The following is a 288,358-nucleotide window of genomic DNA, read 5'->3' as shown; positions in this document are numbered from 1 at the left end:
TAACCCCAAGAACTTCCCCAGTGGCAGGACCCTCCAATTTAGTGGCAGTGGCCGCTGCTCACAAAGTACCATCTCCCAAAATCAAAGTTCAAGAAAGATAGGGCATGTTACAAAGTTTACTGGATTTGTCCAAGCAAGAACTGGCTTGATTTCGTCCATTACGTACCCCTGCACGACCTGTCATGCCTGTCCTGAAGTTGATACGCCGTAAAGACAACCAGTGGCGACGCGTTCCAGTATAAAAAAGGCCTGTGACTAAGTAGGGGTATCAGTGTTTTTGGTGCTGAAGTCTCAAAGATGTCACCCTCCAGAAAACATCCCTCTTCTAAACAACGCCAAGGAAAGAAAAGGAAAGGACTGCCTCCACGTTTAGTCAAACATGGGGACATGTTATCTGTCCTGTCCAAAGCTTCTCCACCCCTACGAAAAAAACTCATTCAATCAGCCTCCAAAGAGGTCATCGATACCGTGTGCGAATGTTGTTTGAACGTCTTGAAAGGCGCGATCCCTTTGTCCAAACACCAGAAACAATGCTTAGGCAAACATCGTCACGTTCTTCGCCAAATGGTTCAAAAGAAAATCCCCCTTCGTCAAAAGAAAAAGATGTTGGTCCAACGTGGAGGCATTTTACCCCTCTTGTTAGGTCCATTGCTGAAAGGAGTCTTGGGAACCATGTTGGGAGGACTGGTGGGAGCAAGATAAAAAGGCCCTCGGAAGTCCCAAGATCTCAGAATCGACCACTGACAACCCCATGGAATGACGAAAACTAGCTTTAGTGCCTTACAAACGATGGCTAGAATACCATCGTTGGCAAGAACAACGGACCCCGCATTTACCTCCCAATCCCCATTTGAGCGAGATGTCCCAGTTACAACACGAATTGCAGTCCTTGATGGATCGCCAAGATTTGTCTGAAACAGAAAAATCGCAAAAGTACGGTCAACTCTTGCAACGACTGCAACTCTTTCACCAGAAAGCTTTAGACGAAACAGCTTTTCCCACTCTGAAAGATTTTAAGACCTTGATGAAAAGTCCAGCACCATCACCACTACCACCACTACCAGTGACCAAGACATTAAAAGGAGAAGAAGAAGAAGAAGGGTTTCAAACTGCACCAGAAAAAGTACGCAAGTTAACAACACCACCTACCTCCAGAATTGGGTGGATTAAAAAGATGATGACCACCCCTTCTTCATCACAAGAGAAAAAGAAAGTGAAGACACAAGTGAAGACAGAAGTGAAACAAGAACCGATATCCCCTGTTCTGACATCCTCCTCTTCGATACCTATTGCCGGTCGCACACGCAAAGCATTGCAATCCAAGAAAGTACCCCAAGAGAAAAAGAGTAGCATCTTCCAAGAGTGGGTGCCTTATTAACACACAAACACAAAATGGAAAAAGTCTTAGCCAGCATTTACTTCCATCCCTCGCATCCTGCAGGTCACGCAGGAGTTCAAAAATTGTATCGTGCTGCCAAAATGCGACTGAAAAGTCTCCTTTTACCTCAAGTGCAACGATGGTTACAAGAACAAGCTACCTACACTTTACACAAACCCATTCGACGCAAGTTTTCCAGAAGTCGCACCCGAGTGGAAGGCATCGATCATCCATGGCAAGCCGATTTAGCCGATGTCTCTCATTTGGCCAGCTACAATCGCGGCTACAAATATTTGTTTTGTGTCATCGACGTCTTTTCCAAATTTGCCTGGGTCGTACCCTTGACTTCCAAATCGAGCAGCGAGTAAGTACGAGCCCTGCAACGAGTGTTGAAACAAAGCGGTCGTCACTCTCTTCGATGGCAAACTGACAAAGGCACCGAATTTCTGAAACAAGCTTTCCAAAAAGAATTAAAGAAACGTGACATTCATTTTTTTACACCGATAATCCCGAAATAAAAGCCAGCATCGTGGAACGTTTTCACCAAAACCAATTTTACTTAACCTTACCCAATGACAGTTCCATGGAGGTTTTTCCCAAGAACACGCTGTGCTGTTACACGGCCAAATTACCTCAGACCATCCCATTAGATCACGAAGCCCATTGGGAAGTGGCTTTAGTAGAAATCATTCACCCAACCTAAGTCCTCAATGTCCTTCCCAATCAAAATAAATTTGATGTTGAAGTTCATGAAGAACAATTGCAACAGTACTTTGAGACCTATGACAAATATGACAAGAAAACCCCTGGCACAAAAAATCAAAAGTACGCCACCTATCACTTGTTCGTTCCCCCAGGCTATTATTTTAGTGGTCAACATTTGCTGCGCACCATAACCTCCAGCTTTAATGTCGTGTTTCTGAAAGCTTTGGAAAGTGTCAAAAAAGTGTCACCATGGAATACCACAAAGCAGCTCGTCGCTTCTTGATGAAATTTGACGGGAGTAAAATCGTGTCGATTTTATTTTGTCCTGAATTGTTTGACATGTTGGACGGGGACATGGACATGAGAATGGCCATGCTCAAGAAAAACGATTTACCAATCATTTACGACAACGAGTCTTTTAGCAAGTTATTTCGTGCCCCGGTAGAATTGAACCAAGGACTGAATTTGATGTTTGTGTACTCCGATGTGGTGGAGTACAACGTGGGGGGACACACCTCTGTGCCGTTACTGCGTGTCATTCCTTTCAAAGTGGATTCTGCCACGACCGCTGACGAGGCAGGTGGAAACACTTACCACGTCCACCGCGAATTTGTACATCCTCACTATTTGCCTGTCAGTAAGTCTTATTTGGACACGGTCAACATTGCTATAAAAGGAGATCTGGGACAAAATATTCCATTCACCAAAGGAAAAGTCACGGTGAAACTCCATTTTCGAAAACGGTTCTCTCACGACTCGTAAGTCATGTATCCAGTGTACCGAGAGGTTGCTCGACAGCGAGGACACGGTTTAGGAGATATGTTAAAATCGGCCTTTCGTTAGGTGGCCCCGGTGTTGAAACCGATGGTGACACGCGGATTGCACGCCTTGAAAGATGCGGCACTGACACAAGGCAAAGAATTTCTCCAAAATGTCGTCATCGACAAACAAAATCCTAAAGAACCCTTCATGAGGACAGGCAAAAATGTCTTGCTACAAACGGGTAAAGACCTTTTGGGCCGACGAGACACACCTATAAATGCCCTGCACGCTACCGAGTCAGGCATTCAGCAAGGACAAGGCAGAAAGAGACGACGAAGAAAACACCCTTTCACCAGACTTCACACTTCTAAAGCTAGAAAGGCAAAGAAAAGAAGAACCGTTCGAGACTTAGACGTTTTCGATTATTGAAAATCAGAACAAAAATGATGCACCGAGAGTCTTGCGCTTGTTCCAAGTCGGAACTGGATCTGTTTGCCATGCCCCCCACCATGATGACCATGCAAGAATCCCAGTGGGTGGAATTTCATCCCGTCTCCTCTTTGACGGATTCCGCTCCCATCGAGTTTGAAATCAAAGGTCAGCCCGAAGATTACATCGATCTGAATACCAGTTACCTGTACTTGAAAGTGAAAGTGATCAAAACAGACAATACCAATCCAGGAGGCGATGCTAGAGTAGCTCCTGTCAACAATTTCATGCATTCCTTGTTCAGCGAAGTGGACTTGTACTTGAATAACAAACTGGTCAGCAGCAGCATGGATACTTACCCATATCGTGCCTACCTGGAAAATCTCTTGACGTACGGAAAAGAAGCCAAGAATACTCATCTGGATGCTTGCGTGGTATGGAAACCTGACACGGCAGGTGTGGCCACGTTTAGCGACATAGTCCTGACGAAGATGACAATCCTCACAATGTGGGGTTTAACGACCGTCGTAAGAAAATTCTGCAAGGGCGAAGTTTAGAACTGATGGATCGCTTGCATTTGGACATGTGGTTACAAGAAAAGTATTTGCTGAACGGGGTGGATATCCGTCTGAGACTGAATCGTAGCAGTGCCGCTTTCCATTTGATGGCCCATGCCAATGAATACAAAACTATCATTCAAGAAGCCCGACTTTACGTGCGTCGTGTGGAAGTGTTACCTAAAGTAGGAAACGACGTCAGTCAGACGTTGAGCAGAACGACCGCCAAGTATCCGATACGACGCGTAGAAGTGAAAACGTTCACCATTCCCGCTGGACAGCGATCTATGATCGAAGATCATCTGTTCCAAGGACAGCTACCCAAGCGTTTGATTGTTGGTATCATCAGGAATTCAGCCTTCAACGGAACCCACGATCAAAATCCTTTTGAGTTTCAACATTACAATGTGTCCAAGATCTAAGTCAGTCGCGACGGCAAGACCTTGTGTACCCGACCCTTTGAGCCTAACATTGATGTCGCGAAGGATTATTTACTTGTCCCTGTACGAAGCCACGGGACAGTTAGGAACCAACACCAGTCACGGTATTTCGTACGACGATTATGCAGGAGGCTATGCTTTGTGGGGTTTTGATTTCACTCCAGACCAAGGCAGCGACGAGGGACATTTCCACCCTATAAAATCGGGTCAGATTCGTGTGGAACTTCAGTTTGCAAATCCACCTCCAGATCACACAGTGAACGTCCTCCTGTATGCAGAATTTGACAATACCATAGAAATAAACAGTTTGAGAGAAGTCATTCTAGATTATTAGAAGCCATGGAAGACTGTTATCCCTCTTTACCTAGTGGAGAAACTTTGAAGATGGAATGTGAGGAGACCATGGAAGAAGAAGAAGAAGAAGAAGAAGAATCCCAAGACGAAGAAGTTATCATGAAGTCAAGATGGCCAGAACAAGAAGCCCATTTAGTCTCCTGTTTTGCTACAGTCCTGGCAGATATAATGAAAGAATTGATCAAGAAAGAGTGCTATGGATGTCACAACGATCATCCCAGTCAAATTCAACACGACAAATGTCTTATGTTAAGTCAAGAAGAAAAATTAGGACAAATATCTGGACAAAGCTTGGGATCACATCGAGATAGAATTCGTGTTGAACGAGTGGTATAAAGGCTTGGATAAACGATCTTCTCCATTAACGTCTCTGGAGTGCCGTCGCATCGAATCTCTCTTGGACCAGAGTAAGAAGTCGGATCTAAACGCCTTTTACTTGTCAGACATTTTCAAGCAAAAAGTCAGGATCGAATTGATCTTTTATCATTACCTGTGAAGAAGAAAACCACACAAATCAATGGATACCTGGGAACTTTATTACCTTTTGAACCACAGCTCGTACACGGCTTCTTGGAATCCTGTCGTCTGTGCTAAAGATGAACTCCCTCATCGTAAACCTCAAGACCATCTAGCTTATGTGATCAACACGGACGACAGTCATCTCCCAGGAACCCACTGGGTAGCCGTCTACTTTCCTCAAGAAGGATGTGTGGAATATTTCGATTCGTATGGATTGCCTCCTTTGGAAGACGATATCATCGACTTTATGAAAAGAAATGCTCAGACCACCCGATTCAATAATGTGAAATTACAAGGCACAGATTCCTTGGTGTGTGGACAATATTGTGTGTATTTTCTGCATCATCGCAGCCTGGGTTATTCCTTAGAACATTTAGTGACTCATTTTGATCCTCGTTCTTCTTCTAGAAACGATGTGAAAGTAGATCAATGGTTTTGTGACCATTATGCTTATCTTTTGTCTCAAGCTAGGAAACGTAGTGTCCATCAATGGCCTAATGACTTACAGCAGTGGAAATCACAATTTCATTCACAACGTTGCCTTGTCCAAAATAATGTGTAAGTTGGAAAAAATGTTTGTTATTTGAAAAAATGTTTGATGTTATATTGTTAAAAATGTTATAGTTGTTTGTTAGTGTTAAGTGATTTTGAATAAAAAATGTTGTGCTTTGAAGAAAAAATGCCTTTCTGGTTTGTTTGACTATATAAATCTTGATTCATGCACTTTGACTTCTTACTATCCCTCTCATGACACTCATTGAACGTTGCGGCTCGAAAACCGTGGAGGGATGTTTTCCTTCACGTCCGCGCTTTGACTTTAAAGCCGGGGGTAGCCTTCAGTCTAACCATCCATTGTCGACTCATCCTCCTACGAAGATGTGCTCCAGACTAGCTAAGCTAAACGAAGCCTACGTTAATTTGCATAGGGTCAGACACAGTCTGATACAAAAGCCAGAAGAGATAGAGAATGTGAGAATGCTAAAAGTCACTGAAAACCTGATAGAAGAGCTCTTCAGAGAAGAAGTGAACAGGGAGAAAGAAGAATGGACAGAGAAGTACAGACTTCAGAAACAGCAGAGAGAGAGCAGCAACAGCAGCAGCATCAGCAACCTGAACCTGACAGAGGCTTTGTCGATTGTCGTATCGACACCAAAGAGTTCTTCTTCTCTTTCCGAAGAAGCAGACCTATCGTCAGAAAGTCTATCGTCAGAGGACTAAAAGATTGCCATAGCAAACAAAAAACCCCAGCCCTTTTCAGGGCTACCCAATATTCTAGAAAAGAAATAACAATTGATTTGCCAATGTGTGTATGTAGAGTAGTGTGAATATAAATACTGACTCTTTTTTATAGTGTGAGTGTATGTGTATATGATTGTGTGTTTGTAAGTGATCACGTAAGTTTGTGTGGATAGTAGATCATGATCATGGTTTTTTTTTGCTGTTTGACGTGTGGGGAAAGTAGATTTGGGGTTTGATTGCTTTGCGTATGTGGATCGTATATTGAAGTGATCAATGAAAAGCTTTAAATTAGTAATGGGTAGTACAAAAAAGTGAGTGAGTGTTTCTTTTAGGTCGGCGCGTTGTTTGGTCATGATCTAGGTAAGATCAATTTTGTTTTAGGGGATGTTTTCCTTCACGTCCGCGCTTTTAGTATAAAGTGAAAATCGCTGGGCAGTCTAGCTACCCTGTTCATTCGTTAACAAGACAATGAATACCAGAATTGTAAAGCTTCTAGAACTCCAGATGCACCGGGAATATGCCAGGCGCATACTAAATGAACTGGCCGCGGAGGCCATTGTCGAAGAGGGAAGGATGAAAGGGGAGGAGGAAAGAAAAAAAAAGAAGAGGAGGAAAAGGAGAGAGGAAATTTCAGAATCCCAGAGACAGAAGATTGGGATTCTGAAGCCACTTATCCCGCCTCTGCTCTTCCCCAAAAAAGAGTGAAAAGAGACTGGGGAAGAAGATGTGTGTGTGGTGCCAGGCCTGGAAGGTGCCATCATTAACCAGGTGCCATGGAGTTCAAAAACAAACAGCCCTTTTCAGGGCTACCCAAACCTTTAGAAAAGAAATAGTAATCGATTTGCCAATGTGTGTGTATGTAGAGTAGTGTGAATATAAACACTGACTCTTTTTTATTTGTGTGTGTGTGTGTGTGTCTTTTTGTAAGCGATCACGTATGTTTGTGTGGATAGTAGATTATTGGGTTATGTAAGAGCTTAAGTTGGTTTGTGTGATAGTAGATTAGGATTTCATTTTAATGCTTTGCGTGTGTGGATAGTAGATTTGGGGTTAGTTTATTGCTGCTTCACGTATGTGGATAGTAGATAATATGAAATGAGAAAAGTAGGGGATGTTTTCCTAAAAACTAACAGTGTTTGCCATTGGAGCCCATTCCACGGAATAAGCAAACAAGAAGATGCCAGCAGCTTCAGCTTTGTATAACAACCTTGTGGGAAGTTGGTATTGGATGGTGGATGGATTGAATGTAGCAGAAAGGCTTGAACAGGAATGGAGGCATGCACTGACAAAAGACTTCGTCTCAAGACAAGTAACCAGCCTCCACTTAGCCATCGATATTGTGAAAGAAATGATAGAGGATGAGGAGAAGAGAATCAGAGGTTTCATTAACCCACCGTATGTGAAAGTGGGCAAGTTGAAAGAAGCCGTAGTTTATGTGACGAGTGTAAGGTGTTTATTAGAAGACATTGTAGAATGGACAGATTGGTCTTTTGTGAAGTGGGGCTTAGACAAGCTTAAGAAAGCGAAAGAAGTAATGAGGAAAGTGCTGACCGAAGAGGTCAAGAACATCAAAGAAAAGTGGTCTAAGAAGAGAAAAGAAGAAGAAAATAGAAAGAGAACAGAAAACTTAGACAAACTCAACCATAACTGGATACGAATCCAGGAGAAATTCAGAGCGCTAGGCCATCCTGACTGGATGCCAGAGACGAAGGAGAAGAAGAAAGGAATTTTAGGAAAGATAAGGGGATGGTGGAAGAAGTGGAGGAGTTAGAAGAAGAAGAAGAAACCCAAAGGCCCTTTTCAGGGCCACCCACATCTCTCGAAAAGAGATAGACTTTCAATTGCCTACCCCATTTTTTTTTTTAAAAAATTCCCCTGTTCAATTCCCCTTGACGCTAGACAGTCCCACGATTTATTCCCTATGTTCAATTCCACTTGAGGTTCAACAGACCCAAAAAATTTTCCCATGTTAAATTCCCCTTGAGGCTAAAGTGACCCAGGTGTTTTCGTAATGTTAAATTTCCCAATGAGGCTAAAGTGACCCAGGGGTGTTTTTAATGCTAATTCCCATTGAGGCTAAAGTGCCCCACTTCACTACTCTTGTACGTTTCAGATGGTGGTAAACATGCTAGACTTTATACCTTTCAGATGGTGGCAAATATACAAGATCTAGTACCATTCAGATGGTGGTAAATATACTAGACCTTATACCTTTCAGATGGTGGTAAATACCTAAGACCTAGTACATTTCAGATGGTGGTAAATATACTAGATCATATGCCTTTCAGATGGTGGTAAATATACAAGACCTTGTACGTTTCAGATGGTGGTAAACATGCTAGACTTTATACCTTTCAGACGGTGGCAAATACACAAGATCTAGTACCATTCAGATGGTGGTAAATATGCTAGACCTTATACCTTTCAAATGGTGGTAAATACACAAGTACTAGTACCTTTTAGATGATGGTAAATATGCTGGACCTTATACCTTTCAGATGGTGGTAAATACACAAGACCTAGAACCTTTCAGATGATGGTAAATATGCTGGACCTTATACCTTTTAGATGGTGGTAAATACACAAGACCTAGTACCTTTCAGGCTGAGGTAAATATACTAGACGTATAGTACCTTTCAGACTGAGGTAAATATACTAGACGTAGAACTTTTCAATGCTGAAAAATACACGAGACCTTGCATTTTTCAATGAGGCACAAAGATCAGACACCGGCCCTTTCAATGGTTGCACACAGTGGCAAACAATACGAGTTCGCAATTGAAAAAGAGTCATCATAGGAAGAAATATACACTCGAATCTTTTCTTTTTTTAGCTTCAGGAAATATATCCGGGTAAAATATCAATAGATTAACACGTGGAGAGAAACATGCAAACAATAAGGAGGAAATAGGTGCAAAAAAGTTTACCTTGATCTTTGGTTACGATAATATCATGGGTTTTGGTTCAAAAAGATCACAATGCCCCACATACCGCTCGTTTAAATCATAGATGTTAAAAACGTTAAAATTAAAATAAAAAACGTAAAAAAACGCATTTTTTCTCAATAAATAAAAAACTAAAAAAAAACGTTCCAGTAGATTTTAGGCAACGCAAAAATCAATATTTTTACTTATTTACACGCTACATACCAGTTTTAAAGTTTCAGTGATACAAATACGAAAAAATGTCAAAAGTTTTAAACCGTAGTTCAGATAACATTTTAAAAAATTTCACTCAATGTCGTTATCACCATCTGACTGATCTGACCACTCTATGGTTTCCTCCATATAATTTATATTGTCCAGCTTTTCCTTTAGGCGAAGATTTGCATGCACAAACACTACATCTCGCACTCTCTTGCACTGCATACGGTTTCGCTTTTTCGTGCTAATGAAGTCAAATGTTGACCAGTTTCTCTCGCAGGCGGAGGCGGACGTCACCTGTGCTAAGACCCTAACCGCAACTTGTTGCAGCTCCGGAACGTGAGCTCCGAATGACATCCACCACCTGTATGCTGACATTTCTTTAGCAGCTGCAACCGCCATCGGTCGAGCAAATAATCCTTGTCCTGCACGATACACGGCGTGCTGCTGCACGGCTTTCACCTGCGACTGAACGTCGCCACGGTATATTCTTTCTATCATATCGTGAAAGCCTGAGACGACTTCTTCGTTTCGATGTTGCAAAAAATGAGAATACCCAGGATCGAGCACAAAGCCGGCTGCATGTAGATCTGTATGCAACATTTTCCATCTGTCCATAACGAACTGGCGAATTTGTTTTTTTTTCGTGCTGGTGGTAAATCAGCAGCTTCCACAGACTGATCGATTTGGAACATTTTCCAATATACTTTTCCTGTACAAGGTACTTCTCCGTCAGCCAGTCGCAGTAGCTCAACAATCGGCTCACACACTTTAGTTACTGTTTCCACCGAGCTCCAAAATGTTCCATTCAAAATCATGTTTGTGACTGCCTCGCCTTTCTCTTTATAAATTGTATCATTTAGCCATTTTTTGTACTCACGACTTATCAGTTTCCTGCAGAGCATCCTTAACTGTACTCAAGCGTTGGAGCATAATAAAGTGAGTAGCAAATCTCGTTTGGTCGGGCGTTAGAAGCTCTAGATGAGAATGATTGCGAAAACATGCCTGGGAATACTGGTGATTCATGATGAATTTAACGATATCTTTAGAATCAGTAATTACACTATCTATCCATGGCAGCTTCCCTATGTCTTCAAGTAAAATATCCAGACAGTGAGTCGTGCATGGCGAGAAAACTATGTTAGGATATTGCTGCTGTAACATCGTACGAGCTGCAACACAATTTGATGCACTGTCCGTAATAACTTGTACAACACTTTCCATGCCATACGATACAATGCACTTTGATATCTCACCAGCAATAAACGATCGATCTTTGATTTCGCCGGAAGTATTCAAAGCATTGAGAAAAATACAGCCGTCCCCAGTAGCTGCAAGAAAGATAACAATGGGCTTGTTCTGCACATTTGTCCAACCATCAGACATAAGCGTAACTCCGTGCTTGACGGCCTCTTCCTTAAAAGAGGCCATAGATTGTTCCACTTGATGTACTTCCTCAGCTAGTATTTCAGTTGAAATTTTGATTCTGCTTGGTACTTTATAGTGAGGACCACATTTTGCCACGGCAGCTATTGCAGCCTTAAAATAAGTACTGTCGGCAATAGCGAAAGGTATGCCGCTGGTATAAAACAAACGAGCGACAGCTTTGTCTGCATCCTTTTTCGTAGCACTCGCGAACATAGAGGGTAACGACATCTGCGTCTCACTCGCCTCACTACTAGCGGCTTTTGTGGCTTTATCCAGTGCGTCGAGTTTCCGTTTTTTCGCTTCCGCTTCTAGTCTCACTGACTGCTGCTTCTGTAATGCCTGCTGCACTTCACATGGAACTATTGAACATTCCCTGATGCCACACTTTGGATCTCCAAGTAGGTGACCTCTTATACGTACAACACCACAGTGAAATTCTTTATTACAGTAAATGCAACTAACTTTGCTCAAAGTGACGTTATCTTTTTCATCTAGTACTAAAACATGTTTCCATTCTTCACTTTTTTCTTTCGGCTTTTTAACAGCTATACACAAGAGGTATTTATTTTAATTTCGTAATTTACTATCAGACAATCTTAACCGCTACTGGTCCGTTAGTTGTGTATGTAAGGCTTCAGCAAAAGCCAGTATCTTTCTGTAGCCCAGGCAGCTCGGCCTACGCACCGAGCTGTCGCAGTGGGAAAATCGATTTTCCCACGAAACACTACGACTATTATGTGGAATATCGACTGAAAAGTTTCTAAAAGATGTTTTCGTAGTCAACTAGACCTATAAAGTATATGAAAATTGTTTAGGCATAGCTTACAGTCAATTTCAGTCTATAATTGTTATTTTGTGAAAGATATTTATCCTAATCTGATGACTAGAAAATACTCAAAAAACTACAAAAATTGGACTTTATAGCATGCGAAACGTTCCAAAAAAGGGACTGCAAAAGGTTAAACACAGCGTAATCTTCCAATGTATACACGCCTGGCCTACACTACCAGATATCAGCACGATGTTGTAGCATGTTTACGTAAAGTATCGTAGGCTAGCATCATAGATTCATTATTGATCGATATTTGTTATCTAGAGTATGACAGAGGACCGCCTGTATGGCCGATGATAAAAAAAAAGAATGGAAGTACCAAATATAAAAAAGGCAAAAAAATAAAAACCGTTAAAAAAAACGCGTTTTTGGAGGTAAAAGAAAAAAAGAAAAAAGCGTTTTTATCATCTATGGTTTAAATGGTATATTAAACAACAACTATATATATATATATATATATATATATATATATATATATATATATATATATATATATATATATATATATATATATATATATATATATATATATATATATATTCTTTCTATTCATGATATTAAATAGTATACATCAAGATGACAAATGTGACGATGGCAATAATGTTGATGATGACGGCCACGTCGACGATAATGTTGATGACGATCCTACTATGATGATTAGCTTCAAAATACTAGGATTTATTTGCTAAAAAAATAAGGGCTTTTTGTAGTTTAAAGAAGGTAACGCCATCAAACAGATCAGAAGGGAAGTAACCCCATGAAAAGCACAATAGGTTTAAATGTTTAAGGAAGATAACTCCTTTTGATCTCAAAGCAGTAGTAGTTGTCTCTCTTACTACATACATCATAAAAGCATTTTTGCTTACACATGTTAAATTGAAATGTATTTTGTTTAAGTATGGTCTCATTTTACAATGAAACCACATCTTCGTCTTAGATTTATATTGTTCTGAAATTGGGATAAGTCATATTTGCAAGGTTCTAGTGTATCAAAAGTTTTAGATGATTGAATCGAAGTAACCGTAGTACAAAGTAATCGATAAAATGATTGTGCTTTGTCGCGTTTAGCGGGTGATAGATTGTTTTCGAGATGACAGTGTTTGGGAACACCTGGCGACAGTCAGGTCAGAAATTATAAATTATTGAATAGAATGACTAAGTTTGTGCATTTGTTATATCCTTGATGTGTTTTTTATTATTATTTTTTTTATTTTTTTTTAACCGGCGGTGTGTGTGTGTTTATGTGTGAGTGTGTGTGTGTGTGTGATTAGGATTATTAAAGTAGCTTTAAGAATTTTTTAGTCATATCGCTACGATGTCTGCATTGTGACAGTTTATAGTGATGTCTAGCAATGGGGCATCATGCCACAGATACGTAGCATGATGTCCCACCCAGTCACATTATCCTGACACCAGGCCGAACACTAAACTCTTAATGCTGAGGGCCAAGCAAGGTAGCTGTTAGTACCATTTTTGTAAGTCTTTAGTATGACTCGGCCCGAGATCGAACCACCACCTCCTTCCGAGGCAAACCGGCGGTGGGGTACAAGCAAAAGAAAGTGTGTGCAAATCTATAGACAGAACACTTAGCTACGTCATAGATGTGGAACATCGCGAGGCACAATATTTTGTTTGATACGGATTTAATGTAACATAAATATATATTTACCCTCATGTATTTCCTAAACATACATAATTAAGGATGATATCGACGATTGTATCAATGATATTCATCATTATTAGATGAAAACTGTTTTATAAAATAATAAAGGAACTTTTCGCTACTATATTAAAAAAGTAAAAACTCTGGAGTTGATGGTGCGAACGTCGTGCAGTTTTAGGCAAAATGGTAATCTACAGTCTTAATTTCGGCCCAATTTTGTTAATTATTTTGGAATTTAAGCCACTCATTCCCACCTATAATTTATTTAATCCGGTATAACTTTTTAATTTCATGCTCTTTTTTATAGAAAAAAAAAACTGATTTGTTAATTAATTGGATAGCTAATCAAATTAATAACTGATCTCAAAATAGTGTATCCTCGTCATATGTAGAAACTCTTCATAATTCTAAATAGCTAAATAAACTGCTGAATAGCTGACTTTTACAAATTTAAACTGCTGAAATCTGTAAGAATCGCGAGTCTATATTCCATAGGATTCTATATGAGTATGGACGTTTGATATGAGTTGAAATCTCATGAGTAGGTCCAGCTATGGATACTGAGCCTATTTGAGATCACGGGTGATTGAGATAGTCCGTCTTATCCGACGAGCTGGTCCGATCGGTTTGAGCCTCAAGGATCAAGGATAAGGGTTTTAGGTACATAGTGCGACCATGCGAGGAAGATTTGATAGGTAATAGAGAACCTTTGGGTTATTAACGACTGTCGTGCCTTTAGTTTGAGTGATCCCACGTAATGATCACATGCTGAAGTTAGAAGCTTACATAGATTGGCCCAGCCCTTTTAAAAATATCCCAATGAGATCAGAGACAATTAGATGATTCTGTGTGAACAAATAACGGTATTCAATTGACACAAGGTTTTCTAACAAATATTTTGTAAACGCTTCCGTTCAGATAATCTTAGAAAAATGAAAGCAAATACGAAACAGACAATTCATCTCATTTCATATCATTTATTTTCTTTCTTCATCTGTATTACTTCTCTCCTTTTTCTTACCTTACTTTTCCTCTTTTTTTCTTCCTTCCGCTTTAGTCCCATCCCCCTGTTAGTTCTTTCCTCATGTCTTCCTTTCTTTCTTCATTAATTTGTTTAGGCATTCAATCTCTTCGTCTCGTCTTCGGGTTCTTTCTTTTCCTCTTCATAAATTAGCATTTTTGGTAAATATGCATTATCAGTGACATAGTTTAAATATATCTTTTATTGCAAAATAACTGAATTGGCTAGGTAGTTATAACAACTTACTATCGCCTTTCCCATTGAAAAAAATATTTTCTAATGCAAAATATCCAACCATAATTTCATAAATACATATTATAGTGATTTTATTGAAGAAAAAATAAAAGAAATTAAAAAGGAAGATGAAAAGAGAAGAATATATATTCTGTGTCATAGATACAGGGAACAATTCAAGCAATATTGGTATCGGACCGTTTCGATGTTTTAATATATTTTATACTGCAAAACCTATAATTTGATTTTTCTCCTTCATCATAATAAGTGACTTTGATTAAAATACCTGCGACATAAAAATAAATAATGTTCGTTAGTTTACGCGTCTTCTCCACATACTCTTGGACCTACTTTCACGAGATGCTTGGTGGGAAATCGGACTTATTGATCAGTTTTGCGTATATAATCGATAATTTTGTATCAACAGTCTAAAAGTTTCAGAAAGTGGTAGTTGAAAAAGATTATTCCTCAGAAGGACACTGGACGGTAGTCCTATAAATAATTTTCTGTCAGGAGCATACCTGTACGAGACTGAAGCATGGTCGGATCCCTGACGCAATGGATATCGGGTTATCTTTCTCACATAAGGGGAATAAATTCTTGTAAAAATAGTGGCACGTTAGAGTTAATATTGTTCTAGAAAGTCTTAAGCTTTTTACTGGTTCTCCTTTTGCTCAAGGGAATAATACCTGTTTCTAAATACGTGTATAAACATTACTTTCATAACATAATGAACAAGTGAAAATGAGAGCAGCTTCAAGCTGTATTCTTTCTATTTTAATCGAATTCTCCTCATGACATCCGTCCCAGACTATTATTATTCAATAAACTGGGCAATCTCAGACTCGAATGAAGGACTACAACCGCAGTGTGTAAACGTGGCAACTTGCCCAGATCTTGTCCAATAGTGATGTCCGAGACAAATACGTGGTCATAACTTAAAAGAAAACCAGCAAAGCTTTTAGACATTCTCTTTTGCCTGCAATAGCGAGAACATTTAAAAATGTCGAAGACATTTATCTTCATTCTCTTGATTGCCTTACTGGTTATGAGACATGCAACCGCCCGGCAGGGTAAGTATCAACAGGATAAATCACTTCTTTCCAGACTGCAAATCGTCAATTTTGGAGATAATTTTATTTCTAAAACATTAATTTGCTAAAGTATTGGTAGATAGGACTGCAGAAGTCATGCGCATTGCATGTAACTCTAAATTACATTTTAACTATCACTGAACAGAAAAATACCTTCTAAATTAGAGTTGATAAATTTGGACGCTTTATGTAAATTAGAGGACATTTCTTTCCGCAGTAACTTTACAATACATGTTCCTAAACCTAACAGGTAATATTGAAAACTCACGTCTGTCGATACATCGTGAATCACAACCTTTAGTTTCAGCCGATTTTATTTCATTTATTTGTTATAGGAGATTACAAAATGTACAATATAGACCGTAAAGGATTAGAACGAAAGCCAACGGTCTATAAGGTTCTCTCCTTTCACGACACCATAATTGTAAATATATACAAATATGTGGCGGACAATATTAAGTTTTAAAAACGATTAAAATAAAATTTTTGAATTGTCTCTTGTAAAAACATTATTATTTAACCAAGATATATAAATCTCGAGGATAAGCAAAGAGGGCGTAGGAAAAAGACGAGGGCAAAGAAAAGAACGGGAAAATGTCAATTAAATTGTTAAACATTGCATAGAAAGTTGAGAAAATAGAGAGGAATCAAAGCAGAAAAGCAATAAATAAATAAAAACTAAATAAATAAATAAATAAAAATGTTAAAAACGTGAGATCAAAAGTGAACAGCTATTTACGATCGAGTGGTTGCGGAGGCTGTGACGAATTATTTGCAACAACAGGGGAAATTGTTGTTTACAGCTGTTCTTGATTCGTGGAAGCGCATGCGTGTTTGTAATATGTGTGCATAGATAGTTCAAAACAATGCAATGTATCACCATACAAGAATGTACTTAGATTAACATACTGCGTGATGGATTGAAATAATTCGATGTGTTATTCTTGATAATAAACGTGAGAGAAAAATAAGTGTTGTGTACTTATTATCAATCCACGTCTGATACTAAGTGATTCGATTCTTTGTAAGTACATGCTGAGTAAAGTGAACTGCAATTGTTCTAAGTCGAGCATGATGAAATTTTAATTTTCCCTTTTTCCCCAATAAATGTGCATGGAAACATAAGTGTCCCGAGTATTTAATGTGCTTTTAAAGTTGTTAATGTCGTCAATTTTAGGAGTCTCAATATATACTGTATTTCGTTCTCGAATGGTCAAAGGAATGCACGAGTCGTAATAGTTTTGTTCCAGCTTGAAATAATTGGAAATTGTTTACGTTACGTAACTTTCAGAGTAACTTTACTCACAGCTCGTGGAATCAGTGATGTAAAATAGGGAGGATGTGAATCATTCGTCATTTTATCCCAACCATAAAATGAATATTTTATAAAAAAAAATAAATAGATACATAAACGACACAATTGAACATGAAATGCATGATTTTATTTTCGATAAGCATGATTATATTTTGGTGGCAAAGCAATAAATACATGTCCATACTAATACTGGTTCAGTGTCGTACCTTATACGTGCGACACCTGGTGACACAATTAATGGACATAGATTTTCACGAGTTACTACAGCATCTGCAAAAAGCGCCTTATTATCGTAACCATAGGTTGTCGCCATTTGCTCGCGGAGTTCACGGTAGGATGATATCCGCAAAATTTAATAGTTTCGAATTCAAAAATTAAGAAATAAGACAAGTATTGACACGCTCTTGTAATTTAAACGCTGCAAAAAGTTTAACATCTCAAAATAGACAAATTTCCCTTTTGTAATTTTCAATAATATTAGGGTTACAGTTATATTTTCTATAACCTTCGAAGACTTACAATTTGTAAGTGTTCTGAGCCATGTTGGATATCAGTCAGTGATTTCTGAACTGAGTATTCTCCATTAAAATCGACACAGGTTCCAGAAAAAATCTTGCTGTTCCTTTTATTTAAACTGTAAACATCGTTTTTTTCGGTCACTTCTTAATTAAATATGACGGTTCGTCTAGATTAGAACGTGTATCCGTTGTTCTTATTTTGTGCCGGTTTCAAACTATACACGTGCTACTTAAAGCTTGCTTTTGGTATAAAAAAAATTATGAATTTTGTTAAATGCAGTCAAAATTACCTGACAAAATCAACTTTGTGTAGATAAAAGTATTACGAACAATTTCGTGAAATCTGAACGACTCGTACATACACAGTCTTAAACAGAAAACTATTCATATCAATTTTCATGTAGCGATGCTATTTCCGCACAATCCTTGATCTAAACTTCGGATTAATTTGTTACTTCCTATTGTGGCCTTTCAAGATTTCGATGTTTAGTTGTCAAATTATTGTTGTAACCTAATGTATAACAAACAGAATAGGTGCATATGTCCCATGCATTTTTTTATTATTTTTTTTTTTACATAGTAACGGCAAGTTGTAACTGTTCTCTGTGAAAATAAACATGCATGTCATTAACTGTAATTAATATGAAATAATGGTAATTATTTTCATATTTTCGAGTGGTCATGTTAATAACTGTACTTCGTGTGAACTATTGATTATTATTTTCTAGTTGTCATCTCAAATACATGTTGTTAGCTATACTTCCTGGGAACTACTGGTCCTTATTTTCGAGTGGTAATGTCAGATATATGTATTAGTATATTTAAAGTGGTCATATCGTACACAGGTATTAGTATATTAGTAAAGATCGAGTGATGTCAAATATAGCTATTAGTATATTGGTATATTTAAAGTGATCATGTCAAATACAGGTTTTAGTATATTTCGATTGGTCGCGTCATATGCAAGTACTATTATATTTCGAATGGTGATATCATGTACAGGTATTAGTATATTTCGAGTGGTGATATCGTGTACATGTATTAGTATATTTCGAGTGGTGATATCGTGTACATATATTAGTATATTTCGAGTGGTTATGTCATGTACAGGTATTAGTATATTTCGAGTGGCGATTAATGTACAGGTATTAGTATATTTCGAGTGGTGATATCGTGTACAGGTATTAGTATATTTCAAATGGTGATATCATGAACAGGTATTAGTATATTTCGAATGGTGATATCGGGTACATGTATTAGTATATTTCGAATGGTGATATCGGGTACATGTATTAGTATATTTCGAGTGGTGATATCGTGTACAGGTATTAGTATATTTCGAGTGGTGATATCGTGTACAGGTATTAGTATATTTCGAGTAGTGATATCGTGTACAGGTATTAGTATATTTGGAGTGGTGATGTCATGTACAGGTATTAGTATATTTCGAATAGTGATATCGTGTACATGTATTAGTATATTTCGAGTGGTAATGTAATGTACAGGTATTAGTATATTTCTAATGGTGATATACAGGTATTAATAAATATATATTAGTATATTTCGATTGGTGATATCATGTAAATGTATTAATATATTTCGAGTGGTGATGTCATGTACGGGTATTAGTATAATTCGAGTGGCAATGTCATGTACATGTATTAGTATATTTTGAGTGTTGATGTAATGTATAGGAATTAGTACATGTCAAGTGGCGATGTCATGTACAGGTATTAGTATATTTCGGGTGTCAAAGTCATGTACAGGTATTAGTACATTTCGAGGGGCGATGTCAAGTACAGGTATTAATACATTTCGAGGGACGATGTCATGTACAGGTATGAGTATATTTTGAGTGGTGATATCATGTAAATGTATTAGTATATTTCGAGTGGTGATGTCATGTACAGGTATTAGTATATTTCGAGTGGTGATCTCATGTACAGGTATTAGTATATTTCGAGTGGTGATGTTATGTACAGTTATTAGTATATATCGAGTGGTGATGTAATGTACAGGCATTAGTATATTTTGAGTGGTGATGTCATGTACAGATAATAGTATATTTTGAGTGGCAATGTCATGTACTGGTATTAGTATAGTTCGAGAGGTGATGTCATATATAGGTATTAGTATGTTTTGAATGGTAATGTAATGTACAAGTTTCATATACGGGTATTAGTATATTTTGAGTGGTGATTCATATACGGGTATTAGTATATTTCGAGTGGTGATTAATGTACAGGTATTAGTATATTTCGAATGGTGATTCATATACGGGTATTAGTATAGTTAGAGTGGTGATTCGTATACGGGTATTAGTATAGTTAGAGTGGTGATTCATATACGGGTATTAGTATAGTTAGAGTGGTGATTCATATACGGGTATTAGTATAGTTAGAGTGGTGATTCATATACGGGTATTAGTATAGTTAGAGTGGTGATTCATATACGGGTATTAGTATAGTTAGAGTGGTGATTCATATACGGGTATTAGTATAGTTAGAGTGGTGATTCATATACGGGTATTAGTAATTGTTAGAGTGGTGATTCATATACGGGTATTAGTATAGTTAGAATGGTGATTCATATACGGGTATTAGTATAGTTAGAGTGGTGATTCATATACGGGTATTAGTAATTGTTAGAGTGGTGATTCATATACGGGTATTAGTATACTTAGAGTGGTGATTCATATACGGGTATTAGTATAGTTAGAGTGGTGATTCATATACGGGTATTAGTATATATGGAGTGGCAATGTCATGTACAGGTTTTCCATATCTCCAGTGGTGATTTCAAATACAGGTTTATTTGACAATCTTCCAGACTGATGCCAGATAATATTTTCATAGAACTACTCTTTGTTTTTGTCAACATGATCTATATATATATATATATATATATATATATATATATATATATATATATATATATATATATATATATATATGGATTATTATTATTGTGGATCATTCTGTACACTTTCAAGTGTCATAAAAATGTACCTGTATTTTATGGTTAGTGATATATATATATATATATATATATATATATATATATATATATATATATATATATATAACATCTGATGCATCAAAGTGTTGTTCACTTATTGTATAAACATTCTTTTTTTACTTATTATTATTATTATTATTATTATTATTATCTAGAAGACTTTGTCAGATCAGACGAATTTTTGGCGTTCAACGTTTAATTTGCCACTGCCGGAGTAATTTATACATGGGTTATAAAATTAAGCTTATGAAGAGATTCCATTTGTAAGAACTTTAACATTAACGAGTGGGATTTTAAATGAGATTTGAGTTTCAGAGAATCAAAGGCGAACCAGCGACAGTGAAAAAATGATTCATGAAATGTGAGGAATCATCTACCACTAAGCTATAAGTATTTTAAACAACATTTTTCGCCCTTTCTTTTGACCCTATCGTGGCGAGGAAATGGGAGCTGTCCCTTTCTTTTGGCCCTATCGTGGCGAGGAAATGGGAGCTGTCCCTTAATTTTGGCTATATCGTGACGAGGAAATGGGAGCTGTCCCTTTATTTTGGTTATATCGTGACGAGGAAATGGAGGCAAATTACCGATAACACCGAAAGTCAGCTGCACCGGGCTGCTCTAATCGGATACAGAAGAGCGAACTTTGGTTGACGATTTTGACGCTATACCTAAAAATGCTACCTTCGTTCATTCAGCTATTGTTAACAAAATCTTACATATAATCGACCATCAAATCAACACATTTTAACCAATATCTATTTTGTAAAACAATTTCGCCAGACATGTCAAGATTGTCCTAATGATGTTTATCCAATAACACGTTAAAGATAACATTTTATAACACACCTTGCTCGATCGTGTAGATTTCAAAAACTGTCCAAAAAATTGAAAACCCAAACATAAATCTGACTTTAATTCAATAGAAACATCAATTATATCAAGTTCTTTGTGGCTACGGATTGTTTTGCATTATCACACAATATGTGTAGTGTTTACGCGTTGGAAACTATTTGTTCGTAACAAGACAAACGTCACTTCTCATGACATTGACCTCGTTCCAAACTTGTACATGGTTTATACCTCAAAAGGTGTTTATCCCCGCATTCAAGCCGCAGAAATAAGATATATGCCTATCTCCAAAGTAAATAGTTGATCATTTCCTAATTTAACTATCTACATTGGAATTAAAAAATTTAATAGGAGTAATTAATTGTTTGCGAACATGCTAGAATATTAAGAAAGCAAAACTTATGCAGTCAGCGATCTTTGTAAAATTTAATTTAGTATACGGTATTTGGATTTTCGTTACCTCCATGGGTCTAATTGATATTTCCTTAATAAAAATTACTTCAAAAAACTAATTTCTGCTGATTTGAAGTGTTTGTCTTAAATAGAAAAATCAAAATCAAACTTCAAATTTCTTGACCTTTTGATCTGCCTTATTTTTAAAAAAAAGTGATGTCAGAAGAAAAGCCTGTAAATATCGAATTTATAGAAACTTTGAAGCAATATTTCAAACAGATTTGTTTCCTCACAGACAAAACTCTTTTCTATTCCGATGAAAACTTCACCCCTGACAGGACCCAGGTTACTTATTAGAAAAGGTAGTCCCTTTTGAATCTTTCGAGTATGATTTACATGGATTTGGACGCACTGGAAAGTTCAACACTGGGACACACACACACTATATATATATATATATATATATATATATATATATATATATATATATATATATATATATATATATATATATATATATATATATAGAGAGAGAGAGAGAGAGAGAGAGAGAGAGAGAGAGAGAGAGAGAGAGAGAGATTATTCATTCTTACGTCTGACCTCAATTTTAGCCTATTAAACTGATGTACTATAGATTTACGGTTTAAGTCATAACTGAAGCCAGAATTGGGATTTATTAATGTTTTTTATGTGTATCCTTTGCATTGACCAAATCAAACTGACGCCATGAATGGACCCAACTTTATGTGGATGGTATGTTTAGAAAATTTCCTATGAATGAAACAGCAATAATGAACAGATTCTGTGCCTTCTGCTGCCATGTGACCATTGTGTTAAATGCAATTTGTTATTTATAGTCTAACAGGTTTGAGAGTTAGAATTCGTTCCAACCTGAAATTTAGAGTCATATTATAAATGAATGCACATTGCAACAAATTTTCCGTTTGGTCTGGAATGAATCATTTTTATATTTTTGTCGATTCTAATAAATTTCGTGATTATGGACTGGATTTATCTGTGTCAGTTCCACATTAAGTAACATCTGATGTGTGTAGCAAGAGAGCAGTAACTTGGCTCATCTACATGTGTATTTCTGTTTTGTCATTAAATATTAGGAATCGTAATGTGGGAAAAATATGAATTCTTTCAATTGTAAATATCAAAAAGACGCAATGGAATATAATGTTCATTACATTTTGAGTGCAATAAGGAGGATGTTATTGCAATTGGAATGTAGTCGAAATTACAGTACAATATTGAAATGTGTAATCAAGCTTTGGAACCCATGACATGGCTCGTGCAATTCGGATTTGCAGAACTAAGAAAGAATATTTTGATGAAATTTAGGATGTAAAATTGTAAATATTTTTTTTGTTTTGCCATTCTTATTACCAGCTAAAGAAGACTTGCCTTGTCACTTGCATGCTATTTGTGGGTACCCCAGCAATTGTTTAACCTGTCTGGCGTCTATCGCTTGCCTAAATCCAAAACATTGTATCAAAAACATTAACGCGAAATATTACAAAGCAACTGGTATGTTGCAGTCCACAAACATGTGCTTTAGTTCATTCAGGAACAAATTTAATCAACCAAATGTCAAGCGTCTACTATATGAGTGTACATGTTTTGTTTACACTATTGAGCACACGTGTCGTGTAACTGAGTGCAATATATAGGTGTGCAATACTGTGCGTTTCTTTCCAGGATACTGTCCACTGTACTAAGACAAAGATTATCTGTACAGGTCTGTGAAATGCAACACTGTTTTTCTTGCTATCCATTATATGTGATAGAATATTTTTAATGTTGATGATGTTTCGGAATTTATTCAACATTTTCTAGAAAGTCAGATCTTTGTAGCCTTATAGGGAGGTCGAACCATCACCATTTGACGGATTCTTCAACAGCCTGGGATGAGCTTACCATACGAGAGAGAGAGAGAGAGAGAGACAGACAGACAGACAGACAGACAGAGACACAGACAGAGACACAGGCTGAGAGAGAAAGACATAGACAGAACCATCAAATGCCCAGGACAACAAGAATGGTAAATGTCGTTTTTTTTGCCATGAAATTAAAATGTAGCGATTTCCTTTATTATATATGTTCTTTTATGGTTGGTTATCAATGCAGAGAGGATAATCAACAACGGTTTATAACCCGAATCAAGAGAATTTTAGAACGAAATTAATGGATGGAGTATATGCAGATTTGAGCGGAGATATACAATCGAACAACACGAGTCTCCTGTATACAGAATATAACAACTTAATTAGATACAACAAAATAAAATAATACATAACCAATTTCAGGATGCACCGTCAAGAGAATTTTTTTAACTCAAAATTCTAAAATGCATTTAGCAGTCCTTTTTATATTGATACGGCAAATTCATTCACGAAATGAAGTTTTGTTTTCCTTCTAACTTTAATTGTATGTCATGTCTTTCATAACCTGATAACTGTTTGCTGTTCACCCTCCAGAATCAAAATAGCTGGGGTCAGTTGGTGTCGACTTGAACTGGAACACTCTCTGGTTCCCTCTGGCATACATATGGGTCCCATCGCCTTTATTTGCCCCTCTCGGTCATCTAGTCTGTTTTACTGGTAGTTCAATTTTGTATTCTTAGTCGTGGAAGCTATTTTCCTTCTTAGCATTGAGGTTAGCTCGCTTCCTCTTAGGTAGAACCGTTTCCCTAAACCATAGTCACGTGTCTGTCATAGACTCTTAAGTACGCGTCCCATTAACATCCTTTAGGAGGTTCTCACCTCTGAATATTTGCTGGGTAATTTATTTTCAAAACACTACACATCGTTTGGGAAACACACCCAAACCATTAACTACCCAAACTGATCTCAGTTTATCTACCCGCCACTATTACACTCGCCCCTCCAATGTTTGGCAAATTCTACATGTCCTCGCTTCCATTAATATACCGATCTCAGCAAAGTTTCAACTTATGCCACATATTTCAACAAGTACACATGTTGCTTCTGCAAAATTTCAATTGCCATTGCGATCAACGAAACTCATTCTTCATAGTTACCAAACGGAACCCCATTAATAGTCAATCAAGTTCTTACCAGATGCATTTAAGTACAGCATCATTAAACATGCATCGGATTTAATCTGGTGTCAATTCGCATACATCGATTTAAAACTGCAATATGTAACAATGACATCCGCAAATCTCGCTCTGTTAAAATCGGCTTGGCAGAGATGACCAATGCCGCCATACAATGTTGTGTATTTGAGCAAATTACGATTAATGTTGCATACTATACTGACACCTGGTCATCCCATAAAAGTGCAACTTAGTATATCGTTACCTCACTGTCTAGACACATGACACATTTGATTCTATCGGATTAACGGTCACTTTATCTTAGATAAACATACAGTATGGATCATCTGCTGGTCATGGCGTATCCCAAGTTCTAGAAAGTTGGCCGACAATACATCCTCTAAAGATGAATTTGTCGGAATGATTTATGTACTGATCTCATAGCTAAACTTTCCCTCTGAGTACCTACAGCAATGTGTTCGTATGATCTCTTACAATCCATAGTTGAGGTTTTGTCCATTATTAAGTTGACACAATAATCGTAATCTTTTTAAGCTGTTACCATAAGTACTACCAAACCCTAAGGGTAAATCTTGAAATCAGCAAGATTAGTGAATGCTTGTCTTATGTTAACACAAGAAAATATGGTAGCGATTTATTTTATCTTCGCCTTGACACATTTTGTTTAATACCGCTGGGTATTCAATCGTATCTTTTCCATTATATGCTGCTTCGTATTGTTCTCAGTTTCCTACTGACCGTTGTGTACGTACCATATGGTACCATTGCTTACCGTTACCCAGCCTTCACTGCCTAAACTGCAACAAAAGAGTACCATTTTAATTGGTATGTACTTTTTGTTTAGCCTCAATAACTTGTATTGCCGTAGTTTCCATTGTTTTCGTATCATGGCTGACTGCAGTACCATACACTGCGACTTTGGAATTTTTCTTCGTACTGCTTTCCTTTACAAAATGCGTTTTGAAGTAATATATATCATATTCCTTTTATTGAATAACCACCAACGTCAAATAATAATACATGCAGTCCATACATTTCGTGCCGATATTGGTTGCGGGATTTTAGTATCCTTTCTCACACTAGCGTATAAAGTCCTATCCCATACTATCCTTTCACGTCTAATAAAGAATACATAAATATGACGTTCAGGTTCATGTTATATATCGTACATATTTCAAAGCATATATAAGAATTTTCACGTGGTTACATCAAACGGCAAGATTCGTGTTGTGAAAGATTCCAAGAAAAGGAGAAATTATATCAGACACGAATACAAATCAGATCCTTCTTGTTCAAGTACCTGGAACAAACTTTGTTTTCAAAACACAACGGAAGTCTGCTTCAAGGACTATAGTCACTGTAAAGGGTTCTTTAGACCTTTAATAAGGAAGCAGGAAATCACTTCACCGAAGCCAGTTTCAAAGTGATTTTATATGGGTACAGCTTGCTTCCCATTTGTTCTGTACACGAAGTAAGTATGCAACTATTATATATTCACACCAATGTGTGTGTGTGTGTGTGTGTGTGTGAGAGAGATCAGCAATAGTACCAGACATCACTGGGTTTGCATAAGTGTTAAGATGCATTCACAACTTGACAACATTGCTCTCAGTGTTAAGTCAGCGAGGACTTGGAATTACAAGTAGTATAGAACAGGGCTATTTCGCAATAGTTTGTTAAAATACGTCACCAACAGAGAGCAAAATCGTTCAATAAAATGACCTGCAAGTACATCACACCAGACATCGGCAGATATATGCATGCGGCATAACATTGGTAAATTACAAATACCTAAAATGTCGGAAAAGTAGAATAACTGTTCTGCATCGCAAGGAGCATACCGTCAAATTGGAAGAAGTTTATTCGTGCAATTCTCTGTCATATCCAACAATTATGCGGTGTTTTCATCGTTTCAAAGATGGACTTTTTTGAACCGACCTCAAGAGAAAATAATACAGTATGGATCAAATAAAACGAGTAGAGACTGCAGACAGTCAGTACTTGAGGTACTTATTAATTTGCTCCAGCCAACGCATCAGCACATAAACCTGCCGTCGTGACAGACTTCTTCAGGGAACAGAGAACCAAAACAATTTGAAATCCTTCTTATAAGCTGGCCTGTGGTTTTCCAGCCTATGAACAACATACCAAATTATAGCATCAAATGGCATATTATAACTGAACTTAAGGTGGCAGGGTCCAGTTTCGTAAATTGGCCCCTGGCAATTTTCTTAACGTAAGGCTATGGTGTGACTTTTTCAGCTATTATTGTTTACGATTTGAAGATATGGATATATTTGTGAACTGGGTGCTTCGGGCTTGTGTTATTCTTGAAATTGATGTCAGGCATGTACACCTTCCATAGTTACTCTGCAGTATGTTGATAGTGCAATACCACTAGTCGGCTAGGAAGAAGAGCTAGCCTCCCATAGCGCTAAACACATGGGTTTGGGGTAAGTAGAATATCTCAAAAACGGCTTGGATGACAACTATTTTCAGTTGCATCAGCCTGTTTAGTACACACTGTTTTGCAAAACTGTCATCTAGGAAAATGGCTTGTGTTTGCACTGTGAGCATCACATGGTGTCAAAAATGACCTTCGGACATGAAAATTGGAGGTAGAAATTTTGGGTTGGGGTGTATAAACTTCTGCTATGAACTGCCGTTGATTTCTTTGGTCAAGTGGATAATATTCTTATGCTTTCTTTTAATATAGGTATGTATAAAAAATATGGACCTTTTAGACCTCACTTGTGTATTTGGTTTTTTTTTTGTGATTTTTTATACTAGGTCGCTGATTGCGGCATTACATTTGTACATAAAAACTGGCCCTTGCCCCTTTAATTAGAAAGTATGTAGAGGTACATGACGAAAACGTTGAGGGGATGCAATGAGGTGCTGACACCTGATAAAAAAAATGTGTTGTACAGCGCACGAATATTCACAACTTTGTAAATAGTCCTCGTAGGTAATTAGACTAGCATACAGGGCAATTGGAAACTCCCTGGTTAGGCCATCCTATCAGTACATACTCTGCCAGTGTAAACTGACAGTCGTGGAACAGTCATTGGAGCATATTCTTGTGGAACGCATCGGCTTCCACCATTTGAGACAAGTTTTTATTTTTTTAAATGTGAACTCAGGAAACTTTATGATGATGTGCCAATAGAGGAAATAATAATTTGGAACGTACCCCATTATAACCATGTTTAACCATATATATTACGGATTTTATATGTTATTGTATATAACTTGTACAGAGTTCTAACGTCTTTACCTTATATATTTTCTCCTGCTGTATTACATGTATAGATTTATTTTGGGAGGGTTTACCTTAAAGTCTTTGGTTTTATTTGTATATTTTGCAATTATATTATTTGAACTTGTATGGGGCACAATATATTCAGTATAGAGCTTACGTACCATACAAACTATACATACACCAAATATCACCAGGTCCCAGTTGCTCTGGAAATGTGGTTCCTGGTGCACATTAACATAAAGGTGGAGACCGCTCCGGTGGCCTAGTGGTTAGAGGTCGTGGGTTCGATCCCCGGCTTAGTCATACCAAAGACATACAAAAAATGGTACTAACAGCTGTCTCGTTTGGCGCTCGGTATTAAGAAGTTAGTGTAAGGACTGGTCGGCCTGTTGTCAGGATAATGTGACTGGGTGGGACATCATGCTACATGTCTGCGGCATGATGCCCCATTGCTAGACATCACTATAAACTGCCACACTGCAGACATCGTAGCGATATGACTGAAAAGTTGTTAAAGCTACGTTAAAACTCCAAATCACACACACACACACACACACACACACACACACACAGAGAGAGAGAGAGAAAGATGGACGCATTGAACACGCCAGAGAAGCTCATTAATGCTACAGTATATATTTTGTAAACCACACTGCTCATGCATTAACCAATCTGTGGGGGGAAATAGAGGCTAACGATTAAACTTAAACTTGCATAAACATCTGCACAAATAATTGTTGTAAACCTTTTTATAAATTTATCAGCTAGATACACGAAAATAATTTACATTTATATGCTCTCTGGTGATAGAAAAATTCATTGCTGCTAATTTGAATTCAATAATCTATTCACCTATTTGTATACTAATATTGAAAACCAACATAAGAGTTGTTGTTGTTGTAGGGTTTAACGCCATTTTTCAGCACAAGATAGGCTATACATGGCGGCCAGTATAAATGGTGGAGGAAGAACCCTGGAAAACTCAGGGAAGAACCACCGAACATAAGAGTTGTAATAAAAGGCGACTTTTCAGTAACATTATACTTGGCACTATCTTTACTAGAAAATTATCTAACGGTTATGTCGAAACGGAAGAGTAAAAGCTGATTTTCTTAGGCGCATTTAAAAGCAAACATTTAATTTTAGTATAAAATTAGAAAGTATAAAATGTAGTTGCTATGTTTTCTAAATTGGACATTAAAATGATAACAGATAATATATTTGGTGGGGAAGATGAATGGCCTCCTATTCCTGCGTATGTTAATCTCATATGTATTGCAATTTATGTCGGTCACCACCACCACCCCCACTTACAGGATGAACCCGGAGTCGAACCATTTTCCAATTAAATCATTAAATACTGGATAGAAGGGAAAAGATTGTTAGCTTTTATAAGAAAATGTGGTGAGGCAAACCGTGGTAATGTTTTGAAAGAGGTGAGAGTGGGGATGGGGATTGAGGGTTTGGGTCCCCTAGTTACTAAATAAAGTAAAACGTAAGATTGCGTCCAAAGGCATTATGAATACAAAGGGATGGATTGGTGGTGGGGTCGTGGAGGTGCAGATGTCGTGGATCGGGAGGATTGGAAGGAGGCAGAGAGTGTATAAGACATAGAGCACACCTATCGTCCACCAATCCCTCCAGGTATAACCCAAAAGCCATGGGGTTGTGCCAGACAAAGTAGCTGTTACGCCCACCGCCTGTTCTTACCCAACATAAACCTCTACCACACCGATCATGCCTGTCCAGACCTGTCAAACGGGGATTTCCAAATAATCAGGTCACATGTTTCTATATGAACCTGAAACGAATTACGAAAACTTCCGACGAATATTCGGCTCTTTGCGAAAGCTATGAATCTGATTTATTCAATAGTCTTTCGCGTTCATTATCTTGTTTTAGCTAGTCAACTACGTGCTTCAACGACCGATTTGGGTTTAATGATTATAAATAAATTACATCTAAACAGGGCCCACTAATTCAAGTTTAAGTTTAAGCATTCCATTAACAATGACAACCAAATCAAACTGTCGCCTTATAGTACTTTTATGTCATATAGATTACCGAAATAAAATAAGTGTTCTTCTGTCATGTATCTTAATCTCCAAGCTGTCGAGTCCAAAATAGCCGGGTCAGAATGCACCGCCAATAAACCCTACCCCCTACACAAAAACTTTGCAGGCCATACCCGGTAACGCAACCGTAACCCGACCACCCCAAAACCATTTTTGTGTCGATACTCAAGTAAAGAAAATATACGTTATATGACCGTAATTGATATTACACGCTCGAAATTCAAAGACTACTAATTAGCAGCTTAGAAACTAATTCCCAAATAATGTGAATTATCACCATCTTAGAAGAAACTAATAGAAGATATAAAGGTTACAAACATATTGTACTTTTATGGTTGTGCTAGTAGATAAAAATGGTTAAAGCTATACATAGAATTGAAGGCAAGTTCACGTCAAAAGGCTACCAATGACTTTGACAAGGATGCCATTACGTTTGTGAATGATTCTGTGTTCGGTTAGCAAATGAAAAATCTATGAAAAGAACGAATGTCAAAATATGCACAAACAGAACATATTTTAATTATCCAGCGGATGTCATTTGCAAGGAGAACGATCATAAAGATTTTGTATTTTTGAAGAACAAAAAATAAAAATATTAAATCCTATTGACGGTGGCTTTGCAACGTTAGAATTAAATAAGTGTCTGATTTATGGCTTCTACTACAGCAAACTTAAAACCAGTATGATGATAGCGGGATGTGGTTAATGAAATACATGGACTTGTTATGCATTCATGTCGAGATATAACTTTTACAATGGCATTAGACAAAACAAAACTAGTTCTGTGAGACAAATGATTACAAGAAAGATATTATTTAGTATTCCTTCACGAACACAAAGGTACCAGGAATTTTCAAAACATGAATTATGTAGCGTGTCTGTACAAGAATGTTGTGATCCTAAAAGATTACAACGAAAGCTTTTTAACTAAACTGTAAGTTACCAAGAGATGTATTTAATTAGATCTAGTTATCAAGAGTTCTACCAAGAGATGTATTTAATTAGATCTAGATATCAAGAATTATGTAATATTAGGCTGAATAAGGTTGCATAAGTTGTTGTGATGACAAACATTATTAAATGGATAATATAAACATAAACTATATTACTTTGTAATAAAAAACATGAACACGACTCTATATGGTTACTGTACGACTCTATAATTAAATGTATATTCCAACCTCATGAAAAGTTTAATTCCGCTGACTTCTTTACTATCTCTGTTCTCATTAGCACCGGTATCAGCATTATTTTCCAGAAAAAATATTTTCCATAGACTTCTTGTATTTGGAGTATGGCTTGTGTCCTTCATAACAGAATTGCATTTCTGTACAGTCACCCACACTTAATTTATTCTGTAATTTCTACCACTATATGATAACTTATGTTGATTTCCTTCTTATTCTCATCCGCAGAATTTGCACATACGTCTGCCAAAAAGAAATTATTGTTCCCTGTTAAACACTAATGGGTAATTCTAACCATTTATCTTGTTGTTAGAATAGCTCGTGATTGCATCTCTAAAAAAAAACCAAAAACATTTTCTGCAGAAAGCCTTATTGTAATATCATCAGCATGCATTAACAAGAACGGCTTTAATCACAGAAATGTCTAATATACCACAAAATGTAAGTTCCTTTCCTTTTTTACAAACAATGACAATAAGAAAGGTGATAGACACACACCCTGCCTTACTCCAGTGATACATGAAAACTCATTACCAATCGTAACACCTCGCCTGTGATTTAAAAGTATATATAATAATAATAATAATAATGACTCTGTATAGCGCCTAATCATTAGAAGCTCTAAGCGCTTTACAACATTAGACAACACCTATAAGATAAAAAACATATAATGATATGATTACAAAAACAAACACCATGAAATTAGAAAACATTAAAAAAACATGCTGAGAATATTTAAGGTAGGAAACATTATTGGGTCTTTAAGTTTGTTCTTGCAGTCGAAATAATTGAGTTTTGAGAGCTCTCTTGAATGTGATCACTGTGTCTTTGTGTCTAAGTTCAGTGGGCAATTCATTTCACGCTGCTGGGCCCTGGTATGCAAAAGAACGCTGTCCATATGACTTTGTTTTCATAGTGGGAATAATGAGTATACGATTGTCAGAAGAGGAGCGTAAGTATCTTGCTGGTATAAACACATGGGTGAGGTCGAATAGGTATGTTGGACTAGAGTCCGACAGTGAAACGTAGCACAGAGAACAAATTTTGTGTTTGATTCTGGACCGAATGGATAGCCATTGTAGGGTACAGAGCAGCGGGGAGGTGTGCTCTGATCGTGGTACTCTAAGTATGATCCGAACAGCTGTGTTTTGAACTTTTTGAAGTTTCTGGAGTAGATATTGAGATGAACCAGACAGAATTGAGTTACAATAGTCCAGTCTTGAAAGTACTAATGAACACACAAGTGTTTTAGTGGCATCAACTGAAAGATATTTGCGAATTGAGCTGATGCGTCTCAGCTCAAGATATGCAGCCTTGCATATGTTCATGACATGTTGGTGCAATGTGAGAGTACTGTCCAGAGTAACACCTGGGTTTCGTACTGATTGTGTGAATTTAATGTTGGTGTTGCTGATATTTATTGTTTGAGGTAAAGGATGTGAATGAGAAAGTCTTTGTATTGTGGTCAGAATGGCATCAGTTTTATCATCATTCATCTGCAGCTTGTTACATGTCATCCATGATTTCACATCAGAAATGCACCTCTCTAAACCTTGGATGGTAGCATCAACTTCCGTTGGGTGGCTAGATTTGTATATTTGGGTGTCATCAGCGTACAATTGGTGAGACACTGGATGATGATCTATGACACTTGAGAGCGACTGAGTGTACAGAATGAAGAGAACAGGTCCAAGAATAGACCCTGTGGAACACCACAACATAGATCAACTGGGCTGGAGTGTATTCCATTTGCAGATACAATTTGTGTCCTGTTGACCAAGTAGGACTTGAACCACAGTAATACAGAGAATGAATAATATCCAAAGTATTTCCTCTAAGACCCAATTTTATAAGTTTTTGCCAGAAATTATCTCTTATCACCTAATAAAATGCTTAAGTAAAATAGATAAAAGTACAAAACACTGTTTTCATTGATTAATTGTAGGTGAAATAAATCCATGTAAAATAAAATACGTTATTAAACGTATTCATATTTTTGTTCTAAATTCAGTGTGCGCTTAAATAAACATGTGATATTTTTCTGTCCGTTTATTTAACCTGTTATTCAAAGCCTGAGTAAACAATTTACCAGTAAAATTTACATGTATACCTCTATAATTGTTAGCGTCATTCAAGCAACCTTTCTTATGCAGTGGACTCAGAGTCCTTCATGACACTTCTCTAGAATATATACCATTAGAGAGTTTTATTAAACAAGCTAAATAATACTTTCAATGGAACCCGTTACCACGAATTACAAATTCGTCGATAAATAGATTTGAACAGGCAGGTTTTAACTTATGCAACACTTTAAAAAGTTTGGATAATCAAATGTCAATATTTATTGTATGACGACGGCTTTCTCGTCTGTATGAATTATGGTAACCCAACGCTAGGCCGTGGGGTTTCAGTAACAGGTGTTACCATGTGGTATATTGATTAACAACATCAGACGCTATCTCCTGTATAAAGTCGAATAAATCTAGTTTATATCATGACCCTATGGTCTTAAAATAAGTAAAAGAAAAGAGTGAGAAGCAAAAAACACATAATTTATTTCCCTAGAATACAAAGTGAAAATGTAAAAAGAACTTAAAGGTATTGTGAATTAAATCCCAGATAATCATATAACTACTAACATAAGTTCTAATAATGGTGTGAATAAACTTAGTGGTATTCCAAAGAATTGACTAAAGTGGCCCGTACTCTCTAATTCACTAATGTACCAATGACCTCAATTGCAATTATGAGCCAACCGTCTTTAATTGAATCCCAGTAATATAATCTAATGTATTTATTGAATCCCAGTAATATATAATCGAATGATTCCTTGTTTGAATTCACTATAATTCCCAGTTAATATCTCTGTAAACAATATTACTGAGCACTTTGTACATCCAGTGAATAAATAACCGCCATCCCATATCAAATAATGAATAGAAAACAATGATTCTGCTTCAAGATCTTTCATCACGAATGAAACCTTTATAGAAAAACAAGATTGTATTAAAAGAAACAAGACATAAAATAAGAGACTGTAGGACAAACGTTCATTTCAAGAACAATCCAAGCTATAATTAGACTAGGTCTGTTACTAAAATTATAATAATCAACATGGCAAATATAATGTCATTGGCTAAGACCAAGATATTAATCCTAAATATATTTAACCTACTCTCACAGAGAAGTATAAACTATGTATTATTTGTTTACATAATAAAAAAGAATCAATGATTCTGGCCAGGTAGACAATGAACATGATTTTGGACAAAGGCAGCTACAAAATATCGTTTTATATGACCCAAGGCATATAATCAATAACAAAAGCTATCAAACAATGCAAATTAAATATACATAACAATTACAATGAGCGAGAGAGAATTTTCGAAATGAGCAAGTAGAATAACAGGTAGACATCAACAAATGCACCTATTTATCGTGTCATTCCATACATGAACAATGAACGAAAACATTAAATTGAGCAAAAGGGACTGAATGAACATGAGGAAAAATGTAAATTACGCAGAGAGAGAGAGAGAGAGAGAGAGAGAGAGAGAGAGAGAGAGAGAGAAGGAGGTTAGATTTTGAAAGCGGTATAGAGAATAAAATGAAATTACCACCATTAAAAATTGGTTGTATATTTTCGCTATCCTGTGAGGGTACAACGAAAGAAACCATCGAATTGCATAAAGACAAAAAAAATCAACGCGAGAAAGAAAGAAAAACAAGCAACATTCTTAATCACTGTTTCACAAATACAATCCAGAAATACACCACAATATTTTTGTCCATATATTCAATTTGACATATTTATGGCAATATCGTTCAAAAATAAATTCCGCAAAATTTGTTCTTACACAAAAGAAATATGTTCCAGATAAGAAGACAATGTAATATTTCCAGGTATATGTAGCCTGGACTTCTAGAACATATGCACTTTCAACTCAATTTTCCTTACGCAGATAAAATAATGGCAAGTTTTCTTCAGCAGTTATAACCTACCAGGCAGTAGTCGAATATACTTGTCCAACAGTTCTAAAACGGTCCTTCAATACAACATACATTTCTATTAAGAAGAACTTTACTGTATGCATTATCTTAATGTCCAGACCTGCCATCAAAATGGCGTAAAGCATGTAACAAAATAATGCAAAAAAAAGTCGTACAGGAAACGACGCGTAAACTGTAGGAAATCATTAACTACAATTGTCTGGACAGACGACATAACATGTATGGAAAAAATATGGGATGGTAGGAAGGAAGCTCAAAAGAGAAACGTGTACTGGGTGGGAAAAGAAAACAGAACAATGCCGTGATCATGCAATAAATCAGTTTTATGATATTATTTCTTGTGGTACCAGTAATTGGCAATAACGACATACATAATCTCGTCTTTCTCACTTTCCAAGAGTTTACCAACTAGTTTATACATAAAAAGACTAATTGGCAATAACTGGGTGCAGCTTCTAACTGAAATGTTTCTATATTCTGTCCGATTCTTCAATAGAACAATTATTCTAGACTTGAGAAACAGATTCTAAAGTTGGACACATTAATATCATATACAGACTGGCCAAACGATATCCTGCGAAAAGAGTTTTTAGTCGCGTGCAATATAGATATTTACATGCGCTTTGAATAGCCATAGTAATATGATCAGTCCATTCAGCATCAGTATATAATGCTTTTATTGTTCTGTTTTTTTTTATGATAAGACCAATCTTTGTCGCTTAAGAAGATGAGCATCATGTTATTTTCTCCACACACAAAAAAAATATTTTTTAAAAATTTATTTCTGATTTTGTTTGATCGAGTTTCTTCGATTCTTTCTATGAATCATGGAGGCCGGCTTGAGAAGGAAAACAAAACAACTCCCTTGGGAGCTTCGTTCCAATGGACCCTGAGTTATATGCTGTTACATTTCATCCTTCATAAAAATTTGTTAGACAACAGTTTTATTACAGGGTCAATATAAAGCGACAGCCATATCCAACTCTGATTAATTTATCTCGTACATGGATTTCATTTCTTGCTCTAAGTTGTATTTTGTGCCACCATCGACTTCCGTTCAGTTGAGACATGCCTTACTGGAACTACAGCTTTGGCAAATATTAGAACTACTATAATTATGAATAAGTGAAATATACTCAATCCAATCATAACATAAACAAAACTCATTGCAGTATAATGTTCCATTAAATACCCGAGATATATCGGGACAGTGGCCCCACCTGTAGATGACGATAGCAGGAAAAGGGAAGTAATTCTGCCAGACACAGGAGGGACTCGCTCTTCTGTCCAGGCAAACACAGAGGCAAATATAGGGGAGAAAGCGAAACCAACAAATGTGCTGAAAACCAACACTACCGGCTGTATATAAAAGAGACTCCCAAGAAGAAGCCCGATGAAAGATAAAAGGATCATAATGGAAGACGTTACCATTATCGTAGTCGATTGAAAAACGCGCGCTAAGAAAATTCCAAGAAATCTCCCAACACAAAATCCTACCCAGTACATCGAACTAGCTTCGGAGCCTTCCTCTTTGCTCCAATTTAAATGGCGGAGGCAGAATGTCATGAGGTAGTTCGAAAATGAACTCTCCATTCCAACATAACAGTGAAAAATTATATTAATGCATATTAATATGGGTATTTTGAACCTAAGAGGTATATTTTCAGCATCCTCTTTTTTCGTAACTTTATATTCAATTGTTGAACCAGAAAATTTCGCTGTCTGTTTGAAAAAGCTTACTAGCAATGGGATTGAACATAGCACTATTAAGGATGACGTTATGAGGTAACCATATTGAACATACGTTACCTGCCCATCCAAGCTTGAACGAATGCAATCGCTTTTAGTTCCATTACAAGAGCCATTATTACTTAAAGAATTGTTCACTGTTAAATAGCTACTATTGTCACTGTAATTAACATGGGATCGACTAAATTTATCCGTTAAAGTTTCTGAAATTGTGGGTGTCAGGAAAGGCTTAATAATCTGTGGAGAAATAATGCCTCCGAGAGCAAATGCAAAATGGATCGCTTGTATGTAAGGGGCGCCCTCTGTCTTCCACATATCCATAATCAGTGTGCTGCCGGCTGCAACAAAATAAATTTGGATAATATATAATTCATTGGTTAATATTATTCATTCAATGTTAAAAAAGAAAAAAAAGGAAAACGTGATGCTTACATGCGTTCGCAATGTTGCACAACGTCTCTAATGTTAAACATTATAACTTCATTCATCGTACACAAATAAATTATATACTTAAACGTGCATAAAGCATATTGCAACAGTATATGTACAACGATTGGTTGCATACAACAAATGTATGTGTAATCATCCTTACCTATTACTAGTCCGCATGGGAAAAAGCAAGCCAAGGCCCTCATGACGATCATCAGCGGAAAGGCAGAACACCAAGGCACTGCTCCGTTTGTAATGGCCGTGAACATTGTAGCAAAGAACGTAATAAAAAGTCGGTCAAAACGGTCACAGATGACTCCCCATACGAGACTTCCAGCTGCGGCGCCTACAGCACAGGCCGTGTTCAACCATGATATTGTTGCTAGATCCTCATTTACGATCAACTGAAGATCTGGGATGGAGGGGCCAATCTGACCGGCAATTAAGCCCTTTGCAAAGAAAGAAGAAAAATATCAGCAATTAAAGAGTGAAATGAGAGAGAGAGAGAGAGAGAGAGAGAGAGAGAGCGAGCGAGCGAGAGAGAGAGAGAGAGAGAGAGAGAGAGAGAGAGAGAGAGAGAGAGAGAATCAAGGGTTTCTGTTTATTCTATATCCACTTCTTTAACCACTGTTCTTATCGGTATGTTCCATGAAAGAAGTGAATATGTTTCATCGTATGACGAATATAAACATAACGTTCATGCAACAGGCATTAATGAGTATTAGTGAACAGCTTACACAAAGAGTTCATGTTACATGCATCAGTGAGCACTGGAAATGAACCTTGTACAAAGAGTTCACACTGCATACATCAATGAGCACTGTTGAACAACCTTGTACAAAGAGTTAATAATCATGCATCAGTGAGAACTGGTAATGAAACATGCAAAAAGAAAAAAAGAGTTCATGTTACATGAATGAATGAACAATGGTGATCAACTTTTTACCAAGAGTTCATAACATATGCATCAATGAGCACTGATCAGCTTTTTACAAAGAGATTATACTATCTGCATCAGCAAACAATGGTGATTAACCTTGTACAAAGAGTTCATACAACACGCATCAATGGATATTGGTGAACAACGTTGTACAAAGAGCTCATATTACATGCATCATTGAGCACTGGTAATGAACTTTGGACAAAGAGTTCATACTTCGTGCATCAATGAGCACTGGTATCAACCTTGTACAAAGAGTTCATACTTCATGCATCAGTTTGCAATGGCAATGAACCTTGTACAAAGAGTTCATACTTCATGCATCAGTGGGCACTGGGGATTAACCCTGTACAAACAGTTGCTGCTACATACATCAATGAGTACTTGTAATGGACCTTATACAAAGAGTTCATACTGTATGCATTAATGAGCACTGATGAACAACCTTGTACAAAGAGTTTATAATCATGCATCAATGAGCACAAGTTAAGAATCTCGTACAAAAAGTACATATTACATCCATCAATGAGCATTGGTGAACAACCTTGTACAAAGAGTACATAATCATGCATGAATGGGCACTAGTGATGAGCCTTGTGCAAACAGTTCAAATAGCATGCATCAATAAGCAATCACCTGCAAAATCATTCCCTAAATATCAGCCTGCTTTCATTCCTTGTCATTTAATGTACAAATTTAAGCCACGTTAGTTTTACACAAAGAAACGCGTATCCTAGTTCTTTTTGTTATACACAAGATGTTACTCTATACTAATTCAAATTCTAACTTGACCACCCCCATATATGTTATTCGTAATGGCATTATCTCGCGTGGAAATAATATAAAGCGTATGAGCTATCTCGAACTGTCAAATATGGAAACATTAAAAAGCGTTCGTGCTTTCTTAAACCGTTAAATATTGAAACATTAAAAAGCGTTCGTGCTTTCTCGAACTGTCAAATATGGAAACATTAAAAAGCGTTCGTGCTTTCTCTAACTGTCAAAAAGGAGATACTATGAAACTTATGTGCTATCTGTGTTAAAATGATATGGCTGTTGCCTGGATAAATACAGAAATCCAAAGAAAATAACTCGGACTTTAACAGGTAGAATAAATTCTAGTGTACAGAGGGGGGGGGGGGAATGATAATCTGCTTCTTGTGTAGAACACGTCATACAGAACATTTAGGAAAGCGGCAGCGATACTGTTGTAAGAAGGTCGAATCGTGGAGAAATTTGAGAAAAAACTTACATTTCCAAGGAAAGCGAAAGATATGCACACAGTCAGAAGAAACTTCCTTCGGAATGTTCTGTCTGTTTTCAAACGTCGAAGTATAGGGTTCCATTCAGTGCCAGATCGATGTACATTATCGGCTTCAGATCCACTAACCTTTTCTTCTTCTTCTTCTTCTTCTGTTTCAGTCGGCAGATGGTGAATAAATACCTGTATTTCTTCGTTTTTATCGTTTGACAACTCTTCTTTGATTGCCGTCATGCCTGCAGTTACGATGGTATTTTTAACACCAGTCTATCTCACATATATGTATACTTTTTCCAGTGTTCATCTTTCAATTGTCATACGTCTATATGTACTTCTTCCAGTGTTCACCTTTGCAAATTACGAAGGGAAAGAAATGCAATACAGTGAACATAATGGAGCATGAAATATGAATAACAGTTAAGTTTACATTAATAATCAGTTTGTTAAAAGGACTCTCCTGCATACATTTTCAAAAAATTAACTTTGCTTTCATTTTCTCTGTTTGATTCGTAATGTCGAATTTTTTTTAAAAAAAATTAAGCTCATATTTAATCAAATAAGGCTGAAACTCGCATTTAAAGAAGGCCAAGTTTCGACATTCTAAGGGGCTTCCTCGTCTAGAAATAGAAATTGACAACGCTTTTATATAATCACGTGACAAATCAAAACCGTACTCAACGGCGAGAGAGTGGATGTTGATGATTGCACATTAGTTTATATGATAGTAAAAGACTATATTGGTGACGCATAAGGGAAGAAAAGGTTTTAAAACATAGTAGTGGGCTTTGCATTATGGACAGAAGTTTTAATGTAGTTTTAGAGCAATGGATAAAGCAAGTAGTTTGTTGTGCAATAATATCATGGGTGTAATCACTAAGTGATACGGACTGAAAGTGCACATCTCAATTAGTAACGATTGAAAGTGTATGTAGTACCCCCCCCCCTCAACATTCTCTACATAAATAATAAAAGGATGAGCCCTCAATCTCTATATGTATATGGTACAACAACATATTCGTCCCAAAATTCACACACAATGCAAGATTAAGGTTAATATGTAATGTATATGAGTTGTATTATGAATATGTAAGGCAGATGGATTCACATAAATAGACAAACGAAGTAAATGATAATAATAATAATAATAATAATAATAATAATAATGTGGACTTAGTATAGCGCCTAATCTTTAGAAGCTCTGAGCGCATTATAATATCAGATAACACATAAAAAAATACACAACGACAAGATTACAAAAACAAACACCATGATATTACAAAACAAAAACACGCTGACAATAATTAAAATGTAAACATTATTAAGCATTTATGTCTGTTCTTGCAGTCGAATTATGTGAGTTTTAAGAGCACTCTTGAAAGAGATCACAGCGCCCTTGTGTCTAAGATGTATGGCCAATTTGATTTAACAGTATAAGTTTCTTGAATTAAGCAATATTAATGGCAAAAGAAACAGTTTGTGGTTATGTAAGTAGCATACACTGATGTCATGCACTCTATGTCAGAACTGCTGTATGTATGTATGTATGTATGTTGTTGTTGTGGGGTTTAACGCCATTTTTCAGCACACGATAGGCTATACAATTCGGCCAGTATTAATGGTGGTGGAAGAACCCGGGAAAACCCCAGAAAGAACCACCGACCCAAGAGAAGCTACTGATGTATGTATGTATGTATGTATGTATGTATGCATGCATGTATGTATCTATGTATGTATGTGTGTATATGTGTGTGTGTGTGTGAGAGAGAGAGAGAGAGAGAGAGAGAGAGAGAGAGAACTCTTATAGATTAACTCCCTTCAACACGCTTGGTTGAGACCCGGGACCCGAATGTAGTCAGTTTTAATTTGGGCAGCCCATACCACAGGATGATCGTATTTGTGGGCATTAGGTTGGAGGATTTACTCTTAATGTGATCTGGTAAGCATTTTCGGAGAAACAGAAGTTACTACAAAATTAATATTCCCCGTCAAATGCATTACCCGATCACATTAACGTTAGGGAAATAGATAAGAGCAAATGTTTGTCATCTGTTCTATAGGATCGTTATAAGTGCTCTACGACAAGGTGAGAATGCTCCTATTTTAGTATTAATTAGGTTGTGACCCAGCGGGTACCCCATACGTTTAATTATTAATGAACGGTTTTTAGGCGAATCCATATTCATGCCCTATTAGGAAGTTGTGCTTTCGTTGGCGTTACGTGGTGATTGTTGTAGTGGCAATGAGAGGTCCGACTAGGTTCAATTCAGTCCGTTGAGAAACGATGTCACGCAAACAGAAGCTGGAGAAAGTGGACTGGTCATAACGATGTGGTAACAAGGTGAAAAATATCAATTAATGCGCTATAAACTGCAAAAATATAGTATATAATACCTTTAACAATATTTAAACTTAATGTACCACCAACAAACGTATGTGGTTGGGTTCAAAACACAAATTTAATCCAATGGATTCATAGAAGGCCTATTGACAGTACAAGCTTAAGTTAAAACCGACGACATCTAGATAGCAGGATAATAGGTGCTAAGTTGTTTCCCTTTGTCCATATCATAAATATACAAAGGGACGTTTTCAAGTGAACAGGAAGTCTGGATTCCGGAGGTAGCAGAAAGTAATTTCTATCATTAATGTGATCGGATAATGCATTTAACGGATAAATCATTTGCAACGCCGTGGACATGTCGTAGGAAGATGTCGACGTCAAATAGAAACATGAAGGACTAATGAAAAGTTCTTTACGTTATGTGAAAACCAAATATCATATTCTTATTTATTTGACATGAAAGTTATAAAACCCGTTGGCTAATATAAAATGCCTCTTGCTTTGAGCAGCGTTTGACATGTAATATTCCATTCGTACTCTTGGCGTTTAATATTCCATTCGTACTCTTGGCGTGTAATATTCCATTCGTACTCTTGGCGTGTACTATTCCATTCGTATTCTTGGCGTGTACTATTCCATTCGTACTCTTGGCGTGTAATATTCCGTTCGTACTCTTGACATGTAATATTCCATTCGTACTCTTGACATGTAATATTCCATTCGTACTCTTGGCGTGTGCTATTCAATTCGTACTCTTAGCGTGTAATATTCCATTCGTACTCTTGACATGTAATATTTAATTCGTCCTCTTGGCGTGTAATATTCCATTCGTACTCTTGACATGTAATATTCCATTCGTACTCTTGACATGTAATACTCCATTCGTACTCTTGGCGTGTAATATTCCATTCGTACTCTTGACAAGTAATATTCCATTCGTACTCTTGACGTATAATATTCTATTCGTACTCTTGGCGTGTAATATTCCATTCGTACTCTTGACATGTAATATTCCATTAGTACTCTTGGCGTGTACTATTCCATTCGTACTATTGGCGTGTAATATTCCATTCGTACTCTTGACATGTAATATTCCATTTGTACTCTTGACGAATAATATTCCATTCGTACTCTTGGCGTGTAATATTCCATTCGTACTCTTGACATGTAATATTCCATTCGTACTCTTGGCGTGTACTATTCCATTCGTACTCTTGGCGTGTAATATTCCATTCGTACTCTTGACATGTAATATTCCATTCGTACTCTTGGCGTGTACTATTCCATTCGTACTCTTGGCGTGTAATATTCCATTCGTACTCTTGACGTGTAATATTCCATTCGTACTCTTGACATGTAATATTCCATTCGTACTCTTGGCGTGTAATATTCCATTCGTACTCTTGACATATAATATTCCATTCGTACTCTTGACGTGTAATATTCCATTCGTACTCTTGATATGTAATATTCCATTCGTACTCTTGGCGTGTAATATTCCATTCGTACTCTTGACATATAATATTCCATTCGTACTCTTGACGTGTAATATTCCATTCGTACTCTTGACATATAATATTTCATTCGTACTCTTGACATGTAATATTCCATTCGTACTCTTGGCGTGTAATATTCCATTCGTCCTCTTGGCATGTAATATTAGACTCGTTTCATACATTTCCTTCACATAATAATTATTTTACCAATGCAATAAAGACAAGAGCAATAAAAGTCCATATTGCAAAGTTCAGCACATAATGCTGTGTATCTTCATATCTAATGAGGTATTCTTATATGCTGTCTGTATATAGTTTTTCATATTCATTTCACTCTTGTTTCCGAGCCAAGAGGTAGGACTATTTTAGGCAAAGTTTGTATCGTAGCCGGTGGAAATTGTTGTAATTCTTCTTTTCTATAGCATATTTTTCCCTGCAGAAGTGGACAGAAAACACGCTTCATGCAGTGCAACATATCTCAATGGCATCATGTAACAATTAGCATTTAATTGACCTCGATGTCAAGCTATCGGAACCATAGCGATGCAAAGTGTCGCGAAGTTAAGGCTTGCTTATTTGTTTTTAATCAATGATCTCTGTACCATTAAATGACTAGTTACACTGATATGAAGACCCAAGAAAGATAGTAAAACAGTCAGAGCTACAATGCAGTCACCCGTTTTGGAATGGAAGATTCCATATACTAATTAAAATATATATTATGAATCGGCATGTTCTATGTACTTTGCAAAACATGTAGATTGAAAACGCCACAAAAAACCTTAAAAGATAAAATAAAACATCATCCCTCCTATAAAAGAAATCGCAGAGATGAGGTGTACCCATTATACACGACTCATTGCATGCCACCTTACGGTTGAACCTCAACCAGAGTGCATATCCTGCCAGTGTCCACTGACGCCGGAAACTGTCGAGTGTATCGACTTCCACCCTGTGAAACAGAAATTTTTCATGCGTACTGAATTAAATAACATTATGATTCCGTACCTTCAAGAAAATCTTAGGTTCTTTTGACTAAATACGGCTTTTAGAACGATTAATGACCCTGTTGTTTTTGAATGTTTCAAATTTTTTACCTTTATATTTTATTTATTATAAATTGTATAGAATTTTAATATCTTTGCAGTTTATCTTATATTGCATCTAGTTTGCATTTATTTGGAATGGCTTGTCTAACAAACATAATTTCTAATTCAATACTTCTTTATAACATTTTCGGCCTTTCCATTCAAACACATTACTGTGCTGAGGTGCCGTCTAACTCTAATACATACATACTATGACTCGTACTTTAGACTTCCATCTCGACCTCATTAACTACGTTGCAAGGATATCTGTAACGGCGAATGCGTGATCGCCAAAAAACCAGTCACAAACGTTGCATACTCTAGGTAGCGGCGACTAAAGTTTTCAAGGCTCGAATACGCGATCTCTAGACAGTCATTGGAAACTTTGCTTTACTCAGATGTCCTCTCTCTCTCTCTCTCTCTCATACTGTTTAGTTGGTTGGTTTTTTTAATCTCATCCAGATTCCCAGGTAAGAAATAAAACATATCCAACAATGTGTCATGTATACTAGTTTGGGTATTGTAGAAATGCCTGTCTCTACATGTCTTTATTTGTTGCCAGTTTGTGTGTATGTGTGCGGGCGAGAGCGAAATGTACCTAATGTGATAGGGAGTGCATACTTTGTTACGTACGTTTGTAAGGATATCAGTGCAAATGGATGTAAATTATTCGTGATTATTTGATTCAAAAGTTCAAGGAAGATTGCTTTTGCATTGGAATTTTTTCCCGCAAAAATGATTTCTTCCTGTCCTCATCTATTAACACCAATTTTCCGATCTTCTTTCTCCAGATGGAGAGACCGAGCATCGAGATTGCGTATTCATGCCTCGAAAGTAGTTAGACTACGTGTCATTGAAATTTGAAATTCGAATAATGCAGAACTCGATTTCACAATTTACAGAGGTCATGTGATAAAAAAAAAAATGACTTCACGTTGGTTCCCTCGAATTCGCGTTATCGAGGCTCGAGTTATTGAAATTTTCAAGCGGCATTGTACCAATAGCCAGCTGTCGAAGATATCAACAATGTATCTCAGTTACGTTCGCGGGTTAAGCTTTCTCACTGTCAGTATTTGTAGACTATTTAGCAGTAATGTGAGTCAGTCTTTATGTATTATTAAGCACTCCTTGAAAGGACAACACAACATAAAAGCTATCAAATTTTAACCTTTGCTGGGTTGATTTTACAACTGCATCCGTCGTTTGACTCATGGCTTAAAAATGCAAATGAAATATTACTTTCCCTCGCACATTTGCCGCAATTTTCTTTCTCTTCTGGGTTTAGACCACGGTCAATTTTCCTACGTATTAAAAAAAGGCATACTTACAATGTAGGCATAGATGCATGCAAGCATCCACACACTCGCGCACGCACACACACACACACACACACACACACATACAAACATACATTTACTAAGACATCAAAAATCAAGACAGGATTCAAGCGAATGACAGTTCCGTTATCACCCTTTACATACACCAAGAGTTGATACCACGTGCCTGCCATATTTACATCTGATCACCACTTTCTAGGGTCCAGTGTTGCGTTTCTGGATTAATCAAAATGCTGTTTGTGTTCATATCACCCACTGATTATGACTGTGCAACTCCGGTATATTACTTTTACAACGTCAGTTAAACGCATCTCCCAATACAGAATGATTCATATCTATAAAATGGCAAATATCGGTTCATGTCATGAATTTTTCACCATAAAATGCGCAGTCTACCAAAACCTCTACATTTCGATATGAACATGTTAACTTGGTACTGACCCGAAAGTATATAATCCAGGTCTGACCCTTGTCAAAGGCATGGCATACATCAAGTTGCAGAGACGTTAAATCCCTGAAATACATTACCAATGCGAAATAGTAGGGGAAATTTTCAAACTATCTATAAATTATACGGTTACAGTCTAAACTTTCCTCGTACCGAATAACGAAAAGAGACAGTTTCATTGTCGGATACAGACATGAGAGCACAGCATTTCAAACTGAAACCGAAAATAAACCGCTAAAAATTCGAATCCCAAATAAATAAAAAAGGTTATATATTGGATAAAATATGAAATGTGAAACTAAGCATACCTGCCAAATCTATTAACAAAATTAAAAGTGGAAGCAATTTAAACTTTCCATTAAATTTAAATTTAATATCTTTAAGTTAAATTTATACACGGAAATACTTTGAAAATATTATCTGGTAAAAGAGGTCCAAGAACAAACTAATTTACGCCACGTGCAAAACATCAAGATGTAATTGTTTGCATGGTGTGTCCAGTGCGCAATTGTTAAAACTGATATTATCGATATTTTTTATTTCACATGGAAAAACGAAAGTCGTGAAATAATTGGCAGCACAAAAAAAAAAATGTCATAAGGATGCTAAATATTGCCAACTAATTGAGATACATATACATCATGAAGTGGGGCTTGGATTGGCATAATATCATAACAATTGTAAATCGTGGGTTAATTTCAACCAAATAAAGGCTGTGCACAATAGATCACATCCGGAAAACTGGGCTGGAGTGCACCTGCGCTCAGCCTTGGATATCAAGCAGGACGTCAAGAGAAACCAACGGATAATACAACGATCAAACTATTGCTTACTGCCATAGACGTTCTTCCTTCAGTTCGAATTAGCAGTCAAATGACTGCAAAAAAGTGGCAAACGTTAAAATTGAAGTAAATAAGGACTTGTCAGAAAAACCTTAACCGGCGTGTGACGTGACCAAAGAGTGTGGCGCACATCATACCAATCCTATCAATGTTACCTATGATGCGCATTACAATTCAATGTGTACATATAGTGTGGAGGAAGCAGGACAATTATCTTGACAAGCTCTCTGAATCGCTTCTGAAACGACGATTGATCCGATGTGTTGTTGCTGTGTGTGAAAACGAAGTTCTAGTTAATTTTGTAACAACAAACGGTGATGTGAAATAAGCCACTGCATTCCAACCAGCATGCAATACACTCTGTGCCATGAAGCAAGTGGAACGTTTAGCACAAAGGTGGGCAAACTTTCCAGTGCAAGTGCCGCATACACAAATTTACACCTTGTCGCGGGCTGCATAGTTCATTAAGTAAAATAATTAATATTTGAAATAGCAAAAGCAAAAGGTTTTTCTAAATAACATCTAATTAATTTTCAGTTGTTAATATGTTGTTAATATTTGAAAACTTAAACTTAAACTTCAAAAGAAGCACATTTATTTGATAAACAGAGTAACATAAACATAGTCAGTGCGAATGATGACTTGTTCCTAGGCCGCATGAAAACCCTTGGTGGGCTGCATGAAAGCCCTTGGCTGACCGCATGCGGCCCTCGGGCCGTAGTTTGCCCACCCCTGGTTTAGCAGATCTTACTCGCGCGGTGAATTCCCAGTTTAATAAATATAGCTAAGACATATTTAGTGATAACGTATTTTTCTGGTGCTTAAACAAGATACATCAATAAGTAGGCACAACAATGACTCTGTCAAAGCATTAAGTCCTGCTGCAACTAAGAGCTCAACAATAAGAATGGTTGTAAATGGATGCAATTGACAGATAATCACGTTCTCATTACCCTATGTTCTAGATGCAACACTGCACTGCTATGAGGGAGATTGCTCCAGTTGACGGTGATAACCCATGTCTGAGCTGGCCGTCACAGCAATAACTTTTGGCTCTGTCGCATATAATTTTGCACACAACAAGACTTGACAGCAATCGTCCACTATATTAACATTGCACTTTTAATTATATTCCACTATGGTCAACGGTTGCCTTTCCGGATGTATCAAAACATAGCTTGTATCACAAAATGACTTTGCAAATGCACCCCGCGCCCCCATTTTTTTTATAAGCACAGTGAAATCTATCTAAAAACATAGAATTAATTATTTTTCCAATTATTCTATGGTAAACTAATCAGCTCCTTTTTTAATATTTTACAATGAAGGTACGCCAAACAAAAATCTATTAATTTAGAAATGGACCACTTATCTGATTACGTACTTAGAAGGACTTATTCTCGTCTGACCCATTCTGGAACAATTTCAACGAACAATCGTTTGAAAAGCGGTAACTCAGTTTCAGTTTTAACTTTGTTGTTTGTAGGAATTTTTCTTTGCACAAGTAATAACGTTTCAGAAGAACGCGTGGGAACTATACAACTCCTGAGAATGAATTATTTCGAAAAAGGTTTCCTCTGTAAGATATTGTTCACGTGAAAAAGCAAAAAGCGTTTAGCACAACCTATGGCTGAGAATTACGATTTCTTTTCGTCTACATGAAATATGTTGCTAGTTATTATGTTGTTTCTTTTCAGGTTTGTGTTTCCAAAGGAAAATGTTCCTTGCCTTTTTAAACTCTCTAGGCAGAGTTTCTACCACTGAATATTCCGAGAAAAATAGCTGTCAAAAGAGAGACGGTTGTTGTGTGATTTTTTGCTGTTCTCATTCAAAACTAAGAAAGTAAATCAATGTTACAAACTAACTGCATACATTATTACTTTCCGGTGATCAATGTACCAATTTTGAACGTATTTTTAACAATGCAAGTTCTGCGCCATGATTAATTTTAGCTAATACCGTAAGAAGATTACCAACCTTGTTGTGTAAGTAAAGCTGGGCATTCTCAGAGACAATTAAAGCCGATCAAGCAATGCTAGGCCGTCTAAGAGACAATTAAAGCCAGTCAAGCAATACTGGGCCGTCTCCGAGACAATTAAAGCCAATCAAGCAATGCTGGGCCGTCTCAGAGACAATTAAAGCCAATCAAGCAATGCTGGGCCGTATCAGATACAATTAAATCCAATAAAGCAATACTGAGCCGTCTCAGAGGCAATTAAAGCCAATCAAGCAATACTGGGCCGTCTCCGAGACAATTAAAGCCAATCAAGCAATGCTGGGCCGTCTCAGAAACAATTAAAGCCAATCAAGCAATGCTGGGCCGTATCAGATACAATTAAAGCCAATAAAGCAATACTGAGCCGTCTCAGAGGCAATTAAAGCCAATCAAGCAATACTGTACCGTCTCAGAGATAATTAGAGCGAATAAAGCAATGCTGGGCCGTATCAGAGACAATCAAAGCTAGTCAAGCAATGCTGGGCCGTCTCAGAGACAATTAAAGCCAGTCAAGCAACACTGGGCCGTCTCAGTGACAATTAGAGCCAATAAAGCAATGCTGGGCTGTATCAGAGACCATCAAAGCCAGTCAAGCAATGCTGGGCCGTCTCAGAGAAAATTAAGGCCAATCAAGCAATACTGGGCCGTCTCAGAGTCAATTAAAGTCAATCGAGCAAGAATGGGCCGTCTCAGAGACAATCAATGTCAATCAAACAATACTAAGCCGTCTTAGAGACAATTAAGGCCAATCAAGCATTACTAGGCCTTTTTAAAGAAAATTAAAGTCAATCAAGCAATACTGGGCTGTCTCATAGACAATTAAAGCCAATCGAGCAATACTGCACCGTCTTAGAGACAACCAAAGCCCATCATGCAATACTAGCCCATCTTTGATGCAATAAAAGACAGTAGAGCAATAATGTGCCGTCTCAGAGACAATCAAAGCCGATAAAGCAATAGTAGGTCGTCTCAGAGACAACTAAAGCCAATCGAGCAATCGTTCCCATTATCCCAAGCAGCAAAAGCGTCCATTTTCACAAAATATGACTGTATTTCTTTCAATTACAGGCCGCAGGCGGCCTAAGTGGTTAGAGTGTCCGCTTCGAATGCGCAGATGGCGGATTCGAACGAAAGACTTATTTTACCCCCCAAAAATGGTACTAACAGCTGTCTCGCTTGGCGCTCAGCATTAGTGTTAAGACTAGTGCTCCTGGTGTCAGGATAATGTGACTTAATGGGACATGATACTCCAGTGCTAGACAATCACTAATAACTGCCACACAGCAGGTATCGTAGCGATATGACTGAAATATTTTTAAAGCTACTTTAAAAATACAAATCACACACACACACACACACACACACACACACACACACACACACACTACAGTTGCAAACGTGTGTTGGCATTTTTGAATAATTCAAAATTTATAGTCGTAACTCATTCCGGATATTGTATTTGTGGATTATTATTTAATATTTCAAGTTGTGAAAGTAGCTCTATATGCGATATGGTATTGCAGATTGAATCGAATGTCAAAATCAGCCATGTAAGAATAAAATGGATATGTAACCAAATAAAAAACTAAATACGTACATGCGAGTTGGCTTGAATTGGCAGATCACGGTCTAGTCAACACGACTACTCACTGTACGAGGACTATGCGCGCGTCTAGTCACGCGGTGCTCTAGGGGTTACAGTTATATAATCTGTGTATCGTCAGTTTTGCGATTGTTTTGTGTGTTTGTTTAACTGGTTAAATGTGTCAAATAAAGTTGAATCAACTAGGATTCATGCCTATATAAGATCATTGTCCTTGGTAGGCGTGTGGTAACTTCATCATCATGTGTACGATTTTTAAAGCTCACTGACCTTTAATCCAAAGTTTATATGTGCAGTAATGGCCTTAGCAAACGCGGGGCCCGATTTAGGACATTTGGCGACCTCCCCCCCCCCCCGCCCGATTTACGCGCGGGGCCACCTGTGAGCAAGGCATTTGGAAATAAAATTTAAACTAGTTTTAGGTGATATTAAAATTAAAATTTTCTTCCATCGCTTTAAATTACTTTCTCTCTATTGTTATATTTTTAAAATTTACTAACGCGCGGGGCCAGAAAATCGGTCCAAACGGCTTAAGGCTGGCCTTGTTTATGTGACATTACCTGATTGGGCGGGGATAGAATTCGAGTAAACGATTTTGATCGCGTGTTGCACGTGCGATATCAGACCTCCTTTGATGTGGAAGGATGCGTGTTGGAGGTAGTAGTCGTTCACAAGGAAAATGTGCTGTGATTGGCAACTGGCCAACATCTCAAAGGATCTCGTTGAGGTTGCGTAGCGATGCGTGACTAACGTTTGTTTTGAAGGTTTAAGGCTATTTTCAGCACATGATAGGCTATGCATTGCGACCATTACATTGGGGGGGGGGGGGGAGAGAAGCTAGGAAAAGCCCAGAAAGAACCACCGACATACACGAAGTTTCTGGCAAGGTTTCTCGCCTACTCACGTTGGCCGAGCCGAGACTCGAACTCACGCGGACAGAGGTGCGATGTGTCAGTTACCGTAAAGGCTAACGCTTTACACCACCCTTTACGCACGTCTTTATTTCCTACTAAATTAAGACATGTTTGGTATTTTTTAAAAGTTATATTTTTACATACAGCACAACCTTTTAGAAAGATATGTTTAATTTAAGGGCCACGTCCTAGATCTAAGCATGAGCACAAAAAGTTCTATCTTTGAAATATTTTAATCCGCTTTTCTATTGCGACTATCAAATAAGTATCATTTCTACTAATGTACCATTTCTACTATTGTACCATTTCATATTTTTGTACCATTTCTACTATTTAAAGCACGTGCATCATACTCTGTTTAATCCAATCAGATTTGGGATCACTTAAAACTTAAATAATAATAGTTAAAAATTTACTACATTAATAAATGTACAACACTTAGGAATTTAAATTTATAGGGCATTATAAAAATTAGGATTGAATTTTGTCTTTTGAATAAAATGAACTGCCTACTTGTCGTAACTGTCAAATACACGTCAGTTTCTCTTGTATGGATTTCTCCATGTTCCTAAGAACGGCAAGACATATTTCTTGTCATTTAAAAGCTAAATAATTGTTTCTATAGAGAGAATATTTTTTATATACAAATTTCCAACTTTAGGGCAGTATTTAGGGTCAAAACATGATCTGAAATGCTTTTTTTCTAAGTAACCCAAATTTTTGGTGTGTGTGTGCCTCGATTTTATATGAGTTTTTTGTTCACCTATCCATAGGACTGATAGGATCAACTAATTCTGCCTTAATTTCAATGATCCTGCTAACATCAAACAGAAACCAGTTCCGTTTCTAATTCCACATTTATTATTCATTATCAACTCAAAATAATAGCAACCGTATTTCACAAATAATTAATTCACGATGAATATGTTTGACACGATACTCGCGTGTATTAATTTCAACAGCGGATGTAACAGAATTATGCTCACCGAGTTAAAAAAATAAACTAATATAAGGAAATGATATAGTTCTTAACTGAAACTAATCAGAACATGTAACTTAACGAATAATCAAACAAGAATCAAAAGTATGGAGCCTATAAACAAATGTAATTGGTATATAGATCGATTACCAGGGATGATCAAGGTATATAATTTATGAACGTGGTTAACAATGTATGATTATATCACCAAGGGTGATCCGAAAAAGAATTGTAAAAAAAAAATATAAATAATGTATGTTTCACTACCAAGATAGGTCCAAGTAAGGCGTACAAAAATATAATAATTATAGGTTACTGCATTTGTATGGGAAAATATGAACGAGTTTTTGGATGGAATACTGCACGACCTTGGGAGTGCATTATATCCTTCCGACAAAACAAGTTCATATTTTCCCATACAAATGCAGTAAACTTTTTATTATATGTTCATTTTTTTAATTCTACCTAAGGATTCATTATATAAACAAAATACACTACAATAAACAACGTAAATGAATGTATGCCGCATGCCAAACTAAATACACAAGCACATATTCATCATTATACAAATCAACATTATTACTGCGCACATAACTCCGCCCAGATAAATTTTAACTTAGTCGCGCGCTCGACATAACTTTCGAAAGAAAATGGCGTGTCTAGTTAAAATTGAAATTTGGAGTCATATTGTGAATAAATGTGCATTGCAACAACTTTTCCATTTGATCTGGAATGAATAGATTTTGGTATTTGTTTCGAATCTAGGAAATTTCATGATTATGGACTGGATTTGTATGTGACAGTTCCACATGAAATACATCAGATTGAAGAAGCTAGGGAGAAGCGTGTTGACATCTGCAAATGTTTTTCTTTTTCTGTCATTGAATGTTTGAAATCATAATGTGGGAAAAATATGAAGTCTTTCAGTTGCAATTATGAAAAAAGACGCTATGGAATTTAATGCTTATTTCATTTTGAGTGCAGTAAGGAGGATGTAATTGCACTTATCATCGAAATTACAGTACAATTTCGAAATGTGTAATCCACATTGAGAACCTATGACATGGCTCATGTAATTCGGATTTGCAGAATTAAGAAAATATATTTTGGGGAAATTCAGGATGTAAAACTGTAAGTATATTTTATTTTGCCATTCTTATCACCAGCTAAAGAAGAGAGTATATGACTTGTCACTTGTATGTTATTTGTAAGGACCTTATCTTGCGTCTGTTATATACTGTAGCTAGCCTAAATCGGAAACATTCTATCAACGCGGAATGTGCCAAAGCAGCTGGTATGTGGCAGTCCACGAAACATCTGTTTTAGATCATTCAGAAACAAATTTAAACAACCATAACGTAAAGAGCATCTTACGCGAGTGTACATGATTTGTGTACAAATCAAAAGTGCTTGCGTCTGCGTCCATTGTTTGTTTACAATTGAAAGTAGTTCCTTTATGCACGTGAATGCTATATGTGTATTGTCGCGCGGGTTCAATATCGGGTAATACTGTACGATTCTGACAATGTAAAGTAACGGGGGGGAATTGAAGGATGTATGTATTATTAATCTTCATTCGTGTATATATATATATATATATATATATATATATATATATATATATATATATATATATATATATATATATATATATATATATATATATATATATACACACACACATACATACATACACACACACACACACACACACACACACATATATATATATATATATATATATATATATATATATATATATATATATATATATATATATATATATATATATATATATATATATATATATATATAAGTACACAAAAATCTCATGAGCAATCGTATTGTATGTTTGTTAATACACATTGTTCGGCATACTTCTGGATGATTATTCGTTGAACTTTAGAAAGCAGCCTTATCTGATCGGTCAATATTGGCCTGAGAACTTAATACCATTTCTCATCATCATGCTGAGCAATGTGTTTTATCAGATATTCAATGCATTCTGCGACGAAAATCGTAATTATATGTAAATATTTGCAAGGTGTGCAGACGCCGCCAAAACGGCAGAAATTAAACGCTTTCAAAAGAGATCGCATTTATCATGAGTAATGAAATCGGTCGGGTGGTGGGGTAAGATAGTACAACAGGCCGATTCCTCTTGCACAAAGACTGTTTTGACAATAATCCCACAAATGTACGAACTGAGTGGATGAGCGGCTTAAAACCTGTCCCTTTGCGACGCGGGCAATAGCATAATAAATTAACACATCAATAAATCATTAAAGGCAATTTCAGCTCACCATCACTTCTTCAAACTTGTGATATCCGGTGGCCTACGTGGTTAGAGATCCGCATCGGATGCGGGAGGTCGTGGGTTCGAACCCCAGCTAAGTCATATAAAAGACATAAAAATGTTACATGCAGCTGCTTCGCTTGGCGCTCAGCATTAAAAGGATATTGTAAGGACTGGTCGGCTCGATGTCAGGATAATGTGACTGGGTGGGACATAATGCTAGATGTCTGCGGCATGATGCTGCAGTACTAGACAGCACTATAAACTGCTGCACTGCAGATATCCCAACGGAGCAGTGATTGTTGAGTTTTAGTGATCCTTCGGAAGCACCACTATCTGCAAAATATCGATTAGCGTTCTACTTCGAGCCCGTGTGTGTGTGTGTGTGTGTGTGTGTGTGTGTGTGTGTGAAGTGCATGAGAAACCAGCAAGAACTTTTAAAAGAATTTATACGAGCAATAAGATGATAAAATTAATATTTTGCACAACTTTTATCGAAAACAGTAAGAAGGAAAGATAGAATCTCGGCATAAGGAATGACACTGCAAACCGTTTTCTTGATGCAGGCCACGTATGTAACAATAATATTGAGAACAACATAATTATCAAGACATAATTTTTGGTAAAAGTTATAAGATAGAAATTTTCTCTAAATTGTATTAAAAGTAATTTTTCTTTAAATTATATTGAAAGTAATTTTCTATTTAAAAAATATAGAGATTAAATTAATTTATTTCGGTATTACAATTATATACTATTTAATAAAGATTGCGCCCTTATGAGTAAAACGGCAAAACCCTCTTGCACTATACATTTCCCTTGTATCATAAGTCAGCAAAAAACTACACTCGGTAAGTTGTGTAGGTAGCCGAACAAATTCCAAAGATTCCCTCTAAATGGGTAAATGAGCTGACGTGGCAGAATTGTCTGTCTAATGACGTACTTAGACCCAGACGATAGTCTGTATAAAACGATGGAGCCTCACTTTGAGATTCTGGAGAAAAACAAAAACTAGACGTATGACCATATTTGGCTGCCTTCTAAGAAACTGTGTATAAAAAGCGTTGGGATTTGCGGACGAACCAGTCCATTCGTCGGAATCTCAAAGAGGCTTGTGTCGTTACAGGTAAGATTATTGTCTATGTACAATTTTTTTATATAGTATAAGGATTTCTAGTGTTAAGATGTTAATCTAACATCAGTACATTGCAACATTGGATTATTTTAATAGTTCTTTGCTACTCTTTAATACAATGTATTGGAAAGTTTAATCGTTCGAAGAACTTATATTAACTTGCAATTATATTACTGATTGTAGACTGATATTGGAGTGTAATTTTATATTTGTTGAGTATTTCAATAAAATGAGTCCATTCGTCGGAATCTGAAAGAGGCTCTAAAATGAGTCCATTCGTCGGAATGTGAAAGAGGCTCTTCTCGTTACAGATCCCGTACCTTCACTTGCCAAATTCCCCAGATGTAGCCATATCTACACCGTTATGAGTGACACCCTCTCTCTCTCTCTCTTTCTCTCTCACCATGGACAAAGACATTTCTTAACTGAGTAATTCCTACTCAAAGCAGAAATGAGAAGGTTATTAGAAAGAAAAAAATCTTTTTCATAACATAATGTTAAAATGATATCAAATGGGTATAGTTGCGTGCGAATGACATTTCTACAGTATGTGATTAAACTACATAGTTGAAATTCCACGGGACATTTTACCTTTGAAAGTTGGTAGCTGAGTAGATTGTACCAACTGAACCAGACCTCAATGTAACATTTTTAACCATCAAACTCCAAACAATTCATTTTGAGCTGAGACCGCCATAACACAGAAACCATACGCTATGAGTTGCTCTGCATTTTTTTTTTTCTTTCAATTTCTATATTTTTGCAATTAGGTCATGTTTAGCGTCTTTAAAAGCTGAGAAAATATTTTCGATTACAGAATCGTTGTAGAAAACAAATTTAGAATTAAAGGTGAATATCCAGAGTCAAACATAACAATAAAATGCTATTTCGAAGAAAATAAATCGAACTGTATTACCTCCCCTAAGCTCCCAAATAGTTTCCTTCTTCTGACTCGTGCAAATCTTCATCGTTCATACATCGATACCGATTAGGTCTTTTTAAGATCTTAATGAATTTTCTGCAAATTCTTAAAATTTTAAAGAACCTAATTTACCAGTTTGAAACATTATCGAATACACAAAAATTTACACAAAGAAATTTACAATCCCAGTTTTGCTTTTCTTTTGAAGTCACATGCACAGCTTGACTTTTAATTAGTCATTGGCTCAATATATTTAAAAGTAAAGCCTTATTTTACTGTCATATTTTGGTTTAACAACATTTAGCAAACATCAACCACCACCACCAAAAATGGAGCAAAGTAGCATTTTATTTAAACTGATCCTCTCTCTCTCTCTCTCTCTCTCTCTCTCTCTCTCTCTCTCTCTCGGTGTCTCATTCTATATCGCTCTCTTTGATAGCCGTCCGCAGTTTCCCATATTGTCTATTGATACCAAAGTGATCGGCCAATGCGTAAAACAAAGACTGATTTGGGACAAACGTACTGTGTGTGTTAATGCCAGGACAAAGTAACAAATCTAAATGGTCTGAACATTTTACCGCTTGGTAGTTGTGTGAAACCCTTGTTATTTGTTTATACAGTGCACCTTAATTGTCTTAAAGAGTTCATATGTGATAAACTATTAAACTCCATGTTTTCTTTTTTAAATAAGCCGAATGAAAAAGAAAAACTTTAGCGAACTTATCGTAGCAGACAGATGTTTAACATCGCGACTCTATTGCCCCCCCCCCCCCCCCCGCAAGCATAGACATGCACTTACCTGCATATTTTCATTGTCAGTATCCTCATTTTTTTTACATGGCAGCTAGGCACTAAAACAAAAGGAGATTACAAAGTTGCGAATCTATGTGCTAAATATATCTCTAAGACTGCTGTAGCAATTTTAAGTACGCGTGACAGGACAAACTAGCACACCAATCATATAGCTTCCATAACAGATTTACCCAAGATTCGTGTGAAATTTCGTCACACATTTGCCCATTCAAACACTGCGAAACGGGGTCATGTGACCGGTCATTCGGATCCAACCCTTGGTGGCGTGATTACATAGCCTCATGTAGACAGGAGTTATCATTGCTCAGATTTATGAAAATTAATCCCATTTGAGATTCTCCAATGGTTTGATATAAAGATGACTTTTTTATATTTGACAATATAATTAAGGGGACGTCCATTAATTATGTCAACAATTTTTAAGCAATTTTTTTACCCCCTCCACCCCCCCTTGTCAACAACTGTTAAACTTTCAGTGACCCCCATAATAAAATTTCCCCCCCCCCCCAAACTAACAATATTTTATACGGCTGGCTTTTATGCTAAAAATATGCTAAAAATAGAATTATGGAAATTAGAAGGTCTACAAATAAATTTTAATACATTTTTTTACTTGTTTAACAGATTTCAAATTGACTATAACACTTTGAATTCATGAAAAAATCGATAGTTTATATTCTAGCTTTTATCATCTTCCCATAGGGAAGCCAAATGTTCCTCAAATGTTATAATGGGCATAGTGGCTGATTTTTTGTTTTAAAAAAATAACATTGTTGACGTCAATTTATCTTGAACTCCCCCCTCCCCCATGTCAACAATTGTCAAACTTCTTTAAACCCCCTCCCCCCCCTTTTTGTTGACATAATTAATGGACGACCCCTAAAGATATATGAAGAGTGCTAAGTTTTTAAATTATTAAGTTAAATTCATGAATGCCCTCTATAACTGCTATATCTTTTGCCACCAACTGTTGAAGCGCTGTGGCGATGTCTGGGTCAATCCTGAAGCACTAATTCAATAAGCAATACCAACACTGACTAAAAATAAATCGTAACTCGCTATCTTCATTATCAACTAGAGTTCTAGATACCCTTTTAAGCATTCTGTTTGTTTAAAAACCAGATGAAGCCAGATCTGCACATCGCTTGTAGGCCATAATCTTGACAACGCAAACGCGAAAATGCCATTACACCGAGTTCTGCTTTAGAAAATCAATAACACATAGCAACATACTAACAAGGACTTTGCTAAATGCGTACATACATACATGCATACACACAAAGGGTGTCCATTTCATTCGGGTTTATTTAAACGACCCTTAAGGTAATACATGCTGATCACACAGAATTACTACGGAAAGAATTTGCAATTGTATTTGATTTATACCTCTACGTTCTCAACCAGTTGAATTGCCTGGCTGTACGCATGCTATGTTTCTGTCCCAGTCTTACCTAGTTTCTTCGAAACACTATCTGTTTTTATATGTTCCACTTCCATTTGTATATCTTCTGTTCAAAATGTATTTACCTAAATGGGCACGTGGAAACATTTGACCTATGAATGTAAACTGTTGAACTTAGCCAGAGTCATAAAGGTAATTAGTTATAAAATTATTCAGCATGACACATCTTTTCCGAATGAAACACGTACAAATTAAAACCGGAACTCACTGCATAAAAATACCATACAACTTCTATGTTGTGTGCATTATGTATTTATAACCACAACGGCTCATTTCCCCCATGATTTAGGTGTGATACAATCTGTCTGTCCGTAACTTTTGTACATACGGTTATATATGATAATCACCAGCCTCTCCTACTGGTTTCCTGTAGGGGGTCAAGGATAATACATATACACACACATTTGCAGTCCCATTTTGGTATATTCTTAGAGCATATTGAACACAGGCATTCATACCCGGTTTAGTTTGGTTTAGTGTTTTACAGAACATCAAACACAAGTAGGTTATTTAGTGTCAAAGCAGTTGGAGTGAATAGTCTTGCCCACGAACACACCACGGTAGCTGACACAGGTTGATCCACTGTACCATTCAAACCCACGCCCTTTCGGTCTTGAGTCCGGCACGCTAACACTGAGCTAACTCAGCAACCTCAGCTTACCTGGAGGACATAGTATATATCATCGAATTAAGGTTCTGAAGCATGGGTCACGGTCAAGAGGGTGGAGGTTTACCCGAGGAGAGGTTAAGAGGAGTGGTGGTGGCGAGGAGGTAAGAGAAAATTAAGCTGACGCAATGAAACAATCAGTATCCAGCCATGTTTCTTGAACATCCAAAATTTAATCTAAGGAAATTTTTATTCCCAGATTTAGTTCTAATCAGCTCAATTATACTCGGGTAAGCGAATACGTTTGCTTCTTTCTTTGCTTTTGTTTAGGGGAGGGGGTTAACGCCATTTTCAGTGCATGATAAGCCATACGTGGCGACCAGTGCATGTTGGTAAAGGAAGAGAAAAACCCACCAAAACACGGGAAATTACTATCAAGCTTTAGCACTTGCCCATGTTGGTCGAGCTGAGAAATGAGCCGGATAGAAGTGACACCTGAATGATATGTAAAGGCAAGCGCTTCGGACAACTCGGTCACCCTGGACCCTTAGATGAATCGGAGCATAATCAATGAACAATAGTAAATCAAGCCAATTCGCCTTGATATCATATTCTCTGAATCCAGTCTCAATTATTTTTTAAAAATAGAGTGGTACACTATATTGTCATATGCATCAGTACATCATTCATTTCGTATTAGGCGTGGTATCTAACTTCCCGTGTCGCGGAATGCATCCTCGACCGATAAATAAATCATCTCCTCCCCCCCCCAAACCTGTGCTGATACTGACTGACGAGTTTGGGGATAATCTCACCTATTAAAAAATCACATTCCCTACGAAATTATTTCATATATATATATATATATATATATATATATATATATATATATATATATATATATATATATATATATATATATATTCTCTCTTATCGATGTATCTTGTTTTAAATTACAATAAGATAAAAAAAAGTGTCAGAATTTTCAATATACGGCTATAGAATTCATTTCTTCAAGTTTTGGTCAGAAGAACTGTCACGACTGGAAAATATTTAATTAAGTTCTTTACTTTTAAGTTAATTTACTCTTTCGTGTATAACCCTTGAAAAGTGAAAAATGGAAAATGTACATTTCCATTTTCATTATATCCAACTCAAGCCATACCCCCTCCTACAACATTTGATGATACTGATAGACGGTTTTAGACCTGATCTCAACTATTAATTGAGCAATTTGATGCAGACATTCTTGTCCATATCCATTAGTGTAAATTTTAGACACCGTTATTTTCTAACGATTCTTGACTAACTGTCGGTTCAAGCAGGCACGGCCCTAGGATGTGCGGGGCATAAGGCAGCATGCGGGGCCCTAAAGCAGCAAGCGATAAGCGAGGCCCCAAGTAACAACAAAAATGCATTGTGGAGTTGATTTCCTGAAAGCGAGGGGCCCAAGGCGATTGCCTCGTTCGCCTTGCCTTAGGGCCGGACCTGGGTTCAAGGGTCTTTTCGACGATATGTATAGAATATTTCCGGATCAAATACAATGTTTGACAGTTTGTTAATTCACATAGAAAAACATAAACTTGTCCCGTGTTGCCATTTCATAGTTCGTCGCTATGTGAAGCGATAACTTGCAATAAGCCTTTTCTCGAAAAATTGCGTCAACAGCTTGAAATTCCACAATATTACGTTCCTTCTCGAAACATTGCACCGTGAGATTTTTGGTGTTTTCTAAAGTAAAAAATTGATCTGAACGCATCTTTAGAAATTTTCATCGGTGTGCAGGAATTACGTATGCCTCGCACCATGTAGTCTGGTTTCCTGCTTTGTATTCTCCCTGCGTTGCGCTCCGTTATACGAAGTCAGGTGAATGCCATAATGTCATATGAACAAACAAATTTGGCCTCTCATGGAGAAAATTCGGCGAAATTTATTTTTTTAATTTAATATTTATTAGTAACACAGTGCTGATTATACTAATGCGTTCGGTTTGATCTATATCAGTCGTTATTTCGTGTTGCGGTGTAACCAGTAAGTTTGTGATATAATTAAACTCACAAATATTTTCACTAGTCGGCGAAGATGACAGATGGAGTTTTTTAAAAAAAAAATTTTAAACTAAGTATTTCATATTTTCCAGCGTCATCTCAAAAGGTTCTTTTTCAAATGGAATCCTTGACAAAATTTGCGTCGAAATTGGTATACGGTTATGTAGGACAGTCGATTGATTTTTAGCTAAAGAATAAAACCAAAATATCAACCCTCTTCTACGAGTGGTCATGATTAAGGACTGCACATAGTTCCCATTTCAGACTGAGTCATCTTTTAAACTGTTCCACTTAGAATCGATTTATCGATCCATTTTACCTGGATGTTGGTATATCATTGTATAGATCTTGTCAATCATTAGAACCAAACTTCCACTACGAAACGATGAATGTTACGATACTTTGTCAAATATTGTATATTTCCTATTGATTCATTTAAATAATTAAATTTTCAATGGATTCCTTGATAAATTTTAAGTCAAAATTAATATAAGGTGACAGATGACATCCTTAATTTGGCCAAAGATTAAGGCCAAAAATACCAATAAATTAACAGCCATGACTGCTAATTCTTTAGATCTTGTCAGTAGGCTTTTCTCTTTGTTTTTTGGACACATTCCTCGGGATTCTTTATTTGTCCTTTCTACAGGGTGATCTATTAGTGCATCTGATGGTGTGTGAGTATCTTCCTTCTCCCTGGTGGTTAGAAAAAGACCATTGATAGTTTGATGTGTAGTGGGGAAACTATATGAAGCTGACGGCATAATAGGCGCAAGATCTCAAGAACATATTCACTTCTGTTGTTTTGACTCTTAAACATAAACATCAGGTACTTACAACAATCAATTTACCTGCCCCTGCCAGGTCTGTATGTCACATCGAAAAACTCCATGTACAGTAAAGCAACCCGTAACACTGTGTGGCTATATTGTTGCACGTGACATAGTATTCATCTTCTGTATTACCTTCTTCCTTGCTTCAAAACCTTATACAATTTTAACTTCCTCATCGCTAACTTGAACTTGGATGAAGATCAATGACTTCTGGAAAGTTTCTTCCGTAATCCCATATAAATGTTGCGCAATGTCAGGACCTACTCTTCGATAAATGGGTCCATAGTCTGTGGAAGACATATGCCTGTTATGGGGTCTGGGGGTATGTTCTTGGCTGGACTACTGTTAAGATCAGAACAGGCAAAGAATTCAAGCAGTGCCTCAACCGTGCAAAATTTAACAAATTATAAGACGAAATTTGTATCTACATCATAATGATTCTTCACTAGAAGTCAGCTTCATGCCGACCGATACGAATTCTCTCTCCATTCATACGGCCGGTTTTAAAAGCACGGAACTAAAGAGCTTCTGATAAGTCAATGAAAGGAAATTCATAGCTGCTATTGAGTGTTCAAAAGTAGTCCGATACAGATCACTCCACCTTTCTCTGGCACCAGAAGTACCTTGATGTGATCCATTTGCTCTACTTAATCTCTTCCTGGTCAATGCACCACCGCCTGTATGCACTGGAAGATCATCCGTACCTCATTGATCTCACCTGTTATTTCAGTGTATGATTGCATTAACTTACAGACATCACTAAATTGATGTTCATTATAAGGAAGAACGTGTAATACAGCTATGTCTGATTTATTGGCAAGCTCCTCGGGAAATTCGTTGTCAGTTCATTAGGATTGAAATCTTCAAAGATTTTTTTTTAAAATGGAAGATATTCGACAGCTACATTTACAATTGGGCCTGCATAATTGTTGTTTAATCTCCTATGATCTCCCACTGATGAAAATATCTGTTCCATGGCCAGGTCTCAGAATGATTCCTGTGGTTGGACTGGTAGATTGGAAAACTTCATGTGTACACAAAAATAATTGAACGATGGAAACTACTGTTTTATTCTTCCATGATAATTGTTCCTTTCATGCCACACCTCAGTTCTAAAATATGCATTGTCCCCAGATCCTCCTTCCCTGCAACACTTAAAACATGCGTTGCCACAAATATCCATTCCTCTAATGGTTGATTCAAAGCTAATGGATACGCCAAGAACCTGTAGCATATCAAAATCCTGTTGGGAACAAAAAAGCAATCTACTTCTTTTTATACACGCGAACTAGAACAAAGGCCTCCTATGCTGCAACACATCTTGAATAAAACAGATAGTGTCCTTGACTTCTGTAATATAAGCTATCGCATGCAGTGAGAGCTAAATGCTTACAATAGTAACAAATGCAAAATACGAGAGGGACATGTGATTGATTAGCTAGATATAGGAAGATTGCTTGCTACCAGTATTTGAATCTGGGTCATCCAGTTTGCTCAGCCACTGAGTTATGGTATCTTACGATGTTAAACCATCCCTCGATTCTCAACCGTACTTAAAGATATTGGGACAAAACGAGAGTTACATTATTTGAGTGATTCGTATTGAACATTTCACAGTATAGTTTGATTGTATCCTGAAATCTTGTACAATGAATGCCAGTACATCTAAACATAATGTGATTAATTGTATAACATAGTTTTGCAAATTGACGTTCCTTTTAAAGAAAAGAATATGTTGATTTTTGACCCATTAAAGTTTTATTAATAGTTACTGAAACCCAGTTTCCATGGTTACATTGCGGAACATTAAGGACATGCACGTACTATTTAGCTATTCAGTTTTCGCAATTTTTATCATCTCGTACACCTGTTACAATTTGAAGTTTTGGGCTAAAAATTTGTGATTTGTGTGATTTTGGATTTTTTAAAATTTAGTTTTAATAATTTTCCAGTAGTATTGCTCCAATGTCTGTAGTGTGGCAGTTTATAGCGATGACTAGCACTAGGACATCATGTCCCAGACATGTAGCATCATGTCCAATCCATTGACATCCCGACACAAGGTCGACCAGTTCTAACGCTAACCTTTTAATGCTAAGCGCCAAGCGAGGCAGCCGTCAGTACCATTGTTGTAAGTCTTTGGTATGATTCGTCCAGGGTTTGAAACAGCGATCTCCAGCATCCGAGGCAGACGCTCTAACCACTTAGGCCACAGGAGCGGTCAGATGAAAATTTCATTGGTAACTTTTAAAGCAAAGAGGTAAATGTAAAACAAAGTAAGGTATGGCTCATACATTCCACGACAGGACCGGCCTTCGAGCATTGCTACCTTGGGTGCCGTGCCTTCGGGACACCGAAATAAATTGACAGAACAATTAGGCTATCAACAGTGACTCCACCGGCCAGGCCCTTGAACCTCGCAAACTTAATTACACAACATTGTAGAACAAATGTTTATTAAATCTTTTCTTGTTGTGTATGCTTGTAAGAGTACCTGCTTTGGACAAATCGCTAATGGAGGTGGACTCGTCACAGGCCAAATATGTTTAAGGGAAGAATATACAGCTGGCATACTGTGATCAGCGTTAAGCTTATATAAAACAGAAAAACACCCGTTATGTTAAGACTTATCTAAGAAAAAACAGTACCGTAGATGGGATGGTGTTAGTTAATTTAACAATTATGTTTATCTCGTTGGATAGAGTGTTAACTTTTGACAATGAAAAATAAAATGGTTTGTAGATACGTCGTACATATTCAATTTATACATGGTAAGGCTTTTTCTTGGTATGTCGGAGTGACACAGCAAATAGGGGCTATAAACTACTTTCGTGTGATCGTATGGTTTTGACATGATATGTCACAAAGTCCATAAGTATATCAGTGAGCATTATCTATCCCATACCTTCCCTCCTCTGTTAGGTTTGTAATGGGTGATCCCATACCTTCCCTCCTCTGTTAGGTTTGTAATGGGTGATCCCATACCTTCCCTCCTCTGTTAGGTTTGTAATGGGTGATCCCATACCTTCCCTCCTCTGTTAGGTTTGTAATGGGTGATCCCATACCTTCCCTCCTCTGTTAGGTTTGTAATGGGTGAGTATTGGTTATTGAATTCGTGTGTGCATGGTCAGTGATACTCTTCACGACTACACATCCTATTTTAAATCTCCCTCCCCTTACACGTCCATTTTACGTTTTATTGATTGTAGGTGTATGTGTTGATTAGTCATGAAAAGTCTTGGTCAGTCAAGGTAGGTGTTGACTCATGGAATTAGGTCAACATTATTAATTCTTATTCAGTTTTAGAGCTTTTTTTTATCCCCTCGCTCATTTTTGTGGTGATAAAAGAGTTAGATTTAGGCATCATTCTTGGTATTCATTTAAATGTAAATGTCAAGAAATTCACCGTGAGTTCATCTTTAGAGGTAATTTAGATTAACGCATGATTTATTAGGATTTGGATACAGTGGAAAGTAGGTTACTGAGAAACAAAGAGGAGACTATATAAGAAAAATTATTGTGATCCAAACCCTCATGGAGTTCCACGATGCTAAGTCCAAATAAGGTGTATTAAGTCATTTTTTTAAATTTACCTATAGACTTTCTTACATTACGTTTTCTACAGAAAGTATATTGTCATATTTAATGTTAAATTCACGTAGATTCCAATAAGATTATATTTACGGCTAAATATCGATCAATCCTTAATTTTAAATCCCATAGATTCCGAAAGCCTGCGTATATCCCACATCACTCTCCACCCCCATAACTACTTACGTGTTGGTAATATTAATCGAAATGATATGCAAAATGTTCGTTATATTTATTTATTTCATTTTTATTAAATCAAACCATTCATTTCCAGAAACCTTCAGTCGACCGTAACTTAGAACCGCGAGAAATACCGGTTAATTTCTAAAATTTACACTAATATGTGCTGACAATTTTCTATGCACCAAATTGTATGATTTAATGAATAGGTGAGATCAGTCCTAAATAGTGCACATGTTGGGGTGGGGAGAGATCTAGTTTATTTAACGGCCTAAGGTGCATTCCTCGACACGGGTGATTTTATAACATGCCTACAACGGACATGTAGGATGGATATAGCTATTTTGTTGAAAGGAATAATTTTTCTCAGCAGCCATATCTCCTTGTGTACAATAGCACATATCTTGGAACGGGCCCATGTGATTAAATGTATTTTTTTTTCTTCTGAGGTTTACACGGGAATATCAGATAGCGCTGTCGTGCGATCCTTGGAGTACTGACTATAACGTCGATACTCTCTATACACGGATGCATTGGTGAATACCGAACTATAGCTTACCATTCTATTGTAAAACATTAGTTTAAACCGAATTCAAAGAAGTCGATATCATGAGCAATGCTAAAGATGTAATTGTTTATTGGCTATGTTCTGATACAGAGTGGTCTACGGCTCTTAGATTTACATATCACTCACATCCCACCAGGTGGGTTCTAGTTTCAGCTCGACCAACGTGTAATATGTGAGTAAACCTGCCAGTAACTTCCCATCGATCAGTGGTTCGTCCTGGGGTCCTCCTGAGTTCTACCTCCACCAAAAATACTATCCGCCATGTATGGCCTCTCGAGCGCCGAAAATGGAATTAAACTATATTAAAAAACCCAACAACAACAAACAAACTGATTCACGTACCTGAATACCAATGAATTGATCAAGACTTATTCTCCTCATGAACACTTTATGATGTAAAAGAAACATGACGGGACACTGATTATCTCCTCTGGGACACCTCCTTCCTCTCGACAATGACGCATGGGTCGGAACACTAATTCCGTGACCAGTATTATAACCTCCAACTATGACTGCATGTGTTAAATATGCTCCAGGAATATTATATATAAATTATAATTGTATTTTTTTTAAAACTATATATATCTGAACTTTGACTCCTTCTCAGGAACTCGAGGAGAGAAGCTGGTGATTAACATACGGCAACTTATGTACAGATATCATCCGAATTTCTTCCCAGCGTTAAACGAGGAGACATAGTTTCGGACAGACAGAGAGACAGACAGGGTATCACAATATCACACCTAACTCATGAGGACAGAAAAAGACTATGGGGCATTAAATACGTAATGCACACAATTAGAAGCTGTATGTATCTGGCGCAGTGAATACACGTTTTAATTTATTGGTGTTTTATTCGTGATAAACGTGTCATACTGAATAATTCAGTAACTAATTACCTGTAAGAATCTGGCTGATCTGTAACAGTTTCCATCAAGGGTCAAATGTTATTCGATGTTCATTTAGATAAATACATTTTAACCAAGGATAGACAAAAGGGATAGAGTTTCGAATAAACAGTAAGACCGAAACAGAAACCAAGCATGCATGTAGGCAGACAATTCCACTTGCTGACAGACATACAGACAATTCCATTGGTTGACAGACATACAGACAATTCCATTGGTTGACAGACATAGAAACAGACAATTCCACTTGTTGACATACATACAGACAATTCGACTTGTGGACAGACATACAAACAAACAATTACACTTGTTGAGAGATATACAAACAGAAATGTAATATTGATCAAATAGCTGTTACTTTCTCCCTAGTAAGACTGAACAGTATGTGTTTCTGTCAGCTTCGTTCAAATAAATCGTAATGAAATTGACCCCCTAGCCATGTATGTATGTATGTATGTATATTGTTGTTGTAGAATTAACGCCATTTTTCAGCACACGATAGGCTATACATGGCGGCCAGTATTAATGGTGGAGGAAGAACCCGGGGAAACCCCGGAACGAGCAACCGACCCACGAGAAGCTACTGGCAAGCTTTCTCACATAGCCACATTGGCCGAATCCGAGACTCCAACCAACGCAGTAATCCGTAACGGAGAGCGCTTTAGACTACTCGGCCACTCGGGGGCCCCGTAATAAAATGTTTACTATGCATGAATCCTAAACAACTATCTTTGTTTGAAAATACTTTAACGATGTTTTATCGGTTAAATTGCACGATTTCATCTGTTTTCACAAGAAATAACTTCTCCCGTATCATTTCCATATTTTGTTGCAGATTCAACAAGTAGGTCTCCAGTTGTTTTTTGTTTGTTTGTTCTTTTCTGACAGCGGATAACAACGCCATCGGGCCTTATTATACTGACGTTTTACGTTATGTTAACCTCACTGTCATTTCCGACTATCGGACGCTCGCTAGTAATTAATAAATTTATTTCGACTGACCTTGGAATGCGTATGGTTACTAAAACCCCTCTTCTTTTGACCTATGACATTAAATCCTTCAGAACACTCACTTTTTGTATTTTTTTTTAGACTTTGATAACACTTGCCTCTTATTAGCAATTGTATATATCCTTATACATCTATAATCCTTTGGAAGGCAACGCCCAAAGAAGTACATACGGTAAGATCAGTGTTAACTTACGCAGACATTTTTCAGCAAGGTCAACGTAAAGGTGTGATTCATTCCAAAAAACCAGATCGAATGTCTAGTGCAGTGACCTCACTGAACACATCGCTTGTTGAAAAAAAAAATCTTATTACACTGGTAAGTATTTATGACAGACCTGGCGTACTCATTTCTTGACTCGGTTTAGTACCTAGCTAAAATCCCATACAGATGAATAATGTTCCTCTGAAAATGTATTGCTGACATTTATATTGTAGAGTATTCATTAATCCAGACTGAATAGGCTTTGGTTAAACAATTTTAGCATTTACTTTTAGAACAACAATTACTATTTAATTTAAATAAATGCGCTTACATGACCACATTGACAAACACAATAATGGTATCACGGTACCAATTGTTTATTTTTAAATTGGCCTCAGTGCTAATAAGAATTAATACTTAACTTAGTTTAAATAAATGCGTTTGCATGACCACATTGACATGCATAATAATGGTATCACGGTACCAATTATTTTCTCAATTGGCCTTAGTGCTAACGTTTGGTGAAAATATACTTTATATCCGATTCCAGCCGCATTCGGGCATAAGCTGAACAGACTATGGCTTATGGCCTCACAGTCTGAAGGGATCTCTCAAAATTTCATATTTTTTAAAATTTGTTACAGTTTTATTATAATTTATATTTAAGTAATAATTTAACCCGTGAGTTTTTGCATATGTTTGCTATTATTATCTATGCAATATATTTTATATAAAATACATAATTTACATTGTAATAATTAGCATAAAAAATGGCCAAGTTCACTTGTTGCACAGCGTTATTCTCTTTTCACACTTACCAAATAGGGCCTCTACAGCCTCCGATAGCTTAGGGTCTCACCATGTCTAAATCCGGCCCTGCACACAGTTATAGAGGGCAATACTAGATCGCCAAAATGACAAGGACAGAATGCATTTAAGAGAGATAACTTTGCTGGAACTAAACATGGGTATGAGTTATCCAGTCACAACATATTCATTTTTAATGATCTGTGTTACATCTGAATTTTTTTTTTTAAATTAAAAATGATCACAAGACATCATCTAGATATGAATTAACACAATCTCACATGTTTTCAAGCGTCTTAACTTTATTTTAAGCCGGATATAAACCAGCCTGACATTAACATGAACTTTGATAATGCACCAATCACAGCTAGTTGTGTTGTTTATTTCCGGATACAATATCGTGTTACGTAGTGACGCTTTGTGAGAAATTTTCCAACAAATATTGGCTCGGTCTTTCATAGGACTTACACGAGTAGGTATGTTACTTTATTTGTTTGTCTTGTAATGAGTAGATGATAATTGTGACAAGTCTTATGAGACATGTTTAGCTGAGAGATTCACAGCTAGGCCGCACTCTTTGTCAGTGCTGAGCTGTCATTTTGTATTGATACATGCATGTCTACGCTTGAGCGGTTGCAAGTCAATATAAACAGCAAGTAACAAGATACGTTTGCAGCCGTGTGTGAAGTTGTTTCCTTTTCTTTTCCACTCGGCGTATTTGAATAATCATGGAGTGTTATACTTTACCAAATCGATAAAACAACAGTGCTGCATTGTCTAAACAAATAACAAACGATTGGCGTAGTTGTGGCCACAAAGCGGACAGAGACCCAGACCATTCAGACTGATTTTTCAGTCCTTAGATTAAGATATACAACAGAACATGGCTTTGGTATCATTAACACTTTATCACAGCATAACATTTAAAATGAGTTGGATGCCGATGAAGAACGTTCTGAACCGATAACTTGGCTAACTGAGAACAGCCATTGTGGTGCTCGTGGGGGTAATTAAGTGGTCATCTGCTTCAATGTTTGGGTGGTGGTGTGTAGGGTTTACTTAATGCTAGTGTCCAGAAAAAAGACGACAATAATAATAATGTTTTAGCTAAAAGTAATTAGTAATTAAATCTATAGCTAAAACAAAGGAGTCGAGCTGCTTATTTTTAAGTCTAGCTACTGCCCTTTTATTCGAAATTTGTTTTTCTTTTTGCTTTCAAACTGACAGACATTACTTAATTACATAGATGATGGAAACGCATGAAATAGAACTATATATATAGTTCCATTTGTTAAGGGTATCGGTGGGTAATAATCGTTTCCCCGTGATTATTAAACTGGTTGGGCATAAGACAAAGCTAAAGACTGATTGAGATACAGAAGTCGCGCAGTTAAAATCAAATTAATCTGCGCCCATCGGCGTGTAAATAGTGTGTTTCTAGTGAATGAATTATGTGATGACAGATGTCCAATTATTTTATGTTCAGGTGAATACGTTGTATAGATTGATCGTTTGCATTGTTCGTTCAGAACAGTTTTAAAAGTTGTTTGCTGCTTGGAACCAGAGTTTGGTAAATTATATCTATTTGCTTGGTTTGAGCTATGATTGTTATTTTTGTTCTTGTAGGGTTTAACGCCATTTTTCAGCACTAGATAGGCTATACATGGCGGCCAGTATAACTGGTGGAGGAAGAACCCTGGAAAACCCAGAGAAGAACCACCAACCCACGAGAAGCTACTGGCAGGCTTTCCCACGTACCCACGCTAGCCGAGCCTTGGACTCGAACCCACGCAGACAGAGGTGAGATGGCAGTGATCCGGAACGGTGAGCGCTTTAGACCACTCGGCCACTCGGGGCCCCGGTTTGAGCTGTGAGTGAAGCAAACCTAAATTGAGAAGGGAAGCTGATGGTGTTATGTATGATTGTTTGGAGGTTGATGGACTTCTTTGTTGTTGTCCATGCTGAGTTGGTACTTGTGGTGAACCGCTGATCGACGGCAGCGTCAGGTCTAGCGTTGGTCTTTGGATGACAATGTGTATCGCCAGTTGGGCGTTGAGGTCATGGCTGACTTGTTTTTGAGGTTCGGAAGAGACACGTTATTCTCTGAAGAACGCATTCTCTGACCTCGTTGTACACATGAAGGTTTCTGTGTTATATATGTCATTGACCTGCTAGCGACATGCCAGTTGGAAATTGCTTCGTACATTGTATTTTAAAAATTATGCGCTACCATCTTGACAATCGTAATGGTCCGATGTGGTTTCCATCATGCATAGTTTGAATGGTCTGCTTGGATGAAATAGTGTCTATTTGGAAAGTTGTGAAGGACAATTCATAGCACATGTTAATTATTTTGCAGCATGAAGTAATGGTATTGCACACCACAGTATAATTGAATCGTTTATGTGATGGTATTCCAAACGTTTGCTTCTGGGAGTAGGTTCTCTTATGGTTATGTTCGGTCGCTGTGGCAATGGTCCAGAAAAATATGTTGTGCGCTAAGGTCTATAGGGAGACGTGTATCCTGTTTGAAACGCAAACTCCAGACCCGAGTTTTGCGGGTAAAAAGAAATAGTCCTGTGTTACATTTGTTGTCTTGTTGTTAGAGATCTATGTGTAGAGAAGCATTTCCTGTACCTAATTCCGAAGATTGCTTTGAGATAGTTTGAACCTGAATAACTTGTTGGACCATTTTCAGGTTGGATTCAGCTTAGTTAATTTGTTTTTATTGTTGACATTTAGTTTACTTATAAGCAATTAGTGATTCAGAAGAAAGTTTAGTTGCGGATGTTGAGTGACGGGCTAATAGGGACAAGTTCATTGATTCAGTTTTGTCTTAATCATGTTTGGGAATCATTAATCGGGTTGGTGGATGATTTTGGGGAAAGTCTTACATTTTGATTAAACCACAGAAGTGTGACGTCGTTTGTGTCACTCGAGGTCGAGTGGTCTTTTTAAAGGCGGGGGTAATGTAATAAATTTAGAGTATGCGCATTTGGTTAAAGCGACACGTTTAAAGGAATTCTTAAGATTTTTGTGATTACTTGTCTGATTATTGGAATTCGGTGCAACATAAATATTCCTTTGCCCGAAATAATCAGCTAATTACTAGGAGCAAACGTCACGGAGTAAAGTGTTAGTGAGTTTCCATGATGTCATGATTCACTAGTAGTGAATTCAGTTCCAAACCGAGTGAGTGTCGATGGAATAATAGAGTCCCTAATAAAATCTAGTGGTGTACATTGGTAGTGTGATTGCAGTGGCAGTATTTACGGTAGGAAACCGGTAAATCACACCACGGAACCAATAAGAAGGGACTCGGCAGATACCGTTTATGTCGCCATGGTGGCAAAGGTGGTGCAATTGTACTGGCGCAGTGTGCCTGAAAACCATGAATTGACTGGCCTAAGGTGGCGTAGTTAAGACAGTTTCTGGTGTTAAGGGTTGGTTGTATAGTTTCTACGGCGTGAACTGCTGGCGGTACAAAGCGAAACCATGCATATGTGCGGTTGATAGATATTTGGCAGGTTTTGAGATCTGTGGTCTTGCATTGATTAGAGTAAAATTTACTTACAAAACGGACACGTCGGGCTTTCTAATTTACAACTGAAGTTATATGGAAGTCTTTGGAAATTGTGGGTAAACTTATGACTTCTAACGTGAGTAGCGCCAGAGTTTGATATATATATATATATATATATATATATATATATATATATATATATATATATATATATATATATATATATATATAAGTAGTGAATAGGGGCACTTACGTACAATGGGAATTAGCATTACAGACCCCCCCCCCGGGTCAGATTACGTACAATGGAAATTTAACATGGCGAAAAATCGTGGGTCAGATTACGTACAAGTGGAATTAACATGGCGATAAATCGTGGGTCACTTTACGTACAAGGGGAATTGAACATGGGATTTTTTTTTAAAAAAAATTTAAAAAAATGGGTAGGCAATTGAAAAGTCATTCTCTTTTCGAGAAATATGGGTGGCCCTGAAAAGGGCCTTTGGGTTTATGTTAATGTATTAATTAACATAAATGGCACCGCATTGGTCTTCTTCTTGTCCTTAGGCTGCGTTTCACTGTTGGCCCGTAAATCAGCACTCTTTTCAGGCATCTTTGTCTTTCAACGTAGATCCTACGTATCCACAGGCTGGTGTTTGTCCTGTGGACAACGGTCCACTTGGATCGGACATACATGAGCATGTCCGTCCTGAACATCATGGAAGACACAAGGGTGGATGACTCAACTGTGGTCCACGTCTTGAAGCGACGAGAACAGGTGAATCAATGCAGTGAACTGCGCTTATTTATAGGTAGAGGTAGGATTGAAACGGATTGAGTTCATTCACCAATCCGAACACGCGTTACAAAATTCAGTCAGCTCGCATCCAATCCGAAGAGAGCAGTCTGTGACGTCACGTGGTCTATATAGATTCGCTAGCGCTTGTGTGCAGTCAATTTATGCGACAGTGATTCAACATGACGGAAACTCAGAAAACGATCCATTGGGGTGCACCAGCAGGGGAGACTGCCCAAGGGAACCCGGACTTACTTTCAGAAGAGGTGAATTGGGATTTTGTGGATTTTCTTACCTCGCAAGAATTTGTTCCGGAACCTTCGTTACCTTCTTCATTACCGAAAGTGGAGAATTTTAGACAGAGACAGAAAGAAGAATTGGAGAAATTTATACAACGACAAAAGGAAGCGGAACAAGCTTTTCTCCTACAGCAGCAGCAAGAAGAAGAGGTAAGAAAAAAAAACAACAGCAACAACAGCAAGAAGAAGTAGCAGCAAAGAAACAAGAGGGTGAAAATCAAACGGTCACGGTACTGTTGGACATTTTAGCGGGGTTAAGAAGTCTGAAATAAATGTATCAGACTTCTTTATTACGACCGAAGAGAATACGACCTTCCCGAGCTAAACACGTTAACCCTGTGACTAAGCCTACCGTACCACCCTTAGTGATTTCAACCCAATCATCATCATCAACATTACGCAGTCCAGAAGTAGGCCTTGGCCGTGGCAAAGGCTTAAGGCAGTTAAAGTTGATTGCTTGAACTCACCCCTGCACCATAAAGAAAAAGGCCCTTTTCAGGGCCACCCACATTTCTCGAAAAGAGATAGCCTTTCAATTTGCCAATAACTCAAAAAAATAATAATAATAATAAACAGCCCATTTTTACCCCTATAGTACGTGTCTTTGTATGAGTGCGTGAGTGTAGCTTCTTATTTTAAAATCAGAACTCAAAGACACTTACCTTACATCATTAATTTATTCTTTTATCCATTGTTACAATCCAATTCACAATTCACAACAGAACACTTTAATAAAAAGTTTATTGACTTCTTCTTTCTCCTTTTTTAGTCTCTCTGTTTTTTAAATGTCTTCACCGTCACACTCTTTTCCTCTTCTTCCTCCTCACTTTCTTCCCTTCTTCTTTTCTTCTCCTGTTTCTTTTTCTTCACCTGTCTGCTTTCTTCCTCTGAAAAATCCCTCTCTTCTTCCGAAGAATCCCTCTCTTCCTCTGAAGAATTCCTTTTTTCTTCTGACTCCTCTTGTTTCTTTTTTGGGCAATCTGGAGACCAGTGTCCTTTTTCTTTACAATAACAACAGGTATCTTGACTTTTGTCTTTTTTAGCCCCTATTTTTTTTTCTTTTTTGACGGTCTGGACACTCTGAAGACCAATGCCCTTTCTTCTGACAGATATAGCAAGTATCTTGACTTTTATCTCGAAAGGAAGGAGAGTAGTCCGTCGGCTGGTCTGAAGAGAATTTTCTAATGACCCCTCGCAAAGCTTTGACGAAACGTTCGATTTGGCTAGTCTCTTCCATCGTTGTGCTCGGCTTGAGAGTGAAATGAATAGTGAAAGGACAAGACACACACCCTTTTATATACGCTGGTCTGCCATGACTATAAATTAGTCCATGGTGTTTAAACTTGAGTCATTTGACGTTTTGCACTCAAGATGAAACGATCCTATTCATTCGACAAGAAAGAAGAAGAAGAAAGTAAGAGGCAGAAACGTGATCTATCGCCTCGTACCAGAGCTGAAGTCTTGGCACAGATTCATGCCAGTGATTTTGAAGAGGACATGAGTGAACCAGAATCTGAACCCTCTAAACAAAGTTCACCACCCTTAGTCAACCCTGAAAAATACTATTCCATTCGAGAGACGGAAAAGCGCTCCTCTAGAAAATTTAGAACCACGGCTTACAAATACACAGTGAAGTTTAAAGATTTCAAGGCTGAAGTGCCGTTAGAAAAAGCAGAAGTGTTTATCACTGGGGTGTGGGATTCTTTGCTCACTGCACTCAAGCGACAATGTCAACCCAAAGAAGACGATCGCTTGAGACTTTCCATACAACACGACAGTTTGAAATCCCCTGTTTGGATCGAGTTTAGCACCCCTGCAGAATTGACCGCTTCCAAAGTCATGGACAAGATTCAACACGTACAACAATCTAATGATCAGTTTGACATCACCGATGGTAAAGCCACACTGGACATGACCCACGTCTCTCCTCCTCAAGGAACTGGACGCAAAAAGATGTTATTGGTGGACGACCTTCGCAACACCAAAAAGAGTCTCGTCCGAATTAACAACACTCATGACCAGATGTGTTTAGCTCGTGCCATCGTGGTGGGACGAACCTATGCCAACAAGAACGACACGGTAGAATGGAAAAGAACCTGGAACACTATTCAACGTTCCCATCGAGCCAAACAACGAAACGAAGCAGAACTCCTGTTACAACAAGCCGGACTGTCCAAAGACGCACTCTGTGGCATTCCTGAGATGCAAAAATTGCAAGATGTCCTAGCTCCACGCTATACCTTGAAAGTGCACCCTCAAGACATGCGCGGGCCTCTGTTGTTTCGAGGCCAAGATTTTAAGAATGGAAAATACATTCATGTTTATTATCACGATGACCATTTCGATACCATTACCACCATCACCGGATTCCTGGGATATGCTTATTATTGTGAGAAATGTGATTATGGTTATAACAATCGAGAGCAACACAAGCATTGTGGAATGAAATGCCCAGGATGTTTGGCCTCTCCACCCTGTCTGAGCGAAGGACCAGTGCCTTGTTCAACTTGTCTGCGCACGTTTGTCAGCCCTACCTGTTACCAACAACATTTGAAAACACAAGATTCACAGAAGAAATGTGCTTGTCAACTCCTGAAATTGTGCCCTACCTGTGGACAAGGCCTATGTACCAATACTGCCAAGGCACACGTATGTCGAGGAAAGAAAAAAATGTCACATTTGTCACCACATCGTGGACTTGGAACACCAATACTACGTGCAAAAATACCAACCCCCACCAGAGAAAGAGGACGGTCACAAGAAGAAAGGCAGTTTCATCTTTTTCGATTTCGAATGCATGCAAGAGACCGGCATTCACATTCCTAATTTCTGCGTGGCTCATCGAGCGTGCGAGAAGTGCATTCAAGAACCTATCTTCAGTCATTGCCCTCATTGCAGCAAGATTCCTGGAGGGCGTCAAAAAATCTTTCGGGGACCGAACACGTTAGCCCATTTTGCCCAATGGGTTTTAGACCCCATCGACAAGACGTGGAGCCAAGAGGACATCGAACGTTACGGAGATTGTCATCGTCATGCCACGGTGATGGCTCACAATTTCTCCGGATACGATGGACAGTTTCTTCTCAGATACTATACGGAACAAGGTACCGAGCGTCCTAAAGTGACTTTGAACGGAGCCAAAATCATTTTCATGCAAGTGGGACAAGTGCAGTTTAAAGATTCGATGAGTTACTTGGCCATGCCTTTGAGTCGAATGCCTAAAACGTTTGGAATGACAGAAATGGCTAAAGGGTACTTTCCACACTTTTTCAATACGGAAGCCAATCAACACGTCGTTCTACCCCATTTGCCTGAGGCTCACTATTACGACCCCGACAACATGCGTTCCGAACAACGAGAAGCTTTCTACGCTTGGTACCAGGCTCACGCCTCGGACCCTTTCGACTTTCAAGAAGAAATGCTAAAGTATTGTCGTTCCGACGTGGACATTTTACGGCGTTGCTGTGGAAAATTTCGAGAACTGTCCATGGAACACGGAGGGGTCGATCCTTTGAAAGAAGCTTGCACCATTGCCAAAGCGTGTTCCTTAGTGTATCGACAACGATTCATGCCTGAAAACACCCTGGCTGTCATCAGCCCTCAAACGACCAACTTTGTCAAACGTCAATACTCGGTCAAAGCCCTACGTTGGTTACATTACTTGTGCGACAAGGAAGACAAGTGGATTCAGCATGCCCGCAACGGAGGGGGCGAAAAGACCATCGGAACGTATTCGGTCGATGGCCGGGACTTAGAAAACCCCAAGATCGTGTACGAGTTTAACGGTTGCTTATTTCACGGATGTCCCGTCTGTTACCCTGACCGTGGCACTAAAAATCAGTTTTTACAACGAACCATGGAAGACTTGTACCAGGACACTTGTCAGCGACGCCTAAAGTTAGAACAGCAAGGATACCAAGTGGTGGAAATGTGGGAACACGAGTACGATCACCGTATGAAAACCGATCCCGAGTTTAAACGCCTCGTGGAAAGTTACCAGTTCATGGACCCGCTGAACCCGAGGGACAGTTTGTACGGAGGAAGGACCAATGCCACCTGTTTGCTGTACCAAGCCGACGAAGAGAAAGGAGAAGAAATCAAATACTTGGACGTGTGTTCGCTGTATCCCTACGTGTGCAAATATTGTCGCTTTCCTGTAGGGCACCCGCAATTGCTGACGGAACACATCGACCTGAAAAACATTCGACAATATGAAGGCTTGATCAAGTGTAAAGTTTTACCTCCCACGGACTTGTACCATCCCGTCTTACCTCACCATTGTCAAGGCAAACTGATGTTTCCATTGTGCCGTACTTGTGCCGAAACGTGCAACCAAGACCAACCTTGTCAGCACACCCAGGAAGAACGGGCCTTGACGGGAACCTAGGTTAGCGTAGAATTGTTCAAAGCTCTGGACATGGGATACCAACTGTTAGAAGTGTACGAAATTTGCCACTTTCCCAAGACACAACAATACCACAAGGGTGATCCCAGTCAGAAAGGCATTTTCGCCGACTACGTGGATGCCTTTTTGAAACTGAAGCAAGAAGCCAGCGGCTATCCTTCCTGGTGTCACACTCCCGAAGACCAAATACAATTCAAAGAGAAATACTACGAACAAGAAGGCATCTCTTTAGACCACATCGAGAAAAACGAAGGCAGGCGATCGTTTGCCAAAGTGATGTTAAATTGCTTGTGGGGTAAAATGGCACAACGACCGTGGTTACCCAAGACGGAGTATTTGACAGAACCTTCCCGCTACTTCCAAATGATTCACGACAAAACCAAATACATGAAACACGTGGACGTCGTTCGAGAGGATTGGTCTTGATCAATTACGAAGAAGATCTGGACTTTGTACAAGACGACCCTTTTGGAAATGTCATCATTGCGGCTTATGTGACAGCCCATGCTCGCTTAAAATTGTACGAAGCTTTAGAACTGTTAGGGGAACGCGTCCTGTACTTTGACACGGACAGTTGCATTTACATCGATCACCCGAGTCAACAGCACCCTGACATCGAAGGAGACCGTTTAGGAGCCTGGACAGACGAGCATCCCGACGACAAGATTCTAAGTTTCGTCAGTGGCGGTCCCAAAAATTACGGCTACGAATACCGTGACAAACAAGGAGAAGTGCACACGACGTGCAAAGTGAAAGGACTGACTCTGAATTATCGTACCAGTCGAGTGGTCAACTTTGGGGTATTGAAAGAAGCCTTGCAATCGGGAGAGGATGGAAACTTTAAAGTGACCACCTATCAACCGAACAAGATTGTACGTTTACCCACTCACCACATCGTCAGTCGACCCTTGGAAAAAGTCTATCAAATCGTGTACCAGAAGCGAGTGCGACTTCCAAATCATTTCACCTTACCGTATGGACAGGTCGGTATTGGTCTGTATATAAAAAGGAACCCTAGGCAAGATCGATAGTTTATTGTGACTACCAAGACCAAGCGAACAAGATGAATACTTTCAGAGAAACACAGAACAAGTTGTTTAGAAAGGCACAATTCAAGTGTGAGGCTTCGGAAGTGGAATGCGATTGTGAGCCTTGCGATGGGTACGATGCTGTACGTTGTGACCTTAGGGATACCGTAAAGCATCATGGGAACTTAGTGTCACTACCCCTATCATGGAAAGTGATGTTGTGCGTGTCAAACCTGAGGGATGCGAAAGTGATGCCGCTCGTCCTCTTGGACATTTTACTGGGTTTCGTTTTAAAGGGGAATGTTCACCTTCACGTCTACCCCCATACGGATGTCATCGAGCCCTGAGCAAACTCCTGTTCATGTCACCCAACCCTCATCGAAACGAACCTGTGAAAGACGAATATTCGTTTCCTGTGCGTTTGTCGGAATACTGCGACTTTGAAAATCGTCTTCAATCGTTCAAAGGAAAATGGCCTAAGTATCTGGGAGGATCGACCCCCGAAGAATTAGCCAGAGCCGGATTTTTCTACTTGGGCGAAGGAGATAAAGTCAAGTGCTTCAGTTGCGGTGTGTCACTTCACCACTGGGAACCGCAAGATTCGGGCTACGTAGAACATGCTCGATGGTCACCGAATTGTCATTACTTACCCTTAGTGGGACCGAGACATTGAAGTAACTTTATCATAATCTGTTCATGGATACTTTACAAGAGAACATTCGTGCTTTGCCTGTGGAGTTGAGAGAACGCATTTACCGAGAGCTGGTCAAAATACAAGTGAAACGTAAAGAACAGTTGCATCCGTTACGTCACCGGTGTTTGAACCGTTGGTACCTGAATGCTATACAAGGACTGATTGAGTTGAAAGTGTTCCATTGGACAGACATTGATCAACAACCCCCTGGTTTTAAAAAGGAATGGTTCGGTATTGACGATTCTATCTACTACATTGTAAACGTACTGCAACAAATTCCAGAGGAAGAGTTAGCGAATTACCAACATCTTGAACACAATGTCAACTTGGTGAAAGAGGAAACTTCTGAACGAATTGTAACGTGTAAATTAGTAACTAAACGATTTAGATTCGACAATGAATTAAAACCATGTTTGTGCAAACAGTACATGTCTTGTGTCAGACCAAAGAGGATTTAGTATGACCTATTCATGGATACTTTGCTAGAGAACATTCGTGCTTTGCCTGTGGAGTTGAGAGAACGCATTTACCGAGAACTGATCAAAATACAAGTGAAACGCAAACTCAAAGTGATTGAACCGTTTTTAAATTATGCTCTGTTCCAAAGTATAAGAAGTCTGATTATGAGTGGATATTACATCAGGCACAAAGGTAAACGAGGCTATTGGCCACCACCCAAGGATTCTAAAAACAGTGTATATACTTATGGATACTTTACAAGAGAACATTTTGGGCTTGCCTGAGGAGTTGAGAGAAAGGATTTACCGAGAACTGGTGAAAATACAAGTGAAACGTAAAGAACAATTGCATCCGTTACGTCACCAGATCTTTAACCACTGGTACCTGAATGGTATAAGAGGACTGATTCGTCAGAAATTTTTTCAGTGGTCAGACCTTGTTGAACACTTTCAGTTTGTGAATGATGATGAACTAGACGTTCGTAATTTTGGATACTTCGAGATTCACTTACTGCAACGTATTGAGGAAGACGGGTTAAAGGATTACCAACATTTGTTACGTGGAATCTGCTTAGAAAAAGACGAAACATCTAGACAAACTCTGACGTTTCAGTTACAGTATGTAACATTTAAATTCCTTACTGGAGAACGAACATGTTTAGTTAGAAATTACCTTTATTGCTTCCGAAACAAAGACACTATAAAATCAAGTTGCCATGCCACGGATTATGTCACATATTATTGAACAGATTCCGTGGAAGGAACTCAATGACCATATTCAAACCGTGGATCATTACCATCGATTATTACAAGAACTGCATCCATTCAATTTGGGACGACAAGTGGTGTGTGTCTTAGTGACTTGTTTTCTGGGATTTCGTTTACCAGTCGATTCTTTGTGGACTCTTTACGATCAGTACTTACCACCTCCATGGCCTTAAATGGTCACGAAAAACTCCTTTTGCTCAAAGCCTTGCGTTTTCATCTGGATACTTCTCGACCTCAACAGGAAAAAAAGATTCGTCAACTTTTAGCTACCCAAGACGTGTATGACGATGTGTGTGTAGCTTGTGACTTACACCCCCAATGGACAGATGTCCGTGCCTGGAAAGAATGGGGTTTTGAGGCTTGGACCCAAGAAGTGGCCCAGTATGCACGAGAGTTGTTCAAGGAAAAAAGTTACTTTTCAACCCGTGTTAGTGACGGTGCCAGAAGAACCCGTCACCCAGGACAGGACTGTCGTGGACAGGCCTGAAAGACCCTTTCGGGAGGACACTTGTGTGACCTTACCCCCAACTATAGAACTGGTTAGAACATTACCCAAAACATGTTGTTGTACAGACACTTGTGTTTATTCCACGTTAATGGTTATCATGTTCCTTTTATCCTTGTACTTAAGCCTTTGGCTTTTATGTATTTTTGTCTTTCGTATTCATGTTTGAAAAAAAACATTCAATAAACGTGTTCTGAAAAAAGTATATAAACTCTTGTCTTGTTTGTTTTCGTGTCACAAGTGACATTTCTGACACTATGGCTACTTCTGCTGTCTCTGCTCCCGCTTCCTCTACTGTCAAAGTCATCGACGAACACTTAGATCGTGCCAGTTGGGAGGCTTTGTATCTTCGCCATCCTTTTAACATGCTCATTGTTGGACCTAGCGGTTCAGGTAAAACCGAATTCGTCAAACGTTTGATCGAACATAAACATCATTTGATCGATCGGCCCCCTCAGCGGATCGTGTGGTGTTACAAAGAGTGGCAATCGGCGTACAGCCTCTTGCGAGAAAGTCAAGGCGATTCCATCGTGTTTGTGGAAGGCATTCCTAAAGAAGACGACGGCATCGTCTCTGACTCACGTCAAACTCATTTGGTCATTTTCGACGACATGTTAGGAGAAGACGAAGAAGAAATTAAACTGTGGTTCACGCGCAAAGGGCATCACCGTAATGCCAGTGTCGTTTACATCACCCAAAATTTGTTTCAACAAAGTAAAGCCCATCGCACCATCAGTCTCAATGCGCATTACGTGGTCTTGTTTAAAAGCCCTCGAGATAAATCGCAAGTGCAAGTCTTAGCCAAACAGTTAGGAACGCCTTGGCTGACTCAGGCGTACGACGATGCCACTCAAACGGCACACGCCTATTTGCTCGTCGATTTGAAACCTACGACCCCCGAGGATTTCCGATTTCGTACCCACTTGTTTCACCACTGGTGTCAAGACGGAGGGCCTGTCCTGTACACGTCTCCGTCCTCGACTTCATTTCACTCCACATCAAAAAATCTATAAAAACCTCAGACCCTTTTTTCGTCTGTCTCACACAGTGTGAACATGACGTCCCTTCAGTCGCATCTTCCCGTCAAATTGATTCGTGCCTTGTATGGCATCAGTCGAGAAAAAAAATCCACAAATACGAGCTCGTGTCTTAGAAGCTAGTCTCAAAGAAGTCTTACGATGGTTCACGGTGACGGCACGTCAATTACTCCAAGGAATCATTCAGATTCCTCATCAAACCAAACGCTTTTTCGACCGAAACAAAGTCGCTTTGGTTCAACTGGCCGATCTCCGCATCGACACTCAAACCAAAAAACAAATCATTTTGAAACCTGGAGGGAGTGATACTCTAGGAGGGGTCATCATTCGCTCTCTCTTAAGATGGGATCCTAATGCCCCTAAAGTTATACCCAAGAAAAAAGTCCAACGAAGTCCAACGAAACCCCAAGAAGAAAAAGAAAAAGACCAAGTCCCCAAGGAGAACTTCTCCAGTGGCGGGACCCTCCTCTGACCAGACACCACCCCGGAAAAAGAAAAGAAGCCCCCAGAAAAAGAAACAGAGAAAAAGTCCCCAGAAAAAGAAAAGTCCACAGAAGAAAACTAGTCGCAAGAGAGGCACTTCGGCCAGGACGCAACCTTACACTCGCAAACCACGATCTGCCACGGCAGTGACTGCGTCTCCGGCATCCTCACGTTCGTCCACTTCTCCGTTGATGACACCAAGAACTGAAGAGTACTTGGAGACGTTGATCACACCAAGAACTTCTCCGTTGATGACCCCAAAAAGAACTTCCCCAGTGGCAGGACCCTCCAATTTAGTGGCAGTGGCTGCTGCTCACAAAGTACCTTCTCCCAAAATCAAAGTTCAAGAAAGATCGGGCATGTTACAAAGTTTACTGGATTTGTCCAAGCAAGAACTGGCTCGATTTAGTCCGTTGCGTACCCCTGCCCGACGTGTCATGCCTGTCCTCAAATTGATACGACGTAAAGACAATCAGTGGCGACGCGTTCCAGTATAAAAAAGACCTGTGACCAAGTCGTGGGTATCAGTGTTTTTTGGTGCTACTGAAGACTCAAAGATGTCACCCTCCAGAAAACCCCAAGGAAAGAAAAGAAAAGGACTACCACCACGTTTAGTCAAACATGGGGACATGTTATCTGTCCTGTCCAAAGCTTCTCCACCTCTACGAAAACAACTCATTCAATCGGCCTCCAAAGAGGTCATCGATACCGTGTGCGAATGTTGTTTGAACGTCTTGAAAGACACGATCCCTTTGTCCAAACACCAGAAACAATGCTTAAGCAAACATCGTCACGTTCTTCGCCAAATGGTTCAAAAGAAAATTCCCATTCGTCAAAAGAAGAAGATGTTGGTCCAACGTGGAGGCATTTTACCCCTCTTGTTAGGCCCCTTACTGAAAGGAGTCTTGGGAACCATGTTGGGAGGACTGGTGGGAGCAAGATAAAAAGGCCCTCGGAAGTCCCAAGAATCGACCACTGACAACCCATGGAAGGACGAAAACTAGCTTTAGTACCTTACAAACGATGGATGGAATACCATCGTTGGCAAGAACAACGTACCCCGCATTTACCTCCCAATCCCCATTTGAGCGAGATGTCCCAGTTACAACACGAATTGCAGTCCTTAATGGATCGCCAAGATTTGTCCGAAACAGAAAAATCGCAAAAGTACGGTCAACTCTTGCAACGACTGCAACTCTTTCACCAGAAAGCTTTAGACGAAACAGCTCTACCCACTCTGAAAGATTTTAAGACCTTGACGAAAAGTCCAGCACCATCACCAGTACCAGTACCAGGACTAGTACCAGTGACCAAGACAGAAAAAGAAAAAGAAGAAGAAGAAGGGTTTCAAACTCCGCCAGAAAAAGTACGCAAGTTAACAACACCACCTACCTCCAGAATTGGATGGATTAAAAAGATGATGGCCACCCTTTCTTCATCACAAGAGAAAAAGAAAGTGAAGACAGAAGTGAAGACAGAAGTGAAACAAGAACCGATATCCCCCGCTCAGACATCCTCCTCCTCTTCAACACCTATTGCCGGTCGCACACGCAAAGCATTGCAATCCAAGAAAATACCCCAAGAGAAAAAGAGTAGCCTCTTTCAAGAGTGGGTGCCTTATTAACACACCAACCAACCAACACAAAAAATAAAAAATGGAAAAAGTCTTAGCCAGCACACGCAAAGCATTGCAATCCAAGAAAATACCCCAAGAGAAAAAGAGTAGTATCCTCCAAGAGTGGTGTCTTATTAACACACAAACACAAAAAAAAATGGAAAAAGTCTTAGCCATCATTTACTACGATTCCTCCCATCCTGCAGGTTACGCAGGAGTTCATAAATTTTATCGTGCTGCCAAAACTCGACTGAAAAGTCTCCGTTTACCTCAAGTGCAACGATGGTTACAAGAACAAACTACCTACACTTTACACAAACCCATTCGACAAATGTTTGCCAGAAGTCTCATCCGAGTGGAAGGCATCGATCATCAATGGCAAGCCGGTTTAGCCTATGTCTCTCATTTGGCCAGCTACAATCGTGGCTACAAATATTTGTTTTGTGTCATCGACGTCTTTTCCAAATGTGCCTGTGTCGTACCCTTCACTTCCAAATCGAGCAGCGAGTTAGTGCGAGCCCTGCAACGAGTGTTGAAACAAAGCGGTCGTCACCCTCTTCGATGGCAAACGGACAAAGGCACCGAATTTCTGAACCAAGCTTTCCAAAAAGAATTAAAGAAACGTGACATTCATTTTTTTACCATTGAGAATCCCGAAACCAAAGCAGCATCGTGGAACGTTTTCAACGCACTTTGAAAGAACGCATGTGGAAATATTTTACGTATCACCACACTTTGAAGTACATCGACATCTTACCGCACTTGGTGCAAGCGTACAACCAATCTTACCATCGAAGCATCGGACGTGCCCCGCAAGACGTGACTCCCGAGAACGAAGTGTTGGTGTTTGAGCGCCTGTTTGGTACGTCCCCGACGAGGGCTGTCCCCAAGAAAAGTGGAGAGTTGGTCGTAGGAGATTGGGTGCGCATTGGCAAAACCAAACGCACTTTCGACAAAGGTTACTTACCTAACTGGACGACCGAATTGTTTCGTGTCACTGGACGAGTGCATGGCCGTTATCCTACCTTCTATAAATTGGAAGACATGAACGGAGAAGTGCTCAAAGGAACGTTTTATTTGCCCGAGTTACAACGTGTCACCAAAAAAGAAGACGACTTGTACGACATCGAAAGCATTCTCGAACGCAGAACCCGTAAAGTAGGCAAACGACGTGTCAAAGACGTCAAAGTACGTTGGAAAGGATATCCACCCAGTTTTGATTCTTGGATCGACGCTTCGCAAGTCATCGACCATAAAAAGAAGTGACCATCATGCCCTTTCACACAGCAGACGCAGCTACGTCGACCACTCCTTCTTCACCCAGTTCTTCTGTGCAAGATTTACAAAAACAACCCTTGTGGGTGTGGTGTGGAGAACGTGTGCCTAAAACGCAAATCGTCTTTTTCTGCCAAATCTTCGTGGTGTATTGTGTCATCGGGGCAGCCATTGCCAATTTGAGTTTGCAAGAAGGAGACAAACAATTGTGGACCATTTTATTGAGCAGTTGCATCGGTTACCTGCTTCCTAATCCCTCCCTGAAATTCTCCTCGAACGGGAACCTTGTGTCCAGTGCCAGTGCCAGTCACCACTCTAATAACAACAACCACAACCAGAACCCCATTTTGGGCGGAGACACGCCTCTGACGTCCAGTAATAACCCCTCGGACAGCCACAGAACTTTGGAATTATGAGTCACCAAAACCAATTTTACTTAACCTTACCCAGTGACAGTTCCATGGAGGCGTTTCCCCACAACACGTTGTGCTGTTACACGGCCAAATTACCTCAGGCCATCCCCTTAGATCACGAAGCCCATTGGGAAGTGGCTTTAGTAGAAATGATTCACCCTACCCAAGTCCTCAATGTCCTTCCCAATCAAAATTATTTTACGGTGGAAGTTTATGACGAACAATTGCAACAGTGGATGGATACCCATAGCAAATATGAGAAGAAAACCCCTTCCACAAAAACTCAAAAGTACACCACCTATCACTTGTTCGTTCCCCCAGGCTATTATTTTAGTGGTCAACATTTGGTCAGCACCATAGTCACAAGGTTTAATGGCGTGTTTCTGAAAGCTTTGGAGGATACCTAAAAAGGTGTCGTCACCCTGGAGTACCACAAAACAGCTCGTCGTTTCCTGATAAAATTTCCTGAAGGGCGTAAAATCCTGTCTTTCTTATTTTGTCCAGAATTGTTTGACATGTTGGGCGGAGACATGAACATGAGAATGACCATGATGAAGAAAAACGAATTACCCATCGTTTATGACAACGAGTCTTTTACCAAGTTATTTCGTACCCCAGTAGAACTGAACCAAGGGCTGAATTTGATGTTTGTGTACTCCGATGTGGTGGAGTACAACGTGGTGGGACACAACTCCGTGCCGTTACTGCGTGTCATTCCTTTCAAAGTGGATTCTGCCGCGAACGCTGACGAGGAAGGTGGAAACACTTACAACGTTCACCGCGAATTTGTCCATCCTCACTATTTGCCGGTCAGCAAGTCGTATTTGGACACGGTCAACATTACTATAAAAGGAGATTTGGGACAAAATATTCCATTCACCAAAGGAAAAGTCACGGTGAAACTCCATTTTCGAAAACGGTTCTCTCACGACTCGTAAGTAATTCGTGTATCCAGTGTACCGAGGGGTTGCACGACAGCGAGGACACGGTTTAGGAGATATGTTAAAATCGGCCTTTCGTTCGGTGGCCCCGGTGTTGAAACCGATGTTGACACGCGGATTGCACGCCTTGAAAGATGCGGTACTGACGCAAGGCAAAGAATTTCTCCAAAATGCCATCATCGACAAACAAAACCCTAAAGAAGCCTTCATGAGGGCAGGCAAAAATGTCTTGCTGCAAACGGGTAAAGACCTTTTGGGCCGCCGAGACACACCTATAAATGCCCTGCACGCTACCGAGTCAAGCATTCAGCAAGGACAAGGCAGAAAGAGACGACGAAGAAAACACCCTTTCACCAGACTTCAAGCGAGAAAGATCAAGAAAAGAAGAAGAACCGTTCGAGACTTAGACGTTTTCGATTATTGAGAAAGAACAGAACAAAAAATGATGCACCGAGAGTCTTGCGCCTGTTCCAAGAGGGAACTGGATCTGTTTGCCATGCCCCCTACCATGATGACCATGCAAGAATCCCAATGGGTGGAATTTCACCCCGTCTCCTCATTGACAGCCTCAGCTCCCATCGAGTTTGAAATCAAAGAACAGCCCGAAGATTACATCGATCTGAATAGCAGTTACTTGTACCTGAAAGTCAAAGTTGTCGAAGAGGACAATTCGTCCCTAGAAAATACTGATGTAATAGCTCCCGTCAACAATTTCATGCATTCCTTGTTTAGCGGAGTGGACTTGTACTTGAACAACAAACTGGTCAGGAGCAGCATGGATACTTACCCTTATCGAGCGTACCTGGAAAATCTCTTGACGTACAGAATAGACGCCAAGAACACTCGTCTCAATGCCTGTGTGGTATGGGAAGCTGACGATGCAGGCCAGTTTGAAGAATTCTAAATTGATCCAAAGAAAGAACACAATGCGGGATTTGTAGAACGAAGAGACAGAATCATGGGAGACAACAAAAGTTTAGAACTGAGGGATCGTTTGCATTTGGACATGTGGTTGCAAGAGAAGTATTTGCTGAACGGGGTGGATGTCCGCCTGAGACTGAATCGTAGCAGTGCCGCTTTCCATTTGATAGGTAGTGACGTTTGCAAAACTGTCATCGAGGAAGCCAGGCTCTACGTACGACGCGTGGAAGTGTTACCTAAAGTGGGAAACGACATCAGTCAGACGTTGAGCAGAACAACCGCCAAATATCCGATCCGACGCGTAGAAGTGAAAACCTTCACCATTCCTAGGGGACAGCGATCCATGATCGAAGATCATCTGTTCCAAGGACAGCTACCCAAACGTTTAATCCTTGGTATCGTCGAGAATACAGCCTTCAACGGAGACTTTAAAAAAAAATCCTTTCTACTTTCGACACTTTGGCATGTCCAAGATCGAAGTCAGTCGCGATGGCAAAACCTTGTGTACCCGACCTTTCGAACCTGACTTTAGTGTCAAGATGAATTACTTGAGATCGTACTTGTCCCTGTACGAAGCCACGGGCCAGTTAGGAACCAACACCAGTCACGGCATTACGTACGAAGATTACGCAGGAGGCTACGCTTTGTGGGCTTTCGATTTCACTCCAGACCAAGGCAGCGACGAGGGACATTTCCACCCTATAAAATCTGGCCAGATTCGTGTGGAAATTCAGTTTGCAAACCGAGTCCCTGATGAAACGGTGAACGTCATCCTGTATGCCGAATTCGATAATACGATAGAAATCAACAGTTTGAGAGAAGTCATTCTAGATTATTAGAAACCATGGAAGTCTGTTCTCCCTCTTTACCTAGTGGAGAAACTTTAGACATGAAATGTGAGGAGACTGTGGAAGAAGAAGAAGTGATCATGATGAAGTCAAGATGGCCAGAACAAGAAGCCCATTTAGTCTCCTGTTTTGCCAAACACTTGGTGGAAAAAATAACGGAATTGATCAAGAAAAATTGCTATGGATGTCAAAACGATCATCCCAGTCAAATTCAACACGATAAATGCCTGATGCTGAGTCAAGAAGAAAAATTGGACGAATATCTGGACGAAGCTTGGAGTCTCATCTCGGACAAAGACGTGTTACACCAGTGGTATAAAGACTTGCGTGAACATTCTTGTCCACCATTAACCACTCAAGAGATCCATCGTATCGAAGCTCTCCTGAATCAGAGTGAGGAGACGAAACGAAGAAACGGTTATTTGTCAGACATTTTCAAGCAAAAAGTCAGGATCGAATTGACAACGTATTATTACCTGTGAAGAAGAAGAAAAAACACAAAACAATGGATACCTGGGAACTTTATTACCTTTTAAACCACAGTTCGTATACGTCTTCTTGGAATCCTGTCGTCTGTGCTAAAGATGAACTCCCTCATCGCAAACCTAAAGACCATCAAGCTTACGTGATCAACACGGACGACAGTCATCTCCCAGGAACCCACTGGGTAGCCGTCTACTTTCCTCAAGAAGGATGTGTGGAATATTTCGATTCGTACGGATTGCCTCCTTTGGAAGACGATATTATTGACCTTATGAGAAGAAATGCTCAGACCACTCGATTCAATAATGTGAAATTACAAGGCACAGATTCCTTGGTGTGTGGACAGTACTGTGTGTATTTTCTGCATCATCGCAGCCTGGGCTGTTCCTTAGAACATTTAGTGACCCATTTTGATCCTCGTTCTTCTTCTAGAAATGATGTGAAAGTAGATCGATGGTTTTGTGACCATTATGCTTATCTTTTGTCTCAAGCTAGGAAACGTAGTGTCCATCAATGGCCTAATGATTTCCAACAGTGGAAATCACAATTTCATTCACAACGTTGTCAGCCCTGTTTAAAGTAGACTGTATTTGAAGAAAAAATGTTTGATGTTATAATGTTGGATTATTGTTTAAAATATGTTAGAGTTGTTGTTGTTTAGTGTTAAGTGATTATTGAATAAAAAATGTTGTGTTTTGAAAAAAAAATGCCTTTGTGGTTTGTTTAGCTATAAGAATGTTGGATTCATGCTCTTTCATTTCTTACTATCCCTCTCATGACACTCATTGAACGTTGCGACTCGAAAACCGTGTGGGGGATGTTTTCCTTCACGTCCGCGCTTTGACTTTAAGAACCGGGGGTTGTTTCCAGTCTAACCATCCATTGTCGACTCATCCTCCTACGAAGATGTGCTCCAAACTAGCTAAGCTCAACGAAGCCTACGTGAATTTGCATAGGGTCAGACACAGTCTGATACCGAAGCCAGAAGAGATAGAGAATGTGAGAATGCTAAAAGTCACTGAAGACCTGATAGAGGAGCTCTTCAGAGAAGAAGTGAACAGGGAAAAAGAAGAATGGACAGAGAAATACAGACTTCAGAGACAGCAGCAGCAGCAACAGCAGCAACAACAACAACAACAGCAGCAGCAGCAACCTGAACCTGACAGAGGCTTTGTCGATTGTCGTATCGACACCAAAGAGTTATTCTTCTCTTTCCGAAGAAGCAGACCTATCGCCAGAAAGTCTATCCTCAGAGGACATCGCATTCTTAGAAACTAAAAAATGATTGCCATAGCAAACAAAAATACAAAAAAAAACCCAGCCCTTTTCAGGGCTACCCAATACTCTAGAAAAGAAATAACTATCCATTTGCCAATATGTAAGTAGAGTAGTGTGAATATAAACACTAACTCTTTTTAAAAAAATGTGAGGGTATGTGTTGTCTGTTTGTGTGTTTGTGTTTGTAAGTGCTCACGTACGTTGGTGTGGATAGTAGATTAAAATGATGTCTTTTTTGGTGTTTGAGGTGTAGATTTAGGGTTAGATTGGATTGCTTTGCGTATGTGGATAGTCTATTGAAGTGGTTCATGAAAAATATTTTTTAGAATAGTAATGGGTAGCATAAAAAGTGAGTGAGTGTTTCTTTTATGTCCGCGCGTTGTTTTTTGGTCATGATCTAGGTAAGATCAATTTTATGTTTTTAGGGGGATGTTTTCCATCACGTCCACGCTTTCAGTAATAAATTGAAACTCGTTCGGCAGTCCAGCTACCCTTGTTGATTGATCAACACCAAAAATGAACACGAGACTGGCGAAACTGCTGGAACTTCATGTGCATCTGGAATATGCCAGGCGCCTGTTGAATGAACTGGCCGCGGAAGCCATTGTGGAAGACGGAAGGATGAGAGAGGAGGATGAAAGAAGAAACAAAGAAGAGGAGGAGGAGAGAAAAAACAAAGAAGAGGAGGAGGAAAAGGAGAGAAGAAGAAATTTCAGAATCCCAGAGAGCGAAAATTGGGATTCTGAAGCCACATATCCTGCCTCTGCTCTCTCCCCCCAAAAGGTAAAAAGTAACTGGGGGACAAGATGTGTACGTGGCGCCAGGCTTGGAAGGTGCCACCATTAACCAGGTGTCCAGGAAGTTCCAAAAAAAACCCAGCCCTTTTCAGGGCTACCCAATACTCTAGAAAAGAAATAACCATCGATTTGCCAATGTGTGTAGGTAGAGTAGTGTGAATATAAACACTAACTCTTTATTCATAGTGCGAGTGTATGTGTTTGTGTTTGTGTTTGTAACTGCGCAAGTAAGTTTGTGTGAATAGTAGATTATGGGTTTCTTTATTGTTTCTTAGCGTATGTGGAGAGTATAGTTAGGGTTTTATTATATGAAATGAGAAAGTAGGGGGATGTTTTCCTTCACGTCCGCGCGTTGTTAGGTCATGATCTAGGTAAGATCAATTTTATGTTTTTAGGGGGATGTTTTCCATCACGTCCGCGCTTTCACTATAAAAACCCACCACGTCCGTCGTTGGAACCATTCTACGGAAGAACCCAAGAAAATGAGTATTGAACTATTTAATGAGCTAAAGGATAGTTGGTACTGGATGACAGATGCAGCCTATGTGGTGGAAAGGCTAGAGTAGGAGTGGATGCATGAAGTTACTAAGGACTTTGTCAAAAGTCAAGTGACGAGTCTAAAACTTGCCAGGGATCTGATTGGGGACATGATTGAAGAGGAAGTTAAAAAGTTAAGAGGCTTCATAAAACTTGACTATGTGAAAGTAGGTAAACTTGACTATGTGAAAGTAGGTAAACTGAAAGAGGCCCTTGATTATGCTATTGAAGTGAGGTGTTTTTTAAAAGATATTTTGGAGTGGACTGAGTGGTCCTATGTGAAATGGGGTTTAAACCAAATGATGAAAGCAGAGGAGATGATGAGGAAAGTGATGAGAGAACAAGTCAAGATAATAAAAGACATTTGGACTGTAGAAAGAAAAGAAAAAGAAAACAAAAAGAAAAAGGAAGAGTTTGAAAGGCTAAATCAGAATTGGATGAAAGTCCAGGAAAAGTTTAGAGCCTTGGGCCATCCAGACTGGATGCCAGAAAAGGAGAAAAAGAAGACAGGAATAGTGACAAAAGTGAGAAGATGGTTGAAGAAGTGGAAGTGTTAGAAGAAGAAGAAACCCAAAGGCCCTTTTCAGGGCCACCCATATTTCTCGAAAAGAGAATGACTTTTCAATTGCCTACCCCTTTTTTTAATTTTTTTTTAAAAAAAAAATCCCTTGTTCAATTCCCCTTGTACGTAAAGTGACCCACGATTTATCGCCATGTTAATTCCCCTTGTACGTAATCTGACCCACGATTTTTCGCCATGTTAAATTTCCATTGTACGTAATCTGACCCGGGGGGGTCTGTAATGCTAATTCCCATTGTACGTAAAGTGCCCCAATTCACTACTTATATATATATATATATATATATATATATATATATATATATATATATATATATATATATATATATATATATATATATAGAGAGAGAGAGAGAGAGAGAGAGAGAGAGAGAGAGAGAGAGAGAGAGATTAGCAGCTTTGGGTTATTTTAAGATAATATTTTTGATTGTGTTTACACCCTAATTACTACTTTACGTTATAAATTTGTAAAAATAGGTTCAGTCTTACATTATTAACCAATCCTGGTCAGCCAAACCCATATATTCTCTATTTTATGTTCACCCATTTCCAGGTAGGTTCCCATTTTTCCATATCATTAGTACTGTGTGACCTACAATTGGTACCGTTATACCTGATAGATAGTTCCCGAATGATGTCACCAGCAGCCATATTTGTGGCAGATTTACTGTTGAGTTTATATGGTGTCTGGCCCAAACTGAATGCTTGAATTTATAATGTGCCGAAATTGCAGATATCAGAAACAGATACCTTATCTCTGTGATACGCTTTCTTTTATTTGTACTTGTACGTATGCACAATTGAAAAACACAACGCATTTCGACCCCTTCGTCTATTTTATTATTCGGCGGTAACAAATGTCACAATACATTACAATGCTACAGAAATCCCACTATACGATGGTTGTTGTTGCTGTTGCTTTGTTTCCTCAACCAAGTATTACTGTCCGTTTGTTGCATATTAATGAGCCTCGTTATGTTTTGGCACATCTAATTTTCATGTCCTATCGTCACGTTTCCTTGCTTTATCTTATTTTATGTATTGTTGTGTGTATGTATTACTTCAATTACTGTAAATATCCTCCATTTACTTTAGGTTTTATCATTTAATATTAAGTTGCAGCGGGACTTAATGATTTGACTGAGTCCTTGTTGTACCTGCATCGTGCTGTTTCTTGTTAAAGCACCAGAAAATATCGTATCACGGAATATGGCTGAGCTATGTACATTAAACTGGGATTTTGCATTGAATTGGATATGTTAAACGTTCCACTTGAAACATGAGATATGTATGTATGTTTCTTGAACACAAGGGCTGATGTCACATCACCCTCTATAGTTACAAAAACATTACTAGAATTCCTTTGGTTTTTTCATAACTGCAGCTAACACACGTCTGATCAGTCGTTGAGTCGGTAGCGATTCCAACAGTTTGTGAAGATGCTTGTCCAGTTTTCTCCACACTACATGTACAAACTGAATTCTAAAGTACGTCATATGTATCAACGATAGAGAAAAAGTTTGTGATGACGCAGTCTTTGGTGATGTCTCAAACCAGTTTAAGGTTTTCTCTGACATGTTTTTGTTTTCTTTAGTTATCACTTTTGCTACTTTATTTGCAGTCTTTTGTCTGCCGATCAGAGTTGAAGGAGGAACGTCTATTACATGTTGATCACAGCTGCATTAGAGCCCGGTCTCCCGAATGTTGCATTACAACCCGGTCTCCCGAATGTCGCATTACAGCCCGGTTTCGGGGATGTGATCTCATTGAACAGCTTGACTTTAGGTGACATTAAGCCCCAATTTGCACGTTTTAAAATCATCTGCAAGCCCAAGCTTCACGTCTTGATGGATTTGTACCTCCATTCGTGGTCACTCTGTACCTCCCTCATGGTGTAGTGATGTTAATCATTTCCACCACATGTTTGTTGTTCAATAGTCACATTGCCAACGAAATAAGAAATACTATATATAATGTCAGTTTTCAACGTTGTGTACTGGAAGCAGTATACAGACTATTGCATTTTTATATTGTGCATGTCGCTAAATTTAGTCTGATCTTCTACCTCCTTTGCCTGATTACCTTTTCAAAGTATTTCTAAATACAGATTAAATATAATATATTATGGGAAATTTAACGAAAAATACAAATTGCTTCTATTTGCAATGTTGTCAATAGTATTGATACAATGTTGTCAATAGACTCGGTACAATGTTGTCAATAGACTCGGTGCCATGTTGTCAATAGACTCGGCAGCTTATGTTTAGTTTCATAGTTCAGACTGTTTCAGATACATAACTTTTTTTTTGGGGGGGGTGGAATCTTTAAAGGTTTCCTTCTGTTTCAATTTGAAATACTCTGCTTTCATGTCTCCAGTCACTTTTCAACATTGGGTACGAGAAAAGTTTTGCCTGTAACTGTAGAATTTAATGACTGATTTTTAAAATCATGTCCTCTTATCATTTCTCACTGGTAATGCATTTATACGGTATAGTGTCTCTGTAACTTATGCAATGGAGTTTTGAATTGTACGCAATCAAGTATTCCATTAAGTGAATTCGAAAGTTCATAATCTAACTACCTGATAAGCCACGTTTGGCGTTCTTGAATCTCGAATGCGTGCTGTCGAAACTCTGTGCCTATAGATAGTCAATAACATAGGCAGTTAACTAGAAAAAATACTGTGATACATTCGCACAACAGTGACGTCATTCTCATAAAGGCTTGTTTGGAATCTTCTTGCTGAACTGCAGTGATTGGCTGGTAGAGTCACATCCGTGCGATGCATCCTGGGTATAAAAGAAGTAGGGGAAGATAGCAATTTATGGTCTCACGAGAACTGGAAGTGTGACGCAGTTTTCAGCGAAAGTGGTGCATCACGGCAAAACAGTACGGAGATGACGGACAAAAGTTATCCGAGTACTGAAACTAACTCAGGTAGGCAATGTCATTTTAAGCACGATTTTGTTCTTCAACGCGTGTATCAGTAAATCCTGCCCTTGAAGCCTCACTACAAGATCTCCAGTCTTGAATACGCTGTTTCGAGAAAACCATGAAAACATTTGTTTCAATAAAATTGTCTCGTTTATATCGCAAATTTAAATTAACAGCATCGCACATATTAAAAACAAGCAGTTCGCAGTTATTTATTTTATCTTTTTTATTTTTGTATCGCTTCTTCGATAAAAAGAAACAATTGAACATTTTCTATCTGTATTAAAACCAAATAGGCACTCAATTCGATATAGATTGAAATCATCGGATTTAAATAAATGTTACTGTTGCCTTTCTAGAGATTGTGTAATCAAGTCTCAAGAATGCGCATTTCCGTTGTCTCAGGTAGTCGGTTATGTAATTCAAACGACTTCCACGATTGGCTCTCGCAAAATAGTACCTTTATTAGCATAGTTATTACCAGTTAAAGATGACATATTTTTTATGCCCTGTCACTCGATGGGTCTTTATTGGTGGGACACCAGCCACATGGCCTTTAGTATGACTTGTATTATAAATCAAACATTTTCTCAAAAGGGTAAAATCGGGAAATTTGCGAAATATCTAAGATGTGAGAACACATTCCGCAATCCGTAAATAATACTTTTTTGTCATCATTGCTTACTGGCTCTGAGGCTCTTGCTTTTCTACCAACACCCGCATTCTTCAGTTAAATTTTTAGTGAATTTTGTACCGAGACTGACTGGTAAAATGGGCGCTCTCTTGGCCTTAAAGTATGTCATTCTGCTAATTTTTTTTACCTAGAGAGTACGGTTCATGTCTAAACCATTCCAATTGCAATTCGTTCTCGACATTTCTGCTAAATAAGTCTTGAAATGATCCTAATGATGTTCTCAATACTGTTGTATCACGTTAGTTGCCATAACGCCATCGCTGGGCATTGCACATATTACTTTCAGTTGTTTGCTTGATTGAAAGTTTCTTTCACGACTCAATTAACTCATCCATATCATCAACTTTATCATATCTACTTTCAAATGACCCCAACAAATTGTTTAGTTCATACAAAGATAAATCAAATAAATCAAAAGGTACTGCGTCTGCTACATGAGCGGGCACTGTTTGTTTACAATCAAAAGTAGTTCCTAACACACGATACTGTTTTTAGACACACGTGTCGTACAGTATGAAGCAGTGCATTATGGAGAAATAATGCACAGTTCTGGCAGTGCGAAGCTAATGGAGGGAAAAAAAATGAGCATATAAAAATTTGAAGATCTGCCAATAGTATTTAGGTGATATGAAATTTATGAAACGAGTTGAATAATATATCGCGAGCTACTTGCAGAAAGTGACATATTATATTATCCAAAATTATATTATCCAAAGAGGTTAATGAATTCATACATACAAATTTTCGAGTTTTAAATTCCACTGATTACATACCATTAATGACTTGGCATTAATCTTGGTGTTTCTTTTGACTGTGCTGTTTACTCTACAGTCTGGTGAATGAATTTTGTGTTCTGACGCTGCACGTTATTTAAAAGGTGCGTTATGTGATAATAAACTAAAATGGTCATCTCATGGTAAATAAATATGTATTACTTTTTCATTAAATGTGATTGTATGACTCTGTATGCAATGATTGTATGACTAGGTATTCAGTGATTTATGACTCGGTATTCAGTGATTTATGACTCGGTATTCAGTGATCAAACATAATAAATATTGCATAGATTGCTCAGTATATCGCACTGCATTTTGGATATTTCTTCGGTTAATATATATAGTACATATATAACGTGTGTGTGTGTGTGTGTGTGTGTGTGTGTGTGTGTGTGTGTGATTTGGAGTTTTAACGTAGCTTTAACAACTTTTCAGTCATATCGCTACGATGTCTGCAGTGTGGCAGTTTATAGTGATGTCTAGCACTGGGGCATCATGCCGCAGACATGTAGCATGATGTCCCACGCAGTCACATTATCCTGACAACAGGCCGACCAGTCCTAACACTAACCACTTAATGCTGAGCGCCAAGAGAGGCAGCTGTTCGAACCCACGACCTCCCGCATCCGAGGCGGACGCTTTAACCACTAAGCCACCGAAGCGGTCCACAATATATATCAGGAGATTGAATATATATATATATATATATATATATATATATATATATATATATATATATATATATATATATATATATATATATATATATATATATATATATATATATATATATATATATTCAATCTCCTGATGTTCATATTAGATTATCTGTTCTGTTCACTGTGTTCTGTTTCTTTCCCTTAAGGTTGCAAAGATGATCACTTGTGGAAGTACATATAGAAATGAGACAGAGGAAAGATGAACACTGATAGAAGTATATATTTATGTGAGAAAGAGAGGAGTTTAAACATGGTGGAGCTAAATAAAGAGTTGTCGAAAGATAACAACGCAGAGATGAATGTCTTTTTTCACCACCTACAGACTGGAAAAGAAGAAAAAGAAAAGCTTAGCCAATCTGACGTCGATAATGTACCTAGATTTGGCACTGAACGGAAGCCAATACATCTTCGTTTGAAAGCAGAAACAACGTTCCGATGGAAGGTTCTTCTAACTGTGTGGATCTCTCTTGCATTCTTTGGAAATGTAAGTCTTTGCTGTTTTTTTTCTTCTCCCGACTTCTCCGAATGAACCGTCCCGATCCTCATACAAGAATGCAGCTGCCGATTTCCCAATTTTTTCTGCGACATTTTTTACACTAAACTCTAATGATCCGTTTTTATTCTCCCCTCATCTTTGTGTTGTACTAGTTTTTATTCTACCACGTAGCTGTCGACTTGTCATCAAATATTTTCTGGATATTTCTATATTTATCTTGGCAACGACCTTATTTCGACATAGGTAGCACGAATGCTTTTTAATGTTTACATGTTTGACACCTAGAGATAACTCGAATGCGAACTAATGTTATTAAGAACAGTAAAAGGCAGTTGAAGTATCAACAGTTTGGGGAGCTAAATGTGTGTCTTTTGATAGGGTAATATCTTTTGCACGCCCAATAGATGTAAGGTACATGTTTCTTTGTGTTAAACTAAAGGGGCTTATATGTATACATTATATGCAATTAATGATATTATGAGCAAGGATGTTTAGGGAGTGATTTTGCACATACACTACCACCTTACTCCCCTCCCCCAATATATTGACTGCTCATGCATACAATTGGAACTCTGTATAATATGAACTCTGTACAAGGTTGATCACCAATGCTCACTGCACATAAACCTGGACGCCATTGACATTTTGTAAGTTTTGAAGATCAAACATTTTGAAAGTATCGAATAGGTTTCCTCTACTGAAACGTGCGCAATGTTGAATGAAAATGTACACTCATTCTACAATGCAAAATAATCGTCCTGTAATGCAGTTGTCGTCCTCTTAATGCAATATATGCGTCCTATATTGCAATATAGTCGTCCTCCATTGCAAAATAGTCGTCAGACAATAAAATATAATCGTCCTACATTGCAATATAGTCGTCCTACAATAAAATATAATCGTCTTACAATGCGATATATGCGTCCTACCACATAATATGATCGTCCTACAATGCAATATTGGCGTCCTACGATATAATTGTCTTACAATGCAATATAGTCGTCCTTAAATGTAATATATGCGTCCTATAATAAAATATAGTCACCCTACAATGCAATATAGTCGTCCCATAATGCAGGATAGTCGTCTTGCAATATAGTCCTACAATGCAATGTAATCGTCCTACAGTACAATTTAGGAGACCTACAACACAAATAGTCGTCCTACAATGCAACTTATTCATCCTACAATGCAATATAATCGTCCTACAATGCACTATAGTCGCCCTACAGTGCATTATAGTCGTGCTATAATGTGTGTGTGTGTGTGTGTGTGTGATTTTGGATTTTTAATGGAGCTTTAACAATTTTTCAGTCATATCGCTACGATGTCTGCAGTGTGACAGTTTATAGTGATATCTAGCATTGGGGCATCATGCCGCAGACATGTAGCATGATGTCCCACCCAGTCACATTATCCTGACACCAGGCTGACCATTCCTAACACTAATCTCTTAATGCTGAGCGCCAAGCGAGGCAAATGTTAGTACCATTTTTGTTAAGTCTTTGGTATGACTCGTCCGGGGATCGAACACACGACTTCCCGCATTTGAGGCGGACGCTCTAACCACTAGATCAACGGAGCGATCGTGCTACAATGTAATATAGTCTTCCTACAATGTAATATAGTCGTCCTACAATGAAATATAGTCGTCCTACAATGTAATATAGTCTTCCTACAATGTAATATAGTCGTCCTACAATGAAATATAGTCGTCCTACGGTGCAATATAGGCGTCCTATAATGAAGCATGTTCAGTTGGTTCAATTGATTATACTGCGAAAGGCAGTTACTTAAGCAGGAAATGTAAGACAATCAGAAATCTGATTATTTGGGACATAAAATGTAAGATAACCAGAAAGCTGTGATTATTTTGACATAAATACATTTTTTTATGGGGAAAGATATTCATGGTCTGTTAACTCATTGTTTATATTTTTCTTTTTTTTCCATCGCAAAGGGCTTAATATCCGGTCAGATTGGCCCCTCTATCCCAGATCTACAGCTGATCGTGAATGAGCATCTTGCAACGATATCCTGGATAAACACAGCCTGCGCTGTGGGCTTCGCGGCTGGAAGTCTCGTATGGGGAGTCATCTGTGACCGTTTTGATCAAGTTCTTATTACGTTTCTTACCACACTGGTGCAGGCCATTACAAACGGTGTTATGCCTTGGTGTTCAGCCTTTCCACTGATGGTCGTCATGAGGGCTCTGTCTTGTTTTTTCGCTTGTGGACAAGTAATAGGTACGAATCATTATAAACATATGTATCATACGCGATATATCGCATATATATTATAATACACTGTTGCAAAAACGCATATGCACATTCAAGTACATAGTTTAATTGTTGTTGTTGTTATAGCAGAGATCGACCGACACTGTTTATTGCTAAAAAAAAAGCACGCCTATTTATGGCTCGCAGAATGTAGGACAAATAAACCGGCTTTTGTACTACAATATAAATGGCGGAACACACTAAAGAGATTGCATCTATCCTGAAAAGCGAAACAAATCGCGGTGCTTCAAGACATTGTTGCTTTGGACTTTGTAACAGCGATTGTAGATATTCTGATCGTGAACATATGACGTGTGTATTTTGGATTCCACATCCAAAACCGAAACATATCTCGAGAAGTGCGGGCGTTATGTGCGTGCTTGTGGAAGGGAAACTTTTACTAGTGACAAAATCACAAGATGGAAATGTATCAGTAGTAAATATTCGTAGGTGGGAATAGACCGACGACGGATCATCCCGACTCTATCCCAGCAACACTTACACCCAATCAGGTTCGTCATTTACATCTATTTAGAAACTAAGACAAGCTCGATTAACATGGGGGTGGGGGATGTTTTGATCAATAAATTTGCCAATAATGCAAATCCTTTCAGTTCCGTGATACATGGGCGGATCCAGGAATGAAAGAGAGGGGATCTAGATAAATAAACAAATTACAAAAGTACACAATAGCTCAAACTTTATACAATTGCATAGTTTAGAACAGACCAGTATGTGTGTGTGTGTATATATATATATATATATATATATATATATATATATATATATATATATATATATATATATATATGGAGTCCTGCCTCTTCACTCTTTGTAAACTTCCGAATTATATTACAGGCCTGCTCAGTGAAGGGGGGGGGGGGCGTACTTAGGGTCTCGCCATCAAAACTCAGATATCAAAAGAAAAATATGTTAGCAATACATTTTCAAAGGTTATCCATGCAGGTGTCTAAATAATGGTAGATTACTACAGGCTTGATATATAAATCTGTACAAAGATGATTATATACAAAAAATAAACTAGTAGTAGGACCTATGGAGCATAATTTATATATTACCAAAATTTGCAGTTTATATATTACATAGTAAGACAATGTTACTGTTCAAATGGCATCTTATTTAATATGAAGGAACCTTTATTCAGATATTTCTTTTTTAATGTAAAAACAAAAACACGAGTGAACAAACTTATAAATCTGACACATTCAAAATTCAAATGTGATATGTAACATATTTACTTATGTCTTCTGATTCGTTTTGTAGATACCAGAAGAGGCCATTATGTATATAGAAACCCCTGTTTGTGATGCAGGGGACAAACTACCTACCATGGTAGTGATCTGGTTGCCAATAGAAATATAAAGGAAACAATGATTCCAAAACGGCGGAAACTTCCTTAAAAAAAAAAAAAGTTGCATCACCAATAGATATTATTTTGACATTCTATATAAAAGTAAAATGATTCGTGAATATTTCAGGATGGCATGTTATTTACTAAATGATAAACATTTTTACACTGTCATCAGTTTTAAAACTTCTTGTGTGTACAAGTGTATTATCACTAAAAGAAAATACAACTTTATTATTTAAAATGATACATGTAGATTAACTCTTCAAAATGTTTTAAAACATGAATTAAAACTGTCTTCAGTATAGACTAAATCAAAACAGAGAATCATGTCAATTACTTCATTATATTTATATCTTTATTTCTGTCATATATTGTGTGTGTGTATGTCTGTGTGTGTGTGGCTATGTGTACACTGTTGATATAAATTTTCCATTGTAGAAGGCTGTAAGATAAAAGCAGCAATACAAATGCAGTTCCATACCATTGTTTTGTATTTCCTTACACATGCTATATTATCAGCCGCTGTCATTGTTTGTCCTACATTTTCACTTTTGTTTATCACGTGATACGCATAACACGATTACATGACGCGTCTCCGATCTCTGCTATACGGTTTAACGCCATTTTTCAGCACAAGATAGGCTATACATGGTGGCCAGTATTAATGGTGGAGGAAGAACCCAGGAAAACCCCAGAAAGAACCACCGACCGACGAGAAACTGCCGGCAAGCTTTCTCACATATCCACGTTGGCCGAGCCCAAGACTCGAGCCCACGCAGGAAGAGGTGAAATGACAGTGATCCGTGACGGAGAGGGGTTTAGACCACTCGGCCACTCGGGGCCCCCATAGTTTAATTGTATGCGTTGTCTAAAGTTATCATGTTCAGCATTAAAAAACAGTGTGCAATAATGAGAGCACATGTATACTGCAACGCGCGGTCGTAACGGAAAGATCATGTTCTCCACGTTTTCTCTTTAAAAAATGCAGAAAATCTGTTATATATTTATTATGTCCTGTTACTCAAGGAATTATCGATCGATCGATCGATCGATCGATCGATCGAGAGAGAGAGAGATTAATCCAGCTAATTCAGGTTCTATTTTCTTTCAGCCGGCAGTACACTGATTATGACCATGTGGAAGAAAGAGTGCGCCCCTTACATTCAAGCGATCCATTTTGCATTTGCTCTCGGTGGTATTATTTCTCCACAGATTATTGAGCCTTTCCTGGCAGCGCCAACTTTAGAAGATTTAACAGAAAGATTCAATCAATTCAATGTTAATCATACTGATAATATTAGCTATTTAGCACTGAACAATTCGTTAGGTAATATTGACTGTTATAATGGAACTAAAAGCGATTGCATTAAATCAAACTTGGATAGGCAAGTAACGTACGTTCAACATGGCTACCTCATAACGTCATCCCTAGTAGTGCTATGTTCTATCCCATTGTTAGTAAGCTTTTTTAAACATAAAAAGAAATCTTCTGGTTCAACAAATGAAGATAAATTTACGAAAAATGAGGATGCCGAAAATATACCTCTTAGATTCAAAATACCCGTTCTAATATTCATTTGTATAATTTTTCACTGCTATATTGGAATCGAGAGCTCATATGTGAATTACCTCATGACGTTCTGCCTCCACCATTTAAAATGGAGCAAAGCGGATGGCTCATTGGCGAGTTCATTATACTGGTTAGGATTTTGTGTTGGCAGATTTCTTGGAATTTTCATAACGCGCTTGTTTCAATCTACTACGCTTATGTTAACGTTTTCAATTATGATAAGTTTATCTTTCATCGGCCTTCTTCTTGGAAGTCTGTACCATCTACGGCCAGTAGTGTTAATTTTCGTCATTAGTGTTGGCTTCGCGTTCTCCCCTATATTTGCTTCTGTTTTTTCCTGGACAGAAGAGCGACTTCTTCCTGTGTCTGGTAGAATTACTTCCCTTTTCCTGCTATCGTCGTCCACGGGTATGGCTACAGTCCCCATATATCTTGGTTATTTAATGGAACATTATACTGCAATGAGTTTTGTTTATGTTATGATCGGACTGAGTACATTTTACTTGTTCGTAATTATAGTAGCTCTAATATTTGCCAGAGCTCTTGTTCCAATTAGGCACATTTCAAATGAGTCAAACGGCGATGATGACACAATGTACAACGCAGCTCGAGAAATGGAATCCCTGTACAAGATAAATGAATCCAGAATTAAATGAGGACGTCTCTATACATAGAGTTACATGGAGAAGTATTGTCTCTGTAATCAAATTAATGTCTCAAAGATATGAAGGATTAAAGATTACACAGGGTACATTGGAACGAACTACCCTGTGTAGGTTCTTTTTTCTATTATTTTCATGTTGACCTCCATTATTCCTTGAAAAAATCGAGGAACTTAGATTCGAGACGAAACAAAAAGTCAACAACATCCGCAACAAAAAATGTTCTATTCATTGAATCTCAATCTTTATTCATGCCCTTGCATCCGTGCAGTGATGCAGAAGGATCGAGCTTTGTAAAAGGGTGGTATATGTTTCAATATAGGGTTTAAATATGTTTCTCATATGTTGTTAGAAAATATACTGTATTTATGTATAGCATTTAAACATATACATTAATCGGTTTATGTGTTGGATTCCGTTGCATGCAGGAGACCGAGTTCTGCAGTTTATCAAGGAATTTGTATACTTAATGTTTATTCATTATATCTGAACTTAAATGTGCTCGGATTTCATTTCAGTATTCAGGGTTACCCGATAGTAATTTTTTTTTTTTACCCCTAAGTTATTTCTGAAGATTTAGTTCAGTTCACCCAATGCTACACGCACGAGCAATGTGCTTGCAGTGAGAAAACCGATTACCGTAAGATCCCTGGCCGTGGATTGCACTATAACCAGGGTACTTCAGGCTGTATTATCACAACACAAAAAGATTTGTCAGGAGGCTGTCCATATGTTTGGAGCAATCTTCAGCTGTAGAGGCAGGTGAAACATAAGAATGCATTCCTTATTCGCTATCCGTATTGTGTGATAGCCTTGTTTGATTTACTTGATGTTCCAATATTTATTCCAAAATTTACATAGTCAGAACCACGTTACATAACATCATGCTGTTAGAAAGCCTAATGTTTATTTTAATGTTAGCCATTTTGTAACTGACAGACGAATTTAACTCATTTATAAGTTGCATGTGTTAAGGATGAGAAAATATTATTCTTCTTCTTATAATTCTGTGAAATTATCCTGGTCGGATATAGATTAATTTCAAATCTAGTTATTATAGTAATAATATGTTATATTAATGAAATGATTTAATATGTAACAAGTACCTTCAAGTGCGCGTATGTGTAACGTATAAATCTGCATTTGTACTTGACTACACACCTCTAATAATATTTTAAGCTGATATTTTGGATGGGGAGTCGTAGGACTCGGTGGGGTTTTGTATAACCTGTGAGCTGCTGTTGGTGATGACGTTGTCTCAGAGGAGGATGGTGGTTTTCTGGCGGCGAGGGACCAAAGCTTCGAGACCAGCAGGTCTGCAGCGAATAAGGGGGTCTTTCAAGGATCTTTCGGCAGACAGGGAGGGGCGAACCATGTGTGGTGGTTCCTTAGCCAACTGAAGAAAGCGGTTGAACCAAAAATACTTCGTGATCGTCAACTAGATGCCAAGAGTTACATTCCGTTGAAGAATAATTATTTAGTATCATCACTCTGAGTGACAATGAAATCAATATATCCAGTAGAACTATATGATTGAAAATCGAATATATATCTACATAAATATATTCTACCTGTGGATGAAACATTATTCGTATTTTTGTACAAATTCCATACTTTGATCACCCTTATTTATAGAATCATACATTGAATTTAGTTGTGTCGTTCCTAGACTTTGATGCTCTTCGTGGTAGATCAGTATCCATTTTTGTTTAAACTCGGAACATTGTTCGACCTCCGACAGAGTCATACCAAAGACTTATAAGAATGATATTAACAGCTGCATCGTTTGGCGTTCAGCATTAAGAGGTTAGTGTTAGGACTAATCTGCCTGGTATCTTATTAATGTGAATGGATATTACGTGATGCTACATGTCTCTGGCATTAAGGTCCAGTGCTATATATCGCTGCCACAAAGCAGCCATAGTAGCGATATAACTGAAACATTGTTAAAGCTACTAATATGAAAATAATCTTCAGGGGCCACCGAACAATTTTCTTTCTTATTTGATCTTGACTCTCGGTTTTGAGGGGTATGCATATGGTGTTGGATAAATCGTGTGCTCTTCAAAGTCGCTAGGTTCAACTGCCAGCACTTGCAGAAAGTTGGGTGACACAGAATTTCGTTGTCACATGGCTTCTGCTTTTCCGTTAGAAATCTTTCCTGACGGTGAATGATTTAACTTTGATTTGACTAGAGTACACTCTCTCCGTATAAATAGAGCACGCTACTACGTGAACGAATGCCACTCATTCAGGTTTAATACTGAAGATGGAAGAGCCTTATGAGATAACATTTCTAGTCAGAGATTTACAGTCGTTTAAAAATGTACATTCAACAAGTCTTCTGACCACTCTAGAGACAAAGTAAAGACGCCTGTTGTGTCTGTCATGAGAAAGGAAATTGGGCTAGAAAACGGCCAAAAAGTAAAATGAAAGGAATCTCCAAGACAAAAGAAAGCAATGCCATAAAGATACATGTTATTAAGAAAAGTGATATACGTATTTAGAGTATCCCAAAAAAGAGACAAAAGACGAACTTTCAGAAGCAAACTAAACTGTAGAAGAACCCACTCCTGTGAAGAAAGTCAAAAAGGGACGACACGAAGACGAACATGAAGAAGAGAAACTTATTCCAGCAAAGAATTCTGAAAAAAAACAACAACAAAAAAAAAATAACAGTACAAATGAAAAAAATAGGCGTTTGTGTTGTTTTCACGTTTCATCTTGATTCTAATTCAAGAAATTATAAAAAATAAAAAACAACGCATATGTATCTATGTCTGAATTTGTTTTAAGTATTGATAAGAACATACAAACTTTATAATAGAGGGACTTTGTCCTTATTTAATTTGGCAATGATTTAAGTGGTTTTTCTTTCCTATGAGATATCAGTGCCCCTGGAAAGGGTCGTCGGGTTTGAGACAAGACAAAAGTGTGGACTTGACAACACCAGTTATAACTGTATTTAACTGTTTCCACATCCAAGTCCAACTGCTGCTGCTACTACTGGTAATAGCGTAATGGTAGTAGTGACTGCTGCTGCTGTTGCTGGCGTCTCAGTGGTAATTATCTATGTAGGATGGAAGCTTTAAATCCTTGGATTATGGAGGTCCCTTTCTGTTAGGTTTCGCGAAAGAAGTTTGAGACTTTTCTCTCAGACGTTTAAACTTGTTCAAATTGTTCTGTAACACCCTGACATTTTTTCTCGCCCCCTTTCTTATTCTAGCTGTTTAAATTTTTATTTATTCTTGTCGCTTTCTCTTTTCCTTTTCTTGCTTTTGAACAAATATTTGTTCTTCTTCCTTCTAGCGTTGTAAAAAATCTCGATCACATCTGTTTCTTTTTTAAAATCATCTAAAGCTGGCAATGACGGAGAAGGAGGAGAGGGTCATACCGGAAAAGAGAAGAAGATAAGAATCGTAAAAGAAAGGCCACTTGCAAATTTAAGCCAGTCTCCTCTGGAAAAATACTTGCTGCAGCAGCAGTAATAGCGCTATCACACCAGGTATAAGAAGTATCCACTGAAGATGTACCCCAACACAGCGTCTTTATTCCTGCAATGTAGTACTGTAGTCACACCATACTGTACTACTGCATTGGTAAATCGTAGGAACGCTCATGGGTGTGAGAATATATATATATATATATATATATATATATATATATATATATATATATATATATATATATATATATATATATATATATATATATGACTGAACTATCTTACGTAAGCTGAACATATATTTCCGTCTAAAGTATCTCATATCATAGCAAAATTTGAAGGGTACATAATTCTGAACTGATCATATGCTGTTCTTTACTTCATTTTTGATTTTCACTTTTTTCTCTCAATATAGGAAATACCAGAAAAATTGGACGGTTTTGATAACCCTATTATCTATGACAGAGAAAGATGCAATAATCCTTCAAAATATATGACAAAACGCAGAAGTCAACTGTAATTTTGGCAAAAAGGACGCACAGACAAAATGCACAACCCTGAAATAAGCTTTTCTGAGATAGCATAAGTACGTGGACAAACCGCCGTTTTCAGATATGCAACAAAACATCAAATAGTATACAACGCATTAATAGCCTCCAGAATGTTTTAAACGCTAGCACCACTAACCACTATGGTCTCAGGACGTGTACATGTACTCTCATCTACGTTTAAATGGGTTGTTTCAAAATGGATTTCATATGTTAATGATTTAACAAATTTTTTTAAAGTGAAATATTTGCAACATTAACAAAATGTCAATTGTTGTTTTTGTTTTTTTTTTTTTCTAGTATTATTTTAGTTAATGTTATTACCTGTTGGCAATTACTTTAATGTAATCCATATACTACATGCAGTTAGAGTTAATTAAAAGTATAGTTTATTGTCTGCTCATTGCAATGTATATGCCACAATGCATAATGTAATGAAGAAAGTATGAATTCAACCTTTAAGTGTAGAAAGTTTACACGAGAGAACATTTACATTTGCGTGCGACCGTGTCTTTATAAATGTTTGCACTTTGTTGCTCAAAGTGGGGTAGCCTCAATACCTAGATGACCTTATGGGAAAGGTATCTAGTTCATTGACTAACGGTAATACTAAGGACTGATCTCTCTCTCGATCTCTCTCGTTTCGAGTCATGAGTACATTATTGTTTTATAATCAATACACAATACGAACCAGCTTTGCACGCTATATTGATAAATTTAAGCTTTCTGGTTTCTAAATTGCACAGGTTTGCGGTCTTGATAGTTGCAGGATTAAGTTTTTTCTCTTATCTGTAACGCTTGTTTGTGTCTTTCATTTTGTGCGAGGCGCCTGAGCTCACTCTCAGTTGATAAGTTTGACAGAACTTGAATTTGAACTATATATTAAGACAAAAAAGATATTTAAAACTTTAGTTTATATGTAAAGTCCACCCAATCCTGTAAATACTGCATACCATATTATATTCTGTCTTCAACGTTAATATATTCGCTGTTTATTAATTTGAACCCTACATTTATGGGTGCGCAAAAATACCCTACGTACAAGATTGCACCCCACTAATTCTGAGTGATTCCATCTTTGCATGACTTGAAAAAGTATTCGCCATGTTTTTAAAGGACACGATTTGTAAGGGAGAAATATTTATCTTCACATTAGAATTTGCTATTGGATTATGAGTGTATTACACGTGAATTAAAGGTGTCCATATTGCCGAACATTTTCTTGCATAAGAACAGAAATAAAAATTAAATTGGTAAATCATTTGCCCGACTTAGAAGTTTCAGCTTGAAGCTCGCATCTGCAGATTACAACAAATTAAATTTGGAATTTGTAGAGATTCCAGAATGAACAATGTATTATGAAATCTATGTTAATGCTATATGTACTTGTCTTTGTGAATTTTAAGCTCTATTCCCTCCCAAAACTATCGTTAAATGATAGAAATGCTTCCCAGAATTCGACGGTGTTCATGTCAAGAATGGAGAAAATCATCTTACAAAACTTGTACACAAGAGTCACTAAAAAAAGGGGCGACCCCTATCAATCACTTTGTAGATGAGACGGCATCCAAATTAGCTAGGTTATTTCAGTACGTGTTTCTTCAAGAGTGCGTAACACGATATAAATAAAACAGTGAAAAGATCCGCGTGGAACATACCAGCTCTACTCCATCAGTAATTAATCGACGGTTGGCTAAGCAATCAATCTGATTAAAATCAGATCTCCACTGTTATACATGAAGATCTGACAGCGACCGCTTAGGGATCATCTTCTGGCAAGCTATGTTATTACCATAATCGCTAATTTTATCAGCTAATTCGATGAAGTCTTATATCTTCGCGTTTAGTGACTTAGCAGTGTGGATGAAGAGCATGTGTGTACTGAACGATTTGATTCACTTTCAGATTTTTTTAAAGCTGCATTTCCATTGGCTAATTCAAAAGTCACCAGAACATGACGCCTAAGCGGTTGTCGTCAGAGCTTTACGTAGAACAGCGGAGATCTGATATTAATCAGATTGGCAAAGCAATATATAAAGCACCTGTTCTTACTGTCGTTTTGTCGCTGTTGGACAATCCATAATTTTGTCATTGTAATTATTAAATAGTTAGAAGTTGCTTTTCATTCATTCGACTCAGCATTTGTCATATACATCTCCATTAATTTTAACACTATATACAATCATCAAACTGGACTGTATTTGTTTTGCGAAAAATAGGTGTCACAGTAGAACCTAAGAAAATCCAAGTTTTATTCTGGACGAAACATACATTACTTTTGACTAGAGTTTTGACATGGGACATCGGATGAGATCAGAGTTAGCAGAATGTTTTCACCTGCCAGTATTAATTAGAAAATGCTTGTCATTTTGCGTCGCATGCATTAAACAACAAAAAAAAAATCGTCAGATGTAAATAGTAGCCATTTTAAACTTCCCTCAAAGTCCGTAGTTTATATGTCATGAAAACTTCACTGACGTCACAACGACTCTATGACGTCTATGCGTATCACGATGTAATGAGAGCCTGAGATAGTTAGCTTATGATAATTTCGACATGACATCATCCCTGGCATTCAACCAATCACACACCGCTATCCGACTCATTAGAATAGGTGATTGTTTCAGTATTTATCATTTTAGACCTTTGTCTTTGATAGTGAAGAAAATCCTTCTATTCTGCTATTTTTGTTTTAAAACTAAATATTTATAACCAATAATGTTGAAATGTATTCCCAGTATTCTCCCAGATTAATTTGGAGAAGTTATATGATGACGAAATTAGACACTTGTAAGACAAGATGAAGGATAAGACCTGTGTAAACCACATGATTTCCCCTTCGGAACTGTGCAATAAGCATGTCGTAGTGCGTATGTCGAAATTATCAATACCTTACTACATGCGACCTTATAGCCAACAAGGATTTGTGCCACAGCCTTAAACAGGACTATCGCATTGCCACCACCACCACCCCTTCCAGCTTATCTCGAATTAAACTTCTTATCATTTTGTAAATTTCGTTCCTGTTAATCTGCTTATGTCTTAGTATTGTCCCTTAGGTCCACCTTATAAAATTAGGTCACCAATGATAACAAAGTTTTCAGAAGTATTACGATCCTAATGTACTACACCTGTTGAATCTGGATACGTTTTCGCCAACGCTTCAGCTGCATACGTAAGGTAATATTTTTGTGTGGGTATTTCTTCTTATTCTTCATATATCACTTGATTCTTTAATACATGCTTGATATCGTTTTAAAGAACATATGCGTTATTCCTAAGTGTAGATTCAGATTCACAAATGGAGATTCTTGACTTCACTTCAGCCATTCTTAAATCACGCTTTCGTCTGATTTAATGAGAGCATGATATACCCTTTAAACTGTAATTTCCGCCATCTCTCTGTCTCTCTCTCTCTGTCTCTGTCTCTGTCTCTCTCTCTCTCTCTCTTCATGCCTGAGGATGAAAATGGGTTACGTATATAGGCAGGGGCGGATTAAGGCTCACTGGTGCCCTAAGCACTGACAAATCTTGGTGCCCCCTCCTTTCCACGTACACCTGGTAAGATAACCCTAGGGTGCACCATGATCAAGAAACAGAACATTATGATCAATTTTGCACTAGTTTTATCATTTTTTTTTACAAATCTTCATTCGTTTTTTTTTTCTTCTTTTCACCCTTTTCTCAACTTTGTGGTGTCCCCTTTGGCCCTGGTGCCCTAAGCACGTGCTTAGTCTGCTTAATGGTTAATACGCCCCTGTATATAGGTAAAGGTTTCTCACCTTATTAATGGCTAATACCTTACGTATATAGGTCAAGGAAGCTCACCTTATTAATATATATATCTTACGTTTATAGGTCAGTGTTACTCAACTTATTAATGTCTAATAGTTTACTTGAATTATACTGATGAGATTTTACGGGTGAAAACAAATATGGTCAATTAATCCAGCTTTATGTATGCCTTTCATGCACGCCCAGATTTATATACGTCAAATTTCTCACGTACAGCTTTATGTACCCACCTTGGTCATTGCAGTATGTATTGTGGCCATGGTGAATCAAATGAGATCAACAGATGTCATACACTTTAATTAATTGTATCTGATAGGCTTGTCTTAATTATATTGTTGTGATTACAAACATGTACACTTATTTAACCACCTGTCACTAGAACAAATTATTTTCTCCCAAAACGTCACACCAAAAGATGATCAAGTCCAAAACATTGACATTCCGTTTTTAATTGATTCCTTAGATAAGTAGGTGTAAAACAGTAGTGACCACTATAGTTTGAATACAGGACCCCCATACCATTAGTGGCAAATATAACTGAATACAGGACCACCCATACTGTTAGTGACCACAATAGTTTGAATACAGGGAAACACAATACCATTAGCGACGACTATAACTGAATACAAGACCACGCATACTATTAGTGACCACTGTAGTTTGAATACAGGACCACCCATAATATTAGTGACCAATGGTTTTAGTACAGGACCAATCATACCACTAGTGACCACAATAGCTTGAATACAAGACCACCTATACCATTTGTGGCCATTAGTTTGAATACAGGCCTAATCATATCATTAGTGACCACTATAGTTTGAATGCAGGATCACCCATACCATTAGTGACCACTATAGTTTGGATGCAGAACCACCCATACCATTTGTGACCGCTATAATTTTAATGCAGAACCACCCTTGCCATTAGTTACCATTATAGTTTGAATGCAGAACCACCCATGCCATTAGTGACCCCTATAATTTTAATACAAGATCACTAATACATTAGTGACCAATATAGCTTGAATAAATGACAACCTTTACCATTAGTGACCACTAGTTTGAATACAGCACCACCCATACAATTAATGAGCACAATAGTTTGAATACGGGACCACCCATGTCATTAGTGACCACGATAGTTTGAACACAAGACCGCTTATACCATTAGTGACCACTATACTTTGAATACAAGATTATCCATTCTAACAGTGACCACTATAGTATGAGTAGAGGAAAACACGTACCTTTATTGAACACTATAGCTTGAATACAGTACCACTCAAACCATTGGTGAACACTACAGTTTTAAATACAGGACCACACAAGATATTAGTGACCACAATAGTTTGAATACACGACCACCCCCATACCATTAGTGACCACTATAGTTTGAATACAATAACTCACCCATAACATTAGGACAACTCTAGTTCGAATGCAGATGGGGTGTGTGGTGGAGCACGTACCCGCTGTATCCTCACTTAATCCGGCACTGCTCACTTACGTAGTACGCAACAGTCTTATACCAGCTAATCTAGCAAAGACGCCCACTTAATATGAGGCAGCCTTCACTTTGAGGATTTCGAGAACTTTTCAAACAAAGATGGTTGATTTTGATCCTGCATGTCCCAGTCCATCTTTAAGACCCACCCGTGCTAACAACATATGTCATAAGAATAAAAGTGTATATGGTTGACGCACAGATTATAACGTGTCCGGGATCAAAATATCGTGACTTCCATGTCTTGGTTGATTCCATGTGATAAACAGTAGTATTACCTTGTTTGAGAAGATATGAAGATTCATTAAATCGCGTAAAATTCTGTTCCTCTAACGCTTCGTCATCGTGGATCATAACTCACCTTGGATGAACAAATCTTGAAATGTCCTGCTTAAAGAGTAATAAACAATGTAACTTGTTTAGCCGAAGGTTCTGCTTTTGCATCAATGTAAACTTCTTTGGTGTTCGTCAAATCCGATTACAGTGTTCCCACTCAGGTGACCTTAGTGGTTAGAGAGTTTGCCTCGGGTGCGGGAGGTCGGCAGTTCGAATCCCGGTCGATTCATACCAAAGACTTATAAGAATGGTACTAGCAGCTGCCTTGCTTGGCACTAAGCATTAAGAGGTTAACATTAGGACTGGTTGGCCTGGTGTCAGGATAATGTGGCTGAGCGTAACATGATGCTACGAGTCCGCGTTAAACCTCACTATAAACTGCCACATTGCCGACATTGCAGTGGTATACCTAAAATTGTTAAACCTACGTTAAAATTCCAAAAACACACACACGCACACGCACACTCACCGATTACATTGCAGAATCTTGTTAAAATTACGAAATGGGATTGTTTCAACTTATTATTTCTGCAGTAAGTAACGTTGCCAAGCTTTAGTTTAAAATATATTTTATTGGGGGTTTGAATTAAAAGTAGCACAGCGTCAAGCATGTTGTTTGCAGTTTTTAAAGGAAAGTTAACTTGTGTTGAGGCTTCGCCTTAAGTCGGGAAAGGAATAAAAAAATATGTGTTTCTAAATGAAAACCGTGTACAGTAGGTAGATGATATTGAATAGAAATCATTGCATAATTACCTAGTATAATGTGCGCTTTAACATAGAATGACATACAACATATTTTGTTTGATGAGTGATTTAAAACTGAACCATTTCACTAATAATATTACAGGCCAACCTTGCGTCTGCACTTTTAATTTCTTGTTTTCAAGCGACAGTAATCCTGCCATAATTACATGATGTTTGAAGTTTGGAGGTTATTGTTGCCTATATTAATTTTTTTTTAAATATATGGCCCAACGTCCAGACGAACAGAAATGTTGCCATAGAAACTCCACCAGACAATAATGTAGGAGGACAGCTCCCAACGTCCGCGTGTAGCTACAGTGTCCACTGAACAAGGACAATCCCCGTAGTGAAAATTACCTTCCCGTCGTCAAGGAGAAATGCATATTGTCCTGAAAGAGATCCTAAAGTCAACGAATCGGAGGTAGATAATTGTTATGCAATGTGCTCCATATGTGCTTATGTAAAACGTATTATGAGTTGGACTTTGGAACTCTGCCTACACCGTTCTCAGCTGAGAGTTCTCCTTTTACCTTGGCGAGAAAGCTATCAGAGATGAAGTTTAAAACAAACTATATGGTTCTCTGTGTCGTAGACGAATATATGTATTACATGATGACCTGTATAACATACGCTTAATGCTAACAAAGGAAATCTTCCATTACCTTCTTCACTGCGTATTTTGTCTATATAATTTCGCTTCATGCTTTTTTATTTTCTTTCTTCCTAATAACATTGGAAGCAGCAACACTGGAAGAAAAACTTACGATGTGCAACAGAGAGGAGTGAACAATACTGGAACATGGCGGAGGAGATTAATGTAGAATTATCAAACAATAAATGCGCAGAAGTTCAAATTTTTCTTCCCGATGTGCCAGAAGATAATAAAGGAGTTGAAAATTTCTGCAAATCGGAAAGTAATGTCGTAACGAACTCGGGCACTGAAAGGAAGACAATACTTTGGCGTTTGAAGACAGACCGAAAGTTCAGAAGGAAGTTTATTCTAACCGTATGGACCTTTATTACATTTATTGGATTCGTAAGTTGGTTTTCGTTTATTTCGAGTTCTCAGAACCTTCCATTTGAAATCCCCTTTCAAAAATGATCCGGCCAATTTCTCAGTGCATACCATTCCAGATCCCCTTAAAATAGTAGCCTGGCGGGTTCTGATTATATTAGATTCAAATATGACATTTTATGGCGATTCGCCTCTCATCTGTAAATAAACACAGTATTGATTTCGCTATACAAATCTGAGGTTAATTGACACTAATTGGGATTAGTTGTACTTAGCGTCTTATGATTGTAAAGTTTGGATAGAGTAATAAAACGAAATCATCAACTAACAAGCAATGCATATTAGTTAAAACATATATATGTCACCGACTACCCTAAAAAGGGAACTAGTCTGAGTAGGAGATAAATTTTAATTATCATTAGTTTCACAATAAAGAACACAGGAAAGATTTATATGTCGAGAAGCAAAGTTTATACAATACTAGATTTTTTTCACTTAACGATGACAATTTTCTTCTCTCTATCGCACAGGGATTAATTGCCGGTCAAAGTGGGCCATCTTTTCCGGATCTACAGTTAATCGTAAAGGAAGACCTTGCAACAGCGTCCTGGCTAAACACAGCCTGTTCCGTGGGCTTCATAGCGGGAAGTCTCATATGGGGAGTCATTTGCGACCGTTTTGATCGAGTCCTTATTCTGTTCTTTGCCACACTTGGGTCGGCCATCGCAAACGGTGCTGTACCATGGTGTTCAACCTTCGCGTTGATGATCTTCATGAAGGCGCTTTCTTGCTTTTTCCCTTGTGGAATAGAAATAGGTAATATTATTGGGATTAGTTGTACTTAGCGTCTTAAATAATATATATATATATATATATATATATATATATATATATATATATATATATATATATATATATATATATATATATATATATATATATATATACACTATATCTACTTATCCGTTTATTTATTAATTCACCGTTAAGTTAAATCTACCAACAGATTTCAAATGCCCTTCATAGACTAACCAAATATCAGCCAACCAATCAAGTTACCTACCTACCTTTCCGCACACACATTCCGCTCAGCATTCGTGCCACCCATCATCTATTTCTTCCTGTTTGCATTTCTTGTTTTTCTTTCTTCCTTCGTTTGTATCTTACAGCATCATTATCTAAAGCTAATTAAGTTAACAATCCAAGTTAAATGCGGCTCAATGATCGTATTGTTTTATTACTTCAGTAACAAGAAGCCGTGTATAACATTATGTATATTTTCATTTTTTCTAAGATGGACTCCATACTCGAAAAAATGCAAGGCTCAGAAATCCTTCGGAAGTCTACTTATTGTCGACTAAACGGTGTATTCCCGACTTACTTCCCTTCTTTTGAAAAATATTCTTTTAAAAGAGTGTCTAGTCTTCACTCTCCCCCCTCCCCCATTACCCGTTTCGGTATCGTCTTTTTTAGTGTGGATAAGAATGCGGGTGGTAGAGATTGGAGAACGAACAACTTCAGAACATCTTCGCTAGCCACGGTTCCAATGTGATAAACCTGTCTACACCCTGGAGTATCGAACATATATTTTTGTGCTTCAGGTCTGTGAATTTCATTGGCGACGGCAAACCACCGCATCCAATCAAAATTAAGTTGTTCAAATTTGAACACCTGTTCCTACATGATCGAGACAAGGGGATCACACAACTCGAATGGACTTTTCTAGTGCTGGTCTGTGTTTGCACAAATACCTTTCACTCAAATATACCTGTAATGGCTTCCCTCTGGTCACACTTTCGAAGTTAAACTTTCAGAGTATCCTTTTTAGGTCAATTGCCTCAACCATTTTCGGCCGATGTACAATGCAGCAAGCTGTTGGTCAGCTGGCATTACATACTAAGGGAGGCAGCTCACGAAATCCAATCGATGTCGCTAGGACAAAGCACCAATATATCTGTTCGATCTGCCAAGGTGTAGATAAGGTTATCATATCGGAACCTTGGCTAGCGAAGATGACTTCAAAACCCTTATGCAAATTTACGTAATGGTATCATTGTAAATAATGCATGAAGTTTACTTTTCTAACACTATATATGTAAGATGTTGCAAAACATTTAGCACTCGTGTACACTCGAATTAGTAGGTGTTGCAGGTGGATCACGTCAGGCTGAATATTTCTTCTAGAAATAAAAATATTATAAATTGTTAATCAATCATTTAATCAGTTATATTAGCAGGATAGATGCATACAAAAATTTTCTGCTCTTTCAGCTGGTAGTACTCAGATTCTGACCATGTGGGAGAAAGAGGGCGCTTCCTACAATCAAGCCATCCACTTCGCATTAGCGCTTGGAGGAGTTATTTCTCCACAGATTATTGCCCCTTTCTTGGCACAGACAACGTTGGACAGCTTAAAAGATACATTATATCTTTCCAATGCAAATAAGACTGATAATATTAGTTATTTTTTATCCAGTAATTTTTCTTTTGATGATGATTGCTGTAATGTAACTACAAGTGATTTCAGTATCTCAAGCTTTAATGGACAGGTAACTTACGTTCACCATGGCTATCTCATTACGTCTTCCCTATCATTGCTATGCTCTATTCCATTGTTAGTAAGCTTTTTCAGACAGAAAGATAAAATAGATAAATTAAAAAAGGATACAATTTCTCCAACAGATGCATTGGCGGAAAATTTACCTTTGAAGTTGAAAATACCTACAATAATATTCCTTTGTTTGATTCTTAGCAGTTATGTGGGAGTTGAGGCTACTTACGCCTCTTATCTCATGACGTTCTGTCTTCGCCATTTGAAATGGTCCAAAGCGGATGGCTCTATAGCAAGTTCATTATTTTGGATAGGGTTCTGCGTCGGAAGATTTTCGGGAATTTTTCTTGCACGTTTTCTTCGATCTTCCACTTTACTGTTTACTTTTTGTATTCTGATTATTTTGTCTTTCCTTGGCTTACTTGTTGGGAGCCTATTTTATGTGCAACCAATAGTGTGGGTCTTCATCGCACTTGTTGGCTTTGCTTTCTCCCCACTATTCCCTTCTGTGTTTTCCTGGACAGAAGAGCGTTTTTTTCCTGTGTCTGGCAGGGTTGCTTCCCTTTTCGTGCTCTCGTCGTCTTTAGGTGCAGCTACCGTCCCTATCTATCTAGGTTATATGATGGAACATTATACTGCGTTGAGTTTTGTTTATGTTATGATTGGTTTGAGTTCATTTTGCTTATTGATTTGCATAGTAGCACTGATATTTGCTAAACTGTTCATTCCAATAAGGCATATTTCAAGTGAGGTACGCGTCGATGGTGACAAATATTTCACAGAAAAGCAAGAAATGGAATGTCTCAATAAAATAAATGAATTCAAAGAGGACTAAGGGTATCTGTTCATTTTAAAAATGATAATGCAGATTTTTTAATAAAAATATTGTAAATGGTTAAATAAAGTTTTCTTAGAGTCCGATGGGAAATAAAGTTCCTTTTAAATAAAGTTCCCAAAATATACTCTACCAAGAAATCGTGATTATTGTAAAGAATAGGCGCCGTGAAAACTAAGTTATAAAGAAAATTAGGTGACGCTAGGTAACGTATTATATTCTCAGATAAAAAAAAATACAACATATACCGAAAATAAAATCGTCTTTTGCTGTTGCCGCCATCCACGTTATTTTAACTTTAATTTCTTTGTAACTTTGGGTTTAGATAGCTAACTTTCTTTCTTGTACATATTGCTTTTTTATTTTTGACAGCTCGTCAGTATGTAATTCATTCAGCTTTATTTTTTCTTTCTTTAACCACCATCATGAGAGCATTCATCCGTTCCCTTTCTGTTGTGTCTGATTTTTCATTTTAGAGGAATTGCCTAAGTGGAAGTTTTATGAAACATATAAATATATTATTTCAAAGCAAGCGACCGTATTAAGCATGACCATGTTTTGTTTTGATATTTTTTATTACAGCTGTTATTGTTATTTTCTTTTTGACTGACACTTTTCTTTGATGTATATATAGTTTTCGTTTCTAAAAATATCATCTTGACAAAACACAACTTTTTCTCCCTTTGTATTTCTATATTTGGAAGTGTTATGTATATTTAACTGTGTGCTTAAATTTTGTCTTTGATTGTAAATTGTGCACAAGAACGTTTACATAGAATTTGAGCTCGTTTATTCTAGGCTTTGTCTTGTTTACAGTTAGATTGGAATTTTCCGTTGGAATTAGTCACATCTAAGTCAAATAAAAATGTTTATAAATAGGTATTTTGAAAAAGACTAATTCACTCCTGTTCTATATCAAACCGTGGGAATCCATAATCAGAGTTTGCAGTTGTATTGTTGATATACGATATTTTTTCGAGAGGAACTATTTATTTAAAACATTCATTGGAATTACTAAAGTGCTCATTGACTTTTGGATTAATATATTAATTTGGATTTTTGTGAACTCATTCAAAGACATTCTGGATTGCATCATTTTTGTTACATCAAGACATTCAAAACTATTGAAATGCATTCGGAACATTCTATATTTTGGAGAATGGTAGGACATTTAGAAATATTTTGAAATTAAATTAACAAAAGTGTCTCTTTAATTTTTACTTTGTATTCTGAAGAAATAAATAACTTGCTGACTTCACTGATATTGTTGGTTTCACTTCTTACTGTTACATGTTTTGAGACCTAGAATCGTAACAGAAGGTACCAATATATGCATATACCAATGGATTCATCCAAATTGAATAAGTGAACTCCTTTCAGAACTGTCCACACACTTATGACGTAAATTGTGTGATATTTTGTGTGCGCATTAGTATGGTTGTTGATCATTGTGTGACATGGTGTGTGCGTATTGGTATGCGTGTTGATAAGTCATATCAGTCTTTACAACAATATTGTAACAGTATTATCAGTATTACATTTTTATGATCTATATCAGTCAATCTGAGTTCAAGATCATTGATTTGTGTATTATTCAGAAATTCTTGAAAGACATGACTATATGTGGAATAACATCGGAGTTAACAGTACCATCATCATTTTGTTTTTCATTTTAATAACGCCAATAAAACTCACAGTTGTGTCAAGTTTGCAAAAAGATATGATTATGAAAGTAGTAATAGGAGGCTGTAAACGGACAATAGAGAATCCAGTCAAAAAGTCGTGGGGCTGTAAACGGACAATAGAAAATCCAGTCAAAAAGGTCGTGGGGCTGTAAACGGACAACAGAAAATCCAGTCTAAAAGGTCGTGGGGCTGTATACGGACAATGGAAAATCCAGTCAAAAAGGTCATGGGGCTGTATACGGACAAGATTTATACGGACAAAAGGTTGGGACTAGATACGGACAAAAGGTTGGAATTCTATAGTGACAATAGGAATGGAACATGTGAGGTGACATCATGGTATTGAAGATTGGTAACAAGGTGGCAAAGGGCTGACCTCAATCGGACCAAACAGCAGGAAAAAAACATAGAACGCTTGGAGGGACATAGAGATATATAACACATACAACATACAGACATAGATCGATGAACATCAAACACATATGGCAACGAGAATAAATATGTTTTCGATGCATATGAGTGGCCTTGGAAAGAGCCTTTGTTTGCTGTTTTTGTTAACACCATTTTGTTAACATAGAGGGCATCACATATGTGTTCTTCTCTTCCTCAAACTTCTTCTGACTTCTGGACCGTAGATAAGGACTTTCTTTAAACAGCCTTGTCTCTCGACATAGATTATTCTTTCCCAAACGCTCGTATCGTTGCTCCAGATGAGTGTCTATGACGATCTGACATACATGTGTAAGTCCGTACGGAACAGCATCGACGATACGCGAGTAGATGATTCAACGTTAATCCAAATCTTTTGGTGAGAAAAGGAGAAGGGAATGATTTTAACCGCGGTTATTTATAGTGGAAGAGGGGAAACGAATTGAGTTTTTCACCAGTCCAAGCAAGCGTTACAAAATTCAGTCACAGTGCGGAGTCTGTTTTCCAATCCGAAGAGAGCTGCCTGTGATGTCTTATTCCCTATATAGATGCGCTAGTGTCTGTGCGCAGTTAATCAATGCGACAGAGTTTTCAAACATAACGGAACTTAAGAAGACGATGAATTGGGGTTCGCCGGCAGTGGAGATGAGAAGCGATGGCATATCAGCGGCTACCAAAGTCAACACAGTCCTTCTTCTAGAAGAGACCAATTTTAATTGGGATTTAGTGGATTCTCTCTCTTCGTCGCAAGAATTTGTTCCGATACCAACGCCTTCGCAAACTTCTCCTTCTTTACCACACGACGAGGATTTTAAATAGAGACAGAAAGAAGATCTAAGTTTATAGTGATGTCTAAGCACTGGGGCATCATGCCGCAGACATGTAGCATGATGTCCCACCTAGTCACATTATCCGGACACCAGGCCGACCAGTCCTAACACTCACCTCTAAATGCTGAGAAGAGCGCGCTTTAGACCCTCCCCCCTGCGCTGGCTACATTACTTGTGCAACAAGGAAGACAAATGGAATCAACATGTCCGCAATGGAGGAGGCGAAAAGACCATCGGAACGTATTCGGTGGATGGCTGAGATTTAGAAAACCCCAAGATCGTGTACGAGTTTAACAGTTGCTTATTTCACGTTTGTCTACTCTGATACCCCGAACGTGACACAAAAAATCAGATTTTACAACGGACCATGGAAGACTTGTACCTGGCCACTTGTCAGTGTCACTCGAAGTTAGAACAGCAAGGATACCAAGTGGTGGAAATGTGGGAGCACGAGTACGATCACCGTTTGAAAACCGATCCTGAGTTTAAACGCATAGTGGAAAGTTACAAGTTGGTGGACAACTGAACCCACGGGATAGTTTGTACGGAGGACAGACGAATGCCACCTATTTGTTGTGCCATGCCGACGATGAGAAAGGAGAAGAAATCAAATACTTGGACGTGTGTTCGCTGTATCTTTACGTGTGCAAATAATGTCGCTTTCTCGAATGCAGCTTCAATTGCTGACCGAACATATCGACCTGGACAACACTCGACAATACGAATTATTGATCAAGTGCAAAGTCATGCCTCCCACGGACTTATACCATCCTGTTTTACCTCACCATTGCCAAGGAAAACTGATGTTTCCCTTGTGACTTACTTGTGCCGAAACTTGTCAGCGCACCCTGGAAGAACGCGCCTTGACGTAAACGTGGGTCAGCATGGAATTGTTTAAAGCTCTGAGCTAGAGATACCAGCTGTTAGAAGTGTACAGAATTTACCACTTTCCCAAAAACAGAACAGTACCGCAAGGGCGACGAGACCAAGAAAGGCGTTTTCGCAGACTACGTGGATGCCTTTTTAAAACTGAAACAAGAAGCCAGCTGCTATCCTTCCTGATGCCACACTCCCGAAGACCAAAAGACATTCAAAGAGAAATATTGGGAGCAGGAAGGCATCACATTAGACCTCTTGGATAAAAATGAAGGAATGCGATCATTTGCCAAAGTGATGTTAAATTGCTTGTGGGCCAAAATTGCACAACGATCGTGTTTACTCAAGACGGAGTATTTGACAAAATCTTCCCGTTATTTCCAGATGGTTCACGACAAAACCAAATACATGAAACACGTAGACGTCGTTCGTGAGGACTTGATCTTAGTGAATTACGAAGAAGAACTGGACGTTAGAGAAGCCGACGAATTTTGAAATTGCATCATTGCGGCCTACCTGAGAGCCCATATCGCTTAAAATTGTACGAAGCTTTAGAACTGTTAGGAGATCGCGTCCTGTACTTTGACACGGACAGCTGCATCTACCTCGATCTCCTGGATCAACGTCACCCTGACATCGAAGGAGACCGTTTAGGAGCCTAGACGGACGAACAACTCGACGACAAGATTCTAAGTTGTGCTAGTGGCGGTCCTAAAAATTACGACTACGAATACCGGGACAACAAGGAGAAGTGGACACAGAGTGTAAAGTGAAAGGATTGAATCTCAATTATCGCACCAGTCGATTGGTGACCTTTGGCGCACTGAAAGAAGCCTTACAGTATGGACTTTCTGGAAATTTGAAAGTAACCACCTACGAACCGCACAAGATTGTACGTTTATCCACACACCAAATCCTCAGTCGACCTTTGGAAACAATTATCAAATCGTGTACCACAAGCGAGTGCGACTTCACAACTACTTCACTTTGCTGTACGGACACGTCGATATTGGTCAGCATATAAAAAGAGACAGCGTCTAAGACCAATAGTTCATCATTCAAGTTCGGTGATTCTCAAGTGGAGTGCGATGCTGTGCCTTGCGACGAGAACGATGCCATACGCCATGACCTCAGCGATTCAGTGTGACATCATGGGAACTTTGCTCAGACTACTACTACCACTACACCTTCCATGGAAAGTGATGATGTGCGTGTCAAGCCTGACGGATGCGAACCATGCAGCTACCACCCTACGGATGTGATCCAGCCATATGTAAACTCCTTTGGATTTCACCGTACCCTCAGCGAAATTATCCTGTGAAAGACGAATATTCGTTCCCTGTGTGTTTACCTGAATACTGCAACTTTGAAAGTCGATCCCAAACCTTCCGAGGATAATGGCCTAAATATCTGGGAGGACCTACTCTGAACAATTATCCCGAGCCGGATTTGTCTACTTGGGCAAAGGGGATAACGTCAGGTGTTTCCGTTGCAGTGTGTCACTTCATAAGTGGGAACAGAAAGATTCGGCTTACCTGGAACATGCTCGATTGTCACTACCTACCTTTAGTGGGACGACCTCAGTAATCTCTGTATGGATTCTTTACAAGAGAACAGTGATGGTTTGCCTGTGGAGTTGAGAGAACGCATTTACCGAGAACTGGTAAAAATAAAAGTGAAACGCAAACTCAGAATCATATCTCCATTTTTAAACTATGCTCTTTTCCAAAGTAAACGAAGATTGATTATTATGGGAGGACACTACTTCAGCCACAAATGTAAGCGAGGCTACTGGGCACGACCTAGCGATTCTTGGAGGACACTTTACAAGATACTTTACAATGATACTTTACAAGAGAACATTCGTAGTTTGCCGTGAAAGAACGCATTTACCGAGCGCTGATCAAAATACAAGTTCAATGCAAAGAACAATTGCATCCGTCACGTCACCGATGTTTAAACCACTGGTACCTGAATGATATAATAGGATTGATTCAGATGAAAGTGTTCCAGTGGCCAGACATTGCTAAACTGGACGGGGACGAGAAGAATTGGTTTGTTGTGACTCATTCTTTTTACTACAAGCTAGACATACTGCAAAGAATTCCAGAAGAAGAGTTAGACTTGCAGAGGTGGGCAAACTTTCCAGTGCAAGTGCCGCATACACAAATGTACACCTTGTCGCGGGCCGCATAGTTCATTAAGTTAAATAATTAATATTTGAAATAGCAAAAACAAAAGTTTTTTTTAAAAAATAACATCATAATTAATTTTCAGTTGTTAATACGTTGTTAATATTTGAAAACTTAAACTTAAACTTCAAAAGAAGCATATTTATTTGATAAACAGAGTAACATAAACAGAGTCAGTGCGAGTGATGACTTGTTCCTAGGCCGCATGAAAACCCTTGGCGGGCCGCATGAAAGCCCTTGGCGGGCCGCCTGCGGCCCGCGGGCCGTAGTTTGCCCACCCCTGAGTTAGAGGATTACCAAATACTTTTACACAACGTAAGCTTAATTTAAGAGGAAACTTCTGAACGGTGTGTTGTGATGTGCAAGTTAGTGACTAAACCATTTAGATTCGCCACTGGAGTACGATCATCTCTGTGCAGAAAGTACACGTATTGCCTCTGACAACGAGGTATAAAAACGACCTACTCTGCCACGACCTTTATCAGTAGTGATACAACAGATTCCGTGGAAGGAAATCAATGAGAGTATTCAAAAGGTAGAAAATTACGAATATTTATTACGAGAACTGTGTCCATTGAATTGGGGTTGACGTTTGGTGTATGTTTTAGTAACTTCCTTTCTGGGATTTCAATTTCCAGCCGATTCCTTGTGGTCTCTTTACGAACAGTACTTATCTCCAAATAAACATGAAAGTGATCCCTTTAAATATCAACGAGAGACTAATTTTGTTAAAAGAATTGCGTTTTCATCTGGATACTTCTCGACCTCTGCGGGAAAAAAAGATTCGTTAACTTTTAGGTACTGAAGATATGTACGACGATGTGTATGTATCTTGTGACTTACACCCTCACTGGACAGATGTACGTGACTTGAAAAGTTGGAGCTTCGAGGCTTGGACCAAAGAACTAGCTAATTATGCCCAAGAGTTGTCTTAAATTCAAACATCAAGTGAAAAAACTAACTTTTAAAACCTGTGTTAGCGACAGTGCCAGTAGAAGAACCCATCACCGAGGACATCCATTCCCTTCAGGATCATTACACTTGTCCTTAGGACACCTTTGTTACCAAAATCATGTTGTACAGTCAAGTGTTTATATTCACTTTGATCGTTTTGATGTGTATTTTATAACTGTACTTAACCATTGGCTTTTTATGTATTTAAGTTTTTCGTGTTGTTCACTTTTGAAAAAATAAACGTGTCCTGGAAAAAGTATAAAAACTCTTGTATTGTTTGTCTTCGTGTCAAAAGAGACATTTCCTGCACTATGGATACTTCTACTGTTCTTCCACTTTAAAAGTCATTGATGAAGACGTAGATGGTGCCAGTTGGGAGGCCTTGTATCTTCGCAATCCCATTAACATGTTAATTGCCGGACCCAGCGGTTCAGGCAAAACCAAATCGCTCAAACGTTTGATCGAACATTAACATTACTGATAACCTAATTTGATCCTTTGACCACACTATAAATCAAAACCACAATTGCTAACTCGACATTTAAACGTTTGTCAGACCTATTCCTTTTATTAAATAAGTGCTTTTGAAATTAATTTAAGCAGGTAAAATTTAAAACTAAAATTCGTGACTTATTGTGATTGTGGCTAACACAGAATTGGTAATAGGGAAAACCGAACTATAAAGACAATTATGTTGAATTTAATAATATAAACTCTTGCGTTTCAGGCGTATTTCATGTACGTTCCGGCTACGTTTGGTCTCTCTTCCGGGTTCCTCTCCTCCCTGTCAGCTCGAACATTAAAGATGAGTGTGTGGGCCGATTCCCACTCATCTATAAAACAGGTTCTCCAAAGAGCGTTTACGCACGGAACAAACGACAAAAGCAATTTTTTCAAAACACAACATTTTTTATTAAAATAACTCATAATTAACAATTAACAAAAAAAAATAATTAAAAATTAACCATTCAAACAACTAACAAACATTTTTTCAATAACTATCTATTTTGAACAAAGTTGCCAACATTGTGAATGAAAATGAGAATTCCACTCTTGGAAGTACACCACGTTTCCTAGCTAAAAGACAAAAGATAACCATAATGACCTATGTAAAGAGGGATAAAAGTCTTCCATGGCTTCTAATAGTCTAGAATGACTTCTCTCAAACTATTGATTTCTATGGCATTATCGAATTCGGCATATAGGAGGACGTTCACCGTCTGGGGTAGAGGTTCTGCAAACTGAATTTCCACACGCAATTGACCAGATTTTATAAGGTGGAAATGTCCCTCGTCACTGCCTTGGTCTGGAGTGAAATCAAAAGCCCACAAAGCATAGCCTCCTGCATAATCGTCGTACGAAATGCCGTGACTGGTGTTGGTCCCTAGCTGTCCGGTGGCTTCATACAGGGACAAGTACGATCTCAAGTAATTCCTGTCACCAAACTTAGGCTCGAAAGGTCGGGTACACAAGGCCTTGCTATCGCGACTGACTTCAATTTTGGAGACTCTGTAGTGCTTAAACTGGAATGGATTTTGATCGTGGACTCCGTTGAATGCTGCACTGCTCAAGATGCCAACGATTAAACGTTTGGGTATCTGTCCTTGGAACAGATGATCTTCGATATTGGATCGGAGTCCAACAGGAATAGTGAAAGTTTTCACTTCCACACGTCGTATTGGATACTTGGTGTTCATTCTGCTCAAAGTGTGACTGATGTCGTTTCCCACTTTAGGTAACACTTCCATACGTCGCACGTAGATTCTGGCTTCTTGAATGATGGTTTTGTACTCGGCAGCATGGGCCATCAAATGGAATGAGGTACTGCTACGATTCAGTCTCAGGCGGATATCCACACCGTTCAGCAAATACTTCTCTTGCAACCACATGTCCAAATGCAAACGATCCATCAGTTTTAAATATTGTCCTTGCAGGATTTTCTTTCTATGGTAGTTAAAACCTACCTTGTGAGGATCGTCATCTGCTGTCAGAGCTGTGTCGTTAAACGTGTTCTCCCCTGCTGTGTCAGCTTTCCATACTACGCAAGCATCCATATGAGTGTTCTTGCTCTCTTTTCCGTACGTCAAGAGATTTTCCAGGTACGCTCGGTAAGGATAAGTATCCATGCTACTGCTGACCAGTTTGTTATTCAAATACAAATCTGCTTCGCTGAACAAGGAATGCATGCATTTGTTGACGGGAGCTACTCTAGCATCGGCTCCTGGATCAGTTCGCCCGTTCTGATCACTTTGACTTTCAGGTACAAGTAACTGCTATTCAGAACGATATAATCTTCGGGTTGTCCTTTGATTTCAAACTCGATGTGAGCTGAATCCGTCAAAGAGGAAACGGGATGAAATTCGACCCATTGGGATTCTTGCATCGTCATCATGGTTGGTGGCATGGCAAACAGATCCAGTTCCGACTTGGAACAGGCGCATGACTCTTGGTGCATCATTTCTGTTTCTAATAATCAAAAACGTCCAAGTCTCGAACAGTTCTTCTTTTCTTTGTCTTTCTAGCTTTAGAAGTGCGAAGACTAGTGAAAGGGTGTTTTCTTCGTCGTCTCTTTCTGCCTTGTTCTTGCTGATTCGTCAGGGAAGCAGGAATGTCTGACTCGCTAGCGTTCAGGGTATTTATATGAGTTTCTCGTTGGCCCAAAATGTCTTTACCCGTTTTCAGCAAGACATTTTTGCCTGCCCTCAAGAATGCTACTTTAGGGTTTTGTTTGTCGATGATGACATTTTGGAGAAATTCTTTGCCGTGTGTCAATGCCGCATCTTTCAAGGCATGGAACCCGCGTCTCACTATCGGTTTCAACACCGGAGCCACCTAACGAAAGGATGATTTTAACATATCTCCTAAACCGTGTCCTCGGTGTCGAGCAACGCCTCGGTACACTGGATACATGATTTACAATTCGTTAGAGAATCGTTTTCGAAAATGGAGTTTCACCGTGACTTTCCCTTTCGAGAATGGAATATTTTGTTCCAGATCTCCTTTTATAGCAATGTTGACAGTGTCAAAATACGACTTACTGACGGGCAAATAGTGAGGATGTACAAATTCACGGTGGACGTGATATGTGTTTCCACCTTCCTGGTCATTGGCCATGGTACTATCCACTTTGAAAGGTATGACACGCAGTAAGGGCACGGAGGTGTGTCCCACCACGTTGTACTCCACCACATCTGAGTATACAAAGATCAAATTAAGTCCTTCGTTCACTTCTACCGGGTTTCCAAAAGCCCTGTAAAAATCCATATTACTGTTGATCTTGGGGCTCAAATTGTTTGCGACCATTTGTGCATGTCCACCCAAAATTTCAAACAAACTACATTTAAACCTGAGGGACAATGTGTCCGTATCCTGAAATTTGATCAGCCATGATCTGCGATGAACCACTATATGGTATTCAATCTTCACACTTCTTTTGACTCTGTTCAGGGCTTTGCCAAAGGCTAAGTCGAACCTGTCCGCAATAGTGTCCACCAAATGTTCACCACTAAAATAATACCTTGAAGGAATTTTCAATCTGTAGATACTGAAGGATGGATTGCTTCTGGTCTTGTGTCCCCTAAAAACCCGATTTTATTTCTTTCTTCTTGCAATTGGGCATTCAGGATTTACACCTGGAAAGTGTTTTGCTTCTCGGTGATGTTTTTGATTTGTGTCGGGTGAATGATTTATACCAAAGTCACTTCCCAATGGGCTTCGTGATCTAATTGGATGGCCTGAGGTAATTTGGCCGTGTAACAGCACAAAGTGTTGCTGGGAAACACCTCCATGGAACTGTCACTGGGTAAGGTTAAGCAAAATTGGTTGTTATTGTTCATAATTCCAGAGTTCTGTGGCTGTCTGAGAGGTTACTGGAAGTCAGAGGCGTGTCTCCGCCCAAAATGGGGTTGTTATTGTTGTTGGAGTGGTGACTGACAATGGACGCAAGATTCCCTTTGTTGCCGTTCGAGAAGAATTTCAGGGAGGGATTGGGAAGCAGGTAACCGATGCAACTGCTCAATACAATGGTCCACAATTGTGTGTCTCCTTGTTGCAAACTCAAATTGGCAATGGCTGCCCCTATGACACAATACACCACAAAGATTTGGCAGAAAAAGACGATTTGCGTTTTAGGCACACGTTTTCCACACGACACCCACAAGGGTTGTTTCTGTAAATCTTGCAGAGAACAACTAAGTGAAGGAGTGGTCGCAGTAGCTGAGTCTGTGTGAAAGAGCATGATGGTCACTTCTTTTTATAGTCGATGACTTGCGAAGCGTCGATCCAAGAACCAAAACTGGGTGGATATCCTTTCTAACGTACTTTTACTTCTTTGACACGTCGTTTACCCACTTTTCGGGTTCTGCGTTCGAGAATGCTTTCGATGTCGTACAAGTCATCTTCTTTTTTGTTGACACGTTGTAACTCGGGCAAGTAAAACGTTCCTTTTAGCACTTCTCCGTTCATGTCTTCCAATTTATAGACGGTAGGATGATGGCCATGCACTCGTCCAGTGACACGATACAATTCGGTGGTCCAGTTGGGTAAGTAACCTTTGTCAAAAGTGCGTTTGGTTTTGCCAATGCGCACCCAATCTCCCACAGCCAACACATCACCTTTCTTGGGGACAGCCACCGTCGGGAACGTACCAAACAGGCAATCAGAAACCAGCAATTCGTTGTCGGGAGTCACCTCTTGTGGGGCACGTCCAATGCTTCGATAGTAAGATTGGTTGTACGCTTGAACCAGGTACGGTAAGATGTCGATGTACTTGAGAGTGTGGTGATGCGTGAAATATTTCCACATGCGTTTTTTCAAAGTGTGTTGAAAACGTTCCACGATGCTAGCTTTGGTTTCGGGATTCTCGGTGGTAAAAAAATGAATGTCACGTTTCTTTAATTCTTTCTGGAAAGCTTGGTTCAGAAATTCGGTACCTGTGTCCGTTTGCCATCGAAGAGGGTGACGACCACTTTATTTCAACACCCGTTGCAGGGCTCGTACTAACTCGCTGCTCGATTTGGAAGTCAATGGCACGGCACGACCCAGGCAAATTTGGAAAAGACGTCGATGACACAAAACAAATATTTGTAGCCCCGATTTTAGCTGGCCAAATGAGGGACATCGGCTAAATCGGCTTGCCATTGATGATCGATGCCTTCCACTTGGGTGCGACTTCTGGAAAACTTGCGTCGAATGGTTTGTACAAAGTGTAGGTAGTTTGTTCTTGTAACCATCGTTGCACTTGAGGAAAACGGAGACTTTTCAGCCGGGTTTTGGCAGCACGATACAACTTCTGAACTCCTCCGTAACCTGCAGGATAGGATGGGTCGTAGTAAATGCTGGCTAACACCTTCTCCATTTTTTGTTTGTTAATAAGTCACCCACTCTTCGCTGATGCTACTTTGGACGGGACGAAAGGGTGGCTTGGAAACGGATTTACGTGTCCGATGGGCTACGGGAATACAAGTCAAAGCTAGTGGTGGAGGCGATAATGGAATGGCTTTGGGTTTCTTTTCTTTTTTTACTTCTGCTTTCCCTACTTTCTTTTTCACTTCTGTCGAAGGAGGAGTGGACATCATCGTTTTAACCAAGCAGCACAAAAACACTGATACCCATGCTTTGTCTCAGGCCTTTTTTTATACTGTAACGTGTCGCCACTGATTCTCTTTACGTCGTATCAACTTGAGGAAAGGCATCACACGTCGTGCGGGGTTCGCAACGGACTAAATCGAGTCAGTAAACTCTGTAGCATGCCAGATCTCTCTTGGACTTTGATTTTGGGAGCAGGTACTTTGTGACCAGCTGCCACTGCCACTAAAGAGGAGGGTGTCGCCACAGGAGGGAAAGTTCTTGGAGACACGGGCTTCCATGGTGTCATTAACGGAGAAGTGGATGAATCTGAGGCTACCGGAGACGTGGTCACCGTCGTTGCAGTTCGTGGTTTGCGAATGTACGGTTGCGTCCTGGCCGAAGTCTCTCTCTTGCGGGTAGAAGCTGTTTTCTGTGGACTTGTCTTTTTCTGGGATTGTGACCTGGTCTTGACACCGCTGCTCTGTTTTTCTTGGGATTTCGTTTGGCTTTTTTGGGAGTCCCTTTTTTCTTGTGGAGAACTTTGGGGCATTAGGATCCCATCTTAAGAGGGAGAGAATAATGACACCTCCTAGAGTACCGCTCCCTCCAGGTTTCAAAATGATTTGCTTTTTGGTTTGAGTGTCGATGCGGGGATCGGCCAGTTGGGTCAAGACTACTTTGTTACTATCAAAAAAGCGTTTGGTTTGATGAGGAATCTTTTCGCGACTCATGCCATACAAGGCACGAATCAATTTGACGGGAAGATGAGCCTGAATGGACGTCATGTTGACACTGTATGAGACAGACGAAAAGTGTCTGATGTTTTTATAGATTTTTGGGGGTCAAGTCGAGGACGGAGACGTGTACAGGACAGGCCCTTTGTCTTGACACCAGTGGTGAAACAAATGGGCACGAAATCTCAAATAATCGGTATTGGGTTTCAAATTGACGAGTAGATAGGCGTGTGGAGTTTGAGTGGCATCGTCGTACGCCTGATTAGCCAAGGCGTTCCTAACTGTTTGGCTAAGACTTGTACTTGCGATTTATCTCGAGGGCTTTTAAACAAGACCACGTAATGAGCATTGAGACTGATGGTACGATGGGCTTTACTTTGTTGAAACAAATTTTGAATGATATAAATGACACTGGCATTACGATGATGCCCTTTGCGCGTAAACCACAGTTTAATTTCTTCTTCGTCTTCTCCTAACATGTCGTCGAAAATGACCAGATGGATTTGGCAGGGGATAGATACGATGGAATCGCCTTGACTTTCTCGCAAGAGGCTGTACGCCGATTGACACTCTTTGTAACACCACACGATTCGATGAGGTGGACTATCGATCAAATGACGTTAATGTTCGATCAGACGTGTGACAAATTCGGTTTTGCATGAACCGCTAGGTGCAGCAATGAGGATGTTAAAAGGATGACGAAGATACAAGGCCTCCCAAATTGCACGATCTAAGTGTTCGTCGATGACTTTGAAAGTGGAGGAAGAGGGAGCAGAGACAGCAGAGGTAGCCATAGTGCCAGGAATGTCACTTGTGACACGAAGACAAACAAGACAAGAGTTTATATACTTTTTGCAGGACACGTTTATTAATGTTTCAAAAATAAACACGAAAGACAAAAATACATCAAAGTCAAATAGTTATGTACAACGATAAAATGCACATGAAAACAATCAAAGTAAAATAAAACAATTCTCTGTACATGTGTTTGGTCACTAAGATGTCCTAGGGACAGGGCGTAATGTTCTGACAGGTTCTACATGGGGTAATGTCACACAAGTGTCCTCCCGAACTGGTCTTTCAGGAATGTCCATGACAGTCCTCTGAACTTCTTTTGTGCTTCTCTAAAAGAATTCATCTTATTTGCTTGGTCTTGGAACTCACAATGCACTATCGATCTTGAACGTTGTCCTTTCTTATCTGCTGACCAATATCCGCGTGTCCGTTCAGCAAAGTGGTTGGGAAGTCGCACTCGGTTTTGGTACACGATTTGATAGACTTTTTCCAATGGCCGACTATCGATTTGGTGAGTGGGTAAACGTACAATCTTGTTCGGTTGGTGAGTGGTCACTTTAAACTTTCCATCCTCTCCAGACTGCAAGGCTTCTTTCAATACCCCAAAGTTGACCACTCGACTGGTACGATAATTGAGAGTCAGTCCTTTCACTTTACACTCTGTGTCCACTTCTCCTTGTTTGTCCCGGTATTCGTAGCTGTAATTTTTAGGACCGCCACTAGCGAAACTTAGAATCTTGTCGTCGGGGTGTTCGTCTGTCCAGGCTCCTAAATGGTCTCATTCGATGTCAGGGTGACATTGACCCGGGCGATCTATGCATATGCAACTGTCCATGTCAAAGTACGGGACACGATCCATTAACAGTTCTAAAATCTCGTATAATTTTAAGCGAGCATGAGCTGTCACGTAAGCCGCAATGATGAAATTTCCAAATTCGTCGGCTTGTACAAAGTCCAGATCTTCTTCGTAATTGACTAAAATCAAATCCTCACGAAAGACGTCTACGTGTTTCATGAATTTGGTTTTGTCGTGAATCATCTAGAACTTGCGGGAAGGTTCTGTCAAATACTCCGTCTTGGGTAAACACGGTCGTTGTGCCATTTTACCCCACAAGCAGTTTAACATCACTTTGGGAAACGATCGCCTGCCTTCGTTTTTCTCGATGTGGTCTAAAGAGATGCCTTCTTGTTCATAGTATTTCTCTTTGAATTGTATTTGGTCTTCGGGAGTGTGACACCAGGGAGGATAGCCGCTGCTTCTTGTTTCAGTTTCAAAAAGGCATCCAGGTAGTCTGCGAAAATGCCTTTCTGACTGGGGTCACCCTTGTGGTAGTGTTGTGTCTTGGGAAAATGGTAAATTTGATACACGTCTAATAGTTGGAATCCCAGGTCCAACGCCTTGAACAATTTCACGCTAACCCACGTTCCCGTCAAGGCACGTTCTTCCTGGGAGTGCTGACAATGCTGGTCTTGTTTGCACGTTTCGGCACAAGGGAAACATCAGTTTGCCTTGGCAATGGTGAGGTAAAACGGGATTGTACAAGTCCGTGGGAGGCAAGACTTTGCACTTGATCAAGCCTTCGTATTGTCGAATGTGGTCCAGGTCGATGTGTTCGGTCAGCAATTGCGGGTGCCCTGCAGTAAAGTGACAATATTTGCACACGTAAGGATACAGCGAACACACGTCCAAGTATCTGATTTCTTCTCCTTTCTCTTGGTCAGCTTGGTACAGCAAACATGTGGTATTTGTCCTTCCTCCGTACAAACTGTCCCTCGGGTTCAAGGTGTCCATCAACTTGTAACTTTCCACGATGCGTTTAAACTCGGGATCGTTTTTCAAATGGTGATCGTATTCGTGTTCCCACATTTCCACCACTTGGTATCCTTGCTTTTCTATCTTCAAGCGTCCGTGACAAGTGGCCTGGTAAGAGTCTTCCATGGTTCGTTGTAAAAACTTATTTTTACAGCCACGTTCAGGGTAGCAAGCGGGACATCCGTGAAATAAGCAACCGTTAATCTCGTACACGATCTTCGGGTTTTCTAAGTCCCAACCATCCACCGAATACGTTCCAATGGTCTTTTCGCCCCCTCCGTTGCGCGCTTTCTGAATCCATTTGTCTTCCTTGCCGCACAAATAATGTAACCAGCGTAGGGCTTTGACCGAGTATTGACGTTTGACAAAGTTGGTCGTTTGAGGACTGATGACAGCCAGGGTGTTTTCAGGCATGAATCGTTGTCGGTACACTAAGGAACACGCTTTGGAAATGGTGCAGGCTTCTTTCGAAAGATCGACCCCTCCTTGTTCCATGAACAGCTCTCGAAATTTTCCACAGCAACGTCCTAAAATGTCCACGTCGGAATGACAATACTTTAACATTTCTTCCTGAAAGTCGAAAATCGAAAGGGCCCGAGGCGTGAGTTTGGTACCAATCGTAGAAAGTTTCTCGTTGTTCGGTGCGCATGTTGTCGGGTCGTAGTCGTCAGCCTCAGGCAAATGGGGTAGAACAGCGTGTTGATTGGCTTCGGTATTAAAAAGTGTGGAAAGTAGCCTTTGGTCATTTCTGTCATTCCAAACGTTTTCGGCATTCGACTCAAAGGCATGGCCAAGTAGCTCATCGAATCTTTAAACTGTACTTGTCCCACTTGCATGGAAATGATTTTGGCTCCGTTCAAAGTCACTTTAGGACGTTCGGTGCCTTGTTTCGTATAGAACCTCAAAAGAAACTGTCCATCGTATCCCGAGAAATTGTGGGGAATCACCGTGGCATGGCGATGACAATATCCGTAACGTTCGATGTCCTCTTGGCTCCACGTCTTGCCGATGGGGTGTAAGACCCATCGGGCAAAATCGGCCTGCGTGTTCGGTCCTCGAAAGATTTTTTCACGTCCTCCAGGAATCTTACTGCAGTGAGGGCAATAACTAAAGATAGGCTCTTGAATGCACTTTTCACACGCTCGATGAGCAACACAGAAATTAGAAATGTGAATGCCAGTCTCTTGCATGCATTCGAAATCGAAGAAGATGAAATTGCCTTTCTTCTTCTTGTGGTCATCTTCCTCCTCTTGTTGGGGTTGATATTTTTGAATGTAGCATTGGTGTTCCAAGTCCAAGATTTGGTGACAAATGTGACATTTTTTTCTTTCCTGGACGTACGTGTGCCTTGGCATTATTGGTACATATGTCTTGTCCACACGTAGGGCACAATCTCAGGAGGTGACAAGCCCATTTCTGCTGTGAACCTTGTATCTTTAGATGTTGTTGGTAACAGGCAGGGCTGACAAACGTGCGCAGACAAGCTAGGAAATGCACTCGTTCTTGTTCTTCGTCCAGACTGGGTTAAGAGGCTAAAACATCCTGAGCATTTCGATCCACAATGCTTGTGCTGCTCTATATAGCTATAGTCACATTTCTCAGAATAATATCTGTATCCCAGGAATCCGATGATATTGGTAATGGTATTGAAATGTTCACGGTGATGATAAACGTGAATGTATTTTCCATTTTTAAAATCTTGGGCTCAAAACAACAGAGGTCCGCGAACTTCTTGAGGGTGCACTTTCAAGGTGTAGCGTGGAGCTAGGACATCTTGCAATTTTTGTATTTCAGAAATGCCACATGGTATGTCTTTGAACAGGCCGGCTTGTTGTAACAGGAGTTCTGCTTCGTTTCGTTGTTTGGCTCGGTCCGATTTTCGAATGTTCTCCTAGGCTCTTTTCCATTCTGCCGTGTCGTTCTTGTTGGCATATGTTCGTCCCACCACGATAGCCCTGGCTAAACACATCTGGTCTTGAGGATTGTTAATTTGGACAAGGCTACGCTTAATGTTGCGAAGGTCGTCCACCAATAAGACTTTTTTGAGTCCAGTCCCTTGAGGAGCAGAGACGTGGGTCATGGACAGTGTCGCTTTTCCATCGGTGATGTGAAACTGGTCATTGGATTGTTGTACCTGTTGAATCTTGTCCATGACTTTGGAAGGTGTCAGTTGTGCGGGGCTGCTAAACTCGATCCAAACAGAGGATTTCAAGCTGTCGTGATGTATGGAAAGTCTCAAGCGATCGTCTTCTTTGGCTTGACATTGACGTTTCAGTGTGGTTAGCAAGGAATCCCACATCTCGGTGATAAAACCTTCTGCTTTCTCCAACGGTACGTCGGACTTGAAATCTTTAAACTTCGCTCTGTAAGTGTAAGCCGTGGTTCTATATTTTCTAGAGGAGCGCTTTTTCGTCTCTCGAATGTGATAGTACTTTTCAGGGTTTACTGCTGAACTTTAGCTAGGTGCAGAATCTCTGGGCCTGGATTCTGTTTCACTCATGTAATCTTCAAAATCACTGGCATGAATTTGTGCCAAGACTTCAGCTATTGTACGAGGCGATAGATCACGTTTCTGCCTCTTACTTTCTTCTCCTTTCTTCACGAATGAATGTGATCGTTTCATCTTCTCTGCAAAACATCAAATGACTACATGTTAAACACTATGGGTCACTTTATATCCATGACAGACCAGCGTATATATAAAGGGTGTGTGTCGTGCCCTTCCACTATTCATTTCACTCTCATTGTATCAGAATAGACCTGGCATAAAACGTAAGTGTCTCTTAGTTCTAGAATAAGGACCTACACTCACGCACATATACATTCACACATACAATAGGGGTAAAAAGGGTTTCTGAGTTTTAATTGATGTTGGCAATTGAAATACTATCTCTTTTCGAGAGAAATGGGTGGCCCTGAAAAGGGCCTTTGGGTCTTCGTTGGTTTAGATCAATTTTAACTGCCTTAAGCCTTTGCCACGGCCAAGGCCTACTTCTGGTTTGCGTCCTGTCAATGATGTTTAGGTAGAAATCACTAAGGGTGGTATGACTTTCGTAGTCACAGGGTTGGGTTGTTTAGCTCGGGAAGGTCTTATTCTCTTCGGTCGTAATAAAGAAATCTCATACATTTGTTTCAGACTTCTTAACTCTGCTAAAATGTCTAAAAGTACCGTGACTGATTGACTTTCACATCCTTGTTTCTTTGCTGCTTCTTCTTCCTGTCGTTTTCTTCTTATTTCTTCTTCTTGCTGTTGTTGAAGAAGAAAAACTTGTTCTGCTTCCTTTTGCTGCTGCATAAATTTCTCCAGTTCTTCTTTCTGTCTCTGTTTGAAATGATCAGCGAGTGGTAAAGAAGGAGAAGGTACTGGCAAAGGTACTGATACCGAAACAAATTCTTGCGAGGTAAGAAAATCCACAAAATCCCAATTAAAAGTAGCCTCTTCTGGAAGTAGGCAAGTGTTCACTTGGGTAGTCGATGCTATTTCATCGCTTCTCGTCTCCACGACAATTGCACCCTCATTATTGAAAACGGTGTCGCATGGACTGACTGCGCACAAACGCTAGCGCCTCTATATAGGGAATGTGACGTCACAGACTGCTCTCTTCGGATTGGACGTAGGGCGACTGAATTTTGTAACGCGTGTTTGGATTGGTCAACCAACTCAATCCGTTTCGATCCTCCCTTCCCCTATAAATAACCGCAGTTCGTTGCATTTCTTCACCTGATCTCGTCACCAACATGTGGACCGACGTAGAATCCTCTTTTCTCGTATCGTCAATGCTGTTCCGTACGGACTTACCCGTGTATGTCAGATCATCGTGTGTCATTGTCAGGAGGACGGATACGAGCGTTTGGAAAAGAAGAATTTATGTGGAGAGACAAGGCTGTTTAAAGAGAGTGATGATCTACGGGCCAGAAGTCAAACAAAGTTTGAGGAAAAGAAGAAGACCAATGCCATGTCCTCTATGTTAACGGAAGGATGTTAACATAAAGCCAAAGGCTCTTTTCAGAGCCCCTCATAGGTCTCGAAAATACATGACTTTCTTGCCTAACCCCCAAACATTGTTGTATCAGTGTTTGTCTCTTGTCTCTTGTCTGTGTTATATCCATCTTCAATGTTCAATTTCCCTTGACGCTATACAGGCCCGCGATATATTCCCATGTTAAATCCCCATTGTCCCTAGACAGTCACATCCATGTTCTATTCCCCTTGACCCTATACAAGCCCATCCATGTTCAAATTCCCCATGTTAAATTCCCATTGTCCCTAGACAGTCCTATCCATGTTCAATTCCCATTGTCCCTATACAAGCCCATCCATGTTCAATTTCCCTTGACCCTATACAGCCCCATCCATGTTGAAATTCCCCATGTTAAATTCCCATTGTCCTTATAGTGGATGTACCTGTTTGTAATGTTAAGTCCCCATGTCCCTATAGTGGCCCACTATACTACTGAGGTAGCCAGTGTGAGTCTCCACCAGAAACCGAGTGGCAGTAAACCAGTGATAAAGTACCAGACTTCCCGATGAAATGACGTTGCACCATATGAGTTTAATGGAAGGGCACCAAACACGAGGCTATCCCAAGCCAGTGCTGAGTTGTCACCAGAGAAACATACATGAGTAGCCGTTGTATACCGGAGCAGCCTGCCATTTTCCGGAGGATGCCTTCGAAAAGCAGAAACAGAAGAACCATGATTTACTGCCATATTGCGTGAATGTATACGATTTTGATTTTGGTTCGAAACCCGTTTTTTGATAATATCTTTATTTTAATGTCCTAATTTGATCCGTTTTGTTACCGCCATCAAAATTTTTATTCTCCAATTTTTATTTTGCGTGATACAAACTATGCATCAGTCATTTTGACTTTGCTGCTTGGTTTTTAATTAGCTCATCATATGTACAATTTGTACACTAAATTCCAACTCCATTAATGAATCATTTTCAAAAGTGTTTGACTCAGTTGATTTGATTAATTCCACAGATATCTTAGATACAATTGGTACTTTATTGTCCATTAAAATAACTGGACTAGATTTGGTTATGTACGGGCTGGCGTTTCAGGGCCCTGTGCGTTTGCGCCTGCTGCCGGGTACCTCTCCTCCCTTGCCTCTCCCGGACCTGCTGTACAGTGACGGAGATGTGGAACCATTTTCACCCGTCTAAACCCAGTTGTCCCAATGTGACTTCATAGTGGCGACCAATCGCTACGGGCGTCACATACTGCTTTGGTAGACACTTGGCACAGTTGATAACCGACTGAACTATTACCTGTTAATATGAGTGTGTGTTGGGTCCATTCTCACTCATGAAAGTCCTTCATTCAGGTTGTTAGGGACATTTAGTCCCACAACCTGATGGCTAAATTAAATAGTTCTCTGTGAGCACATAAATGCCTGGGGGATGTGACACCAATTCCTTCCCCAAGGATTAATTGAATAGTCTGCATTGCAGGCAGAAATCAGTGGTACATGTGCTTATGTACGAAAACCACTTAAATTAAATTAGTCAGTCAGATTCGCGCCATTCTACACGAAATACTCAAAGAAGGTAGCTTCTAATACAATTGATAAAATGAAGACGTTGGAGGACGTCGTGGACAATTTGGGGATAATAGAAGAGATGCTGATAAAACTGGATGAGGATCACTGATCGTACAGTCCACACAGTCACTATGGAAATAAACAATTTGAGAAGGTCTAAGGAAAAGCTAACGGAAGTGTTTCATAACAAGAAAAGGATGAGAAGGATGATGAAGAGGATAGAAGAAGAATGAGAGCAAGGAACAGGCAAAAAAAAATAAAATAGAAAAAGAAGAGGATAATGAGAAGGGGAGGAAAGAGGAGTAAGAGAAGGAGAAACATGCGGAGGAAAACAATGAGAAGAAGAGAAAAAGTGTAGGACAGAAAATATAAAGTTGGTGAAGAAAACGAATGAATCAGAAAATAGAAGAAAACCAAAGGCCCTTTTCAGGGCCACTCATATGCCTCGAAAAGATATGTATTCTCTTTGCCATATATGTGTTTGATGTTCAACAATCTCTGTCTGCATGGTGTATGTGTTATTTATGTTTATGTCCCGCCAAGCGTTCTATTTTTCTTCTTCTCCCGCTGTTGGTCCGATTGAGGTCAGTCCCTTGCTACATTGTTACAAATATTCAGTACCATGACGTCACCTCACATATTCCATTAATTTTGTCCTTATACAATTCCAACCTTTCGTCCGTTTAAATCTTGCCCCACGACCTTTTTGACTGGATAGTGTATTGTATACAGCCCCCTATTACTACTTATGAATATCCCTTAGAGGAGGATCAAATAGTAACATTTCAAAGTCAGATTGTAGATAATAAAAGATAAAACTGTATAATATCAACAATAGTAAACTATTTATTACACGTAGTGCCATTTACATTTTTTCTTGTTCTGTATTGTTGTCCACACACACACACACACACACCTGTCTACAGATTGTGTAGCCATCACTGCTAATATATCTTTAGTAACATTGTGGGGTATGTGGGTGGATTGTCGGGAAAGTACTAGTAAATTACAAAATATAATTTTTCTGGTGTGCTGAGATGTTCCGTTGCATGCTTTTCCAATATGCACTTTATCAATGACATCGAATTCGGATATACTCTAGAAATATCCCTCAAATTTGTCAAAGGACGTTTAGGGAAAGTAAAACGTTTGCGGTTGTGTCAGTTTTCGGTGGAATGTCTGTATTTGTGACAGTAGGAACCACCAAGTTTGACAGTTTAATTAATACTGTTACTCATTATTCTGCAGTTAAGGTATGGACAGAATCATATTCTCGGAATAGGTCATTGTGATATTGCCACCTCACGTACACCAAGTTGTTCTCCGACTTCTTATCCCCTAGTCCTGCGTTAGTCTAGTCCGGCCCCAGACACAGGTGCTCGACGCGAGCTTGATGTTAAGAAGAAGAAGAAGAAGAAAAAAAAAACAATCATCTAAAGGAAAAAATCATACAGAGTGACAAAAATACCTTAGATTACCCCCATGACCCGTTCTGACATAGGACCCTCTCTATCATAATATATAAGAGAGAAGGACGGTATAGAACTTCCAAATACTTCGCTCCACCCATGACCCTCGATTTCCTTCTGCTATTTCCGTCTATTTCGCGAAAATCGCACGTTTTGGAGCCCGTAACTTCAGTTTGGTTCAACGCAGAAAAGTCAATGATGGCTTGATGGATAAAAAAATATCTCGGGAGTAAAACAATCTGTATATTATGGTCTTGTGCCTTGAAATGGCTCTGTCTCATGTGACGTATAGTTAGAACAGACTCTTGAAAGTATAAAGAGATATGTAAGCAATCAAATTTCATTCCTATTTTGGAGTTATCGTTTTTTTGTTCCTGTTGTGACATCAAGTCTGCAGATTTGTTTTATGTTGTACTTGGATATTATTTGAGAGTGAAAAACAATTTGTTTGGACTGGTCAATGGAAATAGAAAGTGCTCATTTATAACACTGTAATATTAACCTGGAACCATTGAAAATTATTGAAAGAGTTCTGGACAACACCATTTTGACAACGTCATGATTCTTGGCCGACCAGTACATTTCCAGTTCCGAAGTTTATAAGGAACTTTTCTTTTGGATTTTAATATAACTCTTTTGGGATTATTTTGGATTCACTTCATAATACTTTAAGATCCTCTCACATTTTCATTTATAACCTTGATAATTAAATTGTTTGTTATGTTTTATAGAACTTTTTGGTTTTTGTTTCTTTCTGTTACTTTGTGACTTTAGTCATAACACCGTATATACCTTGTGAACATGTTAAGTTCAGCTGCAAACAACATTGCCCCTGATCTGCATAATGTGCTGGCAGATTAGGATCTATGATGTTTGTTCTACTGGTTAATCCTAACATATTGCATAGACCCAGAACTGCTGGTGCATAATTTGAGGCAGATCTAGGTCTGTAAAGCTTTTAGTTTGACTAGACTTACACAGGAATGTATGATAATTATTTGCCAGAGTTTTATAAATAAATTGGTGGTAGGCTTATAAAGCATGAGATGTTGATTGATTAAATATGATTGAAAGATGTTTCATTGACAAACCATTCAGGAATTTTGCAACCCAGTCTTGGTCATGAATCAGCAACATTATGTTGCTATGAAAGCGCACAATGGTACTTTGAAATTGTGGCAAACTTCCAAACAAAGCTTTTCGTATATGCTCTTATATAAGTTAAGTCAAACTGCAAACAAAGATTGTGATAAGACCAAAAGCGCCTGTGTATTTTTATGTTTGTTTTCCTGATTACTCCTAACAAACTGCAGAGACCCAGATCTGCTGGTGCATTATGCAACAGCAGATCTGGGTCTGTGCAGTTTACAGTTGGACTCATTTTATAAGCAACTATATACAGTGTATAATTTTGGAAAACTTTCTAATACAAGACTTCATTCTTTTGTTTGTAATGTTTCAGGCCTTTCAAGATCTTGGCTATAACAGACTTGTATTACAGATAGGAGCTGGGAAGATTCAGAAGGAACTAGATCAGCTGGAAGATCTGAACAACTTTACAGTTGAACACTATGACTTCAAACCCTCCATTACAGAGGATATTGAGAACGCATCTCTAGTCATTAGTCATGCAGGTTAGATACATCTATTCTTTTTAAATATCCAAGTTCTAGTAAACTGTATCCTGCATACTAGTAATCTAGTTTGTCCAGATTATATCAGATTTGTGCAAACATACTTGAGTTAGTTAAAAATTGAACAAATCCTAATGTTTTATGAGGACTAGTGATTTGTTTTTGATAACATATGATTTTAATTTAAATTATTTTACTTAAGGAATTTGAAAATTGGGGGATGTGTGAAAATGTAGGCAGTCAAAAGAATGTTTTTGGAAGAAAATGTGCAGTTCCAGCTGTAGGAGTGTCAAGTGTAGAAAATAATATAATATGATTTTACCATATTAGACAGAGACCTATATTTTCACTCATTTGGCCCCAGAGTATTTTGTCATTTTCACCTAAAATGGGGGTGGGTAGCGCATTTTGGAGGGTAATTCTGAATACATCCAAATAATTCTGCTTCCAAGAGTTTTGCATTTAGACTGATGCCTAGTTATGCTAGAAATGTTGTATTTCATTGCCAGATTGGCTCGCACATGTAAAGGGTAAAAGCTGGAGTTGTTTTTGCAATGGTTTACCTGCGTGTGTGCAGTTCAGACTGGTCTGCCTTAGATCACAGGTCAAAAGTCTAAAATCCGAAACCAAACTCTAATTCCAACAATGGTAAAATTTTGGTGTAAAAAATCGTGTCTCAAAACTTTTGCATTTTGTAATGCAAGTAGAAAGTCCAGATTATTTGGTATCATTGTAGAGCTACATCTGTCTGCTTTATTGTAATACCACCCACTTTGGTGTACCTTAAATGACCTTTATGCTACAGAGCTCGGAAGTAGGTACAGCCCATCATACCTGCAAGGGGGGATTGGTGCTGAATGAGTTAAAGATGAGATTTGGATTGTATTTATGTATGTATGTGTAGGTGACAAATTTTGATTAAATGAAGACAACTAGTCTGAAATTCACTTGTATATTGACAACTTACATTTGTGTATTACACTTCACAATGTGTTAAAAAATATATATGCATATGAAAAATCCATGAATTCGAGTAATCGATCATATGTTAAAAAATTCATGTACACCTCTCCCATGATAACTCACACACAACGGGGTCCACAAACATAGACTGCAATATAAGTGATAGCTCGAGTTACCGGGAAACCTCCAGAAATGTAAAAAGTCCGCCTAAACATCGAGAAAACCAAAGGGGGGAGTTAGGTGACTGGGCTGTTTAATGACTGAATCCTCGTTTTACAGTCACGTAAATAATAATTGTTAATAACACGCTTTTTTTGAAACATGGTTCCAACTGGTTTCAACAACCCTCACATGTGCGTGAAAACATCTGTGTATTATGTCACTGCTTTTTGTTTTGTTGATTACTCTGGTTTCTGGAGTTGTATTTAATAGTATCTTTCCAAATCAGGAGTCTCTTAGCAGGGAACTAGACTAACTGTTGATACACCTTGAAACAATGTTACTTTTTAAAAAAACAAGTGACATTTATTTTGTGAGACAAAAATTTGCATCGAAACTCGATTTTTGTATTGTTCAATTATGACAATATTTATATCATGATTTCATTGGAAGTACTAGTGAAACTTCTTATCATCCTTGAGAATATCTCTAATTGCCAGTTCAGGAATTATCTGAAACTCGCTTGCCCACAATGGTCCATATCTATGAAACCAAGCTCTTTATTTTATGAAGTATTTGTTTAGTTTGGTTGCCTTGAATGAGTCAGTTAATTTAAGGTAGTTTATGTTACATACACAATACTATTTTTAACTATTCGATTGATCAAATGAATTGAGTTCAGTCGACATACAACTGGGGCTGCTAGATTTTAAGTTTGTAGGATTTGCTTGCCTTTTAACTTTTCTTTTAATTCACCTCATTTATTTGATTCAATGGACATAATTATCGTGATAATACAAAGGAGGCCAGCTTTTAATTTCATGAAACACTACAACAAATACTTCTGCAAGTCAGTTATCAAAACATGGTTGGCACGTAATTGGGTTCTTCGAGAAACACTTGCGGACAGCTGTTATGGTATTGACACATTTTACGTTTTGAATACACATTGCATTTATGGTGATTACGCTTAAGAGGAACAGAAAGAATGAATTAAAACACAATTTTCACTTAACAAAAATGATTTAATTTGTATTTAAGTATAAATGTGCTGCCTACACTAGGTGTAAGTGACATTTTCATTGATAGCAATTTTCTTGAATATCTTTAATTACGGTGTACGAAGAATGCAGTTTAGAAAGTAAATGTAACCAGTTATATGACTCATTATTAAAAGTTGATAGTTACAAAATGTTGATTAAAATTTTGAGGTCTTATCTATCGTTTTCAAGTATAAAACGAGCGATATATCAATGTTTCAGTTAACAATTTTGATCACAAGTTTCTTCAAGTTTAATAAAATAGGAGCCACGTCTGACCCCGTGTTATAAGTGGGTCCACGAGTTATTGGGGCACAAGTTATCAAGGGAGTGGTACATACATGCCAACCATTATGTGTTTGGTGCAATCATTATGCTTTTTTTTATATACTAAATTACGCCTTATGCATAAATGTTATCCGATTACACGTTTTCGGTATATCCCCCTCCCAAATTTTTTATTTGTTTTCTCATTTTTATTAACATCCCATTAATCCTGCAGACCGTATTCTAAAAAAGATGGTTTTTATGTAACTGTGACATAAGAGTACACTTGTCCATAGACTTGCATGCACTTTTCTCACAGTATTATGTTCTATTTATAGCAGCTGCCTGATTTCCAAGAAACATGCTGGTTCTACTTTCAAACTTTTGACTATGGTTTCTATTTATAACAGCTGTCTGGCTTAGTTAGGAGAGAACAGACTGGTTTTCTAATTTTTAATCTTTGCTCGCAGACTTTTTTGTTCAAATTCATACCTGGAACAGAACCGGTCTGCTAAAAGTGCTAAAAGTCAAGTCAGATTTATTCTAGTCAATGCATGTGTTAGAGCATAAACGTTTTTCAAATAATTTCACAGAGAGATTAGGAAAAGGCGAAAAATTGATTCAGAAATGAATACATGAATTACACAATACAATGTTCCATTCAAGGGCATCTTCACGCCCCTTGCAGACTGTGTGGAAAGGATTTTAATATTGGTCATGGTGGTAAAACAAAGAAACCATGAGTTAGCTCTTTTTAATAACTCCAATGCTAAGGTAACTTCTTTTTTACAGCAGAACTAAATTGTGGGCATGAATTTTATAAATGCAGAGGCATTATGTACCGAGTTCTTAATAGAACACGGACTACCCCTAGTGGTAGAAGACTACATTGGTTCTTTGTTCAAACAGATGTATCCTGATTCCAAAATTGCAGAAAATATGCATGTGCAAGAACAGTCATCTAATATTGTTGGGTGTTTAGCAGAAGATACTTTACTTAAAATTGCAGAAGCCATGAAAATTTTGCCATTTAGTATTGCAACAGACAGGGGTAGTGATTATGATGACAAAAAGTTGTACCCAGTCTGTGTAGGAGACTTTGACAACGAAAAGGGCAAAGTCAGAGTGCTCTTTTTCATTACCAGAATGAATGGTAGATTCCACTGGAGAAAACATTGTTTTTATTTGCTTGATAATGCTCTGAGTAAATGTAAGTTGGCAGAACTGTATGGGGTTTTCAGCTGATGCAGCATCAGTGATGACTGGAATTCATCAAGGAGTTACATTCTATATTTTGAAAAATGTCTCCATCATTGTTCATATCAGGTTGTCTGTCATATGATGCACCATGCTGCTGGAAAGGCCGCTGATAAATTAGGAGAACTCCTGAAGTATCATGTTGGCACTCTACCTGACAATGTACTTCATGCAGACAGAGTTGATTTTTTTCATCTTATTTCCCAGCTAAAAGACCCAATAACTTGAAGATATAAATTTTGTCTTGTTTGTCAGGTTATGAAAGGAATATTGGTTCTTTACCATTCCAATGCTGACTGTGAGAGATTGTTCAGTATTGTTAACAAAAGTAAAACTGAATTCAGATCCAGGCTCTGTAACCCAGCACTTAGTGCACTTCTGGTGTGCAAAACATTCATAGTCTCAGCAGGTACAAAGTGTTTTGAAATGCAGTATGAGAGTCTGTTGCTTTTTAAAGCTCAAGGTGTTATATTAAAAAACTTGAAGCAGTAATTGATGTTAAAAGTCCAGAGGGATAAATAAATCATTTTATACATATGCTCATTGAATTTTTATCATGTTAGATGTGGATTACTCTTTTTCTGCTTGGATTACTCTTTTTGTTCACTTGGATTACACTTTTTCCTAGCCAGGGGTTGGCATGTATGGTGGTATATCAATCAAATCTCGATAGAAAACACAAGTAAAAAGTATATAAACGGTAGTCTTCATTTGATCTATTTCCCATTCTCAACAAACACGTTTCCCAAAATAATTCACTCTGATATTTATTATCCTAGTAGCACGTGGCTGGTCAGTTGTTTATATGCTACATGTACATATACTTTAATTTGCCTTGATTTTGGTCAGCCAGAGGCAACTACCATGATGCCGAGACTACCAATGGGATGAGTCTATTCATAGGGAAATGAAAACATGTGAACAAATTAAAAAGTTACACATTCTTGCAACATGTCCCACCTTTGTTCAACTTGATGGCCAGATATCTATTATTTCAAAATATTGGAACTTGAATTTGAGTTTTAATCCTTCATTGGTAAGCATCAACTCTTTTGTTGCAAACAGGAGACTTTCACGGCACAATAAATATGTTCCAATCTCGATGAAATATGTTGTTGTTGTAGGGTTTAATGCCATTTTTCAGCACGCGATAGGCTATACATGGCGGCCAGTGTTAATGGTGGAGGAAGAACCCAGGAAACCCCGGAAAGAACCACTATCCCACGAGAAGCTACTGGCACTGGCAAGCTTTTTCACATACCCACATTGGCCGAATCCGACACTTGAACCCACACAGACAGAGGTGAGATGGCCGTGATCTGTAATGGAGAGCGCTTTAGACCACTCTGCCACTCAGGGCCCCTCCTATGAAATATGAAACAATGCTTTTATTTAAGTTTGTTACTGACTTTCTTTAATCAAAGCTTTTCGGCTTGCTTTGATGAAGGTTGATGTGCTATCAAAGGCGAGGACCAAACAAATGCCTGTTTGTTATTGCTACAGCAACATCAAATAATTGTAAAACATCTCAGGCATGTGCAGCTTCCTCCAGAGTGTGGACCCAATAGAAGATTTTCAGGTTCACACCAGCCACACCCTATGATGTAAAGTGGAGTAAATCAAGTTTTTAAATTTTTTTTTTAGAAGTATTTGATATTTGAAGTTTGATATAACAGTAGCTCCTGTCTTTCCCAGGATATAAAGCTGAGTCATAAATAACAGCATTTAATTAATATTGGTATTTTTTCAAAATTTTTGTCTATTATATATCATTTTAGATCTTGTCTTTTTAATAATGAACCTGAAATAGTTGGGTGACAATGCTCTATGCCCCCTGCCATGCTCCATTCCACCCCCATACCCAGGTTCAGGTTACCCCCCCCCCCATTCAGTTGACCTTGTTATATAGTAACATTTCGTCAAGCAACCTAAAACAGTTGAGTAACAGTGATCTGTATCCTCTCCCACCATCCATTGCCCTGCCCGCCCCCCCCCCCCCAGTTCAGGTGCCTTTGTTATGTATGTACATTTCATTAAAATAAAACAGTTTGGAGACTGTGCTTTTTACCTTACCATGTTCATAGCCCCCCCCCCCTTCAGATAGTTTTATTTTGTATTTATATTTTGATTATATACATTAATATTGGAACTGAGTCTTCATCAACTTATTAGTATAATTCGCAAATGTTCTTTTTCTTTCCAGGAGCTGGTAGCATCTTAGAGACCCTAGGGGCCAAGAAGCCCTTGCTGGTTGTCATCAATGAGGACTTAATGGGAAATCATCAGTTGGAGTTGGCATATCAGCTGTACAGGGATCAACATCTATATTACTGTGAATGCAGGTACAACAGAACTACCGTTCAGCCAAGCTAACGATTTAAACTTGACTAAACTTTAGGTAGACAACGTTAGCTCTAAAAATTTCAACATGAATGTAAATGTTATGTGCACAGTATTAGCTCATATGATTTAAACTTGAATGTAAGCTTTTCATAAACAGTGTTCACTCTTACAATTTATATCAAGTATTCTTGATGGCTCAGTTGTTTGTACAATTTGACTTTTGAGCTGGGAAAAACTGGACAGTTTGAAGAAAACCTGGCCGAAAAATTCAAATTATGTAACCAAATAATTAAACAGTTTAAATTTTGTTCATAACAAACTCACCTCCCACCCAGGCTGCATTCAGGATTTGAAACATTCTTTGCCATGAACTCAGTCTTGGGAGTGTGGAATAGATCCATTGTGTCTTCCTACATATTCCTAGAGGCAACTAATTGGAGGCAACCCATTGCCCATGGTTTGTGTCTTATGTAGAGAGTATCCAGGCAGCTGAGTAAAGGATGGCACTGTGGTTGTCATTCTGATGCAGCACACTACTTTGGCCTCAACTTCAGCTCGACAGATAGTGAGAAGGGTCCAGTCTGATCTATTCACTAGTCAAGCCAAGCTCTGGTGCTATCTTAAAGACATTGAATTTCACTGATCTCCCTGAGAGATCACCATTATGAAGTAACATACTGTTCTTGGAACCTTACAGAGCACATAACCTCAGAGGGTGGTGGCAGTTGTCAGTTGAGTGGTTTTTCTATGCTGGAGTATATCATCCTGTGTAGCCCAGACATGAGAAACAGAATGAGTGTAATCTTGTCTACTGTCTAAGTGTAAGTGGAGGTGACAGAATCAAAGTGTTCCATATAAAAACTAAAAAAAACTGAAACAGAATCATTCATGTGAGGAACATTTCAACATTGACTCGGAAGAGGAAACTGTTCCAAATCAGGAAAATAAGTCATGATTCTTCATTCTGAAATTTGACTGCACTACTTTGTCAATATTGATCAAAGCGGTCAGCCCTTTCATTCCTAATCATTTGTGGTATTTAAACTGCCAGTAAGAGAGCCACCACAAAACTGACTTTAAAACAAAACAAGTCTGCTCCAGAAAAGAAAATTTCTTGTATAAATTGCCATGGCAACCACTTCTCTTACTCAAGAGGTTGTCTTCAGTGTGTGTAGGCAAGAGAAGGAAATACAGTGGATAATACAGGAGAAATATCATAGCTTCCCTGAAGTCAGAAAGTTTGTAGAAGCCAAAACTCCACTAAACAGTGCAGCTAAATCCTATGCCAGTACAGCTGAGATGGAGAAGAAACCTTCCAGAGAAATTACTTGGCTACTTCATTTACAGCCTTGACACACCTGTGCCAGCAAGCACCCAAACTGATGCAGAAAAGGCAATTGTCCATTCAGTAATATAACCAATAATAAATCCAATGTAACAAACAATGGCCACTCTGGTGGCCTAAGTGGTTAGAGCATCTGCCTCCAATGTGGGAAGTCACAGGTTCAAACCCCAGCCAAGTTATACCAAAGACTTATAAAACTGGTACTAGCAGCTGCCTTGCTTGGTGCTCAGCATTAAGAGGTTAGCATTAGGACTGGTTGGCCTGGCATCAGGATAATGTGACCAGATGGGACATTATGCTGCATCTCTGTAGTATGATGCCCCAGTGCTAGACATCACTATGTATGTGTCACACTGCAGATATCATAGTGATAGGACTAAAATTGTTAAAGTTACATAATAAAAAAAACATAGACTCAACAAGTGATAGTCAGTTACACAGAACTCTTACACTCTGCTCAGTAACAGATCTGATTCTGTTAAGCTGCCTTTTTACATACCCCTTGCAGATGACCCTAAGGGCCCAGTGGTGCCCATTTCAAGTTGTCAAAGTCAGGATTACAGCCAAAGTAGTAGTATTCCAGCTCATGGCAGGGATCCCTCCAGAAAATTCCCAGCTGGAATTTATGGTTTGTATGGACTCCAGTTCACATGCTTGGGGAGCCCATCTGTTGACATGTTTCAGCATGGTCGGTGGCAATTGGGGTTCAAGAGAATTACCTTTATGCATAATTTTTCTACAGTATATGCACATCCTCCCATTCATTTGTAATCCTCATCGATTTTAAAAATGAAGAGTATCAAAAACATACAAAATTCACAAAACTTTGTTGTTTCATTCATCAGTTTACAATTTCTAACCTGTCGCCAAGGGGCCCTTAACATTGCCATCTTATTGGTGTTTCAAAGCAAATGGAAGCTTTTGATAGAAACAAACAGACAGACTTCTCACTGTCCTTGTATGGTTTCTAGAACGGTCCAGTTCAATAAAAACTGTTGTATGCATCCAGTATTTGAAATAGCTAATTTTAATATTGCTAAAACAGATTGAACAAATAAAGAGGCACTACAGTATTCATGTGTTCAAAGATATATGTATAACTCCTCAATCCCACAGCTGGTTGGTTTCTTTCTCTGACTGTTCAAGAAGAAATAAAATTTGCCCTGAATACTATTGGAGGCTACCACCTCATGATTTCTGACACATTCAGCCATCATGGCAGATCAGATATTGGTCATGAAAAACATCTACTTTACCTACTAGCTAATTTTAAAATACCAAATCTCCTCACCCAGTTTCCAAAATGGAATGACTCATGGGACCTGGAATGGCTCAGTTAAGATCATTTGGAGCCTTTAGTCAGAACGTGGCAGGAGCTGCTATTGTACAAGACATACTTTCTGATAGCCTTGAATGTGCAGTGCATTGTATGCCCTTTCAATGATTCTGCAATATCAGCAGTTTAGATCAATGGTTCTGCATTCCTAATGATGTGGCTTTTTAGCCAAGATTATGATAGTCAGCTGGCAGTTAAATAGTCAACCTGAATTGCCTTTCTTCAGTGGATATCTCAGCCTAAATTGCCTTTTTCAGTAGATATGTCAACCTGAATTGCCTTTCTTCAGTGGATATGTCAACCTTAATTGCCTTTTTTCAGTAGATATGGTAACCTGAATTGTAGATATGTCAAGAAAAGTAACCTTGCAAGGTGAGGACCTCAAGAATTACATGAAACATGCAAAGAAATGTCAGGGAACAAGAAAACAACTCACTCTCCCCATGAAGGCTGATAATAAATACATAACCCTTCAGGCCCAATCATCATGGCTGAAGTGGGCTATTCACTTGGCATACTCTGTGTCAAAGTTGTCTCATGAAGATTTCAACTGATGAAATTAAAGCAATCTTTGCAAACCTTGCTTTCAAATGTAATGGTTCAGTCTGAAACATACTAGAAGCCTGTTGGCTGGTACATACAATCAACTTTCTCATGTGTCAGAATTTAGGTTTGGACAAGCCTGGTTTTAATCTTCTGTCTAGATGACCACCTGACCGAGTTGGCATCACCTTCTCACAGGCCATAGTTTGGTGCTTTCATTGGATTTGCTCATAAAATCTGTTGGTCAGAAGAGTTGAGTAATTATTATGAATATTTAAAGCATGATTACAAATATAGTTGATGCAAAACTAATTTCATTTTTCAATGGTTGGTGTTGAGTCTAGAAGGTGAGACAAGAGTTAAGAATCAACTCAAAGGTATCATAACAAATAGCATACACTAGAGTTTAACAAGTGGAAATCTTTATGGTTGTAGATATGTATATATTTATAAATGAATGAATACATTCATGTATGTGTCAGACTCGTCTAAGGAATCAGAATCATGCAAGTGGAAACTAAATTGCTTTTCTTTTAAAAATGCAAGTTATTATTGATCTTTTGGTACTGTTCATTCAGATGAGAAAAATTTAGGGATTCTGATCAGACAGAATCCAATTTTCAAACTATTATCGAGAATTTAATCTACCTTAAGTTTAATGATTATATTCATCATCTAATTTGCCATATATTGGATGCATTTGTTAACATGATATAAACCAGGGGTCTCAAACTCAAACCACCCTGAGGGCTGCATGAGGGCATTTTCAATGGCTCAAGGGCTGCACCCCTTTTTTTTTATCTCTCATGACACCATGTGATGCCAATCATTTTGTGGGCCACAGGATATGGCTTGCCAGACCATGTGCTTGAGACCCATGATATAAACTGAAGCAAATTACCAAGAGCTATTCACTGTTATTGTCATGCTGACTGGTACATTGACATTATTTGTTTTAAAGCATGATAGTTGTTTTACGTAAAACATATTACTATACTCATTGTGCCAAAGGATAATTACCATACCAGGTATTTAAAAAACATTTTTGAGGAAATGCTATGATGATATAAAAACAAATTCTTTTTCTATATTATCTTCAGAAAGTTTATATAATAAGTGGCAACTTTTGTATAAGTAGTGAGAACATTGGTTACACTGATTTGTTTTTTTCTTCAGCACTTTTGTGGACACGTTGAAATCATCCGACTTTACCAAACTAAAGCCATTTCCAGATAGAAAGCCAAAGCTGTTTGTTGATTACATGGACAACCTACTTGGCTTTAAATGACCCATCAGAAGTTCCAATGGGAAATGAAGAGGATCATCCAGTACAATCCAGATGCAGCTTCCACCTGTCCCCACTAAATAAAACTTGTGGAGGTCAGAAATGGCTGAACTGGATATCTCCCTAGGACCCTAATGAGAGATGCTTTGCACACAAAAGTAAATACTTTGTAAAATTTGCATTCAATGGTACCAACAGAAAGACAATACACTAAAACCTTTTGTCATGGTTACCTAAAATAAAGAGTACCAACAGCAAGACAGATTCTCTGAAACCCATTGTCAACGATACCTAAAATAAAGGGTTACCAACAATAAGACAAATACTCTAAAACTGAATGGTCTTTAAGGATACCGGGTGTAAAGGAAACCAACAGAAAGACAAAAATATTCTGAAATCAGCCTTCAAGGATACCTAAAGTAAAGGGTTACCAACAATAAGACAAATACTCTAAAACTAAATGGTCTTTAAGGATACCAGGTGTAAAGGAAACCAACAGAAAGACAAAAATATTCTGAAATCAGCCTTCAAGGATACCTAAAGTAAAGGGTTACCAACAATAAGACAAATACTCTAAAACTAAATGGTCTTTAAGGATACCAGGTGTAAAGGAAACCAACAGAAAGACAAAAATATTCTGAAATCAGCCTTCAAGGATACCTAAAGTAAAGGGTTACCAACAATAAGACAAATACTCTAAAACTAAATGGTCTTTAAGGATACCAGGTGTAAAGGATACCAACAGAAAGACAAAGATGTTCTGAAATCAGCCTTCAAGGATACCTAAAGTAAATGGTACCAACATCAAGACAGATTCTCTGAAACCTGTTGTCAGGGATACCTAAAATTAAGGGTTACCAACGGAAAGACAGTTGCTTTGAAACTGGTCTTTAAGATACCAGATGTAATGGATACCAACAGAAGAGCAAAAATACTTTGAAAATCAACATCAAGGATTCCTAATATAAAGTGTACCAACACAAAAGGACGTGCATGAAATTCTCCAAGCTACAATATCTGATATTTTTGAAATTAAGGAACATGTATCCAATGTGGACAGAGATCAGAAAATACAATTTATAAACCTTTCTCGAGAATTTTGTTAAAGCTCACTTGTTATGGACATAAATTTCATTATAACTTTTTATTTAATTCATGTCAGATATCTTTGAATATAAAGTTGTCAGTTCTATTTGTTTATATATATTTTTTGTGCAGATGAAAACAAGTAATATTCTTGGGTGGGGGGATGGGATTTTACCCACCAGAATAGCAAAACCACGAAAATTGTGACCGCTTCAGTGGCCTAGTGATTAGAGCATCCACCTCTAGGAAGCAGGAGGTTGTGGGTTCAAACCCTGGCCAAGTCATACCAAAGACTTACAAAAATGGTAGTAACAGCTACTTTGTTAGGCACTCGGCATTAAGAGGTTATTGTTAGGACTGGTCAGCCTGGTGTCAGGATAATGTGACTGGGACATCATGCTACATGTCTGTGGCATGATGCCCCAGTGCTAGACATTGCTATAAACTGCCACACTGGAGACATCGTAGCGATATGACTGAAAATTGTTTAAGCTACATAAAAAATCCTAATCACACACACACACACACATGAAAATTGTTACCTAAGACTTAAGGAATCCACAGTAAGTCTTAATTAGAAACTGTGTTTATGATTATTAGGGAAAGTATTATATTTTTTAAAAACGTCTGCCTCGGATGTGGGAGGTCGTGGGTTCATTCCCCTGCCGAGTCATACCAAAGACTTACAAAAATGGTACTAACATCTGCCTCGCTTGGCATTAAGAGATTAGTGTTGGAAATGGGCAGCCATGTGTTAAGATGTGACTGGGTGGGACATCATGCTACATGTCTGTGGCATGATGCCCCAGTGCTAGACATCACTATAAACTGCCACACTGCAGACATCATAGCAATATGACTGATTTTTTTTTAAAGCTATGTTAAAAATCCAAATCACACACACACACACAATTTTAAAACAATTCACATGGTAGACACTAGGGCTGGATTGGTAATCACAAATGCTTGACTTATAATAAAGCATTATGTTCCTTCAAGAAATAAATCGATAAAATACATGACTTACATATGAATCAGTCAGTTGCAGTACATGAAGTAAACACGATTGACTTAGGAGAACTACATGTCCAAGTTTAATATCTACACAACTAATGGTGTAGCTAGTGTGTTCTCATAATTTTGGTAAGTGGAACCTTTCAGTGTCTTAAAATTTAAATTAAACTAGCATCAAATGTGTGTTATCACTAGATATAGTGTATCTGAAGTTGTGTATTTTGATGGGTGTTGTATGGAAAGTGAACTGCTTTTACCCAACCCCAGTAGATACATGGGAGATGAGGACTAAATTGTTCCCTTTTACTGACCTTTATAGACAAGCCAAGCTCCTTTGTGTACTACCACCACCACTGCTATAATGTGAATTCTAGGGTGAAATTAGTGCTGTATTGAGGATTGTACATTGCTTGCATGAAATAGATACATGGGAGATGAGGACTAAAACGTTCCGTTTTACTGACCTTTATAGACATGCCAAGTTACTTAGTGTAGTACCATCACCACTGCCATAATGTGAATTCTAGGGTGAAATTAGTGCTGTATTGAGGATTGTACATTGTTTGCATGAAATATATTTTTTGATTCAGAAGAAGTCTGACGTTAAGTGTGATTTACCACATTTTGAGCATTTTTTTGCAATGAAGAAAATTAAATTAACCTTTACCAATGAAAAAGTGTAAAATAATTATTTATTAAGTTTGATTTCAGGCTTCTAGAGATAGAAGCCATCATAAATATCCAAATATTTGTATTCCTTGCCCGTCACCTGCCTTCAATACTGCATTCAGGATTCAAAACTTTTCATTGTCATTTAAATATCCTCTCAAATTTCATACCAGATATGACCGCTCTCCCTACTAAATATTACCACTCTCCCTCATGCCAATTATGACCACTGTCCATGATATCAAATATTGACCACTCTCCCTCAGACCAAATCTGACCACTCTCCCTTATACCAAATATAAATACTCGCCCTCGTACCAAATATGACCACTCTTCCTCATACCAAATACGACCACTCTCCCACATCTTGAAGCATCATGCCAAATATGACCACTCTCCTGCGTCGGAAAACATCGTACCAAACACGACAACTCATACCAGATATTACTATTCTCCCTCATACCAAATATGACAACTCTCCCTCATACCAGATATTACTATTCTCCCTCATACCAAATATGACAACACTCCCTCATACCAAAGATTACTGTTCTCCCTCATACCAAATATTACTATTCACCCTCATACCAAATATGACAACTCTCCCTCATACCAAATATTACTACTCTCCCTCATGCCAAATATGACCATTCTCCTTCATGCAAAAAATATATTTACTCTCCCTCATTCCAAATATGATCACTCTCCCTCATACCCAATATGACCACTCTCCCTCGTACCAAATATTACTGCTCTCCCTCCTACCAAATATGACCACTCTCATACCAAATACAGTGTGACCTTTCTATATAGTACGCTCCGTTATAACAAGAATTCAGATATAACAAGGTTGTGTTATGGTTCCTGAAATTTTATATACATGTATTTTTCTTGTACACGAAAAAAATCTTTCTTAAAAGTGAGAAAAAACGTAAAAAGTTTATTTTCATTTTGGGGAAGAGTTTGCACAGGAATAATGTAAGATGATTGTCGTGTAGTTCCTGATATTTATGTATTTATCTCGTACACAAAAAAAATGTTTTTTATTTATTAAAAGTACAAAAAATAACATGATAAAGTTTATTCTGGGATCACATAGGGCTTTGACAATGTCGCAGACCGCTATTTTATTTCCTTATTGGTGGCAAAATATAACATCTGGTGATTTTATTATTATTGGCAACATTGTTGGCTGTTTAAACTTGTATATACACCTCTCTCGATAACTTGCACACAGTGGGGTCCATGTAAATAAACCACACTATATATGAGGGCCCAAGTTATCGAGGGACCTCATTTTTTTTTTTATAAATCCGCTTAGACATAGAGAAAACCTCGGGGGGGGGGGGGGGAGGGGTGTTAGGAAACTTGGCTATTTACTGAATGAATCCTTGTTTTACAATCATGTTGATAATAATTATTAATAATGCACTTTTCTAATAAAGTTGTTTGTTATTCTGTATAAATAACATTTACTTTCAAAATGTCCAATATGTGTAAGATCATTTAAACTGGTTTCAACAACCATTATGTGTATACGAAAACATCTGTGTATTATGTCACTGCTTTTTGTTTTGTTGGTTAGTCTGTTTCCCAGAGTGGTATTTAATAGTATACTGCCAAGTCAGGAGTCAATGTAGTGGGGAACTAGACTAACTGTTGATACACCACCAAACAAGATTCTTTTTTTCAAAATCTAGAGACATTTTATGAGACAATTGTCTACATCAAAATTCAATTTTTATATTGTTCACTTAGTACAATATTGATGTCATGATTTCATTGGAAGTAATAGTGAAACTTTTTATCATCCTTGAGGATATCTCTAAGTGCCAGTTCAGGAAGTCTCTAAAACTCGCTTGCCCACAATGGTCCATCTGTGAAACCAAGCTCTTTCTTATACGAAGTATTCATTTTGCTTGGTTGCCTTGCTATCTATGATCAGTTATGAATGAGTCCATTAATTTAAAGGAGACTAGAAATCAAAATTTTCCTTCTACATATGTAATTCTCTACAGATTTTAATTCGACTGTCATGTTTATAAATTAAATATCGTAAGCGGGTAGTGATTTTATTGCATGGAAGTCACCACGATTCCGTAAATTGCCGAGTTTTTCCGAGTTTTAATGAGATGACAGATCACGTGGTACCGTGACGCAATACTAGCCAGTCCTCGAATACAAACATAAACATTGGCGAGCGAGGCAGACGGGAGGAGACCACATTTGGGTTGCACATTCAAAACTTGAATCTGCAGTCTGATATAATAGTTTATGTACTGTACTGGTCAGTGCTAAAAGAATTTTTTTTTAGGCACAGGCCCCGGGCTGGTGACTTAAATAAACTCAAGCCCTGACTGAAATTCCACAAGCCCAGACAGTTCATACGTGTCAACTCTCAAGCCGGGAGAAAAACCTCCCGATTTTGGGGGTATTTCTACATCCCGATCTCGTAATATCTCTAAATTTTTCGCAGCGAAGTCCCGATTATTACATTATGTCTGTCAATTTTCATTTGTCAGAAGAAAAAAAAAAACCCAACCCCAAACCATTTATAAATAGATATAACGTACGCAATCCACAGTCTGAACTACCACACTGCTGACATCGTAGTGATATGACTGAAAAATTGTTAAAGCTACGTTAAAAATTCAAATCACACGCACACACGTCTAAATCCGGCACTGGAAGAAATAATTAATATTACACAACAGTTTTTTTCTTTTTTTCTTCTTCAGTAAATAGAACGTGAAAATTAAACATTATTCAAGTAAATTTCAGATGTTTTTAAACAACTACAACAGTACTATAGTATAAAAAAAAATTAAAAGAATAAAATTGTCACCAATTAGCTTAAATGAATGATCACTGTGAAATTTTCTCTGCAAACAAAATCGCATCTCCATTTCCGTCAAAGAAACTCGGCCAGTTAACACCTGACATTCCTCTACCGTATATGTAAAGTTTAATTACCATGATTAAATTACAAGGAATAAAACAAAATATACCATGCAGTATATGTGGCCCTAAAGAACTAATTCTGAATAAATATTTTGTTCCGCAAACAGGATTACATGCATTAAAACTTAAACCTGAAGTCCATGGCATCGTAAGTAACAACAAAATAGGCATCGTTTATTTTGGCAATCAGTTGCTGGTGCTTACACATACACACACTGTCGAACATGGTTTCTTTGAAGTATGTCCGAAGGGCAGTCCTTTTCACAAGATCAATGCAAGGATAAGGAGTATGTTCATTAGTCACACCGGCTTTATTGTTTGCGTACTTAAATCAAAACTTTAGCTATTTTGCAATTTAGCCAGAGCTGACCAGAATATGCAAAATGGGCTTGTCCTGGGGGAATAATAAGGCGTATCACATGGAGAAAAGGTACGTCCCATGGGCGCTCGCACATTGGGGCAAGGGGTTGGGGGTTGGGTCAATAGGCCCCCCCCCCCCGTTTCTATTGCCATTTAATGTGAAACTTTGACCTCTTTTCTTTTAATCGCTACTATTTAAACTGCCCAAGGAATAGTTTTATATCAGTTCCAATCATTACAGATTACCGTTTATACATACTACATGTATACAATGATTTTTTTTTAAATTTGTAATTTTTATAAGATTACTGAAAATTGTGTTTTCTCGAAACACGACAGGTTTAGAATATTATTTTTGGCAAAGCTTCCATTTGATTAAAATCAAATCTAAATTTCACCTTGGACAGTAGTGATTTGATTTAGATTGTGCCGTGTTATGGCATGTATGTCAACATCTTGAAAATACATTTACTAATTTCACCAAGTTTCCTCAGGCAAACAATTTTTGTTTCGACAAGCCTGACGGGCACCTCACTTTGAATACAGGATGGGCCGGAACTAAAACCAGAGGGGCCCAGGGTGTCGGGCTATCAGATTTTAGCACTGCTGGTGTAGGTAAAAGATCTGTGAATTGATTGTTGCATTTTGTGGTCACTTACTCGGCCTTCTGCCTATTTTCGTAACTCGCACGTTTAACACTTTTCCCAGGATTTAAAATATTCAACGTTATGTCTGGAACAGCGCCAACTTTTAGTCTAGGCCTAGCATTTGAGTATCCTTGAGCTGCCATTTTTTCAGAATCCCTCTCGTAACAGTCCTTTGAGAAATGTAACGAGCACATAGTGCTGTATGGTGTTGCTTTGAAATCGACTCGTTTGTAATAATGTATCCATCTTTCATTATGCCTTTATCTTTCGGAAAGAAAAAAAAATGTTGTCCACAGGCTTTTCTTAATGTTCTATTACACCCATAAGCAACGCAAAACGGTATTGTCTTTTACTCTGGCAACTCCCACTTGGGCTGCTGGAGTCGCTACTATGACGTCACATCCCGAAAGTAACCGAATAGGCGCGGAAATTTTGCATACGAGGTCACGGAAATTCAGCTTCTAGAAGATAGGCCAATATTTTAATACTGGCATTACGGTCGCAGATGATACTTCAGAATAAGGTTTTCTACTATCGTACTTTTATTATTATTCTATATTTCCATTGGTTTCTGGTCTCCTTTAAGATAGTTTATGTTACATACACATTAACATTTATAACAGTGTTCGATTGATCAAATGACACGAGTTCACCCACCATATGACCTGGTCTGCTAGATTTTATGTAGGATTTGCATGCCTTGTACCTTTTTGTTTTATTCCACCTTCTTTTTTGATAATACAAAGGAGGCCAACATTTAATTCAGTTTAACAATACAAATACTTCCGCAAATCAGTTATCAAAACACGGTCAGCACTTAATTAGGTTCTCAGAGAAACACTTGCGGACATGGCTTTTACGGTAGATTGCCATATTTTATGTTTAAATGCACATTGCATTTATGATGATTTCACTTAACAGGAATGAAAAGATAGAATTAAAACACAAATTTCACTTAATAAAACTTACTTAATTGGCATTGAAATATTAATGTACTGCCTACAACTAGACATAAGTGACATCACTGAATTTCTTTAATTACAATGTACAAAGAATGTCATTTGGAAAAAAAATGTAACCAATTATATGACTTATTAAAAGCTGATCATTTCAAAATGTTGATTAAAATTTCCATGTCCTATTTACCGTTTTCAACCAAAAACGAGCGATATATCAACGTTTCAGTTACCAGTTTTGATCACTATTTTCTTCAAGTTCAAGAGCTATAGATCAATTTTTTGTGTATTTTCTGGTTTAAAAAATGGGATCCACACCTGACCATGCATTATAAGTGGGTTTGCGAGTTATCAAGGGAATGGTGTACATGTACAACCATTGGTTTGGAGCTGAGAAATTCAGAGGCCCCTTGAAAGGAAGCCACAAACTGGATATAAAATGCACTAAAATTTATTTATTGTTATATGATCAAATTTTTTGTCCATATTGACAAACCATCTTAACAGTGCATTGTTATATCATAATCTGCTTATGTTAACATTGAGCACGAGTATTGTATGTTGTGAGATATCTACATTTTTTGTTGTTGACAGTTCTGGTAGCGGAGATCAACCGGACAAGGCATTATCTCATAATCTATCTTTCATCGGATTTTTGACCACTCACTAGTAATTAATATATTTACATAGACTGACAGTTGTATGTGTGTGGATGGTAAGTAAAATTCATCTTCTTTTCACTCAGAATTAAATCCTTCACAGGGATGGTCCTGGCTTTTAAAAAGCTGTCGCCAAAAAAATCGCCAACCTCAATATTTTGTCGCCAATTTTCAAAAAGTGTCGCCAAAACAAGTAGTGTACATTTTTCCAAGTGTTAATTTAGTCTATTAATGTAACAGGCAATGAAAATTACAAAAGATGGGTTAGTTAATACTTTAATTACAACAAGCATTAACAAAATGTTACAAACTGTTACATGAAGATCTGTCGCGATTTTAGAGTTGCCCACTTGTTGAATGCAGTTTCAAAGTCTAATTTTTCACATCTGTACATGCTGATTCTCATTAAATTCTCGAGAGATGAGATGCAGAGCTTATTTCTGATGTCAGTTTTTATGAGGTTCATCTTACTGAATCCACGTTCAGTCTACAGTGCTGACAGGTGACACCAGTAGTCTCTCAGCAGCCCCCCCCCCCCCCCCCGGCTAGCATCCCAAAGCTTGCAGTGAATTGCTTCCTAAATCCCAAGAATGATCACTGAATGCGGTATAAATTTTCTTGACAAGCAAAATAGGATCTCCATTCCCACGAATGAAACTTACACGAGTCAACACCTGGCAATATTGGACCGTATATATAAGCATAAATTCACACCCAATTTAGGGATTCTTTCACTCCTGTATTTTGAGAAATAAATAATTATTATTAATTATGCAAAACTGTTTGTGGTTTTTTTTTTGCTATTTCTTGTTGCGGAGTTTAAGTCTCTGCAGCCGTAACACGGAATTGATGGCAAAAGGAAAAGATCAATGAGTAAAATGCTGCACTGGCGACAGATATAATTGTGGTTGAGATTTTTTCCATTTGCTTTGTATTTATACACAGTCGGTACTTCAAAGGTTATAAGTTTTCTATGAAGGTTTAGCAAAACTATTGTATTGGTATATGTATAAAAAAAAAAAAAAACACAGAAGGATTAGCCATACAATTTAATTGTATCTGTTCTATTCGCGTCTTCAGAAGTCGGTCAGTTGTAGGTATAGTGTGGTAGCATGATTGACTTTATCACAGCATACAGTACTCAGCCCGGATGTCAGCATAAGCAGATTATGATGTAACAATGCACTGTAAAGATGGGGTTGTCAATACGAACAAAGGATCGTTTGTGTAACAGATTGATTCCAATGCATTGCTTAGTCAGGTTTGTGGCTTGCTTTCGTTCTCGCTTTTAATTTATCCAGTCCAAATCCATGATTGTATGTACAAATTAAATAACCCAAGAATATGTCGCCAAAAAAATCGCCAGATGGGATATTTTTGTCGCCAATAAGGAAAAAAAATCGCAATTTGCGACATTGGCGAAGCCCAGGACGATCCCTGCTTCAGAACACTCACATTTTCTGTAGTAATCCCTGTCATCACACCAGAACACCCTCGTCTATATCATCCGTTGACCCTTTGTTAAATTTCAGATGCATGCATGTAAAGCATCACTCCACTACCACAAATGTAAAACAAACAACAACAACAAAAATCTTGTTGATTTAGTCTATTCAATGGGCAGGGAGGAACAGTTACTGCAATCAACCAAATGACAGCCGATTCCTTTTAAAAAAATGTACCCAGATAAATTAGTTTGCTGAAATTTTAAAGAAAACATTACCTTTGAAGCACTGATTGTTATGGAAACGTACAAAGCAAATGAAAAAAAAAATGACTCAATCATGCAGTACAGTTATTTGATGTTGCCACCACAATAAGAAATGGGCATTTGTTTGGTTCTCCAAAGCTGTCCTTTAGCGGTGAATTCAATAACACATGCAGCCTTCATAAAAAAAGCTAACTACAATCTTTAATAAAAACAAAGACCTTTTCTTCAAAGTAAGTCATAACCAAACTTAAATAAAAGCAATGGAATCTGATGGATTTTTTCATTTTCCAACATGACTGGAACACGTTTACTGTGCTGTGAAAGTTTAATTTTTGCAGGGAAAAAGTTTATGCTTACAAACGCTACCAACAGCGACTTAAAATGCAAACTAACTTTTAATGACTTGGGACATACTGAAAAGTAAATGTGATTTATTATTCGTTACATGATTGTCCTATGTTTTTCCACTGAATTCAGACCTATATGACCTGTGAAAAAAATATCGTATATATTAAATGAGTGTGCATATTTTCAGTGGAATTACTTATATTGTGGATTGAATGTATGTAATAAGATTTGTGGGTGAGAACATGATGTTGATACTCTATTCATGCTATACATTAGACATGTATAAATAAACAGAATACACATATATGTAGAAATCCGTGGTTCTCTAAAGTAAAATATTATATATGCCTTCTCAGTTTTCACTACAGGTATAGTTCTCATTTAATATGCATTGATTTAAGATGGTAACTGTGCCAGTGAAGCAAATATTTTACCATCCGCATTTATTACCGTCCCCCCTGCAAATCTTTTGGGGTACATGCATCATTTTCTTCAGCTAATTGACCTGGTTGCTTATAACGTGGTTTGTTCTATAACACAGTCAAGTTCTATGGCTCCCAACTACCATGTTATAGCGGGGTCACAATGTATTACTACTCTACTGCATCCCAAAACATCATACAAAATATGACCACTCTTCTGCAGTTACTCAGTTCAGATTAGTAGGAAAATGGGCAAGTATTAATTAACATTATCCACAGACACTGACAAATAGACTGACATGATCTATCACAATATATCTGCAGAAATGTTCAAATTAAAGATTGTATCATTTTGTTGTTAGATTTGATTTTTTTTCAAATTCTATTTTTTTTGTGTTACATATCCTCATTACCTTCAATATTACTTATTCTTTGCAAAAAATGTTGCAGATGGTGTGCTTGTTGATGGCTTTGTTTCCAAATTATTAAATGTTTGTATATAAGGAGTACTCGGCTATGACTCGTGTTGACTAATCTGCCATCATGGTCACATGATGCAAGTGTTTTGAATCTTGTGACAGTTCCTATGACCAGGTAGCCAATACAGTAATCAATAGGGAATGACAATTCCTATGACCAGCTAGCCAGTACAGTAATCAGTAGTGAACGACAATTCCTATGACCAGCTAGCCAATACAGTAATTGGTGGGAAATGACAATTTCTATGACCAGCTAGCCAATACAGTAATTGGTAGGAAATGACAATTTCTATGACCAGCTAGCCAGTACAGTAATTGGTAGGGAATGACAATTTCTATGGTCAACTAGCCAATACAGCAAAAAATCATTGTTGGAATAGAAAACATCTGCATTAGCATTGGGTATCTCATTTGGATGAGCCAGCTTTAGTGGAAGCTGAATATAGCATCACTTTGGCTTCCATGTGCATGTTTGTACATCTACATCCATCCACCCAGCCACACTGTATATTAACCTAGTGTTAAAACCTTTCGTGTCATCAGATGGCGACATCATCTTGATGAGTGGTTTGTTGATAAATCTTGATGTGTACGACACCTGTTTACCAAAAGATTTGGGGACAGGATTAACATGTAGGCCATGGCCTTGTTTATTTAGGGAATTTTGTTTTATCATTTTGAGACAGATTTCCATCATCATATATACCAGTAAATCAGTACTGCATCCTTCTTCCTCCATGTATGGCTTGTCGAGCAATACAGGAATCTTCATCTTCTAATCTGTCTTCCATATGTCCAACTCAAGCTTTAATTTGAAATCATGATAGGTGACACTATTTATTAAATGTCATTTAAAAAAACCTGGGCAAATTCTTCTATCTGATCTGCCTGACACATGAATCAATGGTGGTTTGCACTGGACTAAATACATTAGACTCAACATGAAAGGTCTTTAGTATTTGATATGGGTTTGTTTTAGTACTATATAAAAATTACAATGTAGCTTTAAAACTTTTATGTGACTTCTGTAATTCTACAATCCAGAATGCTTGATTTCTTTTCATATGGTATTTGTTTGAAGTACATAATAATATCCACAAAACTTTTGTGCATATTAATCACGTGACCAACATAAACTCTGAAGTTACCATTGCCAATTTGGTGTTAATATTAATCACATGACCAACATAAAACTCCAAAGTTCCCAATGTCGGTTTGGTGTTAATGTTAATCACATGACCAACATAAACTCTGAAGTTACCATTGTCAATTTGGTGTTAATATTAATCACATGGCCAACATAAAACTCCAAAGTTCCCATTGTCAATTTGGTGTTAATGTTAATCACATGACCAACATAAACTCCAAAGTATCCTTTGTCCATTTGGTGTTAATGTTAATCACATGACCAACATAAACTCCAAAGTATCCTTTGTCCATTTGGTGTTAATGTTAATCACAAGACCAACATAAACTCCAAAGTTCCCATTGTCTGTTTGGTGTTAATGTTAATCACTTGACCAACATAAACTCCAGTGTTTTAGCTCATTAAATCAAACTTCATACCTATGCACACTTGTCAATTAATTATTCCATCTTTTAGCTAATTAAATCCCGCTTCAATGCAATGCACACATGTCAATTAATTATTGCATCTTTTAGCTACTTAAATCCAGCTTCATTGCAATGCACACATGTCAATTAATTATTGCATCTTTTAGCTCATTAAATCCAGCTTTATTCCAATGCACACATGTCAATTAATTATTGCATCTTTTAGCTAATTAAATCCAGCTTCATTGCAATGCACACTTGTCAATTAATTATTGCATCTTTTAGCTAATTCAGTCCATTTTCATTCCAATGCACACATGTCAATTGATCTTGACTAACCCAAAGGCTGTAACAATCTTGGACAGTTTTGAAAACCCTGATTGTGTTAATGCTATTGGGAGAACCATTAACAAATATTCATCAGCAAAAATGTCTGTCTGGATCATGATTATCAATAAATCTTGTAAGTACTACTCAGTATGCACCCTAATATTATAGTCAAACTCCCCGGTTTAAATTTTACTTTTTTTCCCCAACTTAGCAATCAAGGCATTTATTAACATAACTCTCGCTTATTGTTGTTCTGCTTCTTGCCTTGCTGCTTAGTGAAGTTCAAAGTTTAATGAATTTCATTCCTGCTATTTTGATATGTTTGTCACCACCACAGCTTCAGCAGGAAATGTCTAAATATTGGCTAAATATTTTCCTTCGCTTGATAGTTATAATTTCCAAAGTTTTACTTTGAATGGGAGACTGTTGTTCTTTTTATTTGCAATTTTCTGACTTTTCTATATCTTACATAAGCTCATTTAGTTAAGACTGCTCCATTTGTAATTTTTTGTCCTAATTCTCTCTTTGTTTTTGTTTTTTTTGCCTTTTGGTATCAAGTCTCCTTTCTGTTTTTCCCTTTGCTTTTTGGCTCTCCTTTCACTTTGGTTTTTCTTTCCATGTGACCATTGCATCCTTCTCTTCTTCCACATCAGCATAGATGTCTGTGAACTTTATCAAATTTGCTTTATGTGCAGTACTTCATTATAACTTTTCATAAACTTTTTCACAATCAGATTCTATATCTTACACCATTTCTTGCTAAAAGAAGTCAGTTTTAATTCTAACTTTACTCCAAGACTGTCCCAAAAATGTTCACAATGTGTACAGGAAGAGTTCACAAGAGAAACTTTAATTCACAGTTTTATACAGACTGAAGTATTTTCACCAAAATCTATGATAAATGTTGACAGAAACTGAATCCACATTTCTTATATCAACTTAAATAAATTTGTCAAATCCACAGCAGTTGTTGACAAAAACTGAATACAGAGTTTTAAACAGACTTAAATATATTAAAGTCCATGGAAATTAATCACAAACTAAATCCAAATTATTTTTCCTTTAAAAAATAGACTTGAATAATCTCCCTGAATCTGCAGTTCACTCTGATTTTATTATGTACATCAATCACTTTGAAACATTTCCAAATATTGTTGACTTCCCAATGCTGCCTCCAGACGTTGCCAGATTCTTTTAATAACGCAGAAAATCCAGTCTTGATTTAAGTCTTGAATTTGACTTTTGCGATTTGTTACATTGTTCCAGCAAGTTTACATGTACATGGCAACCCCTTTCTGTCCTCCAGTCTTGATGCAATAATTCATATAGCTTATCTTTTGCATGCCACAGTAAGGCCCTGCCAGCAAGGCAGTAATACTTCATCTCAGTCTACAGCTTTATTAACATGGGACGTTGTCATATTTTTCTTCTAGGAATCTGCAAACCAGATTGATTGACTGTCACTTGATTTAATAGTTAAAAAATTGAACAACATACTGCTCACTTGACTGACTTGAGCTCCAAAGTTTTCTTAGTCGGTTTGGTGTAGTTGACAAAAACTTTGACATCATACATTCATTTAACACAAAACAAAGTCATATGGACAGTGTTCTTTTGCATACCAGGGCCCAGCAATGTGGAATGAATTGCCCACTTAACTTTGACACAAAGACACAGTGATCACATTCAAGAGGGCTCTCAAAACTCACTTATTTCAACGGCAAGAACAAACTTAAAGACCTAATAATATTTCCTACCGTAAATATTCTCGGCATGTTTTTTATTTTTAATGTTTTTCTAATTTCATGGTGTTTGTTTTTGTAATAATATTATTATATGTTTTTTATCTTATAGGTATTGTCTAATGTAAAGTACTTAGAGCTTCTAAAGATTAGGCGCTATACAAAGTCCTCTATTATTATTATTATTATTATTATTAACACAAGGTCATATTATGTCCAAAGGTAAAAACATTTACAAAAACAATTATTATCCTCTTATATTTACTTCCTATACCTGTCAATTATTTGTCATCTTTGTGTTTTAAAGAAAGATAATGTAAGCTCTTAATATCAGATAAAATGAATGAGCGATATTAGTTTATTACTAAAATAGTCCATTTTAGTCAGAAGAGATTCAAACTTTGAACTAAAGTAGGACATTATCATCCTTAGGTATATCGAGATGATGAAACATAAGGTAGCTAGGGTATATCACCCTTAGCTGATGATGTGATAATCTGTGGAAGTGAGAAAAAATAATTGACACGTTTGTGTAATTGTGTCACAGACACACAAATATAAAAACCAATTCCACAAAAGCACTGTACCTTTTCATCAAATATTTAAGTCCAATTTTCATCGTTTCCCAAAACTGTTTTAGCAGAAGAGGTTTTCTTCAGGTGATCACAAATATATACAATCAGGTTAAAAATAATATATACAATCAGGTTAAAAATAATGTTCAAGAAAAAAATAAGCAACCTCCAGCTCATCATCATTACCATTAGCAACACTATCATCACTGTTGTCATCACCATACCATTATATCAGTTTAGATAATTCATTTTCTTCTTCTTCTTGCTTTTCTTCTTCTTCTTATAATAATAATAGGAAGAAGAATAAATAGATTTATTTATTTATATATTGTCATGGTAGCTTAAAACTTTTCAGTAATGACTAATTTTAAGATCAACCAATAACAGCATTCTCTCCAAAATTGTATAATCCTGTCAGTTTTACAGGCTTCCACATATCAAGAAACTCAGTGTATGTTACTTTATTTCTTATATATTGGTCACTATAAAGGGGGATGTACTTTAGGTATGACATTGTTTTTGGCTATATTTTAAATGTATTACCAGTAAGCGGTAATAATATATGGCTATATGTATATTAGAAGTAACACTGAAGAAACTTAGGCCATTAAAATATTAAAATATTAAATTGAAATAAATAATATAAAATAAAAATAAAAATTAAATTAAAATAAAGTTTTTGAAATGATATTGACATGGAAGTTTATAAAAGTTGATGATTAAAATTTACACGAACCTTGTGCATGCAACATTCGTGCAACAAGTTTTATCAATCTGCATAATAATTAAATAGTTATTCTTTTGTAGTTTCTATTTCTGTCCACATTTCATCTTTTTTCATAAGCCAAACGTTTAGTCTTTTATCTTCCAATATATATAAAACCTAGTACCAAAATAATAACTTTGTATTTTATTAGAATATCTAGTTTGAATGAATTATTAATAATTCTTAAACACAGTGCAAAACAAGAGCTAATGAAACTTAGCCAAAATTTTTCTTTATCATGCCTACAAAGAAACAAACCAAAAAATCATCTTGTCTCCGGAAAGCCATCTTAGATGGCTAGTAAAATTACACCAGAGACTCTTTTGATCTGCATATTTTCCATCACGTCCGTCAATTTCAATCCCATCACAGGGCAAAAGCAACCGAAGCTTGCTATCTAAGTAGAACCCACATGAGTTGATGTAATTAATAACAATGTCATCGTGGCCACTTTGGCTCATGCATAACTCCATACCAAACAAAATATTTGAAAAATGGAAAATCAGGAGCAGCACTCCCCAAAAGTGAGAGTCTTGCAACTGTAATACAATAAAAGAAAATAAATGGTAAAATATAGAAATAAAGAAATAAAACAATTTGTGACATATAGTAAACGGAAGCAGGACTCTACAGTGAATAAGCCACTCAGAAGTGGCACGCCAATGAGATTTTATGAAAGATTTCTGCAACCGTCCAGTTGAGAACTAATGACAATAAATAAACAAAAATGACATCTCTTCCCCTAGACAATCTCAATATGGACATGACGACAGACTGATGACAATATCCACTTTAACAAACATTTTTTCCATCACGTCCGCTTGATGGAAAATTTCAATCCCTTTTCGGACAGAAAGCAACGAAAGCAACCAACGTTTTGATCTCTAATAGAACACACATATGACGATTTATTAACGTTGATGTATTACTAATATGTAAAACAAAAAAATTGGAAAATATAGAAATATGGAACAAAAGTTAGCAGAAAGCGCAAGCTTAGACCGTTCTATGTCACACAGAGAGAGAGAGAGAGAGAGAGAGAGTTTTTACGCTAAGGGTATCACTTACAAATCGGTGATGCTGTTTTTTTAATTAAAACATTTGATAGAATCCATCGCCTTTCGTTGTTATTTTCATACATCTTTAGCTAAATTTTGGGTTTATTCAAGCATGATCTGTGCTTCTTCTTCGCCATAAAACACTCCAAGAAGGCAACTGTTTATTGTTCACGTATTATTCTTTTAAATGTATGACTAAGCCTACCCCACCCCCAATTTTCAATACGTTTGGAAAGAAGTGTGGTGTTTCAAATGCACTAAGAGTCGCGAATCATGATTCCTAATAAAATTATATTCGATCTCCCAGAGGAAAACTAAAAAAAAAACAAACAAACATGTTAATGCAAACTAGACTAAATGGAGGAAAAAGACGAATTCTTACATACAGAACTTGGACGAATAATGCCTATGTACGTATGGCCGGTAACATGAGTCATACAAAAAGTGGCGGGCAACAAATTGTTGATTTAGTGCGTATGCTACGTTAGGTCATTAAACATGGTAATTACTATTGATCAAATAAGATGAAGATTTAATCTCCTTAGCTGATAGATCTAGCTCAGATGAAACCTTGAAAACTCGTGCAGTACAATACAAGGCAGATTTTAAAATAAAATACACACAGACATTCATTAATGTGGATAGTCACTTTATCCTGATTGGAAAACAGTTCTTTTTTATATCAAATAAGAATAAACACTAACCTTATCTGTTAAATGTCCTCTGCAAAAATCTCAGCCGAATTCTGTAAATACGCCTGTACGCCTGTCGATTGTAAGTCTGGCTAACAGTGCCCCCCCCCCCCCCCCCGTCTTTGTTTGGATTTACGCTAGCTGATTTACATTTTAATCAGACCATTTACTTTCCATACATTTCATTTAATACCACATCATTTGGAATATGAGCTGATCATTCCATTCTGTTCTTCAGACCATTTCAACTAATGCCAGATCATTTGGAATCTGAATACATCATTTCAATTTTTGGGTTAAATCATTTAATTCTAGACTACATAATTTCATATAATGCTACGTCATTTAGAAGCAGATTTCATCAATCCGTCTCGTTCTTTAAATCATTTAATTTAATACCAAATAATTTGGAATCTGAATTCATCATTTCATTTGTTGAGTTAAATCATTTCATTTCATACTACGTAATTTCATTTAATAATATGTCATTTGGAAGCAGATTGTATCAATCCGTTTTGTTCTTTAAATCATTTTGTTTAATATCAGATCATTTGGAATTTAAATTCATGATTTCATTTGTTGAGTTAAATCATTTCATTTTAGACTACATCATTTTATTTAACAGCACGTCATTTGGAAGCAGATATCATCATTCCGTTTTGTTCTTTAAATCATTTTATTTAATACCAGATCATTTCATTTAATGCCACATCATTTGAAAGCTGGATTCATTGTTTTATTTTTGGGGTTCAATCATTTCATTTCATGCTACATCATTTCATATCACACAACATCATTTGGAATCTGAATTCATCATTCCGTTTGATGGGTTAAAACATTTCATTTCACTCTACATCATTTCATTAAATACCACGTCAATTGAAATCTAAATGCATCATTCGGTTTTGTTCGTTAAATCATTTCATGTGACACCACATCATTTGGAATCTGGATTTATCATTTCATTTGCTAGGTTAAATCATTTGATTTCATACTAGATCATTTGATTAATGTAATTTTGGCGGCGAAGGCTGCCCAAATGTGGGGACATAACAATTTGATAATAAGGCCACTGCTCATGACATGTTATGATGTTGTGGGGACATAACCATTTGATAATAAGATCACTGCTCATGACATATTATGATGTTGTGGGGACATAACCATTTGATAATAAGATCACTGCTCATGACATATTATGATGTTGTGGGGACATAACCATTTGATAATAAGATCACTGCTCATGACATATTATGATGTTGTGGGGACATAACCATTTGATAATAAGATCACTGCTCATGACATGTTATGATGTTGTGGGGACATAACCATTTGATAATAAGATCACTGCTCATGACATGTTATGATGTTGTGGGAACAAAACCATTTGATAATAAGATTACTGCTCATGACATGTTATGATGGAAAGCAAGAGGCTCTTGAAAGGACTGATGCTGTACTCACCAAAACAATTTTCCAAGATATCAAAAATCGGTTTGAACATAAAATAGTTAAATATTATTGCCTTCTTCTTGAAGCAGGAATGCTCTATATTTTGGCTTTGTATTTTATGGTGTCTGGATGCTTTTTTTCCTATCTTGTCTAAACAAAATAATATGTTGCTTCAATTAAAAAATATCTTCTTTAAAAATGATATATTGTTTAAACAAAAAATCTTACATCTTGCTTCAACAACACAATATTTTCTTTAAACAAGATAATTTGTGTTTAAATGAAATAATATATCTTGTTTTCTTGTTTTAAAGAAATATGTTTAAACAAAATATAGTTCGTAAAAATTAAATACCTTGTTTAAAGGTAATATTATTTTGTTTAAACAAAGCATAATCTTGTTTTTAATTGTGGTGTTCATCCACTTTTGTATTTAAATTTTAACTACATCATTAATCCTGCATGAATTTACAAACACAGTGAATGGTCAGAAAACTCTTAAGAATAACTGTGTATGCAAAATTTATAAGATTGTTTTATCTATCTAAATATAATGCACATATTTGTCTCTCAGTATGGCCACATTTATTTGTCTGCCTATTTGTATGCTTTTATGTTTGATGTACATGTAATAACGAAGTTGCTGAGTGAGTAATTGAAATTTGAACAACAGGTGGATGCTTTGATGAGTAAATATGTAAATGCATATATTTTGAAAGATGTAACACAACAATGGGTCAGATCACATTACATACTGTCAACCAACCCCCTAATAAAATAAGAAAGAAACAAAGCCTCCAAGAAACGGTCACAAGGGCGTGGTTTCATTTTGTCATTTATATCAAATTATATCCCATATATCAAATGTTTTCAATGAAGGATTAAAATAATTCCTGTGTAGCTTCAATAAACATTTTTCTAAAGCTTGTGACAAAAGGGCTATTTATGATGAATAAATAAAGATATCTAAATCTATGTTTTAAAGATAAAGTTAGTTTAAATACATGTAAAATTTTAATTAAGAGAACCTGATATTTCAACTAAACAATATATGGTTCTGAATAGATGGGTTAATCATTGGTTGTATATGTGATTTAAACAAATTGTATTCGAAATTGGAACCAAATTTTTGTTCATATAGATCTTTAAATGTAACATACTTATAGTTTGACTTGTGGTGTTCAAATGGAAACCACATACCTAAACCATTTTATTTTTGCTAAGACCTCATACATGGGCCAACATTAGCAGTTATGATTTCTAAATTAAATCCACTCCTGAAAGGGCCGAGAACTCCAGTCACCACAAAATCCTGTAACAGCCATCCAAATGGAGCTATAATTATGGCTCTAGCAGCAGAGAGGGTGAACAGACCATAAAATTCCGACAAAACAAATAAAACAAACAAATAAATCATCTCGTAGAAAGGTCCAGATTTTACAAATGAACTTTCCTTGAGATGTTTATTTTTGCAATGACCGATTGTGCTAATAAAACCTCAGTTCGAAATAGTAGCTGAAAAAATAAAGTACTCTACGTGTTTATTTATTTCTTGTTTATTTTTTTGACGACCAACGTTGGTAGGTACCCTCTCTGCTGCTATTAATTTACCACCATACCAAGTTTGATGAATATTTCTCAACTCGTTCTCGCTGTCGTTTTTCCTCATCTGTTTCATCTTCATCTGTTTCATTTTTATTTGTTCTATGTTTCAAGTAATATTCAAGTTCTGATGGTGGTTTTTCTATTTTGGGATTTATGTTCTTTCTGTGTTTATAATATATCATCAAACTTCTGTATCGATCTCCACCGCAATTTTTACAAATCTGATATAATCCTCTAACACCGTTGTTACAACCAACACATCTTCGTGGACCAGCATGAGGATTTTTCTTTATAAGATAATTATGTTTCTTGCAATATTCTCCACGGCACCTTTTGTTGCATTTATCTGTTGTTCCTTGACGTAACCACGCACAGTTGTTCATTATATTAATGATATCTATTTAATTAAATTTAATTTTATCATCACCCCTCTCTGCTGCTCCTCTTTTGCTGATATTAATTAAATTATTATGTTATAATAAAAATGGTACATCCAGAATCTCATACTGCAAGAACAGCACGAGAACGATTAGAAACAATTAAAAAATTTCTTCCTGTCAGAGACTCATTTAGAAAAAATCTGCAAGAGCAGCAAGAATCAAAAGTTGAGTACGAAGAAGACACTAAAAAACTATTTAAACCCGTCACTGTAGCTACTAAGAAAGCTGCATCGGCTGTTGAAAAAACTATATGGGGAGATATTAAAGAGGAAGATGAGAAGAGGAAAAGGGGTATTTTTCCGGTATTAGAACAAACTGCAGTACAGGCTGAAAAAACAGCAAGAAGAACCAAACAAACAAAGAAGATTTTACGAGACCTTCCAACTAACATAGCCGCAGCTCAACCTCCACCTGTTGATGAGGAAATACTTGAAGGTATTGAAGAACTTCGTACTGAAGTCGCCGATGTGAGAAAAAAACTTGCATCTAAATCCAAACCAGCAGGAGAAAACGTAGAATTAATTGCAAAATTTAACGAAGGAGTTGTTGAGGAAATTAGAAAAACTGAAAGAGAGAGATTACCTGAAGCAATATTAAATAGTATATCTAATAAATCTAATATTTTAAAACCCCGTTATGAAAAAACAAATGATGATAATTTCATTAAATGGATATATCGCGTATATTACAACAAAAAACAAGCTAGAGGTTCAGAATTTGAAAGACTTAAAGAAGAAGTAAAAAGACTTTATAGAGAGAGAGGGGAACAACTAGAACAAGGAGAGTCCTCCCAGTATCAGCTTCCTCCACCTCTGCAACAAATAAAACAACAACAATCTTCTTCGCCACAACAAAGGTTGATGTCGGAAATTAAAAAGGCTAAAGAGTCACTTAAATCACCCTTCTCGAAGAAAATTCCTGCACCGAAAATGACATTTACACCGACAGGTTCACCACATGGATTTCGAGAAGGTTCACCCCGGGACACCACTGAAGTACTTACTTCGGTAATGCAACCACCACCCCAAGATGAACCTAAAACAGGATCTGGTTTATGTCCTGATAATATCATCAATGATGTGTCACGGTTAGAAGTTCTCATAGGAGGAAAACGAGCTGGAAATAATTCACCAGAAATAACCAATGAAGCAGCTGATATTTGTCGGCGACTATTTCAAGGTGGTATCATGGATATTGGCGTTTACCGAGAACTTATTGATGAGCTCGTTGATGACTAGTTGTTAGATAAATGGTAAATAAAATAAGATGATTGTGCATGATAATCATCGTAAACCCACACAGGTTAGAGCGGTAAACTCACGATTACCAATCTATGAAGCAATTTACGGAAATGGACTTGGTGATGTCATTCGAGGATTATTCACGAGGATAGCTCCAAAAGTAGCACCTGTTGCAAAACAATTATCGATGAAGGCTATTGATATTGTTCGTGATAAAGCTCCTGGTGCAATTGTCAATGTTGCTGGTAAGGCGTTCTCGGCGATCAAAGAAAGATTATCACGATTATTGCGACGAAAACAACAACCACCGGTGAAACTGGCAAGTACTGAGGTGATGCCTGCAGATGTTAGTAAAATAATAAATCAGGCTGCAAATCAAAAACTAGCGGCGTTAGCAGATCAAGGACTCGGTGAATCTGGAAATAATATCTCAAGTTTGATATCAGGAAGTGGAACTTCCCGAGGTGGAACTTTCCGGCGGCGGTGATCAACGTGTTAGACGAAAAATAATTATAATAAAATGTTCAAGCGCGTGTCCGACACAGCATTTGATATGGAAGCACCCGTCCTTAAGGATGAATCTGTACGTGATTATCAATTTTATTCCTATGACGCAAAACAACCAAATCAGCCGGGGAGAATCGAATTACAGGTTCATGATACAAGTAGATACTTTTTACCCGCTGATGCCTTTCTTGAGGTAGAAGGTACAATTATAAAAACGGATGATACTAATTACTTAGATCCAGTAAAAATTGGTTTTGTCAACAACGGGATCATAGCATTATTTAGTGGCGCCACATACATGATTGATGGAAAAAATATTGAATCAATTCAGAATGATGTCGACGTTGCTACAACAATAATTGGTCTGGCGAGATATTCTGATGATTATACAAGATCAGCAGGTCCCACAATGATGTTTGTGAAAGATAACTCCAATCACCCTGAAAGCGATCCGTATAATATAAGACGACCAAGAGATTTTGCCGATGCCGCTGATGCTGATATCTGGCCAGTGGTTCATGGTTCTAATGAAAATTTCAATTTGGGATTTGCAGCACGTAGAAATATGTTGCTAGGAGGCAATAGAGGTTTTTCATGTACAATTCCACTATCGCATATTTTTGGATTTTGCAGGAATGTTAAAAAGGTTATTTTTGGAGCTAGACACACGGTTGTTCTTGTAAGAAAGAACGATGATAATGATGCTCTGTGGAGGCCCGTTGGTGATGCTGGTAAAGTAATATTATCAAAACTTTCATTGTGGATGCCGGTAATGACTCCAACGATCGCAGAAGAACAGCGATTAATTTCTTTCATGGATGCAGGTGGTAAATCCTTGTTGTCATGGTTAACAACAAGCACAGACAGTATGCAAACTAACGTTAACGGTCAGTTTACATGGCATATAGCATCACAACAGGGTGTTTCTGCACCACGACATATTTTTATTGCTTTTCAGAGAACTGATCGTTTAAACTCACAAGTTCACTCTCATATGATATTTGACCAACTAGGTCTCACAGATATTTCTTTACGGATAAACGGACAACAGGAACCAACAGAAAATGTACAACTAAATTATGCATTAAATCACATAGGACGTGCATATCATCGTTTGATGTCATTTATGGGACGTGATCAAAATGTTGATACTGGGTTGCAAATATCACAACTAGATTTTAAAAAATTGTACCCGATTTATTATTTTTCATTAGAACATCTTGATCTATCAAAACAATCTGTCGTTGATATACATCTCAAAGCAGCATTAAATACCGGTGGTGGTGTTGATTACAGAGCGATCGCGGTCATACTTAGCGACAAGGCCATGTTACTTGAAGGTGGCAGTGGTCGAATGAGGGTCGTTGATGCACCGGTGGAAAATCTTTAATCGTGTTATTTAGAAAAATATATTTTATATAAAAATGTCGTATAGTCATGTTAATGTTACTCTGACTCCTGGTCAGGTAAAAAAGCTTCAATCAAAAACCGCCAACAAATGCGGAACTAAAATATCACTAAAACGAGATCAAATTGGTGGTGGTCCAAACAAATTATCGTTGACAAATAATCAGATTAAACATTTCAATAAAGCCCTAGAATCAAAAACTGGAGTTCAATTCCATCTCTCCTCGAGCGCCATCAAAGACATGGTTAAAACGGGTGGTATATTTCCACTTCTTGCGGCCATTCCGGCATTAATAGCTGCAGCTGCTCCAGCCGTAGCAAAAGCGGCCGCGTTAGGTGCTGTTGGAACAGCCGCTGGAATGGCACTAAAGAAAGCAACAGGGCGGGGATACAAAAAAAGGGGCGCGGTCTAAGATTACCGGGATCTCGTTGGGGGAGAGGCCTAAGGCTTCCAGGGTCATTTCGTTAAATGTTCCATCATCAAATTTTGATTTACTTGATGCTGCTAAAAAATTAAAAATATCCGCCTTTAGAGGTGTTTTTATGCGAGATCAATTACCGAAACAACCAAACAAACTAGAAACAGGTATTATTAATCTTGACAAACGTTCCGGACCCGGTACTCATTGGGTATCATACGCGGTTGACCCGCGTGGAATTGTTTATTTTGACTCGTATGGGTTAGCACCACCTGTTGAATTTATCAAGTATGTCGCACCACTCCACGCAACAACTAGCGGTTATAAAGTTTGGTATTCAACGCTACCCACACAAACAATGACAGATCCGCCAATATGCGGCCGTGAAGTAATTAATGTACTCGACGCTATATCAAAATCATCCATGCCGCCACATAAAGTCGTGCACGATTATACAAGCAACCGATATGTTGCGCGTAAAGCATTTTAAACAACGGATCTTATTATAATGGTTGACATTTACGGAAGATCTTCTACTGGTAAGAAAATAAAATCCGACGTTGATCTGTCAAAGTATGCGACTAAAGATGACCTCGCTGATATTATGAACCTTGCTGGAGTTGACCCAGATGAAGTTGTTATTTTTCAAGATCGATACGGTAAACTAAAAACCAGCAATATCAGATGGAATGATATAGTCCGGCGAGTACTCGGTGCAGTTACGGATAATATTCCCGTGTTTACTGATAGCGGCAAAATCAGAGATTCAAGTATGTCACTTAAAACCATTAGAGATGAAATTGTAAAAAGTGTTGCTAATCGCGTGAGAAACACCGGTGACACAATGATGGGTGAACTCAGCATGAACGGAAACAAAATAGTAGTTTTAAAAGATCCAACATCTGACGAAGACGCAGCAACAAAAAAATACGTCGATGTCAACTATGGCACCGTAGACGGTAAATTATCCACGCTACGGGCCGAGTATGACGTTCACACGGGCGCGTTTACAAGGCTTCGAAGAAATTTTCAAAAAACCGATGATGCCATAAATAAGTTCTTTGGAAATCCTTCCGTCATTGACATGAAACTCGTTGATATCAAAAGTAACCTAGACACGATCAAACGAACACAACTAGACATCGTAGCGGGAATTCCTGAGATTATCAATAAAACCAATCTGATTAAAATTCCAGCTGAAATAACTCCCGGGCATATCACAAACATCGTATGCACGGTATCATCGGGATTCGCAACATGGTCAAAACAAAATAATACCATCAAATATACCGCAACAGTCACTGGCGTGTACAGGCTGTCTGTGTTTAGTGCTGCAAAATTTTACATATTTACAACGTTTCCATGGCGTCATTCCACCGACAGGTTTCCCGGGGTTGTATCTGTTGTATTAAATAGCGGAACCGAAGAAGTATTTATGCTGGAAGCAGCTGATAAGGAATTAACCGCAACATCTTACTGGTGGTGTTTGGAATTTGTAGCTGAAACACCTCAATTGTTTACTGCATAAAAATATATATGGACGGTGCACAATACAGATACAATCAAGCGCGTGAATGGCAGGCTGCGCTAAAAGATCAAGTCGATCAATATACAGTAAAAGTAAAAAAATATCGACGACGATTGGTTATCGTTGATGTGATTGTTTATTCAGTATCCGCTGTTGTTGCTGGAACCGGTGTAATATTATCAGCGTTGACAACGATGGCACCAGTAGCTGTAACTGTTTGTATTTCAGCAGCAACAACTATTGCAGGTGTGCTTGGTATCATCACAAAAAAAATATGTACTTGTACGAACGAAAAATTATCCGATTACAAAATAAAATTACATACAGCGACGGTAGCATACTCGAAATTATCCTCGTTGTTATCAGCGAGTCTCAGTGATGGAATTATATCTGATTTCGAATTTTCAATGATGACCAAAATATACGATGAAGGTATTAAAGATACAAGTATTAATAATGACAGAATTACTCCAGCAGATCGTGACCAACACAACTCCGCCAAAGATAACGATGATCTAGGTAAGTTCAACTAATCCTGAATTTAGTGTTAATTTTCCTACTGCAATTCCAGTAAAAGAAATAGCACTAGCACAATTACGGGTATATTACAGCTGGCCAAATATCAGATCAAAATCATTTAATGGTACACCAGCAAATAATTCGCTTGTATTTACTAACAAGAACAAATCCGATGGAACACCTGACTGGGTTGTTGTTGAAATACCAACCGGCAGTTACCAGATTGAAGAGATCGGTGAGGAATTTGCACGTAGAATAAAATCAATAACGGGAAAGGAATCAAAAATATCAATAAACGTTCATGAGCCGACGTTGTCCTCGACGGTTGAAATAAACTTGCCTGATTATGCCGTTGATATTTATCAATCTTCAATCAGATCCGTGCTAGGATGGCCTGAAATATCACCACCGATAACACCGATACCACCAGAACCGAAAAAGTCTGATTATGTCACGGATAGACAATCATATCATCAAATTTATCCATTATACAGGGGGGTAATACCTATTTTAAAAAGTAAATCGATGCTTGACAAGTTTATCTTTCGCGAAGATATTGAGGCATGGTTTTTTACAAATCCGGAGGAAGGGGGATATGATGTGATTTTTAATCGGAGTGATATTATTAGATTTTTTCAGGAAATCAATCAAGAGTGTAAAAAAACAACTAGATCAACTAAATCAATATTTTAACGAACATATTTTTGACATATCAGCGTCATCGCGTGAAAAAATCATCACGCGTGTGGAAAGATTAAATCAGCTTATATCAGACATGGAATATTTTAATAACCGAATAGTTCAGGCGATGGTTAGTCTTTTAAAATCACCTAAAAATTCTGATGCAAAGGCATGGTTAGAAAAATATAAATTAACAGAAGCCGATGTACCAAATTTTAAATTCCCCGGGTATAGTGTAACCGAGTTGAGAAAATCTGTCAGTGATGTCATTGATGAGTTTTTTCCTAAAATACTCGATGCGTGGAAAAAACTAGTACCACCTCCAACCGTTCTCAGATATGATAATGATCCACACGGCGGCGGAAGACACGTATCTCCGCGGATCGTTAATATAACACCGACGGTCGCGGTCAATCTGGTTTGTGACGTAATCGATGGCAGCTATCAAATAGATCTCGGAAGATCAAATCAAGCTCAACAAGGATACATCCTGTACACGTTCACACCACAAGTTCCCCCTGGAAATTTAATCGTGCAAGAACCAACTAATCACGTGTATTTGCGGTGTCACAATAATATGTTAACACGAATCAATTTTAAACTCACAGACCACCTTAATCGCTTAATTGACATACGTGAAGAAGAGCTTGTAATAAATCTGTATGTAAAGTCCTAGAACTTTTGTCTTAAGGATTTCTGTCGTAAGACTTTATCGTAGATCTTCATGTGGAGGAGGGTTTTACACGCGAGGATTTCTTAACAGTTAGAAGAACATTTGTAACAGAGATCAGAATCAAATTCGATCAACTTAAAAAAAATAATATTTATTAATTTTACTGAAATTGTACAAATTACTTGATTTTGACTACCAACTACCCCCTCAGAAACATAAAAATGCACGAACTACTTGATTTTGACTACCAACTACCCCCTCAGAAACATAAAAATGCACGAACTACTTGATTTTGACTACCAACTACCCCCTCAGAAACATAAAAATGCACGAACTACTTGATTTTGACTACCAACTACCCCGTCAAAATCAAGAAAGTTCTAACCTTGTCAAATTGTTCCTAACAAATTTTATTTATTAATAATATTATTTTTACGGAGATTTTTATTTTTTTTTTACTAAAATACAACGAAATTGCTCAATTTTCCTGATTTTGACTACCAACTACCCCGTCAGAAATCAAGTAATTCGTGCATTTTTCTTTGATTTTGACTACCAACTACCCCGTGAGAATCAAGTAATTTGTACATTTTTCTTGATTTTAGTAAAAAAAAATAAATTAATTCAGTAAATAAATAAATTAATTCAGAAATAAATAATTTGTAAAATTAAGAAATTGTACAAATTTGTTAAATTTCAGTAAAAAAAAAACAAATTACTAACCCATCAAATTCAGAATAATATTTCTGATCAAAGATCTCAGTCATCTTCAAAATTACTACTTTGGATCGTTTCACCAGTAACGAAGTTACCTTGGATCGTTTCACCAGTAACGAGGTTACTCTGGATCGTTTCACGATCTAACATTATTTTTCTTAATAGTCTTATGCGAGTACTAATCGTTTTTTTTGCCTCATACTCGTGGGATAATAACGACTTAATTCTTTCTACGGCGGTAGAAAGAGGAACGAACTCCTTCACATGATCATCTTCTACGGTAGCTAGCGACTGAAACATTGCCGATTGAATCCGTTTCATGAGACTGCATTCAGATGATAGTGTGTGTGTCCCCATGGTTTTACGTTCTTGTAAAATCTCAAAGTCAGAAACTATTTTTTCAGGATTAAGTTCATCAGATATATTAATTCCATCTTTTTTTAATTTTTTAATAGCGACAATTACATCATTGATATTTTCATGGTTCATTATATAATATATAAATCTTTAAAATAAAAAAAAAATATCCCAGAACCCCTTCGAGTTCGTCGGGATGTTTCTGGGACAGCACAAACATATAACTTAATTAAGGTACGCTCAGCAAAAACCCACCCATAATAATTAATCCAGTGGGTGATACGAAAAATAGGTATCAACCACAAGTCAATATTGTGGGTGAATTCTGCTGAGCGGAGGGGTTCTTTGCGGTTCCCCCCACTATTATAAAAATCGCAATTATGCGCACCACCGACAAATTGTCAGCCATGGGGATTCGATCCTGGACCGCGAGCGTCACAGTCCAATACCATACTGATCGAGCTATCAAACATTGTTACGAACATATGTTTCGGAAGTTAATATATAGCTAGCTATATAGCTAAGGAACCAATATTTACAGTAAACAGCGGTTTCTGAATAATAACGGTTTCTGTATTTAACAGTTTCTGTATTTATAACAGTTTCTGAATAATAGTTTCTGTATTTATAACAGTTTCTGAATAATAACAGTTTCTGTATTTATAACAGTTTCTGAATAACAGTTTCTGTATTTATAACAGTTTCTGAATAATAGTTTCTGTATTTGTAGCTGGTTTCCTAAGCAGACCGAAAATCAATAATAATAGTGGCATTAATGCACCAGTCAAAGAACTTTCCAGAGTGTAAGTTCAGTGAACACACAACTGCAGGTCAATTACAATGAGTAACGGTTTCTGTTTCACACACAGCTTCCTACGGATCATGTGTTGTATGATGGGAAAATATTTAAAAAACATAAATAATACTTCTACGAGTAATTAGTTACGATGTAATTAGTTACGATGTAATTAGTTAAACTGACTAATTACGATCATAAAAAACCAACCATCTACGAAGAAAACTATATATTACAAAGTAATCTCCCCCTAAATCAAAAATTCAGTAGTGTATGGAGGACCTACTGTGACATAAATTAAAAAAATTAATTCAATGTGGTGATGATAGTTAATAATGTGGTGATGATAGTTATTGATACTGAAATGTAATTTTCTGTTTATATTTTTTCGATAAAGCTGTTTTATATATATTTTCTGCCACTCTTTGTACTGATTGCGGGTGAATATCAAAATATTTCGCCGCTGAACGCATCGAACGAAACATAATTTCTTCACCAGTTTCCATGTTTGTGGAAATTACTACCCTTCTAGAAACTGTCTTACATCTTCCTGTATTTCCACGTGTATTATTCTCGCTGTATGTGACAACACGAAGGTTGGATAAATTATTGTTTTGAGGATTTCCATCAATATGATCAATAACAAGACCGTCATTGATCACTCCGAAGAAACATTCATACGTAAATCTATGACAGAAATAATGTTTCTTTCCAACTGTAAATCTAAGATAACCAACATTATTAATACAACCAACTTGTTTCTTCAACTTGCAGTGTCTGATGATACCATTAATATTTGATTCATAGTTTGTTATGACAGGATGTGGGACAAATATATTTTGCTCCATTATAATAATATTATATGTTTAAATCATTGTTTGTCTGAAATCTTGATATATAATCCTTCACGGATTTTATAGCGTTTTCACCGCTATTATTTTTTTTGTCATAATATCTTTTAAGTTCTCTGAACCGTTTCCCGCCGCACTTTCCACATAATTCTGTCTTTCCACGTACTCCAATACCACACCGTAGACATGGTATTGGTCCTAGACTTCCTCGTCGTATGTTTTGTGAGTGCATCCAACAAAATTCCTTTCTACAGGATTTGTTGCATCGATTTACTGAGCCGATCATCAACCATCTGCATTGGGACATTGTATATATATATATATAATTTTCTTTATTTAAATATTTGTTTTAATTATATGAACGAGTTTGAGAGATTATCCCAAACTAGGCCTGTTAAGTATAAATTCAACCTTGACAGATTATCTTCTGACTTGCCAGTACGAGATCTGGTTGATCCGAAAAATAAAAGTTTGATCTCGAAAATTCATGACGCTAAGAAAGAATTTTACACGGATGGTGCATCTCATACATGGTCAACGTTCAAGATCATACGAAACACTGACTTTGTCACGGACGCTACAATGAATGACAAGCGAGCGGCAACTATCATTAACTACATCGCTGAATACGAGGGCAATCAAAAATATTTCTTCAGAGTAAAATTTATTGTATTAACAGAAACAGGTAGTTGGATTATCCGTGACAAATATGATCCTGTCCTTAATAATAATAAAACTATCATATTAAGTAAAAATTCCAGACCGGGTCTATTGACTGGTATTGATAAACCGTATTATGAGCGAGCGTATCCTGTAACAGCGGTTATTTATGGAATTTATGAGATAAATAAAAAACCTAACGTTGATAAACTAGCGCCGATGAAATTATCATCCTTGACCTTGTCAAGGCTAAATTGTGTGGCTGAACGAGTAATAGAACACTTTACAAACGCGATGCGTGGAAATGGATTAACCGATTTAAGGCGTGAAAAAATAAACTCGTGGGCTGATTCAGTTAGGGATACTGGTGCTACAATAAAAGATGTTGCTGAGTTAGGAAAAATATTAAAATTTCCAATAACTGTGGCGACAATAACGGGAGAAGTACTGTACCAGTCGAAATATAAATCGAAAGGAGCTCCAATAAATATTATCGATCATAACGCGCACGCATGGACTAACGCAGTAACAATATTTCCACGTGATCGAACTGTTAGATTTTACCCCACAGATATGGCTGTGGCAGATATGAGTATGTTTGATTTTATTAACGAAATAAGTAAAACCGATCCTGTATCGGTATGGTTATTCAAAAGTAATGAGGAGGGTGAATTTGATCAGTTTGTCAAACCGAACGGTGAAATATATCGCACAGAATCCCTCCATGACGAGATGAAAAATCTTGCGACGTTTTTACAGTGCAAGCACGCGGAAAATACTGACAAATTACTAACTAATTGTTTTACCGTTCCATCTGTTGCGGCTCATTTCGCCAGAGAACGAAATTCATGGAAACCAACACGATTTGATTTACTCGAGGACGTACGTGCAAGTTGCGTCGAATATGGACATGGCGGATTATGGAATACCAAATACAATTACAATGATGTTATTTCGGTTGATATGGTTGCATGTTATCCAGGAAGTTTTCTGGGATACGGAGATTGTTCTACGTACTTTGAAAGATTTGGTCACCCTACAAACGAGATGACGCGAGTGGCAATTAATGGACCATTACCTGATTTTGATCTGACTGGATTCGCCTGTATTGAGTCGTTCGAGTTTAACGAAAATCTTCACAAGATTTGTTATGTTTGGTTTGGCAGACATTTTTGTGAAAAACGTTGGGCACCTATAGTTTTGTTGCGATATATGCTAGATTGTATGATACTGACATCGTTGGTGGTCAGTGAGGCAATTATATCATATCATGCACAGACCAAAGTTTGGTTGCCCATGTCAGATTCTGAAGTTATCAGCGAGTTTAAGGAAAAATATCCTGATGTTTCCGAAGATGATATTCCTAAAATTCTCGAGATTAAACTCAAAACCGCAAAAGATCTCGGTAGAAAAATTATAGGTAAATTTACTCAAGGTGGTGCATATGATTATAAAAGACATCACGCACGATTAATTTTAGATGATGCCGAGTACGATTTTATAATCGCTGATACAACGGCGAAAAATACATTTGTAAATCGAGAGAGTGTTTATTTATCCGACGGAACAAAATTAGGTACGATCGTTAGTTACATAAATGACGTATCCCCGCAATATACTCATCTAAGATCTTCCATGTTGGCTTATGTTTCTATAAATTTATTATCGATGATTAATAGATTTCCTGAGACCGCAGTCAGAGTCGCAACAGATTCGTTTTATATTTCAAGTAAATATTTAGAACCTGTTATGAAATTTACAAGTAATGATGAACGATGGGGTTCGTGGAGAATAAAAAAGGAACTATTACACAATTACACAGAATCAGCAGATGTTCCAGTGAGAGATGTTTATCGTGAGGGTAATAAAATATCAGAAATGTCGAAGGCACCATCGTTGAGTGATCCAATAACTAGATATAAGACAGTATATCTCAATGGACCTGGTGGATGCGGCAAAACAACTCGAACGATTAATGTTTTTAGAAATTCAGATATGATCGTGCTGACACCCACACATAGACTTGCACGTGAGATGAAACAGCGGCAAGTACAATCGTGCACGTATCATAGTTTCTTCCGATGGCGCGGGGATACATGGACTTCTGAACGGATGGGGGAAAAATATATACCTAAAATAATTATTTGGGATGAGATATGCACGGTCTCATTGGATACATTAAAAATGTTTCTTGATTGGTTGTTGACGAAAAATACCGCCATAATAATGTGTGGCGATCATGGTCAACCGCCGCCCTTTGTTGGACCATCTCCACATGATTGGTTAAAAAATTTCGTTGATTATTACGAAGAAATAGATGATGATCATAGAGCTCTTGATGCAAATTTGAAGGAGTTTAAAAAATTAATCAGATTACAATCAAACAAAATTCAGTGTGAAATAATACGTGGAGTGATCTTAGAGACATCAATGAGTGATTTTTTGAACTCATGGAGACCCACCGATTTGATCGTAGCAAGTAGAAAAATAATCAGAGACGCTTTACAACAACAGTTATTTCAGCTACATAAAGAACAATATTCAGAACTACCCGTACCGTTGTGTTATAGACCATCAGATACACGAAAACAGAATATTAATGTTGATATTCCAGGACCCTTGACAGAGTCAAGGAAACAGAATCTCGTATTAAATGATATTGTCGCCGTTGATATCAGTGTGGTCGAAGATGCATTACGCGCTGACAAATCTCCATGGGTGTTGGGATACGCTATGACAATCCACTCGTCACAGGGATTAACTATTTCTGATACACGAGTCTGGATTGTAGACGATCGAATCGAGTGGTCAAATTTAGTTTATTTAGCGGTATCGAGGGTCAGAAATATATCTCAATTACGTAGAATTATAATTCCTGAAATCGTTGATAAATTTAACATCATCGATGATGATATAATAAGAAAAAAATTAATCGGATACAAACAATCTGACAAAAAAAATAAACGTGACTTTGATCTTGATGTTGAATTTATTATTGAGTTAAAACAGCAGCAGAACAATCATTGCACCAGTTGTAATTGTATAATGTTATGGCGATATTCAAGTAATGATTCAAGACAATTCACCGTAGATAGAAAAGATAATAGTCGCGGTCATACACGAGAAAATACCATGTTAACCTGTCTTGAGTGTAATCGACGTAGAGGCGCTAGCGCCTTGAGTGCTGGCACTAGTGCTAGTTAAGTGATCGAAATCACCGAAGTGATCGCGGCGGTAGTTGTGTATCCTCGGGAATTATTTGTAGTTGTTCACGTGTAAATCCACGTTGAGGAGCAGCAGAATCTAATCTGTAGATTGCAGGTCTGGAAACGCCTACATTTCTTCCAGTGGATCTTGTCACGGTAGATATTTTGTGTGTGGTAACACTCCAAATAGGATCAGTTGCTCTCGCGCTACCACCTTCAAGTTCACCAGGCTCATATAAATATCTGACTGTGACATCACCTAATATTTTTTGTTTTCCAGCATCTTTCCGTTGTGTTGGTATATTTTTTTTTGTGACCGCGCTAATGGGTTTCATGTTGGTTGTTCGTGTGATTTCATTATTTAATGCAGCTATCACGATTGGTAATCTTGCAACCCATTCACGAGATCTCTTATCCTGAATAAATTCCCTCGCGTATTGATATCCAAATAACCGCTCAGCGAGTGTTCGATTAAATCGCTCAACAATTGCTTGATCACGGTGAATTGCGGTATGACCTCGTCGTATTTTGGTATTATGTCGTTTCATCAGCGATGATACTGGACCAAGAAATTCCCTACCAGGATCAACCTGTAGTAGCTGTGGCCATCGTAGACCACCTTGTGGTCCAAGTCCTCGTTGATAAATTCGTTCAAACGAATCAGCTACTTCAGATGATGTTTTCGCCGATAGCGGTTCTGCTTCTTTATATCTACTTGCAACATCAACTACGGTTAGCGCGTACTTGTACGTTTTTCCACGCACAGTATCATGCGGTAAAAACAGAATATCAGCTTGATGAACTTCATTAGGAACACTGACATCGAAATACGAGTACTGAATTTGTTTAGGACGTGGTAGATAAATTTGCCATATTGCTTGTTTAGATAATCACGTTTTAGCAGTAGAATGTTTAACCGATGCTGCATCAGCGAGTTTACCAATTGCTGCTTTGCCTCTCCAGTATCCTCTCGGTGAATAATAAATTGATTCCATTATTAATTACCAGCCCCAATCGCTATTTACCTTTCATCGAGGATCTTACTAACCAATTAGCTAATGATTCTCTAATATTTTTATTTTTTTATAGAATTTAATGAATGAATTAATTTTACATCTGCAATATGCCTATCTTGTAGATTTTGACTTTTATAAGCTACATCATGAGCATGACAAGCTCGATCAATAGCATTTATTGGTTCCTCGCCTGGTTTTGGTTGATCTTGATTATCGAGCCTGATATCAAGTCGAGTACCAGGACCGCAATAATTATATCCTGGTAGATGTTTTTCTCCGCTGTATTTAGCCCATGGAGCACCTGGAAACTTTGACATCAAATTAGCAATATCACCACCGCGCTTATTAGGTAAAAACGAAAATTTCTTTCTACAGCATACAGAACATTTTCCACCGTACGCTATTTTTTTATTTTTTGTTGTAACCGTAGCTAAATCAATAGTTGGAGTTTTAACTTTACAGCGTAAACAATATAAATTCATGTTATAATATATATGGATATAATTGATTTCTCAGCAACTCGGCAGCGAGAGCCAGTTAAGCATCATCCTGCGCTACCGAACTCCATCAGAATGATTATCATAGGACCATCTGGATCGGGTAAGACGCAATTATTACTTAATCTGATAATGAGATGGTTGAAATGGGATAAGTTGTATTTAGTAGCACCATCCGTTGATGATCAACGATGTTATGATGTACTTAAAGATTTCAATGAAAACGCGCGATTACTGGATGAAGATAATGATGTTATAGAGTTTATAACCGATATTGATGAAGCACCATCCGTAGATTCCATAGACGGATTTATTAATAATTTAGTTGTATACGACGATGTGATGCTAGATAAACAATCAAATCCAGCCAGAATATTTTCCCGAGGGAGACATAAAAATACAGACGTGATCTATGTTACTCAACGATATACACAAATTCCGAAGGTGATCAGAGACAACTGCAACATTTTAGTTGTGTTTAATGGCGTAGACACACACACGTTGCGAAATATTCATCAAACCTGGTGTGGTGGTGACATGGATATAATTAAATTCAAAAATTTCTTCTCACGAGCGCAAGCTACCCCGCATGGATTTATAACAATAAATTTACATGATCCAAGAACAAGATATCGTGTGGGTATTGATAAAATATTTGGGTAACAGGGGTGATGATAAAATTAAATTTAATTAAATAGATATCATTAATATAATGAACAACTGTGCGTGGTTACGTCAAGGAACCACTAACAATTGTAATAAAAAATGCCGTGGAGAATATTGCAAGAAACATAATTATCTTATAAAGAAAAACCCTCATGCTGGTCCACGAAGATGTGTTGGTTGTAACAACGGTGTTAGAGGATTATATCAGATTTGTAAAAATTGCGGTGGAGATCGATACAGAAGTTTGATGATATATTATAAACACAGAAAGAACATAAATCCCAAAATAGAAAAACCACCATCAGAACTTGAATATTACTTGAAACATAGAACAAATAAAAATGAAACAGATGAAGATGAAACAGATGAGGAAAAACGACAGCGAGAACGAGTTGAGAAATATTCATCAAACTTGGTATGGTGGTAAATTAATAGCAGCAGAGAGGGTACCTACCAACGTTGGTCGTCAAAAAAATAAACAAGAAATAAATAAACACGTAGAGTACTTTATTTTTTCAGCTACTATTTCGAACTGAGGTTTTATTAGCACAATCGGTCATTGCAAAAATAAACATCTCAAGGAAAGTTCATTTGTAAAATCTGGACCTTTCTACGAGATGATTTATTTGTTTGTTTTATTTGTTTTGTCGGAATTTTATGGTCTGTTCACCCTCTCTGCTGCTGCTCTTGTAGTAAATGTCAACTCAAATTAGTTCTTCTAAAGTGCAATAAATTTTCATAGCATAGTTAACGGATAGATGCAAAAAGTTGATTTCAATTTTTTTCACAAAATGTACGCAAAACGCAAATCACTAAACGAAACATTTGATTCGGTCGAGGAGAATGACACTTTTCCGGATTAATGTGACCAGTGTTTCAGTTTGTCCCTCATCCAAAGCGTCTGCAATAAGAAGGAAGGTAAGCGTTAAAAGGATCTTGAACTGACACAACTGATTATATGGTTTAGCACAAATTAGGCACGAATTTGTGGGTATTTTATTTGAGTTCATTAGTATAAGTGTTGTTTAGAATGCATGAACAATAACATTTTATGTATAGCATTGTTCAAATGATCAGTTCTTTATTAAAAAACGAAAGACTATTTTATAATATGGTGTAATCTGTTTTCGAGCAACACAGTTATTCGTTCAGTCGCTTTGCCATACTATCACGTTCAGCTATGTAGAAATTGTGAGTTTTCTTCCGCTTAAGATATTCATTTGATCTACTTTACTGTTCCCATACAACGAGCATATTGTAAGTGGCATAAGGGGATACATTGAACCCTCAATATTTGCTCACGTTGTCCGAGTTTCTTCTGATCTAGTCCTACAATGTAAGACAGCACATGTTTAATTTGTTTTAGTGCTATGTCTTACTATCCAAATAAAGGCCTTGTATAGCGTGTTCCGATGTCGTTGACATCGGAATGAGTAGTCAAAGTTTCAGGAATATCTCACTTGGCCACCTATTTCGACACTCTTCCATTAATTTATGTGTAATGAATATACTTACTGTGCTGTCTTTATCCTGGAAGAATGAAAATATGTCACTAGGGAATGGAAACATTTTCATGTTCCGTTGACATGAATTTGTTGCAATGCAATGGTAGCCGAGGGATGCCAAAGTATGTTTAAGTAGGTTCATGTGGGGGATATGTTTCTTGAATTAAATGAAACGTTTACAGTTCCAATAGGCATAATATATTATAATTAGTTTCCTTAAAGAATAATATTTCAACTTAAACTGTTTTTGGCATGATTGGCATTTTTTGCTTTCCAGCCAACTGAAATGTAGGCCAACGAAACTTGAACAAATAAATTAGTGGAAGAGTGTTGATATAGGCGGCCAAGTGTGGGAGATATTCCTGAAATTTACTACTCATTCCGGTGTCAGCCGACATCAGAACAGGCTATACAAGGCTGGAAAGTGATATTCATAAAGTGTACAAAAATATCCCACATTTTGACTGGAAATGCACAAGAAAATGTGATTTCTAAATGTCAACATGAAGACCCACACTATGACCTTCTTGAACCAGTAACCCAGAAAATCTGATTTACTATATATCGTTTAGAATCATACAAACAAATACACTGTATAAAAGATGGAAATGTATACTTTAAAACAATACTGCATTTTAATCCAAGTTTCCAATTTTGCAAGAAATTGTCCCACATGTACAAAATTGTCTGCTGGCCAACGTGTCGACTTGCCACTAGAACATAAATTCTCAAGACATTCCCCAGCATATAGTCTGTTTCTAAATTCTGTTGCAATTTTTCCCCAGATACAAGACGTAACACATTGCATCCTATTCATTGTTGTTTCTTTTCCACATAATAGATTATTTTTTATAAAATGATTGGTTTAGTTTGCTTCTTATGCCATTTATTGGCATTTTTACAGTTATAAACCTGATCTAATTACTTGACTGAACTGCTTACAGAACCAGTCCGAAGTAATGCATTGCATTTCTATAGTCTGATGGATAAACATGACATCTTTTCAAAGCTGTGCGCAGAATAGGCTGACATATCGCGAGTCAGGAAAACACATGGGTGTCCAAAATTAATATTATTTTGAACAGAATACTCTGGTCACAGTTGCCTTGTTTCAAATGGTAAGCATTGCTGTATTTTATTTTTGTCAGTTGGTCGAATTCAGTATGCATTTTGTTTCAATATTAGAGATGGAAACCTTATGTGCGCAGAAATACCCAACAGCATTGTGTGTGTGTATATATATATATATATATATATATATACAGGGCAGGATAGGCAATGAATAGTCATGTGTCCTACACTGTGAGATAGTGCCTAAGCCCCCTCCCCAAAAAAAATATATATGAGCATTTTTTGTTGCAGTGGTTTTTAAATCAGGTAGGCAGGTGATTTTTTTAAACAAAAATTTAATGTGATTGTTTTTTAGCATGGACAAAAATGTGCTAGGTTCAGCAGTGTGAAACGGATGGGTGGCCAAATGGAAGCTTGCAAGGTGGGGGGCTTAGTATTTAAATCCTACAGGCCTGTGTAGTTAGTATTGTAGTTAGTATTGGAGATGAGTATAACAATCTAGGTCATGATATGGTACATATCGTGGTTCTGGTGTTGTGATCCTCTTCATGATATTTACCATGATTTTTATGTTTCAAGACTTTTTACAAAATGGGTACCACTGATGATTTATTTGTCAGCTTATTTACAATAAATATTTTTCTTAGTGAGTTAAGAAATAAAAATAAAAAACACCCATTTGTATTAAAATTGTCTTTAAGTTCCAGTACACATTTCCTATCTGAAGAAATTTGATTCCTAATTTGCCTGTTCAAACCCTTTTGTTACATGCTCACCTAAACAAATTAATAGTATAGTGAAATCTGCTTTGTTAGGAATTGAATAATTATTTACTTTCTTCTGTGATTTATTAACAGCTGTGAACAAATTAAAACAATAGTAAAGAGACAACTTTATATGTGTGTGTTGGTATATATACAGGTATATAAAAAAATGGCTTTTGAAAAATTGGTTTCAAATGGTGATCCACCTATGGTGCAGTAATATTACATATCTAAATATTGTTTCAACATTAAGCTATGTTTCAACAGTAAGCTATCGCTTCTATAGCCTCTAAAACCAATACTCAAAAAAATCTTATAGCCCGACGCCCGGGGTCCCTCTAATTTTAGATCAGGCTTGTCCCATATTCTAAGTGAGGTTCCCCATGAGCTTGTCAAAATAAGTCTAATTTGCCTGAGGAAACTTTGATCGTGCTGATGAAATGTGTAAATGTATTTTCGAGATGTTGACATACTTGCCATAACACGTCACAGTCTAAATCAGATCACCACTGTCCTATGTGAAATTGAGATCTGATTTAATCAAATTGAAGCATGGTGTGTCATGCTAAAAATATGATTGTGTACTCCTAAACCCCCTGACACTGTCATGTTTTGAGAAAACACAATTTTCTTCAAAACAGAAAGAAAGAAAAAACACTTTCACTATGTGCCCATTTCATGTAGCATGTATAAATGGCAAACAGTCATGACTGGAGCTGATGTAAAACTATCCTTTGGGCAGTTTAAATAGCAGCAATTAAAGGCATGGAAGTCATATTAAACCACCAGTTCACATATTACCATAATTAATTGGCTGACAATAGCTAGTGAGATGTATTTGAAGACTGCAGTGGGTGAGCCTATTGTGCTAATTAGCATAGGTAAAATTGGGAAATGGAACAATCCATTATAGGTAAATCAAATAGATGCTAGATGTGTGTAAAAGAACAAAAGTTATTACATATCATTGCCTTGAATGAGAATGTTGAAGCCATCTGTATTTTGTTTTTGATAAATTTGTGAACAGCACCGACGTTTCTTTAATGTCGTATTTTACTAAATATATAGAATGCAAGGCATGATCATTTCAATTTTCGGAATAGTGTTCAAGTGTAATTCATTTTTTAAGTCGATTTAGGAAACAATTAACTATTAGCAAAGCCAATTAAAAGTAGATTTCAGAACTCTTGGTTAATCGAGTTTTACTTTGTGAAGCACAGCAGAAAAAAAGATTGGTGTGTGTGCTATTAATACTTTGCACATACTGCATACAAAACATCAACATAAGTCAACTCGGATCTGACCAGGATTCCCTCAGAGAATCCAGTAGAGAAGTTTGAACACCAGTCCCTAGTGAGTATTAAGATGAACACTAACGACACTTGCATTACCTTCAAACCCCTTTTGAACACCAAATTGAATTTATATTCAAACTGTAGCTATTGCAACATTGTGTGACAATATTAAAAAAGGGAAAATTTTGGGAATGTGGCATTGGAGTCCGGACCTGTGGAATTTCAGTCACATGTTGCTGTGTTTGTAGTGCTCTACTTTCTTCATTTAAACCATCTTTCTTAGACCGTTCTTGTGGCTTAGTGGTTAGAGCATCCGCCTCAGATGCTGGGGGTCATGGGTTCGAACCCTGGCCAAGTCATATCAAAGACTATAAAAAAATGGTACTAACAGCTGACTCACTAGGCGCTCAGCATTAAAAGGTTAGTTTCAGGACTGAATGGCCTGGTGTCAGGTTAATGAGAAGGGGTGGGACATGATGCTACGTGTCTGTGGCATGATGCCCCAGTGTTTGATAGCATTATAAACTGCCACACTGCAGACATCATAGCGATATGCCTGAAAATTTTGTGTAAAGCTACATTAAAAAAACAAAACACAAAACATCTTGTTTTAATAAGTGTATCTTATATTTATTTGATCAATATGAATGAAAATAGAAGTTCAAAATTATGTAATTATGGAGGCAACCCAAAGGGCTAAACAGATTATGGAGGCAAGCCAAAGGGCTAAACAAACAGATCGCAATGACCTACTAAAATATGGAAAGAAGGAAAAGGCTGATAGGATACCATTTATACTGACCTACCATCCAGACAACCCTAAAGTAGGTAAAATCATTGGGAAGCAGTGGTCAATCATGGAATTGTCAGACACACTAAAGTTAATACTCCCTAACAAACCTGTAGTGGTCTACCGGAGACCAAAAAACCTCAAAGACATTCTAGTCAGGGCGAAGATAATGCCAATCACTAATCAAGACCACCCTAGTCAATCTGGCCCTTGTGCAAAATAAAGGTGCAAAACCTGTCAACATATGATAGAGACCAGGACATTTTCTAGCACAGTGACTAGAGAAAAATTTAAAAAATTAAACATATATGGTCCAAACAAAAAGTACAATACAGAGAATGTGATTTATCTCATCACATGTAAGATCTGTAGCCTTCAGTATGTCGGAGAAACTGAAAACTACACAAAAGGATCAGCCTTCATAGATCTGATTGGATGACAAAGAAGCTTTACAAAGACCTGGTCGCAGAACACTTCTCCTCCCCTGGCCACACTTTCAGTGATATAACACTTATTGCAATTTCTCACAACCCCAACTGGAGTCCCCAAACCAGGAAAGAAAAGGAATCTAAGGAATCTTACTGGATACGTCACCTTATGACATTGAAACCAAGCAGTTTAAACCAAGAAGACTTGAAAAAGACAACCATGCACAAATAAAATTATCTTTTGCAGCCAACACATTTTCTTTTAAATAATTCTCTAAATTTGCTTAATAGCCTATGACTACTATAACAATGAAATATCCAGGATATAATCTGCGCTTACATAAATTTACATAAAATAATGTGTTGTTATGGCTCATCAATTTCTAGGTCAATACAATAATTTTCCAATATCAGCAACAAGCTGAAATAAACTAGTTGACACATATTAGAGTTAAAAGGTTGAATTCCTGTAGAAACAGCCATGTAAAGTTTCCAAACATAACTGTTTTTATGTTTTATTTGTTTGTCTTGTCTATGTTTTGTATTTGCCTTTGAAAAAGACTAATTAAAAGAGTTGAAAGCAGCCAGGCTAGCTAGATACTAGTTTCGCACTGTTCGTTGTCAGTTTATTGCATTTATCTTAATCAATCCCTGACACACATGATCCATTGCTGGATCCAGTGCACTTGAAGGGATTGTTATTCGCCATATGATTTATATTCTTTTTATATAGATATAGATATATATATATCTGATTTTTAAATTTCTCATTTTGATCATTTTACTGTTTATAGCTGGTGTAATAGCTGAGCACTAAGCTGATGTTTTCTATTATGTAGCGCAAATTTTCTGTTCATATGTTTATAGGAAGAATTATTGGATGAAATAAATACATTTTATTATATGCTCATTTTTTCCCCATTAACTTTACATTGTCAGAATCGTTCAATATTCCCCGATACTGAACGCGCGCGACAATACACATATAGCATTCACGTTAATAAAGGAACTACTTTCTTTTGTAAACAAACAATGGACTCAGACACCAGCACTTTTGATTTGTCATAGACCAGAGCAGCTTATGGGATTGTCATGTGTCTGTCATCCCTTACTCATATGTCCATTAGCACAAGTTTTGCATCATTCCAGCTCCTAAACTACATGGAGGATTGCCATAAAACTTGACACACACTTCATCCCTTGGTCTAGTTGGTCCTAGATGAAAATGGTGTTGCTCAGACATACAGGATTACCACCACTTTGACCCTCTTGAAATTGAAAGCTTGTTCTCATTACTCCTCCTGATTGGAAAGTCATAATGACGTGGAGTTTTCACATGAAGACTTTTTATGATGTTTAATTGGTCCTAAATGAAAACGTTGTCAATCTGATATCAAATATGACTGCCAGTGGCCATATTGGATATCTTGATTTTGCTACTCCTCTTAAGTGGATTGTCGTATCAGCATGGAAATTTTCATTAAAAGATCTCGTATGATCTCTAGTTTATTCTAAATGAAAAAGGTGCTGATCTGATGTCCAATATGACCAGTGCAGTGGCCATCTTGAAAATCTTGTTATCACTAATGCTGCTTAATGGATGGTCATATAAACATGGGATTTTACAAAACATTTTCTTCTGTTGACTAGTTTGTCTTGATGATGCCATTTAGACCTTCAGTATGTCTGTTACAGTGGCCATCTTGAAAATCTTATTATCACTATTTCTCCTATCTGGGTTGGTTATAGCAACATTGTTCTTTCACCAAAAGACTTCTTATGTCTGTTTGGTACTAAATAGAAATGTGGCCTGTCTAATATTGAATATGGCCACCATGGCATCCAGTTTTCTTTTTCATGTCACAACTTTGGTGTGACATTTACATTGTTTTGTTTTAACTGTGCAGTATACTTTTCTATTAAATGAATTTGTTGTACAACTTTTTTTTGGTGGGGGGAGGTTGGTTTGTTAATCATTTTCTCCTTCAAATATTTTCCCCAATCACATTTACATTAGGATATTAGCCTTCTACCTTCCCAGTGCAGCCATGCTAAAAAGATGAAAATTTTCTTTTTCCATCTAGTTCATACTGACAAAGGGCAAAACGTTTTGCCTATTACCTCCCTTTGCCCCAGCCAGGTGTTGCTGTTTTTTATAGCTTTGTTGCCTTGTGTATACACATGCAAAATTACATCCTGATATCCAGGCTAATATTCTACATTTTTATTTTTATTAATTTTTTCATACTAATCACAGAATGGGCTCAGATATGATTTGGGAAGAATCTTAAGAAACAGTCATGATTGAAGTCTGTACCAGCCTTCCCCGATCAGTTTTCCTGGCAGGGGAGACGATTCAGTGTTACATCACATGCACAAATACTAACCAGCAACAGTGAGTACCCTTGTTGAATATTGGTAATTTGTTTATTTTCACATAACCCCTGTGTTAGAGCTCTTTGTAGCTTATGAATCTGTCTGGATAATCAGCTGTGGTGTGTTAGATGGGATTCTAGCTGCTAAGAAAAGGAAGTCTGTTATAGAAGGCTGAATATTATTACATTCAAGGTAGAACAGTTTAGCTATTTAGAACAATGCTGTTGACCAAAATTATTATTATCTCCACTATTTTAATAGAAAGTACTATTTACTGGTTTATATGATTATCACTCTCGCCAGTTAGGGCTTTTTTATGACTTGCTAAAGACAATGTACATTAATAGGATTTTCAGTTTCAGAAAAAAACAGATCTGGATAGGCTATATTACCAAGGTCACAGAAGACAGCTTAAGCTTAATAACATTGGGTATCCAAGACTGTTTCTTGAGGGTCTGGAAAACAGAGGAGGATCAGATTTAGAACATTGGGTGTCCATGACTGTTTTTTGAGGGTGTAGAATACACAGGAGGCAGAGATTTAGAACATTGGGTGTCCAGGCTGTTTTTTGAGGGTGTAGAATACACAGGAGGCAGAGGTTTAGAACATTGGGTGTCTAGGACTGTTATTTTTGAGGGTGTAGAATACACAGAAGGCTGAGATTTAGAACATTGGGTGGCCAGGACTGTTTTTTGAGGGTGTAGAATACAAGAGGCAGAGGTTTAGAACATTGGGTGTCTAGGACTGTTATTTTTAAGGGTGTAGAATACACAGACGGCTGAGATTTAGAACATTGTGTGTCCAGGACTGTTATTTGAGAGTCTAGAATACACAGGAGGCTCAGATTTAGAACATTGGGTATCCAAGGCTGTTGTTTGAGTGTCTAGAATACACAGGAGGCAGAGCTGCAGAACATTGGGTGTCTAGGACTGTTATTTGAGGGTGTAGAATACACAATAGGTTGAGATTTAGAACATTGGGTGTCCAAGACTGTTTTTGAGGGTGTAGAATACAAAGGAGGCAGAGCTTTAGAACATTGGGTGTCCAAGACTGTTATTTGACTGTCTAGAAAACAAAAGGAGGCATAGCTTTAAAACACTGGGTGTCCAAGACTGTTATTTTAGGGTCTAGAATACAAAAGAGGCTGAGATTTAGAACATTGTGTGTCCAAGAGGGTTTAAATACACAGCAAATGCTTAACAAGAGCTCAGTAATATACTTTTTTATAGTGAAATATCTTGACTAATTGTCTGGAATACAAAATAATCAGGGTGTTATGAGTTTCATGGAGAGCATTTTTTATTATTATTTAGCTTACTGCAGATAATTTTAGACCAAATTGGTGTCATATAGTATGATACAAAACCATTTGTACACCAGTATTTATGTAGTTACCTGCACATAAGAATGTGTGTGCGTTTTCACACATTTGTGTATTTCTGTGTTTGTGGGCATGTATTATAGCCTCAGTAGTTAAGTGCAATCTGGTGGTCATTTGGGGGATTAGTAAAAACTGTTGTGCACTCTCAGTTCATTGATCTTCATGTGTATCATGTTTTGGTACTGTTATATATATTCGATTTAATTTATATTTGATTTAATTTAATTGTTTGTTTGTTAGTTTTAAAATTTTTTATTCCTTTACATGCTATTATAATGTAATTTTATTTACTGGATTTGACATTTTCCAGAAATTTTGTTTGACATGTTTTTGTAAACACCTAATAATAGAAACTTTGTATCTAATGCTGACCTAGTTACTGACCTTTATTCAGAATCAGTAAGAGCTGAAGTAAACAACGTTTTTATTTTTGTTTTTATTTTTTTCTCAGAATAAAGATTCATAAAGTGAAATCAAGCCCATACTTATGCTCTAAATTAATTTTTGGATAAAGACAGTTATAGAAATTTACACAGAATTCAAACACTGGAATATTATTTTCTGTGATTCAACAAAGAACTGTTGTCACATTAGTATAACACTAACCACAGCGTATGTCATCGCCTTCCATTTTGCATATCATTGGGATTCGAACTCAGTTTCATTAGGACTTTTTATTACTAGGACTTCTATTTTTGGATTTGATTCATAGAACCATAAATTCTTTTTCTCATTTTTACCTTGTTTTTCTAGGGAAATAAATTATTTGTTAAATTTTACAAAGCTTGTTGTCTTGACTCTTTTTTTTTGTTACGTTTTGTAAGAGTGTAAACATAACAGTACCCTATGGAAAATAATGTAGTCTCAGCATTCAAAATTCAGGGTAAGCTTTTGTTAATATATTTTAGTAATATTATCTCAAAGACTTTAATATATAATATGATGTATGTTGGTGTATTTTGAAGATTGGTCACTGTTCTGGATGACTTCCAGTTAGGTGATTGGAAAGATATAAAAACTCATTCTTTAATCAAGATGAAGTCATGCAGTGGGATATTGACATCTGAATCCTTTTATTAAAAAAGGTTTCACACTTATTTTGTAAATAACAAGTGACATGTAATATTGTTTTTTTTCAAACAAACAGGAATTGTTTACATTCTCATTCTCAGTTACCCAGAGCTAATACACTTTTCTACACCACGTTGAATACACCTGGGTACATTCAAGGATAAACGATTGGCTCTTATTTTGTTTATGCAGCAGCAATTTGAACAGTTTGATTGCATACAATACTGCTAATAAGTTTGTTTTTTACCATGTGATTTCAAGAGCATGAATAATATTAACCAGTCAGCCTTGTTCTTTCAGACATAATATGGTTGGTAATACCAAGGTCTTCATGTTTCTTGCTGCTGCATTTTATTATCACAGTGAAAAGAGTGCTGAATTTGCTATGAAGAACTGATTGTTTGATTTTATGTACCACCTGATAACTATCACAAACTGAGGCTTGAATATGTATTCAAAATTCTGGCTTTAATATGTATGCAGAACTGAGGTTTTGTATGCAAAGTTGAGGCTTGAAAATGTAGGCAAAATTGAGGCTTGTTTACATTGCAAAATTGAGGCTTGAGTATGTATGCAAAGTTAAGGCTTGAATATGTTGCAAAGTAGAGGCTTGAATATGTTGCAATGTTGAGGCTTGAATATGTGTGCAAAGTTGAAGCTTGAATATGGAAAGTTGAGGTTTGAATATGTTGCAAAGTTGAGGCTTGAATATGTTGCAATGTTGAGCTTGAATATGTGTGCAAGTTGAAGCTTGAATATGGAAAGTTGAAGCTTGAATATGTTGCAAAGTCAAGGCTTGAATATATTGCAAAGTTGAGGCTTAAATATGTGTGCAAGTTGAAGCTTGAATACATCACAATGTTGATTCTTGCTTGCTGATGTATCTTGGGCTGATAAATTTAGAAGAACAGAGTTTGTCAGGCATGGATAGCAGAGAATAGATAGCCTTTAGTTAGTTAACTCACTCTTTCATTGTACCATGTTATTTAATCAGTAAACTCACTCTCACATTGTGCCATGTTATTTAATCAGCAAACTCACTCTCACATTGTGCCATGTTATTTAATCAATAAACTCATTCTTGCATTGTGCCATGTTATTTAATCAGTAAACTCAGTCTTGCATTGTGCCATGTTATTGAATCAGCAAGCTCACTCTAGCAATTGTGCCATGTTTATTTAATCAGCAAACTCACTCTCACATTGTGCCATGTTTATTTAATCAGCAAACTCACTCTCACATTGTGCCATGTTTTTTAATCAGCAAACTCACTCTCACATTGTGCCATGTTATTTAATCTGCAAACTCACTTTCACATTGTGCCATGTTATTTAATTTGTAAACTCACTTTCACATTGTGCCATGTTATTTAATCTGCAAACTCAGTCTCACATTGTGCCATGTTTTTTAATCAGCAAACTCACTTTCACATTGTGCCATGTTATTTAATCTGCAAACTCACTTTCACATTGTGCCATGTTATTTAATCAGCAAATTCACTTTCACATTGTGCCATGTTATTTAATCTGCAAACTCACTTTCACATTGTGCCATGTTATTTAATCTGCAAACTCACTCTCACATTGTGCCATGTTATTTAATCAGTAAACTAACTCTTGCATTGTGTCATGCTACTTTAATTTGGCTTGGAATATTTAGGATATGTTGTTCAACCCTTGTTTTTATACATTTATCTGATTGCAGGTGTGCTAAACTTGTATGTTTAATATTTATAGGGATGGTGTTGACAGTCTATCCTGGGCAAGTGTTCAAATACATTGCCAGTGTTCAGTCAGTGAGAGTCGTGTTCATCTGATACGCACACATCAGCTTTCTGCAGAGGAGGTGTCCAGTAGCAGCAGTGACACATCATTTGCCCCCAGTAAAGGGGAACGAGGACTCACAGTGTTAGGAACAAAGCCAAAAATACTCTTCTGTGATCTAAAACTGGAACCTGGCGAAAGCAAGACCTGTGAGTACTTTACATAAGGCATCAGCAAAACCTTGAGAAATTCTCCTATTTTGTAAACATAAAACAGTATACATGGTTATGTGAAACCTTGGAGCCCAGGTATTTCATGCATTAATTTGTTTAAGTTTCTTGCAGTAATTACAAACTAGGTGTAAATACATGATTTATGCAATATTATTTGAGAAATATACATTTATAAAACCGATCTGAGCAATAGAAGTAACAGATAAAAGAAACATTACCTTCAACCAGGTGAAGATGAAAACTTGTATTGTAAAAGAATTATCCATAATAAGTAAAATAGTTTTCAGTTTGACTGTGAAAACACATTCTGATGTTGTCAGGTACAGTGGTTTTCATGTAAAATTTGCAACCGAAAGATGTTGAAAATTATATATTATAAGAAGAAGAAAAATTATTTTCAAAGTTTTCATAGAGTTAATGCATTATAACAAAACATTAAAATGCAGTTTTATTTGGAATTTGTTGAAGCAAGTTGCTTGGTATATACCTGCTTATAAGATCAGTCAAATTACAAACAACAACGATTCTGATCTGCCATATTATAATGAGCCTGTAGATTAGGGTCTGTGTTGTTTTACAGATTACTCCTAACAAACTTCACAGAACTAGACCTGCTGGCACATTATGCAATGGCAGATCTGGGTCTATGCATTTGGCAGTTGGCTTCATCTTATAAGTGAACATACACAGTATTGATATTTTTGAAGACTGACAAGAGATGGTGCATGCAACAGAATTGTTGCTGTGTTTTATGTCCAAGAAATCAATGCAAATTCAAGATGTTTCTCTTTTTCTTCAAAGTAATAATTGATACAAATAGGAAGGGAAATTTGTAGAATACTTCTTGCCAGCATGTAGTCCAGAATCATGGCATTACCACTTTATTCAAAAAAAGTCATTCATTACAATCACCGTTTACTTTTTATGACTGCTAACATAAGCGACATAGGTGAATACATACATAAGGTTTCATGATTATATATGTAACACTGTAGCATAAACTGCTTGATGTAAATGTAAAGAAAATAAGACACTATTCAGCAAGGTATGAAATTTACATGCATGTAATTTCTACTTACTTTGCATTTGCCTGTGGTGATTTCAAATGTGAGCACACCCATCAAATGTCATGACTGTTTATAAAAATGTGTCTACTATCACTTTGACCAACTTTGGCTGAAAGTTCGTCATACCCTCCAAGGACAAAGTATGATGTGATAATTGGATTGGTCAATCAACAGCCACTGGAGACTTCACTCATGCAGTACAATGCAGTCTGATACATGTGTGAACACCAAGAGGTTTTGACATCCTTTGTGACAGTAATCATGACTGATGGATTGATATACATTGTGACAGTAGTCATGATTGATGGATTGACATACTTTGTGATATTAATCTTGGTTGATGGATTGATATACATTATGACAATAATCATGATTGATGGATTTACATACTTTTTGACGGTAATCAAAATTGATGGATTGATATACCTTGTGAAAATAATCATGACTGATGGATTGACATACTTTGTGAGAGTAATGAATGATGGATTGACATACTTTGTGACAATAATGATTGATGGATTTATATACTTTGTGATGATAATGAATGATGGATTGACATACTTTGTGACAATAATGATTGATGGATTTATATACTTTGTGACAATAATGAATGATGGATTGACATACTTTGTGACAATAATGATTGATGGATTTATATACTTTGTGACAATAATGAATGATGGATTGACATACTTTGTGACAATAATGATTGATGGATTTATATACTTTGTGATGATAATGAATGATGGATTGACATACTTTGTGACAATAATCATGATTGATAAATTGGCATGCTTTTTTTGACAATAATCAAGATTGATGGATTGAAATAATTTGTGACAATAATCAAGATTGATGGATTAACATACTTTATGACAATAATAATGATTGATGGATATTCATACATTGTGATAGTAATCATAATTAATGGATTCACCTAATATTGTGACAGTAATCATGATTAGTGGATAAATGTAACTACAAAAAATTTTGAAAACTCTTGTGCTCAATAATCACCTACTTTTAGCAGCTAACAGGGAAAAATAAATGTGCCTTTTGAGTGCCCTACTGCCCCTTACCAGTCTATTTAAACCTATAAAGTGCTTTTTTAGTTCCCCACTGCCCCTTACCAGTCTATTTAAACCTATTGAGTGGCTGATATATCTGGGTCTAAAATCCATGCCTAAAGATGTCCAAGAAGCAGACTAGATGAATTTTTGTATGGATTTGTTTTCTTCTCTTTAGATATCACATTTTTTGAAAACCAGTTGGCTTGATATAATCAATCCCTCTCCCCAACTAAACATGCAGAGAAAGGGGATGTCATGTCATAAGTGAGAGATTGATTTTTGTTGGGTTTACTGTTCTCTGTACATCATGCATATGAGTATACCATTCTCCAGTTATATCCAACTTCTGAATAAGGCTGGTAAATACAATCAAATATTATCAGGTACACTGTTGTATTTACATCATGTGTGTTGAATATGCCATTCATCTATTATACTCAACCTTCTGCACATGATTCATCTATTATACCTGACCTTCCACACACTATTCTTCTCTTATACTCAACTTTCAGAACACCATTCTTCTATTATACTCAACCTTCACTTGACAGAGACAGCCTAATACTGTTGGGTACACAGTTATGTTTATTTAATCATGCATGTTGGATATACCATTCTCTAATTATACTCAGCCTTCACTTGAATTGGGCTGAAAAGACATTCTAATACTGTTGGGTAGTACACTGTTCTTTTACATCATTCATGTTGGATACACCATTCTCTAATCATTCTCTAATTATATACAACCTTCACTTGAATTAGGCTGAAAAGACAGTCCAGTTTTGTCACATACTGTTTATGCATGCCAGTTAGACCATTCTCCTCTTAGAGTCAATCTTTCTTGAATGAAACTGAGTAAAATAGTCAAATAAGAAAGTCTTTAACTTAAAAAGTCGTTTACATCAATAAATAAAAACAACCCCAAAATACCTATACTTAATAAATAAAGTCCTATAAATATTATGCTCAGAGAATCCTCATATGACCTAGAAGTTTTGCAAGAATCACTCTATTGATAATATGTACACATACTTTCAGATATATATGAGGAATCTCTACCAGTAGAAGCACCACCATCTTTCCGAGGTCAGGCTGTCAAATACTCATACAAGGTCACAATTGGAACACAGAAGTTAAATGAACCCACAAAGTTACTAAGGATTCCATTCCGAGTGCTAGTTCTTTATGGTAGTTCATCACATTTATATTTATTGGTGTCTGTATAACATGTCATGAACATTGTGTCATACTGTGACTCACCTAGCAAGGCCACATAATGACAAACTGTAAAATAAGCGTTATGGAAAAATCATGTTTAGAAGACATGAAATTTTATCAGGATTATTGACACATCTAGTATGTGACTCTAAGTAGCAAATAACTGCAAACTCTTGATTTCTTGATATAGATCTGTTTAACAGCACTCCAAAACAGTTTAAGTTTTTAAAATATCTCTATTAGAAAATAAGTTATGCAACTTTTAAGTTCCAAAATATTTACAAATTTCTTGAATTTGTGTCTTATATACATTTATTCAGATTATGCGGCTGTCATGGAACTGAAGTAAAATGTTCTTTCCATAAAAAAAATGTTATAACTTTCTTTTTTGTTGAGATATTATTATGAAATTTGATATTCTGATTGCATTTTTCTTGCTGAATTCATTGCTCTCATTAAATCTGTTGTCTGACTTCAGTATTTTAATTTATAAATGAAAAGCTTATAAACACTTCACAATTTTTATGACATTTAACTTAATACAAATATATCACATTAGCAATAGTTCATATGTATGTAAAACAACTTCGAAAACAAAACAAATGCAATGTTTATTCATAATTGTTATTGAAACAATGTTGCAAGACCTAATTTCATGAATTGGATTCAAGTTGGTTTCACCTTCTAAATCCTGTGATGTTATATTTAACTCTTTGCAGAATGGACCAGGGAATGCTGTCATCTTTCACTTAGAACAAACGTTTCAATATCATATACCTGCAAAATAATTTATCACTTTCAGACTTTGTATTTTTTGTTTTGTATTTTGAAAACGTTGATCCTATCAAATGTTATCAGTGCATTGGGAATTTAAGAACCCACTTTAAGTGTGCAGTAAGTTACTTTGCTACGCTTGTCAAAGTATTAAAAAAAAATTATCATACTGAAACTTTGCATTTGTCTGATAGTGATGCGATTTTTTATCATTATTTCACCAGACAATGTCTCATTACAAAATTTAAACAAATGCAATAACATAATGAATATAAGGTTGAACATATTTTAATACCGATAACCGTTTGTCAGTTCAGATATTTACAGCATTGACAACTTGAGCCTATTTATAAGTGGACAAAAATCTATGCTTTACTTGTTCATATTGCGACTTTATACTGTCTAACCATACAACAAGTATTAATACGATAAAAACTGTTTTAAAAAATCATCTTTGCATGTTCTTCAGGCACACCAATTTGTATGAAATTAATAATAAGTTTAGTTTTGGAACATCAGTTGTGGAAAAGTTAACATCGTTATCAGCTGTTAGAAAATTCAAATCTGGTGGACATTGTCGACACAGGGAGATTCAGATGTTTTAAAAATTCAGTGCTCGTTGCAGTTGGTTTATAAACATTTCTGATATATAGATTTGGTAGCAAAATAAAGCTTGGAATATGCCAGTTTTGATGATATATGATGCATTTATTTAAATTGCCAAACTTTTGGTCAAATCTGTGTAAACTTTGATTGATTATTCCTTTATGTAGGAGTATCATAGGAACGTGCTACAACCACAGACCGAACTGTTTACATCTCCTCTGATTGGATTGAATATTTCATGAATATTCATGAAGTTTTAATAATTTGCATTTTGTAACAAAGAAGATAGGTGTCACGTGACTGCAGCAAGATCAGCACTTATTACCAATGACACATGAAATCTGTTACTTTCGGTGATTATAAAGTAATAATTCCATTATTATAGCATCAAATATAAAAAGAAGACACGCCCATTATAGATAATTTTATTAGCTTTTACAATATATAAAATACTTGTGCATGGATCAGATTTCTAAGGATGTTATTTCAATTTTGCTAAATGTGTATTTATATACTTGTGTGTGGATCAGATTTCTAATGAAGTTATTTCAATTTTACTATATGTATATGAACATATTTGTACAGGGATCAGATTTTGTATGAAGTTGGCAACATTGTACTATATTTATATCTTTATGTTATGTCAGTGTTGCAATATTTATATTTGTATATTTATGCAGAGATGAAATATTGATCAAGTTATTACAATTTTACAATAATTATCTGTTTATACAGAGATCCTGACAAAGCTACAAAAAAATCAGTTTGATATCAACTGTAATGATCTTTTATATTTATTTTCATGCCCTATAGTGCCATGGAAGGAACTTGTGTCCAAGATGTGAACTAATGGTCATGGGCACTAGTGTGCAGTATAATATGAACCCTGCTTTACAGAGACTGATGTATCTCTGCTCACCATTAATGGTTTATCATTCAGACTTCAGTTGTCTTTCTCCCATGAATGTTGGTTAGCGATTTTATTTCATATCATCTGCTTTGTTATTCCAGGTCTGAATGACCTGAGTGTGTATACAGACAATGGTGAGGTCACACCAACCAACCCTTTCCTCAAAACACAACAGAAGGAGAACACTGTACTGGATATAGCCATGCAGGTGCTTGCCACCATCACAGCTAGAAAGGCACCCCGTAAGTTCAGTATAGAAGCAAACCATAGTTGGCATCATAACCTGACATGTTAATCAGGGACAACATGAACATTGATTTGTTGATTGAATAGATCTTTTTTGGGCTGTGGTTTATTCCAGAGTGGGGAAGAGGTGGGGGAGTTTGTCACTTTTTGCTAGCTTATTGTTGTGAATGCTTTTTACAACCTTAAAAAATCCTTGTATCCAAGATATTTCCTTGAAAAGTCCTTGAACTTCAATAAAGTTGGTTTTATTTTAAGCCTTTGTAAAGGAAAACAACACATGAAGAATGAATAAAATATATAACTCTTAAATTTAGAATTGTTATTTATGTATTGTCCAAAAGTAATTAATAAATGGGATAACATTTGGCAGGTCAAATATCATAAAGACTGGTAGATGACAAAGTAACATATGGACAGTCACAATGTTTTATATCCATACGACAAAATACTCTTTGAAAGCTTTTAGATGTTCCCAAAATTTCTTGGGAAAACAAATTTCCAGGGCTGTATGAACCATGTATCCATTTTATCAAAACTTGTGCATAAAATTTCTGTTACGATACTTAGTTATAAAGTGTAACTGAAATGTACTAGTAACTAGATGTGTAAGTGAAGAGATAACCTGTGTTCCTTTAGATAAAATTAAACTATCATGGATTTAGTTGATTAAATTTTCTTTCTGACATGTCTTCCTTTCCAGATTCATACAACATAACAAATGCAAGAGGCAAGGTAGCAAAGTGCATTTTGTTCAAACAGGCATATAAGCTGGGAGAGGACATAATCGGGATCTTTGATTTCAAAGATGGAACAGTGCAGTGTGTTCAGGTAGGTTAGAAAAGAGCTATGAACCATGGAGCTTGAAAATCTTATTATGGTCTGATTGCCCAGAATTAAGATTGATTTTTTCCCTCATATTCAATGAATATTTAGGGCGAGTGACAAAATATTACTTACTAATCAAAATTTGTTACTTGTCAGGCTGTTAGACAATGAATTTGTCTCTCATAGGATTCAATCACAATTCTTGCGCAGATTTGTTGCTTTAAAATTTATTTTGCCAACCAGTTTCTTGACATATTGCAAATTTGTTTATGCTTGTTGTTGTTGATTTTGTTAGGTATAACTGAAAATGACATTTTCATGGGTAATTCCTGAATGGCTAGAGAATCCTACCTTCCTCAAGGATGAAACACTTTTCATTGTGTCACATCGTTCATGATACTAGAGCATGGTGATGATAACTGGTTTGCTTGTCAGAGCCAAACTCACAACTTTTGCATGTGGTTATGCATTTTCTTTTCAACACCGTTATGATGTTTTAGTTTGAAGCACTCTGTCTGTTCATACAAGTTTGTTAATTTTCTTTGTTATTACTGTTTTATCATTTTTTAAAATCATTGAAAGAATTTTTTGAATAATATTGTCCAACTTAGGACATAATAGAGAATTTTCTGTCTTACAGTTTATAGGTGCTTTAAAAAAAATCCACTTCAGCTTTCAGAATATGTAGAACTTTATACCATAACTTTCAAGTATGTAAAACTATTCATAGTTTTTTATTTTACAGTATTCTGTGACCCTACAAAGTGAGGAACAAATTTCAGAAGAATGCAGAAAGAAGCCTAATCAAGGAACAGCCATAACTTCCTATGTTCGTCACCAGGAGACATGTCTCCACACTGAGAAGTCCTATATCAGCATACCAGTCCCACTGACTGCTACTCCTGGCTTCATCACAGATATAGGTAAAAAATATAAAAACAACTTGAAAATGGATATAAGTCACCTAACAACTTTTAAAGCAAAAATTATCAGTTTCAGAGGTCAGTGTATTAGGATCAGTTTTTATTGATTAATTAAGATTATTTCTTGAAAACATATTACTGTGTGAAACAAATGTGTGTAAAAAATATTGCTTATTATCTGTTTTTCATTCAGGCCGTCTAACAACAGAAGGTATACAATAGTCTAGTATGTTTCCTGTAAATGAGCGTCATAGTGCCATGTCATCTCTGCAGTTTGTTCTGTATGTTGGATGACACTTTCCAGTGGTGGGTTTGATGTTCTGAAGCACACATGTGTAGTTTTCATTCCATATTGCCGCCACATATATTTAACATGACAGTTTATATTTTAAGTCAGTATATGGAATTTTCCCTTCAAAAACTAGGTCACTTGACAGTTTAGGTGGCTTTTCCTGCCCTTTCTTTACCCTATGTATGAATGTGACTATGAAACCAACAGTACATTATGTTTTTTTTCCCAATTTTATGAGTCCCTGTTTGACTTGAAACTTTGTCCCCAAAGTTTGTTTCAGCCTAATAACTTTTGCAGGACTTATTGCATTTAAGTCAAATTTGGAATTAAACTTTATATTGAAGAGACCTCTGTCAAGGTTGATTTTCACTATTTTTGGACAAATTTGATACAGCTATGGCCCTTGTGTGGCAGAATTTTGCTTTTCCATTTCATTTCTGCTTGGTAACTTTGGATGACTTCTTGCATTTTAGTCAGATTTAGTATGAGGCTTGACATTAAAAAGATCTAGGTCAGGTTTGATTTTTACAGTTTTCTGGTAGAATTTGAAGGAGTTATAGCCCATTTTCCTCCTATGAATGCATTCCCTGATCATGATAACGTTAGGAAAAATCTTTGCTACCTCTCAAATGCAGCCGTTCCAGAATGAAATGAATGCTCTTTACCATATAGAGATCAATAAACAAAGGGAAGAAACTCTTATCAATTACTTCCCCTTACCACACACTAGGTAGCAACCTATCAACCAGATGTTTACCAGTTTTAACTTTTACCCTGTGCAGCTGACATCATCTGATATCAACTCTCTTATCCGATAAAATCAGTGTTATTTCCGTCCACCCATCTAGAAATTGTTTATGACAGTATTTTTAAGAATATTTGCAGTTTGTAGACTTCATTTTTTTCTGAGCTTGTGCTGCAACATTATCATCAGTGCTTGTTGGTTGTTTATTCATGGAAACTGCTTGTATTTTCTTATTGTTTAGTAACAAGTGTTGTTTTTGTTATGTGTGAACACTTACACATTGTTATTTTACATCATTTTGCCATTCTTGTTATTTCAGTTAAAACAAAAAATTAGAAGTGTAAAAGATGCAAAGTCAGCAAGGATATGTGCCTCACCTGCACTAAGTATTCATCTGGTTTACTATGCATTGTCTGTGCAAAGTGGTCAGAAGGGGTACAAGAGCTTAAAGATAAATGGAGATGAACGTAGTTGAAATCAGCAGAAAGTAGCATCTTGAGCCTTCTCCTGAAGATGTCAGTAGAAAGCATATTGGGGGATTACATGATGGTATCCACCCTAAATTGTACATGGTACATACATACATTGTCTACTGCAAATGTTACATCTAGCTAGCTTGAATTGGAGCAACAGTGTGCTTTAAAGCTGTGATTGCTGCACCCTTCCCAGATGCTGCTGGAGTTCCAGATGCATAGACTTGTACAGAAAACAATGTCACAGTTAATGACCCTTATGGGAATCTGTACCTCCATTCTTTGCATAGCTCAAGTAGTAGGTTGGAGCTGAAAGGAGAGTGTCCTTCTATTTTTTGGCACACCCCAGGCCCCCCAATATTGACATTTGAACAGGGTCTTTGGGCTTTCCAAGCACATGTATTATATTACCGGCCTTAATGATCTTCACTGCCAGCCATCTATGTCAAATGACTATTACTCTGGCTGTTGACCAGCCAGTCCAGCACCCACCTGTTGCTTAATAACCAAGCTGACTGACCTCAAACAGGCCAGCCAGGCTTCCTTCCAGGGGACTATACTAGCAAGCAAAGCTATGCTGCTTGTTCTGCTGCCAGTTCATCTGGCATGCCTGTTGTTAATGGACTATCCAATGGGTAGACTCCATGCAGCACAAAGGGACAATGGCTAGTGCTGAAATGATTTTACTATATGAATATGCATAGCCTGTATTTGATTCATATTTGGGTATCTGGTGTAATATCAACATTTAATATTTACTGCCATCACTGCTGACTTGGGTTGTTTCACAAACCCAGACTTGCAAACAGATTCTATAAACAATGGCAACCACACTAACATATGAAATTACTATCAGTATACTCATTTATAACATGTGTCAGCATGTGTGTGTGTGTGTGTGTATGTATGTATGTATGTATGTGTATGTATATATATATATATATATATATATATATATATATATATATATATATATATATATATATATATATATATATATTGAAAGAATACGAATCATTTGGCAAATAACAATCCTTTCATGTGCACTGGATCCAGCAGGGTGTGTGTGTGTGTGTGATTAGGATTTTTAACGTAGCTTTAAAATAAATTCAGTCATATCACTATGATGTCTGCAGTGTGGCAGTTTATGGTGATGTCTAGCACAGGGGCATCAAGCGGCAGACGTAGCATGATGTCCCACCCAGTCACATTATCCTGACACCAGGCCGACCAGTCCTAACACTAACCTCTTAATGCTGAGCGCCTAGCAAGGCAGCTGTTAGTATCATTTTTGTAAGTCTCTGGTATGACTTGGCCGGGGTTCAAACCCACAACCTCCCGCTTCCGAGGCAGTCACTCTAACCACTAGACCACCAGAGCAGTCCGGATCCAGCAAGGGATCACATGTGTCAGGGATTGATTAAGATAAATGCAATAAACTGACAACAGTGCGAAACTAGTATCTAGCTAGCCTGAGCTCTTTCAACTCTTTAATGAGTCTTTTTAAAAGCCAAATACAAAACATAGACAAGACAAACAAATAAAATAGAAAAATGGTTATGTTTGCGAAACTTTACATGGCTGTTTCTACAGGAATTCAACCTTTTAACTCGATTATGTGTCAAATAGTTTATTTCAGCTTGTTGCTGATACTGGAAAACATGTAAGATCTGTAGCCTTCAGTATGTCGGAGAAACTGAAAACTACACAAAAGGATCAACCTTCATAGATCTGATTAGATGACAGAGAAGCTGTACAGGAGCCTGGTTGCAGAACACTTCTCCTCCCCTGACCATTCTTTCAGTGATATATCACTTATTGCAATTTCTAACAACCCCAACTGGAGTCCCCAAACCAGGACAGAAAAGGAATCTTACTGGATATGCCACCTTAGAACATTGAAACCAAGTGTTTTAAACCAAGAAGACTAGAAAAAGACAACCATGCACAAATATCAGTTTGAATTAATTACAATGTATAGTTTCTGCCGTACTCATGCGAAGTCATTATGATGAAAATACTTGTGTTAGTGAGCAAGAAGGGCACATCAATGTATCTCTCAGCTCAAACTGGTAAACATCCTGCTAATGGATATCTACCTTGCAAGTGGTAAGGAGAGGTAACAGTAAATTTCTTCCCTTTGTCTATGTGAGAGATACGGATCAAGAGAGAAAGATAAAATGAACATCATGATGTAAAGTCTTGATTTGGAAGGTAGTGGAGCTAATTTCTTAACATTAATGTGATTGGATAGGTATTTTCAGAGAAACATAATTTACCAAGACATTTTACTTTCATGGCGTATTAGTTACTTATGGACACGTTTCCTTTTTAGTTTGCCAACGATGGCGACTTCATTTTGAATTCATCACCACATGTGAACCAATCAAGGAGCCAGAAAAGCCAACAAAGCCTGATCAGAGTACCACCTGGAGGGGACCGGCAACACTAAATGTGGAAACAATGGTGTGGGACCTTCCAATTAAAATTTTCCCCTCCAACCCCCTTCATGCATCCAGTGTAACCCTTATAAAAACTGCAAACAGTATCAGATTATAGGGTGCTGCTTAATAGTGGAAAAGGTTGTCAGAAAACATTGGTAAAGATGAAGAAGCACAAAATCACTTATGCCCCCACTGCTTGCAGCAAATGCATATTGATTTGGTTTGTCCATTCTTTGATCCTTCTGTCCATCTGGATTTTAGCAAGATTGCACAAAAACTAACCAACACAGATAATTTAAATTTGTTTAGCATATTTTTATGAATATATATATATATATATATATATATATATATATATATATATATATATATATATATATATATATATATATATATGAATGACCTGATTAAATTTAAAAATAATGGAGTTCTGATAAAAATTTATGTTTATCAGGCTCCTGTTATGATACCAAAAAAACAAAAAAAATGAACCTGTATCATGGTCAGGCCAAACGTTGTACCCGGTTTGGAAAAAATCATTTGGGATGCCAGATCTTGGTAAATACTTCTTTGAGTCACTGGGTTTTAATCAGGTTAATTAGTAAAGAACAGTTTTTTAATTTATTCCTGGGACCAACTCAATTCATGCTCTAAAGATTATTTTTTTATGTATTCATGCAGTTTTACTACATTTAAATTTGTTAAGTTGGCCATTACAAAAAGGCTGACCGACATCACAGAAAGATCCATTACCAACCTATTTTTGTCCCCAAAATGTGTATGCAACTGTTACCCAGCAATTTAAGATTTGTTTCCTCTTGTTCTGTTTGTAATGTTTATTGATATCATTTTTTAATCATGTTCATACATTGATTGGGGCTTGCCATTACATATCACTCTAAATTCTCACTCTGTGGATTTAACCAATGTGGGTAAGTGAAAAAACTTGCCAGTAGCTTCTTATGGGTCAGTGGTTTTTCCACTATCTCAAATACTGGCTACCAATGTATAGCCTATCATGTGCAGAAAAATGGCACTGAATCCATCAGATGATGATCAATTTCACTGCAGAAAGTATGTTTAGGTGTAAACAAAGCATAGTATTTCTTGCATCAGTGATTAAACTAGAAACTATGTGATATTGGTTTAAATATTGTGATATATAAATTAATATAGGCCAGTATGTACTATTTAATGCATTACTATCTAAAATATCATGCCCCAAAAACGTCTCACTGTGCTCTCCTTTTCATTTTGATCCAATTGCATCATTTTTCAGATTGTGGTGCATTTGTCACAGTGCATGATTTTAATTTTTGATCAATGGGACCACAAATTACTAGTTATTCTAAGGTGACCTCTAACAAGAGGCATTCAAAAGAGAACATCCTATTGCCCCAGAAGTTGAAAAATACAGTGACTGCCAGTACAGTATCAAAGTAAAACATGTTTTCTAAATATCAGGAAGTACATGTATTAAGTGAAAGCAACACATTGAATAATAAAATTTTAACAATATGCCCGAGTTGTAGTAAATCCATTAGATAATTGTGATTCATATTTTGTGTTGCATTATATGGGATGTTTAGTTAGACGCAACCAACATAAAATTAAATTGGATGTCTAGGAAACATCTTTTATGAATTTGAAGTTACAGCAGGGTTCATTAACTTGCCATTATAAACTGATCTAAGAATCAACACCAAAACATAACTTCAGTTTGAAAATACACCCTTAATGCACACACCCCCCCATGTTGGATAATTTTTTTTTATCAAATTGGATCAGCCATGTCACCAGTTTTGCTTGTATTGTTTAAACTGTAAAGCAGACGATTTGTAGACATTGTGTTCGGCAAGATTTTGTGATTGAAAAGTACATAAAAAGTATTGAGACTGGATATGGTATGATTGGGATATAAGTTAAATTTCTACATATAAAGGAAATCTTTGATTCTGTTTACCCTGAATAGAGTTATTCTTCCAATTTTTAATGTTCATGGCTAACAAAAATGTTTAAATATTGCAGTAATAAGTATAGCGCAGATATATATATTAATGTAAACTGGGGAAGGAGGGTGCTTGGAAGATATTGACTTCAATTAAGTATGGATGCTGGATGTAGTTGGGAATGTTGAAAATATTCTCTCTTTACCAGTAGAAATTTTATAGGTGGTGAGTCTGAACAAGTTATGATGGAGCCCTCCACCCAGAGTTATTTCAGGTGAATTCTAATTGAATAGTAAAGCATTTGTAATTTTATGATTTTTATCATTCTCATCATCGTTATTGAAATAAATAATATTTTTGTGATATTATAGATATGCCAACGTTGTTTTTTGCATTACTGTGTACGTGCCTTTATTGTATGATATTACTTTGTTAGTCAGTTCTGTCCCTTCTGTGTCAATCGCACTTGTAAATATTTGTTTCAAGTTGAACTTATTTTAATCAGCATTTCAATGGTTGTTCTATAGCAGTTAGCTTAGTATACTGATAATAATACATTTTGTTATCGAAAAGTGAAGTTTCAGAATGTTGTTATGGATATAGATGTGACAATTTGATAAAAAGTAGATTTTTATAATTGACAGTACATGGAAGCTTGCTTATTCAGAGTTTAACTTTGACATCTGTAACAAACTTTATTTTTTAACAAACCTTATCTTCAATTCATGTACGGTAAACTCCCAATTTATGCATATTTTGCACTCCTGAGAAACTTCACTTGTGTCAAAATCTCACGATTAGAGGTGAATTTTCCTTAAGGGAATATTAGAAAAATGAGGGGTTGTGTTGCTTAGACCTCACAGTTTTTACACCAAAAGTTGCCAAAATAAAACTTTTTTCAACCAGTACTTTTCTTCTTTTCATGTAATAATTTTATATAAACAGGATATTTTGAATTCACTTATTAGATTTGTAAAAAAACATATGATGTAATCTGTTAGTATATTCATGTCATTTCTTGTCAAGCTGAACGTGTCTTTTCATTATCTCTGGTGATGGGTAACACAGGAATAATTAATTTTATGAATGTTTTAATTTACTTACCTAGGTAACAAGGTGACTTAATAGAATATTGCTAATGATAAGGTACACATTATTTATTTATTTATTCTCTAATTTATTTAATCTTATTGTTACTTATAAAACGTATTTTAAATACTTGGTCAGTTTATTAGCTGGGTCTAGGAGTTCAGTATCTATTATCAGTCGTTATCAGCCAGGTGGACATATTAAAACTGTTAAATAGATAACATCACACGTTTGAATTTAGATAAATTCTATATAGATTTAGCCCACTGCTGTTGATATACCTCCTTGAAATTATAATAATTGAACTGTACATAAAATTGAATAATTGCCTGCTCCAGTTATATGTAAAGATAATCGAGTCACTACACTTTTCACTGCAAAATTTAATACCAGTCTTGACAGCAGATTTTATTTTCTTTATCGAAATATGCGAATTTTTAAAAAAACTTTGTGAATTTTCTAATTACTTTATGTAGTCTCTTTATAAGTCTGGTCCATTTGCAACCAGCATGGACCTGGATTCTGCCATCACATAATGTGAAGGCAGATAAGGGTTTATGTTTGTTTGTTATACTGATTACTCCATACAATCTGTATAGACCCAGATGTGTCCATGCATTATGACAGATCTGGATCTATGCATATATATGGTGCATTCATTCAGATTTATACCCAGCTTTTGTAAAGTTAAGAAATAGTCTATTATTATGTAACTGTAACATCAGTGACCCAGTAAACTAATTACCGTAATGGTTGGAGGATAGAAAAGTTTTTGACTAAAATTTATCTGTTCAAATTATGTCACAATTTTTAATCCTGTATGCTAGAAAGAAGGTATGCATACATGCATCAGACAAAAGTGAAGGCACTTCATAAACCTCAGTTTTGAACTAGTATGTAATCAAGTGTTTTTAAGTTGTTACCAGTTTAAGTGCTGAACATTTCAACTGAATTTTAACCACATGACAGTATATACACTACTTCTTTGTTCTTTGATAAGCATTGATCTCCACATCATTTGTCATAAAAAGTAATTGGTAGTCTGTGTTAACATTCTGCTGAAGTTCTTTGATAAGCATTGATTTCCACATCATCTGTATAAAAAAAAATGCAGCCTATCTACTAACAATTTTGAATATCATATATTCTCTTGTCACTTTTGCAACCTAGTCATAAAATGATAAATATTTAAGACCTTAAGACATTAAGGATTCTATGTTCTCACATTAATATAGCTAGTTTTTATGCCCAACCATATTTTGGTCAATCTGTCCAATATATTTTGTCTAGGGCAAGTTTCTTTTCCACGTGATAACTTTTTAAAGACTTCTGGTTTTGAAACAAATCTGGTGGGAGTCTCTTGGTCAAGTTTGATTTTTGCATTTTTGCAATTAATTTTGACTAAGTTATTATCCCTGTTTGTCTTAAAACTTTCCCCCTGCATATTGAATCGAGTTTTCCACAGTTGCACCATATTAGCAGGGCAGTATGGACAAATGTTTAGTATGCATATGGTTGTTTTTTATCACCAGTGTAAACATGGTGTGATATAGTAGTCAACTTTCTGCTGATATCAGTAACAGCATTATCAATTTTTAAATTTTACATTAAATATTGGAAAGTCACATACAAGTCTTCTACATATGTTACTGTGCTCAAATAAAATTTTCTCTCACCTTCTTAAACAGATTTCTTGTTGGTGAACAGTCATGTAGTTTTATGCATAAGTTTTTTAAATGCTGAAATCTTCGATCTCGGAGCCAGTGTCTGACCTTGAGATAGTTTAGATTGTGTATGCTGATTACCTGTTATGTTTTGTACAGTTTCTAATATTTTGGGTATTCTTTTAATGTAAATAGGGGAATCATAACAAATAGCATATTATTTTTATTCTCTTTATAAAATCAACTGTATGAAAAATAACAAAATCAAATGAAAAATTTGGCAAAAGAAAACAAAAGGACATCAAATTGCAAAAAATGTACACCGTTAATTCACATGACACTGGTATCATATTTCAAGATGGGAAAATAGTAACTGCACTAATTCCACATTTCTGTTAAAATATTTAATATCCAAAGAGGTCAACTGTTTTTCCATATTGCATTGTTTAGATGACAATTTCTATCCATCTCTGCCTTCTTAAATGTTTTATTTTACCTGTAAATTATTTTTTTTGGTGCTGAAGAAATGATGTTGAATGATTATGGATTAAAGGTTTTTGTTAACTTCGGTGTTTTACGACATAATACTGAATGTTATTTCATACTACTGTGACTTGCCCCTGGACACGTCAAGCTATCAGGCCACAGTATATGATAGTCAAATAAGGCAAAACAATCTGCTGTAACATAATGTTCATTTTGGATCACATGTTTACATATTAAATACTTCCTTGAAATCATTGTCTGCCATCTTTTGGGCCATCCTTAACTAATAAATGCATTCATTGCCTTTGGCTTGGTTTGTTATTTTATAGCACAGCACAACATTAAAGGTTATGTCATGCTGAGGCAAGTAAAGTGCCTTGCCCACAAATATACGAAGTCAATCATAGCTTATCCAGTGGAGTGAAATAAACCTCAACTATTCTGGCAACAAGTCCATTCACTGAGCCACAGTGGTCTACAAGTGTTAAGAATATGCTACGTCACAACTGTTCTGCCATAGCATAACTGAATGGTGCCTGAGCAAGAAAAATGATCATTGTAGCCTACTTTTGCCTGGGGTGAGTAGTACCCTCCAAAATCAATAAACTCATCAAGTTTCAAGACTACACAGTGTTAGAGAAACTGAGCTTCTATAGAAAGACAATATTGATAATAGATATGAAGCATATTTTATGAACAATGGTTTGAATTGAGAGAAAAAAAATCTCTGACTTTTGATATCATAGAAAAGAGAATGTTCTTTATTCATTACTTTTTGTAATGATGGCAGACTACTTTTTCCATTGGAGGTAAATAAAACTCAAAATAAAACATTTCTATTACCATATAAAGTCAGATCCCACTGCAAACTGCATAGACCCAGATCTGCCACTGCATCATGCACTGGCAGATCTGGAACTATGATGTTTGTTAGGAATAATCAGGAGAACCAACAACACTGACCCTGATCTGCCACTGCAATATTTGATGGCAACTCAAAGTTGACGTTAGCAGATGGATATGACTTCTACCAAAGTATATTGTTACAAACTACATCTATGCTAAGATTATTTTGTACAGCTACTCCACCCTTGCATATTGCTGAGGTATTAAATAAATTATGGTTATACGGTGAGGGCAATAAACTTAGTACCAGTATCTTGAGAGACAAGAAAGTTATCATATCATTATACACCCATCAATTAAACCCTGTTGATTACTTTTGACTTTCGTTAATGATGGTAACAAAAATTAAAATGCAGGATTCTCTTTAATTTGCAAGAATTACCTTGAGCTAAATATGGTAACATAATAAAAGAAATGTTTGCAATATATTAAGTCTTCAAATCACACCAATTATTAATAAGAACAAGTATTGAAATTACAAAATATGGCACAAAAATATTAGATTTCAACACTGAACTGAAAGGAATAAAACAAAGAACATATAGGTTCTGACAAAAAGCAAATGCATATAGTATCAAATCTTCCATACAAATTGTAAAGGAACAACTAAAAGTGAATATTATTCATCACAGAACTTGATTAAATACTGGACTATACAAGAAAAAACATCAAATTCTTGCAAGTAAATAAAATGTATACAAAGCTAATCAAAATGTGTTGGATAGTAAACTGTAAATAGAGCACAAAACCTGTGATAGAACTTTCAGTTTTGTAAAGATTATCAGAATATTTATCTGAATCCATTTTATTTTTCTGTTATCTTAAACATTATTTTCCCAATGGCAATTTCATTAAAATTCCTTTAGTACAGTTTGAGATAAGTATAGGCTTAGATAAAAGAACTGAGATATAGCTTGTACCTTCCATATTCCTTTCTTCCACAACAAATACTATGGGTTATATCTGTCTCACACATGTTGAACACATTTAATTAGACAATTTGCAAACTGAATATCTATCTGAAAACCTCATTAATATTTACAGTCCCTGAAATGTTCATGTACATGTATGAAATGCAAATGAAATGATGAGCAAATGGAAGATTAATAAAAAATGAATGCAGGATGGACACAAAACTTTAAATGGTCAAATACCATGCTGTGCACAAACCATAAAGGCTAAACAACTGACAAAAATAAAATAAAATGATAAACCATAAAAGATTAACAAAATAGGATTTTGGACACAGTCTTTGTTTATCACTTTGAAAAATGTTGTGTGAAAACATTGTGCTTGCTTTCACATACCCTTTAACTTCAATAGTTGAAAGCCTTTCTAAACTATAATCCAATATCAAATCCCAAACTGTCAATGAATACTTAAAAAAAAACGTCATTTTTATCGATGATGTCACCGGGCAAGTAAAGATTAAATATGCAAAAATTAATACAAAAAATACTGAATCAAATTGGTTTTCTTTGTTAAAGAAAAAAAATCTACTTCAATATTTGGACATTATCACTTTACTCCTAATGCATTTGCACTATATTTCCTAGTTGTTGTAATGTAAAGCAGTTGCCAGTCCCTTTCAATATAAACCACCCCTTCAAGTGGATGCCGGTACATATTTCCACCTATGTTAACCAAAGTAATTGAGGTAAAATTAAAATAGTAATTCTTTAAAATTTAACTAAAGAAATCTTTATATAATGTTAAGAATGCATCATGTTAATGTGTAATAAATTACAAATAATCTGATCAAAGAATTCATTCAAAATGCCCATTTTGCAAAAAGTTTTCAATTTAAACTGCAGCAGCATTAAGCATGTGCAACATTCTTATCCAGAACTGGTCTGAACCAAAACAGAAAACAAAAGCTCATTTTTTTTATTATGAATCGGATTTAAAAAGCTACATATATGTTATATTCCTTTTGAACCAGTCAAATCAAGCAAAATCTGTTCAGGGTAAATTTGCATAAATATTTATATAAAAGAAAATCTAAAGAGTAAATTCATACAAAATCTCCATGCATAATTCAAGTACTGCCCAAATGCACATTAACTGACAAGGGGAATTAATTCCGGGCATCCAAATAAAACTGACAAGGGGAATTAATTCTGGGGCAATATAAATCGGCCATAAATGTGCAAGACTATAATGGAACTTAAAAATTGTAACAACACTATCTGATTTCCTTGTAAATATTTAAGGAGGTTAGAGTTGAGGGTTTACACTAGGATATTTTTCCCGAGGGTCAGAGTGACCTCCTAAGTATATTTCAAAGGAAAAAGTTGATAGTCAAAGAGGGAAAGTATCAAGTCAGATATGATCGCTAGAAAGTAGCTTTAAGAAGCAACTGAATATGAAATATCACCTTATTTAATCCTCATGAACAAAATATAATCTGCTAATATTTTATCTATTTAATTTTGTGTTACAAAACAGAATTGGTTTTGGATCTTTTTCTCTTTTAAGTTTAGTTTCACACATCATCCGTATTTCTCACAGTTCTCAAAAAAATCTTCTTTACACATTTTTGTGCATGCTATTTGCATTAAGTATTTAAACTTATCATTTACGAGAGTTGTTTTCATCAGAAATTGAGCCTTGTTTCATCGTCATTACATTCAACCTCAAAAAAAAAATGTTACAATAGCAGTTGGCAGTGTCTTTCTCCACTTCAGAAATGTAAAACTGCTAACAATTGGTCAATACTGGAAATTTTCAATCATCAAAATTATTGGGTTTTTTTTAAAATGAAAGAATAAAATTTGATAAACTCTGGCTATTCAACATGCAACAGAACATACAGAGTGTTGGCCTATCTCTTAAATTCACAAAGGGTATCAGTTCAATATACAAGTGTGCAAGTCTAGTTCCCCAACGTTACAAAGTTGAAGTTTTGAATAAAGTTCCAAGACCTACATAATGAATCCACAACTGCTTTTATCAAGAAAGTGTCTGAGATGAGAGAGGTGTCTATTTTTGGCAATCAATTATAGTCAAGTTTACTTCTACTTCAACCAATGAAAACAGTTCTTTCAAATTCATGCTGGTGGTCAGCAAACAAAATCCAAAATTTGTAGTCAGCTGACAGCCAATTACTTGTTGATTATACTGAATTAAGATATTTATTGAAAATGTGACACATAGGGAAGTAGAAGTCTAAGCTGGCCCCAGATACTGACAGCATAAAAAAGGACTGATTTTGATAGTGAATCAAAATTTTAGAAAACCAGATTGATTAAAAGTAATTTTTCATGTCGAAGCTGTAAAAAAAAAAACTTTTCCACCAAAAATTGAATATGACTGTGATAGCAAACTCGATCATAAGACATGTTTTAAATTTAAGGAAAATAAATTTTATCATGACAAAAACTATACCACAGGTCACATGAGTATAAAGAACTAAATTACACAATCATAAAGAATAGTTACTTTTCATCAGTATACAGCAATGGAAGTCTTTTTATTAAATTAAACAGAATGCTTCCAGACTTTCTGAGACGAAATCATTCTTATGAAAGTAAACAATCAGATCTGAATATCATTAGAATAGGTCTAGACATATTTTGTTGTAATAAGCTGTTTTGTCAGAGTACAGCTTTACCAGAGTGATTTGGCAGGTTGACCTTTCTTGTCAATTTATTGATACATGTGCACATCCCACACACTTATTTGGTATTTATAACTTTTAATTAGTATATATTTGGTATTGGTAACTTTAGTACTCTTACAATATGGATTACACATTTCAGCTGCAGAAAAATTACACAACTTAGTCCTTAGCTTTTAATAGTGCTTTAGTGTGTTTTAGCCCTGACTGCTGAATTACATTGCTTTACAGTGTGTGTGTGTGTGTGTCCAGGTATGGAGACACAAGAGACAATACTGTAAATAATGACCAGACACATGCAAGAAATATTTCAAAATGCAAAAATAAGTATATGTAATAGGAAATTTAATATATTATAGCTTCGACTCAATAATGAAATTGAGTGCATGACCCTGAGAATATTCATACACTATTTAAATATGCATAAGGGACACATAATGGATACATAAAATGGATAAAAAAAATTAAACTTAATAAACTATCAATTTTACAAAACAATAAACTAATACCATTTCACAAGGATCATTTAAATTGGTGTCCTGATTCTATGAATACTAAATCAAAATAATCGATATGTACGCTAATATGTAAAAAAAGAAAAACCATTTAACAGAAAAGATGAAATTCTACCAACACATGTGTAAGGCACAACAAACTGCAAACAGAATAGATCCATATCTGATGTTGTCACATACTGTACTGACTGATCAGAGGGGCCCCGAGTGGCCGAGTGGTCTAAAGCGCTCTTCATTACGGATCACTGCCATCTCACCTCTGTCTGTGGCGGTTCGAGTCTAAGATTCAGCCAATGTGGGCATGTGAGAAAGCTTGCCAGTAGCTTCTCGTGGGTCGGTGGTTCTTTCCGGGGTTTTCTGGGTTCTTCCTCCACCATTAATACTGGCCGCCATGTATAGCCTATCGTGCTGAAAAATGGCGTTAAACCCCACAACAACAACAACAACAACTGACTGATCAGTCTTGTGAACAGAATGGGCTAAGTTGTTGTCACATATTGTGCTGACTGATCAGTCTTGTGAACAGAATGGGCCCAGCTGTTGTCACTTATTGTGCTGACTGATCAGTCTTGTGAACAGAATGGGCCCAGCTGTTGTCACTTATTGTGCTGACTGATCAGTCTTGTGAACAGAATGGGCCCAGCTGTTGTCACTTATTGTGCTGACTGATCAGTCTTGTGAACAGAATGGGCCCAGCTGTTGTCACATACTGTACTGACTGATCAGTCTTGTGAACAGAATGGGACTAGCTGTTGTCACAAACTGTACTGACAGATCAGGGTCTTGTGAATAGAATAGATCCAGATCAATTGATCTCATATAATGTGCTTGCAGATCTGCATTTGTGAACAGAATGGACCTAGATCTGATTTCATATGTTATGTTGGCAGATTAGCACCTTGCTGTTAAACTGACATTAACAGCAAAACCAATAACAGTGCTAAATTGGTTCTGTCATAAGAATATGCCATGGCAGAATTAACTAAACAAAATTAAGCTTCAGGAATAAGAACAGTATATATATATATATATATATATATATATATATATATATATATATATATATATATATATATACTGTAGTATCATCAATTTTTGTGGGGTAACAATTTTCATTGTTTCCCCCAAACCACAAATTAAAATCCCCAATGAAATATGAGCCATGTAGGATGATGACCCCCTCCATTTTCTTGCAGTGTTTCATTCCTAGAGATTAACAAAGTTACTAGTATTTGATAAATCAAGATTAATACTATAATCTGGTAATTAAATATTAGCTTTTACATGTGTTTGTTTTATTTTTAATCTTTCAAAACAAGAATTATATATCATTTTATATTGTTTCAATGCACACATTCGATAAGGTATCTGATAGCTGTATTTTACACTCACTGCCTTAAATCGATGTGATGTAAGTAAGGATAGAGAAAAAACAGAAAAAGCATAGGTATTCAAACAATAGTAATACTGAAAATGAAAGAATATAATACAAAATAACAGTATATGAAAATTAAATTTAATACTTATTCAAATCAATCCTTCATTTGAGTTCAAATGTTGTTGAAATGTTCAAATTCTTCTGAAAGTACATTTCATTTTATCCATGCATTTTTAATTCAAAAGAACAATCCTGTAAAATACTATAACTATTTCTTGAAACACTATAATTAATGAAACACTATGTATATACACTAATTACAGCAGAGTATTAAACCTCACACTTCACAGATTTTTGGACAAAGCCACTGTATCAACATTGTGTCAATCAAATCTCGTGGTACTCACAAATGCTTCTCAGGTAAATAATCCCCAAATTGCTGAATTAAACAAGTCCAGCTTTCTCAAAACCACTGATAATTAGGCAAGATCTTTCACTCATTGTCACGTGAGCTGCAATTATCCATTCAGCGTAAATTGGCTTGATTAATGAGGTTGCAAGGTCTACTAATACTGTGCACTGGTCATCACCAGAAACATCTTTTTCCATAATGACATCCATGACCTGTTTAGCATACCATTCGTGGGAGTGTGACTTTAATTCTTCTTTGTGCTCTTTATTTACTGTCAAGTCCAGTGGTTGAAGTTGGTCTGTACAAGAGCAGGCACAAACATTAGCTGTCTGGTAAGCAAGCACCTGCACCATGTTCACAGCTTCTGATGGGTAAAAAGTTAAGGAATCGAGATGGGTCTAAGTTGAATTTTACCACTCTTACGCCAATGTGTTAATGCCATGTTCATCAGAAAGTACTGATGGTGCAACTTGATGGCTAGTGGTTTAACTAAGAGATCATTCATATGTACTTTAATAACCGATTGGCCTAGTGTTGTTGGCTGCGTCAGCTTCCTTTGATGTTGCGCACTCAAACGAAAACATGTCGAAAGTGATTTATCTTGACAGGTGTTTGATTTGTGCTCATAGAGATGGAAGTATTGATTTTAGTGTTGTTGGCTGCATCAGCTTCGACTGATGTTATTCACTTGGTCAAAAACATGGTGTAAGTAATGAACTTGTCAGGTCTTTGATTTGTGTTCATACAGGTGGTAGTATTGTTTTAAATATAAAAGTGACTGTTGTTTGTGTTGGCATAGTTTTATTCTTTTGTATTCTTTTTTATATATATTTGTAGAGGTTAAGCTATGAAAATAAATACCTACTAATACACAAACTCTGACTGGCAAAACCACGAATTAAAGTACCCACGAAAATGTCCTTTTTGCACAAAACTATGAAAATTGAGCCCAATGAAAATAAATGATACCACAGTATGTATGTATCTCACAAATGTAATATTCAACAGTGTTTACTCTAGTCATCTAATTCTACATTATCTGCATTAGTGACCAGTCCATAAAATATATAACTGGTCCATATAATTGCAATGCAAGCCATACCATGTGAATGTGAGTAAAGATTGCTTGATGCATTCAAAGAAATGTGTGCGTGTGTGTGTGTGTGATTTGGATTTTTAACGTAGCTTTAACAATTTTTCAGTCGTATTGCTTAGATGTCTGCAGTTTATAGTGATGTCTAGCACTGGGGCATCATGCCACAGACATGTAACATGACGTCCCACCCAGTCACATTATCCTGACATCAGGCCGACCAGTCCTAACACTATCCTCTTGACTGCCAAATGACAGGGTCTATACTGTCAGGCTGCTATGGACTGTCAAAGGACAGGGTCTGTACTGTCAGGCTGTTATGGACTGCCAAATGACAGGGTCTGTACTGTCAGGTTGATATGGACTGACAAAGGACAGGGTCTATATTGTCTGACAGATATGAACTGACAAAGGACACAGTCTATACTGTCAGGCTGTTATGGACTGTCAAGAGGACAGGGACTTTATCTTTAGCTCAAGCCTGATTAACTTACTGGTAGACAAATGCCATACTAGGAGACTACTCGAAATACTGGTAGACAAATGCTATACTAGGAGACTACTCGAAATACTAGTAGACAAATGCCATACTAGGAGACTACTCAAAAACTGGCAGACTACTTAAATGGATCTCATATCTGTTCTGTGACAGACATTGGTTATTTTTTATTTTTCTGTTCATCAAAGCTAATGTGATGGTTAAAATAAACAAACTAGTTGCAGAATGAATTTCGCTGCATGACATAATAGTATATTTAATACCTGTGAAACAGTAAATTGGAGAACTATTTCCTTTCTGGGTTAATCAAACTGTTTCAACTGAAAATCAGCTAAAAGAAGAATTCCCATTTTAAAAACCATCTATCAAAAGTAATCTCTTACATTTGTTGATAAAATTATACGACTAAATAGAACACTTTGAGAAACACATTCTTGCATCTAACTGTTTCCTTGGCAACTAGTGTCTCTTGCATTGGGAAGAACATGTAGTCTAGAATTCATCTCTGCATCCTCTGAATTTATCTGCTCTAAATCTGCTGGATTTTTCTTGTTCTGGTCAACTTCTGACATTGTAAAAACTGCATCATAGCTGGGGGGTGGCTCCTTAACAACTTGATTATATGGAGGTGGGCTACGAGGTAATGTTCTGGAGTCCATAGAGGAAGCAGATCCAAATGTGTAGGGTGGAGGTCCAGGATGGGGGACACCCTTATTATCCCCTCCATAAGATGGGGGAGTGAATATTACATCAGAAGGAATAACTGTCTCATTAGCCCTTTCTTGGTCACCTGAAAATAAAAAATTGTGGATCAAATATCCACATCTTTAAATTAAATATTCATGAATACTCACTTGGGGTACAACAAATATAGTTGTTGTTTTTATAGGGTTTAATGCCATTTTTCAGCACAAGATAGGCTATACATGGTGGCCAGTATAACAGCAAAGAAAAAAAAGCATATTCCAGAGTAAATACATAATTACAGACTCCTTCTGTTTTTGCTCAATCCATTGTCTCCCATTTGCTACAAACTAAACATAAAAGTACAGAATTTTCTTTTACACTAAACAGTTTTCTTTTTTTTTTTGTCAGTCAGTTTGCTTAGCTGACAAATATTGTCAGGTCATACAAAAATGAAAGAAGCTGGCATAGCCCACAAAATAAAGGTTAAAAGTATCTCGAATATGGCAATTATAAAACAACTTTTACACTTACTGGACTTCAACATAATCCCATATTATTTATCAGAATTACAGGAAAATTTTTTTTAACAAGACTTTTATAGGATCCTATATTATTCATTTTTAATATGCAGACAATTTTCTAAAAGATATCGCATATACTCGTGTATAAGCACATTCACATATAATCTGACCCCCCGCCAAGTGAACGGATAAAACATTAAAAAGTACATGACCAACGCCTAAGCCAGCCTATAAGTTCAGCAAATTGCAACTCCATCTGATTGGATAGTCATATTCACATGTAGTTTCAGTACAGGTGATCCTGTGGGGTTCAGGTTTGGCATGTGATCTTGTGTTTTAGTGATCCACAATAACAATATATATCGGCAGTCAACAAGTCTCATGGATAAGCTGACCAACCTTCTTCCAGGTTTTTATATTTTCATAAATTATTAAGCTTATATGCAAGTATATATGGTAAAACATTTACTGGATCCTATATTATTCATCGAAATTAGAGGACAAGTTTCTAAGACAAGACTTTGATGGGATCCTTCATTATTTGTAGGAAGTATTGGACAAATATTATCCATAAATATGTAATGTTGGTTTTTAGATAACATTATGACAAACCTACTGATGAATCACAAACAAGGATTTTTCTAAGCCTGTTTTGGGGTTGAAATCTGGCTCCATTTCTAGCTCCAAAAAGTGCCCTTTATCCCAAATCTGAATGTGATAAAGATTCCAAACCATAAATGCTCCATGAAAAGAAAATGAACTCTTGTTTTCATATGTGCCATCAATGAGGATGCTTGTAAGCAAATGGAAATTTATACAAAAATGTTACTCAAAACCACTGAATATTTTTTTAAAGATATGACCAATTAATTCCAAAACATTGCACTTGTAGTCTGAGAAATGAAAGTTGCCATGATCGATATTGGTGTGACTTAACCAAAATAGATTCAGTTAATTTGTCAATACAAAAATCTACCAATTCACTATTGCCATAAAGTTATTTTTGATATTTTAACAAATCACAAATTATATAGATACAAGAGGAGCCAATTTATAAGGCTATGTGATTTTTCTACTTGATCCAAGAAACTACCACTTCTAACTATAGCAAGACAACTACAAATTTACTACTCAAAATTGTAACAAGATATGCACAGAAAGAAATACTTTTTCAAACAGAATCGAATAATGTCATTATTAAATATGAACAACTATACAGCTATCAAAACTTGGAGTTGTTTTCAACTGACTTCCATCTTGTCACATACTATGAATGGACCAAACAATGTTAGAGGTGTGCATAATTAATGCTTTCACTTGTAAAAAGTTTACAAAAAAATAGTGTTATCCTGTGTTGGGAAGGTCCTAAAATGCAGTAACTAATTAAGAACTTATACTTTATTAATATGCTAAGAAGCAAAACTTCAGTAAACACCAAATACTCTACAAACTGTACATTTAATAAAATAAGTTTGTCAAACAATTCATTTTCCTTTATTGGTCTGTCATATAAACATAAGTGAGTTACTGTTCTTTTTTTAAAATGCTGAAGACAGTTGCATCTTGCTGCTTAATTTCCCCACTTGGTCCCCATTACATGGTTCCCACGCTTTTCTAAATATAAATTTCCAGGTGTTTTCCTGGTTTTTTCCAGGATAAAATTTGATTTTTTAAGGTAAACATATGACCATTACTGAATGGAATTAAAGAACATTTTGGATTATAAAACATGCATTTTCCAAATCTGAAGATGTTTCACTTTGAAGACTCTCCAAAACATATATGTCAGAAAAGACGATCATGTACAAAACCACAAAATGAGTCACACAAAACAAATTTGACTGTATTCCTATAAATTGGCATTTAAAGCCATTTCAATGTACAGAATACAAATTCTAACTTTACTTTGCTGACCTGCATTATGTTGCTACATGGAAACAACATAATGAACATAAATTATTTTGTTTCCTTTCAAACCTTTAATTTCAAAGAATTCTAGAGCAATATGTGTGCATGTTATACAAAGTAAATATTTCCTATCATAGTATGAAAAAACCCAATAAATGCAAAGTTTTAGAATCTTCTTATGAAAAAAGTTTAACCCTGAAAATTATCTGTGCCAATAAAATCTCAAACAACATTTTTCAACCAACCTAAACTCCTTAAGACGATTTGGTTAATTAATTCCATCATTTAAAGACATTTACAAAAGGGTTGATTTACATTTTGACAAAAAAAACTTCAAAATTATATACTGTTGTATAAACAACGACTGAATTTCCTGTTAAAATGAACTTGTCTTCTTGTAGTTCAATAAACTAGTCCCCAAATCTGTATTGATACATGGGCTCCTATCGTTTCTTAATATATAATAAAAGGGACAACAATTTCCCATTTCTCCTGCGTTCCATTTAAGATCGGAAACCAATACTTGAAGCTACATGTCACTGTGTAATAGTTTCGCATCAAAGTTCAGCTCAGAGATTCGAAATTTTTCTAATCCGGGTCTCTGCCGAATATTCCATCCCCATTTTTCACATTGAGACATTTTGGATGGAGTGTGGGTTCAGAGCAATTACATATAAAAAAAATTGGAATCTGCCACCACCGTAAGATAGCTTACCAGCGGGCCTAGCAAATTTAAACTATGTTATATCGACTTATACCTGCGTGAAATCAATAGGAAAATTATTTATTTCTCAAAAATGGCAAGTATTATAATCGTTACGTCTTTAATCTACTGACAGATTAGATGAAACTCAACATACATGAAATCTGACCTGGTACTCGTCATTTGCGTTAATAGTCATATTACTTCACAAATCTCACACAACAACATCGGATGTCCAATAATCATGTGATATCAACAACAAACTCCTTTTTAATGTTGTTGTACAAAATTTCAATTATATTAAATGAAAGTCTGATATATTTTACAAACACCAGAAAGAACATATAATTCTCAACATATTTATTTCGGGAACAACTACAAGAAACTTGGCCAGTCTGATTCATCAAGCAGAGTAGTCTGGTTCCCTGCTTCATATGCTCCCTACATGAGAGAGCACATGTCAACGTGACAGTCACGTGCTACAAGAAAACTCAGAAGTTGGTCTTGAAATAAATATTGAGAATTTTGTGCTCTTTCGTTTTTGTATTTTTATTCAACCTATATACGACTTTCATTTAATATTTTTTCCTTCAATATTTGAAAATGACAGTTGTGAGAGTCTGTGTGCTCGTGCGACAAGCTACAGAAATCACTAGTACCAGCTCAAATTTCATCAACGCATCAGTTTCATTGTCTTTCAGCAGATTAAAGTCATAACAAGTTTAATACTCTTGCAATTTCTGAGAAAATAAATAATTTTCATATTGATTTCATGCAGGTATAACTCGATTTAACAATGTTTAAGTTTGCATGCCCATCCGCTAAGCGCCTATGCTTTAACGCCACCACACGAATATCGAGCTGACTTGATACAAAAAGTCTAATCCACTGACCATTTGGATTGTTTCAACAAATATATTTATGGCAAGAACCCAAATGATCCATACTGTAACCTCCTAATATTCTGGTTAGAACTCAATAAATTTAACTCATGATCAGTTCAGTTAAGACTTAATTATGTAATTGTTTAGGGCGTCACGTTGTGGAGGAAAATTCCCGGGGTTTTCCTGACTTTTGTCAATATTTGCAAAATTCAAGGACTTTTCACGGTCTGGAAAAATGTTCTCATTCCTCCCGACTTTTTCCCGATTTCCAGGGAACCCTGCCATTAAGTACTCCATAAATTTACATACCGTTAAACAAATCTAATACTATACTTTTGAAAATCTGGACACAATGTTAAACAGAGATAATTTCAGGGATTACAAGGTATTTATTGTTATTTTAAGCAAAACATATCTCTGCCCTTCCTCAGACTGTTTGCCTGTCTGACATTTGCCTAATAACTGAATACAAGGTCAGACAGTGGCCAAGAAATATAAACCAACAGGATGCTTTCTGTTGACATTTTATCCAAGGCTGTGCATGTATTATGGAAACATTTATTTCAAGGTTTTTCTTTTGTTTTGCAGAAGAATATTTAGTACATATTAGACTATCTTCCTTTTGTAAACATATAATAATACTTAATACCAAAGTGAAATAATGGCTGATACATTTTTAACAATATGCAATATAAATCACGGTCAGCTGTCACTGCAGATTGACACATTTTACATCTAAATGCACATTGCATTTATGATGAATACACTTAAGAGGGACTAAAAGATAGAACCAGAACACAAATTTCACTCAATAAAAAATTATTTAATTGGCATTTAAATATTAATGTTTTGCCTACTCTAGGAGTCACATTTTCAGTGGTAGAAATTTCCTTGAATATCTTTAATTACTGTGTACTAAGAATGTCATTTGGAAAGAAAATGCAAAAAATTATATGACTTCTTATTAAAAGTTGATAATTTCATTATGTTTTTAAAAACTTCCAGGTCCTATCTACCATTCTCAACCATAAAACAAAGAGTTACATAAATTTTTCAGTTACCAATTTTGATCATGATTTTCTTCAAGTTCAACAAATATGTTTTCTGGTTAAAAAAATGGGATCCACACCTGACCCCATGTTATAATCAGGTTTGCAAGTTATCAGTGTGTAAGTTATCATGGGAGTGGTGTAGTAACAAATAATCTTGATATGAAAAACTATTTTCAAGGTGAATATACTGACTTGCTCTACTTGAAGATTCATCCCTAGAATTCCAATTATTTTTTAACATCAGCCTTATTTAAAGTCATATAAATACCATTTATCTAATATTGAATGACCCTTATGCCAGAATGATTTGTGTTTAAGTTGGACAAATTCTGTTCATCAGTTTTTTGTGATAAAGTTGTGTAAACTTTTTCTTTTCACTTTTAGTAATGGCAGAAAGATTTTGTGGCAGAACAGAATCATTTATATAAATCTGAATTCAAACAAGGGCATTTTATGTCAAATTTTATCAAAGTCTGTTAGGTGGTACGTAAGAAAAAGTTGTTCAAGGTTCTCCTATTTTTATTAACAGCATATTTGATGACAGATTAGCATTAGTTGTTTGAACTTAAAAACTTTTGATGCCAAAATGCTTTTTAGAAATTGTGGTCAAATTTAATATTTTTGGGAATATGTTTAAATTATTTTCCTATTTTAGTCATGGTGGCAACATCTGATTGCAAAATCAGCATCTTCTGTATAAAAACTGCAAGCCCAGAATGTTTTCTGGCAAATTTGTTCAAATTCTGGTGTGCAGTTTTTTAAGAAAAAATTATGTTTGGGCTTTTTTTCTTCAATTTATTTGCAACAATAGCCATATCTGATGGTGGACCAACATAAGTTGTATAAAAGTCCTTTTTTCCAAGATGTGTGCTGATGCTGACAATACTGTTATAGTCTGTTCAGCAGTTTTTTAAAGTCAAATAAAAATTTTAATTTTTAGCAATGGTTTGCATATTGGAAGTCAGTATATCATCATTTTGCCAAGTTCTGCTGAGGGATTTTTTAATATTTTCCTGCTTTTAGTATTGGGAGCCATATTTGATTTTGGATCAACATCAGTTGCATAAACTTCAAAAAGGTCTACATGTCAGGATGCATTCTATTCAGCAGTCATGAAGAACTCATTTAACAGAATAGTTCTAGAGTAACAGTGGCCATATTAAGTTATTGATTAAATCATTTGTTTTGAAAGCCCTTTATTCCTTGATTCTTTCTATAAAGTCTCATCAAATTCTGTTGAGCAGATTTTCTGAAGAATTAATTTCTATTTTGCAACAGTTGTCAGGCAGACTTTTATCATTTCTTTTCAGATTTTTACAATGGCTGCCATATTTAACGTTGGGCCAAATTATCTGTACAAATCTGTGTGTGTGTGTGTGATTTAGATTTTTAATGTAGCTTTTAAAAAAATTCAGCAGTGTGGCAGTTTATAGTGATGTCTAGCAATGGGGCATCATGCCACAGACATTTAGCATTATGTCCCACCCAATCACATTATACTGACACCAGACCGACCTGCCCTAATGCTGAGTGCCAAGCAAGGCAAATGTTAGTACCATTTTTATAAGTCTTTGGTTTGACTCAGCCAGATTTCAAACCTGCGACATCCCCCATCTGAAGTGGAAACTCTAACCACTATGAGCAGTCCTGTAAATCTGAAAGCCCTTTATCCCTTGATGCTTTCTAAAGTCTGATCAAATGAGCTTGAGCAGTCTTTGAGAAGCTGCTTAAATATTTTTCTATTTTTAACAATAGTGGTCATATGTGATGGTGGACTTTTGTAGCAAGTAAGAACTTTCTATGTCAAGATGTTTTCTGCCAAATCTGTTCTATTTATATGTCAGTTTTTGAGAACATTTAAATGTTTTGTCTATTTTTAGAAACAACAGCTTTATTTGACAGTAGATCGACATGATTTGTACAAATCTGAAGGGTCATTACTCCAAGATGCTTTTCATTAGGTTTGATCAAATTATATTTGGCGGTTTTTGACAAGTCATTTAAAGGATTTTCTGTGTTTACTAATGATGATCCTATCTGCACCAACTTGAAAGCCCTTAACTCCATGATGCTTTCTGCCAAAATGGCCAATAATTCACCCAGTGCATTTTGAGATGTTTAAAATAGCAATTGTTGATGGATGCATGAGAAATGCAATACTATGCTATAAACTTCATGCAATTAAAAGTAGTTCCAATAAATAATTATGGGAACCCTACAAAAAAGGGCTCATGCTTTACTGGCTGAAAACAATTTCCAGGAATCCAAGATAAGAATGCTTCTACCTAAAGTTAAAACCATTGGTGGCCATATTGGATGTAAAGTTGGCATAATTTTTCATTTATGACCAGCTAGACATCGTAAGAAGTCTCTTGATGAAAACCCCATGAAAATATTCAGAAGGAGTCTAATTAACAGTATTGTCAAGTCAGCCATCATGGAGGCTATATTTAAAGTATGACCGGCACCATTTCAATTTATGACCAGTAAGTTACCATAATACATCTTTTGGTGAAAACTCAATGTTAATATGACCATCCATTCATGAGAAGCAGCAATAACAAGATTTTTAAGGATGTCAGATCAGAATTATTTTCATTAACGACCAACTAAACACTACAAGATGTCTATAAGTGAAAACCAGACATTTACAATATAGCTGAGAGAGGTTTTATTTTAATATATTTGCATTTCTGAAAGATCTTGTCCAAGACAAGAGATAACGGGATCTTACCTTCCAAAGGTGAGTAATTTCTACACTGTCGATGGTATAGTCTTCTAGATGTGTGATGCTGAAGCTGGTTTCTTTTTCTCAACCAATAAATTAATACGGCAATGGAGACTAGCAGGACAACAACACAAAACCTGCAAAGGATGGGCAGGTTTAACAATTAAACATTCTGTCTCACTTGGCAACAACAGTGGTATCAATGAAGCAAAATACTGTTATAGCCTTATTCAAATTGTAATCTTACAAGGCCTATAGAATAAATTATCAGAAGTCTGAAAAAATAATAATTAGATGTACCTGAAGTCATAAACATTCATGTCCCCAAACTTCGGGATGTTTGTCTTATACATAAACAACATACATTCCCCATCTCTCACAACATTTGCAGCAATAAAAGATCACAATGTTTTCTTTACAATTTTAATGTCAAGCAGTAATAAGGTATACGGCCAAATAAAAACTAGATTAAAAAGCTGAATTTTAAAAAAATTCCTTTTTTGACAATTTTACAAGCAAAGTAAGAGAAAGCAAGTAAAACCTTAACGTAACTCGCCCACTAAGTTTCCATAAAATCTTCCAAGCAGTGTGGGAGAAAAGGCACTGAGAACCTAAATTCTCATAATATCCTTGTACTGGATAAATCTTCAAGAGGTATCAAGAAAAATTGGAAAGTGGAGAAAAGTAAAACCTTACTGCACATCTTCACCAACCATACATTTAGTCTACAAAGTTTCTGTAAAATCTTTCAAGCACAGTGGAAGAAGTAATAACAAACTGAATCCCACAAATACTGGTTTCTTTTTCAAGAAATGCTCCTCAGAAAGAGCCTGGGGAAAAAAAATAAAACCTTATTGCACATCTGTATCAATCACAAATCACAATTTTGTTAGGAAACTTACTCTTCAGTTATTCTGCAAATTTCTTTTCATCTGAATCACAATGACCATGACCTCTGACCCCCAAATCAATAGGCCTCTTACATTAAAAACAAGCATCCAGAAACTGTAGTCAAGGTATGTGGTTAAGAAATAAAAATTATTATGCAAAAACCATTTTCCTTCTTTTAGTCATAGTGATTTTTATCTTTAACCTTTTGGCCCCAAAATCATCTGGACTTTTTCTTACACAAAGTGTAAGGCATCCAGTAAGTTTGGTGATTGTTGTTATTGTTGTGGGGTTTAATGCCATTTTTCAGCACACAATAGGCTATGCAAGGTGGCCAGTATTAATGGTGGAGGAAGAACCCAGGAAAACCCCAGGAAGAACCACCGACCCATGAGATGCTACTGGCAAGCTTTCTCACATACCCAAATTGGCAGAATCCTAGACTTGAACCTACGTGGACAGAGGTGAGATGGCAGTGATCCTTAACGGAGAGCGCTTTAGACCACTTGGTCACTCAGGGCCCCAGTAAGTTTGGTGAAAGTAAATTTGCAAGTAAATAATGTTTCTCTCAGAATATTTACACAATTACAATAAAAGTAGGAATACAAGCCTGCTACCTCCAGAATCTAACCTTACCAAAATATGAAAATTTATCTTTTCTGTCTATATCACATAAACAAAAGGCACTAAGTCTTGCCCATTACCTCCCCTTGCCACACCAGATGCTGTTAGTCTTTAAACTGAGCAACATGCTGATGAAGATGCTCACATGACAAGATGGCTGGGCGCATTTTAATTAATGTGATTAGGTAAGTGCTCTCAGAGAAACACAGTTTACTAGAAAAATTTGCATTCTCATTTGGGGATGCCTCTCCCAGTCATATCAACATAAGGAGAATGGGAGGAGGGAATGCTAAGCTTTTACTTGTACCTTGGGTACCCTTTATGGGAAGAAAAACTGGATCCCCTATGTGACTGACAACCCACTCTCCTACTTAAAGCAAATGATCCATGACCACTATATCAGACTAAAAAGACGATTACTGAAATTTTCTTAATGCCAAATTTCACTGGTGAATCCAGTGACGCTAACAGGCTGTGTTGGTTTTAACTACATCTGGTGGTCAAATGGGCCACATCCACAGGACCCACCAGATTCAGGTCGTGTCTCTGCGATGCTAAATCCCTGAGATAGCAGCTCGAGATGGTTGACTCCTCATGCCAGCCAACAGCTTACAAGATGTCCTGGTTTGAAACATTGTAAATCAAACATGAGGTTTGCAGAGATCACTCTAATTTCACCTGCAGAAATCTTGAGATGACTTGGATCTTTTGAGACTTCAGAGTATGCCGAGTGTACAACCCACTTAAGCCATGAATATGCCAGGCTTGAAGGGTAATATCCAGCTTTCATGGGGAGAGTCATTTGCAGTTGCCATGACTTGCCTCTTTGTGCAGTGCTTGAGGGTGTAGATAGGATCTTACATGGCTGATGTTCTCATCATATCTATAGACCAGAAGAAGTGTATGATAACTGATTACTTACTGACAATAACTGGTTCTTGGCCACAAAGTCTGGTTGTGTCATGAGGGTCAATAAACAATTCAATCTGACTAAAGACAGTTTGGGTCAACTGAAAGGGCATTTAAGTTGTTCACCCTGCATTCAGCAGCTAAAGCTATCAGGAAACAGGTTTTGTAAGATAGAAGCTCCAGCAAGGTCTGGGCTGAAGACCTGAATTTATCTGAATTGAACAATATTAAGATCCAGGACAGATTCCATTTTGGAAACAGGGTGAGGGATTTTGGTCTGTTCAAATCAAAATTGGCTTCAGGTCTGATAGATCTTTATCATGACCAATGACCCTTCTGTCATGATGCCTGAATTTATTAGATGTCATGGAGTGGTAGCCTTTAATAGTAATTGGTGCTAACTATTTCTCCTCACAGAACCTGAGAAAAACTTAATTTTTAGCAATGGTCAGCCATATGTGTTTACAGAAATGAACAGTCAAGGTCAAACTATTTTCTGGAAAAATTATGAGTTCCTATTAAATTGAACAACATTATTTTAACATACAATGAAATTTTTAAACAAATAGAAAGAATTTAAAACTTACAAACAATTAAATCAGATATAAACTAAATCAAATATGCATAACATGTAAACCTCAAATATAACTAATCTATGGTAAAAAGAAAGCTTTATTATACAAATCTTTCTTTTTTTATGGGGGAAGTGTTAAGTATATTTGATTTAATTTAATTGTTTGTTAGTTTTAACATTTTTTTATTCCATTACATGCTATTGTAAAGTAACTTTATTTACTGGAATAGAGTTAAGTTCTGACTGATTTTTTAATTATCTTTGATGTAAACACTAGTTTATTGTTTATATATTTATAGTTTATAATAGTTATTCTTGCCTTAACACTTGAGAAGTTAAAGTGTTTTATGCTGTGATCAGATTTGGGGCTAATTTTTTAATTCGTGGATTATTTTTGGATTTGATTTGTTAAATTGTAAGTTCTTCTTCTCATTTTTACCTTTTTTTTTCCAGGAAATAAATTATTTGTTAAATTTTACAAAGCTTGTTGCCTTCACTTTGTTCTTGTTACGTTTTGTAAGAGCCTAAACACGTAACACCTTTACCTCTTGTTATGAGAGGTGTAAGTTTTCGTTGAATTTAATCTTAGCATATTTAGGTAAAACATCTTTAGCATCATCATGACACTGATGCATAATACTACACATGTATGGTATGTGGTGCATGACAAATAAACTAATAATGCAACTAGGTGTACATGTACTATCTGGACATTTGCATCCAATAACACCTAAGGAATGTTCACTTACAAGGTTAACATTTCCAAATCTTTAACTTTTTACAGGCTGTAAGCTAAAATAACTTGCTTATAAGTGTAAATACTGCTGCCTTAATCACAACAACCTTGACTGTTGACCCTTAGACTGCAAAAAAAATTAGGCTTTTCTCTTATGGCAGAAACTCCAGTTATTGTGTGGAAATAAGGAACATAAGGATGGATGAATGGACTGACTTCCTAACATCATATATTCCACTCAATTTTGGGCATCTAGAGTGCATATAACAAAACTTCAGGCATGTTTTTTGTCATAGGCAATAATAAAATTCCATACCATAAACCTACATTTTTTGTGATGCAAAAAAAGATAACATTCAATGCCACAGTCATGCTTTTGAACAAAACTTACCAAAAGTACCAGAGCTTGTAAAATTCCAAGAAATTTTCACAGCATTTATCACTACAACACTCTTCAAATGCTCTGCAACTGAAAATGTAAACAAACATATGGCACAAATACCATATATACTCATTCACTCATATTTAGAAACTGAATCAAACTGCAAACAAAAAAGATCATATCTGCGTTATAGCAAAATGCAGCTGCAGATCAGGGTCAATGCTGTTTGTTCTACAGATTACTCCTACTCAAATGCACAGACCCAGATTTATCAGCACATTATGTGATGACAGATCTGGATCTATACAGCTTGCAGCTGGACTCAAAAGATAAAAAATATGGTACACATGTATTTTGATTACAACTAATCTGCAAACAAAGCATACTAAACTGAATGCTTAATCCATAAATTGGCAGAACTGAAATGCCAACTGGTTAGTACAGCAGAAGAATTTTAAACCAATTTGTTTCAATTGAAATTATAACACTTTATCAGCTGATACCAAAAGTTTCACACAAATGGTAAGACAGTGTATTTAATTCTTACAAACTACTTCCTACCAGGTACAAGTGACAATACTGTCAAGATTTATAGCCCCTGAGGTAGCTGTGTTATTGGAGTTAAAACAAGCTAAGCACAACAGGTGGCACTAAGTAACAGTTTCCATTTTGCACGGGGGGGGGGGGGGCTTAAGCTCTACAAAAAAAATTCAATTAAACAACAATCAACCAACAGTTGGTAAGGGACAAGTGCAGCTGGAGGATTCACTGTCCTACACTGCCTCAATAAAACAGTGTTCCATGGAAGCAAGAAGCTTGCCAGTGTCTGTGTTAATGCATCTCCACTGTGGTGTTGATGTGTCTCTTCTAAAGCCAGTGTCCACATACAATGGAACACATTACTGTTGAGTGTGACCATTTCCACCCTGTAGACCAGAAGTTTTATAGATTTTTATGGTGATGACCCTCCAAAGATAATCTTCAACTTTTTAAAGACTGTATTCTATATATATATTTTACCTTTATCTTTTACTATATATATATATATATATATATATATATATATATATATATATATATATATATATATAGACACACACACATACAATGTGAAAATGTAGTCACCTGAACCTATGGAATTGGGAAAATTAGAAAAGAAGGATGGAAACAATTGTATGGTCGATAGCTAAGTTAATTAAATCATAATAGCTTAGATCAAAAGGAAATACATTTAAATGTTTGAATTACCTCTTGCTGGTTCCTCATTTCGCTTAGCTGCCATTTCTCACTCGTTTCAATACGTCGGACAGTATGTGAATGGTTACACACTCAGCATTTAGGTAGTCAACCATGCGGTGTTTGTAGTGTTCTGCTTTCTTCATACTTTCGTTCTTCATTTAAATGATCTTTCATGTTTAAATCCTAAGTGTGTCTTATATTTATTTAATCAGTATGAATAAAAATAGATTTTAAAAAAATAAAGAAGCAACTTATTAATTTGCAAGATTGCAATTACATACTTGCAAAAGGAAAAGAACAACATTTTGAAGCAGATGCTCTGGACAAGGCTGTGTACAGTTTATTCATTCTCATTCAATGAATCGAAATACAGTTGTTTGCAGTCAATCTTAACTTGTTGGAAATGCAAGTATATGTATTTATACGTGATATAAAAAAAATATATGTATATTAAGTTTGCAGCATCTTTGACACACTACTCATCCATTTTTCATTACAAGGAAACGAAGAAAACCTCATTTCTTTATTTCCATTTTCCATATTAGTAACATGAAACCCTATTTAAATGCAGGGTCAGCATCTTTCCGACAAATCTTTTAGGTCTTCATGCTTCATACAAATTTTGGTCAAATTTTGTTAAGCAATTTATGAAAATTGCTTTACAATTTGTAGTAATGGTGGCCATATTTGATGATGAATCTGGATCATTTGAACAAATCTCCCCTGTATCTGACTTGTTAAAACTTTAATACAAAACACTGCTATTTGAACAAATTTCCTTGTATCTAATTTGTTAAAACTTTAATACAAAACACTGCTATCTGAAGATCTCCCCTATAACTGACTTGTTAAAACTTTGATACAAAACACTGCTATTTAAACAAATTTCTCTTGTATCTAATTTGTTAAAACTTTAATATAAAACACTGTTATTTCAACAAATTTCCTTGTATCTAATTTGTTACAACTTTAATACAAAACACTGCTATTTGAAGATCTCCCCTGTAACTGACTTGTTAAAACTTTATTACAAAACACTGCTATTTTAACAAATTTCTCTTGATCTGACTTGTTAAAACTTTATTACAAAACACTGCTATTTAAACAAATTTCTCTTGTATCTAATTTGTTAAAACTTTAATATAAAACACTGTTATTTCAACAAATTTCCTTGTATCTAATTTGTTACAACTTTAATACAAAACACTGCTATTTGAACAGGTCTCCCCTGTAACTGACTTGTTAAAACTTTAAAACAAAACTATTTGAACAAATTTCCCTTGTATTTGACTTGTTAAAACTTTATTACAAAACACTGCTAATGACAAACTGTTACCACCAGATAAGCAACATCTATATGTTACTGTGGTAATGCAAGCAAGACAATAAAGGGTATCTTGTCAAACTTGTGCAAAGGACACATAGCATTTTTAATGTTAAGCTAATAACTGCAATACAAACTTGAGGCCTAAGTAAGCTTGAGACCACTCACCAAGCTGATATTTGTCTAACAGCCAAATGCAACAGAAGTTCACCAGGAAATCTAGGGGAGGTCAAATTTATACATCAAAACGAGGAATGAAATTTGTGCAAATCTGGCATTTGGGCATGAAGACTACAATGTATGTAGGATTGGATGGATTAGACAAACTGTTTGATAGGCCACAGAAGAACTGATTTTATTCATCCAAAATAAAGTGATGGCTCATTTCCCTCAACAAACAGGCTTTCAGATGGGGAAGTAGTTCTAAATGCAAAAATGCATCCAGTCTGAAGCAAAGTCAGAATGAGCATCTGCTGGCAATATTAACAATACATACATACATATATATATATATATATATATATATATATATATATATATATATATATATATATATATATATATATATATATACACACACACACACACACACACACACACACACACACACCTATAACCATGCCATAGTCAGAAGTTTAGATATTTCTAAAGACATGTATATATAAAGCAAGATCTTCCGATCTGTATGCCAGATTTTTTCTTTTTACTTAATCCAGGTCTTTGTAATATTTGTCCCTAAGCTATACATAATGCATGGAAGGAAAGTTAAATTTGGTGAAAAATAAGCCTTACAATTTGTTTCCTCCTCAACAAGAAAAATGTCAAGATAAGCTTTTGGATCATCATAAATCTAATATAATCAGCAGAGACAAATGCAAACAGTATTAGACTTGAAATTTTACCCATTTTTTTCTTTCTTTTCAGATTTATATTTAAGCATATCTATAGTTCACATTAAATAATATGCATACCATTTGATGCATGGTAGATCAAAAAGTTATCAATCAATCATGAGAAGTCAGTTCCTTGATTAGGGCAAATTTCCATACCATTATAGTCGCATACAAGGCAGGTCCAACTGCAAACAACACAGACCCAAATCTGCCACTGCATAATGCATTGGCAGATTAGGGTCTATGCTATATGTCCTACTAATTAGTCATAACGAATTGCATAGACCAGGATCTGCTGGCACATCTAGGGCAATGGCAGATCTTGGTTTGTGGTTTGCAGATGGACACAGCATAAATAGGTGTATATGCAGGATGCTTTTAAGCTTCATGTTAAATGGAGACATTGACAATATACTGCCCTGTATAAATTTTAAAATCCTTCAAGCAAAGATACTTTCTGCAAAATTTTGGTGAATTTTGTTGAGCAGTTTTTAAATTGTTGTTGATGCTAAATGTTTGTCTAATTTTCGGAACAGCAACCATATTTGAATACAGATAAGCATAACCAGTAAAAATTTTAAAGCTCTCTGTGCCAGGATGCTCCAAGTTAACTTGGTCAAATTATGTTTAGTCCATTCAAAGAAGTTGCTGAAAGCTTTTATTGGACCACTCCAGTGACCTAGTGGTTAGTCAGCATCCAGCTTGGATGCAGGAAGTTGTGGGTTCGAACCCCAGCCAAGTCATAAAGACTTATAAAAATGGTACTAACAGCTGCCTTGCTGGGCACTCAGCATTAAGAGGTTAGTGTTGGGACTGGTCGGCCTGGTGTCAGCATAATGTGACTGAATAGGACATGATGCTACATGTCTGCGTCATGATGCCCCAGTGCTAGACATCACTATAAACTGCCACACTGCAGACATTGTAGTGATATGACTGAAAAATTGTCAAAGCATTAACATTAACAATCCAAATCACACACTCACACTGAAAGCTTTTATTACTTGGTAACAGTGGCAATACATGATGGTTTATCAATGTAAATGTACATTTTCGAAAAGACTTTATACCAGTGTGCTTTGTGTTAATATTGAATAAACTTATGTTCAGCAGTATTTGACAAAAACTATATTTTAATAACAACTATCACATTTAAAGACAAATCAGCTACACTTGTATATTACATGAAAGCACTTCATGCTTTGTGTCAAACATGATCAAAGTCTTTTGAGCAGTGGCTTAGCAGAAATTGTTTGAAAGCTTTTCCACATTAGTAACAGCAGCCCTAATTAAAAAATGGGCAGCATCTTTCCTACAAATCTCTAAGATCTTCATGCCAGAATGCTTTAAGTCAAATTTGGTCAAATTCTGTGAAGCAATTTATTAAAAGTGCTTTTCAATTTTTAGTAATGGTGGCCATAATTGATAACGTATCTGCATCATTTGAACAAACTTGAACGTCCTTCATGCAAGAATGCTTTCTGTCCAATGCTGTTAAGCCATTTGGGAGAAGCCATTTAACAGTCAATCTATTTTCAATAACAAATCCCATATTTTATAGCAGATCAACATCATCTATACCAATGTTAAAGTTCTTCATGCCAAGATGGTTTTTGTTAAATTTGATCAAATAATGTTTAGCTGAACATTCATCTTTATTTATAGAAAGAACTTTTGCTTGATTTCAGGTAATGGGTATAGTTGACAAACAATACTTCAAATAACAAATGGAATATTTACTTCTATCTATGCTATATTCATACTTGGGGGGTGTGTGTGTGATTTGGATTTTAATGCAGCTTTAAAAGAAATTCAGCAAAACCTTTATGATGTCCGCAATTTGAGTATAGTGGGCAACCTTTACTTCATGTGATAGAGAGAATATTTATTTATACACATCCTGTATTTCTATAAATATATTTCAAATATACTGACATATTCTTTTAAAGTAAACATGTCCACTGGGGGCAGAGATCTTTCCACCATAAATTATAGTAAAAGTCATTTTCATGAAGGCATTCAGAATTTACTATTTCAATTACGGGTGTCATTTTAAATATTTGATTATACATGCATTTAAATGGCAATTATTCACTCTATATGGATACTCAAATATTACTATTCCTTTGGAAGGTCATTATTTACACATGCCCCAAGAAATACATGCAATAAAATCAATGTTAAATAAGGTCGACATTCATGGAAAAGGTCAACTTAAAGTGTTTTCCAGTACAAAGAAAACTGAATGTTGTGTGCTGTGATGTCACAATATAAAACAGCACATATTCAAACTAGGTACCATGTTATTTGTTATGCCAGATCCAGCATGTACTTTAGTTCATATTGTACTTCTATCATTATTTTAAAATGAGATTCACGTCCAGTAGCCTGCTCCAACAACACCACATTGTTTTATATTATCCTAGGATCATAACATAACAAAAATATTCATAAATAGTAACACTCATATACATGCATTTAAGCAATCTTTAAGGTGGGGGGGGGGGTATGTGCCATAACATTTTGAGTGTAATTTAGTAATTAAATATACTTACTAGAAATGAGTAGTTTTCCCATAATTACTAGTATAAATGCAATACTTGGCCTCCACCTGTAAAATGTAAATCATGCTTAACTTTGTACCATAGTTACAATGATAATAATAATAATAATAATAATAATAATAATACAATAAAGACCTTATTTGAACAGTGAAACCTGTCCTGAAAGACCACCCCTTCTGCCAAAACTTAATAGTCTCTCATGGCAGGTGGTCTCTCAAGACAGGTGGTCTCTCAAAGCAGTGGTCTCTTGAGACAAGTTTTACTGTACCAATGTAAAAATAATAATAATAATAATAATAATAATAATAACAAAAATGACTATTTTTACCAATGTAATAATAATAACAATAATAATGACTTTTTTCCAATGTAGTAATTATAACAACAACAATAAAGCCTATATTTTCTGAGGGTAACTCAATAGTTACAAATAAGTCCTAATCAACCTTGTAGCTTCTATTATGTACATATATTTACAAGTTAATAAAAATATGTTTGCATGCAGACACAAAGAAACAAATACATAAAATACTTAAAACTAATCACATAAATGTTACATTAATGAAGAAGTGAAAAACAGGAGGTGATGTATCTTATATTTTAATAAATACCCCATGCTATTTAGGATTTCATGAATCTAATAAATCTATTGTGAAAGGAAGAAATTCTTTGAGATGATTAATATGATGAGGAATATTATCCCAAACAAAAGTACTGATAGTTTTTTAACAACTCCAATTTTTGGGGTGATCCCAGGTGGCTAAGTGGTCTAAAGCACTTGCCTTTATAGATCACTCACATCACCTCTACCCTTGTGAAGTCAAGTCTTGGCTTAATTGAGCAATGTGGATATGTAAGAAAGCTTGCCAGTACCTTCCTGTGGATTGGTGGTTCTTTCTGGGGTGTTCCTGGGTTCTTACTCAACAAAGATATATCTGTTCACCACACATAGCCTATCATGTGGTGAAAAATGGCATCACTCCCCTGCACCATCCAAAAGCCCTCAGGTATAAGGGGCTGATTTTGTTCACACCTAAATTGGCCTATCTAAAGAGCATATTTTCATATTCTTTTAACACTTTAATTGTAAGTATTGCATTCTGGACATTATTTATTGGCTGGTCAAAAATTAATTTTCATGCCATTCTTGGGAGTCTGAAAATTCTTTTCATAGTTGATATAAATGTATTTCCCAAATTATATATTACAGTAGTCAAGCTGGAGTTGACGATAACATTTGTCAAACATAAGTCTTTATTGCAATAAAATAAGGGTCTCAATCTCCTTAAGAGCCACATATAAGAACATAATTTTTAAAAGAATATAATTTAGATGATGATACCATATTAAAGTTATTGTCTACAAATATGCCAAGAACATTATCAAGACAAGTCATTTCCAGATCAGTCTTGTAGCAGAGAACATGGTGCATATAAATTTGTAATCTAGGTCCTTTCTGTTGCATAGTTATCATCAAGACATTTGTTTTGTACGCAGTGAGGGTTGTATCATTTTCATAGCACCACATCTGAAGTCTGCTGAGGGCAGTTAAAGGCCTTTCTTACTTTCAGCTTGATTAATTTGAGCATCAGACAAAGAATTACTGTCAGCATACATGACAAGTGATGAGAATGCATCTCCCATTTTCAGAGATAGGTCATTTATGAAGGGGCAAATAACAAGGGCCCTAAGATAGAACCTTGTGCCATTCCTCAACATTAATTGTGGTTTTATTTTCAGACAGAAGTCTATTTAATGTCACCTTTTCACAACCAAGAAGGCTTTGAAACACTTAAGAATATCTTCACCACAATGATAGATTTCTAACTGTTCAAGAATAATTTCATCAGCTACACTGGTGAAAAGCCTTTTGAAAATGAATCATTATAATTCCTACTAACTTTCCTTCTTTAAGACTTTCAGTCACTGACAATCCTAAGAGATAAATGGGTGCATCACAAGATTGATCATTTTGAAAGCAAAATTGATTTTCATGGAGTACAATTGTTGAGATAGTTCATAAAGTAGTTGTGTCAATTTCATAGAAATTTGAAAAGAGATGAAAGGGTTGATATCAGTTAATAGCTGTTTTCCTCCTCTTTTGATCCAGCTTTATGTGCTGTCATTTTGGCAGCTAAACCAAAATTGGGAAAACTGGCTTATTCTCAAACTGATTACAGAGAAAGGTAATGATACAAGCAATAGCTTTTAAATAATTAAATTGACCTTTGAAATCACTTCATGAATTTCAAATGTATTATTGTTTGGAAGCATTTTGGAAGAAGAACTTTTCAATTCAGGATGATAGGAGTCCAAATTATGTTTTATAATTTTAGATGTAATGTTTACAAAGAATTCACTGAAATTCTTGTAATGTCATCAGGAGATTATTAACATGGTCACCATCATTAATTAGCGATGACATATCTTTTTTATTCTAGCACCTCCCTGCTTCAAATTGCTTTAAAATTTTCCACATAGTTTTGGGGTTGATTTTCTGATCATCAAGGACTATTTTGTAATTGTGTTTCTTTGCTTACTTAATGATTTGTTAGCTATATTTCTGCAGATTTTGCATTCATCTTCATTATGAATAGATTTTAAATGGTCTCATCTGTTGATAATATCTAAAATTTCGAGGGTGACCCAGTCAGGTTAATAATCATACTTCACTCTATTTGTATTCAAAGGTGCATGGGGACTGACAACATCCAAAAAATAGATATAACCAAGTGCTTAAAATGTCATCAGCATCATATAAAATCGGATACTATCCTTGAGGATCTGCTCTAAATCCTTTAAGAAAAAATTATTACTGAATTTTTTTAAAGACCTGTATGCGATGTAATTATCAAGAATCTTTTCTAGTATATTGTTTTTGTGCTTTCTTTTGAAAAAATATTTAAAATGATCACCTAAACTGATTTTGGGAATGAAATTATTTTAAAATTTTCTTGTGTATACAGTATTTGTTTATATGAACAATAAGTATTTTTTAATTTCATGTTACTGATGAATGCAAATCAGTAATATGACTATATTCGAATAAAACACCAAACCCATCCCAAAATGGTATACCATATTTCTCCCACTATAAACCCCCGTTTGATAACAAGTCCATCAACAAATTTTAAAACTTTTAGTTAATCATAAGTTTAAGCTTTGAGCAAAACTTTCAAAAAGTTCCAACCTTTGTTTCAAAATTTTGATGGCTTTTGACCTGAACATCACCTGTGCCTGGCTAGAAGATCAATATTGGAATGGTTACCCTCACCTGTGCCTGGCTAGAAGATCAATATTGGAATGGTTACCCTCTATGCCAGGCCAGAAGAACAATACTGAAATGGCCACCCTCTATGCCAGGCTAAAAAGATCAATACTGGAATAGATACCCTCTATGCCAGGCTAGTAGATCTGGAATGGTTACCATCTATGCCAGGCTAGAAAATCAACCCTTAATGCCAGACTAGAAGATCAATACTGGAATGGTTACCCTCTATGCCAGGCTAGAAAATCAATATTAGAATAGTTATCCCCTGTGCCATGCTAGAAGATCAGTATTGGAATAGATACTCTCTATGCCAGTTTAGATCAATATTAGAATGGTTACCCTCTATGCCAGGCAGGAATATCACTATTGGAATGGTTAACCATTATGCCAGGCTGTAAGAACAATATTGGAATGGTTATCCTCTATGCAAGGCTAGAAGAAATTTTTGGAATGGTTACCCTCCATGCCAGGCTAGAAAATCAACCATGGAATCAGGTTACCCTCTATGCCAGGCTAGACGATCAATATTGGAATGGTTACCCTCTATACCAGGCTAGAACATCACTATTGGAATGATAACCCTGTATGCCAGGCTAGAAAATCAATCATGGAATCATGTTACCCTCTATGTCAGACTAGAAAATCAAACATGGAATCATTTTACCCTCTATGTCAGGCTAGAAAATCAATCACGGAATCAGGTTACATTCTATGCCAGGCTAGAATATCACTATTAGAATGGATACCCACTATGCCAGGATATAACAACATTGGAACAGTTACCCTCTATGTCAGGCTATAAGAAAATTTTGGAATGGTTACCCTCTATGCCAGGCTAGAAAATGAATCATGGAATCAGGTTAACCTCTATGTCAGGCTAGAAGATCAATATTGGAATAGATACTCTCTATGCCAGTTTAGATCAATATTGGAATGGTTACCCTCGATGCCAGGCAGGATTTTTATCACTACTGGAATGGTTACCCATTATGCCAGACTATAAGAACAATATTAGAATGGTTACCCTCTGTGAAAGGCTACAAGAAAATTTTGGAATGGTTACCCTCCATGCCAGGCTAGAAAATGAATCATGGAATCTGGTTACCCTCTATGTCAGGCTAGAAGATCAATATTGGAATGGTAAACATGTATGCCAGGCTAGAAAATCACTATTGGAATGGTAACCATGTATGCCAGGCTAGTAGATAAATACTGGAATGGTCACCCTCTAAGCCAGGCTAGTAGATCAATATCTAAATGGTTACCATCTATGCATGGCTAGTAGATCAATATCTAAATGGTTACCATCTATGCATGGCTAGTAGATCAATATTGGAATGGGTACCCTCGTTATCCTCTATGAAAGGCAACAAGAAAATTTTGGAATGGTTACCCTCTACGTCAAGCTAGAAAATGAATCATGGAATCAGGTTACCCTCTATTCCAGGCTAGAAAATCACTACTGGAATGGTAAACATGTATACCAGGCTAGAAAATGACTATTGGAATGGTGACCATGTATGCCAGGATAGTAGATAAATATTGGAATGGTCACCCTCGAAACCAGGCTAGTAGATCAATATCTAAATGGTTACCATCTATGCATGGCTAGTAGGTCAATATTGGAATGGATACCCTCTATGTCAGGCTAGAATATCACTACTGGAATGGCAACTCTATGCCAGACTAGAATATCACTATTGGAATGGTAACCCTCTATGCCAGGTTTGTATATCACTAATGGAACAGCAACTCTCTATTCCAGTCAGTAAGATCAATATTGGAATGGTTACCCTTGTCACAACAAAAGAAGAATATGAAAAACAGCACAAGATATACCTGTCTCTTCATCTTTTCCCTACTAATAAATCTGACCTTTAGGCAAAAGAATTAAATACTGTATGATAAAGTGTGGACATGGCTATAGTTTCAAAACAATATCTGTGACAGACTCAATAAGGAAACAGGCCACAATTTACACTGTCCCTTGTTGTGTCTTTGACCAAGAGGAAGGGGAATGATTGTAAATTAAGGCAGGACACTGTACAGTCAAGATAATATAAATGGCTAAAATTTCATTGAAACATCTTCATTAGTTTTAAAGTTGTACCCATACATGGAGAGAGGTCTCTAATTTAAATTTTCCCTTTCCATGACCTTGAGGCAAGGGGCATAGCTATGGTATATGGCACACTATTAGTCATGATATAAAACCTGAAAATTACATTTACTTAAAACCTCTTTAGTGATTCAAAAATTATACACTAGACAAGGATACAAGGCAGAGTTGCACCATCCCTTCCCGTGACCTCCACCTTGAGACATTAAATGTGACACACCATCTATATATGATATATACTCATGTAAATTGTCATTAATATATCTTTAGTAGTTTAAAAGTTATACTCCAGACAAGGATACAAGTAAAAAAATTACATTTTTGCTTGATGTGACCTTGATCTTGAGCAGGGGTTATGGCTATGATGCTTAACACAGTGTCTAGTCTTGATATATATTTGGGCCAAGTTTCGTGAAAATCTGTCCTGCCATTACTAACTTATGGACTGGACAAGCAAATGTTAACAATGGGACCTATACATGCACATATGGACACATGCACACATTAATGCATGGATGGAAGGACAAGGCCATAACATAATATGCCAGGCATGTAAATAATATCAACAAATAGAAGACGACTTTTATCTTCGATCAACCAAGAAAGTCAGTGAACTCCCCAGATAATGTTGTAGTCAATACGTTTATTTATCAATGCATTTTATTGTATTCTCATAGGCCACTGTTAGAGTTCATGTTAAAGTCATAACTTGGCAAATCATATTTATCATACATTTTTAATGACCATAAATGATTGAAAATATCTTATTATAGTAGCAATAATTCTACAACTGCTTCCTACTTACATCACAAAGAATGTGGCTCAGAAGAGTGTCACTGCAGGAAAAAGCCATATGTACTATGAATGGAATAAGGCTAATTGAAATTCTAAAACTATGACAATACCTGGCTTCTAAATTTTCACATTTAAATGATAGTTTCACTCAAGTCATTTATTTTTTTTCTTCAGACTATAAATCCCACTGAACACCATATAAACTACCGGTAATTAAACACACTGTTAAAAATGTACTGATGTACAATGCATCTGTCTTGTTAATTATTCTGTATTACATTAACTTTTCAAACCTTGGGTGAATGAGAGCCAATGACTAAGTTCAACAACTGGTAGTTCATTATAGGTCATTGTTTAATTGATAATTCAGCATGTACCAAAGACTATTTAAATTATTGGTTTTCCATCACTGTAACAGACTTGTGACATGCATGAACATGAAGGAAGTTTTCGGAAACAACTGGGTTACAAGGTTACAAAACCATAGGCTAATTGGCACACTCACATCATACCCTCATCACATGGTCACTACATTATACTAGTAATAATATAATCAGATGTGAACTCAAGCTTTGCACATTGCCATACATGTAATGGAAAATCTGACAATGTATATACATGTGTAATGGTATTGTACACACTTCTGATCATTTGTACTTCGGTGGTCTAGTGGTTAGAGCATCTGCCTCAGATGCAGGAGGTCATGAGTTCAATCCCCGGCCAAGTCATATAAAAGACTTACAAAAATGTTACTAACAGCTTCCTCGCTTGGTGCTCAGCATTATGAGGTTAGTGTTAGGTTTGGTTGGTCTGGTGTCAGTATAATGTGACTAGGTGGGACATCATTATAAACTGCCACACTGCAGACATCATAGCAATGTGACAGATTTTTAAAAAAAGCTACCTTAAAAATCCAAATTCAAATCACACACACACACACACACTCAGAACCTATAAGACAAATATTAGTAAGGTATTAGCACACCCTCCCATTTGTTTGTAGCCCCCTACCAACTGAATAAATAAAAAGTATTAAGAATACACAATAGACACTAAACTTAGTCATTTCATTCATCAATTTATAATTTCTAACTTGACTGACACCAGGGGGTCCCAAACACTGTTAACACATTTTATAGCCTACTGCCAAGCTCTGTAGCGTCATGGTCATGCATGATACACTAAAGTGGGTGGTATTATAGAAAGGTAGACAGATGTAGCTCAACAAAGATACCAAATAATCTGGAATTTCTAGTTGCACTACAAAATACAGAGGGAGAAACCTAATTTTTTGGACCAGATTTTTTTCTACCCAAAATTCACCAGTGGTCGGAATAAGATTTTGGGTCAGGATACAAAAATAATGGGTCCTTTTAACACAAATTTTTTTTTAAAAAATAAATTAATTTTTACCTTTCTGCTCATGCGCAGCAACAACTAGGCAGTATGTATGTTGTTGAAAGATCACATAGAATTTTTTTTTTGTGATGTTTTCAGAAATAACTTTCACACTCTGTTTCCTACTCGAATTTCAGGCGAAAATGACAAAATCCTCCAGGGGTTAATGTGTAAACTAATTACTGGCATTTCACACCAAACAGAAGCATTCAATGTAAATAACCAGACAGACTGCATACTATCCTTATCGGGTTTCTAATACAGTTGATTTCAGTATAAACTGTGTTGTCTGCATTAAATATTTGCAAATTCACTTCCCAAATTTAATATACAGAAAAGAACATGGACCCTGCTTTTGTATTGATGTGGTACATACCCAATTACACACGTCTTCAATGCCTCCCTATGGGAAACTGATTAAATTCACATAAACATGTGCATAATGTATACAAATACCTATCACAACATACAGATAATGAGAACTGAAGTTTTAATCTAAAACAAATCAAGCAATATCATGTACTAGTACACAAATGTACACGTGCACACACATAGTTTATTTCTCAAATGATCAAAGGGTTCACCATATATATATATATATATATATATATATATATATATATATATATATATATATATATATATATATCTATATCAAAACATTGTTTCACCCTGACCAAGCACAGGGTACACTCTTCCACTAAATGCTACCAATTTCTCCTAATTTAACAAATCCTTGTATCAAGATCATGGGGGTGTGTGGCAGAGGTATCTAAATTTACATCTGACAGCTGTATCAAAGTGCAGGAATGCTGAACAGTAACCCTTATTAGAGCTTCTAAGTTTTGATGGCTTCATTGTCAAACATGGACTCATAGTAGGAGAAGTATAGTGCACATTGAAAGGTTTATTATCAACATTACCATTAGTGGAAGAAGTGTGGAGCACGTTGATAAGTTTGTTAACAAACATGGACCGATAATGGAAGAAATATTGTACACATGGGACTATAGTGGGAGAAATATGATAGACATGGGCCTATATTGGAAGAAGTATGGTATGCATATTTGGGACAGGCTAATAATACTTTTTTATCTCACATTCAAAACAGTTACAATATATACGAGAGTATGCAAATGATACATTATTCAACTGCCCCATGCTAGTAGTCCTCTATGATAAAGACTGAATTTTATTTAGCAAAAACCACATTTCTTCCTTCAGTTGGAGTCACCCTGACCTTTGACCTTTTGACCCCCAAATCAATTGGCTTCTTCCTTACTTTTGGTGGGCATATAACAAAAGCACATAAACATTTTAAAATACGGGACATAATATGCATATACTAAGCAGCCGGCAGTCTTGTTAATGAGGAACCATTACCTGTACCAATAGACTGGGCCACAAATAAATATCAGTGAGAATATTATTCAATTATTTCATTTTTAAAGATGACATCACTGTGATACATTAACAGACCAACTGGGTAAATTGGAACAATTTGCAATGTGGATGTTGTTTACAACTAGATTTAGAACAGTTTGCAATGTGTTACTAATAGGTGGCTAAAAACAATTTGACTTCAAAGACAAGATTTCTCCAACAAAAATATAAGTGTATGCATAAAACATCGATGTCCAAAACGTAAATTCTCCAATAGGACCAATATCTGATAATCCTGACCATCTCAAAAAGCTGCATGACTTTCACAAAATTTCTTAATGCATGTATTTTTTACACATGGACCCAATAACATTGACCAGCAAGACATAATTACATGTACATCGTAAGATGGACCCTGGATAGAATGCAATGTGATACAATGACGATTTTATTATAAACTAAGATCATTAACCAATATTATTTTTCTCACCAACCCTTTTACATGTGGAGACAATTTAGGGTGATCCTTTATTCAATTTTCAAAAAAGATATACTTTTATATCTTTAAAAGACTAAAAGAACATTTTCTGTTTGAGTTAACTAGACCTTTACTTTATTCTAGCAACAGCCTCTGGAAATGCTGGGGCATGCATTAAATTGGATGACAGAGTGTCCGCTAAATTGGCATAATTTCATATGATGAACAGAGGGAAATAGATCAATTTCATTCATCCAGATATTTGTGGCAGGTTTCATTACTTTGTTTAGCCAAGTGTAAAATTACATTCTTGCCTCTAAAAGACAATTTATATTTATTGCCAAGAACTTCTTCCCCTGCAAACATAATCTTTATTTACTTGACAATTCCCTTCAAGAACAAAGAAATATCGACAATCTCAATTGATTATTATGGAGGGGGCCTGATGGAAGACATAGTTGTAACTTGAAAGTACTATAACCACTGTACGACCATCATTCTTTAACCCATTCATATTTATAATGTTTTGTCAATTAGCATTTGTTTCTTCATTGCCTCATTCATACCTATCAATAGGGTTATCTATGAATGGCCCATCATATAATGCTGAATAAAATTGTAAACAATTATTGGAAGAATTATTCAAAAATTTTTATGACCACACTGCAATAGCATTAGTGCATATATTGTGTTCCTGTCTCTCCAAACATTTGTATGCATGTAATTCCATCCACGTCCATTTTAGAGATATGTATCACCGTAATTCCATCCCAATCCATTTTAGAGATCTGTATGTCTGTACTTCCATCCCAGTCCATTTTAGAGATTTGTATGTCTGTACTTCCTTCCCAGTCCATTTTAGAGATATGTATATCTGTAATTCCACCCCAGTCCATTTTAGAGATTTGTATGTCTGTACTTCCATCCCAGTCCATCTTAGAGATTTGTATGTCTGTACTTCCCAGTTCATTTTAGAGATCTGTATATCTGTACTTCCATCTCAGCCCATATTAGAGATTTATATATCCGTCATTCCATCACAGACCATTTTATAGATTTGTATCTCTGTACTCACTGTCATGGACTTTGAAGTGCAGAGAAAGCTGTGCATTCCAAAGCTACATGCAGAATATGCAATGCATTAATCTGTTTTAGGTTTCTGCACCTAAAATAATTTCAAGCATGTATGTGCACTATAAGTTTGAAGGGGGGGGGGGGAGGGGCATATATATGCACCAAAGCAGCAACCCCAAAAAAAACAAAAAACAAGACACTGAAAATAATTTAGCATTTTTCCTGAAAATGAAGATCCAGACTCACAACATTTTCTTCAAAAATGGAGAGTGCTGGCTAAAAAAAATACATTGAAAAGTGTAGACCATTATTTCAAACCTGAGCTGCAGACAGGAAACTGAAAGTCCTGGAAGCAGTGACTGTTACTAATAAGAGTTCTGATTAGTCAAGTTTATCAGTGTAAGACAAGTTACACATCAATAACAGTAGAAATGTAAACAAAGTAAACTACAATCATCTGTGTTTCTTTGTATCAAACTGTTCTAAGGTACTGTTCTTAATTCTTTGAAGGAATCATTTCGAATATTGTATTCTCAAAGTTCTAAAAAGTGTTTCTTGAGCTCTGAAAATCTTTTTTTCAAGAAACTGATTCCAGCAAATCTAATTATTTATAGTTGTAAATATGCTCAGACACAACCTTATACATGTCTAATCATAGTGTTATCAACAAAGCATAAAGTTATACACATGATAGCTTGTAAAAAATGGATACCTGATAGCTTGTAAACAATGGATACCTTTTTCAAGGGCTTTACAAGGACTATTTTGTCTTATGGAAATTAAACCTTTTCCATATTTACTTTCCTAACTACCAGTATTGTGTGTCCATTAATCCACCAAATTTATTTATTCATTATTTTTGCATATTGTGTAAATTACAAAACATCTTAAATGAAAGAGTGATACAATTTTTACCCAGTTTTAACATTTTGCTTAGCCTCTGATAAATTCATGGAGTTTGGTACAATTCAATAAGTTTTTCAAACAAAGTGAAGGACTTTTCAAAAGTAAAACCAATCTTTTGCAATTAAATGAGTTTTCAAGGCAGCTCCCTCAAATCCAAGGAATCTACAAGGTTGTATGAATCATGCATGCTGTTTTTTTATGATTTTCTGAAAACATGTAGCTTAGTCCAATAGAAAAGTCATCAACTCTCACTTTTTAAGCACATATTTTGGTTCACAGGAATTGTGGCCCACTAGAAGAAAAATAATTTTGTCAAGGACTTTATTCAGGGATCATTAGTCAACATGTTCCAAGAAGCTGATCTTTACATGATTAAAGGCATAAAATGGTATTTGATCTGCAGGTCAAGCTGTCATCAACATTTACACCACCAATGTCATTGACTGTTTGGTTAATCCATGTCCTACCATATTGTGCAGGCACTATGTAATACTTTCCATAATCAGTTTTGATGAAATCCAATAATGTAACTATCAACACTTTAATACAGTTATATATAGCTCTGAATATTCATTACCATTGCAAACAATGACAAGAACTGAAAATCAATCACTTTTAAACTGAGAAAAATACCAGAAATTAGGCAGTATGGTAAGTTTTGCATACTTATCGATATTTCTGAGTTTATTGAAAAGAAGATGTTTTACTTGCCTAGCCCAGTCTGAGTAAACTGCCTTGGCATTTCCTTGGGCGAGACACTTACATCTCATTTCCTTGGCATAATACAGCCTAGGATGCCTTTAGTTATGATGGCTGTAAATGATTTGCTAGTATACATTGCAAACTATTTACAGCCATTTTACTTTTACAATTCCATGAAAGTTGTTTGGGTTTCTATTGGAACCACTTTTGTGCTGAGGGGAAATTATCTGTACAGAGCCCAAACTTTTGGAAGTATTCCAGTTGTGAAAGTTCATTAACACATTAACCCCTGGTGATGAGTTTATGTGACAGGAGGTAGTGGCCTACTGCCGAGCTCTGTAGCGTCAATGTCATGTATGATACACTAAAGTGGGTGGTATTATAGAAAGGTAGACAGATGTAGCTCTACAATGATACAAAATAATCTGGGATTTCTAGTTTCACTATAACATACAGAGGGAAAAACCTCATTTTTTGGAACCGATTTTTTTCTACCCAATGTTTTGCACATGGTCGGAATCTGATTTTGTGTCTGGATTTTAAACTTTTTGGTCTCAAATATAAGGTAGACCGGTATGAATTGCAAACAGACAGATGAACCTTTGCAAAAAGTAGGATAAGATGGGCATTTGGTATAAAGAGTGGTCTCGATACGAAAATAATAGGTCTGTTAAGCAAAAAAAAAATATTAAAAAAATAAAAAGAACTCCAACTTTTACACTTCTGCTCATAAGCGAGCCAAACAGCCACAGAAAAACAATGTTTCTAACATAACTAGGCATTATGTTATTGGAAGATCATCTGGAAGTTGATGTTTTAGGATGTACATGTATTCAGAAATAGCTTTCAAAATGTGCTTCCTACTCCAATTTCAGATGAAAACAACAAAAACCTCCAGGGGTCAATGTGTTAAAGAATTTTGTGACTAGCATTATGATAAAAGATTAGCTCCGTATTTCAGCAACATAATAGTTATCAAGTCCTCTGAGCTTGCCTTCATAATTTTCATTTGGTTTTTACCTTGATGCTGTACTTGACAAATCAGAATGAGCAAATCCAATTCAAGTGTTTCCACCATAAAGCTTATTATTAAGTTCATACTAGACAATTACTGCCTTGATAATCAGATATATTTATCAAGCCAGATTCCTTAAAATGTGGTTCTGTTTCATCAACCATCGCAAAATATACTATCATTATTACTATCCTTTCCAGTTAATTTCTTAAAGAGTTTCCACAATTAATTTTCTTACTCAACCCCTTAATTTGCAGGTGTAAAATATTTACTGATAATGTGAGGTACATTGGGTAATCTATCCAAAAGCAAGGCCAGACATTTTTTAAAGTCCTTCAACTGAATTGTTCATTGACATTAATTTTGTGTTTTGTTTCATGGCAACATAAATATATATAGTGCTGGGGTAACTGAGTAAAGTGCCTTGCCCAAGGATGCACTACCGTAGCTGACCCAGGCTGATATGATGTAAAATCTGAACCTGCACCCTTTAATTGTGAATCCAGTCAAAGGGTCATTATTATCATGCAGTGTTACAGATTTTCTCTAAGTGCAATTATTTTCTGTATGCCCCTAAGCAGTAGCGGAGGGTAGCCATCTAGCTGCTGCTTCCATGGCTCAACATACAGATCAATATCCAATTAACCTTTCCCAACTTTGTGTGACACCCCACCCATGCATATTTACATAAATATTTTCTAATGCACCCAAATAATCAGATATTTTCAGTTGTATTACACAGACCAAAGGAAGGATGTGAACTTCAAAATTTGACCAAGATCAAAACAAAAGTTTCTGAGATAATTTGGCTCAATTAAGTTAAAATATATTTCTTATAATGTAATCATGGTTGTGGGAACATTTCAATCTGCTGACCCAACCCTACTCACATAAAATGTAAATTGACTGCCATCCCATTGGCCTTTGGTAATTAGATAACTGCCATCACATTGGCCTTTGGTAATTAGATAACAGTGTACTAAGCATACTAAGCAAGGGTGAGTTGAAAAGCCTGCATAATACATGTATTCAAGAATTATATACACTCATGTCATTTGCCCTTTGACCTTAATGTAGTCCACTGATTTGACTTTTGACATTAATGTAGTTTATTGACATACTTATCTTTTCCTTATTTATTTTGATTTTAGACAATGCTCTCTACATAACTTTGACTCTTAGAGTCCTGGATCCTTAATACTCTAAAAGTGGAATTCCAGATGGAAAAACTAAGAATCCAGCTCAAAAAAGAGGGAATCCTTCAGTGGGTCAGCAGAGTTCAGGAAAAAACAAACACAACACATTATGATGGTGTTGACTGTTAACTGCTATCTTACCATACTCATCAATGTTACCACTCATGGGAAGATAATACCTGCCAAATGTTGTAAATTTGGTGGTAGGATACCACCTGCACAAAGTTGTATGCTTTGACTGCTGCATCACGCTCAATCTTGACTGCATTTGATATGAGATTCTGTCATAAACATAAGAGGAAAAAGTTTGGAATTCTATACAAACATAAACCCAAACTATCACTGCAACAATGAAAGCTGTAAAGTTGTGTTACATGTTGTAAAAATGAATACTAGGTACATACTTGTGTGTCACAGATGGCTGTAGACAAATGTATTTTACTAAGCTTTCATTCTTTTCCCCCAATTAAAAACGGATCAACATGTATTGTACCAACAGTTTTAGACTAGTCTCATTTTCATTCAAGTATAAGAGACATTCTTATAAATGATTTTAAACAAAATTCAATTGCATATCACCCACTAACTCATTAGTAGAAATCCCACCAAGTAACATTTCAGAAACAGTTCAGACTGGATTTTTATTATTCTTTGATGTATCTCAACTGAACAAGAGCCCCTCAGATTGATGGACACTCTACTGCCCAAAATGAATTTACAATAATTCAAGATAAGATCATTTCTTCTTTTTAACTGCCAAGTGTTGAAACCATCTTTAATGTTCTTGAGCAATAAGAGATGAATCAGCCACTGTGGCAGCCATATTAGATGTTGGATCAAGACCATTTTCGTAGCAGACAAACAAGACACCATTAGAAGACCATGATGAAAACCCAATCTTGACACCAACATCAATTCAAAAGAATAAGTGACAAGATTTTCATTGTGTTCATTATGGCAGCCCTTTTTTTTGTACCAGTGAGATATCATTAAGAAGTCTTTTGGTGAAAATCCAATGCTGATATGACTTTCCATCCAGGACCATTGAGTGGTAAGACATTCAAGATGGATGCCATGGTGGCCATGTTGCATATCATATTGGCACAATTTTTACATGATACCAACTCAAAACTAAAAGAAGTTTTCCACTGAAAACCCCAAACTTGTATGACTTAAGATGATTAGCAGTAACAAGAATTTCAAGATGACCATATTAGATGTCCGGGCAGGACCATTTACATTTTGGACAAACCAGACATCATAATATCTTTTGATGAAAACCCAATCATGATATTGCTTTCTGTTCAGGACCAAAAGCAATAACATGATCTTTAAGATGGCTACTGTGGCCATATTAAACATCAAATCAGCACAGTATGACCATCCATTAGGGAGGACAAGCTATAACAGGATTTTCAAAATGGCCACTCTGGTGGCCATAATGGCAGCCCAAGCAGAACCAACTGGACATCATACAAGGTCTTCTTCTTAAAACCCAATGCTGTTATAACTTACCAATCAAAAGGAGCGGTGCTAAAAAAAAATTCAAGACAGTGGACATCATGAACATCAGATATGCATCATTTTCATTTAAGACCATCTACACCACCACATCCTCGTTACAGTGCCCAGATTCAATTCCCACTAATAATGCTGTGGCAGGTGTGGTTCCCACTTATCTTATAAAAAATGCAAAATGATAATTTATTGACAATTATTTCCAATGCAACTTTAACACAAGCATTCAAAACAGCAAACCTATACCACTTTCTCAGTGACAATTCTATCCCTTTCTTAATCTCTTGGCAACTCACTCTCCTTGCTTATTCTGCAACCTATGTTTTTTGGACACCACTGTGCAGGAGGTATTGTGAGAGAGGTGATGACATTATAAGAAGTCTTTTAGCGAAAATCCGATGTCAATATGACCATCCACACATGAGGAGTATGATAAAAGATCTCAAAATGGCCACTGTGGTGGCCATATTAGATGTCTGAGCAGCACCCTTTTCTGTTAGGACTAGCTAGACCATGAAAAATGTTTGTAAGTTCCAGCATTTTTCAAAACTGATCATGATTCCATTTAGCCATTATAGAATTGTAGACTAAATGCAATGTGTACAAACCTCCAAATTTGAAGACCTTGATAATGTGAAAAAAATACACACCTGTGAAACTAAAGATTAAACTGACAATGGAAGTGCTCCAATGAGAATGGGTAATTTTATGTTTTGCAACAACACACGTTAACACATTCTTACAAAGAATTTTATTTAGTTAAAATGAGAACCGATACACATATTAGACTGACTTTAGCAAGTAACCACAACAAAGAAAAAACATAAAGGGGACAAGTGTTGTAAACATTTTGTTACAATCTTAACATACATACATATCCCCCAAGCTAATTGGCACAAAGATCATTTCCAAAATCACATAATAAATCATCAGATAAAAGTGGGACTAGCTTAGTAGTGAGGCTGCATAGAGGACCTTGGGATGAATGTGTGTGTCAAGTTTCATGACAACCCTCCAAGTAGTTTATGACGAGTAGCAATAACAAACCTGTACTAATGAACAGATGGACATCAATGTCATTTCATTTATCAATTTATAATTTAAAGCCTGATTTTCAACAAGGGAGTCCTAACACTGTTAACATGTTTGTATTTTTAATCAAAGGGTACTAAAAATGGACTGTTCTAAAGGCAGCGAGGAGTCTGGTTTAAAGTGAGTGGTCAGTCTTGTTTACAGTGAGTGGTCAGTCTTGTTTACCGTGAGTGGTCAGTCTTGTGTACAGTGATAGCTTCATCTGGTTCGAAACGCCAACAAGATGAGTATTAGGGACCCTCTGGTGACATTCAGGTAAGAAATTATGAACTGATGAATGAAAGGACCAAGTTTTGCGCATCTTTTTATGTCCTTGATGCTTTTCGTTTTCAAAATCGGTGTGTGTGTGTGTGTGTGTTTGTGTGCTTAGAAATAAACGAAAGGACGTACAAGATGAGCGAATACTATAAATGGCTTTGTTTACTTGCAAAACGTTCAGTCTACCCCAGTCTGAAGCGTACGAACAAGTTACCAGATGTAGAGTACCTAAGTACACAAACTGTACAAATATACATGGCAATGCACGTTTACCAAATATTATCTAAACTGCTAGAGGAATTCATCCCGAAAAGCTATACCAACGAACAAGGACACACATTTGTTTGTTCCATATTCGGTGTACGATGCCCAATTGTAAACTAACTTTAGCGTAATACAGCGAGAAAATGCCTTACCTTACATCATTGACAACTTACCAAATGAGGTATTATGACAAATAACACCCTGGTGGTCCAAGAACTCATAGTTCTCAACAGTGCAATCATCAAAACTTCCCTCATGTATTAAAATTTTACTTTCTCTTCTCTCCAGTTAGTTCTTCTTATAAGCTGTCTGCTTCAGGGTCATTTTACATCACGCGAGAAAACACGAGAACTTAACCTTTAAGAACTCTATACGCAGAAAGTTTATAACTAGTGAAGTGAAGACTGGTCAATTCACACGGTATAACGTGTGAAACCGTTGGATTTTTATTTGAATCATATGTAAATATCTTTAATGGTAAACGTCCCCAATGCCTGAGTAAACACAAATTCATTCTCACTGACAATCTTTTGAGGTAAATTGGCCTTTACATTAAGATAGTTTCTAATATAAGTCCATATCCTGATCATGAAAGTAATTTCATATATATCAACAATTATGAAAATGCAGATTTAAAATTCAAATCCTTCCGGCACATTAGCAGCAGGGGAGGCGAACAGACCACTTGGCTAAAATATAATTTGCTTAAAACAAAACATCATACGAAAAAAAGTATGTATTTTGTTTACATATATGAGGTCGCGCCTTCCCTGCTGCTATTTATGAAAAAAATTATTGTTATAATAAAATGGTACATCCGGAATCTTATACTGCAAGGATAGCCCGAGAACGATTAGAAGCAGCAGCAGAGAGGGTGAACAGACCACTTAAGGGAATGGTCACCCTTGTGTTTAGACCAAAAAAAATAGTGACCCTTCATAGAGGTCAATACCACGTCTACGATTATTGTTTGTCCCAAACAGAATTGTAGACGAACCCTCTCTGCTGCTATCAATCTTGGGAATCTTCATCTGAATCCTGGGAATTTGTTCTATGTTTCAAGCAATATTCAAGTTCTGATGGTGGTTTTGGATTTATGTTCTTTCTTTTTCTGTAATAGTTCATCAAACTTCTGTATCGATCTCCACCGCAATTTTTACAAATCTGATATAATCCTCTAACGCCGTTGTTACATCCAACACAACTTCGTGAACCAGCATGAGGATTTTTCTTTAAAATATAATTATGTTTTTTGCAATATTCTCCACGGCACCTTTTGTTGCATTTATCTGTTGTTCCTTAAATTAACCACGCACAGTTGTTCATTATATTAATGATATCTGTTTAATTAAATTTACACCCCTTCTGCTAATATCAATTAAAAAATTGTTATATTAAAAATAATGGTATATCCAGAATCTCATACTGCAAGAATAGCACGAGAACGATTAGAAGCAATTAAAAAATTTCTTCCTGTCAGAGACTCATTTAGAAAAAATCTACAAGCTCAGCAAGAAGCACAAGCTGAGTACGAAGAAGAAACTAAAAAACTGTTTAAACCCGTCACTGCAGCTACTGAAAAGGTTACAGCTGTCATCAAAGAAGATCTTCTTCCGGTATCAAAACAAACAGCAGAACAAACTGAAAAAATAGCAAGAAGAACTAAACAGACAAAGAAGATTTTACGAGATCTTCCACCTGGCGTAGCCAGGGAAATAGCTGCGGCTCAACCTCCACCTGTTGGTGAGGAAATACTTGAAAGTATTGGAAAACTTCGTACTGAAGTCGCCGACGTGCAAAAAGAACATGCACCTGAACCCGAACTAGTAGAAAAAAACGTGGAATTGATTGCAAAATTTAGGAAAGGGGTTGTTGAAGAAATTAGAAATACTAAAGAAGAACAATTACCCGAAGCAATATTAAATGTGCTATTAAATAAATCTAGTATTTTAAAACCCCATTATGAAAAAGTAAATGATGATAATCTTATTAAATATATATATATATCGCGTATATTACAACAAAAAACAAGCTAGAGGTCAAGAATATGAAATTATTAATGAAGAAGTAAAAAGACTTTATAGAGAGAGACTGAAACAACTAAAACAAGAACAACTCGCCCAGCAGAAACTTCCTCCACCTTTACAACAAATAGAACAACAGCAATTGATGTTAAAACCATCTAGAGAGAAAAGGAAGCAGATGGCAAAGGAAATGAAGCGAAAAGCAGAAGAAAAATGGAAACAAGAAGAAGAAATATTTAGAGATATAGAAACTAAACAACAGGAGAAATTACGTTCACTGGGTAAAGAAAGAGATCCTGACGATGATCCTCCAAGCGCTGTAGGAAGTGGGTTCCTGACTACATCAGAAGGAAATAATTTTATTTGTCCTGATAATATCCTCAATGACGTGTCACGGTTAGAAGTTCTCATAGGAGGAAAACGTGCCGGAAATAATTCACCAGAAATAATTAATGAAGCAGCTGATATTTGTCGGCGATTATTTCAAGGTGGTATCATGGATATCGGAGTTTACCGAGAACTTATCGATGAACTTGTTGATGACTAGTTGTTAAATAAATGGTAAATTAAAAAAGATGATCATACATAATAATCATCGTAAACCTGTACAGGTCAGAGCGGTGAACTCACGATTACCAATCTACAGAGCTACTTACGGAGATGGACTTTGGTGATGTTGTATAGGGATTAATCACAAGGATAGCTCCAAAAGCAGCACCCGTTGCAAAACAAATATCGATGAAAGCTATCGATATTGTTCGTGAAAAAGCTCCTGGAGCAATTGTCAATGTTGCTGGTAAGGCGTTCTCGGCAATCAAAGAAAGACTAGCACGATTATTGCGACGAAAACAACAACCACCAGTGAAACTGGCAAGTACTGAAATTATGCCCGCAGACGTAAGTAAAATAATAAATCAGGCTGCAAATCAAAAACTAGCGGAATTATCTAAAGAGGCAGAAAGAAATATAACATCAGTAGTTAAGTGGGCCACATTAGGAACAATGGGACCTAGCATTAAAAACACCCCTGGGCCACTTTAGGGACAATGGAAATTTAACATGGAGAAAAACGCTGGGCCACTTTAGGGACAATGGGAATTTAACATAGAGTTTGGGTCTGTCTAGGGACAAGGGAAATTAACATGGGAATAGAGTTTGGGTTTGTCTAGGGACAAGGGGAATTGAATATGGGATTTTTTTTTTCTTTAAAAAGTTTTTTTTAAATTTAAATTTAAATTTAAATTTAGAAAAGGGGTAGGCAATGGAAAGGCTATCTCTTTTCCAAAAATATGGCTGGCCCTGAAAAGGGCCTTTGGGTTTATGTTAATATTAATATTAACATAGATGGCATCTGTCACATCTTCTTCTTCTTCTTCTTAAACTCCTTCTAACTACCGGTCCATACACAAGTACCCTCTTGAGACATCCTTGTCTTTCTATGTAAACTCTCCTCATCCATTGACTAGTATCTGTCCTATCAACAACAGTTCACTTGGACCTGACAAACATGAGCATGTCCGTCCTAAACATCATGGAAGACACAAGGGTGGATGACTCAACTGTGGTCCACATCTTGAAGCGACGAGAATAGGTGAATCAATGCAGTGAACTGCGCTTATTTATAGGTACAGGAAGGATTGAAACGGATTGAATTCATTCACCAATCCGAACACGCGTTACAAAATTCAGTCAGCTCGCATCCAATCCGAAGAGAGCAGTCTGTGACGTCACGTGGTCTATATAGATTCGTTAGCGCTTGTGTGCAGTCAATCTATGCGACAGTGATTCAACATGACGGAAACTCAGAAAACGATCCATTGGGGTGCACCAGCAGGGGAGACTGCCCAAGGGAACCCGGACTTACTTTCAGAAGAGGTACACTGGGATTTTGTAGATTTTCTTACCTTGCAAGAATTTGTTCCAGAACCTTCGTTACCTTCTTCATTACCGCAAGTGGAGAATTTTAGACAGAGACAGAAAGAAGAATTGGAGAAATTTATGCAACGACAAAAGGAAGCGGAACAAGCTTTTCTCCTACAGCAACAGCAACAGCAACAAGAAGAGGTAAGAAAAAAACAACAGCAACAACAGCAAGAAGAAGTAGCAGCAAAGAAACAAGAGGGTGAAAATCAAACGGCTACGGTACTGTTGGACATTTTAGCGGAGTTAAGAAGTCTGAAACAAATGTATCAGACTTCTTTATCACGACCGAAGAGAATACGACCTTCCCGAGCTAAACACGCCAACCCTGTGACTAAGCCTGTCGTACCACCCTTAGTGATTTCAACCCAATCATCAGAAGTAGGCCTTGGCCGTGGCAAAGGCTTAAGGCAGTTAAAGTTGATTGGTTAAACTCACCCCTACACCAAAATAAAAAGGCCCTTTTCAGGGCCACCCACATTTCTCGAAAAGAAATACAATTTCAATTTGCCAATAACTCAAAAATAAACCCCACCCATTTTACCCTTATAGTACGTGTCTGTGTATGAGTGCGTGAGTGTAGCTTCTTATTTTAAAATCAAAACTCAAAGACACTTACCTTATATCATTCATGTATTCTTTTATCCATTTTTTTACAATCCAATTCACAATTCACCACAGAACACTTTAATTAAAAGTTCATTGACTTCTTCTTTCTCCTTGTTTAGTCTCTCTGTTTTTTGAATTTCTTCACCGTTTTTACCTCATTTTCTTCCCTTCTTCTTTTCTTCTCCTGTTTCTTTGCTTCTTTTAAATAGAATTGTCTTCTTTCTTCCTCTTCTTCCTCTGAAGAATCCCTCTCTTCTTCCGAAGAATCCCTCTCTTCTTCTGAAGAATCCTTCTTTTCTTCTGACTCCTCTTGTTTCTTTTTTGGGCAATCTGGAGACCAATGTCCTTTTTCTTTACAATAATAACAGGTATCTTGACTTTTGTCTCTTTTAGTCCCTGTTTTTGTTCTTTTTTGACGGTCTGGACACTCTGAAGACCAATGCCCTTTCTTCTGACAGATATAGCAAGTATCTTGACTTTTATCTCGAAAGGAAGGAGAGTAGTCCGTCGGCTGGTCTGAAGAGAATTTTCTAATGACCCCTCGCAAAGCTCTGACGAAACGTTCCATCTGGGTAGTCTCTTCCATTGTTGTGCTCGGCTTGAGAGTGAAATGAATAGTGAAAGGACAAGACACACACCCTTATATACGCTGGTTTGCCAAGACTATAAAATAGTCTATGCTGTTTAAACTTGAGTCATTTGACGTTTTGCACTCAAGATGAAACGATCCCATTCATTCGAGAAGAAAGAAGAAGAAGAAAGTAAGAGGCAGAAACGTGATCTATCGCCTCGTGCCAGGGCTGAAATCTTGGCACAAATTCATGCCAGTGATTTTGAAGAGGACATGAGTGAACCAGAATCCGAACCCTCTAAACCAAGTTCACCACCCTTAGTCAACCCTGAAAAGTACTATTCCATTCGAGAGACGGAAAAGCGCTCCTCTAGAAAATTTAGAACCACGGCTTACACCTACACGGTGAAGTTTAAAGATTTCAAGGCCGACGTACCCTTGGAGAAAGCAGAAGGGTTTATCACCGACATGTGGGATTCTTTGCTCACCTCACTAAAGCGACAATGTCAACCCAAAGAAGACGATCGCTTGACACTATCCATAGATCACGACGGTTTGAAATCCCCTGTTTGGATCGAGTTTAGCAGACCCGCAGAACTAACCCCTTCCAAAGTCATGGACAAGATTCAAAACGTACAACAATCTAATGACCAGTTTGACATCACCGATGGTAAAGCCACACTGAAAATGGCTCACGTCTCTCTTCCTCAAGGGACAGGACGCAAAAAGATGTTATTGGTGGACGACCTTCGCAACACCAAAAAGAGTCTCGTCCGAATTAACAACCCTCAAGACCAGATGTGCTTAGCCCGTGCCATCGTGGTGGGACGAACCTATGCCAACAAGAACGACACGGTAGAATGGAAAAGAACCTGGGAGAACATTCGAAAATCGAACCGAACCAAACAACGAAACGAAGCAGAACTCCTGTTGCAACAAGCTGGCCTGTCCAAAGACACACCCTGTGGCATTCCTGAGATGCAAAAATTGCAAGATGCCCTAGCTCCACGCTACACCTTGAAAGTGCACCCTCAAGAAATGCGCGGGTCTCTGTTGTTTCGAGGCCAAGACTTTAAGGATGGAAAATACATCCATGTTTATCATCACGATGACCATTTCGATACCATTACCAGTATCACCGGATTCCTGGGATACAGATATTACTGTGAGAAATGTGACTATGGTTATAATAATCGAGAGCAACACAAGCATTGTGGATGGAAATGCCCAGGATGTTTGGCCTCTCCACCCTGTCTGAGCGAAGAACCAGTGCCTTGTTCGACTTGTCTGCGCACGTTTGTCAGCCCTACCTGTTACCAACAACATTTGAAAACACAAGGTTCACAGAAGAAATGTGTTTGTCAACTCCTGACATTGTGCCCTACGTGTAGACAAGGCATACGTACCAACAATGCCAAGGCACACGTATGTCGAGGAAAGAAAAAATGTCACATTTGTCACCACATCGTGGACTTGGAACACGAATGTTACGTGCAAAAATACCAACCCCCACCAGAGAAAGAGGACGGTCACAAGAAGAAAGGCAATTTCATCTTTTTCGATTTCGAATGCATGCAAGAGACTGGCATTCACATCCCTAATTTCTGCGTGGCTCATCGAGCGTGCGAGAAGTGCATTCAAGAACCTATCTTCAGTCATTGCCCTCACTGCAGCAAGATTCCTGGAGGACGTGAAAAAACCTTTCGGGGACCAAACACGTTAGCCGATTTTACCCAATGGGTCTTAGACCCCATCGACAAGACGTGGAGCCAAGAGGACATCGAACGTTACGGAGATTGTCATCGTCATGCCACGGTGATGGCTCACAATTTCTCCGGATACGATGGACAGTTTCTTTTGAGGTACTATACGGAACATGGCACCGAACGTCCTAAAGTGATTTTGAACGGAGCCAAAATCATTTTCATGCAAGTGGGACAAGTACAGTTTAAAGATTCGATGAGTTACTTGGCCATGCCTTTGAGCCGAATGCCTAAAACGTTTGGAATGACAGAAATGGCTAAAGGGTACTTTCCACACTTTTTCAATACGGAAGCCAATCAACATGCTGTTCTACCCCATTTGCCTGAGGCTCACTATTACGACCCCGACAACATGCGTACCGAACAACGAGAAGCTTTCTACGCTTGGTACCAAGCTCACGCCTCGGACCCTTTCGACTTTCAGGAAGAAATGTTAAAGTATTGTCGTTCCGACGTGGACATTTTACGGCGTTGCTGTGGAAAATTTCGAGAACTGTTCATGGAACACGGAGGGGTCGATCCTTTGAAAGAAGCTTGCACCATTGCCAAAGTATGTTCCTTAGTGTACCGCCAACGATTCATGCCTGAAAACACCGTGGCTGTCATCAGTCCTCAAACGACCCACTATGTCAAGCGTCAATACTCGATCAAAGCCCTACGTTGGTTACATTACTTGTGCGACAAGGAAGACAAATGGATTCAGCATGCCCGCAACGGAGGAGGCGAAAAGACCATCGGAACGTATTCGGTAGATGGCTGGGACTTAGAAAAACCCAAGATCGTGTACGAGTTTAACGGTTGCTTATTTCACGGATGTCCCGTCTGTTACCCTGACCGTGGCACTAAAAATCAGTTTTTGCAACGAACCATGGAAGACTTGTACCAGGACACTTGTCAGCGACGCCAAAAGTTAGAACAGCAAGGATACCAAGTGGTGGAAATGTGGGAACACTAGTACGATCACCGTTTGAAAACCGATCCCGAGTTTAAACGCCTCGTGGAAAGTTACCAGTTCATGGACCCGCTGAACCCGAGGGATAGTTTGTACGGAGGAAGGACCAATGCCACCTGTTTGCTGTACCAAACCGACGAAGAGAAAGGAGAAGAAATCAAATACTTGGATGTGTGTTCGCTGTATCCCTACGTGTGCAAATATTGTCGCTTTCCCGTAGGGCACCCGCAGTTGTTCACGGAACACATCGACCTGAAAAACATTCGACAATACGAAGGCTTGATCAAGTGCAAAGTTTTGCCTCCCACGAACCTATACCATCCCGTCTTACCTCACCATTGTCAAGGCAAACTGATGTTTCCCTTGTGCCGTACTTGTGCCGAAACGTGCAACCAAGACCAATCTTGCCATCACAGCCAGGAAGAACGTGCCTTGACGGGAACCTGGGTCAGCGTGGAATTGTTCAAAGCTCTGGACATGGGATACCAACTGTTAGAAGTGTACGAAATTTACCACTTTCCCAAGACACAACAGTACCACAAGGGTGACCCTACTCAGAAAGGCATTTTCGCCGACTACGTGGATGCCTTTTTGAAACTGAAACAAGAAGCCAGCGGCTATCCTTCCTGGTGTCACACTCCCGAAGACCAAATACAATTCAAAGAGAAATACTACGCACAAGAAGGCATCTCTTTAGACCACATCGAAAAAAACGAAGGCAGGCGATCGTTTGCCAAAGTGATGTTAAATTGCTTGTGGGGTAAAATGGCACAACGACCGTGTTTACCCAAGACGGAATATTTGACAGAACCTTCCCGCTACTTCCAGATGATTCACGACAAAACCAAATACATGAAACACGTGGACGTCGTTCGAGAGGATTTGATCTTGGTCAATTACGAAGAAGATCTGGACTTTGTACAAGACGACCCTTTTGGAAACGTCATCATTGCGGCTTACGTGACAGCTCATGCTCGCTTAAAATTGTACGAAGCTTTAGAACTGTTAGAAGAACGTGTCCTGTACTTTGACACGGACAGTTGCATTTACATCCATCACCCGATTCAACAGCACCCTGACATCGAAGGAGACCGTTTAGGAGCCTGGACAGACGAGCATCCCGACGACAAGATTCTAAGTTTCGTCAGTGGTGGTCCCAAAAATTACGGCTACGAATACCGGGACAAACAAGGAGAAGTGCACACGACGTGCAAAGTGAAAGGACTGACTCTGAATCATCGTACCAGTCGAGTGGTCAACTTTGGGGTATTGAAAGAAGCCTTGCAATCCGGAGAGGATGGAAACTTTAAAGTGACCACCTATCAACCGAACAAGATTGTACGTTTACCCACTCACCACATCGTCAGTCGACCCTTGGAAAAAGTCTATCAAATTGTATACCAGAAGCGAGTGCGACTTCCCAATCACTTCACCTTACCGTACGGTCACGTTGGTATTGGTCTGTATATGAAAAGGAACCCTAGGCAAGATCGATAGTTCATTGTTCATTGAAGTAACTTACCATGTCATTGACGAAGAAGAAACGAGATTGGTTAGGAGTCAAATGTTGGACATCACCGAGACCAAGGTTTTGAGGCTTGGACACAAGAGGTGGCCCAGTATGCACGAGAGTTATTCAAGGAAAAAAGTTACTTTTCAACCTGTGTTAGTGACGGTGCCAGAAGAACCCGTCACCCAGGACAGGACTGTCGTGGACAGGCCTGAAAGACCCTTTCGGGAGGACACTTGTGTGACCTTACCCCTACTATAGAACTGGTTAGAACTTTACCCAAAACATGTTGTACAGACACTTGTGTTTATTCCACGTTCATGGTTATCATGTGCCTTTTATTCTTGTACTTAAGCCTTTGGCTTTTATGCATTTTTGTCTTTCGTATTCATGTTTGAAACATTCAATAAACGTGTTCTGAAAAAGTATATAAACTCTTGTCTTGTTTGTTTTTCGTGTCACAAGTGACATTTCTCACACCATGGCTACCTCTGCTGTCTCTGCTCCCTCTTCCTCTACTGTCAAAGTCATCGACGAACACTTAGATCGTGCCAGTTGGGAGGCTTTGTATCTTCGCCATCCCTTTAACATGCTCATTGCTGGACCTAGCGGTTCAGGCAAAACCGAATTCGTCAAACGTTTGATCGAACATAATCATCATTTGATCGATCGACCCCCTCAACGAATCGTGTGGTGTTACAAAGAGTGGCAATCGGCGTACAGCCTCTTGCGAGAAAGTCAAGGCGATTCCATCGTGTTTGTGGAAGGCATTCCTAAAGAAGACGATGGCATCGTCTCTGACTCCCGTCTAACCCATTTGGTCATTTTCGACGACATGTTAGGAGAAGACGAAGAAGAAATTAAACTGTGGTTCACGTGCAAAGGGCATCACCGTAATGCCAGTGTCGTTTACATCACCCAAAATTTGTTTCAACAAAGTAAAGCCCATCGCACCATCAGTCTCAATGCGCATTACGTGGTCTTGTTTAAAAGCCCTCGAGATAAATCGCAAGTGCAAGTCTTAGCCAAACAGTTAGGAACGCCTTGGCTGACTCAGGCGTACGACGATGCCACTCAAACGCCACACGCCTATTTACTCGTCGATTTGAAACCTACGACTCCTGAGGATTTGCGATTTCGTACCCACCTGTTTCACCACTGGTGCCAAGACGGAGGGCCTGTCCTGTACACGTCTCCGTCCTCGACTTCATTTCACTCCACATAAAAAAATCTATAAAAACCTCAGACCCTTTTTCGCCTGTCTCACTCTCAGTGCGAACATGACGTCCCTTCAGTCGCATCTTCCCGTCAAATTGATTCGTGCCTTGTATGGCATCAGTCGAGAAAAAGATCCACAAACACGAGCTCGTGTCTTAGAAGCTAGTCTCAAAGAAGTCTTACGATGGTTCACGGTGACGGCACGTCAATTACTCCATGGAATCATTCAGATTCCTCATCAAACCAAACGCTTTTTCGATCGAAACAAAGTCGCTTTGGTCCAACTGGCCGATCCCCGCATCGACACTCAAACCAAAAAACAAATCATTTTGAAACCTGGAGGGAGCGGTACTCTAGGAGGGGTCATCATTCGCTCACTCTTAAGATGGGATCCTAATGCCCCCAAAGTTATCCCCAAGACAAAAGTCCAACGAAGCCCCAAGAAGAAAAAGACCAGGTCCCCAAGGAGAACTTCTCCAGTGGCAGGACCCTCCTCTGACCAGACACCACCACCACCCCGGAAAAAGAAAAGAAGCCCCCAGAAAAAGAAAAGTCCACAGAAAATTAGTCGCAAGAGAGGCACTTCGGCCAGGACGCAACCTTACACTCGCAAACCACGACCTGCCACGGCGGTGACTGCGTCTCCGGCAGCTTCACGTTTGTCCACTTCTCCGTTAATGACACCCAGAACTGAAGAGTACTTGGAGACGTTGATCACACCAAGAACTTCTCCGTTGATGACCCCCAAAAGAACTTCCCCAGTGGCAGGACCTTCCAATTTAGTGGCAGTGGCTGCTGCTCACAAAGTACCTTCTCCCAAAATCAAAGTTCAAGAAAGATCGGGCATGTTACAAAGTTTACTGGATTTGTCCAAGCAAGAACTGGCTCGATTTAGTCCGTTACGTACCCCTGCACGACGTGTCATGCCTGTCCTCAAACTGATACGACGTAAAGACAATCAGTGGCGACGCGTTCCAGGATAAAAAAGGCCTGTGACCAAGTCGGGTATCAGTGTTTTTTTGGTGCTCCTGAAGACTCAAAGATGTCACCCTCCAGAAAACCCAAAGGAAAGAAAAGGAAAGGACTGCCACCACGTTTAGCCAAACATGGGGACATGTTATCTGTCCTGTCCAAAGCTTCTCCACCCCTACGAAAAAAACTCATTCAAACAGCCTCCAAAGAGGTCATCGATACCGTGTGCGAATGTTGTTTGAACGTTTTGAAAGGCACGATCCCTTTGTCCAAACACCAGAAACAATGCTTAGGCAAACATCGTCACGTTCTTCGCCAAATGGTTCAAAAGAAAATTCCCATTCGTCAAAAAAAGAAGATGTTAGTGCAACGTGGAGGTATTTTACCTCTCTTGTTAGGCCCCTTACTGAAAGGAGTCTTGGGAACCATGTTGGGAGGACTGGTGGGAGCAAGATAAAAAGGCCTCGGAAGTTCCAAGATCTCAGAATCGACCCCTGACAACCCCATGGAAGGACGAAAACTAGCTTTAGTGCCTTACAAACGATGGATGGAATACCATCGGTGGCAAGAACAACACACCAAGGATTTACCTCCCAATCCCCATTTGAGCGAGATGTCCCAGTTACAACACGAATTGCAGTCCTTGATGGATCGCCAAGATTTGTCCGAAACAGAAAAATCGCAAAAGTACGGTCAACTCTTGCAACGACTGCAACTCTTTCACCAGAAAACTTTAGACGAAACAGCTCTACCCACTCTGAAAGATTTTAAGACCTTGATGAAAAGTCCAGCACCATCACCAGTACCAGTACCAGTACCACCAGTACCCGTGACCAAGACAGAAAAAGGAAAAGAAGAAGAAGAAGAAGGGTTTCAAACTCCACCAGAAAAAGTACGCAAGTTAACAACACCACCTACCTCCAGAATTGGATGGATTAAAAAGATGATGGCCACCCCTTCTTCATCACAAGAGAAAAAGAAAGTGAAGGCAGAAGTGAAGACAGAAGTGAAACAAGAACCGATATCCCCCGCTCAGACATCCTTCTCCTCTTCGACACCTATTGCTGGCCGCACACGCAAAGCATTGCAATTCAAGAAAATACCCCAAGAGAAAAAGAGTAGCATCCTCCAAGAGTGGGTGTCTTATTAACACACCAACCAACACAAAAAAATGGAAAAAGTCTTAGCCAGCATTTACTACGATCCCTCCCATCCTGCAGGTTACGCAGGAGTTCAAAAATTGTATCGTGCTGCCAAAACGCGACTGAAAAGTCTCCGTTTACCTCAAGTGCAACGATGGTTACAAGAACAAGCTACCTACACTTTACACAAACCCATTCGACGCAAGTTTGCCAGAAGTCGCACCCGAGTGGAAGGCATCGATCATCAATGGCAAGCCGATTTAGCCGATGTCTCTCATTTGGCCAGCTACAATCGTGGCTACAAATATTTGTTTTGTGTCATCGACGTCTTTTCCAAATTTGCCTGGGTCGTGCCCTTGACTTCCAAATCGAGCAGCGAGTTAGTGCGAGCCCTGCAACGGGTGTTGAAACAAAGCGGTCGTCACCCTCTTCGATGGCAAACGGACAAAGGCACCGAATTTCTGAACCAAGCTTTCCAAAAAGAATTAAAGAAACGTGACATTCATTTTTTTACCACCGAGAATCCCGAAACCAAAGCCAGCATCGTGGAACGTTTTCAACGCACTTTGAAAGAACGCATGTGGAAATATTTTACGCATCACCACACTCTGAAGTACATCGACATCTTACCGCACCTGGTGCAAGCGTACAACCAATCTTACCATCGAAGCATCGGACGTGCCCCGCAAGACGTGACTCCCGACAACGAAGTGTTGGTGTTTGAGCGTCTGTTTGGTACGTCCCCGACGAGGGCTGTCCCCGAGAAAAGTGGAATGTTGGTCGTAGGAGATTGGGTGCGCATTGGCAAAACCAAACGCACTTTCGACAAAGGTTACTTACCTAACTGGACGACCGAATTGTTTCGTGTCACTGGACGAGTGCATGGCCGTCATCCTACCGTCTATAAATTGGAAGACATGAACGGAGAAGTGCTCAAAGGAACGTTTTATTTGCCCGAGTTACAACGTGTCACCAAAAAAGAAGACATCGAAAGCATTCTCGAACGCAGAACCCGTAAAGTGGGCAAACGACGTGTCAAAGAAGTCAAAGTACGTTGGAAAGGATATCCACCCAGTTTCGATTCTTGGATCGACGCTTCGCAAGTCATCGACTATAAAAAGAAGTGACCATCATGCCCTTTCACACAGCAGACGCAGCTACGTCGACCACTCCTCCTTCCCCTAGTTCTTCTGTGCAAGATTTACAAAAACAACCCTTGTGGGTGTGGTGTGGAGAACGTGTGCCTAAAACGCAAATCGTCTTTTTCTGCCAAATCTTCGTGGTGTATTGTGTCATCGGGGCAGCCATCGCCAATTTGAGTTTGCAACAAGGAGACAAACAATTGTGGACCATTTTATTGAGCAGTTGCATCGGTTACCTGCTTCCTAATCCCTCCCTGAAATTCACCTCGAACGGGAACCACGGGAACCTTGTGTCCAGTGCCAGTGCCAGTCACCACTTCAATCACAACCAGAACCCCATTTTAGACGGAGACACGCCTCTGACGTCCAGTAACCCCTCGGACAGCCACAAAACTCTGGAATTATGAGTCACCAAAACCAATTTTACTTAACTTTACCCAGTGACAGTTCCATGGAGGTGTTTCCCAAGAACACGTTGTGCTGTTACACGGCCAAATTACCTCAGGCCATCCAGTTAGATCACGAAGCCCATTGGGAAGTGGCTTTAGTAGAAATGATTCACCCGACCCAAGTCCTCAATGTCCTTCCCAATCAAAATTTTTTTGATGTGGCAGTTCATGACGAGCAAATGCAACAGTGGATGGATAGCAATGTCAAATATGACAAGAAAACCCGTACACAAAAGTACACCACCTATCACTTGTTCATTCCCCCAGGCTATTATTTTAGTGGTCAACATTTGGTCAGCACCATAACCTCCAGGTTTAATGTCGTGTTTCTGAAAGCTTTGGAGCATGTCAACAAAAATGTCACCATGGAGTACCACAAAGCAGCTCGTCGCTTCTTGATGAAATTTGAACGGAGTAAAATCCTGTCCATTTTATTTTGTCCTGAATTGTATGACATGTTGGGCGGAGACATGGACATGAGAAAGACCATGATCAAGAAAATCGAATTACCCATCGTTTACGACAACGAGTCTTTTAGCAAGTTATTTCGTGCCCCGGTAGAACTGAACCAAGGACTGAATTTGATGTTTGTGTATTCCGATGTGGTGGAGTACAACGTGGTGGGACACACCTCCGTACCGTTACTGCGTGTCATTCCTTTCAAAGTTGATTCTGCCACGAACACTGACGAGGAAGGTGGAAACACTTACCACGTCCACCGCGAATTTGTACATCCTCACTATTTGCCGGTCAGCAAGTCGTATTTGGACACGGTCAACATTGCTATAAAAGGAGATTTGGGACAAAATATTCCATTCACCAAAGGAAAAGTCACGGTGAAACTCCATTTTCGAAAACGGTTCTCTCACGACTCTTAAGTCATGTATCCAGTGTACCGAGGGGTTGCTCGACAGCGAGGACACGGCTTAGGAGACATGTTAAAATCGGCCTTTCGTTCGGTGGCCCCGGTGTTGAAACCGATGGTGACACGCGGATTGCACGCCTTGAAAGATGCGGCACTGACACAAGGCAAAGAATTTCTCCAAAATGTCATCATCGACAAACAAAACCCTAAAGAAGCCTTCATGAGGGCAGGCAAAAATGTCTTGCTAAAAACGGGCAAAGACATTTTAGGCCAACGAGAAACACCTATAAATGCCCTGCACGCTACCGAGTCAGGCATTCAGCAAGGACAAGGCAGAAAGAGACGACGAAGAAAACACCCTTTCACCAGACTTCAAGCGAGAAAGGCCAAGAAAAGAAGAACCGTTCGAGACTTAGACGTTTTCGATTATTGAGAAAAGAGACAAAAAAAATGATGCACCGAGAATCTTGCGCTTGTTCCAAGACGGAACTGGATCTGTTTGCCATGCCCCCTACCATGATGACCATGCAAGAATCCCAGTGGGTGGAATTTCACCCCGTCTCCTCACTGACCGATTCCGCTCCCATCGAGTTTGAAATCAAAGGACAGCCCGAAGATTACATCGATCTGAATAGTAGTTACTTGTACCTGAAAGTCAAAATTCTAGATAAGAATGGAGGTGCTATAGACGATGAAGCAGTAGCTCCCGTCAACAATTTCATGCATTCCTTGTTCAGTGGAGTGGACTTGTACTTGAATAACAAACTGGTCAGTAGCAGCATGGATACTTACCCTTATCGTGCCTACCTGGAAAATCTCTTGACGTACGGAATAGATGCCAAGAACACTCATCTCAATGCCTGTGTGGTATGGGAAGCTGACGAACCTACCAAGTTTGAAATATTGGAAACTGATGAAAAGAAAAACAACAATGATGGATTTGTAGAACGAAGAAAGAGAATCACGGGAGCCGACACAAGTTTAGAACTGATGGATCGTTTGCATTTGGACATGTGGTTGCAAGAAAAGTATTTGCTGAACGGGGTGGATGTCCGCCTGAGACTGAATCGTAGCAGTGCCGCTTTCCATTTGATGGCTGATAGTGACGGTTACAAAACCAAAATCCTAGAAGCCAGACTCTACGTACGCCGTGTGGAAATGTTACCTAAAGTGGGAAACGACATCAGTCAGACGTTGAGCAGAACGACCGCCAAGTATCCCATACGACGCGTGGAAGTGAAAACCTTCACCATTCCCAAGGGACAGCGATCCATGATCGAAGATCATCTGTTCCAAGGACAGTTACCCAAACGTTTGATCGTTGGTATCGTCGAGAATACAGCCTTCAACGGAGCTGCCGAAAAAAATCCTTTCTACTTTCAACACTTTGGCGTGTCCAAAATCGAAGTCAGTCGCGATGGCAAGACCTTGTGTACCCGACCTTTCGAACCTGACTTTACCAAGAAGAATTACTTGAGATCGTACTTTTCCCTGTACGAAGCCACCGGACAGTTAGGAACCAATACCAGTCACGGCATTACGTACGAGGATTATGCAGGAGGCTACGCTTTGTGGGCTTTCGATTTCACTCCAGACCAAGGCAGCGACGAGGGACATTTCCACCCTATAAAATCCGGCCAGATTCGTGTGGAAATTCAGTTTAAAGACCGAGACCCTGATGAAACGGTGAACGTCATCCTGTATGCAGAATTCGATAATACCATAGAAATCAACAGTTTGAGAGAAGTCATCCTAGATTGCTAGAAACCATGGAAGACTGTTATCCCTCTTTACCTAGTGGAGAAACTTTAAAGATGGAATGTGATGAGCCTGTGGAAAAAAATGTTGTGTTTTGAAAAAAATTGTTTGATGTTATGATGTTGGATTATTGCTAAAAATGTTAGAGTTGTTGTTTAGTGTTAAGTGATTTTTGAATAAAAAATGTTGTGTTTTGAAAAAAATGCCTTTGTCTTTTGTTTAGCTATAAGAATGTTGGATTGATGCTCTTTCATTTCTTACTATCCCTCTCATGACACTCACTAAACGTTGCGACTCAAAAACCGTGTGGGGATGTTTTCCTTCACGTCCGCGCTTTGACTTTAAGAACCGGGTTGTTTCCAGTCTAACCATCCATTGTCGACTCATCCTCCTAAGAAGATGTGCTCCAAACTATCTAAACTCAACGAAGCCTACGTGAATTTGCATAGGGTCAGACACAGTCTGATACCGAAGCCAGAAGAAATAGAGAATGTGAGAATGTTAAAAGTCACTGAAGACCTGATAGAAGAGCTCTTCAGAGAAGAAATGAACAGGGAGAAAGAAGAATGGACAGAGAAGTACAGACTTCAGAGACAGCAGCAACAGCAGCAACAACAACAACAACAACAGCAGCAGCAGCAGCAACCTGAACCTGACAGAGGCTTTGTCGATTGCCGTATCGACACCAAAGAGTTCTTCTTTTCTTTCCGAAGAAGCAGACCTATCGCCAGAAAGTCTATCCTCAGAGGACATCGCATTCTTAGAAACTAAAAAAAGAATGCCATAGCAAACAAAGAAAAACAGCCCTGTTCAGGGCTACCCCAATACTCTAGAAAAGAAATAACGATCGATTTGCCAATGTGTGTAGGTAGAGTAGTGTGAAAATAAACACTAACTCTTTTTTAAAAAATGTGAGGGTATGTGTTTGTGTGTTAGTAAGTGCTTAAGTAAGTTGGTATGAATAGTAGATTAAAATCATGTTTTTTTGGTGTTTGAGGTGTATATTTGGAGTTAGATTGGAATGCTTTGCGTATGTGGATAGTCTAATGAAGTGATTTATAAAAAATTTTAAAATAGTGATGGGTAGCATAAAAAAGTGAGTGAGTGTTTCTTTTAGGTCCGCGCGATGTTGTTTTTGGTCATGATGTAGGTAGCATCAATTTTATGTTTTTTTAGGGGGATGTTTTCCTTCACGTCCGCGCTTTCACTATAAATTGAAACTCGCTGGGCAGTCTAGCTACCCTTGTTGATTGATCAACACCAAAAATGAACACGAGACTGTCTAAACTGTTGGAACTTCATGTGCATCTGGAATATGCCAGGCGCCTGTTGAATGAACTGGCCGCGGAAGCCATTGTGGAGGAGGGAAGGATAAGAGAGGAGGAGGAAAGAAGAAAAAAAGAAGAGGAGGAGAGAAGATATAAAGAAGAAGAAGAAGAGGAAAGAAGATACAAAGAGGAGGAGAGAAGAAACAAAGAAGAGGAGGAGGAGAAGGAAAAGAAGAGAAGAAGAATAAATTTCAGAATCCCAGAGAGCGAAAATTGGGATTCTGAAGCGACATATCCTGCCTCTGCTCTCTCCCCCAAAAAAGTAAAAAGTAACTGGGGGATAAGATGTGTATGTGGCGCCAGGCCTGGAAGGTGCCACCATTAACCAGGTGTCCATGAAGTTCCAAAAAAACAGCCCTTTTCAGGGCTACCCAATACTCTAGAAAAGAAATAACCATCAATTTGCCAATGTGTAGGTAGAGTAGTGTGGATATAAACACTAACTCTTTTTTAAGATAGTGTGAGGGTATGTGTTTGTGTGTTTGTGTTTGTGTGTTTGTGTTTGTACCCGCTCACGTACGATTGTGTGGATAGTAGATTATGGATTTGTTTATTGTTTCTTAGCGTATGTGTTTGTGTGTTTGTGTTTGTGTGTTTGTGTTTGTACCCGCTCACGTACGATTGTGTGGATAGTAGATTATGGATTTGTTTATTGTTTCTTAGCGTATGTGGAGAGTATAGTTTGGGTTTTATTACATGAAATGAAAAAGTAGGGGGATGTTTTCCTTCACGTCCGCGCTTTTCGTATAAGAACCCACAGTATTCGTCGTTCAAACCATTCTACAAAGAGTAATCTAGACAAGATGACGCAAGTGACTGATTTATTTAATCAATTGAGGCATATCTATTTCTGGATAATAGATGCAGAATATGCTATAGAAAGGATACAAAAGGAATGGGAGTATGAAGATAAAGAACACTTGGTAACCAGTCAAGTCGAACGTATAAAGGCCGCCAGACATATAATAGAAGGAATGATAGAAGATGAAGTCAACAAATCAAGAGGATTTATTGACCCACCTTATGTAAGAGTGGGAAGTTTGAAGGAAGCACTGGATTATGTCATCCAAGTCCGGTGCTTCCTAGAACATATAGTGTATTGGACGGAGTTGTCATATATGAAGAGGGGACTGAACAGGTTGAAAAAAGGAGAAGAAATAATGAAACAAGTGATGACCCAAGAAGTAGAAAACATAAAGGAAAGGTGGACTAAAGAAAGAAAGGAAGAACAGAATAAGAAGAAGAAATTAGAATTCGACCAACTGAATAACAACTGGATGAAAATACAGGCCAAGTTCCGAGCCATGGGTCACCCAGACTGGATACCAGAAACAGAAAAGAAAAAGAAGAAAGGAATGATGGACAAAATAAGAGGATGGTGGAAAAAGTTAAGAAGTTAAAAGAAGAAGAAGAAAAAACCCAAAGGCCCTTCTCAGGGCCAGCCATATTTCTCGAAAAGGGATAGCCTTTCCTTTGCCTACCCCTTTTCTAAATTTAAATTTAAATTTAAATTTAAAAAAAAAATTTAAAAAAAAATAAAAAAATCCCATATTCAATTCCCCTTGTCCCTAGACAAACCCAAACTCTAATTCCCATGTTAATTTCCCTTGTCCCTAGACAGACCCAAACTCTATGTTAAATTCCCATTGTCCCTAAAGTGGCCCAGCGTTTTTCTCCATGTTAAATTTCCATTGTCCCTAAAGTGGCCCAGGGGTGTTTTTAATGCTAAGTCCCATTGTCCCTAATGTGGCCCACTTAACTACTAACATCAAATTTGATAGATCAAAGACTCAGTGAATCAGGAAATAATATTTCAAGCATGATATCAGGAAGTGGAGTTTCCAAACACGGTTTTCGTGTTAGACGAAAATAATTATAATAAAATGTTTAAACGTGAATCCGATGAAGCATTTGATATGGAGGCACTTGTCCTTAAAGATGAATCGGTACGTGATTATCAGTTTTATTCTTATGAGGCACAAATACCAGATCAACGTGGAAGAATTGAACTACAAGTTCATGATACAAGTAGATACTTTTTACCCGCTGAGGCTTTTCTTGAGGTAGAAGGTACAGTTATAAAAACGGATGATACTAATTACGGTGGTGCAGTAAAAGTTGGTTTGTCAACAATGGGATTATGGCGTTGTTTGATAGCGCCACTTATATGATCGATGGAACAAATATTGAATCGATTCAGAAAGATGTAGACGTTGCTACAACAATAATAGGATTAGCAAGATATTCTGATGATTATACAAGATCAGCAGGTCCTACAATGATGTTTGTGAAAGATAATTCCAATCCACTGAAAGCGATCCGTATAATATAAGACGACCAAGAAATTTTGCCAATAACGCTGATGCTGATGTGGCCCCAGTGGTTCATGGTTCTAGCGAAAATTTCAACTTGGGATTTGCAGCACGTAAAAATATGTTACTAGGAGACAATAGAAGATTTTCATGCAATTCCACTATCGCATATTTTTGGATTTTGTAGAAATTTTAGAAAGGTTATTTTTGGAGCTAGACACACGGTTGTTCTTGTGCGAAAAGGTGATGATAACGATGCTCTATGGAGGCCTCTTGGTGATGCTGGTAAAGTAATATTGTCTAAACTTTCACTATGGATGCCGGTAATGACTCCAACGATCGCAGTAGAACAAAAATTAATTTCTTTCATGGACACTGGTGGTAAATCCTTGTTGTCATGGTTAACAACAAGCACAGATAGTATGCAAAGTAACGTTAACGGTCAGTTCACATGGTATATAGCATCACAACAGGGTGTTTCTGCACCGCGACATATTTTTGTTGCGTTTCAGGAAACTAATCGATTTGGCTCACAAGTTCACTCTCATATGATATTTGATAAACTAGGTATCACAGATATTTCTTTACGGATAAACGGACAACAAGAACCAACAGAAAATATACAACTAAATTATGAACAGAATCGTATAGGACGTGCATATCATCGTTTAATGTCATTCATGGGACGTGATCAAAATGTTAATACCGGTTTGCAAATATCACAATATGATTTCAGAACTTTGTATCCGATTTATTATTTTTCACTGGAACATCTTGATCTATCAAAACAATCTGTCGTTGATGTACATCTTAAGGCAACATTGAATACAGGTGGTGCTAATTATAGAGCAATCGCGGTTATACTCAGCGATAAAGCCATGTTACTTGAAGGTGGTAGTGGTCGAATGAGAGTCGTTGATGCACCAGTGGAAAATCTCTAATTATTCAGAAAAATATTATTTATATAAAAATGTCGTATAGTCATGTTACTCTGACTCCCGGTCAGGTCAAAAAAACTTCAATCAAAAACTACCAGCAAATGCGGCCCTAAAATATCACTAAAACGAGATCAGATGGGTGGTGGTCCAAACAAATTATCATTGACAAATAATCAGATTAAACATTTCAATAAAGCCCTGGAATCAAAAACTGGAGTTCAATTACGTCTTTCTCCGAGCGCCATCAAAGACATGGTTAAAACGGGTGGTATATTTCCACTTCTTGCGGCTATTCCAGCGTTAATAGCTGC

At 37.2% G+C, this 288,358-nt stretch overlaps 7 protein-coding genes across 11 annotated transcripts; 4 read left to right on the top strand and 3 right to left on the bottom strand.

Moving 5' to 3' along the window:
- Positions 1 to 10,402: 10,402 nt before the first annotated feature.
- On the bottom strand, positions 10,403 to 15,244 carry LOC149776735 (uncharacterized). The gene is made up of 2 exons (XM_089941348.1): positions 15,226 to 15,244; positions 10,403 to 11,499 (listed from the first exon to the last, which is right to left on the bottom strand). Exons 1-2 carry the CDS (start codon positions 15,242 to 15,244, stop codon positions 10,403 to 10,405), a joined length of 1,116 nt encoding a protein of 371 aa, XP_089797474.1.
- Positions 15,245 to 34,035: 18,791 nt separating this feature from the next.
- LOC149776734 (sodium-dependent glucose transporter 1A-like) lies at positions 34,036 to 58,281 on the bottom strand. The gene is made up of 4 exons (XM_089941266.1): positions 58,087 to 58,281; positions 39,882 to 40,238; positions 37,853 to 38,138; positions 34,036 to 37,598 (listed from the first exon to the last, which is right to left on the bottom strand). Exons 2-4 carry the CDS (start codon positions 40,122 to 40,124, stop codon positions 36,535 to 36,537), a joined length of 1,593 nt encoding a protein of 530 aa, XP_089797392.1. The 5' UTR covers positions 40,125 to 40,238; positions 58,087 to 58,281; the 3' UTR covers positions 34,036 to 36,534.
- Positions 58,282 to 70,681: 12,400 nt separating this feature from the next.
- Positions 70,682 to 108,276, top strand: LOC149776733 (sodium-dependent glucose transporter 1A-like). 3 transcript variants are annotated; one of them, XM_089941264.1, is made up of 4 exons: positions 70,682 to 70,789; positions 99,271 to 99,608; positions 101,581 to 101,866; positions 104,383 to 108,276. In XM_089941264.1, exons 2-4 carry the CDS (start codon positions 99,324 to 99,326, stop codon positions 105,495 to 105,497), a joined length of 1,686 nt encoding a protein of 561 aa, XP_089797390.1. In that variant the 5' UTR covers positions 70,682 to 70,789; positions 99,271 to 99,323; the 3' UTR covers positions 105,498 to 108,276. The 3 variants fall into 3 exon arrangements, with proteins under 3 accessions (XP_089797390.1, XP_089797389.1, XP_089797391.1); XM_089941263.1 differs by having other exon boundaries at positions 70,717 to 70,793; XM_089941265.1 differs by lacking the exon at positions 70,682 to 70,789 and adding an exon at positions 95,715 to 96,938.
- Positions 108,277 to 112,548: 4,272 nt separating this feature from the next.
- On the top strand, positions 112,549 to 121,503 carry LOC149776732 (sodium-dependent glucose transporter 1A-like). 2 transcript variants are annotated; one of them, XM_089941261.1, is made up of 4 exons: positions 112,549 to 112,676; positions 116,617 to 116,913; positions 117,423 to 117,708; positions 119,164 to 121,503. In XM_089941261.1, the coding sequence occupies exons 2-4, from the start codon at positions 116,677 to 116,679 to the stop codon at positions 120,276 to 120,278; spliced, it is 1,638 nt and encodes a 545-aa protein (XP_089797387.1). In that variant the 5' UTR covers positions 112,549 to 112,676; positions 116,617 to 116,676; the 3' UTR covers positions 120,279 to 121,503. The 2 variants fall into 2 exon arrangements, with proteins under 2 accessions (XP_089797387.1, XP_089797386.1); XM_089941260.1 differs by having other exon boundaries at positions 112,553 to 112,676; positions 116,620 to 116,913.
- Positions 121,504 to 142,737: 21,234 nt separating this feature from the next.
- Positions 142,738 to 158,037, top strand: LOC149776731 (UDP-N-acetylglucosamine transferase subunit ALG13-like). Its single transcript, XM_089941259.1, has 4 exons — positions 142,738 to 142,954; positions 144,633 to 144,804; positions 150,694 to 150,832; positions 155,234 to 158,037. Exons 1-4 carry the CDS (start codon positions 142,877 to 142,879, stop codon positions 155,343 to 155,345), a joined length of 501 nt encoding a protein of 166 aa, XP_089797385.1. The 5' UTR covers positions 142,738 to 142,876; the 3' UTR covers positions 155,346 to 158,037.
- A 137-nt stretch (positions 158,038 to 158,174) lies between these two features.
- Positions 158,175 to 222,373, top strand: LOC149776730 (RAB6A-GEF complex partner protein 2-like). 2 transcript variants are annotated; one of them, XM_089941257.1, is made up of 8 exons: positions 158,175 to 164,955; positions 200,720 to 200,857; positions 205,027 to 205,262; positions 208,462 to 208,611; positions 211,033 to 211,173; positions 211,878 to 212,005; positions 212,748 to 212,925; positions 216,771 to 222,373. In XM_089941257.1, exons 2-8 carry the CDS (start codon positions 200,763 to 200,765, stop codon positions 216,992 to 216,994), a joined length of 1,152 nt encoding a protein of 383 aa, XP_089797383.1. In that variant the 5' UTR covers positions 158,175 to 164,955; positions 200,720 to 200,762; the 3' UTR covers positions 216,995 to 222,373. The 2 variants fall into 2 exon arrangements, with proteins under 2 accessions (XP_089797383.1, XP_089797382.1); XM_089941256.1 differs by lacking the exon at positions 158,175 to 164,955 and adding an exon at positions 193,523 to 193,596.
- Positions 221,799 to 266,885, bottom strand: LOC149776729 (uncharacterized). The gene is made up of 5 exons (XM_089941258.1): positions 266,748 to 266,885; positions 249,097 to 249,152; positions 243,095 to 243,172; positions 238,979 to 239,109; positions 221,799 to 231,279 (listed from the first exon to the last, which is right to left on the bottom strand). Exons 1-5 carry the CDS (start codon positions 266,829 to 266,831, stop codon positions 230,930 to 230,932), a joined length of 699 nt encoding a protein of 232 aa, XP_089797384.1. The 5' UTR covers positions 266,832 to 266,885; the 3' UTR covers positions 221,799 to 230,929.
- Between the last annotated feature and the right edge of the window lie 21,473 nt (positions 266,886 to 288,358).

This window comes from Sinohyriopsis cumingii, chromosome 18 (genome assembly GCF_028554795.1).
Source record: "Sinohyriopsis cumingii isolate HCF-2022 chromosome 18, ASM2855479v2, whole genome shotgun sequence".
NCBI classification, from domain to species: Eukaryota; Metazoa; Mollusca; class Bivalvia; order Unionida; family Unionidae; genus Sinohyriopsis; species Sinohyriopsis cumingii.
Note: the sequence above shows the minus strand (reverse complement) of the source record. Positions and strands in the feature narration are given on the sequence as shown.

Coding starts and splice junctions, on each gene's coding strand:
- LOC149776732 (XM_089941261.1), top strand. CDS start 116,677: ATGGCGGAGGAGATTAATGTAGAATTATCAAACAATAAATGCGCAGAA. Junction 116,914..117,422: donor TTATTACATTTATTGGATTC/GTAAGTTGGTTT, acceptor TCTATCGCACAG/GGATTAATTGCCGGTCAAAG. Junction 117,709..119,163: donor CCCTTGTGGAATAGAAATAG/GTAATATTATTG, acceptor CTGCTCTTTCAG/CTGGTAGTACTCAGATTCTG.
- LOC149776731 (XM_089941259.1), top strand. CDS start 142,877: ATGTCTGTATTTGTGACAGTAGGAACCACCAAGTTTGACAGTTTAATT. Junction 144,805..150,693: donor TCTAGTCATTAGTCATGCAG/GTTAGATACATC, acceptor TTTTCTTTCCAG/GAGCTGGTAGCATCTTAGAG. Junction 150,833..155,233: donor CTATATTACTGTGAATGCAG/GTACAACAGAAC, acceptor TTTTTTCTTCAG/CACTTTTGTGGACACGTTGA.
- LOC149776733 (XM_089941264.1), top strand. CDS start 99,324: ATGAACACTGATAGAAGTATATATTTATGTGAGAAAGAGAGGAGTTTA. Junction 99,609..101,580: donor CTCTTGCATTCTTTGGAAAT/GTAAGTCTTTGC, acceptor TCCATCGCAAAG/GGCTTAATATCCGGTCAGAT. Junction 101,867..104,382: donor CGCTTGTGGACAAGTAATAG/GTACGAATCATT, acceptor ATTTTCTTTCAG/CCGGCAGTACACTGATTATG.
- LOC149776729 (XM_089941258.1), bottom strand. CDS start 266,831: ATGAGGGAAGTTTTGATGATTGCACTGTTGAGAACTATGAGTTCTTGG. Junction 243,173..249,096: donor GGGAAAACTACTCATTTCTA/GTAAGTATATTT, acceptor TTACATTTTCAG/TTGCAGAGCATTTGAAGAGT. Junction 231,280..238,978: donor AAATTACTCACCTTTGGAAG/GTAAGATCCCGT, acceptor TTTTATTTTCAG/GTGACCAAGAAAGGGCTAAT.
- LOC149776734 (XM_089941266.1), bottom strand. CDS start 40,124: ATGACGGCAATCAAAGAAGAGTTGTCAAACGATAAAAACGAAGAAATA. Junction 38,139..39,881: donor CTTTCGCTTTCCTTGGAAAT/GTAAGTTTTTTC, acceptor TTCTTTGCAAAG/GGCTTAATTGCCGGTCAGAT. Junction 37,599..37,852: donor CCCATGCGGACTAGTAATAG/GTAAGGATGATT, acceptor ATTTTGTTGCAG/CCGGCAGCACACTGATTATG.
- LOC149776730 (XM_089941257.1), top strand. CDS start 200,763: ATGATTGAAGTCTGTACCAGCCTTCCCCGATCAGTTTTCCTGGCAGGG. Junction 200,858..205,026: donor ACAAATACTAACCAGCAACA/GTGAGTACCCTT, acceptor TAATATTTATAG/GGATGGTGTTGACAGTCTAT. Junction 211,174..211,877: donor CACAGCTAGAAAGGCACCCC/GTAAGTTCAGTA, acceptor CTTCCTTTCCAG/ATTCATACAACATAACAAAT.